This window comes from Natrix helvetica (assembly GCF_964273705.1).
Source record: "Natrix helvetica genome assembly, chromosome: 1".
NCBI lineage: Eukaryota > Metazoa > Chordata > Lepidosauria > Squamata > Natricidae > Natrix > Natrix helvetica.
In genome coordinates this window covers 310,377,016-310,629,928 of record NC_138548.1, presented here as the reverse complement: position 1 = coordinate 310,629,928, position 252,913 = coordinate 310,377,016, and the positions used below count along the sequence as shown (strand labels likewise).

At 39.2% G+C, this 252,913-nt stretch overlaps 5 protein-coding genes across 18 annotated transcripts in view; 3 read left to right on the top strand and 2 right to left on the bottom strand.

Annotated features, from left to right (window-relative positions):
* SLMAP (sarcolemma associated protein) overlaps nucleotides 1-26,160 on the bottom strand; it is a 93,660-nt gene extending 67,500 nt beyond the window's left edge. For 13 of the 14 annotated variants that reach the window (XM_081966427.1, XM_081966418.1, XM_081966429.1 and 10 more), the window contains exons 1-2: nucleotides 26,022-26,160; nucleotides 24,501-25,858 (exon numbers count right to left, since the gene is read on the bottom strand). In XM_081966427.1, the coding sequence (XP_081822553.1) occupies nucleotides 24,501-24,698 (198 nt within the window). In that variant the 5' untranslated portion in view covers nucleotides 24,699-25,858; nucleotides 26,022-26,160. The remainder of the gene's footprint in view (nucleotides 1-24,500; nucleotides 25,859-26,021) is intronic. The other variant, XM_081966424.1, reaches the window with a different exon arrangement.
* A 30,769-nt stretch (nucleotides 26,161-56,929) lies between these two features.
* DENND6A (DENN domain containing 6A) lies at nucleotides 56,930-87,914 on the top strand. The gene is made up of 20 exons (XM_081934694.1): nucleotides 56,930-57,302; nucleotides 60,981-61,019; nucleotides 61,097-61,139; nucleotides 64,582-64,694; nucleotides 66,042-66,122; nucleotides 67,203-67,308; nucleotides 67,600-67,679; nucleotides 68,906-68,968; nucleotides 72,067-72,122; nucleotides 73,203-73,325; nucleotides 74,815-74,910; nucleotides 77,666-77,760; nucleotides 79,154-79,219; nucleotides 79,309-79,373; nucleotides 80,196-80,285; nucleotides 81,279-81,332; nucleotides 81,419-81,528; nucleotides 82,497-82,599; nucleotides 82,923-82,997; nucleotides 85,159-87,914. Exons 1-20 carry the CDS (start codon nucleotides 57,114-57,116, stop codon nucleotides 85,282-85,284), a joined length of 1,773 nt encoding a protein of 590 aa, XP_081790820.1. The 5' UTR covers nucleotides 56,930-57,113; the 3' UTR covers nucleotides 85,285-87,914.
* A 12,753-nt stretch (nucleotides 87,915-100,667) lies between these two features.
* Nucleotides 100,668-115,644, top strand: ARF4 (ARF GTPase 4). Its single transcript, XM_081970536.1, has 6 exons — nucleotides 100,668-101,161; nucleotides 107,152-107,232; nucleotides 108,046-108,155; nucleotides 109,361-109,432; nucleotides 113,521-113,646; nucleotides 114,742-115,644. Exons 1-6 carry the CDS (start codon nucleotides 101,095-101,097, stop codon nucleotides 114,826-114,828), a joined length of 543 nt encoding a protein of 180 aa, XP_081826662.1. The 5' UTR covers nucleotides 100,668-101,094; the 3' UTR covers nucleotides 114,829-115,644.
* On the bottom strand, nucleotides 115,242-128,362 carry PDE12 (phosphodiesterase 12). The gene is made up of 3 exons (XM_081970527.1): nucleotides 126,325-128,362; nucleotides 123,079-123,157; nucleotides 115,242-119,491 (listed from the first exon to the last, which is right to left on the bottom strand). Exons 1-3 carry the CDS (start codon nucleotides 127,606-127,608, stop codon nucleotides 119,049-119,051), a joined length of 1,806 nt encoding a protein of 601 aa, XP_081826653.1. The 5' UTR covers nucleotides 127,609-128,362; the 3' UTR covers nucleotides 115,242-119,048.
* Nucleotides 128,363-134,343: 5,981 nt separating this feature from the next.
* DNAH12 (dynein axonemal heavy chain 12) lies at nucleotides 134,344-247,820 on the top strand. Its single transcript, XM_081936986.1, has 74 exons — nucleotides 134,344-134,455; nucleotides 136,107-136,279; nucleotides 140,289-140,379; nucleotides 142,341-142,367; nucleotides 143,267-143,456; nucleotides 144,214-144,289; nucleotides 144,494-144,652; nucleotides 145,325-145,520; nucleotides 145,845-146,033; nucleotides 148,634-148,790; nucleotides 149,048-149,139; nucleotides 156,493-156,671; nucleotides 157,325-157,460; nucleotides 165,562-165,687; nucleotides 166,332-166,466; nucleotides 167,712-167,905; nucleotides 170,749-170,989; nucleotides 172,460-172,645; nucleotides 172,733-172,933; nucleotides 175,942-176,136; nucleotides 178,761-178,882; nucleotides 178,991-179,273; nucleotides 179,745-179,864; nucleotides 180,665-180,821; nucleotides 180,979-181,151; nucleotides 181,751-181,903; nucleotides 183,355-183,594; nucleotides 184,163-184,408; nucleotides 184,527-184,646; nucleotides 185,935-186,044; nucleotides 186,488-186,671; nucleotides 187,382-187,522; nucleotides 189,342-189,425; nucleotides 189,515-189,703; nucleotides 190,713-190,832; nucleotides 191,114-191,302; nucleotides 192,157-192,308; nucleotides 195,080-195,218; nucleotides 196,910-197,076; nucleotides 198,364-198,619; nucleotides 200,383-200,682; nucleotides 206,930-207,108; nucleotides 207,757-207,949; nucleotides 208,721-208,882; nucleotides 211,302-211,496; nucleotides 212,795-212,928; nucleotides 214,100-214,262; nucleotides 214,634-214,714; nucleotides 216,344-216,520; nucleotides 216,735-216,866; nucleotides 217,748-217,837; nucleotides 218,786-218,926; nucleotides 219,795-220,036; nucleotides 220,517-220,664; nucleotides 221,039-221,184; nucleotides 222,153-222,367; nucleotides 223,923-224,115; nucleotides 224,715-224,907; nucleotides 225,891-226,063; nucleotides 226,486-226,626; nucleotides 227,906-228,064; nucleotides 228,861-229,005; nucleotides 233,403-233,553; nucleotides 235,370-235,623; nucleotides 236,951-237,091; nucleotides 237,654-237,791; nucleotides 238,198-238,431; nucleotides 238,775-238,963; nucleotides 240,930-241,033; nucleotides 241,279-241,483; nucleotides 241,618-241,755; nucleotides 243,814-243,905; nucleotides 244,992-245,059; nucleotides 247,124-247,820. The coding sequence occupies exons 2-74, from the start codon at nucleotides 136,107-136,109 to the stop codon at nucleotides 247,312-247,314; spliced, it is 11,895 nt and encodes a 3,964-aa protein (XP_081793112.1). The 5' UTR covers nucleotides 134,344-134,455; the 3' UTR covers nucleotides 247,315-247,820.
* The last annotated feature ends 5,093 nt before the right edge of the window (nucleotides 247,821-252,913 follow it).

The window sequence follows — 252,913 nt, the reverse complement described above, 5'->3', positions numbered from 1 at the left end:
AAAAAGGAAAAAAATATTTTATTATTTGAAGCAATTTAATAATGATGTTGTTTGTCTTCAAGAGACCCATATTATGCTACAAGACCAGAAGTATTTAGTGAACTCAAAACTGGGAACATTGTATGCTGCCTCTAACTTGGTAAAGAAAAATGGAGTGGTGATATATATAAATAAAAGATTCCCAACCAAGGTTATAGAGGCAGACGACAGTGGTAGATATATAGCAATTGAACTTGATACAGACTTTGGTGCTATTTTGGTTTTAGGAATTTATGCACCTAATCAATTACAAGAAAGTTTTTACAAGATGCTTCATTTAAAAATTTTAGATTGGAATTTTAAGAGTATTTTAATTATGGGAGACTGGAATGGAGTGATTTCGCCAAGAATAGATAAGAGAACAACGACCAAATTCATTACCAAACTGCCAAAGGCCTTTTTTGACCTACAAGATAACTTGAAATTAAAAGATGTTTGGAGGATACAACATCTAAATGAGATGGACTTTTCTTTTTACTCAGATAGACATAAATCCTTTTCAAGAATTGATTTCTTTTTGTTAACACCGGATCTACTCCCTAAAGCTAAGAAAACCAAGATATTCTCCAGGACACTTACGGACCATAGCCCGGTGTGGTTACAAATTGAACTAGGGAAGAGGCCAAGAAGGTCTTGGAGAGTAAATGAAAATTTATTTAGATACGAAAAAAATGTTGATGAACTTAAAAAACACATGAAGGAATTTTTCAGTTTTAATATGAATAAGGGTACTCCCATTGAAACAGTTTGGGATGCAAGTAAAGCTTACATGCGTGGGGTCCTGATACATATGAATTTCAAACATAAACAAACTAGACAGAAAAGGAGAATGGAACTGGAAGATGAAATAAAAAGCAAGGAACAGCTGCTTATAACAAGCCCGAAAGACAAGACGCTCCAGATGGCGCTAAAATTGTTGAAAGACCAATTTCAAATGCTTATAGCCGAACAAACGGCATCTAACTTGCAATTTGCTAAACATAACACCTTTGCTAACGCTAATAAACCTGGTAGGTGGTTGGCTTATACTTTGAGAAGGAACACGAATGATAGAATTATTGATAGAATTGAGTATGGAGGGAAGACGGTATATCAACAAGATTTGATTAAAAAATCATTTGTGGACTATTATGCTAAGTTATATGTACGCGATAATATACAGAACAAGTCAGTAGATGATTTCTTGGAAGAAAAAAGGGTTACTAAAATATCTGTGCTTCAAAAGGCAAATTTGGAACGTCTGATAACTGCTGATGAGATCACTTTAGCTATAAACCAACTTAAACTAGCAAAGGCTCCAGGGACTGATGGTTTGACTGCAATGTACTATAAAACTTTACAACTGGAAATGATTGAATATCTTACACAACTTTTTTGTAACATACAGCAAGGCGGTAAAATACCCTCCTCATGGAAAGCGGCTTTTATCTCATTAATACCCAAAGATAAAGAGGGCCCTAAGAAACCAGAAGATTACAGGCCGATATCTCTTCTGAATACAGATTATAAAATATTTGCTAAGGCACTAGCCAACAGATTGATGCCGGTTATTCAAGAGATTATTCATCATGATCAAGCAGGATTTATTGAAGGCAGACATATGAAGGAGAATGTAAGGCAACTCATAGATTTAATTGACTATCTTGATAAGAATAAGCAGATCTCGGCAGCGCTGGTCTTCTTGGATGCAGAGAAGGCCTTTGATCGAGTGAACTGGAATTTTCTAACCAAGACTTTGGAAAAGATGGATATGGGACCACGATTTCGGCAGGCGATTGGAGCAATTTATCAGCAACAAAATGCACAACTTATTATTAATGGAAATTTGTCAACAACTTTCGAGATACAAAAAGGTACAAGACAAGGTTGCCCATTATCTCCATTGTTATTTATCTTAACTTTGGAAGTCTTGTTGAACGCAATTCGGGACTCAGAATCCTTAGATGGCATAACTATTAGGCAAAAGGAATATAGAACTAGAGCATTTGCCGACGATCTGGTTGTTACCCTTTCACACCCTTTGAAATCAATAATCCAGATGAAAAATATTATAGTAGAATTTGGCATGGTGTCTGGGTTTAGACTAAATCAAAACAAAACGAAAATGATGGTTAAAAACATGACAGAGTCTCAAAGAAAGAGATTTGAAAGCTTAGCAGGCTTTGAAATAGTTTCCAAGGTCAAGTATTTAGGAATACAAGTTGCAGAATCGAACACAAAACTTTTCTCAAATAATTATGAAGTGTTGTGGCAAAAGATCCAGAAAGACCTTGAAGTATGGAAAAAGCTACAATTGTCTTTGCTTGGAAGGATCTCAGCAATTAAAATGAACATTCTACCTAGATTTATCTTTTTATTCCAGATGATACCGGTGCTTAAAACAGATAAAACTTTGTTAAATTGGCAAGCAACATTAAATAAATTTGTTTGGAAGGAGAAAAAACCGAGAGTAAAGATGAAGATTATGCAAGATACTCGTGAAAGAGGCGGCCTCAGACTCCCAAACCTTCGATTGTACTATGAAGCTGCGGTACTAACGCATGTAGCAGATTGGTTTGGGAAAACAAAAATGGATTTGCTGAATATAGAAGGCCATGATCTTGTTCTGGGATGGCATGCATATCTTTTTTATGAAGATAGGGTGGACAAAGTGTTCAACAATCACGTTCTCCGAAGTGCCCTGATGAGAGTATGGAAGAAGCACCGGCCCAATTGGGATTATAAGATACCGCTTTGGTTGGATCTTGCAGACACCATGGGGATTATGATTAAGTCACTCGGGGGTTGTTTATACAAAGATGTGCTTATCGCTGATGGGGATGAATGGAAGTTAAAAACTTTGGAACAACTGTTGGAAGAAGGAATTGTTTTAAATTGGTTACATTATATACAGCTACAGAAGAGATGGGAAGAAGATCGAAGGGTCGGTTTTATGGACAAAGAAGTGGATCTGATTAAGCAGATAAAAGAGACTGGCCCAAAACAAGTTAAAAGAATATATAATGTACTGTTAGAAAGAGATTCAGAAAGTGAATTGATTAAGGATTGTATGATTAAATGGGCTCAGAATTTTGGTGAAGTTGTTATGTTGGAAACATGGGAAAGAATATGGGCTCAGAATGTTAAATTTACACAGTCACAGAATTTAAGGGAGAATTTTTATAAAATGTTTTACAGGTGGTATTTAGATCCTAAAAAATTATCATGCATGTACCCAAATATTCAACCAAAATGTTGGAGATGCGGGTGCCTAGATGCTACCTTTTTTCATGTATGGTGGACCTGCAATAAGGTTAAGGCTTTTTGGATAAAAATATGGTGGGTCATGCAAAATGTACTGAAAAAAAGAATACAATTTACTCCGCAAATGTTTCTACTGGGCATAGCTAAGGATCTTACTAAAGGGGAAACAAAATTGGTTCTGTATATGGTCACAGCAGCTAGGCTGCTGATTGCGCAACATTGGAAGAAAGATTTTTTACCGACAATTGGTCAATGGACTCAGAAACTGGCGGGGTTCGCCGAAATGGCAAAAATTTCAGCTTTTTTAAAAGATCAGAAGCAGGAGAATTATACACAAGAATGGGCAAAATGGATTGATTATATACAGAATAAGTATCAGACTAGGAGGTATTATGTAGCCTTTAGCTAAGATTGTTTAGACTGATAGTTGATTAGAGTAAATAATACATGGGATGCTTGGAATCATTAGAGTGGTGTATAGTGGAAGTCAGGGGGGGTTGAGTGGGAGGTGGGGGTGGGTTAGGGTGGAGGGTGAGGTAATATATATGTATAAATATACTAGAAGATGGGATTAATGAAATATTATTTTAAGAGAAATTTATATTATGATTTATATATGTTAAATTAGTTTAGAAGAAGGGATTGATGGGTTATTATTATTCCAAGAGAAATTTATATTGTGATTGTTGGGAAGAGAGGGGGTACAATATGTGTATGAGTAATCTACTTTTAGACAGGGGGAGGGGAGGGGGTAAAATAATTGGTATAATATTTGAATTTCCTTTCTTTAGGGGGGGCTGGGGGGAGGGGAGGGGTATAGTATTTGTATGGGATTTATACTGTATGGTGGGGGGCTTAAAGGGGGAAAATATGTTTGAATAAAACTTTTTCAATTAAAAAAAAAGTATAGTTCTAGTATCTTTTGGTATTTGGGGGAGTTTGGCATTTTGTAAATATTGTTTCACTTCTTCCTCTTTTATGTTCTCTTGTTCATACAACTTGGCATAGTAATCTTGTATAATTTTCTTTTTTTCCATATTTCCATAGTGCAATTGTCCTTGCTCGTCTCTTAGTTGTAGTATTTTCTTAATCTCTCTTTCTTTTCTCAGTTTATATGCCAGCCATCTGCCTGGTTTATTTGCATTTTCAAAATAGTTCTGTTTAGCGCCTCTGATTTTTTGAGCCAAGTCCTCCTTTTCGAGTAGGTCCAGTTTGTGTTTTATTGTGTCCATCTTTATTTTAATCTCTTTCTTTTGCGGAAATTTCTGTAGTTCTTTTTCCAGTGTGCTATAATCTTTTTCTAAATCCTTAGACACTTGTCTTTTCTTTAAGTTTCTCTTTCTTGTATAGTCTATTATCAAACCTCTAGAAAAGGCCTTCATTGTATCCCAGAGATTCTGTAAGGACATGTCTTTTTTTGTTTTCTTTAAAGAAAAGGGTCAATTCTTTTTCCATTTTCTTTACAAATTCTTTCTCTTTCAATATCCTGTTATTTAGTGTCCATCTAGATCTTATTCTTTGTTGTCTCCAGCCTATTGCCATTGGATTGTGATCCGCCCAAGTGCTTGACTCAATCTCGACGTCTAGTACGCTGCTGGATATGCCCGTTGAGGCCCAAATCATGTCAATTCTAGAGAGCGATGAGTGTCTGTTTGAATAGGTGTATTGTTTTTTAGTGGGGTTCCTTTCTCTCCAAACGTCTTTTAGGTTTATTTCATCCATCATCCTGAAGAAGGACTTTGGGAGTGTTTTTCTATTTAATTTTGTTGTTTTGTGGGTTTTATAGTCCAAGTTCTGATCTACAATACCATTAAAATCTCCCATCATACAAATATCAACATAGTCTAAATCAGAAATTTTCTTGTGGATTTTTTTATAAAAGTCATCTTGTTTTTCATTAGGTGCGTAAATTCCAATTAGCAGTATTTTCCTAGCATTGTCCATTATCTCCACCATTAAAATTCTTCCATCTTCGTCTGTAAAGATTTGTTTCGCAGGGATTTTATCTTTAATGTAAAAAGTCACACCTCTTCGTTTACAATCCTCTAACGAAATAAAAATTTTCCCCAGCTTTGGTTGTACTAATAGATGACTATTTCTTTGCTGGATATGTACTTCTTGTAGGCAGATTATGTCTAATTTCAATTTTCCTAATTTGTGAAATATTTTGTTTCGTTTATATGGCGAATTAAGTCCATTTATATTAATAGAAAGTAATTTTATTCCTTCCATCCTTATGTTTTATATATAGGATTTATAGCTCTAGTTGATCTTGGTTCCCGTTGTGCTCTCATCAGCAGAGTATTCTATGGCTGCTATGATCTTATTCAAGTTCTGTCTCATTTTAGTGTGCCCAGCCGGTAGGCCGGACAATAGTTTGCGGAGCCAGAAGAGAGCTGCCCTTCCAAAGTAGGAAGAGGCAGAAGATGCTCTCATGGCCCAAGCAGTGGCCATATGCGTCTTGATAGAAGACGATTCAGCCCTTTTGTCCTCTGCCTTGAGCCCCTCCAGTAATTCAGCAGGTAGAGCCGAATTGGAGGTAAGGGACATAATGGGGTCATCAACCTGGGAAGCTTTAGGAGCTCCTCCAGAGGCTCTTCCATGGTATATAACCTCTTGTCGTTCCCACTGGGGTTTGCCAAGGAACCAGGCTGGGTCCATTGGCGTTGGATAATGTCGAGGAACAGCTGAGGGGCTGGAACCAAGTCTAGGGGGGGAGAAACCTCGTTGAAAAGCCCTGCCCCTGGGTCCTGGGGACCGATGGTCTCCATGGATGCCTGATCCGAGGCAGGCTTGGGCCTAGGAGCTGGAAGGCCCATCTGGGGTCCTGCAGCCCGGGCCTTGGTCAGGATAGCCCGAAACATGGAAGAGTTGAAAAGACCCAGAGAGGGCGGGGGTTCTGGTGTGGGATTTTCATCCTCAGAGAGGTCTGGAGCATCACGCTCCACCTCCTCTGAATCAGAAACCTCACTGATGCCCGAGGGGGCAGGTGAGGCCTCCCTAGCTGGAGGTCCCTGTGCCCTAGCCGGTTTTCCCTTACTGGGATTAGCAGAGGCAAAGGGAAGCTTAGATGCCAGCTGCATCATCCCATCAGTGATACCCCGAGAGATGGCCTCTGCCACCACCTCCTGCATGCTTTTGGGCAAAGGAAGATCGTGGGCCTGAGGGGTATTTGGCCCAGTTACTGAATAGTTGAAGGAGCCCTCCTCTGCCAGGGAGTCTGCCTCATCAAGGGAATCTGCTGCCAGGGAATGGCCTGGGGAACCCATAGAGGCCCTGGAAGGATTAGGGGAAAAATCAAATTCCTCCCTTTCCCCTGGAAGGGAGGGAGGAATCCCTTGCCTGGAGGTAGATGGAACAGGAATCCCTTCCTCCCCAGGAGTAGGAGCTGGGGGAAGGGCCTGCTGGGCAGATAGGGCCTTCTGGAACTGTTTTTCCAGGGCCCTCTGCCTCCTAGCAGCTAGTCTCTCCTCAGCCTTAGAAGGCTGCTTGGCTTTAGGAGCCTTCCCCTTAGCTGGGCATCCCACCCCTTCACCTTTAGCAGCAGGGTTGGTCCTGCTGCGTTTAGCTGCTGGTGGGCCAGCCTGCAGATCCACTTGCTTCTCCATAGCGTTGGGAATCCTTCCCGATGGCTGAGGTGCTGGAGAATCTGAGGCTTGCATCGCTGGGAACCTTGTGCTGCAGGCAAGTGGTGGCTGGAAAATGGCTCCGGCTGAGATGAGGCTGGAAGCCAGCAGATCCGCGCTGAAGAAGGCAAGGGTGAATGGTCTAGATGACCAAAAGAACCCCTGCGGCCGCTTTGTAGGTCTGGAGGGAAGAGACCCAGTCAGGAGACCCTGCGATGGTCCTCTTCAACCCCTACTGCGGCAATCTGCAGAGAGCGCAGGCAACGCGATGAGGCTAAAAGCCCCGGCAGAAAAAAGCGCGCCAAAATTTTTAAATAAAAATGGCCGCCGTTCGCGTTTTCGCGCCTGGAGCGGCACCGGGGGAAAAGGCTACAGCCTAATGCTGTCCTTTGGGGTCCTAGCCTCCTACCTGCTCCCCAGTTGTTCGTTGGCAGCCGCCAAACGAACCCCCTCCGGTGCGATCGCTCTCGTCGCTGCGAGAAGCGAGTCGCGCTCCAGGCAGCCTGGCTCGCGCGCAAAATTCAAACGGCAAACAGTCGAAAATACAAGAAAATGCAAGAAAATACTACAAAAAATAACAAACCTCTATCTAGGAGCTAACTAAACTTAAAATTTTTACTTAAAGGGAGCAACTACACTAACCAGAGGGTCCAGTCTGCTGCTCAAGGACTGGATCTCCCCAAATTGCGTCCTGTAGGGTGACTGAGTTTTTAAAACTGAGCCTCTGAGGGGAGCAAGAGGCGGAGCTACAAGAATTCGAACTCAGTCCTTGGGCAGCAAGCTGATGTTAACCCGTGCTTGGACACTCCAAGCAGTGCCTATGAGAATTGTTTGTCGTCGGGGCGAATTGAGCAGCGTGGGGAAGAATTAGCTCCCAGCCAGAGCGAGGGAGAACTTCACGCATGCCTGCAATTAGCAGCTTTGAGGCAGTCAGGCTTCAGAGCCATGAATCTGGCAGTACTCACAGTCAATGAAAGCAGAAATTTTGAATTAATCAGGTTCGTAGCAATATATATCAGAGATGGAAAGGATAACACGACCGTCCCAAAGTGGACTGAGTCAGAAACTGGGTGGTACCACTCATGGAGATGGGTTATATAGGGTTTAATTAATTAGTAATCAGAGTCAGTCCAATCAGAGCACGGACAGTGTCAACCCATGCATGGATGCTATCTCCACCCTTATTGAGAAATAAGAATTTTAATTTGTCCTGAATGATAAGCCTATTTTAGTTTACATGTTAAACTTATTTAGTATTATGAAGAAATAGCCATATTCTACAAAATGCTTACCCTATTTTTCGGACTATAAGACACACCGGAGTATAAGACGCACCAAGATTTTGAAGAGGTAAATTTTAAAAAGAAGTTTTTGCACTGTGCAGGCCTCCCAAACCCTCTGCACGCTCGTTTTTTGTGAAAAATGGGGCATGCAGAAAGTTTGAGAGGCTTGCAAAGTGCTCCTGGGGGCTGGGGAGGGCAAAAACAAGTGAAAATGGGCCATTTTATGCTCATTTTTGCTCCCCCCCAGCCCCCAGGAGCACTCCACTCTACAAGCCTCCAAAAGCCTATCCATGCCCTGTTTTTTTGCAAAAAAAAAAACAGCTCCCAAACCCTCTGCACGCCCATTTTTATGAAGGGGGCAGGGTTTTGGGAGGCCAAAAATGCTGCATTCAGTGTATAAGATGCACCCAGATTTTCATCCTCTTTTCTGGGGGGAAAAAGGTGTGACTTATACTCTGAAAAATACGGTATGTTTTAATAAACATTATTCTAATATTACAAATGAAAGAGTTTATACATAAGTGTTGATTTTTAGGATTTACTTTTTACCTTACCATACTGGTTCAGAATTTATTCTATTTCTAAATTGATCTATTTAGGATAATAAAATAACTTAGGGTCTGCTTTGTTTTTATTTACTAAGAGATTTTACATCTCAGAAGCAAGTTTATTTTTCAAAATGTTAGATTCTGTTTCTTTACAACATGCAAATTTTTGTTAATCAGTATACAGTGATGTTTTTCAATTAGTTTTAAAAGATTTTAAAAATCAGTTGTAACAAGACCATATTGGAAACAAAGTATGTGTGTACAATACACACTGAATTCCTGCCGTGTTTATTAGCTTAAAACGTATTTATATTATGTCCTATGTTAAGATTTTAAAAAAGATTTTATATTTAACTTTTGTAATCATTTTCCATCCTGTCTTTTGCAACTTAAGCATTCCACCAGGAATATGAGTAATTAATTGGAAACAGAGGCAACTAAAGGGTGCGGCCTTTCCAATTATAGTTCTTAGTGCAAAAACGCAACAAGAATATCTTGAAAATGATGTGTTTCTTTAATGATGTGAATAATTTCCCTTATAAGCAAAAATACTTAGAAAACAAGATTTTACTCCTTTATCACAAATAACTCTTAAAGAGAAGAACTACAATTTCCTGACATGTTTTTGCTACCCAATAAGGAAAAAATCCCTAAAAACTGGGTACTGTGTTCATGGGGAATATTTTATAAGAACTTTATAAATAGTTTTGTGGAATAACTACTTTCCCCCTTTTATGCTGTTTGATATAACAAATATACCTATTACCTATTTTCAGCACAAACAAATAAGGAGTAACAAGGTTATATAAAATGGCCATATCATTCAAAGAAAGTAATTATCTCTTAATATTTAAATATTTACATAATACTTAGAAGACTGGCTAACATTTTGAAGAAAAGATGCAGAAATTGAACCAAAGGCAGCAGTGCGATGCAGCTGATAATAAGACATATTGATATGTATAAACAGAAAAATGGAAAGTAATTGTCTCTCTCTACTTTGCTTAAACAGGCTTTACTTAGGATAGCATATCAATTCTGGGCACTGCTATCTAAAAAGGATGGTAACAAACTGCATTTACAGCTGTATACAGCATCCTGTGATCATGTGATCACACTTTACAATGTTTGTTGGAAACCTGCATTTATTTCTGGTTTTTGGCAAACAAAAAAACAAAAACCACCCACAGCAACCACTGCAAAGCTGGTTATAAAATCAGTTGCAGTCACATGGTGATCTTCATAATCATCAGCATGTCTTGCAACCATAATTTTGGCCACAATTATAATCGTAAGTTAAGGACTACCTGTAAAAAAAAAAAGGAATATACATAAAAATATTATAGTCAATGAAAAGATCTATTTTAAAAAAGCAAAAAACCCAAACCTATATGGGTGGTAGGGATCAGGGAGGGCAAGTGCCACAACAGATAAAGATTCTCAAAAAATGATATTGTTAATCAATGGGACCAGAAAGTGATTTTGGATGGTTTTTCACACTTACAACTATTGCATCACCCCCATGGTCATGTGATCAAAATTCAGATGCTTGGCAACTGGCTCATATTTATGATGGTTGAAGTGGCCCAGGATCATGTGATCACTTTTTGTGACCTTCTGACAAGCAAAGTCAATGGGGAAGCCAGATTCACTTAACAACCATGTTACTAACTTAACAACTGCAGCAATTTATCTAGCAATTGTGAAAAGGCAGGCTGTAAAATGGGGCAAAACTCACTTAACAACTGCCTTGCTTAGCAAAGGAAATTTCAGGGTCGATTATGGTCCTAAACACCTAAATACTACCTGTATAGTAATCCAATAAAAAGGTGATCTGGAAGTGACTGTGTGAAAGACCTTTGGAATCAGGAGCAATTGGGGTACTAGATGAACTTGTGCAAATTTTGGTTTTCTCTTAACCGTGGTTGCCACTTGCTCTTTGAGCAGGAGCTGTGAGTCTAAGATTACATAGAAGCCTCGAATGGGGAAGCATGACCCATTAAACGACGATGGAATATCCCCAGAACAGGATGGCCCAACTAAACACAGGCATTCAGTTTTGTCAGGATTGAACCTATTTCTGTTCCTCTCAATTCAGACCAGCACAACCTCCAGATTTTGACAGCACTGTTTGATCAGCTCAGGGTCTATATATAATGGGGTACCATCAGCATATTGATATTAAATGGTCCCAAATCAATAATTGACCCCAGCCAGCAGTTTCATGTAGATGTTAAACAAAAAGGGAATGACAACCAAGTGTGAATGTCTCTCTGCCAATCCACACCAAATGAAACCAGGCACTATCAGTTCTTCAAGGAAGACCAAGCTAACAATCTCCCCTTTATTTTTGTGTGAACTGCAGGGGAGTTGTCTGGGAAGTTTACTCACTCTTGCCCATACTCAGGCCCTTTGCTCCTTTTATCTGATTGTTACCTTGGCACAGGTTCTTCCTCCTTCCCTCAGGGCCCTGCCTTCTTCGTTTTATGGCCACAGAGGAAGGAGAAAAACTACTGCAAAATAAATGGAACGTTGGTCCTATCTGACATGTTGCTTCTTGGTGGGTTACGGGAGGATCCAACAATGGGATTATCATGTCCTTATCTGCCCAGAGACTGAGTCATTAAATTGTAGTCACACCTCCTTGACTTTCCTTGGCTTCAGTTTCAACGAGGACGCAGCTGGGTACAAATGATATAGTGGAACAAAACCCTGTGTTGGGTCCCAGAATTACGTACCTACTATTTATAGGGTGGATATGGATCCTCCCGCAACCCACCGAGAAGCAACGTGTGAGGTAGGACTAACGTTCCTTCTCCAGTGAGAGTCCAACAATGGGACATACCAAAGTGGCTGTTCTAAGGGTGGGAAAACTGACTGGTCCCGAGTTCCCGATGTAGTGTGCACTGTTTGAAGAACCCTTCATCCGAAGGAAGCCTCCATCAATGCAAAGGCATCGAGCCTATAGTGCCGTATGAAGGGTGATGGTGAAGCCCAGGTTGCTGCCCTGCAGATGTCCTCAATAGGACCCTGGGGAACCCACGCCGCCGAAGCCATGGCACTTCTGGTTGAGTGGGTCATACTCCCACTTGGCACTGGTAAGTCCTGAGCCTTGTGCTATAGATGCCCTCAGCCAACAATCTATGGTTGAAGGGGTAACCCCGGATCCTAGGGTTGCATCTTGGAAGGATACAAAAGGAGCCTCCGTTCTCCTGAGAGAGGCAGTCTGCTTTATATAGATACGGAGTGCCCTCCTAATATCTAATCTATGCCACATCCGTTCCCTATCATGTGAAGGTCCCGGGCAGAAGTCAGGAAGGATGATCTCAGGAGCTCTATGGAATAGAGAATTGACCTTTGATATAAAGGTGGGGTCTAGGCAGAGTACCACTGTATCTGGGTGGAATATGCAAAGGTCCGCCCTGACCAAAAGAGCGCCCAGCTCTAAAATGCGTCTAGCTGATGTTATAGCTACCAAAAACACTACCTTAAGAGTCAAAAACTGAAGGCTAACTGTCTTTTGAAGGGCAAAGGTTTGAAGGGCTCCTTTGTGAGAGCCTGTAGAACCGTGGACAAGTCCTTGGGGGGAAATCTATGAATCACTGGAGGTCTAAGTTGCCCAGACAGATGCTCTCATCCCTCACCCACTAACACGGTAGACAGCACTGCCACTTCTCTGCGGACAGTGATGTGTGAGAGAGAGAGAGAGCCAAAAAATTATGTTCTCTCTTGGGCCAGACTGAGTTGAAACTGGGGCCAAGGAGAGTCAAGGAGGCGTGGCTACAATTAAATGACTTAGTCTCTGGGCAGATAAGGATAAAACAGAGCCTTGGGGTACTCCACTGCATACCTCCCTCCATGTAGATGCAGTTCCATTGAGGACTACACATTGAGTGCGGTTGGTCAGCCAGTTACGAATCCATCTGGTTGTGATGCTGTCTAACCCACATTTTTCTACTTTATCTAGTAGTAGGTTATGGTCTACTTTATCAAATGCCTTGCTGAAGTCAAAGTAAATTATATCAACGGCATTCCTCTGGTCCACTAATTTTGATTAGGTGTTGTCTACTTTCAGGTAATTATATATTTTAAATACATACAATTGTTCAGCAAAAACCTTTATATAATTTAAACATATAAATTCAGATAATAACTATATGGAATTCTTGGTGCTCTCTGGATTTGGTTGTTTGTTTGTAGGCATTTCTTCTCTGAGCTAAAGAACTGATGATGATGGTAACTGCAAACAATCAAGCACAGAGACCAGTTCCATTGAACCCCAAGTTACAGATATCCTTTTCTATTGGAACTATATGCTAAAATATACGAAATATGCTCCTTCTCCCTTGCCATTTCAAATGTATCTAACAAATTCATTTCCTAATGTTATATTGCTATTAGCAGTTATTCCTTGTTAATTGACAGTGTTAAGAAGAAAAAAAAACACTGTCAATTTTTGAATGTTTCATCGGAGATAAGACAGCCTTCTCTATTTGTGGAGGAAGAAACAGCTATGGATTAGTCCAGAAGGTCTATGATGCCTCTCCTCAAAAACATTTCATGCCATATCTTTAGACCCATCCCCATTCCAACCCACACTCTTTAAATGACTTTAGCCTTATCAGGTTTTTGCAGAAACCCATGCTTTTTGATAAAATGAAACTGCATATAAAATCATTATCTACTATGTCCTTTTGCCCTAATGACTTGTTCCAAAAGGCACCATTACTTGCAATTTATTTCCTTGTTACTAGTCTCATCCATCATGATTTCTGTAGGGGGGGGGGGGGTTTCCACACATATATACAAACACACAAATGACCCAAAAGAAATGTGCTACATAACCTGTCTTTGCTGTAATTAAAGTTTCATTCAGTTAAGTGGAATTATTTTATATGCAAAGCACTGAAAGCCTAAATAAATACAGATGCCTTTCCGTTTATAATGTCACGAGCGCAGTGCCAGTCAATCTAAAATTCATGGAGAAAAGAAAGATTACTTATTAGATTAAAGCATATATGTGTGTGTGTGTGTGTGTGTGTGTGTGTGTGTGTGTGTGTGTTCATAGATTTTCACGGGTGTAGGTATGCTGGTTTTGTTGTATTCGGGTCTTTTCCCGTGTAAGATCATGTGAAGTGTTAATACCACTTTATAATGCCTTGGCAAGGCCACACATGGAATACTGCATTCAGTTTTGGTCACCACGATGTAGAAAAGATGTGGAGACTCTAGAAAGAGTGCAGAGAAGAGCAACAAAGATGATTAGGGGACTGAAGGCTAAAACATATGAAGAACGGTTGCAGGAACTGGGTATGTCTAGTTTAATGAAAAGAAGAACTAGGGGAGACATGATAGCAGTGTTACAATATCTCAGGGGTTGCCATAAAGAAGAGGGAATCAATTATTCTCCAAGGCACCTGAGGGTAGAAGAAGAAGCAATGGGTGGAAACTAATCAAGGAGAGAAGCAACTTAGAACTGAGGAGAAATTTCCTGACAGTTAGAACAATTAATCAGTGGAACAGCTTGCCTCCAGAAGTTGTGAATGCCCCAACACTGGAAGTCTTTAAGAAGATGTTGGATAGCCATTTGTCTGAAATGGTATAGGATTTCCTGCCTAGGCAGGGGGTTGGACTAGAAGACCTCCAAGGTCCCTTCAAACTCTGCTATTGTATTGTATTATGGCCCATGGCTTCATGAAACTTCAACTCAGGGGTGAAATCCAGCAGGTTCTGACAGGTTCTGGAGAACCAGTAGTGGAAATTTTGAGTAGTTCGGAGAACCGGTAGTGAAAATTTTGAATAGTTCAGAGAACCAGCAAATGCCACCTCTGGCTGGTCCCAGAGTGGAGAGGGAATGGAGATTTTGCAGTATCCTTCTCCTGCCACACCCACCAAACCACACCATGCCCACCAAGCCACGCCCACAAAACTTGTAGTATAAACAATTGAATTTCACCACCGCTTCAACTAATTTTGTGGGTTCATATACAGCAGGAGAGCAATAACTGTAAAAGCAACTTACTAGTCTGTTATTAGGCCAACACTGATTGATTAATTGAGTGATTGATTGACTGACAATTAGGCTGACAAAAAAACATGGCAAGGATCTCCAACTTGCAACCCTAGCTGGTGCAAATCAAAACTAGCATTTCTTACCACCACTGCAATAGCTCCTCCCTATTATAGATTTAGAATGGGAAACATAGCATTCAGCCAACAGAGGCTAGCCTCACAATGAAATGCCCAAGCCTGTCAAGGTGCTATTAACACATGGAGCTGCATAAGAAAGAGCTAAGGGGGTTGGCAAGATCCCAATCCTATCTGGAGGATTGTAGCAGGAATGGCAATGACAATTAACATTTCCTGCGTCTGGTTGAAGCTGTGAGGTGGTCCTACTCCTTTGCCCTCTACGGATGTTTCACAGCAGAGCAATATTACAATTAGTGATCCCAGTACAGGAAAACAAAGCAAGAGTAAGGAGAACAGGTGAATTCATCTATCTCTACACAAGAGCTTGTCCAACACATGCCCAGTCCAATGTCTGAGAAACCCTAAATCATCACTGTGCAACTATAAATGTTATCGAACATACTTGGCCATTCTATCACACCAACCCCTTCATATTTTATTGAATAGTCCAACTTCTAAAGGCACAGTCAAATTCTGCCAGTATTATCCCCTCTGCTAACTTTTGCTGATATTAGCACTGCTATTCAGAAAGCACAACATACTATTAATCTACATCACCATTGAGAAAATAAACAGAATAGTGCATTTACACTAAACTCCAGACCATTCTTTTCTAGCCTCATAAGTTTAAGGCAGAAATAATTTCTGCCATTTAAGCAATTTGTTACATAATGGATTAATATAAATGGGTTAGGATTAGAGATTAAAAGTGTCAACAGCTTGGGGGAAGGAGGAGGTGGAGGAGAGAAATTATTTTGGAAGAAAAAAGAGGGGGGAATCAATGTTTTTTCACAGAAATAGAAAGTGAATTCAGTGCCTTATTTATTAGTAAATGGTTCCTGTTCCCAAACAATACAGGAAATCCTTGACTTACGACTGTAACTGAACCTGGAAATTATGAATAAGTCATGGCAGTCATAAAGCGGGTCATCATGTGACTGACCAATTTTACCATCTTTTTTTGCCATGGTTGTTAAGCAAACAGCACAGTCATTAAGCAAATCCATTGTTCACCATGGCTACATTTTTGTCAGAAACCAGAAGTAAATACGGTTTTCCCAGCAAAAACTTTGTAAATCACAATCAATTGCCTGCAGTACATGTCCAAAAAGCTGTAAAGGCTGGCCAGTTGCAGAGCATGCAAAAAGTAGCCATTCTGGTTCCCGAATTTTCAAACTGGGTTGTAAGTAGCTTTTAAGAGGTCCATCATAACTTCAAACAATCACTATATGACCTATCCTAGATTAAGGACTAGCTGTATTGTATTTGATAGCATTACTACATGAATCATATTATTTGATTTCTAAAGCTTCCTATCTCACAAGTGACTCTGGGCGACATACATAATACATAAAACTATTTTAAAATGTAAAAAAATACAAAATAAATATGTATGGCACTAATTAAAGCGGCAGACAAGACACCGGTGGACAACCCTTGCAACAGGTCAAATCTTCCTGACTGAATTATACAGGGAAAAACAACTGGGAGAAGACTTTTATATCGCCCAATATCAGCTGCATATACATTTATATATTTTTATAAATAATGTAAATAAATAAATAAATACCTATGATGTGAATAACCCGCTAGCATTCACAATACTAGTCTCCTTGCTAGTCTAGGAACTGTGAGATTGAATACATACCTACTCTTAGGCATGGCCTTTACCCTGTATATATAAGATCCCTTCTTAGGTAACAGAAAAAGTTTTAATCTTTGAAAAGGCAGATCTCTAGAGATTTGAAACAAGATGTTTTTCTATCTTGAGTTCAGAAAGCAGGAAGAATGCATTGTCTCTTCAGCGGGTTGATAAATGATTGGAGGAGGTATCCCAAGTACACAGGGTAAGGCTAGGGACAAAGGACTACATAATTCATCTTAACTGAATTAAGAAACAGATAGCTGCTCTAGTTAAGACACTGCATTAATTCTAATTTTTAATCATTCTCCTACTGATACTTCCCTGGGCAAGTAAGAACCCTTTGTGCAATTTCAGACTATTTTCCAAAAGATTTGTCTTCTCTATTAACTTATTGTGAACCAAAAATCTAGCTTTCTAATTATAGTGGATCACCACTATCTTGTGTGCCAATAAGTTAATGGCCTGTCAACTCACTGTTCAGGCCTGGCTGCACAAGGAGGAGCTAGGGAGGTTGGAGCATGTCCCAGCCCTGGCTGTGGTAGTGCCTCAATGCAGAGCTGCACCTCTCTGAAGTCATAGCAAGGAGAAGGAAGCAGCAAGGCAGAGGCTCCTCAGATGGTCATACTTTTTCACTCTCCAAAGGAGAAGGAGAAGGGGAGAGAGAGAGGAAGAGATGGATGGGCAGACAGATTTCTACAATTTTCTTTCCAGAAAAAGTTGCCAAGTTATATACGACTTCTGCAAAAAATACTAGCAATGTTTGAAAACTATATATAGTTTTCTCAAACAAAACAAATGAATATTGATATCATGGCTGGCATGAATAATTACAAGTGAGACTAAGGATGCAGTCATCTCAGGATGTAAAACCAAATATTGTTCTAGTAGTTGATTAAAAATGCTGCCAGCTAAATTGCCAAAATGAAATGACTTTCTTTTATAGGAAATGTGGCTTTATTTATTAAATGTATGATTAATGGACTATCTGATACTCATTTCCTCATTTTGACTTGGTAAGGACTTTTGTATCAACATACAAAAAGGCTTCAATGTTATCTTTAAACTAATGAACCAGTTCTCAGACATCATGTGTGATGTTTTGAGTTTTAAATCCTTAGGTCAAAGCATTATTTTTGAACTTGTATCACTTGTTTAACTATGATTCAGAATCAAGGTCTTTGTGAGGAGATGATGATGGTATTCCCTCAAGAGAGATCCAACATAGAAGGGAGTAGAAATTTTCTGACAGTGAGAACAATTAATCAATGGAATAGCTTGCCTCCCAGAGTTGTGGGTGTTCTGTCACTGAAGGTTTTCAAAAATAAACTAGACAACCATTTGACCGGAATAGTATAAAATCCTCTGCCTTGAGCAGGGGGGAGGGAGTTGGACTAGAAGACCTCTGAGGTCTTTTACAGTCCTGTGAGTGTTCTTGTTTTGTTCAACTCAAGTGACTAACAGATACATTTTTCTCTGTATGAGACTTAATTAGCCAACATTAAAGCAAAGAATCCAATGTTTACTTATCTCCAGAGGTGTCAGGTCCAAAGTATCAGGACCATATGTTAAGCTGAAGTACAGAAGATTTATTCAATCTAGTCAACTAATGGTCAGCACTAAATTGGCATTAGATAAGCTCAACAGAATTCAGGGGTGGGGGAATGGACTTGGATCCTTTGTGGCATCTGTAAAGATAACATATTTAACTCTGCTCATCAGCTCTGTCTGCTCTTCCCCTAAAAGAGATTTCTTGAACCGCAACCTGAATCTATCCCAAACTGCTGTATGTTTGCAATCCTAAGTGAAGTCTGTAGTTCTTCTTGAATCTGAGTACTTTGGACAATTTTCAATTGTTATATTCAATATATAATTACACAATTCCAATGTTCATTAGCAAATCTTTCATCAGAATAGGCAGATCTTGGTTGCACCTGCATCTGGAAAGCATTATTGTATATTATGCATATCTAAATAGCATGTTTTTCAACTTCATAATGACTTAACTAGCTATCATTTCTTCATCACTGACTGATAACAGCTGGATCTGGAAATATCAAAATTTTGTAACAGAAGTTGATTATTATATTACCAGCTTTTGGTAAACCTTGGCTTATAGTTCACCATTATGTGCAAATCAACCCACTACAGTTTGTTCAATAAATCATGACTGAAAGTCATAGCTTAGTACAATGTACAAAGCTAATCTACAGCAATTTATTTAATTCTGTTGACTAAAAAATTGGTTGGATTATATGCAAAGCACTCAATCACGAATCTACTGTTCATAATACAGTTAGGTTTAGCAGTACAATGTGTGAACCTAAACACATCACAATATAGTTGTGCGTGATATGTTGATGTACCAAATATTAAATATACGAGGGTACCCTATATCTAACTTTAGCCAACATGTCAATCAGAATAAAAAAGTATTTGTTTTCCCTTACTTTGAAATAAAATAAAAATACTAAAGGTGTACAAAACATTTCATGATTCTGAGTTCAGAACAGGGTGTTCCAACCACACTGAAGAGAATTCTATGGTACTCAAATGTTGACAGAATTACTATTTCCATCATAATTATAAAGCAGTTATATCAATCTGATTGATATAATCATACAGAGCAGGCATAATACATCTTTCTTCTCTCCTGTGAAAGCTTATAGTAAAATTTGTAGTAAATCTCTATGGTTAATCATTACTGTCATTTAATTTTCTCATTTAAATTTAATAGGACCTCAACATTTAGGGTTCCCTCAATATATTACAATATGTATACAGACATAAACTTGAATGTTTGACAACAATTTAATCTATGTATATAAAAATCAAATGCCACTCACTCATCACGATATCTCCAGAACTGCAAAGGCTACAAACCTTCAGTACATATGTTCCTCTTGGCTTCTAAGTGCTCGCTAAGAAAGGATTTTTCAAATTGACCATCACATCATCAGTATTTCTTATAACTGCCAGCTGCTTTATAGTAACATGCTCTGTTGCTACCCCTTCGGTAAACAGGGTATGGGTGTGGCCAGTGCATGACTCATCCAGCCTGCGGGCTGTGAGTTTAGACATTTTACTCCCCCTCCCCACCTGAAAAGAACTCTGTTCCAACTGCCAGTTGCTTCACATTCCATTACCTAAGTCCACTCCTTCACTTAGGAGCAGCCTGGGGCTCCTTACAATTTGTAACTAGCTGGATACAGCATGGGAATCCAGCTAGTTATAAATGTATTTTGTTCCTTCCTGAACTACTGTACTAAGGAAGGTAGGGACGATGCTCTGAGAGATGCTCTCTCAGAACTTGACTGCTTGCACCACAATAAGCACTGACAGCTTCCATAATAATCCCTTCCTGTTGCATGAGGCTAGGCTGGATTAGTACGTATGGTTACTGAGCTTCATTTTATTGTCACTTCCTGTTTGGACTGGGCACAGAATCTTAATGTTAGGTTATGTAAAATGTTGGATGAAATATTTTGTGATAATATTATTGGTGATGTTAGTATTACCAAACAATTGTAATAACATCAATAATTCTATGCACAAATAAGAATTACAGAAATTAAATAATATTGAATATCAAAAATATTCCATATTATTAGTTATTACTTTCTGTAATTTTGATTTATATACAATTATGTTTTAAATGAACAATGAGGTAAGGTCATATTTAGATTTTGTACGTAAACGATATCATACAATATGAAGAGAATATACTGAAGCATCTCCAACAATGACAGTATTAGCTCTGCAGCAATGACTACATTAGTATCTCTGCAGGAAAATTCTGATGCAGTAACATCTCCCAGCTATTAATTGCTGATGTCACTTCTCTTCCAAATTCCAAAGTTAACAGTAAAGCTGTTTTAATTTAATATAAGAGGAACAATTTTCTCCTCTTGTAACATGCTTTCTCTGTAAATTACTAACTAGATACTGCTTCTGAGAACATTCAATATCTAGAAAAAGAAATCCCTTTCAACACTTGGGAACACAGATTAAATCTGACCAAAATATTGTACTTTTTATCCCAGAATAATTACTCTGACTTTTTATTGATGAAACTTTGGTTGTTTAAGATATTGTAGTGCATTACACATTAGGTATTCCCATAAATACTCCTAAATCAGACATATTCAACTCTTAAAATACATACAGATTTACCATTCATCAGATTTGGTATAAATGTGGCAAAAGCCTGAACTCTGGTCTGATGTTAATTTACTGTGCACAAGTATTCAGATATAATGTATAGAATATTTAGTAATGGACAAATGATATTCCAGGATCATTATAGTCTTGATAATGAGCAACTGATTAATGATCACAGAACACAATTGCATAAGGTACAATATATTTGCTCAGAGTGCTTTCTCTAATAGAATCTAAATATGTAAACATAAGCATAGCAAGGATCATCTTTCTGCCAACATATCTGCTACACAACAGAGAATACAGGTTAGGCAAATCATTCTAGTGCCAACAGTCACAGAGGCCAATGATATCTGTGGCCAAAGCATGCCAGAGACTCCAAATAATAATGTGAAATCTGTCTTTTTATCCTTGTGCAAAGTCAAAAATCTAGTTAAAACTATGGTAGCACCTAATACTCTTTATCACTATTGTGACTATGCCAGATGAATAGAGTACAAGTGTGGCCATATTATCTTTCAAGGCCATCATGGAGAACAGCAACCAACTATGAAAGCATTAAAAGACCTAATGTTTAAATTCAGATTAAACAGCTCTCAATCTCATTTCGACCATTAAAAAATGTATGCTTTCCAAATTTAACTGTTTACAACTGTATGGTAGCTCCACTGTTCTCCATTCCTATTTTCAAGAGTTCGTAATATTGAATTAATGTATTTTTTGCATTATAAGATGTACTTTCCCCCCCAAAAAAGTGGGTGGAAATGTCTGCATCTTATAGAGCAAATATTGTGGTGGGAGGAGGGGGTTGTTGTGACGGTGGCATTCCCTGCTGCCTCCTGTCACCACTGCTGGGGAACGCTGGAGCCTTCACTGCCAAGCAGCTGATTGGCAGTTGGATTTGCCTCCTGGAATACCACTGATCAGCTATTCTAGGTGGTAGGGATTGCTGCCGCCACTACCGATTGCCACTGCCGATCACCGCCATCAAATGGCGGCGATTAGCAGTGGCAGCAATCTCCACCGCCTAGAACAGTTTATCAGTGGTATTGCAGGAAGCTGATCCAACTGCTAATCAGCTGTTCAGCAGCGAAGACTCCAGCGTTCCCACTGGCGCGGGAGCCGGCAGCACAGCTCAGTTGACTGGTGGTGGGCAGAAAGGAGCAAAGCCCTGATGAGCCATGTCCTGAGGCTGCGATAACGTGCTGAAGCTGACCAGCTGCTTGCTGTTTCGTGCAAGAATGCTAGCCAGATGAATACCAGATGGATACTGGGAGGCAGAGGCAGATTTTTTTTTCCTTGCTTCCCTCCTCTAAAGCTAATGTGCGTCTTATGGTCCAGTGCGTCTTACACTGTGAACTAAGATAAATACCTGTGATAACCTGTAGGAAGACAAAGTCAAATAAGTGCATCCACTTGAGTCTGAGGTGAAAATGGATAACTAAATAAAGCAGAGTATGCAAAATCTCTTATTTGTTCCAAGATTGTAGTAGCCATATTGAAACTAGAAATTGTACCTCAGCTGAACCATCTGCTACTATGCAACACTGTAGTATATAATGTATAGAATAAATTAGGACAAAGATATAGACGCACACTTGCAGAAAGTATTTCAGCATATTTAGTCTAACTAGAAAGATTGATTTTAGGACTAAAGACAGACTACAAACAAATTAACCAGTATTATTTTAATACTTTGTTATTTATTTAATGTTAATTTTCACTACTAAAATAATTCAAAGTGGAACTTTTAACATATTACAAAAAATGGGACTGGATTCTATATTTTGAACTATTAATTTGCACCTTAAATACAAGTTACTCTACATTAAAGTCACATGACATTCATGTTACAACTTATTCAACTTTCAGTTTGTTCTATTTTTTTTCTGTTACATAATGTGCAGGAAAATAAACATCCTTATCATGTCCATGCCATACTGTGCCAGGTGGTAATTTTTGCTAATATATTAATTAATAGCTTTCACTAAAATAAACCAAAAGAGTGAAAGTGTTTTCAAAATAATAAATGTATACTAATACCTGACACTAAAAACTTATTTTATAGTCACTAAAAAATAGGACAGGTAATCCTCGACTTACAACCATTCATTTAGTGACTGGTTGCAATCACTAAATGACTGTTCAAAGTTACAACAGCACTGAAAAATGTGACTTGATTATTTTTTAAACTTATGACCATTGTAGCATCCTCACAGTCAGTTGATCAAAATTTGGATGCTTGGCAACTGACATGTATTTATGATGATTGCAGTGTCCCAATCATGTGATCACCTTTTGCAACCTTCTGACAAGCAAAATCAATGGGGAAGCCAGATTCACTTAACAACCATGTTACTAACTTAAAAGGGATTCACTAAATAATGGTGGCAAGAAAGGTCTTAAAATGGGGCAAAACCTACTTAGCACTATCTTGCTTAGCAAGGGAAATTTTGGAGTGAATTATGATCGTAAATTGAGGACTACCGGTATTTTAATGAATGTAACTTGGATAGCAAAAGCATTGATGTGAACATATTACAACATCTGAATATTCTATTTTAGTTTCTACTTGAGAAAGATAGGCATTATGGCATGCTTAACATTTAAAGAGTATGTGCTTTTATACCACAAAAACTTCTAATACAAGCTAAAGCTAAAATAGTACAGAATGCCTATGCAATCCAACATGAGTCTTATGTTGAAAAAAGAAGTTTTTACAAGAAGCCAGACTTCTCATTGTACCTTTCAGGAAATGATTGACATGTTTTAGATGATATTAATTACAAGTTTGATCACACCAAAGTCTATCAGTTGAGAACTTAGTTATGACTTGTATACCACTGATTTAAAAAGTTTGATTTGTATGCAACCCATGGTACCCATTCCATTATGGTACTAATGGAATGTAAAACTACAATACACTGTACAGGTATTTCGAAATTTTTGTGTTAAATACTTAATTAAATTGTGCATTCTTAAAACTGGAACATTCTTGCTTAAATATATTTTAAAACATATAAAGCAAATAAAGATACATTGCTCAGATACAATCAGTTATATTTTATGAAGGGTGAATATAACAATTACCCAAAGGAATCCTCAATAAAATGTGCATCTGCTTGCCATGTAAAGTTGGAGGTTTAAATTATAGCTTCAGAATACTAAAAAATTACTTCACTTAAGTATTGCCTTCCTCAGAATGACAAGCAAAAAACTAGCTGCATCATTAGCTACAGCATTCAATTTTTAAAAACTGGAACATTTGCCCAATTTTAAATCATATTACAATTTTTAAAAAATCTAAGCGTAGATAGTGGAGATAAAAATTGATTTATTTTTTAAATTAAATGATTTATTAGAGAACTAATGACTAAGGTACTTCTGATCAGGCATGGAAATATCTGCTATTCTTCAGACACCAAATTATATAGTACTAAAGCAGTTTTGGAGACAGTAAGTCAATAGTACTGTTTGAGATGGATGTGCAGTATCTGCATACAAGCCATTTCTTAGTTTCAAGTATATAATAATGCAATGAGAAGATTGTTGTCTGAATAAATTCAATAATTCTTTAAAAACACTTTACTAGCTAATATGGCCTACCTATTGATAAATTTCTTAAAAATCAATGCCTTGGGCAAAATTTAATAAAATCTGAAACATGTAAATCAAAATTTCAGTCTTCGAAGAGTTAGCAACACTAAAGTAACTAATACTAAAGAAAGCATGTTCATAAAATTTTCTTGAGAAATTTAAAATGTCTTACCTTTCCAGTCTTGTGGTCAAACCAGACAAGTGCATGATTCCTAGACAGGACTTTACAGTCAAAGGTGGCATTATTTTGAGCTGGTCGACATCGAGCCACTGATCGTCCAATTTTGACAGGCTCATCCAGGTAGACATGGCGTTCTTGAAATGGATGAGAGTTCGGGCGGCAAGTAAAGATAGCCAAGGCTGAAGGCATTGAGGATAGATATGTGGTGCCACAGCAACCAGGAAAGAAGAGAAACTCTTCTTGAACCAAGTCCCCCTCCACAGTTGATAAGCAAAGCTCCCACTATACTTCACATTAAAGCAGGACAAACATTACCTGCCATCAAGGTCTAACAACTCATACCTCCAGTCTGTGAACTAAGGCAGGCAATAATCCAACAGAGAAGCCCCATTGTTTTCTTTTTTAAAAAAGGTTTGTAGCAAGTTTAAGAAGTTCCACTTTAATCCATCTCCCTCAATGATGTGAACAAGCATATGACCACTCCAAAGAGAAACAGAACTTGTTCAAATTAAGGTGGAGATAGTTATAAATCCAAGTGAATGACTCACACAAAAAATACTTGTCTGGGATGTGCGTACTTTTATCCTCTTCCGTAATCACTTGCCCAAGCTTTTCTTCACCAGAGAAACAATAAAAATTTCAAGAGAGTGGGACTGACAAGACAGGAGTTAAAAACTGAAGAATGATCCAGGGATAAGTCTGTGGTTCATCCCTTTCACACATCAGCAGGATCAGGAAAGGGAGGATGCTTTGCTAAAAAAAAAAAAAACAGGTTCTCACCCTCCCTAGGCAGCATAGGCCCAGGCTCCAATTTTCAAGGAGCCAACGGAAACCCCAGTGCGATCATGAAGGAAATGCAAGTATTTCCCCATACATCTTAGCGCAATACACCTGGTTACATATCCGAGCCACTGAATAACACGGGGCTCCTCCAGCAGAGAGAGAAAGAGAAACGGACAGGAGGCTGATCAGCCAAATGCGGACGTCGGGTGAAAGCAGGGCTCTATTGGGGTCCCTTCCACTGAGGGTCTAAACCAACGCAGATAACTTCTCGGGGAAAGGGGGAGAAAGCCATCCGGCGGCTCTCGCTGTGGAGCTCTCAGGGCAAACGGCGGCAGAATCTCCTCAGGAAAATGGGAGGGCGAAGGCCGGTGGAACCGCGGGCGACGAAGAGTCGGGAACTGCAGGTGGCAGCGAAAGGGCGAAAAATTTCACTCCCTTCCTGAGGCGCCTTTTGCTCTCGCCCTGCCAGAGCTCCGTCCCGCTACCGCCCCGGGAGAGGCCTGGAGGCCGGACGCCTTACGAGCTGGGTGTCAAGCGGCCGCCGTCCACGAAAACTTTCCCTCGATCTGTGAAATCAAAACAAACCCGGTCAGCCTCCGGAGCTCAGGCGGGCCCCGGCTCAGCCGCCCCTCGCGGGGTTTCTCGGCTCGCTTGAGGCGCGCCAGGGCGAAAGGGCAGCGGAACGCGAGAGCCTCAGCGCCCTCTGCCCGCCCGCCCGCGCGCTCTTACCTTCCCAGTAGCAGCAGGAGCGGCCATACTGACTGGAAACCTACCCGGTGTAGCAGCCGCCGCCGCCGCCGCGCTGCCGGGGAGGGGAAAAGGGAATGAGAGGGGTGGAGCTGCCTTGCAATGGGCCTGACCAAAAGAAAGGCTGACGGCCGGCCAGCCGCTCTGCGCAGGCGCAAACTGGGAACGCGCGACATGGAGACACGCGCAGAGGGAACCGATGAAGCTCTTGGTTGGAGACTGGCAAGCCGTGGTTGCCCGTACTCTGGGAATGTGCTGCTGGCGCTGTTTCCGGGTAGTAAAAAAAGAAGAAGGGTAAAAGCTCACCAGAGGACTAAATGGAAAGGCCCCGCCCCCAAATGAAATTTAAGTTCTGCAGATACTGGGGGGGGGGGGTTCCCCTAAGAAGGGAGGTAGGGGAGAAAGCATCGTTGAATGGCAAGGGGTGGAAAAGCGGGCAGCCAATAGCTTTACCTGAGGAAGACGGGAAATCTCAAGCAAAATTGAATATCGTTACTCCACGGAACGAGTGGGAAAACTTTTATTTCACACCTTTAGAAATGCCAAAGAGACATAGATCTTGAGAAATTGTTGCAGCAAGAAATCGAGGCGGGGACCGTGTCCAGTATTGATTTGCCTGGGAATAATTTCACATAAAATAGAAGCTGCTTCTTATATCAGTAAATGCTATAATTTATACGTGTGTGTGTCTATCTGTTTATTAAGCAGTTTATACATTCACTGAGATTTATTCCAATGTAAGTGCGGATCAGTTTGCAGATAGTTCTTTAGTCCTCCTGCATTTTCATCAATGATACCAGGAGGAGACATGTCAAACAAAACAGTATTTAAAATTATCTTGAACTGGAAGGTTGAGTACAAATCAACAAAAGCAACATTAGCAAAACCAAGGTCAAACTTAAATGTTGAGGAAACAACTGTACAAGGGCAGAAGATAACTGGTTACAGAACAGCATTTAAATTAGTTGGGCTAGAGTCCAATTCTGCTTTGTTCATGGGGGGAGTAAGTCCCACTGAACGAAAAAGGCTGCATTTGTGCAACACGCCTCTAGTTAACTGGATTCTTACTCAGCCCAATTTCCTGGATTCACATGATGCATTAATTAATCCAGGAACTGCGCTCACACAACACGCTAGGTTAAAATAACTAATATATGACTCATGCAAATATATTCACTTGGTACTATTTATCACGTTGTTTTTAAATTAATGTGTTTTTTCATATTCAACATTCAAACCAGTTAATTAAAAAATTAAACACTGGCTCTGTTGACATGAACACATTGAATATGGAATATCTGTCTAGATTATATGAGCTCTGCTAATGAGTAATTACATAGTTCATATCCTTTGAATCCAATAAGGTAACAATGGTTTAAGTATGTCATTGTAAACACACCTATTAAATATATATAATTTTGTAACAATGATAAAATCCCAATTACAATTGCTCAAGTATTTTCAAATCACAATAGCTGGTCTTAAATGTAAGCATCCTCTCTCAATCACAGTCCTTCCTAAAAATCATTGCCAACACTTTTCCTTTTTTCCATATAGATTACAATCCTGATGTCAAGGACTAATTGCAAAATGCAAAGTATGCTATTTTCTTACTTCTCCCCTTTCTGGAATATATGTAATTCTTTACAACAATAGAGGTTTATTTACCATATTTTTCGGACTGTAAGATGCACCAGAGTATAAGACGCACCAAGATTTTGAAGAGGTAAATTTTAAAAAAAGTTTTTGCCCTCCCCGGCCCCCAGGAGTACTCTGCAGGCCTCTCAAACCCTCTGCACACCCTGTTTTTTGTGAAAAGGGGGCATGCAGAGAGTTTGAGAGGCCTGCAAAGTGCTCCTGGGAGCCGGGAAGGGCAAAAATGTGACACCTGGGGGGTTTGGGAGGTTTTGAGAAAAATTGGCCCGTTTTTTACAAAAACCGGGCATGCAGAGGGTGTGGGAGGTTTGTAGAATGTTCCTGGGGGCTGGGGTGGGCAAAAATCAAGGAAAAAATGGGGCATGCAGAGAATTTGGAAGGCCTGCAGAGTGCTACTGGGGGCTTGGGAAGACAAAAACAGCCCCGTTTTTGTGAAAAACGGGCTCATTTCTTGCTCATTGTTGCCCTCCCCAGCCCGCAGGAGCACTTTGCAGGCCTCCCAAACTCTCTGCACATCCATTTTTATGAAAAACGGGGTGCATGAGGCGGGGTTTCGGGAGGCCAAAAATGCTGTATTCAGTGTATAAGACACCCCCAGATATTCACCCTCTTTTTTTGGGGTGGGGGGGAAAGGTGTCTCTTATACTCAGAAAAATACGGTAATATATCTAAATCTTGAGCAAGCCCAATTTTAGAGATGTAAAAACAAGTTGAAGATTTCACTTCTAAGTTTCAGATGTCCAAAATAGTAACAATTTCAAGATTATATGATGCATTAAGCCTCAGACAAAGCTCCAAATGTGATTAAGAATCCATATAGGTCTTTGCTGATCCATTTCTGTGATTTAGTATGAATAACAAATGATTTGATCTCAGTGTCTAGACTCAATTCACCTTCGTCTAGTTTCTGTTCATATACAGTTATGAGTTATGGCTACAGTTGGGACTGGAACTTCTGTGGCTAAGTGAGATGGTCATTAAGTGAATGATTTTACCAGAGTTTTTATCACAGCTTTTTTGCTGTGGTTGTTAAATCTTGCAGTCATTAAGCAAATTCAGTTTCCTCCCCATTGAATTTGCTTTGTTGGAAACCAGCTGGCACCGTGGCAAATGGCAGTTATGGGACTCTGGGCCAATGCAAGTATGTTAAACACATGCCGATTGCAAAATGCCCAAGTGACTTTTGGTTAAATTACGATTTAGGAATTATTTTCCTCATAAAAATTTTGTAGGGCAGAAAGCAATACAATCACAAACCAGAGTGGCCATGTACAGTATTTCCTCTGTCTGTTTTTCGCTGCTGTTTCCATCCCCAGGTGCACAAGGAGCTATTTTCAAAACAAAGAGGCTAGGGAGTGAATTAGTTTTGCATGCATGTTGCCTCACTGAACTACCATGATTTGTTTGTTTCAATAATTCAAATAAATAAAGACAAATAAAAAGGAATGATTGACCTACTAAGCGCAACAAAATTTACTAGGTTACCAAGTGAAACAGTGAATTGTCAAAACATGTCTGTAGTTTGCTAGGTGGGGCCCTTAATGATGATTAATGCTGAATCTGCCTTACTTTGTCACATAACCAAGCCAGCTATGTTCATACCAGCGCATTAATCTACAAACTAACTAAATGCATTACACTAAGTGCACAGCTTCAGAAGAATTGCTTTGGACTTTGCTCAAACATAGCACCTTGGTATGCTTTATTAAATCATGCAAACCTTTTTTTCCGGCTTCCATGAGAGTCTGAGAAATATGCTGCTATTTTTAAGAATCGCATGCAACATATACTGCTTTAATAATTTACTGCATTACAGCAATAGCAAAGGCATCCTGAGGATTGAGAACTTTTATCAAAAAATTGAACATAAGATCACATCATTGCAATGCAACCTTTACCTCTCCCATGCCTGCTTGTTTATAACAGGCACAGCTTGCACCGAAGAGGCAGCGCTTGTATTGCCTCACTGCAAGGCCATTTTCATCATTTGCCCTTCCTTCTGGATGCTCTTAAGCAGCAACATCATTTTCACACTTGCACAAAAAATCTGAAAAAAGACACTCAGATTTTAATGAGCTACCGAAAGGAGTTATGCTAGTTCAAGATCCAAAGCACTTCTTTTTTAATCATTTCTGAAGCAATTACATTCAGTTAAATGTTTTATGCAATGTCAACTGAGATGGTCAATATATGGTGTGTTGTGATATATAAAACCAGAAAAGTTAGTCGTCGTTATAAAACACAGATAAAATAGCAATGATATGTTGGACAAAATTAGCCCCTTTAAAACATCTGACTCTAGATATGCCTAGAGTCAGATGTTTTAAAGGAAAGCATAGAAAGGATAGGTAACTTGGTGCTCTCTATACCTACCTAAAGGGCACCACGTTACCTATCTTTCCCCTATGCTTTAATAAACTACCCTGTTTCCCTGAAAATAAGACCTCCCCGGATAATAAGCCCAATTTGGTTTTTGAGGGCAAGTGCTAAAATAAGCCCTCCCCAAAAATATTGCAACACAACAGCAGCCAAGAGGTGACCATACTTGCCATCTCCTGCACCTCAAAAATAATAAGACCTCCCTGAAAATAAAGCCAAGCGCTTATTTCGGGGATCAAAAGAAAATAAGACCCTCTCTTATTTTTGGGGAAACACAGTATATATGAAGCTTCCCTACTCCTCTCCTCGACATTTTTTCATCTCCTTCATAATCTTTTCACTCATGCTCTGTTCCTCAACTTGCAGTTGCCTTGTCTCTGGATTTATGTCTTTTATTAATTTATTAAAATATTTAAATCCTACTATCCTCTAAGCAATGCTTCCCAAAACCAGGTAAACTACCCAAAATTGGGTAAAAGTGAAGTGGAGGGGGGAGAATGACACGCAAGGTGCTTCAAGAAGGATTTTTTAGATTGCCTAAAATTGCTGAAAGGCAATATTCAACTAAAATACCTTTTGACCAAAAACGTATAGTACACTGGAAAGAGTTTCCAATGCTACTAAATTAACTCCATATTTTGAAGACAATTGAGGAGTATTAAAGTAAATGAATATCTGCAAGAAGTTTTGTAGAGTTGAGATATTCTCTTTTAACAAATCAATAAATAGAATTTTAAATAAAGCAATTGTATCTTTTATTTATTTAATTGTATCCCACATTTTATTATTTTTACAAATAAGGTAGAGAAGCTGTCCAACACACCTTCCTCTCCTATTTTTCCCCATAACAGCCCTAGACGGTGAGTTGGGCTGAAAGAGAGTGACTGGCCCAAAGTTACACAGCTGGCTTTCATGGCTAAGGCAGGACTTGAACTCATGGCCCGCTGCTTCGTAGCCTGGTGCCTTAACCACTAGATCAAACTGGCTTTCTTTATATGATTTTTAAATGAAAATAATTCAATAGAACATTTTGTGAGTTTAGTTTATGCTTATCAATTAAAGGATATTTATAAAAGACTAAATGACAATTTCAGCTTGTTGGAAACTTAATCTAATAAAGGGGTACTGGCATATATAATTTGGGTTTATTCTGTAGTTGTGACATATTTCTGAAATATTCTTATGAATATTCATATGATGTTAGAAAGAGAAAGTGTAAAATTATACATTAAATTATATACTGAAAATCTGGAATTCATTCATCAAAAACTGAATCCATAACACACTGAGCACAGATAAGAAAAATGTTTTATTTCAGTGCAAAGACTCTTATTACACCCAGTTTAAATGCTGGCTTGATGATATGTGACATGATACCCTTTACCTATTAATTTTTTATAGTGATTCAATTGACAAATTGATCCATTTTTACCATGTGGCTAAGGTTTAAGCATTGGTTGTCTGTTGTTTTTTTTAAATATGTTTATCCATCAGTATGTTTTAATTCTTTTAAATAATATTTTCCACTTCTTTCTTTAGAGGAATAAAGCAACACATTAAAAATAATGTCAATAAATGAACAGGTTTATACAATAAAAAGCAATCCTTTAATATCTCAGTCCTCAATCATTCAGAGCCTTAAAAATCAATACCAGAACTTTGAATTCTACCTGGAAGGAATCTGCAAACGAATGCATCAATTTCAGCAAAAAGAAACAAGTGTCTACTGCTTACAACTGCTCTTATAGATCCCATGTGAGGTTTTGACCTAGTGAACCACTTTTTTCTCTTCACGATGCAGATATTACAGCTGGCAGAATTGAGCTGTAAGACCCACACTGTTACTGGTACATTAGAGCAAACAGGGTTTTCTTCATTTCTTCATTGTCACATAGGCATCATCCATACTTTTGCTACCCAGATCTGTTAGTCCTAGCAAACATGCTGGTCATTTTACTCTTCAAAGAGTGGGAATGTTTTGGACAACATCCATGCCATTTTATGAGCTCACATTATCATAAGAGCCAAGTTGGCACAAAGCAAAGGTCGATCCAGTCAAATGTTTTACTCACACAGCACAGAATTTGTAACCGAAAGCTCATAAGCACAAATAAGGGTATAAATAGCACTCTACAATGCAGGTTTCATAACAAATGTTAACTGAGAGGCATTTCCTTTTAAAACAACACACTTTCAACTAGTAACCTAAAAGCCATAGCCTCTATGACCTTGTTCCAGGTTTGTGACTGGTACCTTGCTGCATTGAGGCTACGCTATCATAAGCGTAAACCCAGGAGTCTGATAGCACCATTTCTATTTGTGCCTTATTAAAAGTCATAAGCTTTTGTGAGCTGTATGCCTGCTGATAAAATTGCCTTTTAATAAAATGTGTTAGAAAAGGTGCTACCAAACAACTTTTTTACCATCATAAACTAACATGGTTCTCCTCTTACAACAGAATAAGCTTGATGCATTGGTTTTTCTCTTTATAATTCTGCAACACACATGCAAGCATAGCTAAAGATAGGCAATCTTGTCACATCAGCTGTTGTCAAACTACAACACCCAATATCCCTAACCAGCATGGCTAGCAGTGATGGCTGTCAGAAGTGGTTGATCAGCATTATCAGTAGGATCGTAATCTCCTACGAACAAAATACATGTTCTTTATCAAGCTTCACTCATTGATCTACAGTGTATAGATGACTGCGCCCCTAAGGAATCCTATGAATTGTTACCATCTCAACCCAGTCTTCAGATACTTACCACATATACCTATTGTACAGGTAATCCTTGATTAACTCCATTCATTTAATGACCATTCAAACTTACAACATTGAAAAAAGTGACTTATGACCATTTTTCACACAACTGTTGCAGCATCCGCGTGGTCACATGATCAAAATTCAGATGCTTGGCAACTGACTCATATTTATGGCGGTTGCAGTGTCCTGGGATCACGTGATCACCTTTTGCAATCTTCTGGCAAGCAAAGTCAAGGGAAAGCCAAATCCGCTTAACAACAATGTTACTAACTTAGCAACTTCAGTGATTCAGTTAACAAATGTGGCATGTAAGGTCGTAAAATGCGGCAAAACTTACTTAACAAATGTCTCAATAGAAATGTTGGGCTCATTTCTAGAAATGTAACTTTTGCATTACAAATTCATTTGTAGTTTCAAACACATTATGTAGAAATAAATATGTGTTTCTGTATGTGGGAAACTGAAACCCAGTTCTGCAAGTATGTTTACACTAATTGCACAATATACCGCAGGTATAATTTCCCTTATCAAAGAATCACAAAGTTGGAAGAGAAAATTTAGGCCATCATTTCCTGCACCCTTCTCAATGCAGGAATCCAAATTAATTATCTGGAATACGTCCAAATTTCTACCTCTCTAGGTTATTGCTTTGAGTACAGAATTTTTATCCTAACCTTAAATCAGGTTCTATGAGAATAAAAACATGTCGTGCATTTTTCCATGGGCTACATTTTTAGATTATAACCCCTCTCAGTCTCCTATTCAAAGGCTAAACAGCCAATTGTACTTAAACGTTTGTAAAACTCTTTTTAATTTCAACATTTCTGCATAAATATGAACTAAAACACGATCTGTTCTCCACACAAATCCTAAAACTCTTATCTAATAACAATTGAGTCAAAAACACACAGGCAATCCTCAATATATAACCACAATTGAGACCAGAATTTCTATTGCTAAACAAGGCAGTTGTTAAATTAGTTGCACTCAATTTTATGATCTACCCCCGCACCCTTGTTGTTAAATGAATCACTGCAGTTGTTAGGTGAATTATGTGATCTTTAGGCAAATCCAGCTTCCCCCATTGATTTTGCTTGGTCAGAAGCCAACTGGGGAGGCCCCAAATGCAATCACATGACCCCAGAACACTGCAACCATCACAAATACATTGTCAATCACAGAAAATCAGGAATCCAGGCAGTTTAAATGAATATATAGCTTTATTACAGAGTAAAGCTCTCTACAAGAATCAGAACTACTAACAGAGAAAGTGAGTTGGTGATAACTAAGACCCAAAGGTGCTTTTTCAAGAAAAAGTCTAGTTGCCTCTTGAAAAAGCACCTTTGGGACAACCATGACCTGGATGACTGAGAATCTCCATTAGACGGGATAGCTAAGAGTTAATGGAATTGAAGGTGGGCTGGACTAGGATCTCTTGTGGAAATGAAGGGACTCAAGACTAATTATGCCATTTGATCCCTCCTTTGGCCTTAGCTTGGTCATCTCCTACTTACATGCTGGTTGTATTTACACCTTGATTACAATTTTGATCACATGACAGGGCAGAAATATTGAAAATTCAAAAAGGTTCATAAACATTTAAGCATCATGGTACATGGTTCTTGGCATCTTTCCTCACACAATTTTGTTGCACAGTGACTAGTACTAATCCTCAGGGTGGGATCCCACTAATGCTGAAAAGGACTGGCTTTTTTCTGCTAAACTGTGCCTTTATTGGGAACTGTGCCTTACTGCTACATCTTAAAACTGCATTTGCCTTTTTGGCAGTCACTGCAAATTTGTATTTAGCTACCCTGTTTCCCTGAAAATAAGACCTTCCCAGATAATAAGCCTAATCGGGCTTTTGAGCGCATGCGCTAAAATAAACCATCCCCAAAATATTGCAACACAGCAGCAGCTATGAGGTGACCACGCTCGCTGCCTCCTGCACCTCAAAAATAATAAGACCTCCCCGAAAATAAGACCAAGCGCTTATTTCGGGGGTGAAAAGAAAATAAGACCTTGTCTTATTTTCAGGGAAACATGGTAGTAATCAGACTACTACCCCAAGGTCTTTCTTTTTGTATATCCTGGTAAGTTTAATTGTTTTATTTATACAGCTCCACTCTATTACTTTCAACCTTTCAACCTATTTCTCCAACCTGTAAGATCCCTTTTAATATCTTATAGAGTATTAACTATCCTCCTCCTATGTTTTTAATCGCCTTCATATGTGATAAGTATTCTTTCTAGTCCTACATTCAAGTTATTAATAAAATGCAAACCTGTATAGACTTATGACCATAATTGACCCTACCCATCACAGTCATAATTCATGACAGTCATAAAAATGGATTGATAAACCTGATTTTATGACTTTGTTTGCAGTGGTCATTTAGTAAACGTTGTTGTCATGAAGTAAACCAATGGCTTGCTATGGGTTCAGTTTTGCCAAAAACCAGAAGAAAATGCCAGGTATTGGTATGCATGTATGGGATCATGGGACATTACAAACAGACATAAATTGGGCCTGGTTGCTGAGTGACTGAAGTTTGGTCATATGACCGCAAGGGGAACCCAATCATTGGAACCTTGAATCTGGATCATAGGTAGCCCCCAGGTAGGGCCATCATAATTTTGAACATCATTAAGTGACTGATCCAGTGGTGGGTTACAACCGATACACCCCAGTACCATTCTGGTACGGTGCTCCAGAGAGCCCACCCGCCTGTGTTCCTTACCAGTATTTGAAGTTTTTGGGGCTTCCACACATGTGCACGGAGCGTACGGCGCCTGTGCAACACTCCACCGAGCAGCTGGAGCATCGCGGAGGCATTGTGGAGCATCGTGGGTGGTAAGTATGCATGGGTGCACTGCACATATGTGTGCATGCACTGCGCGTGTTCATGTGGTGGACGCCTGGCCCAGTTGCACCATACCGGTTGCACCGGGATCCGGAACCCACCACTGGACTGATCATAAGTAAAGGTATGCCTGTATTAAATCTTGGATCTTGAAACTTTGTGGCACCTACATGATCCCTTATTCCTGCTTGATATAGATAATGTATAGCTATACACTGAGGCTCTTTTCAGGAAAATAGCCTTATTATTTTAAAAGGTATCTAAAGTATAGTAAAATTTAAAAAATTACAATGTAATTAAGGGAATTCATAAGAATTTGGAGTTTCATATTCTATGATTTAAAGAAGCTAATTATAACACATGTAGAATATAATTATAATATCCAATGTGGAAAAACAGGTAAATGTTGTCCAACAGATTTTTATTTGCTATCCTCAGTAGCTGTTTGCTATAATTAAATAGCTAGTTCACATGCATTCAGGTGGAGCTGCCAAAGCAGAGAAAGAGACGTTTGCCACCCATTCCAAGAATGATAAGATAACAAGATTAACATAGCAGTCATCTCAGTAAGATAAGGAGACTCCATATATTGTATGTCACAGAATAGGAATATTTGAATGACATTAAATTGTCTCAAAATCTCAGGATAATTAGCTAATTTTAGAAAAGATAGATATTTAGTTTGAAATTTAATAGATCAATTGTTTTAATTTGGGATAAATATGCTCATTTGCATAAATATTTAGCAAGTGGCTAAATCAGGAGCCAATTCTGATAGTTCTTATCCATACATAGTAGCAGGCACACAGAAAAGTTGGAAATTGAAAATGGACCCCTTTAGGAACATAAAATTAAACATATTATTCTTAACTAAGTTAAATTCCCCTCTGACTAATCACATTTTCTGTAGAAATTGATTATGTTTGACTAAGGCGAAGATTAAAAATTAGTCTATTTCCTCTTTTCCCCTCATTAAACATTTCATATTATTTTAATACAAATGTTAACATCAATATTGGTATAAATGAGATTTCCTACTGGTAGCGGTGCATTTTAAAATATTATAATATGTAGTAAAAAAAAAGTTTGAATTTGAGTGGGTTTGGTGTCGTCTTAATGAAATGTTGAGCAAAGGTGCTTTTTCCAACAAAGATTAATAAAGTCGCTTTGACATATACAAATCTTGCACTGTTTGTATTTATACAAAATGCATATTTTGATGAATGGATGTTTCCCAGATGTGCTGATCTGAGTACATTTTTTTCTGGGTAGAATTGTTATTTCCTGTTTGCTTCTATAATTACAGCATCTCTCCTTTTAAAACACACACACACACACACACACACACACACAATAAAAGAAAGAAGAGAATTGCTATCTCATCTAAAAAAGGTTCTAGAGTTGATATTCAGCTATTGTCAGCAGTGGAAAAAATTTAATGTAAATCTGTGTGTATGTGTGTGCGTGTAGATTAAAATTTAAAACTATATAATTGAAAAGCTCAGGGTTTAGATTCTAAATTAATGGAAATACTTCATAATGCTGTGTAGAAAAATAGGTCAGTTCTTAAAGTATTATGCATCATATGACTTAAGGAAAATCAATTTTTCAGAAGAAAATATTGAAGTTAGGCAATAATTTATTTAAAAATATTATATGCTGGACAAATTATCTATGGGCAACCAGTTCTGCTTGCAGTAATCTAGTTAGACTTGGCTGCTGCCTGGCACATTGCTACTGATTATCAGCATTTTTGCACCTATTTTTATCCTTTCAGAAAGAAAAAAATGGATAAGACACATACATTAAAATGATTTAGGACTATCATGCTGCTGTAAGTTTCCAAAAAATTCTATTAGTCTGACTTATGAAAAGTAAAAAGGGGCTTTTTGAAATATGTTGATCAAATGCATCTCAGAGAGCTAAAACTAGACTTGTATAGTACAGTAATCAATATATCTTGGTTAAAAATAAAATATATACTGTAAGCTGTGGTTCTGCAGTAACATTTACTTGTTAGCAAAATATTATTGTCTTTCAGAGTAAGAACATATGGCATGTGAAGGCCCAGAGAGAAAATAGAAAGTTTACTTGTGTGCGTATTTATGATCTGATTCGCATACCACAGTAACTTAAAATGTGGTTTTGCTTTAGTTTAGCAAGTTATACAAACCCACCCACGATGACAATGAATTATAGTTTAAGGCATTGTACAAGCCCAGTCAATCATTAAAATTTTGATAAACAAAAGAATTTAAAAATCAACACACTTTTGCTTTTCACAATAACCATTGCAAGAAAAGCTGCTACATTAGGAGAAGGAGGCAAGGGTTCACTAGAACAACTTGTAGACAAGGTCATTTCATCAGATTTATTTCAAAAAATGTTTGAAGAATTTGGCAAAAAGATGACTGCAGTGGTTAAAAAGGAAGTGGAAGAAGGTCTTGTAGGAATAAAAAAAAGATTTGAAAGAAATTAAGACGACTGAAGGATCTGTAGTACAATTGGCTACAAACTTAAAACAAATTATTGACCCAGTGGAAGTTTTGGAAAATAAGCAGAAGTTATAAACAGAGATGGAGAAAGATTTGGACAATTTAGTGCTACTGGAACTGACAGAAAAAGTATTTTGTTTAAAGTTTAGACTAGAGCAATTCAAGAAAAATGTAGGAGGGTAACAGGTTTTTTTTAGGACTAATGGATAAATAGCTAGAAAAAAAGATACTGAAGATTATTTCACTATGTGATTACAATGGCAATATTATATGCACAGGGATGGGAAGATTTGACACTACCCGCTTTGAAAGAAAACTTGGTAAAACATGATTTTATTTGTTTATATTTTTCATTTCTGAACTGCCCATCTCCCTTAAAGCGGAACTCTGAGTGATGTACAATAAAGCATTGAAATATAAAACAGTATATAAAAATTAAAAGGCTAGAGTTAAACATTTAGAATTAAAAATTTGAAAATTACAATAATTTTCAAGAAGGCAAGAATAATTAAAACCTGTTAAAATTAATTGACAAAGGCAAAGGGAAGGATCTTATAGCACTAACCAACCCCATGACTGCTCCCCATGCAAGATCACAGAGCCATTTTAAACCACTTTTTGGAAGGCCCGAAGCGTGAGGACCTGCCTCACCTCCAGGAAGAGAATATTCCATAGGGAGGAGGCAATAGCGGAGAAGCTCTATTCCTAGAGCCTGCCAAGCAGAATTCTTTGCTTGATGGGCTCTGCACCATATCTTCCCAGATTGATTGGGTGGGATAGACTGATGAGATGGGATGAAGTTGGTTCAGTAGATAGCCTGGCCCCTTGCCATGTAGGGACTTACAGACCATGAATTGGACCCAGAAGCAAACTGTCACCCTGTGCAGTTTGCAGAACACAAATGTTGCATGTGCCCTTCGCCACTTTTACTGCCACAAGGTAAACCTTAATAACTTTCATTTGTGTTCAGTCAAATTCGTTCTTTGTTTTCCTCCAATGTTGCTCTACATATCTCTTGACCCTTTTATAACTCCTCCATGAAACAACGGGAGTAACTAGGAGAGACCACATAGACATAACCTTGCCAAAGATTCCATCCAACTCCCTATTGCAGACATCCATCAGACAGAGCCTCTGCAGCAGAGGTGAGTTCCTACCGGTTTGGATTGGTTCGGCTGAGTAAGTAGTAACTCGCTGCCCATGCCTCCGAACCAGTTCCATTTTGTTTTTTGCTTCTGCACATTTGCAGAAGCAATTTTGTCACTACTGTGCATGCACGTCAAGCACACACATGCCCAAAGCGCATCCCTGAGTGAACCAGCAGTAAAATAATCTAGAACCCACCCCTGCTCTGCAGGATCATGCAGCAGATCAGCACATAGTTTTCCCAGCTTCCTTTGAAACCTAGTTGGGTCCATCAGTCACTGGGGGTAAACCAATTGAATGGATCCATCCTCCTTGAGGAGGGGAGGGCAGTGCAGGAGAACCCCAAAGTCACTGGGGCATGATCTGATAATGACAGAGGAACAAAGGAAAGGTCTACACTCAAATCACATTGCCATCGCTCTGACAATAAAATAAAATCTAGGGTGAGGTCATTGTCCCCAGTCAGGCCAAGCATGACCTGGAAACGGCCCAGGGCCATCATGGAAGCCATGAACTCCTGGGCTGCTTCAGACTTCTGCCCCAGGGATAGCAAAATGAAGTCCCCCAGAACCATAAGCCTAGAGAACACCCCTGACAGGCCTGAGATGGCCCTAAGGAGTTTAGGCATGGACGTTCCTATGCAGCAGAGAGGCTAGTACAATAACAATAATCACGACTGTTCCCAAGATCCTAACTTCAGGAACAGGGTCTCTGTTAGATCGGGTGAATGAAGGCACATTCAGGCTTCAGAGTAACAAATAGCTCTTTATTAGCAAAGTCAACTATTTACAATCCAGCGAAGGTTCAGTCTGACAGCAGCCCTTTTATAGGGAGCTGTCAGACCCTTCGACCAATCAGATTGAATCTCTGTTTCCGCTGGAACAGAGGACCTTGGTGTAAACCATTACCAATGTTTCTGGTATCTAATAACCCTTCCCTCTTAGATGGGCTCAACCGACTTGTGATGTAGTCAAGCAGGTAGGCGCGCTTTCTGGTGGCTCGCCAAGACCTGCGCAGTTCAGTTGGTGGGTGTTCTTCAGTCAGGTCGGATGGACCTGTTGTCTCTGCAGCTTCGCCTGGTGGAAGCTCCTGGAACTTCTCACAGGCTGCGGCTGGAGTTTCTGGAGCTGGTTCGCTCAGAACTCGCTGTGGGCCTGCAACAATTACAGATAAGTGCCCTGGTACCTTCAGGATTGAGTTATCTGTGGAAGGAGTGAATTCATGCTCCTTTTGTGTAGGGCTTTGGCTAACTCGTGCAGGAGTTACCTCTGGTTGCCTAAGACTGGAGTTGGAGATGCGGCCATGGAGTTGGTCAATGTGCCATCTCCAATTTCGACCGTCCTCAAGCTCTAATAGGTATGAGAGAGGCTTGGTGATGCCTATTACTGTAGCAGGAATCCAAAAAGTTCCCCCAGCATAGTTGTGGGCGTAACCTTGATCCTCTACGCTAAAGTTTCTTATTTTGCCGGTCAAATCTGGGGGCGACGTGGCAGGGTAGTTTTGGTGTAGCCGGTCTAAGTGGGACCTTAGCCAGCGACCCATTAGAAGCTCAGAAGGGCTTCTACCAGTGGTAGCACTTGGCGTGATGTGCTGTATGAGGAGGAATTGATCAACCCATGTTTGCCAATCTCCTGGACCCATCCTGGATAGGGCTTCTTTTGCAGATCTCACCATTCTCTCCACCTGGCCATTGGAAGCCGGATGGAATGCAGCGACCAGGGCATGTCTGATTCCCTGTGCTGCTAAATAGGTCTCGAATTGCATGGCTGTAAATTGGGGTCTGTTGTCAGAGACCAAAACATCAGGCAGGCTGTGAGTGGAGAAAAGTCTCCGTAGTGCCTTGATGACCACTTCTGCTGTGGTAGAGGTCATGAGGACTACTTCTAGCTATTTCGAGTAGGCATCCACAACTACCATAAAGGTCTGGCCATGAACCGGGTCAGCAAAATCTATGTGCACCCTAGACCATGGTGCTTGAGGTTGCTCCCACTCCTTAGCGGGCGCCTCTGGGGGAGCTGGTCTGGATTCCTGGCACGGTGTGCAGGTAGCCACCAATTCTTCGATCTCCCTGTCCATGTTAAGCAACCACACGTAACTCCTGGCCAAAGATTTCATCCTGACAATACCAAGGCCTCTAATAATGCAATGCGCAATTTGGGTGGAACAATAACCCAGTCCCCCCACAGTAAACAACCAGTTGTTACTGACAGCTCATCATGTTTGCAGTAAAACATTTTAAATTCAGACCCCACAGGCCCCTTGGGCCACCCCCTCCACACCCAGTTCAAAACCTGTCGGAATGTAGAGTCTTTTGCTGAGTGGTATGCAACATCATAAGATGACACAGGTCCAGCCTCAAGACAGTCAATGAGGAAGACTGGAGTCTAGGGGATAGGGTCTGCAAGCAGTTCAGGCAGTGGGCATTGACTCAAGGCGTCAACATGCCTCAAGGTAGAGCCAGGTCAATGAACGAGGTGATAACTGTAGGCCACGAGGAAGATTGTCCATCTGGTCATTTGCAGCGACAAAGAAGCAGGGGTAGGCCGGTCCCCAGTCAGCAATCCCAGCAATGGTTTGTGGTCCGTGATAAGTTCAAAATCACAGCCGTAGATGTACTCGTGGAACCATTTCATGCCAGCGACTGCAGCCAGAGCCTCACGGTCCAGTTGGCTGTAGTTCTGCTTGGCAGCAGACAATGTTTGTGAGTAGTAGGCGATGGGCGCCTTGGTTCCATTGGGTATGCGGTAGCTGAGGACGGCTCCTAAGCCAAACGGGGAGCATCGCATGTTAGGACAAGTGGCAGAGTCTGACTATATTGGACCAAAAACTTGTCCGCTGACAGCAGTTTCTTCACCACTGCAAATGCGGCTGCTTCAGCTCTGCCCCAGGACCACTTGGTGTGTTTGCTGAGAAGCTGATGCAAAGGCTCAGAAACCTTTTTGCTTGAGAACTGTAGAAGTTAAGGAGCCCGAGGAACACCTGCAGTTCGCTCTGATTGCGAGGTGTAAGGGCGTCCTGGATTGCCTTAATGTTTTTGTTGGTCGGGTGAATCCCAGAGCCGTCGAAGAGGTACCTTAGGAATTCAACCCTTTGCATGTTAATTTGGCATTTTTCTTTTTTGTGGCGGAGGCCTTTGTCTCTGATCCTGGCCAGAACAGTTCCTAATCTTTTAAATAATTATGCCTTATTTGCAGCCGATGCCAATATGTCATCAAAATAGGGGACGACTCCTAGAATCCCCTGCAACAGCCGTTCCATGACGCTTTGGAACAGTCCAGGGGCGATACAAACTCCGAATTGAAGGTGGGTGCATTTGAATGCACCCCTGTGCGTCACATGGTTTGGGCCTCCGCTGTAACAACATCTACAGGCAACTGCTGGTATGCCTGCGCCATATCTAATTTTGCAAAAACTTTTCCAGGGCCTAATGAGTGTAATAAATGCTGTACAATGGGTACAGGATAAGCGCTTTGCTGCAAAGCTTTGTTTATCGTGCACTTATAATCCATGCAGATGCGGACAGACCTGTCAGGCTTAACTGGTGTTAATATAGGGGTCTCCCAGCACGCATGATCAACCGGATCTAGGATTCTCTGGCCAATCAATTTGTCTAGTTCCAAATCAATTTTAGGGTGGAGAGCGAAAGGTCCTCGCCTGGGTTTTAGCCTGATGGGGGCTACATTGGGGTCCAAGTTAAAAGATATTGGAGTCCCCTCATACTTACCTAGACCGGTGCTGAAGATGTCCTCAAACTCCTTAAGGAATTCCTCAGTGCCTTCATCTCGGATGGCGTTGATTCTGGTCACTTCTAGGCCCAGGGCTTCAAACCAGTCAAGCCCCAGGAGGCTCTGTAGGTCTCCGTTGACTACCGTCACTGGTAGCTGGCCGCAGAAGGTATTGAACCTCACCCAGAAGGTCCCCTGGCCCACGATGAGGACTCGGTTCCCCTGGTAGTCGTGAAGGCAAATGTCTGGAACCCGCAGCTGATGCTTTTTAAGTATAGGGATTGCCTGTTTGAGCACTGCCCAAGGCATTATGGTCAAGGATGACCCCGTATCAATCTCCATATTGCATGGAGAGTCCTCAATGAGGACTGTGACTTTCAGCTTTTTTGGCCGCTTCGTGCAGACTTGGCCTATGGAGGTGTGGTAGGTGACTCTGGTGTCACCTTCTGTTCGCCATGGTGGCGGCTGCCATGCCCCTTGGTTGGGCCTCTGCTGGTGGTTAGGTATGCTTTTGGGCTCCCAGGTTGTAGTGGGCGATCGCTTCTGCAGACCTTGGTAATGTGCCCCTTGTGTTCGCAGCGTTGACAGATGGCATTGTGTTCTGAGATGGTTTCTTCCGCAGCCGGCGCAAGGCAGGAAACACAGTTCAAATTTTTGCGCCGGCTTGATGTGATCACTGCGCATGCGGTAGCTGTCATCTTCGCTCTCCGAACCTTCAGGCTCTGTGGCCTCACAATGTATACCTGTGCTCTTCCACGTGCTCTTTGGACTATTTTGGTGCTGCAGGGTTTCCTTGCTTTAATTGAAGACTCAGTAGCCCTGGCTTCATCTAGGGCAATTTGGAGAGTAACATTAGTTTTTGCTAATAACCTCCTCTGCAGGCCAATGTCCCTAACACCGCATATGATGCGGTCAAGTAGTAGTTCATCAAGATCTCTAAACTCGCAGTACGCTGCGGCCTTTCTGAGTGCCGCAACGTATTCGTTGATGGATTCCCCTTCTTTTTGGTTACGGATGTTGAATTCATGCCTCCAGGCGTATTTAGATGGTCTGGGAGCGTAGTGTGTCCTCAGTGTCTGTTGTAGAATCAACCAAGCCACCGATTGGAGTGGCGTTGGCTCGGACAAATCCTTCGCCATCTTAAACACCTCTGGTCTGCAGTAGCTCAGGAACATATTCTTTTTCCGGCCTTCAGAAAGGCCCATGAGGTCGTTGGCTTCGAGGAAGCAATCGAACCTCATCATGTAGGATTCCCAGTGTTCGGTGGCTGGGTTGTACAGAGTCGGTGGGGCGTGCGTTGTCATTTGGTGTTCCTGAGCGCGTTTGAATTTTCTGCTCAAAGTTGGCTGCTCGATGCTGCACCATGCTCCGGGCTGGATTGACTTGCTGGATTGTCATGCTCTTTTTGTCTGCCTAGTTGCCTTCCAATCCCATCCTCGTCACCAGTATTAGATCGGGTGAATGAAGGCACACTCAGGCTTCAGAGTAACAAATAGTTCTTTATTAGCACAAGTCAACTATGTACAATCCAGTGAAGATTCAGTCTGACAGCAGCCCTTTTATAGGGAGCTGTCAGACCCTTCAACCAATCAGATTGAATCTCTGTTCCCACCAGAACAGAGGACCTTGATGTAAACCATTACCAATGTTTCTACTATCTAACAGTCTCCAACTAGCAACTTGTGGAGCAGGGCCCCTGATGGCTACCAGAGATTCCTGGATTACAATTGCTACCCTTCCTCCCCTGCCCTGGGGTCTCAGCTCGTGCCAAACCCTAAATCTAGTTCGGCATATTTCCGAGAGGGCCACCTCTCACCAGGCCCAGCCAGATCTTGTAAATACATGTCAGATGAAAGCAATTGTAGGAACAAGATGTTTCTCTTCAAGCAATTACCGATTTTTGGCAGTTATTAACTCAGTTAGTATACTTTTTACATACATCTACTGGGTAGTGTGTGGAGTTTCTAGGATTAGTTTCAACTAGAATTGATAATCCAAGATTTAAAAGTTGAGCTTTGCAGAGGATTTTTATCCCAGGAGGGAGGGGATCATTTTAAATTCAAGTTATCTGTCTGTACTGTATAGTGATAAATACAGAACATGAGGAGTAATAAGTTTAATTGCATTTAATTACATTAAATTATAATCATTTTAAAATCATAAAATCAAACTTGAAAGCAAATCAAATTTTGTTAGCTTTCTGACTCTGCCCATTTCTTCCTCCCAGGTGTGTCTATGTTTTGGAGTACAGTATGCCCTTAGCAACTACAGTCCATGGCATTGCTCATCCCTATTCTCCCTGTGAAAGGTGTAACAGTAATGGGTCTCAGCCATATGTTTAAAATGGTAAAGTTCTAACTGTTGATTGTAAGTTGTTTTTAAAGTGCCGAATTTTTTATGATTTCAGTCCTTGAAAAATGCAACATTATAAATGTGTAAAAAAAAAACTTTTACTTGAAATAAGAGAGTAGATTGAAAGATAGAAATATAAATTATTATTGTGTAAGAACTCCTTTCTACTGAACACCATTCTGGAAAGGCTAATAAACTGGCACAATAACAATAAAAAATATTTTGAGTAAACAATAGCAGGCTAATGCACCATGAATGCAATTTTAGAAGGATTATCAGAAACTAGAATACCTGTAATATACATTTCATCTTAGTATAGTCCTTTTATTTGTTCAGATTGATTTAATGCAATGTGTGGATGACAATTATTTCATAATTTAGTCCTATTATAATTTTTTTTTACTGGATTCACACATTACACTCCACCTTATTACATGACTTTAGCTTAGTGTGTTTTCTGAATCCAATACTTATGGCTTAGCAAACAATCCCTGGCTTAACCTGGTGTCCTCATTCATCACTGGATTTCATTATTAAGAAGCCTTAGTCTTTTTATCCTCTGACATTTCACATTGATAGTAAACATTAAGCTCCATCTGGTGCCAGCAATGGGTAGGTCATTTATCCATTTGAATAGTGTCAGATGATGCAGAAACCAAAATCAGCTCTGGTTTGCTGTTGACTTGTTATTTTAGATAGTATCCTAGAACCTTTGTGGTGTCTAACATGGCTCAGGACCTAGTTACCTGCGGGATCGTATTCTGCCCCATACATCCCTACGACCCATCCGCTCGCACAGAGAGGGACTTCTCCAGGTGCCGTCCACCAGACAGTGCCATGGGGCGGCGCCTAGGAGCAGAGCCTTCTCTGTGGCGGGCCCAGCCCTGTGGAATGACCTTCCCCCGGATATTAGGACCACTACTGACCTCCGCTCCTTCCGTGTTAAGCTCAAGACCCACCTTTTCCAAATAGCTGGCCTGGCTCAACCTTAACTTCGTAACGCTCCTGATGGGTTTTTTAATTTAGTAATTTTATTTAAGGGGATTTTAAATTGCGTTTTTAATTGTCTTTCACTTATAAGTCAACTCTCCTCCATGCACATATGTATATGTCTCTGTTCTTTTTGTATATATGTTTGTCTTATGTGTATTTTTATCCGTTTTGATTGTACGCCGCCCCGAGTCCTTCGGGAGAGGGTTGCGGCTAATCAAATAAAATTATTATTATTATTATTGTGCTAGCCAATACTTCTTGTTTGCTTGCTTTTTAAATTAAATTTGCTTTTTTTGTAAAAAAAAAACCTTATTTGTATTACAAAAGGGAAAGAAAACTTATTAGACAGCACAGCAATGCAAAAAGCATAAATTGCACAACATACAAGTAGATCCATTCATTCAAGAATTCTAAAATTGTAGTCATTTATATGAGAAAGAAATTAATTAGTGGAACCACTTGCCTCCAGAAGTTGTGGGCGCTTCATCATTGAAGTGTTATAGGCAGGGGTCCCAGGCCTTGAGCCATTTGGACCCAGGATCCGGAAGTGGTGGGCAAATGTGCACACGTGCATCTCCACTTATGTGAGTAATGCTCAAGTGCGTGAGTATTCTCTCCCTCCCCCCTCCCCCCCCGGCCGGGCTGCAAAGTTGGCAAGGTTGGGGAACTCTGGTATAGGGTTTCCTGCTTGAGCAGCGGGTTGAATTAGAAGACCTCCGAAGTCCCTCCCAACTCTGTTCTCCATATTCTGAAAGAAGCTTCACTTTTCATCAATGAAATTTCAAATAACCTTGCAATGGTAATTTTTCCTGAGCCAAGATACACCCACCGTGGAACTCTTGAGTGAATTCCAAGTCCCATTCTGTTAGATACTTGTTCTAACTACAGTGGTTGGTTGAAGGGTCTGACAGCTCTCTGTAAAAGGGCTGCTGTCAGCGGCAACCTTCCCATTGTGGGCCAAGGCACCTTCCAGGTGAAGTTCAAGCAGTTCAGCGGGAAACTCCCAGTGACAGTGGTCAGCGGCAACCTGCAGAGCCTCCTAGGACTAGATTGGTTCCAAGCCCTGGGCCTAGAGGTGACCGGTATCAATGCTTTGAAAGACGATGGCGCTGAAGCCATCTTTAAGAAGTTCGAGGATGTCTTCGGCACTGGTTTGGGTAAGTATGTGGGGACTCCAATTTCCTTTAGTTTGGACCCCAATGTAGCCCCAATAAGGCTAAAACCCAGGAGAGTACCTTTTGCTCTCCGCCCCAAAATTGACAGGAAAATTGACAAGCTCGGACCACAAGCCATTGTTGGGCTTACTGGCTGGGGACCGACCTACCCCAGTGTCATCATCACTCCGCATGACCAGATGGACCGCCTTCCTAACTGCCTACCCCTAGCGTCTCATCCACCGACCAGGCTCCACTTTGGGGCATCTGACGCTCTAAGCCCCTGCCCGCTGCCTGAACTTCTCGCTGACCCTACCCCTGAGACGCCAGTCCTCCTCATTGACTGCCTGGAGACTGGGCCTGTCTCGTCCAGTCTCGCCTATCTCGTCCAGTGACATTGCTCGTAACTCTGCAAAGGACTCCACCATCAAACAAATTTTGAACTGGGTGTGGAGGGGGTGGCCCAAGGGGCCTGTTGGGGCTGATTTCAAAATGTATTTTTCCAAATGCGTTGAGTTATCAGTTGCAAATGGCTGATTACTGTGGGGGGACCGGATTGTTGTTCCACCCAAACTCTGCATTGCAGTATTAGAGGCTTTACACGTAGGGCATCCTGGAATTGTCAGGATGAAATCTTTGGCTAGGAGTTATGTGTGGTGGCCTAACATGGACAGGGAGATCGAAGAATGGGTGGCTACCTGCACACCGTGCCAGTAGTCCAGACCAGCTCCCCCAGAGGCACCCACTAAGGAGTGGGAGCGACCTCAAGCACCATGGTCTAGGGTGCACATTGATTTTGCTGGCCCAGTTCATGGCCAGACATTCCTCGTAGTTGTGGACGCCTACCCTGTGGTTAGAGGTAGTCTTGATGACCTCCACTATGGCAGAAGCGGTCATCAAGGTGCTACGGAGACTTTTCTCCACGCACGGTCTGCCTGACATCTTGGTCTCTGACAACGGGCCCCAATTCATGGCCAGGCATTTTGAGACCTTCCTAGCAGCTCAGGGAATCAGGCATGCCCTGGTTGCTCCATTCCATCCAGCCTCCAATGGTCAGGTGAAGAGAATGGTGAGATCTGCAAAAGAGGCCCTCTCTAGGATGGGCCCAGGAGATTGGCAAACATGGGTTGACCACTATTTGCTAATTCAGCACATCACACCCAGTGCCACTACAGAGAGAAGCCCCTCCAAGCTTCTCATGGGTCACCAGCTAAGGTCCCACTTAGACTGGCTACACCCCACTTATTCTGCCTCATAGCCCCACAAGACTCCACAAGCAAGATTCTGACATTTAGCGTAGGGGATTCGGTATATGCCCACAACTACGCCGGGGGAACTCTGTGGATTCCTGCCATGGTGATAGGCATCACCGCCTCTCGCTCTTACCTCCTAGAGCTCAAGGGCGGTAGGAATTGGAGAAGGCATATTGACCAACTCCGTAGCCGCCTCTCCAACTCCACTCTTAGACAACCAGAGGTAACTCCTGCCCAAGTTAGCCAAAGCCCTACCCAAATGGAGCAAACACTCACTCCTTCCATGGCCAGCTCAAGCCCGAGGGTACTGGGAAACTTATCTGGTTATGTTGCAGGCCCGCAGTGAGCTCTGAGCGAACCACCTCTAGAAGCCCCAGCTGCGGCCTGTGAAAGATTCCAGGAGCTTCCACCAAGCGAAGCTGCAGAGCAAACAGGTCCGTCTGACCTGTCCAAGGAAACCCCGCCTACTGAACTGCGCAGGTCAGGTAGAGCTACCCCAAAGTCCGCCTACCTGCGTGACTGTGTAACAAGTAGGATTGTTCCATCCAAGAGGGGAGGGGTGTTAGATACTTGTTCTAACTACAGTGGTTTCCATCAAGATCCTCTGTTCCGGCGGGAACAGAGGTTTAAACCTATTGGACGAAGGGTCTGACAACTCCCTATAAAAGGGCTGCTGTCAGACTCAACCTTCGCTGGATTGTTCTCACTTGTTGTACTTAATAAAGAGCTGTTGTTACCGTTAAGCCTGTGTGTGCCTATCCATTACCCAATCTAACACATTCATTTAAATAGGATTTCATAAGTTCATTATGCAAAGTGCACATGATCCAAAGCCATGTTTCTTACTCATAGTAACTATTATTTACAACGTGTTATTATAGATCACAGGCAGATTCTCTCATAGCACTTCTATGCTGCAGATGTAAATTATTTCCAATTATCCCAGAATCTGTCATTTCCCTTTCCACTATGGGATTTAGGTTGACTTTTACATGAACTTTTAATCCTAAATAACACAGATACTATTACGAAAACTTGAATGAGGATGCCTTTCTGGAAAATTATCTGAATGCTATATTCAGTAGTGAATAAAGTGGCCCAAGTGCTATTGCTATTATAACCAACCAATGGGCACAAATGCTATGGGGAAATACACTAATCATGCCCATAGTTCCATTGCTAAGTGATTGTGACTTCTACTAGAAAAGTACCTTAGCCATGGAAATGAAAACTTTGAGCCAGTCATTGTCTTACTCAAATCTGCTGTTCTAGAATGATGTAGAAAAACTAGAGGAAGCAATGTTATGCATGTCTGAGCCATTACAATAGGTTTAGTTTATGGTCCAATGTAACATAGCAATCTAGAAAATTGAGGTTTTTTTTTAAAAAAATAAACCATGGATAAGTAAGTATATCATGCAGATGTTTTTTTTCAGTATGAGTGTTTCAATCAAAAGAGTGGATTCCCTAAGCAGACTAAGCTCTAAACATAGTTTCGGAATTGACTGGCCCTGCTGATGCAGCACTCTTAAGCCCAAACCATACAAATAAATGCCTCAGCGTATCCCATTTTAACCTTTTGGAAAATGGGGGGTTGGACTAGAAGACCTCCAAGGTCCTTTCCAACTCTGTTATTGTATTGTATTGTATTGTATTGTAAAACCTACCAGAATGTTTAAAGGACAACAACTTCCATTTATTTTATTAGAAAACTAATTGTATCATGTAGGGCAGTGGTTCCCAAAGTGGGCGCTACCACCCCCTAGGGGGTGGTGAGATGGCTTAGGGGGGCGGTAAGAGGCCAGGGGGGCAGCAGGGGGGTGGTAAGAGGCAAGGGGGCGACAAAGGAGTGCTGGAGGTGGCCTCCTCTACCGAGCTATTCAGAACAAGTTTGCTCACTCACCCCCGCCCATCCAGAAGCTGCTCGATCGCTCGCTTCCCCCGCCCACTTGCACTATGCTAGCCCTGCCCACTCACTGATTGGCTGGCTCACCAATCACCCCGCCCGCCTCTAAGAGCCCTATCTAAACCCAATTAACTTTTTTTCTGCTTGGCTTTCTATAGATAGGGTTCTTAGAGGTGGGAGGGACGATTGGTGAGCCAGCCAATCAGTGAGAGCAGGGCTAGCATAGAGCGGAAAGGAGGAGAAAGCGAGTGATCAAAGGGAGGCCATTTCGCCTCCTTTCACTCCCACTTTGTCTTGATGAGGTCTCTGCAGCTGCGGGCGCGGACGGACGGAGGTAGCCAGAGTCGTGGGGAAGCCCGGGGGGTGGGCGAGCGAGAGAGCTGCCTAATCCTCCATTGCTCGCCCACCCGGGCCACTTTGGCTACCTCCGTCCGTCCACACCCGGAAGTTGCAGTGACCTCATCAAGACAAAGTGGGAGGCGAAGGGGCCTCGGTGCCCTGCCTGATCCTCCTTCACTCGCTCGCTATTTTGCCTGCATGGGGTGCCTTGGCAGAAGCCCTTTGCTGGCAGCCAGACCTCCCCTCCCCGGGGGGACAGCACATCCATGATCACCGTCCCAGTAACGCTGCGGCCACTCGGCCTGCAAAGAGAGGGAGGGAGTAAGTGAAGGGTGAGGGAGAGCAGCAGGGGCTCTCTGCAGGGGCTCTGCATTCTCCCCCCCAACCAGAGCCTTCCCAGAGGAGGTGGGGCTGGAGAAATGTGGAGCAGGGAGGTGCTGTCTGTGGTGGGACTAGATGACCTCTGGGGATCCCAACCAGACCTGACTCTGGAGACCAGAAGCAAGCAAACACACACACACACACACACACAGCAAAAGTGTCTGATTTTGAATCTAATCCTCCCTAGTGCTTGGGGAAAAAATAAGAGGAACATTTGGATATACATTTTGAATTAACTTGGAAAGAAAATTGCTAAAATCACTTTTAGCTGTGTTTTGCATTAAGGATTCATGCAGTAGCATTTCTTGTTGAATTAGCAGAGTAATATTTACAACAGCCAGCTAAGATAGTTTTATCTGTCTTATAATGTGCGTGGGTAGAGGACTTAGGCATAAGTGCAATGTTTGCCTGTGATTATATAATAAATTCACAGCTTATACATTTGAATTAGATGTTTTTCAATTCATGTTTAACCTATACTTGATATACTTGTATTCAATACATAAGGTGTTAATTATGTCAATGGAAGAGATAGGAAACTGCATTAGTGATATATATGTTAATGCGTTGATTTGTACTAAAAATGTTTAGCTTAAAGAAGTTATAAGGAATCACAAATATGAGTGTGGAAAATGTAATGTAGTTGTGGATGACCATTTGCATGAGTTGTATTGGGAAAAATAAATTATTATTATTATTATTATTATTATTATTATTATTATTATTATTATTATTATTATTATTATTATTATACGATTGTATCACAGCGGCCAGTTGATTCGCCGGATTTGGCATTGATTACTAGTCGGGCCCCACCCAGGGGCCTAGGACGTCGTAACGTATTTTCGTAATATACGTGCAGATCCAAGCAGTGCAGCTTTTTGCATTTGACTGATGGTGATTTTGTCAAGTTTTAACTGTTTTAAATGTAATTCCAGTGCTTTTGGAATAGCACCCAGTGTGCCGATTACCACTGGAATTACCACTGCTGGTTTGTGCCATAATCGTTGGATTTCAATTTTTAAGTCCTGGTATTTCGCGACTTTTTCATGTTCCTTCTCCTCAACTCTGCTATCACCTGGTATTGCGATGTCTATGATTGTAACCTTCTTTTTCTCAACCAGTGTGATGTCTGGTGTGTTATGCGCTAGTACTTTGTCTGTTTGTATACGAAAATCCCACAGGATCTTGACCATCTGATTTTCGGTGACTTTTTCAGGCTTATGTTCCCACCAGTTTGTTGTTGTTTTAATATTATAATTTTTGCACAAATTCCAGTGGATCATTTGTGCTACTGAATTGTGCCGCAATTTATAATCAGTCTGCACGATTTTTTTACAGCAGCTGAGTATGTGGTCAACAGTTTCATCAACTTCTTTGCAAAGTCTGCATTTGGCATCATCAGAGGATTTTTCGATTTTGGCCTTAATGGCATTTGTTCGGATAGCTTGTTCTTGCGCAGCCAGGATTAGTGACTCTGTTTCTTTCTTTAATGTACCTGTTGTTAACCATAACCAAGTTTTTTCACTGTCCACTTTATCTTTTATTTTTTCCAGAAATTGACCATGTAAGGCTTTGTTCTGCCAACTCTCCATTCTTGATTTTATCACATCTTTTCTGTATTCTTGTTTCGTCTGTTGGGCCTTCAGTAGATTTTTGTTCTTTACTTCGATTAATAGATGTTCTTGACTTTCTTTTAAATAATCAGCTATTGCATGTTTTTCTTCTTCAACTATTTGCTTCACTTGTAATAATCCTCTGCCACCTGATTTTCGGGGCAGGTATAGTCTATCAGTGTCACCACGTGGATGTAAACTGTAGTGCATTGTCATTATTATTATTATTATTATTATTATTATTATTATTATTATTATTATTATTATTATTATTATTATTATTATTATTATTATTATTATTATATGATTTCCCAAAGAGGTAAAAGGCTGCATTTTGCTAGAGTTATTCTTCCAAACTGTTGAGGAGGGGGATTGGCTCCATTGCCTATATTTCCCTTTTCATCCCCATGGTTCGTTAGTGAAAATTATAACCCAAGAACATAGATCTGTTAAAATGTTCCCATTCTCACTTTCCATCTTGGGAATCCCTAGGTACCAGGCAATAATCTCATCAAATAATTCAAGCAAATGTTGGTGACATTGAGCTGAAGCCAAAGTTCAAGAAATTGTACCAAGAGTTTTAGTTACAGAAAGAAATTTCTGATCGCTATCCTGCACTATGGACAGTGGTTAAGAAGCTCCTTGTTGCATTTCCAACATCATATTTGGTGGAACATGGCTTCAGTGTGGTCTCCAAGCAAAGAAAATGACTCCAGATTACTGAATGTGGTGATTTAAGACTCCTGCTAAGTGACTTAAAACCAGACATTGGGAAACTGGTATCACTTCATCAAGCCCATCCATCACATTAAGAATTTATTGAACAGTGAAGTAGTTACTAAATTTTGCTAAGTTTCCTAAGTTACTAGTTACTAAGGTTCTTGATAAATGACTATCAGACTTTGAAAACCTGGTATCACTGGATCATGTTCAATAATTTTGTTGAATTAACTAACTACAAAGATTTTTAAATTGGATTTTGAATAAATGTGCAATTAATTGTTACAGTTTTGAATTTTACTGTTACTATCTTTATTCCTTCATGCAAATCACCCAGTCACATGACTCCCCAGCCACGCCCATCAAGCCACGCCCACAAAACCGGTCATTAAAAAAATTGAATTCCACCACTGGGTGGGGGGCACTGAGGATCAGTTTGTAGCACCAAGGGGGCGGTGGACTGAAAAAGTTTGGGAACCACTGATGTAGGGCCTGAAAAAGCAGTAAGTAAGCTATCTCCAGTGGATATGGATTTTAGCCACACAAAACTATCTTCTATGCACGCATACAGGACTCCAGAAGAAGACCGGAAGGCCTGGAGGAATGTTGTCCATGGGGTTGCAATGGGTCGGACACGACTTCGCAACTAACAACAACAACATGCACGCAAATAGCTGTAGCTGTGATGGTGATGCGCTTTACCAAATGAAGCCTAGAAAACAACATGGTACTTAATTACAGTGCAGTATACAATCAACAAAGGCCTATCCATCTAGAAAGCGTCAGAAGAGTGGAGAGGGGAATCCTGCCTTGCTACAGAGAACTAGACCAAATGTCAGGATTTTCCAGTTCATCTTCCTTCTACTGTCCTGATCATTTTCTATAGAGGGACAATCGAGAGCATCCTGTCATATTACATTACTGTCTGGTCTGGAAGCATTACTGCTTCAGACATGAAGGCGGTACAGAAAGTGTTGAAGATGGCAGAAAATTCTATCTATCCAAGACATAGCACATAAGTGATGCTTGAGCAGAGTCTGCAGGATGGTCTGGGATACTACACGTCCACTTCATGACCTGTTTTCCTTGTTACCTTCTGGGAGGAGACTTTGTGGTATCCAAAGCAGAACATCTGGATGCAGACAAGTTTTGTTCCATATAGGAACAATCTTGTGAACTCTCAAGTTTCCTCTTTCCATGAAGAATTCAAAATGGACAGTGATTAATATACAGACAGACAGACAGAGCAGGTGTATATTTATGTGTGTATATAGTGTTGGAAGAAATGTCGATCTGGGTTCAGGTCCAAGTGGGGAGAAAGACACTGGAAACAATGGTGGCTGTTTGGAAAAATGGTTTTAATGGTGGACAGAAATAAATGGCTTGAGGTCCTGGGCAAAAATGGGAAGAGATGCCGAGAGTGCCTGGGTTTTATGCCCTCTCTGGCTTTTGAATTTGAGCTTGTATTCTGATTGGTTGTCAGGTTCCCATGGGGCCATGCAGGGGCAACTCTGTAGGCCAGCGATGGCGAACCTTTTTTGGCTCGCGTGCCATAAGTGGGGGGAGCGCAGGGGGGTTGTGTGTGGGCGTGCCGCACCCATAATGCAATGTGTGACCCCCAGTGCACATGTGCGGACTACAGGCGCTCGCCCCCATTTTTACATGCTTTTTTTGTCCTCCCCAGGCTCCAGAGGCTTTATAGGAGCCTAAGGAGGGTGAAAACAGCCTCCCACGCCCCCCTGGATGCTTCCTGAGGTGTCAGGGAAGCCTCCCGACAGTCCCTGAAGCCTTCGGAGCGCTCAAAACGATCCTCTGAGCAAACCGGAAGTGACTTACGGTTTGCTCGGAGGGTCATTTTGAGCGCTCCGAAGGCTTCAGGGACCGTCCGGAGGCTTCCCTGACGTCTTCGGAGCACTAAAAACGACCCTCCGAGCAAACCGGAAGTCACTTCCGGTTTGCTCGGAGGGTCGTTTTAAACGCTCCGAAGGCTTCAGGGACTGTCCGGAGGCTTCCCTGACGCCTTCGGAGCACTCAAAACGATCCTTGCCCTGAGTCCTTTGGAGAAGGGCGGCATATAAATCCAAATAAACCTAAATCCAAATCCAAACCTCCGAGCAAACCGGAAGTCACTTCCGGTTTGCTCAGAGGGTCGTTTTAAATGCTCCGAAGGCTTCAGGGACTGTCCGGAGGCTTCCCTGACGCCTCTGGAGGGCGTCCAGGGGGGGCGGGGGAGGCTGTTTTCGCCCTCCCCAGGCTCCTATAAAGCCTCTGGAGCCTGGGGAGGGCGAAAAATGGCTTTTAAAAAGGGTGAACTCAGTTGGCCAGCGCGCGCATGTGCGCCGGCCAACTGACAGGGCAGCACCTCGCGTACCCTGACAAATGGCTCCGCGTGCCACCTGTGGCACATGTGCCATAGGTTCGCCATCACTGCTGTAGGCTGTCCTGAGTCCCAAGCTTGGTTGACTCTTGCTGGGTGATGATGTAATGAAAGGGCTTTGGGATTCCTATTATGGCTCCACCTGAAGGAGGTAGATCTTTGTTATGTAGAATAGACTGACCTATGGACAAAGGTGGGGGGCTGAGTTTCTGCCTCTCTTTTAGGGGAAGTATTCTGCCCTTTATTCTGCCTATTTCCTAAAATAATTCATTTTCCTAGGGGAGGGTGCTAACTTCCTACAATAGCATGTGTACTATAAGTGTTATGTATTTGTTTGGGTAGATATACACTTTCTCTTGAGAGCAGGCAACATAATTTCATTTTTAATGTGGGGCGGTGTGCTCGCAGTAAAAAAAAAAGAAAGACAAAGTTATCTTGTCTTATCCAAGCTGGAGTACCAATGTGTTGGATTTAAGAAACGAGTCCTTAAAGCCCTCTTGAGTTCTGGGTTGAACTCAAATGGGAATGCTGAAAACAAAAGGACTTTTCCCTGCATCCACAGCACTCTTGCTGTTTTTTGCATTCCATCAAAAGGGAGAGGACAGAGGACCTTGCAACATCTTCCCTTTGTACCACATTGTTTTAGAAACTTCCTTTCCTCGGCGCAACTGTACCTCAGTCCCCTCCTTTCGCTCCATCCCTCCCCCCCTCATTGCTTCCATTTGGACTCTTCCATTTCCCTCCTTTCGAGTCGCTGTGGACTTTCCCACCGAGGGTGGGGGAGGCGGTGGCCCCGAAGAGACGTGCGTCATGCGGTCTTTCTTCCTCCGGAGTCGGGGCTAGGAAGCGACACCAGCCGCGTCTTAAACTGAGGGCGAGGGGAGCTCGGCCGGTTGTAGCAGAGACTGACTGCGGAGGCAGAGGCAGCCGCCGGTGCAGCCCTGCCGAGCGCCATGTCGCTGCAGAAGCCGGCCGAGGGCGGAAGCGGAGGATTGGCGGATTCCCCGGGGGCGGAGGAAGCCGAAGACGGCTCGCCCAGTCCGTCCTTGCCGCCGCCGGTGTTGCCCTGGGATCGCTTCTCGGCCTGGCTGCACTGCGTGTGCGTGGTGGGCTTTGATCTGGAGCTCGGCCAAGCTGTGGAGGTGGGTGGCGCGGCGCGGAGAAGGCTAGGTCCGCTATGCCGCCCGCCCAAGCCGGTCCTCGGCAGGAGCCAGGAGTCGCCCTGCTCTGCGGAGAAGCGGCGGCGCTTCTTTTGCCGAAGGTCGCCCGGGGAAGAAACCCAGGAGCAGGAAGCCTTTCCTGCCTTGGGCTTTTATTAGGAGGTGCGGACCGCTGAGACGGCGCCGAACGGGTCTTGGTGCGTTGCAGAGGCCAGGCATCCCGAAAGCCAGGAGGGAGGGAAGGGAAGACTCTCTCTTCTCCGTTTCGGTGTGCACCAAACAACTAGCGCCAGAATTCCGCAGCGTTTTTCCAATCTGCAGCACTGAAAAGAGCAGCCAGGACCGCCACCACCTCTTCGTTATAGAGTTAAGCAGGAGGGGGAGGGGGGGCGGAAAAACCTTGTTGAATGATAAGGAACCCTTCTGTCTGGAGTCTTTTAAGACAAGCGGTGTTTTCATACAGCCTGGAAAATAAACACACCGGTATATTTCGAGGGAAAAAAACCCTTTCAAATAGATTTGCCTGTTGGTTTCATTTCTCCCCTTCTAAAGAGCTCTAGGTTGCCTATGGCAATTTAGGGAATGATTTATTGATATGGGTTTTTTTTTGTCCAAATGTGTTCAGAATGGCTGTAGTTTTTAGAGACATCCCTGAAAAATGTAGGAACCTGCATGAACAATCCCACATGTTGCATTTCATTTCTGATTGGTTATTCCACAATTTAGGCTTACTTAGTAGCACAGAACAGAGCAGAACTCTTTATTGGCCAAGTGTGATTGGACATACAAAGAATTTGTCTTTGGTGCATAGGCTCTCAGTGTACATAAAAAGACGAGATACATTCATCAAGAATCATAAGGTACAACACTTAATGATAGTCATAGGGTACAAATAATCAATCAGGAAACAATATTAATATAAATCGTAAGGATGCAAGCAACAAAGTTAGTCTTGCAGTCATAAGTGGGAGGAGATGGGTGATAGGAACAAAGAAAACTAATATTAATAGTAATGCAGCCTTCTTGAGTAGTTTGACAGTGGTGAGGGAATTATTTGTTTAGCAGAATGATGGTGTTTGGGAAAAATCTGTTCTTGTGCCTAGTTGTCTTGGTGTGCAGTGCTCTATAGTGTCATTCTGAGGGTAGGAGTTGAAACAATTTATGTCCAGGATGTGAGGGGTCTGTAAATATTTTCTCGGCCCTCTTTTTGACTCATGCAGTGTACAGGTCCTCAATGGAAGGCAGGTTGGCAGTAATTGTTTTTTTTTCTGCAGTTCTGATTATCCTCTGAAGTCTGTGTCTGTCTTGTTGGGTTGCAGAACCAAACCAGATAGTTATAGAGGTGCAGATGGCAGACTCAATAATTCCTCTGTAGGAAATTTGGTATAAATTCTAAATGGTGATCAGGAAAGGAAGTTTAGAAACTTTGTTATGTATGAAAGCTTATAATATATATTTTTTAAAAAGAGTAAGTTAAATTTAGTTAAACTAAGACCAAAAAAATTAATAATGAAATGATGACGGATATTGTTAAATAAATGATTGATAATAATGTAATATTTGTATTGACATGATAAAAGGGAAATTGGATATGAATGATAAAGAGTGATTAAGAAAGGAGGTTTAGAAACTTTGTTATTAAACATAATTAATTTTTATTTAGAAAGTGTTATAAAGATGTAATGTTGCTGGATGATATTGAAAATAGATAACGAATGCCATCATGTGATTTTGCTTTAAATTTTGGAATATTTTATATAAAGGGACGTAAAAACAATTATAGTCATATGAAGATTGAGGTATGATGATAGTAATATATATAAATATATTTGATTTAAAATCTATAACTTGATATGAATTGTAGGTGATGACTGTGGAAGGGATGCACGAAAGCTCTTTGTAACCAGTTGACACACTTTTTACAATTTGTAATGGAAGATATTTTTGTGGTGGTTGTTGTGTTTTGTCTTTGTGTTTATTCAAAAATAAAAAAAATATATTAAAAAAAAATTCCTCTGTAGAACTGTTATCAGCAGCTCCTTGGGCAGTTTGAGCTTCCTGAGTTAGTAAGCCTTCCAGATATGAAGACATGTTTATGTTTAATTAAATTCCCAGGACAAGCAGTGCAATCACAGGGGCAACAGTTTGCAGGTCTTGCTTTTCTTGTTATGACTGCACGGTGCCTTCGAGCATTCATACCATACGTTAAGGGATAAGACTAGCCAATGAAGAATGGAATAGAATTAGACAGAAAAATGGAAGATAATCTGGGATTTAAATGAAATATACAATTGCAAATGAATTGCCTAGAAGCCACATTGAAAGTATAACATTCAGTATGTTGCTACTTGTATTAAGCTAATATTTGTGATTTATACTGGGTTTTGTATTTCAAATAGTATAATTGAGGATGTGGCAGGAGTTGAATATGAATCAGCTTTAATCAGGCCTGTTAATTTCCATACTAAATTTACTAAACATGAGTTTGCTCTGGATTGACTTAGCTGGAAATAAAACTACGGTTTTTGTTGTTAAAAAGGAATAGGGATAAAGGCTAATTTTATTCAATGCAGCATAGTGTTGATAAATTTAGACTGACATTTAATATATCATTAAACTTACCATTCTTATTTGCCCTGGTCTCTACTTATGAAATGTCCCCATAGATCTATGTTACAAATTGAAAACTCTATACAGTTTTCTCACACTGTATCACTTTTGTAGTATTGTGGTGTTTCCTAACCTGATACCCTTAGAAGATTTCAATTGCTATAATTTTCAACCATACAGTAAATAGATTAGTTAGCCCCATTTTTATTTGTTTTGTATAAACAAATCCCAGCCCACTGTTAAGTATTAGCTCTGAGAGCTGTTAGATGAAAAACGACTTGTGACATGTATTTACTAAATAAATCATAAGTTTGAATTTAATGAAATTATAAGCATCTTGTGATTACAAGTCACAATCTCATAACAAGTCTTTTTTTCCTCAACAATATTCATTAATCCAGTTTTTGGGCATTAAGCCTAGGACCCAAGTTGGTGAGCTTTTGGATTTGATGAGCAGATTTGGAATTTTCCATACATATTATAGCAAGTTCAGAAGTCTAATCGGTTAAGTTGATCGAGCCATTCCCTTAATCCTCTTAATTTCCTCAACTTGCTTTTGCTTTCCTTAAGGACAAGATGGCACAAAAAGAGCACTTCTCCAGCTTGTCCCTCCCCCCCCCATTAAAAATACCAGTTTGAAGCCCAAGTAAGAGTAAAAGACATTTTTATAAATCAAAAGAATGCTATAGGTTTAATATAAAAAGTTTGGCAGTTTCTCACTTCTTTTCAAATGCTATAATAATTAAGGTGAAGTATTGATCTGTGTTAGGAAGCCAGTGAAAATAGGTTATAAAATCTGTTAAGCATGTCATGTCTTTATTTGACATTATTGTTGGAACTGCTTGGGCAAATATTAGTTTGGAAAAGTTTTATTGGATGCATATGGTGTTGAATATATAGTCTCTTTGAATTAGGAATATAGGTTAGCAGTTGTGTGCTACTTTTTGGTAATAACCAGGGCCCAGTCATATTGATACCTGGTCCTGTGTACTATGTGATAAATTAATAGAATACTTTCTTTTCTCGACTGATGAAAATTCTCGTTTACAGGTTATATATCCACAGCATTCAAAACTTACGGATAAAGAGGTGAGTAAAACCATTAAGAAGACATTTATAAAATATATTTTCCCCTCCAAAATGTAACTTTTATTTTTCTCCCCTAGAAAACCAATATTTGCTATTTGTCTTTCCCAGATTCCAATTCAGGTAATCAGATATGTATGTTACTTACATATATATTGGTATAAAATATTTCTGTTTAGCTGGAACTGTGCAATAACTATTTTTGTTTTATCTTTATTTCAGAGTTTTATGAAGTGAAGTATGAGGGATAAGAAATACCCTTTTATCTGAGTGTTTCACAGACAGTCAACATCTAGGAAGCTGTTGTGTAGAAGGTGTAATTGGATGTCAGAACTATGTAAAATATTTGGAAGAGGATTTTCTCCACAACTGCTTGTAGTATTCAGAAGGCTACATTTCTTAAAAGTTCAGGGTCACAGCTTGGAAGCCTTTTCTAGCAGAAATGCCTTCTGTACATGCATATTTCAGACCTGGAAATGCTGAGCTTCTAAGAAATGGGGCAGCCTAAATACTCCCAGCAGGAAATTTTGACAAATATTTTGCTTGCTCCAGAAACTTCCTCTCAATGCTTCACAAAGTCCTACTAATATTCACAATAGGCTTAAGACATACATTGTACTAAGCCATAAAGTTATTTGATTTTTTGTAATATTGCATATTATGAGAAGCAGTTTAGGTAGTAAACTATAATGTAGCATGTTGTGCCAATCCAGCCAGCTTTAATCTAGTCAGTAATTGTGGTTAAGCAAACTGTAATTTAACATTGAGTGTAAACCCAACCGTACCAATGCAGAGTTGCAAAAAGAAGCATCCAGAAGAGGGTCAATAATATCAAAATGGTGGGGACAATGTGACAATCAAAGCCTTACTCCTTCTTAATGTATTTCATTAATGTCAAAAGGATCAAAAGGGGTGGGGCTTCAACTGCACTTTTGCACCTGTCATTTTGATTTCATTGATACCTCCCCTCCAATACATGCACTGCAAATGTCCTAGACACAAAGATTGCATGTAAAATCCTATATGTACCTATTTAGAAGCAAGTCCCATTGAAATCTGAGAGATTTGCTCCTAAATAATGTGCACAGTATAGTACTGAAAACTTTTTATATCCATTCAATAAAATAATTTCAGTTTGCACTGAGGGTAAGAGTTTTGCAGATACCTTGATTAGATGATTAGAAATCACTTAGCAATAACTTAAAATTGCATGCTTGTAGTGCAGGTGAAAAAAAATTCTTGAAGTATTTGGAGAGGTTGAACCTGGAATTTTACATGAGGAATTGTAGTTGATGGCTCTAACTGATTACAGATTTTAACTGTGAGATTATTCAATATTTTGTTTGATAAACTTCTTAATTTTCATTTTAGAAATTTTATATATATTCAAAGTACGTAGTGTTTGCTTGGTGCTTGAACTATCTTAAGATGATTATACTGTTTTGAGGGCAACACATAACGTTACAAATGATAATTAAGAATGTGGGCATCCATGGGAAACAAATGGGAAGAAACAAATTACATGTTTGTAATCACTCAAATGCTGTCAGTCATCAGAACAGGCACCTGTGTCATTTTGGCATAATCATAGTTAACTGGATACCAGCAGCTAAGAATATTTTGCAATATTCAAAAGGATTCAGATTAATCCCTAGCCTAGAGCAGTAGTTTAAATTGGGACCTAAGCATGAGGTTACTTAAATAAATCTGTTTATAAATTACTGAATGTATTAAAATGTTTTTAAATAAATGTAAAATACTTGCCAGTTGTAACAAAAGCTTTAGATGTTTTCCTGGAATATAGATTACAGGGTTTCTATTTTTGCCAGCAATTTGGTAAATATTTTTAGGCTATTTTTAATTGTTCAAAAATAAAAATAATCTTTATTACCATTATTGGGAAAACAATAGTAAAATATCTAAGGAAAAAGCCTAGAATATGCTTGAGAGGGTTTGGCTTGCCTTGGACTCCCAAGTATGTAAAAATGTTCCATCACAAAAAGTTTCAAAGTAAGAGTGCAAGAATTAATTATTTTGTATGAATATTCCTATGCAAATATTCTGCCTTGGTCAGGCTATGTTGCAATTAGTTACTGGTATTTAGACTATATGTTATTTGAGAGAAAGATTTTTTTCATGTAGTCCATTTACCAGAAATAGTTTTGATTGAATTTGATTTTTAGATTAAAATTGGTTACTCAAATATGTTGGATAATGGTCAATTTGAATGACAATTATTTAATGAAGTTTCAAGAATATTTCATCAAATTATGTAACTCCCCACTGCTTCTCATCTTACCTTACCTAGGTATTTATGAAGATAATTTAAATTATTTCTGCCTTGTGAAATTTTTAAAATAATTATTTCTATTATGAATCAAATTTGTTTATTACGTTTAGATGCTGCCCATCTCAATATCTTAAGATTTTTTTTATTAACAGTTTTAGTGAAATGTATTTTGTGGGGATCAGCTTGAGGCTAAAGAAAGAGAAAAGGACTGTTATTAGCTTATGTTTTTTAATTTATATGATTAGAATTTTACACGTGATTCTTAAATACTGAAATCTGTTCAGCCATCAGTTGTGTAAACCTTTTGTCGTGTGAATCTTGTTAACTTTGAATTTACATCACGAGCATTTGGGCGGAATATATTTATTTTTCTTGAAGTTTTTAGAATACTTAAAAAATACCTTGGTATTTTTTGACATTTCCATCTGGGGAAGTGTATATGGATTTCCAGTTTCATCTGGTTTGAAATGAAGTTGAAATCACATTAAAGTTAAAATGGTGCTTCCTACAAAGTGCTACCCTGAAATATTTTGATGTAAAGCTTGAATCTGCAATGATTTTAATTGGCAACTCAAATTCAGTTGCTGTTACAGGTTCTTGTTAAGTCATCTAGGCAGAAGGAGATGAGCAGTCATACAGCCCCACATCAGTAGTAGGCAGGACAATGGGGAAAAACAGTCAGTATTAGAGTAGCAGCAGTGATGATTGGCATTTGCTCTCTTTCTGCCAGTTTACTTGGGTCTTCTTTAAAAGCTAACTAACTCCAACAGGGCAGAAAAAGGGAACTCTACAGAAATCCAGCCTGAAGGTGCAAACCTGTATTCTCTTGGTAGCAGGGGTATCCACAGAGTGTTTTTTTTTAATGTGAGTTGCATCTAAAAACAGGCAAAGGTTTGATTACACTAGACTTCCTTTTACTGTAATCTGTAGACACCCCTTATTGGCAGAGGAAAAGAGGTACAATCTACAGCAACCATAGTATTTGTGTTAAATTCAACAAGAGAGGACAGCATCATACTTGGACTTTGTCAAGTAGAAAGTCTTCTAGGAGAAAATACCACTGTCTGCGTCTTGAGCCTTTCTCGAATGTAAGCACTGTAGGTTTGATTTCTACGCATGGAGTTACCTAGAACTGTGCTTGGCATTTAAGGAGCATTTAAACAAAAATTAATAATATTTGTTAGAAGCGCCTGCTAGTTACATGTACTCTTTTTAAAATATTATCATCTCAGTATAGTCCTTTGCTGTTTTTCTCCTCTTTCCTTTTTGGCTTAGGTTGCCTTGGAAACACACAATTTTGTTTTAGGTTTCGGCAGTCTTCTAGCAGAAAGCTTTCGTGGCACTGTTTGCTGGATCAGTTGGACAGAGATCTACCAATTCACTTAAAGGTTGGGAAAGTAGGATGTTTTATCTTGTCCAGGCTTGATAGTGTCTTTTGAATTCTAATTATTGTGATGGTATTTAATGGTAGAATTGTTAAGTTTTGTTCCTGATAAGAAATTGCTTAGTGTACTGTTGCATTGTCCTGCATCATGTGGCCAATAACTTTCAAAACTTTTAATGATGAACATATTAATTATCCTTTCTGCTGAAATACTAATAATTAAAACAGCTTTAATTGTGTCTACAAATGGAGGGTTTTTTTTGGGGGGGGTGATTATAATGCTGTTATATTCAGTTGTTTTAGATTTCAGGGAATCCTTTGTTCCTGAATTTTTCTTAGGATTCTGGGAATTATTGATCTCCAGTTGATCTCAGGACTTACCCAAGCCCTTCAGAGGCGGGCAAATTGTAATGGATAAAAGTTCAAAACACTTCCGTTTACTATTTAATAGCTACACATTAACATTTTAGTGCAGTACTGTATTCTCCAACGTTACATACAATTATGTAATTTACAATTATGTAAAAGCAATAAAGACTTGTGGTTCAAAAATGCCTACAGTGCAAATTAAATTGGGAGGAGGGGAAAGAAGCATTGCTTTTCCTTCATGGAAACTTATCATAAGTGACATAATAATGTCACAGATGGTAGATAATCTACGTAACAGTACTTGTTTGTCTTCTGTAAATATCAAAAATGTTGAGAAACAAAGTATATAAAATAAAAGTACCTCTTAATTCTTAACCAGTTTCTTAGCAACTATTCAGATTTATAATGGATTTCCCCTAAAGATATTATAACCCAGTTCCAAGTTTCCTAGACCCATTTTGGCACTTGACAACTGGCCTGCATTTTTGGCCATTTGCAGTGTCCCATGGTTCTGTGACTACAATTTACAATTCAGTTTTGCCCCAAGCTGGTGTTTACTTCCAGTTTACAGTAAAAATTCCCTGTAGTCAACAGTGAGTTTGTTTAATGACCACAGAATTCGTTTAAATACCACGGATTCATTTAATGACCATGGCAATTTGCTTAATGACTACTGAAAAAGGTGACCTGCTTTATGACTGTCGTGAATTATGACTAATGGGCAGGCTTCATTATGGTCATAAGTCAAGGACTATCTATAAAGGCTACTTGTGTAGGGAATGTTAGTTCCTTTAGGTTCTTAATTTTCATAGGCATGAGCTAGATGTGTGTGATGAAATGTTTACAGTGACCTCATGTCTGAAAATGTAAATATCCTGAATAATCCTCCTGTGATTTTAATAAAAGTTTCTTAAAGAACACCTGCTAAGTATACAGCATTACTCAGATTCAGTGTTTTGGGATGTTTTCTTTTTCTTTACAGAGGGATCCTGCATATTTTTATGGATATGTGTATTTTAGACAAGTACAAGACAAGACATTAAAACGTGGTTATTTTCAGAAGGTAATTTAGTTTTAGCTGAATTGTTCATGGTTGTCTTCTAAATATACTCAAGACAAAAAAAAATAAGCTCCATTTAAATCAGTGGAAAATATTGCCTATAATATGTTTAAGATTGAGGAATGAATATTCACTCCTCAATTACAAACACATTACCTTGGCTAATCTAAAAATCCAGAATACTTAAATCACAGTGCTATCTGCAGTATATATTTGGGTCATAGCCAATGAAATTAGGTATCCGTAAGCATAAAATAAGTGATAATTTGTTTGGTGTAAAGAATTAGACTAGAAACTGGGAGACCGTGAGTTCTAGTCCTGCTTAGACAGAAAGCCATCTGGGTGATCTTGGGCCAGTCCACCTCTCTCAACTCTGAGAAACGGGCAAGAGCAAAACAGTTCTGAAATATTGCCAGAAGAACTGTAAGGATACTGACTCCAAGGCATTCAAAAACACAACAAACTAATTGCCTTACCTAATCCATTGTCCTGTTCTACATTTGTCATTATTTTCATATATGAAACGGACTATCAAAAAATGCATGGACATTAGCTGAGGTGGCTGCAATCCATGATTCCACAAATTAAATAAATAATATTTTTAAATGTATTTGTTTAAAAAATAGTTAAATTCTTGTGAGATCATCTTATTTTAATATTCCCACCTAAATCACACTGGAAAATGTTGGTCCAATTAGCTTATAAAATCAACTTGTGAATATACACACACACACACACACCCAAAAGTAAATACATACAGGTAGTCCTCAGGTTATGTCCATTCATTCAGCAACCGTTCAAAGTTACGATGGCACTGAATGAGGGAGACTTATGACCAGTCCTCAGAATTTCAGCCAGTGTAGTGTATCCAGAGTCATATAATTATGATCTGATCACTCAGCTTGTGACTACACAAGCTGAGTGAGCCACAGTGCTCCACAGTTAGAATCACAATTTCTGACATTTCCTTTTGACTTCCTACAAGCAAAATAACTGAATTTAGTGATGAACTAATATGATACTTAATATAAATTATAGTGGTTTTGGAAAAACTAATTATGAATTATTTTGCTTCTCTTACAGTCTTTAGTTCTGATTAGCAAGCTGCCTTATATCCACTTATTTAACACTGTTCTTGAACAAATTGCACCTGAATATTTTGAGAAAAATGAACCTTTCTTGGAAGCAGGTTGGTAATATTGATGGTTTGGTGATATTGTATATTTTCAAAAACGTGCCATTAATTACAACTTTTCACCAGTCTATAATATGTGAATAGTAGTGGAAGAACACTGACTTTGACTTCAAAATTGCTACCTCTGACATATTAGTGAGGATGCTGCTGCCGGTTTGTCATCTGATCCAGATCTTCTGATGAACCTGAATAAATTTAATTCAGTAGATAAATCTTTTTATTCACAAATGTTAGGGAGCACTGTTAATAAAGTCTACAAATATGATTACTTCTCCTTTGCTTTAGCTTGTAGTGATATTGATCGATGGCCACTGCCAGTCCCAGGGAAAACACTCTATTTGCCCATTATGGGCGTTGTGATTAAGGTAACTTTTAAATTTATTCCATTCTTGTTTGTTGCTTGAATTCAGCCAACAATATCTGTTTTTGTATGTAATATGTTTATTAGGTATAACAGCATCATCTTTTTTAAAGTAAAGTCTTAGTCCTATAAATGTATATTTATTTCATACTTGCACAAGTAAGAGAGGAAAAGAGTGCCTAAAGGGGAACTTGGGAGAGGTAAAATCCTAAAGGAGCAGTGTTTCTAAATATTGTTTTCAATTTAAACCTGTAATTTAAAAAGGTGCATTTGTTTGCCTCTGTAGCAGTGGTGGGATTCAATTTTTTTTACTACTGAGTCTGTGGGCATGGCTTGGTGGGCTTGGCATGCTTGGTGGGCGTGGCATGGCTTGGTGGGCATGGCAGGGGAAGGATAGTGTAAAATCTCCATTCCCATCCCACTCCAGGAGAGGTTACTGCAAAATCCCCATTCTCTCCCGATCAGCTGGGACTCGGGAGGCAGAGAATAGATGGGGTTGAGGTCAGTCAGAGGTGGTATGTACTGGTTCTCTGAACTACTCAAAATTTCCGCTACCAGTTCTCCAGAACTGGTCAGAACCTGCTGAATGCCATCTCTACTCTGTAGGATGTATTGGGCCTTTTAATTGAGCATTGCATTTAATTAATTACTGTGGGAGAGATGTAAGCATGCATGTCATTTCTTAATGAATTCTGCAGTGGTTATTTAGTTGATCTTTGTGTGAGTCTTCGATGAATTTACTTAAGCAGAACATTTATCCCTCTTCAACAACTTAGACAGCTATTTCAATTGGTACAGCTAGACTTTGCTTTTTAATAGACTCACACACACACAACAGAGGTGGGTTGCTGCCAGCATTACTGCCGGTACGGCGCACAAAAAAAATTGCACCTAAAAAGTTCAGCACATGTGTACAATGTTAGAAAGGGGGGAAAAAGTAACTTTTGCAATGAAGATTGTTCTGCACATGCGCAGAACTGAAAATCAAGATGGCGCTGCCGCCGATAGAACCGGTTCGGGTGAGTTACTATCTACTCGGCCGAACTGGTCCGAACCATTAGGAACTCACCTCTGACACACATACACGCACACACGGAACTGTTGAGAGCAGAATATTTTCACGGGTAAATCTAGCAAAATATTGCTTTCTTGAACAATATCTCGAATCTCAAAGCTAATGAAAGTTAACATTTGCAGTGAATGAAGAATGCATATATTTTTTTTCCTAAGGTGCGGATTCCTACCTGTCAAGACAAGCCTGGAACTACTCAAGTATTACAGTTGACACATCAGGTAGTTCACTAGCAAAATAATATTCCCTCAATACAAAGATCTAACTTCAAACACTTCATTTCCTAGTATTTTAGTCGGGAATTCTGGAGTATATTTTTTTAAGCAAGCTAGGAAAACTATAATAGAAAAAGAAAACTTATCTTTTTGGGTGGAGATAAGTGAGATAATGCAACTTAATATTATAATATTTTTTAAAACAAGTTTCTCTGTCATCAATGAGTCTTGGGAGCTTAAGGAAGGAAGGATTTCAGATTTGGCAAACGTAAGCTATTCAGCTTCAAAGGGAAACTAAGGAGGCAAAAGTTGGCCATAAGAACTCCTCCTATGAGTGGATCCTACTCTGCAAACATTTCATATTTTAAAAGCCATGTCATAGAATCTAGATAAATATTGAGGGGATTTTATCATTCTAGAGCAGGGGTGTCAAACTCACATCATCATGGCAGCATCACGTGACATATCGGGACTTTTTCCCCCCCTTTGCTAAACTGGGTGAGGGCATGGCCAGCGAGTGATGCATCCAGCCTGTGGGCCGGGAGTTTGACAGCACTGTTCTAGAGAATACTTTCACTTGTATACATCTTGCTGATGTCATTTATTTTCAGCCCATCCCTTTAAAATCAACTTCCTGCCTTTAAGGGGGAAAAAATGTGGTGGGCCCTCCTATTTCTTCAGCCTGCTACACATTGTTTTCCTCATCTCTTTTGCCTGAAAGGAGTGAGAAAAATATTGTGATGCCTTTAGAACGATTCATAATCCTGCAATTCTGTGACCTACAAGGTGAACAGAGCTGCTTCTAAGCCCGATTAATAGAGGAGGAGATTCTGGTTAAACAGATAATGCTGTAAGAGGATGGGCGCGGAGGTGAAAACTCTTCGTTTCCTTTCCTCTGCTCTGATAGATCAAGGGCTTAGAGAAGAGAAACATTCTCTTTTAAAGTTATGCAGTTTCAAAAAAGGGAACTTGCTGGACTGGCAGGAGAGAGGGCTGAATTTCAAAGTATTAGAAGGTGGAAAAAAGAAAAGTTAAAGAGGATGAAAAGAGACAAAAATAAAAATACAAGAAATAACCCCAAAGATGCTGCGGCAGCCGGCAGCTTGTGAAAGCCTATGGGAGAAGGGAAGAGTGGGAGGCTGAAGAGGAAATTCTAGAGACATCTTACTGCAGAAGACTTGAGTCTAATTGCATGATGCCAGGAGGAGCTCAAGTGGGATATATTTCCTGGAGGCCACAGCAGAAAAAGTTGAAGTCTTAGATGATTAAGCTAGAAAAACAAGGACAATTGGTTAATTTTCCCTCCACACCCTCCCCGCTTCTATTGAAAGGGTAAGATAGAGGGGATCCAGGAGGCGACCTTGAAGGCTATGCTGATTGAAGTGCAGCTGCAGTCTGTCAGAGTCAACAGCCAGCCATATTTGCAGAAAACAAGCAGAGCAGCAGCTGCCCCTAGTAGGAGGAGGCAGCAAAGCATAACTGAGTTCAGGGGAGTGAAGGAAAGTCAAGAAAATATATGGAGGGGCCTTGGGTGTGGGCAGCAGAAACCAGGAAGTGTGGCTGGAGTGTAGCAGCAACCAGTATTTTCTGCTACAGCACCAAGGAGCAAAAAAGTATTAAACCAGACTTAATCAAAGGGATCAAGATAACCTATAGATGCAGGATAGGGCAGTGAAAGGTAGCTTTTTTTAAAAAAAAATGAAAACAATATGACAAAGTATATCAATGTATGTATTGATTATTTAATGAGGACAGTTAATAGGACTTAAAGTAAGCTTCTGATCGGAATATTGCAGAATTACAAATGGCTATAAGGGGCTCTCAAACCTTCTTTTCATGGAATCAAGGAGATGGGAGGTATTGTAGTCGAAACTTTTGCCCATTGCAGAAATCCTCATATTCTGAATAAAGGGCTGTCCGATATATTCTTGAAAACCTCCAATGAGGGGGGCACCCGCAACTTCAAGAGGCAGACTATTTGATTGCTTAACAGGTCTCACAATTGGGAAATTCCTTAGTTTCAGTTTGGATCTCTCACTGTAAAAGTTCCACCCATTTTTCTTGTCCATCTTTCACTGTAGCAAGCTGAGTTTTCCCCATCTCAGATGTGTATCGTATCTGGGTGAAAACTGTACTTGAAAGCTGAGTTAAGGAGAAGATAATAAGCATAAAATTCCGCGAAGGGGCTTTTCTAGCAGCTTTAATGTTGGCTTCCCTTGGCACCTTTCTGATCTGTAAACTTCAACTCAGAATTTTTAGCATGCAGCTGGGGAAGGGTGCTGTAGTGTATTCATTAAAGAAAAGATTGAAGTGGAATAAATCTAGTTGTTCAGAAGCAGATATGTGCTAGAGACTTGTAGTAGCCATGGCCATCTTGTGTGCAAGTTGTAGCCATTCCTGGATTAAAAAGCCTTTTTACTCAATCACCCTATCATCACCTACTATTTGGACTCTATGTATTCTATTTGAAGCTTGTAACCATTCAGAAGCTGTAACTGGCCCAAAATGCAGCCACATGAATAATTATAGATGTTCCAAATTTTGCCCATGTAACCTATCACTATTTACCAATAGGCCAGTCTTTCTACTGTTATTTCTGTCCAGGTGGTAAGTTCTGGATGAGTTGGTACACTCCAGGTCCCAGCTGTAAAGCACTTCATCTTGTGGGACTCTGGAGATACATCATCTCAGTAGATGCTGAGCAACAGCGTTCCTCTGAGGTATGCATGGGTCTGACTCTTTGGCTTCTTATGGCTTAAAGCCATAAAAAACTGGTTCTTTCAACAAACCCTGGGATAGATGTAGTGATTGGCTCCCTGATGCTTGTTGGAACTAAGTTTGTTTAGTTAACCTTTTTCTTATATGTGCCATGCATTATTCTGTTTTTGAGTTGACCTTTTGTTATGTTTATTAGTTGTTTGAATTCTATAGTGTAAACTGCCCAGAGTAATTTTTTAACTGAGATGGTGTACAAGTAGAGAAATAAAGAAGTAGGGAATCTAGTGAAGGCATTCTTACAAATTTATGTGATCAGCTTATTATTTTAAAAAATTGTTTATTTTGTTAGTTATTCTGATCAAAAGTTTTTTGTCTTTTTTTTTTAGGCAGATTCACAAATCTCCATTGCTTTGCCATCTGTCTATGAAGTAGATCTATTTAGGTAAAAATGAAAACGATCTTGATTTGATTACTTGAAGTTCGCACATTACATCAAAGTATTTCAGGAAATGAAAGCATGAATTGGTTAATTGGCAAAGAGACACTAAGATAAGATGAAACACATATATTTAATTTACGTTTCATGCATCTTTGTGTCATGTGTAGCTCTTTATGTGCTCTCACACATGATGTTATTTTCCTACATTTTTGGCTCTTCTACCAGCACTGCCCATTTGGCAGTAAAAACAGATAGCTATTTCCTTTCTTTTAACTGTGGAGAGACATTTTCTTTGCCACTGAAGAACTTTTAAGATTAAATAAACTTTAATCTTGCTTCTAATAGCAATGAGAAAACACGCCTCTTACCCACTTTTTGGATTAGTAGGGATTACAGCTTTTCCACCATGTGTTGTAGAGGTGGGGACAAAATTGGGAGGAGGTGGGAGGGGCGATGACAGACGTATACCATGTCCATTTGTGCATCTGCTTAAAGTTCTTGAGTCCACTCCAAGAAAATTATCTATCCTTGGTTGGTGCACATTATAATCATTAACTTTAACATGCTGTTACATGAATTTGGTCAGGTTTTTTGTGTCTGTAAAATGAGCCTACAGGTGGTTTAGAGAGGTTAGAGAGGAACTCTATCCACTAATTAGGAAAGCAATTCCTATTCTAGGTTTTCTTTGCTCTCTTTATGCAAATGGTTCTACTGTATTTTGGAAAGTGACTTCTTTTTGCAGTAAAATAGGTCAGAAAGCCATTTCTTGATAATTTAACATTCTATGTGATCTCCCATCGTGAATGCTGCCAATATGAGTGAATGCAGCTTTGATCTTGTCCTGATAGCTGGTTAAAAGTAGGAACCTGGTAACTATGGTTTGAACCATACAGTTCAAATCCTACTTTTATCTGCAGTGCTTTTCTACTTCTATGTTTTCCAAGAAGTTTTAATAATTATTCTGCCTTAGAGTTTTGAGTGTGCAAGCTAAGATTATATTTCAACTGCAAATTTTGGTTCTGCTGTCCCTGATATATGTAGGGCAAGGGAAAAAAAATATTTACTTTTGTAAATCTGTTTCAGATGTTTCTTGCCGGTGTTCTTTCACATCCAGATGCTGTGGGAACTAGTGTTGTTAGGGGAATCATTAGTTGTCATGGCACCATCACCATCAGAATCTTCAGAAACTGTCTTGGCGCTTGTGAGGTAAACATGGAGTATTTTAAAAAGCATAGGATGGGGCTCTTGGAGGGAATCACAGAATGGAAAGGTTGTAGCGGGATAAAAGCCTTTAACTTTTTATTAAAAACAAAAAACTACCCAGACAACACGATGTTTATGAAGTACTAAGAAATGTAATTAATAGAAAATTAATAAAATTTATTGTAAAGAAAACAAAGAAAAGAAAAACTTGGATCGGATTTCATAAGTCATAAAACTGGTTGCTTTTTCTATTCTCCAAAAGAACCTGAGGCACGACAAGAAGCAATGGTTGCAAACTAATCAAGGAGAGAAGCAACCTAGAACTAAAAAGAAATTTCCTGACAGTTAAAACAATTGGTGGAATGACTTGCCCCCCAGATATTTTGGTGCTCCAGCACTGGAGGTGTTTAAGAAGAGATTGGTCAACCATTTGTCTGAAATGGTATAGAGCCATGATGGCAAACCTATGGCACACGTGCCACAGGTGGCACACAGAGCCCTCTCTGCAGACACAGGAGCCGTTGCCCCAACTCAGCTCCACATTGCATGCATGCTTGCCTTCCGCCGGCCAGCTGATTGTTGGGTCTCTGCTGTGCATTTGCGGGGCGTGGGGCACATGCAGGAGATGTGCATGCATACACGGGGGAAAGGGGGGTCACTTGTGCATGCAAGGGGGTGCAGTATGCCCCCCGTGCCTCATTTCTGGTCCCAAGAGAGTTCAGCGAGCCTGCTAGGTCCAAAATTGGCCATGCACCGGTGCATGCACAGGGGCGGAGGGGGGGAAAACCTGTCCATTGCATTATGGGTGTGGGCACGCAACACAAAAAGGTTAGCCATGACTGGTATAGGGTTTCCTGCTTGAGAAGAGGGTTGGACTAGAAGACCTCCAAGGTCCCTTCCAACTCTGTTATTCTGTTACTCTGCTATATTATGTTCAGCCCTCCTTGAATTTTCTCTTAAAGAGAGCTACCCTTTTTGTTTTTGTTCTTGTTTCTTGCAAACCTTGGAATTCCTTCCAACCTGTTAAATTTAGTTTTTCTACATATAGAACTGTTTTGTTCTATATACAGATTTTGACTTGGAAACTAGGATTTGAAAAACTATTTAGATAGTCAAATCCAACATCCTGTTTAGTGCAAGAAGCCACATTAAAAGAACCCTGACTGATGGTTGTTCAGTCTGTTTGAATATATCCAGCAAAAGGAAACTGGACACTCCCTCAGTAATCGTTTCCAGCACCAAATGGCTGATCCTGTTTACTGTTAACAAGAGTAGTGTGCAAAATGTTTTGAATCTTAGTGATTTCAAATTTGAAATAAGGTGTTTTAAATTGAAAACATTTGACAAACTCTTGTAAAATAGCATTAGCGGTTCAGGAAAATATGTATTGAAAGACAGTAGAAAATTGCTACAACTTGGAAAATTTTATTGAGATTAGCTAGCAAATATGTAATAAACTGAAACTTTTATCTCCTATATGTTAATTTCACAGTTGTATCTCGCCTTTGAAGTACTACAGTGATTTTAGACCTTATTTTACAATACATGACAGTGAATTCAAAGACTATACCACTCGTACACAGACCCCGTAAGTAAATGTATGGTTATGTTATACAGCTTGTTTCTGATATAATTTTGGCTAGACAAAGGACCTTTTGCCTTTCTACTCAAAAGTATCTCACTGAGTTTGATGGTGGAATATTGATTGAAAAGATGAAGAACCTTTAAAGAGGAAGTTTTAACGGAGGAATGTATTATTCAGTTCAACTATCCATAATTAATTGAATTTCAATTGAGAATTGGAAAAAAGAAAAACTGTTGCTTATTTAGTAAATTTTCTGTAGAATACTGTTTAAAAAAATTATTCAGAATGATTAAATATCCAAATATGGAAAACATATTTCTGAGCAAGTTATTTTTAGAAATTAAATTGTGTTGTGCTTACCATCCTCACGGAAACAAAGCAATGCTTGGAATGTTGATGACCCCATTAAACAAAAGTAAAAGATCAAGCAACTTGTGGCTTAGCATATACTGTTATTTCAAACCGAGCTGACATCTCTCTGAATATTTTGTTTTGGGGTCTACACTTCTTTGTGGTCTAGGCAGCATTTCCAGTTGTCACATCTATGGAGTTTTCCACTACAATTACATTCAAAGGATTATTCTGTTTGTGTGTGAATTTACTAGGTCTGTTGGTTGAAATTCTTGATAAATTGAGAGGGAGATGAAATCATGTCTAAACTGTTTATAGTAAACTAAAGTTAAGTTCATCAAAACATAAAGTAATGTTTGTTTTAAAAGCTGCCCTAGAATGCCCTGATTTATTAAGAAACATGGGAGGATTCTTGAGTCTGATAAACTTAACACTGAATCTCTTATTCTTTTTCATTTTTAGTTCTTTCCCACTCCTCCCCCAGATTAGTATAGGTTTGCATTTATTCCCAGTTGTTGCATTGATAATGTGGTTTTTTCTGGGTATTGAAAAAACATTGCAGCAGGTTTATAATTAGTAATTTGATTCCTGGGATTTTGTTGAGATATTACATCAGTGTTTTAATTCAACATGCTAGGAGCAGTGACCAGCCCCAACCGACTCCTAATCTGTTGGTAAAATAAATGGATGTATACCACAAGGAGCCTTCAAATGCATGCAGAAGTTTCCTTGTAAACGGGAATCATCCACTCTCAGAACTGCAGTTCAGAAGAAAGAAATCATCCATAGAGTTGATAGAAGCGATTGGCTGTAAGCAAGGAGACCAGTTTTTTAACTTACATCACCAATCCAATTTATGGAGGGTGGGGAGACTGGCTCCTTACATGTTGGATCAACACTTAAAGATATCATGCAATATTACTGGTTTACCGAATTCCAGTTCAGCAGGTTGATACATGCATTTCATTTATCTCCATTTCTTTATCTTTATTTCAATTTAAAATTAAATTGGTGAAAATTTAGCCAAGTAAATGATTTTATCAAGTACAATAAGTTGCTACATTGGTTTTCCCTTTTCTCATGATACAGGTTAAGTTTAGTTGCTTTTATTGTTAAAAATCACTTTAGCTTGCATTATTTTACTTATATTTTCTACATTTTAAAAAGTATTCCCATTTCTTTTTATTTCCAATCTCATTTGCTCTTTTGCTTTATAATTGTTTGGGTTTTATAATGATGGCTACATTTGTCTGATATTAGCATCAGTTTCTAGAGATATATATGCATGGTAACTAAACAATTTGATGTGCAAAACCTAGATGAATAACCAGCAAGCTCTTTCAGCTGAGAATAAACCATCATGCATCTGATCTAGGTCATGGAATGTACTGGGATGTGGCAGGCTCTCACTTGGGATTCAGTCACGAGGGAAGGGTCTGGGCATGGAAACAGGATCTTCCAGATCTTGTGAGGGCAGCTAGTTCTCTGGGGATCTGTTGTACTCCTCAGCTTTAATGGGGACAGCATTTGCTTAAGCTGTGAACCATAATGTCCCCAGAAAGAAAAGAGCAGAACTAAGTTGGGTAGTAATAAACAATACGGATCTGTCAATTCTGTTGAAGATTAGAGGCAGAAAAGGACCCACATTCTTTTCAGTCCAGGGGGTAGGGAATAAAGGAAAAGGCTGGGGTTCCTTTGTTTTCTTGGGTGTTGCTTGTGCACTTTCAGCAAAGGAAAGGGGCGCTCATATCTGTGCCTTCCGAACCCCAATCCACTGTGGTTTATAAACTGTTAGATATGTCTTGGTGTGTAGTGTGAGTTCAAACCATTGTATTGGATTTGACAAAGCCTGATCAAGCAAATCATGGCTTTGGACAATGTGTTTATCCACTATTCATGTTTACGAGGGCTTTCACCCTCCAGCACTTGCTACCAACTCTTCCCTTCCCCCTTTTCTGTTCAAATTTTAGCTAACAAAATTGGCTCAGGAAGCTATCACTGTTTTGAGGAGTAAAGCTCTGGCAGACCCCCTTTATGGGTGATCTATGAACATGTCTCATTAAGAGAAACTCGGAAATAGTTTTTTTCCCCCCAACATTGTTCATAACTCCCAGATTGGCTTTAAAAAAATCAGCATGTGGGAAGCACAGCAAGCTGGAGGGGAATTTGCAAAATTACAGTCCTTTATGTGAACAACAGCTTCTGTCATTGGCACTGAACACTGAAATTCTTTAATATGAATATACAAAGTGAGCCCTTTTGTTTGGGAAAGGGCTACACTGGATCTGAACTTAGTATAAAATATGCTGGAAATTTTCTATTTGTGTTTCCTAACATGCCTTCCCCTCTGGGGCTTAGCAAGTTTCCACCTCTTACTGGTCTCATTTAAGCACCTTGTGTATTACAGGCCTTCTGTCATATTAGGAGTGACAAATCCATTTTTTGCTAAAACACTGCAGCATTGGCCACACATCATTCGAATAGGAGATATCAAGGTCTCAGGTAAAGTGTTTAAATTGATTGGCAATTTGTTTTGAGATGTACAGAAAGTTAAACCTACATTCTTCCTTCCGTTGTGGTTAAATCAGAGGTGGGTTTCAACCATTTCTGTCTGGTATGCCCGTACCGGTTGAAAGAATTTAGCGTGCCTTCCCGTACCGGGGCTTCCGGGGCGCCCGTACCGGAACTGTCACTTCCCTAGCCTGCCCCCCCCCCCCAGCTCGCCTGCCAGCAGAAGCCTTTCAGGAGGTTTTGGCTGGTGGGTGTGCGGAGGGAGTTCCAAGCCTTTTTGCCTTTAGGCAGAGCTGATTCTGCACCTTCTACGTTTTCCTGGGCAGCCGAAGAAAAAGCCCCAGGGAGACATTGGCTATTTTAAGTTCATTGATTGGCTTACTAAATAAACAGCACAGCAATCTAGTGCTGGAAGGGATCTTGGAGGTCATCTAGTCCAACCCCCTGCCCCAGCGGAAAACCTTATATCATCTGGATTATTTTTGTGCCTCTAACAGAAAGGAAATTTGCCAGAAAGGAGAAGAGGTTTACTAGGACAAGGCTGCCGTACAGAGGAAGGCAGAGATAGTCCTTGACTTATGACCACAATTGAGCCCAAAATTTTGGTTGCTAAGCAAGAGCGTTGTTAAGTGAATTTCACCACATTTTCCAAGTTGGCCATGCCCACTCAGTCACATGACTGCCAAGTCACTCCCACCCGGTCACATGACCGCCGAGCCACTCCCACAAAACAGGCCACACCTACAGAATAAATTGTAAAAAAAATTGAAACCCACACTGGGTTAAATGTTGATAAAATAAGTGTGATACACGCGCGGCAGCTGTACTTCGCATGGGTCACTGCATTTTGTATCAACCGCGGTTTCTTGCCATTTTTCAAGGGCAGCACAATATAAAGCATGCTTCCTTGTCAAGGTGGTGTGGATAACAGTGGTTAAATCCAACTAATATGTTGCATGTACAAAGTTTGATCATGCTGGTGTCATCACCATCCTGCCTGTTTAACCATAGTGGGAGAGCTGATGTGGACTAACATGGTTGGCCGTCTCAAAAGATCTACCAAAATAGTGAGTCCCTTCAGGTCTTCCTTCCACCCCAAGTCAGGGCTCTTTTTTTAAAAATCTATCTTGGGAGCTGGATTGTTAACATCTGTGCACAGAGATTTTATCGGGGAAGATTTTCAGCAACCTGATCATTAAAAAAGAGTTGGAAGCAGGTATTATCTTTTGTATTTCCTTCTCCCCGCTTGTGGGTCCTGGAATCAGATCGCCATATTTATGTCAGCATTACCTAAAATGGAAAGATTTTTAGCATACAAAAATTACTTTTAAGAAAATGAGCATCCTGGAACATTAAAAGATGCCCTTTTTATGCAATCTGGCAGGTGAAGTTCCAAAGCAGGTTAAAGTAAAAAAACTGAAGAATTTAAAAACCTTGGATTCCAAACCAGGTAATACATTTTTTTCACATTATAAATTTCCAATTTGGAGTCTTGTGTGGGACAATCCCAGATATAAAATTAGTGTTTTTCCTTCCTAGGTGTTTATACATCATACAAATCATACTTAAACAAAGATGAAGAAATCATAAAACAATTACAAAAGGTACCGTTTCAAACGTGAAGTATTAGCAGTAATTGATACTGGACAGAGACAATGCTTATCTACTTTGTTTTCTCCCTTCTTCTTTTTTTAACAAAAGTGTTCTATTTTCACATATTCTCTAATTAGAGCCCACCCTCCTGTGAACTTCTGACTTTGTACAAAACAGAAGATGGCCATGTCCTTTTGTTATTTGAATTGTTGTCTTGTTTGGTATTTATATGCTGGTGAGGTACTCAGGGACTGAGCTGTGGCCTTAAAGCTGCATCAACCTTTCAACTAATTTTCACCTCAGCCCACCTGCTGCAAGTTACCTATAATAAAAACATTTTAACTGTCCCTTCCCTGTGGCTGGCTACTTGGCTGAGAGAGAAGAGGGTACAGAAAGTTTTTTTTAAATAATGTCAAAGAAGGAGTCATCAATCTTGTCTCTATTCTGGTCCTACCCATTGCTCATTTCAGCTCCATCTACCTTGCAATCCCCCAACAGATTATTTCTATGGGAATTTGACCCTCAACAATAGCAGCATCACAGTGTTCTCCATTATTCTCAAATTTGTGCTCTATTGTTGTGTTACACACAGGGCAAGAGTTGGATGTTATGAGTCTTGAACCTCAGTGGGCCCCATTTTATCCTTATCTTATGTTAAAGATTTATAGCATGGTTTAATTTGTGGCTTTAAATAATTTGTCAGAAATTCTGGCATACATTCTCTCCCCCCCATTATATTGTATAACATTATGAATATAAACATTGTACGTTAACAGTTGCTTTTTCATTTCAGTTGAGTGTATCTGGAGAGAGCATAATTGCTTGTTTTTCAGGGAGTACAACAGAAGCGTCCTGCAGAAGCCCAAAACATTATCCTTCGTCGTTATTTCTTGGAATTGACTCAAAGCTTCATTATTCCCCTAGTAAGTGGATATAAATGAGAAACCCTTTTGTTTCTCAGTGGGAACTGTATTTTTCATCATTTATTTGTAGAACTAGAATGAAGACAGTGTGAACAGTAGACTTTCTTTCTAAAAAAAGAAATAATTGTACAAAACCTGTTTGATAATAAATAAATCATAGTCCGGGATGCAGTCAATGATTATGGTTGGGTTGGATAGGATTTATTGGATTTATATGCCGCCCTTCTCCCAAAGGACTCGGGGCGGCGTACAACATTAAAAAACACATATCACAAAAGTTAAAAGGAAATTAGATAAGTATCCAAAAAAACAAACCCAATTAATATAACAATAACATTTTTAAAATAGATAAAATTAACAGGCCAGGCCGGCTTGCTGGAAAAGCCAACTTTTTAGGGCGCGATGGTAAATTCTAAAGAAAGTTTCTTTTTAGTTGTTTCCATATTCTTTTAAAGCAGGGTTTCTCAACATTGGCCACTTTAAACTGTGTGGACATCAACTCTCTGCATTCCCCAAACAGCATGGCTAGCTGGGGAATTCTGGGAGTTGAAGTCCACACAGTTTAAAGTGGCCAAGGTTGAGAAACCCTGTTTTAATGGAATCCAAATCTGAATAAAAACATATTTATCAATAAATTCTTTTGGATCTTACTTGTGCTTCTAAGACAACTTTAAACAAAGCTATTTTTTCTTATTTTGTACTATGTCTATGTCATAGTTTTAGGATTGTAGGATTTCAAAATTCTAAAGAGTTTTTTCAGAATAAAAAGTACTAAATCTTGTACTTAGACATGTACTATTGTGCAAGGCCGCACTTCAAAATTTGGTCTTTCATAGAATAGATGCTACAATTAGCATGATGCCAATTTTACACCTTTTATTTCAAAACAGCTCTTCTAGTCACTTTTTTGAATCAAATAAAATACAATTTTAGAGTTGCCTAATATCTGCCTTTCTGTACACTATCTTATTTTTACATCTTGTTTTTGTTCAGGAACGGTACGTAGCAAGTTTAATGCCTCTACAAAAAAGCATATCACCTTGGAAGGTGAGAATATTTTTAGAAGCTAAAAATTTATTCTATGTGCACTCACAATCCATGCCCTGTTAGCTTATAGTTGTGTCTTCTCATAGAGTCCTCCACAGTTGAAGCCATTCAGCAAAGAGGAGTTTATGAAAACGCTTGAGAAAACGGGGCCTCAGCTTACCTCTCGGTTAAAGGGGGACTGGATAGGATTGTACAGGTAATTTTGTTGTACTAAAAAAGTCTTGGCAGGATGCTCATTGGGTTCTAGTAGGCCGTGTACAGCTACATTAAATTTTGTTTATCAAATGTATATAGCCATAGATCTCACAAAAATGACTCTGGGCAGTGTACAATAAAGCAGTTAAAGCATATTTTAAACAAGAATTAAATATAAATATGAATAAGATTGCAGGAGAATGAAGCAGCATCCTACACACAATGGAACCATTTCGTTACAGTTCTCCTTTTTTGCTTATGAAATGCATATTTTTTAAAAATCTATTTTGCTAATGCCAAAATGTGCTTTGGAGGCTATTATTACTAAGGTATTTGAATGTGTTTTGATGCTTCCTAACTAATCATGCTAAGAGTATACCAGCGCAAAACATAATGGACCATTCTTTCCAGTTGCTAGCTAAATCAGTTATTCAGCCCCTTATAAGACAAGCTTTAACTGTTTTATAGTTTGGGAATGGAGTGTGTAGATGAAGGAGAGATAGGAAATTCATGACTCATCTGCTGTTTAAAAACAGGTTTCCCAACAGTATGTTAAACAGTGCATCTGCATCTATATGTCATTCATTCTTGAAACATCTTCAGTTCATAGTATTTTGGTTTGTGGGATAGTTCTTTGGAAGTTTCTTCCACATTCAAAATGGTACAGTATGTCTTTAAAGCAATATAACACTGAAGTTCATAAGAATCAGTCCATTCTTCCTCTGGCAGTTTATATAGAAGCAACAAACCAATATTTGTTGCTAACCCTAACCCTAATTATTAGTCACTGTCGTGAGATATAGTAGACACGTATTACAAGAGGGTTCTTTCTCAGCATACAAATGTAAGCAATTCAAAAGTATATCTTATTGGATACATTTCATTTGGAAATAAATCTAAATAAATAGATATATTGCTTTGATTGCAGAATATTTCTGTATTGAAACAAATTTTCCCTTTGTCTTATAGGCATTTTCTGAAATCTTACAATTTTGATGGTTGGTTTCGGACACGGCGGAAAGAAATGACACGGAAGCTGGAGGCACTGCATTTGGAAGCATTGTGTAATGAGGTTAGATCAGTGGCTTTACATCAAGATTTTTCTCACCTACCCGTTGTAAAAGTGCAAAACAGTGTTTATACACTACTTGAAAGTCCAGTTGAAAAATGTGCATATCAAATTGAAATAAGTGCTGAAGAAATTGGAATAACAAAATTCTGAAGATAGTTTCCCGCCACTGATTTTAAATTACATTGTAGAATCTTGGTATAAGGAGTAGTATTGGAATTATTAATGATTTAGTTGTTTTAGAATTGATTTGCTTTCCTTGTATCTTGCTTGATGTAATATTTATGGATGTAATTAATTTTCAGGCACATTTTTTCTTTTTCTAGGACCTGCTTTTCTGGAGTCAGAAACATACTGAAGTGGAAACAGTGGATCTAGTCTTAAAATTAAAAACTAAATTGGTATGTAGATTATTTGCAAAAAAATTATTATGCCTTTGCAAATGTTAGTATGCTGTCTGCCTTTTTAATTATTCCAGTTGACACATAAATTGTCAGAATGATTCAAGAAACCATATTGTATATCTGTCCGTTCTCCCATCCATGAAAGGATAATGCGAAGGACTTTTGATGACCCATAACCAAGGTTCCCAATTCCTTCTAACCAGCATTGTTACTCCCCCGTCGATAGTTTTTCTTCCTGGCATCTTTGTTGAACATGTTTAATGCTATTTCACATAAATATACAAGTTGCTCTAATTCCTTAGATGGAGAAGTAGGCAACTGCTTTTAGACTACTGGACGTTGATGAAATTTTGAGCTAAAAAAAAACCCTTTACCCATTTTACCAGAAGGTTTCTTGTTAATGTGCAGCATGGCAACTTCCCATTTAATAAAATTAATATTATTAATTAAAACAAAATTCAGCTAGAGGAGGAGGCGTTAGCTGGGTGCGTTTTAGCATCCCCCAGACATTGCCTGTCCTCCTTGCAGTGTATAAAAGTAGTGCTTTTTATTTTCATTACAACCAAATATGTATTGATGCGATTTTTTTAAAAGGTGCTTATCGGAATAATATATTTGTTCACAGCACCATCTGCTGGTCAAATGCAGTTGAAGGGAAAATCTATTTTTCATTTAATGTAAAACTAAGTTTACTTCCATGAAGTGGAAAACATTGAAAATCTGTCAAAATGAATTAGTAAAAGGTACCCTATATCATCAGTCCAAATATTTGAATAAAGTTCTCCATATAGCGACTGACAGTAGCACTCCACTTTCAGACAAATATCTTTCCAAACTGAAATATTAGAAATCTTTTTTATATAAGCATTTTTATTGAGTTATAGAATATTATAAAATACAAAAGTAAACAGAAGAGCAGTGAGGGGAAAGGGGGAAGAGAAGTGAGGAAAGATGGGGGGGGGAAGAAGCATTGACTTCTGACCCTCTTAAATAAAAATAAGGCATTAACATCAAAACAAGCCATTTCTATAAAGATCTATTGGTGTAATATGTGAAACCCTAAAGTCAGAGTTTCATTCTTTTCCACATCGAACATGAAGTTCAGAAGTGGTCTCCATGTGGAAACAAAAGTACTTACCATATTTTTTTGGAGTATAAGACATCTTTTTCCCTCAAAAAAGAGGCTGAGAATCTGAGTGCATCTTACACACTGAATACAGCATTTTTTGCCTCCTGAAACCCCGTCTCCTTCACCAAAATGGCTGTGCATAGCCTTTAGGAGGCTTCCAGAGTGCTCCTGGGGGCTGAGGAGGGCAGAAATGAGCGGAAAACAGAGCGTTTTTTGCTCAATTTCCTGCCCCCAGGAGCACTCTACAAGCCGCCCAAAGGCTATGCATGCCCTTTTTTTTTTTTTTTTTTACAAAAAATGAGCCCCTTTTTGCGAAAAATGGACCATTTTTTGCTCATTTTTGCCCCCCGCTCCCCCGGAGCACTCTACAAGCCCTCTAAAGGCTATTCATGCCCTTTTTTTGAAAGAAAAATGGGGCCGTTTTTGTGAAAAACAGGCCGTTTTTGGAAGATCTGCAGAATGCAAAAGCTTTTTTTTTAAATTTGCCTCTTCAAAATCTTGGTGCGTCTTGTACACCGGTGCGTCTTATAGTCCAAAAAATATGGTATGTTATTTTCTTTAATCAAAGTAGTCAGTTTTGCCGTTTCAACTTCTGCAACCATTCTTCCATGGTAGGAATCGAAGTGTCCTTGCATTTTTTTGTGCGTACAATAGTCTTGCTGCTGTCAACATATGCCAACGGTATATGGTAACAAAGTTCCAATTTTTTTTTCTCCAGTTCTTTTTCCATTAGGCCCAAAAGGAAAAGTTCTGATTTCATTTTTATCTCCGTTTTCAAAATATGAATCATACTCCAAATGTTTTTGCTTGATCACATGTCTACCACAGATGAGAAAAAGGCCCACCTTTGCTTTTATACTTCCAACGTTCATTTGACATATTAATATTTATTTGAAATATTAGAAATGTTGAGCCTTTGATCTTTTATTTTACTACTGAACTTTGCCTTTTAGAAGTAGATAAGATAGATATTAGATGTAGCAGTGATAGCATAGTAAAATATTTTAATTTGCATTTTTATAATTATAGGCTGATGGAGAAAACTTGCCTGTGAAACCTGGAACTATCGAAAAGTTAAAGAAGCACATTGATTCAATTATACTTGCACAGCCGGAAGATTTACAGGGTATTTTGACCAAAACTGGTTCTGTGTGACTAGTGAATACCGCCATATTTATCATATCACACATTTCAAAGGCTTAAAGAGGAGACTAGGAGAACTGCAATCATGAAAAAATCTTGTTATGGAAACGCATCAATGCTTTTAAAAAGCCTTTTAAAGCGGACTTTAAAACTCAACTTGAATACAGAAGGAAGATGGTGTCAATTATGTGTAAAATTAAGTGCTCTTATTGAATCTTAATGTATTTTAGAATTGGATGTGCAATGCTGGCGTTGCAGAGCTGCTTCAGCTGGTGGTGCTCTGCCCAATTTATTCCACTCAGGGGTAGCAATATTCCTGCTGGTTTGGAACACTGCCCACTTCAAGATGATAGCTTATATTCTCCAGTGGGTATTTTCTTATTTTATCTCCTAATAAAATCTCAAATTTGCTGCCTAATCTTGACAGCTCTTCTCAGACATCACAGTTCTGTTTGCCAAGCTGTGGTTCAGTATTTGGAAGCACCTTGTGACCTTGTACAGGCCTCCCGCTCTTCTACTTATCTTTTGAGATCCTCCATTAATTGTAGTCTGATAAAATATTCTGTTCAAATTCTAAGCAATGAGAGATCTGAACTGAGGTTGAAACCCCTTCAGATCCTGGTTTTAGCCTGCAATTTGGAAGGCACTTGATTCCAGCAGTCCCAGTTTATCTGGCTTAGATTCTCTAGCAAATTATGTTATTAATTAATGTGTGGGGGTGAGGAGAGTTCTTGGGGGAAAAGGTCAAGGAAAAAAGGGAAATACATGCTTTTAGTCACATCTGTTTTGTGACACCTGAATCAAGCTAATTGTTGGTGCATAACAGTACATTACTTTTTTGATCACATAATTAATTCTAGATGTTAATTAACTAAAACTATAACATAATTAAATGCTTTTTCTTAAAATATCTTTCCTTTTTAGAAACCTATGAAAACACTATCATTAGTTTACCTCTCCTCAATTTTTATAGATTTCAGTGGGTATTTCTCACTAAAGGCCTTTTTAATTAGACCTTTAGAGCAGTAGGCCTTACTGTAGTACTGCAGTTAAAATTAAACTGTAGTATTAGCATTCATTTTCAAAGTGTAAGTAATTAGAAAGCTATATGCAATGATCAGCTGCCTCTCTTTACTTCAAATACCACTAATCACTTTCTTGGGGAAACTTTTGAAACAGTCCTTACCTCCCATCTCTAGATATTATTAAAATGAGCCAAAGTTCATATAAAAGAAGCTGTCACACAGCCTTCATGTTTACTCATTCTACATGTCCTATGTAAAATACCACACATATCAAATAAGTATGTAAATATACATTAAAATACTTTTGAGAATGTACACACATCAGGCTACAGAAATCATTACACACCAAATGGGCTACTATACTGGGGGGGAAATTGTTTCCTTATGTGAAATGTATAAGTTAGTGGTCCCTTCTGACATTTCGTAATGTAAAGAGGTTCCTCAAAGGCCTACTGTTTTATGTGAATTCACATGACACATTAACTGTAAGGGTGACAAGTGAGCATGCTCTTGCTGCCATGTTACTTTCTTCCCCCTCTGCTGTACTGTATTGCATCACGCAGATCCTACTCAACTAACCATCATGGATGAATGGAAACCAGACTTTGTCCCTGTAGTCTCTAAGTTATACACTGGTTTATGAAATGAACAAAATGATAGTAACTTTAGGCCATAAAACGCAGTAAATTGCCAACTTCAGAAAAAAAATCATATGCAACAGGGAAGTAACACAGCAAAATACTAGTGTTCATTAAGAGAAATAATTTGCACATCATGTACTGTTTTGGATTAAACAATCCCCAGATTCTATGCAGATTCATGCATATGCAGTTGATCCAAAAGGAAAGACTATAGATGTAGTTTTCTCATGTTGGACTGGACTAACAGTTATTCCAAATTATGTCTGCTGCATAGTTACTGAAAAAACATTAATTTGCATTAAATTACTGTCTCTTCCAGTGTTGTAAAACTTTTAAGTATTTCGTTATTACTTTATACTAATTTAACTTACAGTTCTTGAAAGAGGTTATGCAAATCACATCTGTCTGTAATCTTAAATTCACACAATGAGCCATTTTTCACAGGCAATAAATAATTGCTAATGTAAAACTTTTTTGTTCAAACAAGCATTTTATAATGTATGTGAAATAGGACTTGGAGGGTTTGTTCCAAGAATGTTAAACCTGTTCTTCTGTGTCCAAAATTATATGTACGTATGTACATTCATAACACAGATTTCATAATTATTGCTTTCACAGAATATTCATTTTGAGTAAGATTAACATGTAGGCCTTTTGTAGAGAATTGCCTCTGAATGACATTTTTTACCATTATTTAAGAGTCCTTAGATTTAGTTCCAAACTGCCCTCTGTATTTTTAAGAAAATGTATTTTAATATTCATTTATATGAATTCCAAATCAAGATGAAATTGAATTGTAAAAAGCTGACTTCTGCAATTATGTTACTATTGCATTATTGTCTCACTCATTCTTTTTGCACATTTTAAATAATGGCCACTAAATCTTCATTAACTGAAGCATTACATAGTACATTTGAACTAGCTACATTAGCTTGTTTTCCAAGTGTATTTTTAAATGAAATAAATATCATTTTACAGAAACCTTCTATGTTTATTCAGTGTGTTATGTGATAGAAAACCTTTGGTCGATGTACTTCTGACACTCAAGGAACTTCAATAAACTTCTATGGCAGTATTTTTAGCTCTATCCCCCAAGATCAGGGGTGTGAAACATTGTCATGGCAGCATCATGTGACATCACAACTCCCCCCCCCTCGCTAAACTGGGCATGGTTAGTGCATGATGCATCCCATAGGCCGGGAGTTTGACAGCTCAGCCCTAGATTATTTATATTGTCATCATGTTATTTAAACTTTTAAAAAGTACTCGCAGCCTTTAAATTCAAATTGAAAATATGAGAGTGATGAACAAGTTTTTTGTGACTGAAAAAAGAGTAGTAAATCAGCTGTGAATATGATAGATGGAGACCCATGGCAAAATGGGGGTCAAATTGCAAAAGATGCAATGGGAAGCAAAAGCTAAGAACATTTAAAAATGAATTCTGTATACAAAACTTGTCCTTAAATTTCAATACAGTTGTTGGAACTTTTTTTTTATGGCTTCCAAACTTTGCCTCAGTAAATATCACATGCAGTATTCTCATTATTTGATTTTCCTCTTGAATCTTTAAGGGATTTCTAATTCTCTCTGGAAGGAAAAGCTTGATAATTGTAGGTTTTTATTGCCTACAACAGGGGTGTCCAAACTTTTTGCAAGGAGGGCCAGATTTGGTGAGGTAAAAATGTGTGGGGCCAATCATTCAGCCTGACATTCTTTGAACCCTTAACATTAAATGCGAATTGACTACCATATTTTTCGGAGTATAAGATGCACCAAGATTTTGAAGAGGCAAATTAAAAAAAAAGTTTTTGCACTCTCCCAAAAAAATTTTTTTAAAGGGCATGAATAGCCTTTAAGAGGCTTCTAGAGTGCTCCTGGGGGCTAGGGGGGGGGCAAAGTTGAGCAAAAAAATGGCCCGGTTTTTGCTCATTTATGCCCTCCACAGCCCCCAGGGGCACTCTGAAAACCTCCTAAAGGCTATGCACAGCCATTTTGGTGAAGGGGGCAGAGTTTTGGGAGGCAAAAAATGCTGTATTCAGTGTATAAGATGCACCCAGATTTTTAGCATCTTTTTTGAGGGGAAAAAGATGCATCTTTATACTTCGAAAAATACGGTATTTTATGAAAGACTAAACAAATAATTCCAGTGGGGAGAAGAGGCTGTGGGCCGCTTGAAATTTGAAAAAGAGCCACATTTGGCCCCCGGGCCGCACTTTGGACATGCCTGGCCTACAATAATCAGGTTAATAGATTCCAAAATGAAAGCTGTTTTAAAGACTTCATCACTGGCTCTCAGTAAAGTGTGCAGGGAGCAAGTTGTAATGCAGAAATGATGGCACATGTGGTGACATGATAAAAATCCTTGCCCTTACGTTCTTGTATCCTGGCATTTCCTGCAAGTACATTTGTCCTGGATTTAGTGTGATTTTACATGTTTCATCACTTCCCTTCCTCTGTAAATGCCCATATTGGTTGTGTTTGTGCTACATTTTAAATTATCTAACCACAATTGCTAAACCAAAATGAGGTAGCTAATAAATTGGAAACAAGGTCATGTGAAGGGAACAGGGCCACATATTTTCTCATTAAGGTGTCTTCCTGAGCATGTAGTATGATGGACACGGCAACTTGATTAGAGTCCTTCACCCATTATTGATAATTAGAGCTGCCACAAGGATCTTGTATATACTGGATGTTGTGCTCATTTGTGTGTGTGTGTGTGTGTGTGTGTGCCTTTGAGTCAGTGTTAATTCCTGGTGACTGCCTGGACTAGTCCCTGGAGCTTTCTTTGCAAGATTTTGCAGAAGTGGTTTGCCATTGCATCTAAAATTAGTCAAAATTTCAAAATTAGTCTCATATTAACATTTGTCAAATAAAAGTATCAACTGGGCTCCATCACCTGCCAAACCAAAAATGGCCACTGATGGAAGCCTTTGGATTCCCTGGGCAAAGAAGTGAAGGATAAAATCTGCTTGTGTTTTGTGCTGATAGCATCACATCTGCTTTCCATCACCACCACTATCCCAAATTTGGCAACAGTCAGGTTCAGGAAGATCTGGCAGAGCTCTTATGGATCCATTCAGTAATCCCAATTGCCCTTTTCTTTGACTGTAATACAAGCAACTTAATGACAGCTCTGGCTTCCAACACAATTGCAACTTGCATATTCATTTCAGCTAGATGTTTTCAATTTAAACAACTAAGCAAGAAAGTAATGGCAGGAAATTCCTGGTGTTAGGAAGTATGGTTGGTTGTTATTGCTGCAACATTTCCAAAGAATGGAAATTTAATTTTGTTCACACCTGAAGTGTGTTTTCCCATTGGGCTGAGTCATGCTCTGCTTAACCACAATACATTCGATTTTGGCTTAAAATGTGTGAACTGATACATTCCCACATAATGGCTTATTGCAGAGCATAAATTCAACCACCGACTGGGTCCACATTGCAAGCAAAGCATGGTTTAGCGTTCACATGGGCAAAGGTATTGATTGAATAAAAGTGAGGTAAATGGCAACAGCTGGTCACAGCAGTGAAAACAGTTACAGCAGCGGAGGGAGTGTACTGCCAAAGCAGTAGGGACAGCATTGTAGGCAACATAGCCATCTGGTATAAGCCGCATCATGTACTTTGTGATATTATCAGATAAATTAAGTATTACCCTCCTAAGACAAAGCCCATCCTTAGGAGTGAGATGTATCTCTTCGCCGTGTTCAGAATCAAATTACCCTCTCTCTTTAGGTATCCTGTTATTTTAAAAGAAAGGGAGAAGACACTGGAGAGAAGCTAAGTATAAAGATTACAAGTCCTAACATCCCCAGCAGCCTCCATTTAACATTTGGACTCTCCAAGGAGCTGGACAAGCCAGGAATTTGAAGGAGAGGGTTGTGTGTTTCAGGAAATGAGTAAAATGTGTAGCCAGGAGTTTGCATTAGGTTTTGTATTTTTGTTTTCTGTATTGTGGTAAGTCTTGTTTTTACTTACTTTTGGTCCCTCTGTACAAGATCATTTATACCAGATCATTGCCGTCTTACAATCTGCTTGGGAGGCAGCATTTTCTTCCTTTTTAAAAAAAACTAATTTGGAAATTGCTGAATTACTACTGTCTGGGAAGCTCTGTAATTATCTTCTTTCACACTGCATGTCTAACTGTTAATAATGTTTTAAAGGGGGTTATTTTTAAAATTGATTTTGTTTATCTCCTCTGAGATTGGTTTCTCTCCCAATGAAAAAAAGGGGCCTGGATCCTCCTAGACACTTCGTTAAATGGTTCAGAGGAGGCACTATTTAATTGATTTCAATTATTTGGATATTATCTACTTGAACAACTCTAGGAGGCTTGCAGGAATACTTTAAAAACATCCATTAAATCCGAAATACTAAAAATGTTCACTCTTAATCTGCAGCTGTCTTTCCAACTCATTCCTCAAAGTGCAAAGTCTTTGCTTGCTTCTTGACAGATAACATTGTAGGGCTCAGTGTAATTAACTATTTCATTCTGATGGTTCAGATTCCCACCTCCCTCATTTCTCTAAAAATGAGCATTTAGGGGGGGGGTCTAGGACAACTCACACTGGACCACTTGCCGTGGTCATCTTGCAGTGGCCAACTCACCATGCCCATCGTTCCATGGACAATTCCATGGGGGATGGGGCAATTCACCACAGCCAACTCTCCACAGTCATCTTGTCATGGCGATCTCACCGTGGGAGAACTCACCATGGACAATTCCATGGAAGATAAACTCAATGCAATAAATGTTATCTGCCACTGTCTCTGACCTTATTTCATTTGTGTCAATGGAAACAATGTCAAAACCCCCCACAAAACCAATGGCAGATAACGTTTATCGCATTGAGTTTGTCCTGCATGGAATTGTCCGTGGCAAGTTGCCCCTCAGTGAAATGGCCATGACAAGAGGGCCACAATGAGTTGGTCATGGTGAATTGCCCCATTCCATGTTCAGAGGATCCTCTTTCTGCCAGATGACGCAGGGTAAGAAGATAGTGCGGAAGATACAAGGATCCATCTAAGATCTTTGCTCTCACAGATCCAGGAGCTTGCCCACAATTTATGTTGTTATTGCAAAAGAGGCATTATTCTGCTGAATTAGCTATTCCCCCCCCCCCCCAGTTTTCAAATATTGATCAGAAAGGCAGTAAAGGCATGAGAATCTAATCTCGCTTGCATGTTGGGTTTAGACAGGAGACAGTGGTAGATGCAGGAATGTACCAATAGCTACTATAAGGAGGAAGCAGCTTATTGTAACATGAGGCCTCAAGGGCTTGTGGGAGAGGCAGTTGGGAGTCTCTAACCCTCCACCTTACAAGCTTCAATATCACTACATCTTTCACTGACTCAGAGGCAGTGGTGGGTTCCTCCCGGATCGCACCGGATCGCGCGCGCTCCCTTTCAGCGCTCCACCTGGCTTGCGCGCTCCCTTTCAGCGCTCCACCTGGCTTGCGCGCTCCCTTTCAGCGCTCCACCTGGCTTGCGCGCTCCCTTTCAGCGCTCCACCTGGCTCTCGCGCTCCCTTCCGGCGCTGAAACCGGAAGTACAGTTTTGCCCGGCCCTGGCGAAGCAACGACACCTGTCTGCGCTCCACCAGCTCGGCTGGGAACGGAGATGTTTCCTCAGCGGAGCGGAGCGCCTGAAAAGTCTTTTCAGGCGCTCCGCTCCGCTGAGGAAACATCTCCGTTCCCAGCCGAGCTGGTGGAGCGCAGGCAGGCGTCGTTGCTTCGCCAGGGGCCGGGCAAGACTGTACTTCCGGTTTCAGCACCGGAAGGGAGCGCGAGAGCCAGGTGGAGCGCTGAAAGGGAGCGTGCAAGCCAGGTGGAGCGCTGAAAGGGAGCGCGCGCGATCCGGTGCGATCCAGCAGGAACCCACCACTGCTCAGAGGTATTAAAAAGTGGGAGAAACTGAAAAATGTGAAAATACATTTTTTCAAATCTCATCAGGATTTATTAGCTGTATTTTAACAAACCCTAACAGATGATCTTTGCGGGTACAAATTTTATTCTGCATATACCCCAAATTTTAATTATTTTTTATTTGTATTTAATGTTTTTATTAGACTTTTTCATTTCTTCAGTAAAAACAAGCTTTTTGGCTTAGAAAAGCTTTACAGATACAGACATAGCAGTTCATTTCATTTTGGTTTAGCATAATTTATGACTCAAGTCACACATGACAAGTGTGAACATCCTTTTGGCAGCAAGAGTCGCACTTAGCACTTTAAGACTGATGAAAACTCTAAAGCCACATTTCACATATTATTATTATGGTTGGTCACATGGTCAGCCAAAGATTTAGATGATTTGGCATTATTATCCACCTATCGAGTCTTTCCCAAGGACCTGGGATAGGCCAATGTTGTTTGATGATGTTAAAGGTATCATTGCAACATGTACCAGTTTTTCCAAATAAAACTGTCTTTTGTAATTGACTGATGAGGATTTTGTCAATGCTGATGGTGATTCAAGTGGGACTTTAGATGTTTTAGAATTGCATTTAAGTGTGTTGTTGTTATATACAAAAAATGTGAAATCATAGTTGCTAGTTTGTTAGCTGGTTTTGACCTTTGTACACACTGAATTCTTTTCACAAACCTATGAATGTCCTAGAATGTATTGGTATAGTATATGTGTGGAACCAAGCAGTGTAGCCTTTTTGTAATTGAGAGATGGAAATTTTGTCAATACACATATGTTGTAAGTGCTGCCAAGATTTTTTGTATGAGACAATTGAACTATGGCTGCTTATGCTATAATCTTTCAATTTCAATTCTTCAAATTTTTCAGATGCAATTATTATTATTATTATTACTGTTATCATCATCCTGCCTTTCTGGTCAGTGCTTTGTTCCTCTTCTGCACCCCTTCCATCTCCCCCCTCATCTCAGCCGTTCCCCCCTCCAAAAGATCCAGTCTCTGTGAGTTTTTATAAATTTGGGCCTGGTTCTCTTTAATTTCTTCTTTCATCTCTTTTAATTGTCTTTTTATTTCCTCTTGTCCCTGTAGAATTTGTTAAACATTTGTTGGAATTCAGTCTCTGTGGTTCTAGGTTGCATCAAAGCTGTTATCGTTGATTGTGTACTAGGACTGGATGTTGTAGATGTCGGGGCAGAGGCAGCAAAGCCAGGCTTCCCAGGAGGTGGTTTTTTACGTGACATTGTTTGTGGAATAATAAGTTCAGTCAATGCAGAGAGTGATCAGTCAGAGAGGTAGAACAGCCAGGAGAGTCCAGGAGATTAAAGGTCCAAGCAGAAGGTGATTTTTCTAATTACACTGGCAGTAAGGTAAAGTTTTTCAAACCAGGGAGTCAAAAAAGGAACAATCAACAAGAGATTTATCTGAGTAGCATGGAGACAAAGACCGGAAGCCTGAAGTTTTAAAGGTGGAGTCAGTTTTCACAGTTCATAGAGACAACGGAAGTGTGCCATCTTGCCTTGCCAGCTTTGGGTTTAGAGGCATAACAAGGTTTTTAAAGTTTCCAAAGTTTCCAGATCATCATTGCATTATAGGGTTAAATCCAAAAATTCGCATTCAGTAAGAGCATGACATCATTAGTTGGCTCTCTCCCTCCTCCTTCCCCTAGGGCTGAGAGCAAAATTGTTTCCAGCCGCCTGTCCGAGGGGGGGGGAAATCCCCCTCCCTCCAGCCGCGCTTCTCCGAGCCAAGCCGAAAAAAAGTTTTAAACTGCTGGCAATTTCTCCAGATTGGTAAAGGGAATGGAAGGGAGTTTTCGCCTCACTGCACCGCAGCCGCGTCCTTCTGCTCGTTTATTCTTCCAACAGCCTCGCAGCGAAGACGCAGGAGCATCTCCCCATCATGCTCCCCGGTGCCTGGAGCGATGCGGGGGCCCCCCCGGCTGCCGCCGATCCAGGGGATCCCCCGCGGTGCCGCCCCTCCGGCAGGAGCCTCTACGGGGCGTCCTGTGCCCCCCAAGGAGTGGGGAGCCCACCGGGAAAGCACGGGGCGAGCAAAGCTTGCCCGGCGCCGTCAGCCGCCGGAACCGGAAGTCGGCTAAATAAGATCTTAAAGCAATAGATTCACCCTTCTTCTTAATTTATGGATGGTAGTAGTAGCATGAAGTAGTAGCATTAGCAGATTTGAAAAAGCTAAGCAGAGTTGAACTAGTTAATTTTTATATGGGAGACCACCAAGAACCTCAGGACTATACACTAGCCTGAATAGTAGAAAAACAGACCAGAGAGCAAAAATGTACCATTTCCATATCTATAATCAATAGCCAAGCTTCACCTACACATATTTTTTATCATTTTGTAACATGTGAAGGGATATTATAGTACATTGAAAATATCATGGTTAAATTCAACATGTTGAACCTGATGCCTGAACCCATAAGAGAGTGAAGTAATTCTTATGTCATTTTTCAAGAGTATAAATCATTCATGAACTCAAGCCAAGGAATACCAACACAGCATATATACAAACCACCAGTTATTTATTTGCTTAGATCAGTGTTTCTCAAACTTGGCGACTTTAAGTCCTGTGGACTTCAACTCCCAGAATTCCCCAGCCAGCTATGCTGGCTGGGGGATTCTGGGAGTTGAAGTCCACAGGACTTAAAGTCGCCAAGTTTGAGAAGCACTGGCTTAGATCTACTCAGAAATATTTTTAAAAATACCTGTAGGGAAAAAGGGAAAGAATGAATGAAAAGTATGATGTCAAAAATGGGACTGACTATAGGTAGTCCTTGACTTACAACAGTTCATTTAGTGACTGCTCGAAGTTATAACCGCACTGAAAAAATTAAAACAGTTTTTCACACTTATGACTGTTACAGTAGCCCCATGGTCATGTGATCAAAATTCAGACACTTGGCAAATGACTCATATTTTGACAGTCACAGTGTCTTGGGTTCATCTGCTCAACTTTTGCAAGCTTCTGACAAGCAAAGCCAGTGGGAAAATCAGATTAATTTAACAACTGCAGTGATTCACTTAACAACTAGAGCAAGAAAGTTCTTTAATGAGGCAAAATTTACTTAAAAAGTGTCTCACTTAGCAACAGAAATTTTGGGCTGGGTTGTAGTTGTAAGTCAAGGACCATCTGTATTGAAATAGAAAAAATAGTAACTGTAGAGGACAGATAAATGAAAAACTCAGTATGCAAGCTTCATTTTAATATGAAGTGATGTTGAAATAGAACTGATTTGCTTCTTTTTTGCTACAACAGATATACAAACTTAACTATAATCCATTAAAAGAGAAAACAGATTTGCCTCTGATGATTTTATTGTTTAAAGCAGAAAGGAGATTTTGCTAATTTGTTCAGCTGTTTTTCAGATCATGTACTGTTTATTCGGTCCTTCCACAATGAATTAACATTCAAGGATACCTACTGAGAAATCTGCCACTACATAAATTTGCTTCCTTAAAACTAGGGCTGGTTTATGTCAATTCAGCTATAGGGATGATGTAACTTCAGGTGGGTATGAATATTTGTATATATCTGATTATTAATGGTCATAATTTATATACAGTAATTTCAGAGGTGTGTTTCTGCTGGTTCGCCCCAGATCGGGCAAATTGATAGTGGCGGCGGTGGGAGGCTCCGCCCACCAGCCCGGATGTTTCTGTGCATGTGCAAAAGCGTTGCACGAGCGCACACGAGCAAACCGGCAGTAAAATAAATTGAAAGTTTCACTCTTGTGATTTAACTTCTTCCCTAGTGAATCTCAAGTACTAGTGGATAGATGAATAATAGTACTGGTATATAAAGGTAAGGAAAGCCAGTTTGGCACAGTTATTAACATGGCAAGCTAAAAACCAGACTTTGAGTACTAGTTGTGCCTTAGGCACAGCCTTGGCCCACTCATTCTCAGCCCTAGTAAAGAGGCAATGGCAAACCACTTCCAACAAAACTTGCCAAAAAAGTTGTAGAGAGTCGTCCAAGCAGTTTTCAGGGGTCCGCAGACTCAAATGATGGGCTGGCTGCAAAAGCAAGGTCAAGGCACACACTTGAAAGTAAATCAAGAAGACTGCAATTGCGGTGTATGTGTCTGTCTGGCAAGAACAAACAATGCTTATTAACAGGAAATATGCATGTGTAAATCTTGTAGCAATTATGGGTAGTTAGAAAGTTGATAAAAGTAACAAGAATTAGATAACTTGCAGATCTCAGCTAAAAGTTAGGAATAGAGATGGCCAGCAGCAAATGAAATCCTACCCCATACATCCCTGCGACCAATTCGCTCTCACAGGGAGGGACTCCTCCGGGTGCCGTCCACCAAGCAATGCCAACGGGCGGCGCCCAGGAGTAGGGCCTTCTCTGTGATGGGCCCAACCCTCTGGAATGACCTCCCCCCCGATATCAGAACCACTACTGTCCTCTGCTCCTTCCGTAAGAAACTCAAGACCCACCTGTTCCAATTAGCTGGCCTAGCCCATTTATAGTCCCATTCTTATCCTCCTGGCAGTTATTTTAATTCTGGGGTAGTTTTTTAGGGGTATTTATTTATTTATTTATTTTATTGAACTTATTAGTCGCCCCCTCTCCCCACAGGGACTCGGGGCGACGTACAGAGCAATAATCAAGATAGCACCATATATCGTGCAGAGGAGGTAAAAATAAGTCCATAAATAAGCATACTTACAAAATTTAAAACCCCAAAAATATTAAACTCTAAGAACTTTAAAAAACAAAATTTCCCATTATAAAATGACCTGGGGTGGCAAGATTGTAACGTTATGCCAGGCCGGCTTGACAAAACAGGTAGGTCTTCAGCTTCATACGGAAGGAGCGAAGGTCGGTTGTTGTCCGGATGTCTGGGGGGAGGTCATTCCAAAGGGTAGGGCCCACCACAGAGAAGGCCCTACTCCTGGGCACCGCCCTCTGGCACTCTCTAGAGGACGGCACCCGGAGTAGCCCCTCTCTGTGTGAGCAAATGGGTCGCAGGGATGTATGGGGCAGGACGCGATCCCGCAGGTAACTGGGCCCTGTGCCATGGAGCGCTTTGAAGATGGTAACCAGTACCTTGAAGCGCACCCGGTAGGCCACAGGAAGCCAGTGCAGCTCGCGCAGGATAGGTGTTATATGGGAGAATCTCGATCTCCCCATAATAACCCGCGCGGCTGCATTCTGGACCAACTGCAGTCTCCGGGCGCACCTCAAGGGGAGCCCCATGTAGAGAGCGTTACAGTAGTCCAGGCGGGACGTCACCAGCGCATGAGTGACTGTGCGCAAGGCCTCCTGGTCCAAAAGGGGCCGCAACTGGCGCACCAGGCGAACCTGGTGGAACGCCCCCCTTGCCACGGCCGCCATGTGATCTTCTAAGGTCAGCCGATCGTCAAGGAGGACGCCCAAGTTGCGCGCCCCTTCCACCGGGGCTAATTGCTCATCCCCGATGGTCAGCGATGGAATATGCTGATTGAATCAGGAAGCCGGGAACCACAGCCACTCTGTCTTGGAGGGGTTGAGCCTGAGCCTGTTGTCATCCATCCAGACCCGTACGGCTTCCAGACACCGGGCCATCACTTCGACAGCCTCGTTGGGGTGGTTTGGGGTGGAAATGTACAACTGAGTATCATCAGCGTACAGATGGTAACTCACCCCAAAACCACGGATGATCTCGCCCAGCGGCTTCATATATATGTTGAACAGGAGAGGCGAGAGGATCGACCCCTGTGGGACCCCACAGATGAGGGGCCTTGCGGTTGACCTCTGCTCCCCCGTCAACACACATTGCGTCCGGCCAGAGAGGTAGGAGTGGAACCACCGTAGCACGGTGCCTCCAACCCCCAATCCCTCCAGCCGGCGCAATAGGATACCATGGTCGATGGTATCGAAGGCCGCCGAGAGATCTAATAGGACAAGGATGGAAGAACAACCCCCATCCTTTGCCCTCCAGAGATCATCCACCAACGCGACCAAGGCCGTCTCCGTGCTGTGACCGGGTCGGAAGCCGGACTGGCGCGGGTCTAGATAATCAGCTTCCTCCAGGTGGCGCGGAAACTGCTGAGCCACCACACTCTCAACAACCTTCGCTAAAAAAGGAAGGTTGGAGACAGGACGATAATTTGCTAGCTCCGTTGGGTCCAGAGAAGGCTTCTTGAGCAGGGGCCTCACCACCGCTTCTTTCAAGGCGGTTGGTAAAAGGCCCTCACCCAGCAAAGCGTTCACCAGGGTAGATTTTAATGTTGCTTTTAATTTTAATTATTATTGTACAGTTTGTATGTCGCCTCCTCTATCTATATGTATTTATATTGTGTCTTTATTATGACTATACACCGCCCCGAGTCCCTTCGGGGAGAGGGTGCGGTTTATAAATTAAATAAAAGTAAAGTAAAGTAAAGTAAATGTCTATTAGATAACTCCTGGAGCATTCATTAGCCAAGGCTTAGGAATGGGACAGCTATAGACCAATAGAACAATTTGTAGAGTTATTGCTAAACTGTTTATTAGATGATATTTCTTATTATTTCATCTTGTCCCGCCTTCTCCTGTGGAAAGTTATCACCTAGCCCTCTCCCAGAAAAATAAAATATCCTAGGAAATATTTAAAAGGCAGAATATTTCTTGGGATGTGAAAAGGAAGAAACATGTTTTAAAAGACAGAATAGCTGCGTGCAGCTTCCTGCCCATTACCCTTTGTCAATGAGCCATTAAAGCCTGAGCCAGTCCCTTTACATAATAAAGAGTTCTCCCCTTCAGCTCCAGGGGGATGGGATTAAGGCATGATAGTATTGGCCTTTTACCCAACTCACCACATGGCATCTGAGAACTCAACCAAACCTGGATTCAAAATACAGCCTAGAGAGTTGCCCCTGCATGGCTCCATGGGAGTCTTACAACCAATTAGAAGACAAGATCAAGATCAAAGGCCAGAGAGGGCATAAAACCAGGGACTCAGCGTCTCAGTCATTCCTTCTCTTCTTCTCCACCAACATTGAAGCATGTGATCACCTTTTCTGTTCAGGACTCAGGCCATGTGGTCCTGTCCACCATTAAAACCATCTTTCCAAGCAGCCTCCATGTCTCCAGTGTCTTTTTCCCCACTTGGAGCCGAACCCAGAAGGACATTTCTTTCAACGCTCCTTTAGTGAAAATGTATAAAGCTTTCTTAACCCTTTGTTCTTCGTTCTTGGCCTTTGACCAGGAACCCTTTTCCTTGGAGTACTCCAATAAAAAGCAATCAGAAAACCTGCACCTCGTGTCTGGCGTCCATCATTGGCCGAACGGCACCAATGAATATAAAAGTAGAGGAACCATTGGGGTTCACCCCAGGAATGTCAGTATCAGTACTGTGTGCACGCATTCTTTGTTAGACAGGCTCCTAATTTTCTCCCAAAATTTTCTAGATTTAAAGCAGTTTTTGTTACCAATAGACCTTTGCTGATCTGCAATGAATCCCTCCCAGATGATTTCCTTTCATCATATGAAACTCGGAGTGGAATCTAAAGCGTCATCAGCCAGTTTCATCACCAGATCTGTTACTTGTCAGAATTGAACCTGTGGCAACTGAAAAGACACTACCTTTGTTCAAGGCACTACAAACCGGAAGTAGGCCTCGCGCTTCGCCTAAGAAGACTATGCCTCCCAGTACACATTGCAGCAGGGGAAAAAACCGGAAGAGGTGTTTGGAAAAAGGTTTTTTTAAAAAAATTACTACAGCCCCCAGCATGCCCCGCGTCACATTCCATTTGGAAAGGCTAAACCTCCAGATTGCTGGAGAACTATTTTTCCCGTCGTGCGACACAGCGTAAGATTCAAGCTTTCCAAGGCGGCTTGCTAGCCAGGGGCATCTCGGGACTTGTAGTCTTTTTTTTTTTTTACCCTTCGCGAGGCTGATTCCAAGGTTCGTGGGGGCGGCGCCGCGGTGAGGATGTGGCGGGCGTGACGCGTTTCTGTCCGCGTTGGAGCCGGGGCGGTCGTGACGTGGCAGAGAGCGAGCAAAGAAGAGCGAGCCAGGCTCCCCCGGACGCAGACAGAGCAGCCTCGGTGAGCGGAACGCCGCGAGCTGCTTCCAGCGCCCTCGCCTTAGCTCAGCGCCACCCGGAGAGGAAAGCAGCGGAGGAAAAAGAAAGCGAGCAGGAGGGACCGGCGTTCGGGTCGCTTGCTCCTGCCTTCCCCCACCCCTTCGACGCGGCTAGCGCCATCCCGCTCGCTCCTTGCGCCGCAGCCGGGAGCCGCCATGGGCCTCACCATTTCCTCGCTCTTCTCGCGCCTCTTCGGCAAGAAGCAGATGCGCATCCTCATGGGTGAGAGCGGCGCGAACAAGCCGTATTCCGCACCCCCGTGCTCGGCAGCCTTTCCTCCCCGGGCAGCCTGCGGCGACCCCACCCCGGCCATACAGCAGGCGGCCCAGCGCGTCGCTCGGGAGACCAGGCTGCTTCCTTGCCACGCTCGGGGCCCTCACGTAGCCGGAGGGCGGGGGAGGCTTGGGTGGGTTGCCCGCTACTGCTGCTGCTGCCTGGCGGGGTTTCGAACGCCTCGTTTGGGCGGCAGCAACTTAGGCCGGAGGCGAAGGAAGCGGCCGCCGAAAAAGAAAGGGAAAAGGGAGAGGGAGAGAGAAGCGGGGCGGGGTTGGAGGCTCGGCTGGTGGGAGCCAGGATCATCGGGATCTTCCCAAGGAATCCACCGCAGAAGGTGGTTTAGGTCAAGGCGATTGTCTCTCCAGCCCCCCCTGCTCCCCCCGGAGGCCCCGGCCAGGATGTGGTTTGTTTTCCGTGCGATGGGGCTTCTTCCTGTGTTTCAAAATAAGTCTTAGCAAAAAGCCCTCACGGTTGCTAGGGTTCCTTTTGTAAAAACAGCCTTCTTTTATTTTCGTTCAATCCTAAATTTCTTCCGCCTGAGGAAGAGGGTTAGAGTAAAAGTAAAGAGAGGACAGGTGCCCTAACACTTAATAGAGAATTGAATCAAGGTCGCTTATGGTTTCTCCCCCTTTTTTTAAATTGACCTTTTCCTCACATCGTTTGTTACAAGGGCTTAAGTTGAAAGATTAACTGTACAAATGGATGTATGCTTCAGTGTATGAAGCTGGACCTTTAGCACATATATTTTTAGTATTTGCTGTTGGGAGATGGGTTTTAAACGGAGATACTAAAAATACTTTTCGGTATTGACCTGAATAATAAGGAAAAAAACATGGTCAGAAAAAAGATGTATAAAAGTATATATATACACATACATATATGTATGTATGTATGTTTGTTGCTGGTAGCCTACAATATTACTTTGAGAATTTGCCCTAAATATATATTTGCTGTTCTAAAATAGCCATGGTTTTGAACTGTATTTCTCCCATCAGGTTAAATGTGTAAGTATGTGTATTTGAAATTATGTGATTGATGTGAAAATATTTCAAATTGCAGAATTGTACTTTCTCTTAACATTTTCTGTTATCCTCATGTAGCTAAGGATAACATTTTCCTTCTCCATCTAAGCTTAATTTAAAAAATATACATTTCAGCTGCCTGAAGATATTATTTTTATTCAGAAAGTGTGGTATATGTAAGAAGTTTTAGTGGGTTATGAATAGTAAGGTAAGCATGATTGCAGAAACCCAGCATATGTTCTGAATCTTGTTTAATATATATCTTAATTCTAACTTGAAAAATGAAAATATGGCCTAGTTTGATTTATGTGTGTCTTCACACTACTAAAAGCCAGAAGAGAATTTTGAAAGTTTCAAGTTTTAGATTTAAACTAGTTTCAGTTTATAATTGAAACTACAGTATATGACAAATTTAAATGAGACTTTTCTGGCTGCACGTTTCAGTACTAAAAAGTGCTGCCTTCCTTGGCTAGTTGTTATGTTAACAGGATTTGAAAACAGTTTAAAGCATGGTTTTTGTACCAAATTAAACTATGCAAATCCAATACATTCAACTTACAACCACAATTGGCCCCAGAATTTATGTTGCTAATTGAGAAATTTAAGTGAGTTTTATCATATTTTATGTCTCTTCTTGCCACATTTATTAAATGAATCACTGCAGTCTTAAATTAGTAACCTGGCTGTTATGTGAATCTGGTTTCCCCATTGACTTTGCTTGTCAAAAGGTAATCACCTGACCCTGGGACACTGCAACGATCATAAATGTGAATCAGCTGTCAAGCATCTGAATGTAAATCGCATGACCATGGGGATGCTGCAATGGTCATGAGTCTGAAAAATGGTCATAGTGGTCATTTTTGTCAGTGCCGTTGCAACTTCATACGATCACTAAGTGAACTGTTGTACACTAAGGACTACCTGTATTGGGCACAGCAACAAATTTCTGTTTATTCATCCAGTGAATAATGCATCAGACTTTCTTATGCATACAGTACAGAAAGCGAGAGGGTACAAGAGAACATGTTATTTCATGGACATTGTAGGTCAGGTGTATCAACTTGACTTTCATTTGCTGATGAAACAGTATCTCAGTGTGGGTTTTTTTTACATTTCATGTTAATTCTGCATGATTCCAAAACTTGTATTTACCAGGGAAATACCAAGAAATAATTAAATTTTATATACAGTAGTTGCAAAGAGAGTTAAAACCATTTTAGGGTTGGGTTGCCCCCACCTCCAAATTCTCTTCCACCAAAATTTGGAATGTTACACAGAAAGACCAAAACTCAAGATAACTATTTCTTCTGTCAATAAAGAATGGTATGTTTTAGAAATTGGGTTAAGCATTTGAAGGCATATCTGAATTTTGCAGTACAACTGGGTGTGTTGGAATTGTCTCACAGTGGTCCAATGCACATGAAAAACCAACAACCCAGAGTGCACACAACCAAACTTTATTTTCTCTCCCTGCCTCTACGTAGCTTCAGAGGGTTGAGTGGTCCCTTTGAACAGAACATGCTATATTATATAGGGAGGGATAATTGGAAAATCATTCTATAATCATTGGATATTAACAATGCTAGGCTTTATTATAGCAGATTAATATTATTACAACTATTATAGTCATTGACTATTACTAGTATAAGTGCCAGTCTTTAGGAAATAATATTGATCTGTTTTAATTGTTTTTTAAAATCCTGTAAAAATGCTCAACTGTATTTTTTCCTATACAGCTTAAGCTTAAGTGTTCCAGATGTTCTCAACAATGATAAAGTTCTTTCTGTTAATAATATATTTTAAAGTGTTTCAATCAGTGACCATACCCTAGATAAGAATCTCCATTTTAGTCCAGAGTATTTTTCACTTTGGTAAGTAAGAATGTGAAGAAAAAAAGGTGTAGTTTCAGAAGCTTAGCTGCCATGAAAAAAGCATAGTTTTTTTTAAAAAATTGTGGTAAGATCTCTAAAGCCCTTTTCCACTTTTCTTCTTGAGAATGTTATATATCTGATTTCTGACTGTGGGATAATGTTACCACACCATTTTCAATTTTCTTGCAGAGTTGTTGATTTCTTTCCCAAATTCTAATCTCCCCACCTTTATGTAGTACTTTTTATTTGGTTATTCCAGCCCCACCTTATTCTTCACCCTGAAATATATTTCTTCCAAATTAAAAGCCCCATGCATTAGATTTTTATAAACTAGAAAACCTTGCTTTGTATATTCTTAACCGATCAAAAAGCAGAATGTATCATCCCATTTCTATTCCCATGCACCTCTATCTAGTCTTCTTCTAAGACCACCTCTCAGTTTACACATGAAAATGGTGCACTCTGAGGAGGAAAAATAATGAATTTTATTTTGTGGTGCTAAATGCATCCAAAAAAAAGACCACTGTGTGAAGAGTTGCCACTGTAAGAAAGAAATAACAATCTGGGAAGGAGTTCTTTGAGGAAACACTGGGCACTTTTGCAGGATATGCTGAGCCATAGAAGTTAAGTTTGGTTCAGCTCCAGTTCTGTGATTCTTCCTTATTTTTATAACAAGCCACAATTTCAGACTTTGATTCTATACATCAGCCATGGCTCAGTTTGAGAGTTAAGTAAACTATATGAGAATTAACTAGATGATTGGATTGCATGCAAATCAAAAACATATCTTCATGGGCATATGGTTGATGTTATAAAGTAAAAAGGGCTGTGGGAAGAATTAGCCTACTCAGTGCTTATGTAGAACAATAGTTTTTCAGCTATTGTTGCTTTTCTTTGCATAGGCCCTAAAATTAATGCAGTGTTCTGGACATTTTTATTTCTATGTTACATATATAGTTGTCTTGAAAATCAGAAAAGTCAATCAAATGCCATATTTTTATATATTTTATACATTTTGTTCTTATGCAAGCACTGCTTTTCATATTGCAGGATCTAAAATGAAGTCACGTATTGTGTTTTCACAAACTATGAAATTCTGAGAAACATTTCTTTTAAAAAAATAGCATAAGAAAACTTAAAGACCGAATGCCTTATTTAATTTGGTGAAAAAGATTCAGAAGGCTTTTTGTTGAGCATAATATGCCGTTATTTCCATTTGAACTTCACATTCCTTTACCAAATAGAAGGAAGGAAATAAAAATATTCCAGTTTCTGGTATCGATCTACCTTACAGGGATCTCGCAGTGCTTTATCTGAAAGAGAAATGATTAAGCCTAGAGTTTGTATCCCAAAAGTATAGTGGAACCTCGGGTCATGAATGCTTCTGACCACGACCAAATTGGGTCGACCAAAAAATCAGCTAAATGGTTCACTCTGTTCACGAACACATCCTCAGGGGGCGATCAATCACAACTACAGTGATTTCCCCTTCCGCAGCTTTTTTTTTGTGTGCGCATGCGCAGTCAGTCTTGCTTCCAGTCATAACCAAATTGGGTGCCGATCTGGAATGGATTATGGTTGTGACTGGAGGTTCCACTGTATAACATTTCATATGAAACCTTGGCTTAGATCTTAAAACTTGTAACACTATGAATTTTCCTCTCCCCTTTTCACCTTGCAATTCCATTTAGCTTCCACATTTGGGAGGTTCATACAGAATCTGCTTGATTTGTTTATGACAATCCTGTGCTTTATACTACATACTTCTCATTATATCTCTAAGCATTTGGGGATGCATAAGTCTGCAGAAGAAAGAAGCCAATATACAGTCTTTTTCAATTACAGTTCTTGGGATCCCCGGCATGCTTACTAAATAATTATGAAATGCTATGTGTAAAAAGAAGTGTAATTCCCAAGCTAATCCTTAGCATTCTGCTGTATTACAAAATACTGTATCTCTCATCTCTCAAGGATGACAACACGTAATGCAAAAGTTTGAGAGTTCTTGAGCTTAATTTCTTTATGCAAAATCATCGTGGGTTTTTTGTATTATTTTAAGATCTAATAAGCCTCAAACTGAAACTGCATTATTAGCATTAATAATGCTAAATGCTAAAAACAATGCTAAAAACAGCATTGTATTTATAAGATAACTGCTTTTCTAAATAAGGCTCAGAATACATATTTACTTTTATTTTAACGAAAAGCTACGTAAAAATATAATATGTCTTTATTTTTTTTAAAGTTAATTGGAAAACTCTAAGACTAACAAATTATAGTTACTCAGTACGGAGTATAACAAATGTGAATTTGAACTTTATAGTAACATGCATTTCTATAATACCATTTGTTTTTAAGGGAAAAACACAATTTTAGTATAATTCTGTAAATCTTGTGTTTTTCTATAAGTATGCTAATATTTCCTCCCCTGCCCATGGTCCTCTTTGAAAGATGCTATTCTTTTTCCTGATATTAATGTTGCAGGGAGAGCTATGGAGAGGTTTTTCTTTTCCTATAGTGAATTAAATTTTTACCAGTGTTGATTGGCACATATCGTTTGTTGTCTACTTTTATTCAGACTTGCCAATTGCCAGTTCAGAGTTAGTACAGTCGTGTGTTGAGGAGACTTTGGGAACCTTCTATTTGGGACCCAAAATGATACAAAATTGAATATTTCAGATGACCTAGAGGCAAAAACAATAATATTACAAACTATACTGAATACCAGTTCTAGTGAACCAGAATTAATATTCAGAACTCTTGCTTATGCTATTTAACACTTTTGATTAAGCAGCTGGTCTGGAAGTGAGGAGACCAGTTACAAATTGCAAAATAGGAAAATAAATTGCAAAGTGAAGAGAGAAAATAAATTGTATTTTCATTATAAATTTAGTTAGAGTACAATTATGATACAACACACCTTGGGAGATGGACAAGGAACATTTACAGGATAGAAAATCTATGTTGAAAAAACACACATGACTGAATCTGTTGTAAAAAGTGTGAAGAGTGAAAATTGGCTTTATTGTTTTTTCCCCCCTAGTTGGCTTGGATGCAGCTGGAAAAACCACCATTCTCTATAAACTCAAATTAGGAGAGATTGTCACTACAATTCCAACAATTGGTAAGAACATGGGAATACATTAATTTGTTAATATTATTGACAAACAATAATGTTCATTAAGTTTAGGTTTATAGGAGAATTGCAGTTTGTCACAGTATAGGCTTGAATGAAATTTCTAGACCAGTGGTTCTCAACCTGTGGGTCAGGGCCTCTTTGGGGGTCGAATGACCCTTTCACAGGGGTCGCCTAAGACCATCGGAAAACACATAGTTTCGACGGTCTTGGGAACTGAGACACCAATTTTATGGTTGGGGGTCACCACAACATGAGGAACTGTATTATAAGGCCGCGGCATTGGGAAGATTGAGAACCACTGTTCTAGACTATTACACTCTTTATGGTACATTATTACTGAGCTCATAAGTTTTATCTCTAAAGATACTTGTTTTGAGGAATAATCCCAACAAAGAGAAATTCTAGAGCCAGAGATGAAAGTGGCCAGTACACAATTTTTCCTGCTACTTGTTTGCTTCCAAGATAAACTTTATTCATGATATTCAGATAAAAGAAACCCAAAGAAGCCAACATTGAAAAATGTTCTACAAGCCGAGATAAAAACTCAAATAAAAAATCTTTTGTTGAATTTCTTATTCTAACACTATAATTTACAACGTGACTAAACAAATTATGCTGTACTTTTAGCTCTTTGTGAGTATATTTTGTTTTTGTCAGGTTTATATAATGCCATCCCCACACCTACTTCAATCAGCTATTTAAGCATTGAAATGTCCTTAAAACTAGATAGTCTGAATAATATTGCAGTTTGTTGTAATTGATATTTCTGGTAGTTATAATTTTCTTATTTTTGTTTAGGCTTTAATGTGGAAACAGTAGAATATAAAAATATTTGTTTCACTGTTTGGGACGTTGGTGGTCAAGATAAAATTAGACCACTCTGGAGGCATTATTTTCAGAACACACAGGTAATTTCTAGCAAGTTATTTATTTTTTAAACACTCATTGAATTAATGACTCTCAATTATTTAAGATTTAAATAACATCCTTAATTTGCTTTATTTCATGGTGCTATGTTATTTTTTAAAATGTATTTTAATTAACTGATTTTTTATGTTTGCTTTTAGTATTTATCTGTACTTGTTTATTGTTGGGGATGGGGTCCTATAGCTAAAAAGTGTCTTGAATGTTAATCTCATCCATTGAATAAGATTATGTTTCTCCAGAAGCCAGCATGACAGGTCAAGGTTTAAGGACTTTATCTGTGATGTCCTCATTGCAAACTGTAGTTAGGTGAGACATAGGTCCCTTGGGCTTATGATTTCGTAAGGCTGAAGAATTAACTACAACAGTGTGGCTGTATAGATACTTGGTTTCCAGCATTTCCCAAGTGGTTGGGAATGGAAAAGGCAGCATATAGTAGCTATCGCATATTACTTGCACAGTTGTTTTCATGAGCTGTGCTCCTCTTCCAATCTTATGAAACATACAAGGTAAGCTGAGGCATTGGACATTGTTTCCATTCCTTTGCATCAGAGGGCAGACTGTTAAATATAGTTCTCCATGGCACTATCCCCACACAGCAAAATAGTTTCGCTTAATGGAGAAATTCAGTCACCGATGGGCAAAACTATATTTGGAGCACAAATAGTTGAAAACATAGGTGAAGCCTGACAAAAGACCAAAGGCCCCATTTAGTCCAGTGCTCAGTGCAGGAATGGAAACTAAATAATTACGCCAAAAAGTTAACCGTTTGAAAACTTAAACTGAAGAAGAAACCTTATGGTATCACTTAGTAGGACTGTTTTGTGAACTTTGATAGAAATAGTAATCTTAATTATCTAATGGAGATGCATTCTTTATGGTTGGCTATAGCAAGTTAATTAAATAGTGTTAATTAAATAGTGTTAATTCATTAGTAGCTGAAGACATGGTTTTTTATTGAAAGCTATCATAAATTCTTAAGTTTCGATATACTTTCCTAGCTCTTCTGAGGTACTGGCACCTAGGAACAGATTGCATGTCAGGAAAAAAAAAGCTTGATATTTTGCATGGTTTCACATCTGAAACTTTGTTTTGGAGATAAAGATATATGAAATCAAGGCAGACTTGACTTGAATCTTTTTATTTATTATTATCTCACCACATTAATCAATACTTTCCCCCCCTCCAGGGTCTCATTTTTGTGGTAGATAGCAATGACAGAGAGAGAATTCAAGAAGCAGCAGAAGAACTGCAGAAAATGGTAACTTAATCAGAATGTGACAATTTCTGTGCCAATGTGACAACATAGTTTCTTTTAAAAATATTAAAACTGGAATATAAAATAACAAAAAAAATCAAATAGGATGTTCAGAGACATTATTGCATGTTTTAGGGCTATGGAAATAATTAGGTAGAGGTGTTTTAGAGTACATGAAATGCAAGTATGTCATCTGCCTGCAACTCTTTAAAGGTTACATATATGCAATTTGGAGACTAAATATTACATAAAGCACAGTAAAAAATAGAAATTGTAAACATAAGGAATTAAGGGCACAAGATAAGAAAATGAAAAGGGATTATTGTTAAACCTAGTTCATACCAACCCTGCTTGCTATACCACTTCATAACTTTCTGTCTTTGTAAATCATCCTTGCTTCCACTGTGTCCAGACCCTCCTTTGCCTTTTAGCCTTCAGACATCTTGCCTCCCTCTTGTCAATTGCATCCAGCCATGTTCTGGCTCCTCACATTCCTCCGTGGTTCATTTATTTTGCCATTCAGTCGTATTCATTCACAGTGATGACCAACCTACTATTTCTTTTCCTATTGGCTACATGTTATTTATATTCAGTCACAATCTTTCAGCGCTGATTCATTCTTGACTCTTTTTCTCTGGTTTAACCGCACACGATTCCTAAGTGATCCAGCCCTACAGCATTCAGTCTACTTTTATGCTTCTGGCTCTCACAGGGAGGGACTCCTCTGGGTGCCGTCCACTAAGCAGTGCCAGAGGGCGGCGCCCGGGAGTAGGGCCTTCTCTGTGATGGGCCCAGCCCTCTGGAATGACCTCCCCCCCGACATTAGGACAACTACCGATCTCCGCTCCTTCCGCAAGAAACTCAAGACCCACCTGTTCCAACTAGCCGGCCTGGCTTAAATTAGAACTATATTCTCTAATCCCCCTGGCAATTTAAAAAAAAATTAAATGGTAAATTTCAAATTTTAGGGCATTTTAATTTTTTTAATTTTATTGTTACTATTTTTTAACTTTATGGCTATTTTATTTATGAATGGTAAATATGTTTTATGTATATACCTCCTCCGTGCCATATGCTTGTATATTTAATTGTACGCCGCCCCGAGTCCCTTCGTGGAGAGGGAGCGACTTATAAATTGAATAAATAAATAAATAAATAAAAAGTAGGTGCAAATATGCATTTATATAAAGCAGTTTTCACTTTTTAGAGAACATTTGTGCAGTAGAGCACATATATCCCCATTACATTTCTACTAGTGTTTGTATATCTTGAGATCGCTTCATCATTTTTTCCCCATTTTTAATAGGCATTCTACCAAGGTACACAAACTGAATCAATTGTTCCTGCTTGCCACCATGTATAGATGTATAGCTGGGATTTATTTATACCACTTTCTTTTCTTGGATATTTATTTATTCATCAAATATAAAACTGCCTGACTTTCTAAAGATGCTAGGAGGCAAACAACATTAAAAATACCAATACTACTGTCAGCCCTGAAGGAACTGCTGGCCTTGGAGTCTTCATTGGTTGGAGGTGTTACTTGGCACCCTGACAATTACTTTTCAGATTCATTTTCCTTGTTATATGTCACTTATCTAATAATTTTCTGCAAACAGTTTAGATTCTCAGGCAGCAACATGGCATCTGAATACAAAGGTATATGCTCATTCATATTCCTACATGACATACCTATAACATCTCTATCAGCATTCTTTTAGAAATTTACCCATAAATACCTTAAACAGTCAAGAGAGCTTTCCTTGCTTCTAGCTCAGGGTTGAGCCTTTTGAGTTGCTGTCCATTTAATACTAATACTTTATTTCTTTTATATACAGGTCTTATAATGTTCAATAACTAATCACGCATTCACATAACATGCTCTCTCTATGAATATCCAATAAGGACATAAGGTTCATTCTCACCTGAGTACACTTTTTATTGAATGCATTTCCTAATGCAGAAAACTAGTCTGCATACCTCATGCCCAGCATAAAGCCAGACCACATTTGGCTCAGTGTAACTCTTGGTACCATTTCATTCAGAATTCTGCCAAGCACCTTCCCTGGAACACTTAACCAAGTAATCCTCCCTGTAGTTTTTGCATTCACACTTGCTCCCTTTTCCTTTTGCAAAGAGACAATAATCGATTCTCCCAAATTTGAGACACAGCTGAAGCGTTTATTCATATGGAAAATCAATTGCGCAGTCATTCTGTATCAATTTTTCAACATTTATCCAATTACACTGCTTATACCTGCAACTGCTATTTTTTCAACCTAGTTATATATTTTTTACTTTCTTTTCATCTTTTTTTTCCTCAGACAATCATAAGAGTTTTCATTTTTATTCCTGTCTTCAGCGTATGGTTCCTTTCATTCAAATCTCTAAAAAGTTGCTGACATTCCCTCATTTCATTTTCTCTCAAAATATTTCATAATCTTATATGTTTTGCTGGGGGTCTCTTGGTTTAGTTCACCCACTTCCAAAACAATGTTTTATTTTTATCAAATTTCTGAGCATTGTTATGCTTCTTTAATTTTTTTTTCTTTGCAGCTGCTTTTTTCTGCAATTTGTATCTTTTTGTATTCAATTTGTAATTATCTTATATGCTTTTTTTTTCATCCACAGTTTCTTTATTTGATTTTTCTAAGAATGTAAAGTTTTCAATGTCCAGAACCATTTGTTTGAGATGACATTTGTTTGACAATGAATGAACGAATCACCCTTTTTCATTTTTCTTGTGCGGAGAACTCCTCGCGTTTCTGTGGCACACTGTAATATAATTCTTTACACACACAATTTCTAATGCTTTACCATCCTGTCTCATATTCAGAACTTTTCGTCATCATTGTGCTACCACTAAATCTGTCTTTCATCCAAAAATGAATCAACTGTGCTTTTCAGTCACTTCCTTTTCCATGTGTACGCTTGAATAGATTTGTGTTTAAACTCTGTATTTAAAACATTCTGCTAGGCAAGTACTGTCCCATCATCATTCTCAAAGATTCAAATTATATTTTTCTGTTTCCTTTTCAATCCCACTCATCCATTTCTATCATTTAACAGAAGAGTTTTTCCACTTTGGAGTCATTCAGAAAGTTGTGCAACATCAATGTTTCCCCAAATGTGTTACTGATTGTCATCATTTCCCCTCCCCAAGAGTGCAACATTCTAAGCTGTAGGTTACTATTATCATTCAGCACTCATACCTCAAATTCAGTCTTTGACATACATCTCTCCTTTTTTTTTTCATTTGTAATTAAACCTGTAGTATTGCTTCCCTGCATTCATTGTCGATCTACAAGATCAGATACCTTTATATTCTTGTTCTTTCTCTTAACTTCAGAGATACAATGTACCTATTCTCTCATTCATTCATTTTATTAGTTAGCTTGCACTCTTCATAATTAAATTCTCTTTCATTCCAAGTTGTCATCTTTCATCTGCCATTGTTGTCACCAAAGGAACCTATAGATTTTGACATCTAGTTTTCATCTTAATTTTGGTCAATTGAAATTTTTTCATAACTTTTTTCTGTAATTCAAAAGTATGGACTAGATTACCAGTCTTTGTTTTAGCCATGGGAAGTGTAAGAATGGCATGATCAGTTTTGGCATGTTTTGTTTATTTGCAATAAAATTATACTTCCAGCATAGTATACCATTTCTCATCCGATGAGTAGTAGTAGTAATAGTAGTAGTAGTAATTATTATTAGATATCCCACCTTTTTATTTGTGTGTGTGTGTGTGAACACAAGGCAGTGAATATATCTATGATTTCTGCCTATTTTCTCCTCAGAACAACGTGAGGTGGGTTGGGCTGAGAGATGGTGTTTGGCCAAGGTCACCCAGTTGACTTCCGGGCCAAAGGGAATCATAGAACTCACCATTTTCTGTTTTTTAGGCCAGACTTTAACCACCACACGAAACTGGCTTTTGGTGATAATTTGATCACCTTTGTTTCTGAATACCATTTGGGGGGAAAAAGGAAAAATACAGCCAATGCAGTTGTCTTCTTCCCTTGTAGGTTTTTGCTTGTAAGAAACGTCAAAAGACAGAAGTTACAATGGGTTTTTTTTTCCTTCCAGCTTCAAGAAGATGAGTTGAGAGATGCGGTGCTGCTTATCTTTGCAAACAAACAAGACTTGCCAAATGCCATGGCAATCAGTGAAATGACAGATAAACTAGGCCTTCAGTCCCTGCGTAATAGAACTGTAAGTACTGAAATTTTCTACATTCAGTGAAACTTCTGAATGAAAAGCTGACATTTGGTAGAAGTATTTGTGTTCATCATGTAGGGCAGTATTTTCCTCAAAAAACAACACCAAAATGTGTATAAGTGGCACTTGATACTGCAAAGGGAGAGTGGCATAAAGAGTTTTTGAACTTCAGTTTCAGCTGTCAGCAACAACAAACTTCTCAGCCGAATTACAATTCTATTTTTAGAGAGACAAAGATTGTATTTTCTGTGCTAAGAAAGACATCATTGATAATTAAGATAAGAACATAATTAGGACAATTGAAACAATTGTAGTTATGTTTAGCAATATTTAAATTTATGTTTCTTTTAGGACTGATTTTGTTGATATTATATGTAATCATTTAGCAATGATTTATATTAAATCATTAATCTGTAATCATTTTGGCCTATTGTGGAAGGAAGAGTTACTATAAAAATGAAATAATAAGTTTTTTGATTCATTCAAGTTAAAACATGCGCTGTCTTTGACTATAATTCTGCATAAAAGATCCCTTTAGCAATTAGTAATTGCTAGAGATGATAACAAAAAGGGACGCGGTGGCTCAGTGGCTAAGACGCTGAGCTTGTCCATCAGAAAGGTCGGCGGTTCAAATCCTTAGTGCCGCGTAACAGAATGAGCTCCCATTACTCGTCCCAGCTTCTGCCAGCCTAGCAGTTTGAAAGCACATAAACATGCAAGTAGGAAAATAGGAACCACCTTTGGTGGAAAGATAACAGCGTTCCGTGCGCCTTCGGCGTTAGTCATGCTGGAGATGTCTTCGGACAGTGTTGGCTCTTCGGCTTTGAAACGGAGATAAGCACTGCCACCTAGAGTTGGGAATGACTAGCATGTATGTGCCAGGGGAACCTTTATCTTTAGAGATGACAGCAGTACTGGTTGGTTGCATTTGCTTTCTTCCAGGATGCTTTTTGACATCCCTGCCTATGTTGTGATTTAGAATTGCTTAATGTAGTGGGAGGCATGGGAATTTGTCCTGGATTTCAGAACTGAAATGTGTTCTCAAGAACAGTCCCGAATATTAAAAATATCACTTCCTTCTTTTTACAGTGGTATGTTCAGGCTACCTGTGCTACACAAGGTACTGGTCTATACGAGGGACTTGATTGGCTGTCAAATGAGCTATCAAAGCGTTAACTGCAACTGGATGACTTTCGCACCAAGGACACGTTTGATATAAGTGGTCTAGGCTTGTTACATCAAAATTAGCTGCATCTTGGTTTATTATACAGTATCTGGAACTGATTTGGGCAGGATATTACAGCATTTTTACTTATTTTGTTGCCAATTATTGTTCTCCAAGCTATGTTGCCAAGGTAACACTAGACTTGGGTTAAAGAGAAACTCCTTAATTTGGAAAAAAAGTGTATCTTCTGATTTTTCTTTTTGTTGTTAGCCTAAATGCCTGAATATAGTTGTGACTTTGAAATCTATTGAATGCTTATTGAGCCCCAATTCAATTAAGTATATTTAAGACCCCTCTTATCTCCTAATTTACCAATCCTTGTTTCATTCCATAAGACAGTCTGCTGACTTAATCTACCATTCCATTTATATTTATTTCTCTCCCTTATAAAAACACTTCCTAATGTTGCCAAGAATCCTCTAAAACACTATTCAAATCTTCTGCACTGAGGAACATTTTATTAACCCCCCCTTTCCAATTGACCCACTTTTGCCTTTGTGTGAACTCAGCCTGATAATACTTACTGTGCTGGTTGCAACAAGCTCATTGGAGTTTTAAAATATTCAGCAGATTGTCTTTTTTTTTCTTTTTGCATGTTGCTTTCAGTATCAGCCTGTTTTGCCCAGTGTATAATAGTTCTGCTAAAGTTTTACTGTTTATTGGTGAACATATCTTCATGAAGAGATTTTGAAAATTCTTCAGACTTGATGGATTAATTTCTTTATAACCTATTCAGAATTATTCCTAATTAAAATGATAAAAATGTATAGCTTTGTTGTATGCTCCTTGAATCTTACGTTTGTGGAACTGATAATGAATGTGTGACGGATTCTTTTTCAATAAACGGAGTTTTTTCTGTACCTTGAACACAAACAGATCTGAATAGATTTTGAATTGTTTTCAATTTGGCAAAAAAATTAAGATGGGCAGTTAAAAGTTGTGTGCAACATAACTGATTAATTATCAAAGCTAAATCTTGTAAAAGTGTTTTGAAGCTGTAAATTAAATCCTTTTAAGATGTCCAGATATGAGAGTACTTAGAGTTCAGAATGTAATAAAGTTCAAACTGCCCAAAGAGTCTGTTTCATTAATGATTGACAGAACACTTTGGTTTGCTGACAATTGTCCTGTGAGTCCCACGTAGTCAATTATTTGATGCTTAGATAGACTGATAGCCACTTAATTTGGAAATTTTCATATATCTCTTCTCAAAATCTGAATTTTCTAATGTCTTTTAAACTCATTTATAACTAGCACCCCAAAAATGATGCATTTAAAACTGAATTTTTAATTTATTGAATTACTTTATATCATTCAAATAATTCTCCAAACTGCTAAATTTACATAATACATACATTAGCTTCATACTTCATATTAAGCCATAATATCTTCTTTGGCTTGTTATACTTTTGACAAATTATAGTATTTAAGAAATTAGCACAATTTGAGAACTGCCATCAGTACTTTGCAAACATGTTGGGATGTAATAGCACTATGTAGTGTCCACAGAATCCATATTTCCATCTACCTCTTCATCCTAGTCATTAATAAAAATGTTAAGGAATATTGGTCTCATGACTGCATGTTTTGGCACTCCGTTAGATGCTTTCTCCAGTTTTTTACTTTAACTGTATAAATGTTCAGCCATGTATGTATACATTTAATAATCGTTCTACCAGAATGTTATCGGATATTTTGTCAAATACTTTACTTTTACAACATTCCTATATCTACTCAGAAAATTGTTGGTTACATTAAGCCAATAAGACCTTGTGTTATTTAATAGGGCTTGCACAGATCAGCATTGTTTCTTTGACTTATGCAGTCTTAAGCAGGAACATTTAATATTGCCAGGCTATTCAAATGAGAAAAAACTAAATCTGATGTTCAAACCTGAAAATAACTTAAAAACAAATAGCTCACACTATATTCCTTCCAGTTTGTATATCTGAGGCAAGGTTGCCTGAATGCCCTCACAGGAAACAAAGAGATTTAATTTTTTTTAAAGATGCTGTTCTTAAGGGATAAATTTGCATTTACATCATGGCTTATGGTTTTCTAAAAATTACTGAAATACTATTTTTTTGCTGTTCAAAATTTAGTTTTTCAACATTGGCTACTACAGCTAATTAGATCCTCTGTTAAATTGTTTTGTATTCTTAGCACAAGGCGTGGTGGTGCACAAGGTAGTTTTTTTTAAATTGCCATTTGCTTCTAAACTCTGGTTTTCCAAAGGATTCTAGGACTCAAATATTGTGAAAATGCAGCAATTAATATCAAAATATGTTTATACAAGTGGGAGTTTTTTAAATACCTGAGTCAAGTATAACTAATTTCAACTGTCAGAAAAATTCTGTGGAGTGTATTTACCAATTAGAGCAAAAGTTAACTTTTGGATGATACCAGACAACTCATGACTGGTTGGGTCGTGCTTTCAGAACTTTCCTACTCAGATTTCTCAATGCCTTTGACAATGCCAGAGCTTTGAATATACTGCCTTAACTGGAAAAGCTGTGATACATTCAGAGATACCTCTGCTTTGAAAATAGCCCATGTTCAACTCTATAGCAGAATCAAACATCAGTACAGAAAATTTAACATTTGTATCACATCATAGTGTTTTATATGTTTATGTCGTCATAAAACTTGCCAAATTTCAGTTTCATAAGAGACATGGGTCCCAGATTTTGGACACATTCTGTAAATTAGCCCATTTGAGCTACCTTATTTAAAATGTTTAACCCTTTTGTTGCATTGTTTTGCCCGGTTAAAGGTTACAGGAATCAAGAGTTTTAATAGTATATAACACAGAGACTGAATATACTGTAGCAATCTGGTTAGGCAAATAAAGGATCCAGAAACTACATAAGTTAACAAACCTGACAGACAAAAATGAATTATACTGTTTTCATATGGAATACTAAACCATGGTTAATCTGGTATTCACCAAATTTATCTAGTTTAACAATCTATGCAAATTGACATAAAAATAGCCATAATTATGGTTGCATGACCTTGTACCATAAAGTAGCTAGCCATAAGATAATCTTATCTTACACAAATTAGGGCAATGAAATGGGGTGCCAACATCCTCCATTATTACTCAGTTAACATAAGCTGCAAGAAGTAGATCCAGCACTGTCATGAACAGGGACACAGATCAAACAGTTAAGCAATCAATCATTTTAGCTAGTTTATGTATTTATTTTATTTATATGGTCACTTATCTCAAATCCGTAACTTTGGGCAGCTAACAAAGATTCAGGATTTAATGGTTCAGGGTGCAGAACATGCTTAACCAGGTTACCAGTAACACCAGTATGTTGATTACATCTGGACATTCAAACATCTTTAGTTAATAAAGGAGATAATTTGCCCTTGTACACAGGATTAACAGTTTAACTTGGTCTTGTGAACCAGTCTGGAAGAAGGTTAACTGGAGCTTAATTACCTTTTATAGCCTCTGTCAGAGAGACAAGACACTAGAGAAGGTTAGTCCCATCTCGAAGATGCAGCCACAGCACCTCTTTAATTACTTTTATTTGCTTAAAATGAAATAAGAAGTGAGGTTGTCATCCACTGAGTCTTTGTTGCTTAGACCTTGCTCAAACCATGAAAATTCTTTGCAAACTTTCCAAAAGAGCAAGAAGCAATAGTCCTTAATCTCCCCTAAACGTGGATTACTATTGATCAAAATCACAGCTCCCTAGCAAAATCGGTCTCTAGTAAAAAAAAAAAAAATCACTGCCCAAGTATACCATAATATTACTATTATTTAAACCCAAATTATTTTGGGTTGTATGAAAGATTTTTCCCTCAATATAGTGGGAACTGTCAGAAGATTTTTTTTTTGAATCTTTAGTACAGTCTTATAAAGACAACATAGTGAGTATTCCCTCAACATGTCAGTAGTGACTGATTGACAAATATCAGTTTAAACAAACCAGTCTTACTCCTTATTTTAAGTCATCTGAAAATGAAATAGGAAAATCATAGTTTCAAAATGTATTGATTCTGTTCATTAATAAAAGAAAAATATAGCACTGGTACATAAGAACACTGTTATAAAAAGTATGACCACTTACAAAGAATTATAAATGATATATAATTGTGATCAAAGCATTCCAACTTAATTTTTCACAAGTAGCACACGTTTCCGAAAACAATGAGATTATTTCCACTTTATATCACATATTAGTGCTATATGATCTGATGGGTGTGAAACACTTGGTAAGGCCTGGTGGGTAGTTACTTCTTCATGGCTTGGCAGTGGAATTACCTGTTCAACCTCCAAAACATTTGCATCAATGAAAATATAGTCCAAACATCCATGAAAGCCTCCAACATAATTAGTGTAGGCTGGTTCTCCACAAGCACTTTTAAGACCGAACTGGTGGGTTAGAGGCATAGCAAACCGTTGCTCTTTAACTTCTGAATCCCAGCTCTCATGATCTTCGGTAACACTGCCACTATTGACAAAAGTATATGTTCCAGATGATGGTGTGGCATTAAAATCCCCAGAGAGGATGAGAGGTGTAGCAGGATATATGTCATTGATCACATGCTTAATATGGGATAATGCTATTGCAACTTGGATTAGACGGATATTTTCACCTAAAACAAAAGAAAGGATCATTACATTTAGTCAATGAGTCTAAGGCAGTGGTTCTCAACCTGTGGGTCAGGACCTCTTGGGGCTCGAATGACTCTTTCACCATTGGAAAACACATATTTTTGAAAAAACATGGAAAACATAAAATAATCTTATGGTTGGTGGTCACCACAACATGAGGAACTGTATTAAAGGGTCGCAGCATTAGGAAGGTTCAGAACCACTGGTCTAAGGTTTCAAATAATTTAATGTCCAGTCTTAATTTTTTTTTAAAAAAGTAAAGCTTCCAAGCTGAGTTTGATTCCCAAATACCGTGTTTCCCCAAAAATACGACCTGTCCTGAAACTAAAGCCTTGCCACATTTTTCACGTGGGCGAAATATAAGCCCACCTCCGAAAATAAACCCCTTGAACAACACCCCCCCCCCCCCCGGCCAGGCAGAGCATCGCTCACTGACATAGTGGTATCCTGAAGGTGCCAAGCCGCAGGAGCCGGAGGGGGGGGGGGGGAAGAAAGGCGCTCACATTGCTTGGTACCTTTGGGATAGGGCTAGGTTGGGGAGTGGCGTTCTGCCTGCCGGAGGGGGGAGTTGGGAGGCTGCTCCCTTGCGAACTGGCTCCTGAAGAGCCGGGCACAGCCTCAGGCGAAGCAGCCATGAGGTGACCAAGATCACGAACAACCGCCCGGCAAACCCCCTCTCCAGCCTAGCAGAGCACCATTCACTGACCTAGAGGGTATCACTAAGGCGCCAAGCCACATGGCGCTCTGCCCGCTCCCCAGCTCCTGCGGCTTGGCACATTAGGGATACCCACTAGGTCAATGCATGGAGCTCTGCCCGGATGGAGGGGGTTGCGCGAGCGCCTGTTCCGCTTCCAGCAGGCATGCCTCCTAGCCTCAACATGTCCAGGCCCAATTCTCCCTGCAGCAGCCACTGCCACACTCCGAGCATAACGTCTTCTCTGGTTCCAAACTCCCAAACTTGGCTGCAGAATCTTCCAGCAGCGGCCGCTCTAGGAGTCCACTCTGGTTGTGGGCTGGCTGCTGGAAGACTCTTTGTCCGGAAGACTGTCTTACAGAGAGTTCCAGTCCACAACCATAGAGCACACTCCTAGAGCGGCTGCAGCTGGAATACTCGGCAGCCAGGTTTGGGAGTTTGGAACCAGAGAAGACGTTAAGCTTGGAGTGTGGTGGCAGCTGCTGCAGGGAGAGCTGGGCCCGGACATGTTGAGGCTAGGAGGCATGCCTGCTGGAGGCAGAACAGGCACTCACGTAACCCCCTTCTCCAGCCGGGCAGAGCTCCATGCACTGACCTAGTGGGTATCTGTAATGTGCCAAGCCGCGGGAGCTGGGGAGCGAGCAGAGCACTAGGTGGCTTGGCGCCTTAGTGATACCCCCTAGGTCAGTGAATGGCCCTCTGCCTGGCTGGAGAGGGGGGTTGCCGGGCGGTTGCTCATGAGCTTGGTCACCTCATGGCTGCTTTGCACCTGAAGCTGTGCCCGGTTCTTCGGGAGCCAGTTCGCAAGGGAGCAGCCGCCCGGCAACCCCAAAACAATAAGCCGTCCCCTATAATAAGCCCAAGGCCATATTTTGTAAGTAAAAAGAAAATAAGACCCTGTCGTATTGTCGGGGAAACACGGTATAATATAGGAATGGTTTGCCATTGCATTCTATTAGGACAGGGGTTTCAAATTTGTAGCTTTCCATGTTGTATTAGGTAAACTATGCCACACTGTTACACAGGTAGATGGTGACAGCCAAAATATGTTAGCAGCTTGCAAGTCTTAGATAGGCCTTATGTCTTCTCATTTGGATAGAGTATCACTCTACACCTAGGATGGAGAGGCTGATGGACAGCAACACATATACTGTACTGGGGTATCATCGCAGCTCAGCCTGGAGCTTGTCAGCTTACCAGCAATAGCAGGCAGGGCAAGGCAGGGCAGGACTAGGGCACAGCCAATGGCTGTTGTCCATGGGAAATAGCACAGGTCCATTTTGGGAGATGGTGACAAAACCAAACAAGAGGCCGAACAATTAGCTCCAGAATAGATTTCTCTAAATAATTTTGACTTTTTAATGATTTTGTTTTTAATAATTTTTCTAATGTTTTTGTTTTTAACTTTGTACACAGTTCAGAATCATGTATGTAAGGACAGCTATACAAGTTTACCAAATAAATGAACCTCTCATTCCCAGAAATTATACTTTGTCCTGTTGTAGTCTCATTCCAATTCTACAATTGATCACCTGGCACTTTATTATTCCATATTCTAACACCTGTAAAGTTTCCTAATTTTTTAAAGGAATTTTTAGGAATTTAGGAAATTTCAATTTTATTTACATGCACGTATGCACTTTTAAAACCCTGATCCTCTTTGTGCTGCATCAAGCCTTCCTACTTCCTAACCCACAATGCTGCAGTCACTTGTGTTGTCTCCATCAAAAGAATGCTAGATAGAAGATGTGGGTTGTTTCCTTTCAGGAAGGCTCTTAGCTTCTACCAATGGTTGGGTGGCGCAACTGTCACTCAGGACAGCTTACAGGAACCTAGCCATTGGATTTTTCAGGCTTCTTGGACTTTTCTACTCTGCCATCACCTGCCATCTTCCTACAGAGTTATCAGAGCCCGTTTCACTGCTAATGATGTTCTTGAGGCCATTGCTGCTACTGATCTGCTCGTCTGGCTGACACTTCCTACTCTGCTTCCCCTGGCAGCTGGCACTGGTCAGCTGCTTCCGCTGCTTCCACTGCTACTGCTTTGCTGATTCTGCCAGTTCTGCAAACTGTGTCCCACAATTAGTTATTCCTCTTGGCTCAGCTCCCATCCTCCCAGTTCTTTCTGTACAGTACTTTTTTCTTGTACTTCTCTTCAACTTTTTGTTATTTTTCTTTGTTTCTCCCAACTTCCATTCTTCAATGTTCCTTTACTCTGACTCCTCCTTCCATACTTTCTCTTCCTTTCTTCAATTAAGTATAGTCAGGGGCCCTTAAAAGGGGAAGTGTTCCTTTACCTCCCTCCTCATACTATAGAATGTATTTAATAAATTTTAGTCTACCTAATAATACTCTTAAAATTGAGCTAAATTTGCAGAATTATATATTAATTAGAGGAAGTCACACACAGAAAACTAAGGACAAATATGTTTTTTTTTTTCATATAAAGAGAATTACTGGGATACTTTCAAGCAGTTCCCTCAATTAATCCAAGAGTTTATTCTCTGCTACTGTAATACACATCCCAAAGGAGTCAAGTAATTATTCTATTCGCTGTTCAGCAGTGACATCATTTCAAAGCACTTTATTCCATGGTATTCAAACAGCTCCAATTAACAGTAGATCGTGTGCTTATGAATTTACGAACAATACAATAATTTAGACTTCTTCCTTGGAAACCGCTAGTGTTCTTGCTTTAGCTTAATAAGAAAGTTGCTGCAGTTGGAAAGGACCTCACTTCAACCCTGTGGCAAAAAAAACAGCACCACACAGGCTTCTAGTTCTGCAATTTACCAATTCTCAATTTATATCCAATCCCAGAATCCAAAATAGAAGATAATAACCCACTTAAAAAAATATCAGAAACAGAAATTACCTTTTGGGTGCCAAAACAAGTGAGTGTTGGCTACGCAAATCTTTCTTGAAGAATCGTTTTGAGACTGAAGGACAGAAACCTACAAGAAAAATGTTCATGAATTCTGATACTGCACAATACTTGTACATAGTATCTAAGTTAGGGAAATGATAATGAGCATAGTAGTTGGGATTCTTCCCAACCTCTAAAACAATAGTTATAAAGCACAAATCTGGTGACAAAAAAGGAGGGGGTGTCTTAAGTGAGATGTCAAATGATTGCTTTATTCAATAATCATGTGCTTGTCATTTCTGGTTGTGTGTGGAAGGTCTATCTTCCACAGACAAAAAGACTGTCTGCTGGAGGATTTCAATCATGTAAAGCTGAAACTTTTTAAGAGCAAAGAGATGCCTGCTGGAGGAATTCAGATTGGGGCTGGGCTGAAAGTCTAAGGCAGGCAGCCCTTTTGTTCACCAAGAGACTCAATTCTACCCAGAGCTGAAATCCTCCAGTAGACAGTCTTTTTGCTCTCAGAATGGCTTCCCTGAGGGGTTCAGCTTTGTGTGGAGTGGATATCCTCTGACAAGACCCTCTTTCAGCCAACTCCAAAGACCAAAAGGAGTCCTCTCTGTAGGCGACAGCAGTTTGCAATCTCCCCTGCCCACTTCTTGATTCCCTGAGAAATTTGGGGGAGAATATTGTAAACAGACATCATCGTGGAGTGTTTGGCAATCAGTCCTAAGTGTGAACAGGTTGCCAAGTACCCAAATCATAACCACATGATTGCAGAATAGGTGTGCATATGTATGAATATGTGACATTTTTGCAATGGCCAGAAATGCCACCCTTTTTAGACAGTTGTTAAACAAATAGTTGTAAGTCAAAGACTATCTGTGGAGAAGTCTGCAACACCTCAAACTACTGCCCAACTCTTTCTTCCACAGTACTATATTAGGACATTTTTTTCCATAAACCTGGTTGGATACACAAATCTTTTCCCCACACACCAAATTTGGCTCCATTCTATTTTATTTTTAGGGAACTATCTTGCTGATGGACAAAATCCAGGCCCCTTTACACAATTTATTTCCAACATTTGATTGGATTGAAAAGAATAACATGATTTCTGAAAGCATGCAGCATATGGCTTCTGGAGTTGCTTGCAATCCTCAGTTGCAGCAGCATTCCCATCACATGACCACAAAGAAGGCAGATTTACAAATGGAGCATTTCAAGCCACAGTACAGTTGCCTCTCTGGGAAAGGTACATCAGATGAAGGTTTTCTACATCTGTTGCTCTCTGCATTACCCAGCCAGATTTTTGAACTCATTATAATTTTTCCAACTTACCTCCCATTTTCTTCTGTTTTCAGAGAGTTATGCTGCCAACAAAGTCTGAAATCCCTTTAGAAAATTTATTTTCCCCATTCAAGGAACATCATATAAAAAAAGACTAGCTACTTTATATTTGAGGGGACGGTTACTGTGCTCCCCCTATACCCATGATGGCGAACCTATGGCACACGTGCCAGAAGTGGCACGCAGAGCCATTTCTCCTGGCACGCGGAGCCATCACCAGTTGCTCTTCTGGGTTCGGGCGCAGCAGCCAGCTGGTCTTTACGTGCATTGGCGTGCCAGAAAACAGAAGAGGAGCCGCCCGGTGAGCATGCGCATGCCAGGAAAATGATCTTGTTTTCAGTGTGCACATGAGCGTTGGCCGTTTGGTGATCTGGTTCCTGGCGCACATGCGCACGCAGAAAACACCAACAGGAAGAGCAAGGGCCGCGCGTGCCAAAAGACATGGAGAGGGGATCCCGGCCGTCGCTTAGTAGAGCAGAGCTGTAGTCGGGGTTTCCCTCCCTCCCCGCCCGAGTGGGCTTCTTGCGTGGCCCTCGCCCTCCAGCCCATGGCTCATCTGCAGTCCGAAGGGCTTGGCCGGCTCGGGCACCTCAGAAAAGCAGCGGCAGCCACAAGGGGAAGGGCCGGAGCAGCCAACCGGCCCCTGCAGTCACTCCCACACCAGCCAGAAGCGGCACTGTGATAGCCGCCAGGGACGAGGGGGCGGCGGTGGCAAAGACGGGCAAGGCCATCCCTAGCAGAAGTTTGTTTTCTTCTCCCCCTCCCAGATTTCTCCCCAGCAGCGCTCATCTCGCGCGGCAACAAGCGGTGTGTGTGTGTGTGTGTAACAGGGGCTGGATGGCACTGATCACCTGAGAGGCTGGCAAAGAAGTCTTCCCCACTGTCGCGAAAAGGCAGGGATAGTGGCCGGCACTCATTTCCCTTACTGCTCATCGCGGCTTGCTCCCTCGCCACTTTCAGCTAAGCAGGGCAGGCGGGGCCTGGACTGCAACCAGGAGGGAGGGGTGGTAATGCTCCGTCCTGCTGGGGCGGCGGTGGCGAAAAGTAAGGGAAGCGAATGCCAGCCAGCATCCCTGCCTTCCTCCGAGAGCCGCTTCTTTGCCAGCCTCTCAGCTGATCGGTCCCAGCCAGCCCCGTTACACACACTTTGCTGCCGCGTGAGGCGAGCGCTGCCAGGGAGAGATCAGGGGGAGGGGGGGGGAGAAGGCTTCCCTAGCAGAAATTTGTGTTCTTCTCCCCCTCCTGCTGATTTCTTCCCGGCAGCACTAGTCTCGCGCCGGGGTAAGCATGGTGGCTCCCAAAGAGAATGAAACGGGCGCAGTGCTCTTCCAACAGCCGAGGAAGGAAGAGGAGTCGGGCTTCAGGAAAGCCTCTGGAGGCTGGAGAGGACAAAAAACAGCCCCAAAGGAACTGTTTCTGGCTTCCAAAGGGCATCTAGGAGGGCAGGGGAGGCCATTTTTGCCCTCCCCAGGCTTCAGGAAAGCCTCCGGAGCATGGGGGAGAGGGTGCATGCACTCTGTGTGTGTGTGTGTGTGTCGCCTGCGCATGTGCAGTTGGGTGGGGAATTGAATGGGCACGCGGGGGGGGGGGTGCAGTAGCAAGCATGCACGGAATTCTGGAACGCTGTAAAAAAAGGTTCGCCATCACTGCCCTATACAGTATCTCAGTAATTTTCTACCTTGGTCAATTTGTGAGGACTTTATTCTCATTCTTCTTTTTCTTTGAAACCACATTTTAAGTTACCTTTTCTTAACAAAGTCAAGTAAATGCCTCAAGATACCAGAAGATGCAGTTTGGGGAATTGAGACAGTTCTGGCTTTGAATGTCTCAATGAAAGTCACTTCAACTTAACCCACAAACACACTTCCCTGCCATTCCTCTTAGATAAGAGGGACTAGTAAACCATACCTGTAGGGCGGACGACCGCTTAAGCAGGCTTTCCTCAACCTGAGGGCAGGTAGCCACCTTGTCCCGCAGTTCTCTGTGCAACGGATCTTCAAGCAGAGCCTGATTGAAGGCAATGTCGTGCTGACTAAGGAGACGGAATTTGTCCCTTCGGTAGAAAGTGGCCAGGCCTTCGTGCTGCCTCTCTTTGATCCGGAACAGCCCCTCCAGGCCGAAGGCATCAAGCGCAGGCCCTAGGCTATCCACGAAGACCGACTTGTCTACCTCCTGCAGGCAAATGATGTCGGCGTTGTAGCCGGCCAGTTCTTTTTTGAGCAGGTTTTGCCGGTAGTCGAGCTCCAGCGAGTAGGGAGCACAATACGGATAAAGGACGGTCCGCGAGAGCTCAGTCCTGGCGTAGATGTCGGCCAGGATGTTATAGGAAACCATGCGGATCAGTCCCGGCACCGCGACTTTCTTGGTGTAGAGATGCCGCGCCTCGAAAGTGCAGGCGCCCGGGCCAGCCTCCACGGGGCCTACACTTTCCGCCTCGCGGGGCAGCCCGTAGCGCCTCTCGCCACTGCCCGGGATGCACACGAGCTTCAGGCGGCGTCCGATCTGCGCGTTGGTCGGCATGAAGACGCGTTCGGAGCCGGCCGGGGCTTCCACCCAGCTGTTGCTCGCGGCAGCCGATGTTGTTTCAGCCGGCTCGATCTTCTGCTCGTAATACCAACGGAAGAGGCAGTCGCGGGGGGAACCGAACTCGACTTGGAGCTTGGGGCACACGGGGAAGCCGGCCATGAGCGAGCGAGGGAGCTGCAGCTCCATGAGCGTGGGCGGATTGCGTTCTACGCGGTAGCGGGTCTCGCCGATTTGCAGCACCGACCCGTCTTTCCAGGCCTCCTGGTTGGGCACGTCCTCGGCCACGGCTTCCCCGTCCTGGGAGAAAAGGCGGACGGGGACGAGCTCAGAAGGCGTCCCCGGCGTCCCGGACTCGGTCTCGGTCTGCGCTTTCTTGCTCTTCTTGGCCTTCTTGGCCTGGCCTTTGCTGACGTTGTTGGCGATGCGAGCCAGCGCCTGGCCCAGAGGCTCCGTCTGGTCTCGGTGCACATGCCGGGTCTTACCGTCCTGCAGCACGATGGAGACGCTGAGCTTAGGCTCCGCCGGGACGCAGCGCACCACCGCCCGCTCCATGGGGAAGGCGGGCAACCACCAAGTCAGCCGCTGTTTGCCCGGACGCCTTGACAAGGGAAGGGCCTTCAAAGTGCCCAGCAGACGCCGCAAGAACCCGTAGCTGACACCATTCATTTGCTCGCCTCCTCGCTCGCCCCACAGCACAGAATCGCTTGGGCCGCCCTGCCCAGTTCTGCGAGGGCCAATGAGAAAACTCGCAGCGAGGGAACAGGAAGGAGGAAGCGCGACCCGGGAAAGGAAACCACGCGCTTGCCGGAAATGGCGCCCCGACTCTCAAGGGCTGATTAAATGAGGGAGCGGAATGACAAAAGAAAGGGGAGGAGAGAGTTAAAGGACCCGGAAGGTGGAGAAGGTCAAGATTCTCTTTAGGCGTAGCCCTGACGTACCAAGCACTTCTGACCGGAAATAGTGTTTCCCCTTCAGCGGCTTGCCGTTTGCTAGACTAGAGGATGAGGCTTGTGGGTTTGTTCTTTTCTCTATTCCAGAACTGGATGAGTTTAGTATTAGGCGCTTGGGAATTTGATGTTTTAGTTGAATATAAAACTCTATTAAGTAAGGCCAGGTGCCAAAACAATGGCTAGCAAAGTTAGATGTAAAACTTTGATGAATGGACTGGAGCTTAGAAGCAACATACCTACACTACTGGATTGTTATCTACTTATGCAATAAAATCTAAATCTGTTACGCATGTCAGGAGCTCTGAAGCACTAATTATAGAGAGGCATGGAACTGCTCTTTATTGTTAATGTTAAACAGTGGCAAAACAATGTTAAGCATATTAATTTTTTAAACAATTTACTGCAAATTAGAAAAATAGGGGCAAAGAAACTGAAGAGGGACTACTTTTTCAACTATTTGGTAGAAGTGCAAATTATTAACACTATTTTACTTTGAAGTATTTAAATATTACTGCAAAGAAGTTTAGTAATATTAATTACTTTTATTTCTAGTAATAGAAATTAAGTTTAGTAATATTAAATTAGCTTGACTTCTAGAAACCAGACTAGAAAACAGGAGACACTGAATTCTAGTCCCACGTTAGGCACGAAAGCCAGCTGGGTGTCTTTGAGCCAGTCTCAGCCCAATCCACCTCACAGTAGTGAGGAAAAGAGGAGAAGGGAGTATTATGTATGTTTGCTGCCTTCAGTTGACTATAAAAATAAGGGAGGAATAAAAATTAAAAATAAAAAACTTTATAGACCTGTCCATGAAAGTTTTCTTAATACTGCGGTTTTCTGAGTCTGTGCACATCTAAATTAGATTCATATTTTATACAGGTTGTGCATTTCTTTTAATCTTTATAAAAATATAGTATGTTTGGTTTTCTTTGTAATAGATTGTTTAACTCATGGAGAGAGAAATTTTCAGAGACAAGGGATTTCTCAGAGTGCATTATGCTGTAGGAAGAAAACTCACTTGCCATTTGGGCAACCTTTTTCCAAACAGGCAATAGTTATAGTGTCCCCTAACAGAGACAAAAACACGTCTCTCCGGGAAGCCAACCAGCACTGGCAAGCAAACATAAAACACAATTCTCTCAAGATAAGGGAACTCATAATACCCCATAAAAATTTCACACCAAAGAGATTTTACACATCTAAGTTCACACACCCCATAGGACAATGAATGGATCTTCATTTCCTGGGCCTCACATATCCCCAGAGTAGGAACACTTTAATTTGCACATCTAACTTATTTCACATCAAAGTCCATTACTTCATGATCAAAGACCATTGTTACCATAAGTACTACCATTCTGAGCATTCTAAGTTCATAGTCTACCTTTTGATTGCTCTACTGCACTTCATGCTATCAAAATAAAACTTTGCCTCTACTTCAAGCAGTTGTCCTGCATCCTTCATCAGGTAACATGGTTTGGAATAGGACTAACAAACTTTAATCTACACAGGATATCTGAGGTGTCAATTTATTCACCTTGAAGATATACTATATAAGTAATGGTGGAGAATGTTTTTGACTCAAAGGGCACTGAATAGTTGTCCAATATGATGGAATAGACAGAGCAAGTGTGATAAACCAGTTGACCATTTACTCAGTTTGTATTCTGCCAAGAGTCATTTATCCATTTACTTTTACTTTTATTTGGACTTTTATACCGCCCCCTCTCCCCAAAGGGACTCGGGGCGGTGTACAGTCAGATAAAACACATCAATAGATAGAAAATACAAACATAAAAGAGGAGGCAATAGGAAACTGTACATAAAGCAAAGCAGTTAAAAACAATATTTAAATAACCCTAAAAATACCCAATTAAAATATCTGCCAGGAGGTAGAATAAGACTATGAATGGGCCAGGCCGGCTAAACGGAACAGGTGAGTCTTCAGTTTTTGTTGGAAGGAGCGGAAGTCGGTGGTGGTTCTGATATCGGGGGGGGGGGAGGTCATTCCAGAGGGTTGGGCCCATCACAGAGAAGGCTCTACTCCTAGGCGCTGCCCGTTGGCATTGCTTATTGGACGGTACCCGGAGGAGTCCTTTCCTGTGAGAGCGAATCGGTCGCAGGGAAGTGTGTGGTAGGATGCGATCCTGCAAGTACCTAGGTCCTGAGCCATGGAGCGCTTTAAAGATGGTAATTAACACCTTGAAACGCACCCGAAAGACCACAGGCAGCCAGTGCAGCTCGCGCAGGAGCGGTGTTACGTGGGAGTACCTAGTACTCCCCATAATAGCCCGTGCGGCTGCGTTCTGGACTAACTGCAGTCTTCGAGTGCGTCCCAAGGGAAGCCCCATGTAGAGGGCATTGCAGTAGTCCAGCCGAGATGTCACCAGTGCATGAGTGACCGTGCGTAGGGCATCCCGGTCCAGTAGGGGGCGCAATTGGCGCACCAGGCGAACCTGGTGGAACGCCCCCCTTGCCACGGCTGCCACATGGTCATCCATTGACAGCCGGGCATCTAGGAGGACGCCCACATTGCGCGCCCGTTCCACAGGGGGCAATTGCTCGCCCCCTATGGTCAGTGATGGAATCAACTGACTGAACCGGGGTGCCGGTAGCCACAGCCACTCCGTCTTGGAGGGGTTGAGCTTGAGTCTGTTGTCCCCCATCCAGATCCCGACGGCTTCCAAACACCGGGTCATCACCTCGACAGCCTCGTTGGGGTGGTCTGGGGTGGAAATGTTATATTTGTTATGCTCAACTTTAACGTCTGAAACAAATTCAGTTTTATCAATCACTGAAGATCAACTATAGATGACAGCTGTTGTCTTCCTATTCAGCTTCTGAGTTTTCCAGCTTCTCATTGTAGGAAATAGATGCACCTTTGGCCTGTGCTAATACAGCTCTTACATTCAAGTCAAGGCATTTTACAAATAAATTGTTATGTACTGATACAAATATGCCAATGTAATTAGTTGAGATTCAGATCAGATAAATTTAAATTTCAAAAATAAAAATCAGGTACTTTTCATCCCAACTACCGTAGTTTTGTTTCATTTGTTTCAGACTTTGTATCTGATCTTTCTATACTTGGGTCATGAACAGTACATATTAGGGAATGTATAATAAAACAAAACAAAGTGAATACAAATAAAAACACCTCATCAGCAGTATATGAACAGGCCTGGCAAATAGGTCACAGAAAAAAATGTTTGATGTGATAATGTAATTTTATTTGCATACTTAGAGAGTAAAGAAATAGTTACATTCTTAGAAGATTGATTGATAATTGATACCCAATAAAAATATTTCTCATTTATACTTCCAGTTATATATTTTTTGCAATAAAAATGTATTTGGTTTAATAATAATATACATTTCATCAAACTGGGTTTCTATATTGTAATATGCTTGCTGTATTTGCACAACATAGCTTAACTATGTTTACTCAATCCAATTTGGGAGTTTGCACAATATTGTGGTTCCTAATGCAAGCATACTATTTTGTGATTTAGTATATTGGTTGAACATTATCAGTCAGACTTAAATCAGAAGATTCAACCTGAAATATTTGGCTGTAAATTACAATACAATACAAGAGTTGGAAGGGACCTTGGAGGTCTTCTAGTCCAACCCCCTGCCTAGGCAGGAAACCCTATACTGTTTCAAACAAATGGCTATCCAACATCTTCTTAAAGACTTCCAGTGTTGGGGCATTCACAACTTCTGGAGGCAAGCTGTTCCACTGATTAATTGTTCTGTCAGGAAATTTCTCCTCAGTTCTAAGTTGCTTCTTTCCTTGATTAGTTTCCACCCATTGTTTCTTGTTCTACCTTCAGGTGCCTTGGAGAATAGTTTGACTCCCTCTTCTTTGTGGCAACCCCTGAGATATTGGAACACTGCTATCATGTCTCCCCTAGTCCTTCTTTCTATTAAACTAGACATACCCAGTTCCTGCAACCATTCCTCATACGTTTTAGTCTCCAGTCCCCTAATCATCTTTGTTGCTCTTCTCTGCACTCTTTCTAGAGTCTCCACATCTTTTCTACATCGTGGTGACCAAAACTGAATGCAGTATTCCAAGTGTGGCCTTCCCAAGGCATTATAAAGTATTAACACTTCACGTGATCTTGATTCTAACGTGTTGGCTTCACACATTAAGAAAAAAGTTAATCAAACCCAAGTTTGTTTTTGTACATGAGCAATTTTTTGTGAACATAGCTAACAAGAAGAATCTCAGAAAGTTTCCAATAATTCTGAGCAGATTCTAGTGGCAGGAATTGTTACAGCTGTTCATTATAAAAATGCTGAGTTTCAGAGCTTGTTTTTGTGCTTATCGTCCAGCACCGTGTCAGTGAAAATTTAGTGAAGTAATTCTTTTTGAGGCCAATGTAGGAAAATCATGGAAATAGTAGGGCTTCATTGAACTCCTAAATTTTGAAGCTGACAATATGACAGACACAAAGTTGCAAAACTCATGATTATTCAGGCATCAAAAGTACACACCACCAGGGACATGTATTTATCCTCAGAGTGAATAATCTTTCTGCAGGGTTCTTCACTTTCTATAGTAATCAGCCTGAAGAAACTAACTACACTGATTCTGCATCTGAATCTGAGTAGATTCTTGTTCCATCCTTCTTGAAGTTATTTCCATGGAACACCAATAACACTTTTGAACAAATATGTTGCTTTGAGAAATCTTTGCATTGGTTCACATTGTATCCATTCAGAAAACTAAGGATTATAATAGTACCTCTTTTTATGTATCCATTCAGCAATTAAAGATTCTTACAGTATCTCTTTATAATCCTATGCAATAAAATAAAGTTTAACTTTTCATATTTGTGTATGTTGGAAGAGAGAGTGAAGTAGGTCCGAATGTCTTGCTTCCTTTCTCCAGAACCTCAACACAGCTTACACAGAGTAAGTCTATTAATTTTATCCCCACAATAATCACAATGAGATGAAACACTCTGGAAGTCAATGAGGGTTCTTAAAATCATTTTTAATGGAGTTATAAGATAAAATAAGATACTGTTGGAAGAAATGTCCTTCTGGGTTCGGCTCCAAGTGGGGAAAAAGACACTGGAGACATGGAGGCTGCTTGGAAGGATGGTTTTAATGGTGGACAGGACCACATGGCCTGAGTCCTGAACAGAAAAGGTGATCACATGCTTCAATGTTGGTGGAGAAGAAGGGAAGGGAAGAGAAGAAGGGCTTGCAGGGCTTTTTATAATCTGTTCGGCCCCACCTATCTGTTTCATGTTCCTGTGTAAGAAATGTATTCTGATTGGTTGTCAGACTCACATGGGCCCATGCAGAGGCAACTCTCTAGCTGAGTTTTGAATCCAGGTTTGGTTGAGTTCAGATGCCATGTGATCAGTTGGGCTTATATTATCATGCCTTCATTCCCATCCCCCTGGAGCTGATGGGGAGAACTCATTATGTAAAGTGGACTAGCTTGGCCTTCTTAATGGCCCAATGACAAAGTGGGGATGGGCAGGAAGATGCAGGACTTTACTTTGTGTTTAAAGTGTGTTTCTCCCCTTTTCACATCCAGGAAAATATAATATTCTGCCTTTTCAATATTTCCTAGGATATTTCGTTTTTCTGGGGGAGGGCTGGGTGATAACTTCTTACAATACAAAATACTAAATAGAAAAGTAAATAGGAAAACGGTGGGGAGGAAAAGAGGGAAGAGAAATGAGGAAAGATAAGAAGGGGGTAGGAGAAGAAACGCTGACTTCCGACTCTCTCTGTTGCAGTAAAAGCATTAACATCACAACTTTTTTTTTCAGAATAATATGAACAAGCCATTTCTATAAAGATCTGAAAGCCATTCAGTTTCAATCGTTGAGGGAAGAGTCGAATTTGAGTCTCAGTACATCTGAACCACCACAGTATACCGGATTTTACATACTCTTGCTACATAATAGCACTATTTTATCGGTTCCATATTTTAAAAGGAATCCCGAATCCTCTCCTTGAAGTGATATTTCGTATTTCGTCACCCCTATTTTTAACAATATCGTTAACATTTCCAAAGTCAGTCAAAATGTTGCTCGTGGGGCTCCTCTTAATAAGAGTTCAGCTGGTAACATAAGTGGCAGCGAAGTGTCTCTGCGCAAGATTAGGACGCCTTTTCTCCGAGGTGTTCGTTTTTAACCACCCTCCGGGAAAGGCAGGAATTCAAAGATAAAAAGAGGCGCATTTGGCACCGGCCCAACGCTGCGCCCCTTTTGGAGAAATAAAGGACAGTCAACCCCCTCTCCTCTCGTACAGCGCTTGCACCTCCCGGTTTAAGCAGCGAGAAAACTCCCTTCCTCGCTGCTTAAACTGGACATCGCGAGCCCTCCTCTCGCGGCGGGTGAATTTGAAGCGGAGGGCGGGACCGTCCGCCAAACAGACTGGGGGTGGGTGGGGCCCTACCTCGTTCCCATAGCAACAAACGCCTTGTTGACAACCCAGTGCCGGTGCTTGTGGAGTTGGACGCCGGGCCCTCTTGCCTTCATCGCTCCCCTTTTCTCGGCAAAGCCCAAGCGACCCCAGCATCCCTGAAAGAGGTGAGGGGCCCACAAGGTGACAAGACGACTGGGCTCGCCCGGATGCCTCCCAAACGTGGCTGCAGACCGAGAGCGAGCGAGATATATTTCAAACAAGGGGGTGTTTTATGGCTCCAGGATTGCAGCTAGGATTCCTTCCGCTGCCTGCTTGGAGACTTACTGCATTTTCCGGGATAGGGCAAGGCAGCTGTTGCTACAAATGAAGCTGCCCTGCTCTTCCTACAAAAACAACCCACTGTTGAATTCAGAGCAACTTTTCCTTCCTATATAGATGCTGCTGATCTCGGAGAGACGCTTGAAAATTAACTGATTGCATTGCAAGTTTGTAGGGGTGGGAATAAAAACACCTTTGCTTTGTGAACTTGCTTTGTGGGTGTTTTTTCCCCTTGGGGAGTCCTTTCTCTGGAACAAGAAGCTGCCTAGAGCCTGTACACCGTTGTGGTGGGGTATAAATGTGTATAAATAGATTGTGTATCTCAAATGTTTCTTAATTTTTTCCCCCTTGGAGGACCTCTTTCTATGTTTAAAATGATGGAGGCCCTCAAAAGAGATTTTGCTTATATGGGATTTATATTTACCATATTAAATATGGGTGCATTACCTTCCACTAATGCGGCTCACAATTGCTTGATGGGATTTTAGTACTGAATTATTTTTCAACATAAGCCAGCAAATAATTTTGATTTTGTGGACTCTGAGTCTTGAGGGACCCCAAGGGTACACACTTTGAGAAATACTCATGTACCTCAATTTCTGGAATTGGAAGCAAAAATCCTGTCTTATTGTTATTCCCTATTCACTGGTATTCGGTACCATATTGACTAGGTGTCTGAATGGTTTGTTACTCAGTCAGCCAGATATTCAGACTGGAATTGGCATTTTTATCTACCTATAGAGTCCTTACCAAGGACCTGGAATAGGTAGGTGTTGGTATTTTGTGGTGTTAGAGGTATCATCATGGGATGTATTATTTACATTGTTGTTTTTACTAATTGTTAGGTTATTTTCTTATACTGTATATTTCTCTAACTCTCCCCTTACAAATGCATATGAAATGATTGGCTCTACTCTCACATAATACTGCAGCTTACAAATATTGAGCATATCTGCAAGCTGCACAAAGTACATAAAACATTTATCCTCTCATCCATTCAAGGGAAAGAACAAGCCATATTGTATTTTTTATTTAATTTGATTAAATAAAAATTAATTAGATTCCTGATTTGTCTTTACACGTTTTATCCTAGCTGGTAAAGTAGATGACCTCTACTCTAGGTTCTGCTTCTTGACCCATGTTAGGACCGAGGGATACTAGAAGCTCTTTTTTTAAAATACATAAATGTATGCCTTCATACAAAAGTAATCACAGGTTCTTGCTTAAAGTTAGATTCATATTCAGGAATCCAAAGCACTTAATGAAATCAATGATCCTGAAAGTTATTATTTTCCTTTATTGATTGGATTTTGAAAAAGAACTGAATCAGTCAAATGAAAATGCATATAAAGTTATATAACACTACACTTATCAACATGGAATTATTTCATATTATATATCAAGTTCTGACTTCCACCCATCTCTGCATAATCAGTATGTTAACATCTTCATCTACATTAAAATGATTGCCATAATCTTTACTTGCTTTTATTTTAGATGTCAGCTCCAAGTAAATCAACAAACACTCATGATGAAGATGAAGATGTATGGAACCTTCAGTTACCACCTATAGCTCTTCCTTCGACATCTAAGGAGTTGACTGAAAAACAGAAGAAATTGATGAAATACCGAAGAGTAACGGAACAGCAGAAGATGCTTAACAAAATCATGTAATATCTCTCTTTCTGTACAGCAATTATTATGGAGTGGTAGTGGTTGTGCTTGCCTTATTCTCTGTTCTAGGGCTGAAAACGCGGTTTGTAGATTCCTATCTGACACACAAGTCTTGCACACTTACAATACAATACAATACAATACAATACAATACAATACAATACAATACAATACAATACAATACAATAGTAGAGTTGGAAAGGACCTTGGAGGTCTTCTAGTCCAACCCCCTGCCTAGACAGGAAACCCTATACCGTTTCAAACAAATGGCTATCCAACATCTTCTTAAAGACTTCCAGTGTTGGGGCATTCACAACTTCTGGAGGCAAGCTGTTCCACTGATTAATTGTTCTAACTGTCAGGAAGTTTCTCCTCAGTTCTAGGTTGCTTCTCTCCTTGATTAGTTTCCACCCATTGCTTCTTGTTCTACCCTCAGGTCCCTTGGAGAATAGTTTGACTCCCTCTTCTTTGTGGCAATCCCTGAGATATTGGAACACTGCTTTCATGTCTCCCCTAGTCCTTCTTTCTATTAAACTAGACATACCCAGTTCCTATACATCTGTTCTGCAAATTTCTGGACATAAGATATTAGCAGATTGTTATGATTAATTCAATATCAAATGCTTTACCTAAAAATGCACAGAAAAACAGATACTTAAAAGGTAAAATATCCAACATGAGCTGAGCTTACACAATACAATGGTTATAAACCATGGCTCATGATTGCAGGCAGCCCTCAACTTAAGACCATTCACTTAGCAATAGTTGAAAGGTACAATATGGTGAAAAAAAGTGGCTTATGACTGGTCCTTGCACTTAGAATAGTCATAGCATCCCCTTGGTGTTTTGATCATAATCTGAATGCTTGGAAACCAGCTTGCATTTACAACAGTTGCAGCATCCTGGTGTTGCATGATCACCATTTGCAATCTTCCTAGCTGGCTTCTGACGAGCAAAATTCCACCAATGGAAGGAAAGGTTGCAAGTGACCTATTGTAATTGAATCCCTTCACCTTGCTGTTAGTCATTCTCTTTTTGTCTTTCCTTCCACATTATAGTCTTCTCTATAGTCTTCTCAAGGCAGCTAGACTTTTTCATAGTGTGTCCAAAAATTGAGCCTGGTCATTTGCAACTCCAATGAGAACTCTGCAATTAATTTCTTTAATGATCCAATTGAGTCTTTTATGGACTGTCAATGATATTCTCAGAAATCCTCTTCAACACCAAGGTTCCAAAGTATTGAATGTCAATATGTTTTATATCCTGCTTTTTCCAATGCAAATTTCTCTTTCATAGACACTCAGAATGAAAACTTTTGTTTACTACACAGTTCTGGTAGTTGTAGTTTAAGGCGTATCTCCACATCTATATATTTTTCCCAAGATCTTCACGTTACTTTTCAAATGCTAGTCTAAGGCATATCCTTTGATTGTTGAAGCTTTATATCATGCATGAAAAACCAGGTCCGCATGTGAAGATTCACCTAAACTGATTTATTCTAAAAGCCTATCTATATAAGGATTTTTTTTTGCAGGCAGTATCTGGTTAGAGTTAGAGAAGGGTCAACAGCATGCAAGGGGAGGTTGGACTTAGTTTGCTTGTGGCTATGTAAGGACTTGAAGCTGATCCCTCTTTTCACCCAGCCCTAGATTCCACCATTCCTCCTTCTACACTTTTACCATTGATAGCTGTTTCAAAATGTTCATTGCCAATTGTAAGGCTTGATTTGTTGTGATTAGTTTAGTCTTCCTTATACTAGTTCATATTTTTTCAAACATTGCTGCATATTTTTTTCAACATCATTTGTGTACTCTTCTACATTTACCTTGTTTTAACTTGTCTCTTTCCATCTCTGATGTCTTTACAAATGTCATTGTAATACTGCTTCTTGTCTCCCCTGTTTGAAATACTTAGTTTCTTCCTGAGATCTTTTTTCCCCTTGGCTTTAGCTTCTCTTTTTGGCAATTTGAAGTTTGTTCTGGCATCCAAATTACTTTCCTCTTTTTCTTGGTCTTTGTCTTTTTTTCACATTCATCCATTATAACATATTTGAGTACATTCCAGAGTTTCCCTGCTTCTGTCAGGTATAAAAAACCAAGAATGACACATGTAAAATGCGCAAAGTAATTCTTTTATTGCTGTTCATCTAAATAGACAGAATCTTCCCAGACTAAAGCACACTTTGCATAATTGTATGTGAATTCTAATTGTCTCATCCCACTGGAACTGGCCTGCCCAATCTGTGCTGGCAGAGGAGACATGCTTTGAGCTTCATTTATAAAGGAATTCCAGTTGCTGGGATCCAGGAGAAGGGTCTTCTCTGCCATGGCTCCTGCCCTTTGAAACATCTTACCCCCTGAAGTGAGATTGTCTCCCATCCTTTTGTCCTTCTTGCTCCGCCAGATGGCTTGGGACCCTAACCGGGGAGCATCACACTTGAAATGGTTGTTGAATTAAGAGGCAATCCTTTCTTCTCCCTCCATGCATCCTGTTCCTCCGTCTCCATTATTTAACTATACTTTATTTTGATTGGGATTTCTATTTTTATTCTTTTAAAATTGTTTATTTGTTAGGATATTGATGTTTTCATTCTGGAAGCTGCCCGGAGTTGAATCTTTTTACAAGATGAGCAGTAAATAAATTAAATAAATTAATAAATATTATTCAGTTATTAACTATATAATACTAAGTGATCTTGACTTGGTTCTTTAATTGATTTGTCTGTTATGTTCCACTGATAGATGAGCATTTATACAAATTTGTTAAGTGTTTCAATTTATATTAGTTTTCTGATCCCGAGATGACAATATCTCCTTGATTTGATTTCATCTTTTATTGAATTCAGATTTCCCATATTCATGCTTCTTATGTTTCACATTTCCACCATCTATGCAGCTTTGGATTTTCTTTTCCTGCATGGCAATATCTGCAATCAGATATCCTGAAGATTTTAAATTAACCTTCATAATGTCAAAACACCATTAAGTATTCCAAAACTCCTCGGCTTTTTCTCAGTAGTATGCTAAGTGCCCTCCAACCTGAAGGCCCATCATCTGGTACTATATTATTGATCACTTTATGTTGTCTATTCATGTGATTTTCTTGTTAAAATGTAGGAATGGTTTACCGATTACTTTTCCCATGCAATATGAAGTCATGCCTTTGCTTTGTCACTAAAGTGATTGTCTGTTTTCATCAACTTCTTATTTTGTTACTGGCTGTTGTTTTAATTGGACAGCTGGGTTGACTTTCATCCATTGGATGACCCTACTGAGAATATATATTTTTGGTGTATCCTTTATCTTTCTCTGGAATATACCACCATTGCCATCATCATGATACAGAGGAGAGAACTAAATTTAAAGTAGGAGTAAAATAGAGATTGAGACTAGAAAGAGTGCAGAGAAGAGCAACAAATATGATTAGGGAACTGGAGGCTAAAACATACAAATAATGTTTGTGGGAATTTCATTAAATGTCTAATTTAATGAAAAGAAGGACTAAAGGTGACATGATAGCAGTATTCCAATATTTAAGGGGCTGCCACAAAAAAGAGGGGGTCAACTCATTCTCAAAGCATCTAAAGGCAGGATAAGAAGCAATGAATGAAAACTAATCAAGGAGAGAAGCAACCTAGAACTAAGGAGAAATTTCCTGATGGAACAATTAATCAGTGGAATGCCTTGCCTCCAGAAGTTGTGGGTGCTCTAACACTGGAGGTTTTTAAGAAGATATTGGACATATTTGTCTGAAATGGGATAGGGTTTCCTGAGCAGGGGATTAGACTAGAAGACATCCAATGTCCCTTTCCACTCCGTTATTCTGTTATTTTGCTAATAAATTATAAATAATTAAGTTTCTCAAATCAATATGATTTAGTTTGATTATGTTTGAATGTTAGCCAGTTTGCCGTTCAGTACCAACAATCTTGGTGAAAAAGTCTGAGACACTTAATAGAAATATATAAGAAATTTATATTGCTCACTATTTTTTATTCTACTTCAGAGTTAATGTTGCCACAAAAGATTATACAATGTCCATGGAGGAATTTCTTAGCAGAGAGCCTGAGCCTGTTGCTCCACAACTGCCTTATACTGTAAGTTTTTTATTTCAACATATATGGATAATAATAGTTAATTTTTTTTTTACAGCACTGTCATATCAGTCTGAGTTGAATTCAGGCACAATGAATTGCTAGTGCATTAATCTCCTGAATTCAAGCCAGTTTGCACTTCTTTTACCTTACCTGAATATGATTTATTCTATGAAAAACTCATATGAAAAATCCTGGTAAAAAGCAAGAGGGCCATGCTTTCTCAAGTAGTTACATATAAACCACTGGCTGGGTTTCAAATTTTTTTAGAACCTCTTCTGTAGGTGTGGCCTGCTTTGTGGGAGTGGCTTGCCAGCCATGTGACTGGGTGGGAGTGGCTTGCCAGCCATGTGACCGAGTGGGTGTGGCTTGCCAGTCATGTGACTGAGTGGGTGTGGCCAACTTGTAAAATGTAGTAAAACTGACTTAACAACGCTCTTGCTTAGCAACCAAAATATTGGCTCAGAAACTCTGGCATTTGAAGCACGCAAGTCTTAAAGCTGTCAAGCTACAAGACCGTGGCACCCCTAACCCTTTAGAAAAAACCCCCAGGGGTGTTCAAACTTGACAGTTTTAAGACTTGTGGACTTCAACTCCCAGAATTCCTCCTCCAGTCATGTTGGCTCAGGAACTCTGGCATTGATGTGTGCAAGTCTTAAAGCTGTCAAGTTACAAGACCCTTGCACCCCTAACCATTAAGAAAAAAAAACCCAGAGGTGTTCAAACTTGACGCTTTAAGACTGGTGGACTTCAACTTCCAGAATTCCTCCTCTCGCTCTTCATCTTGATGATGTGCAGACGGGCGGGGTGAGGGAGCTGGAACCGGTTCTAAACGGCACTGTAGATTTGTGGAACCTCTTCTATAGAAGAGGTTAGAACTGGCAGGAACCCACCTCTGCTGTCAGTAGAGAAAAATACCGTCAATAAGTTGCAACAAAATATTGAACAAATTGAGGGACAGTTTCAGAGAAATAAGACATTTTGACCTGAGGGAACCAGCAACTCCTTGCCTTTTGGAAGGGAGAGAAAAAAAGGCAACACTTTTGAGTGGTTCATAAACATCACTAAGCCATTGTGTAGTTTGTTTGGTTTTTACTTATTATTGTAATTCATTCAACAAACTACAGGTCAAGAAATCATAGGTTAATAGTGTATAAATCCTACTATTGGATCTATTTCAATCCTAACCAAAGAGATTTGATCCTAATTTATGAAAGTCCCATAGCTTTCGGTAGTAGATAATTTGAATTAAGCAAAAGAGGAACATGTGAAAAGTTTTTGAATTAGAATAAGCAACATAATCATTGTTGATGCTATCACTATTAGCACTTTAGTTATTTAGAAGACACTGTTCTTTGGGCAGGTGTTAACGAAGTTCCTTGCTTTTGCATTTTTCACTTTTACTGCATAAATGGTTCCACCGAGCTCTGGAAATAACTAAGATCTATTTCATGGAAATAGGAACTTATGGATAGAAAAATAGAATAGATAGAATAAATATATAAAGTACATTTTCCTGCCATGTGTTATAATAAATTTCAGGTCAGGAACTAGTTGATTACTTTGAAAGGCTGGTTCTTTCATCCAAAGTCAGGTTGCAGTACATATCAATAGTGTGTATATCTATACTGTATATATTTTACCTGTTTTATTTCTCACCATGAATACTCTGTTTAGTTCCTTCTTTCTACAGATCTATACTAGCTGTCTGAGCTGCAATGCTGCAGATATCAGCAACACTACAAACAGAAGTTTTCATTTATTACATAGCTATAACTTGTAATAGTTAGGGTTATAACAATTAACAGTTATAATGTTATAACAGGTATAATAACAGGTATAACAATTAAAAGTTATGGTTTAGTCTGATTGAATTTTGGACAAAAGTATTTTTTTTTCATTGACACTACCAAGAGTTTCTCATTCAGTTTTGTGATCTTTTCTTACTTTTTCCTCCCCAACAGATGAACAGTGAACAGAAACAAATTAGAGTAAGTGAAGGATTTAAGGATTTTTAAAAGGCCTGTTATGATTGTAACAAGTTACATGTAAACTTTATAAGTTTTATGAGATATGGAAATGCGGATAATATTCATGGTGTTTGTTGTTCCTTATCCATAGAACTAACATACTAATGATGAAGATATTGAATATTATTTATTAATTTTATTTGAAGATCATATTTGTTAGGGTATCCCAGTATTGCTAATTATTAATTTAATTTGATAACCAGGTTCACTATTTTAGTAGCCTTGCAAAATCAAAAAGATAAAGATTTTGATTAAAATATTAGTAACATGAATTTCTGATTTTTAAAATAGTATTAAAATTTACACATTAATTAATAATTCTAATTAAGAAATTTAAGATTTTTTAAAAGTTTGTTTATACATCTAATAAAAAAATGGCATATATCCCTCCTTCGTCATATTAGCACTTTTTGTGTTAGATTATGCTTGTAGAGTGTTAAGGATAAAAAAATACTGAGCATCAATCAGCAAACAATGCTAAACATATTGTCTCCTGCATGGGAAGACAAAAATAAGCTAAGGTCTGTTCATTCCTGGGAGGCTGAGTAGGGAAGTTACTGTTCTGCCCAGACTATCCTTTTTAGAGCTGTAATATTTTATCTCATTAGCACAACTTGGAAAACGTTGCCTTAAAACTGAAAGAACTGTAATCAGACTTTTCAGCTGGAGGCAACAAAAAAGGCTCAAAGTCAACATCATATGGTGTTGTCCTTTAACAACAGCTAGCAAGACATTCTCAACCTATACAATATGGAACATAAAGATAAGCTCTCAAAGTAATATTACAATTTATATGTTCAAATCACAAACAATAAAAAGCATTAGTTTTATTTCATTACATAATGATGGTTTCATTTCAGAATAATTATCTCTTTATGAAGAAATGTGTTGAAAGTAATCCAGTAGTACCTATTCAGCAAGAGTGGTTAATCTCCATGCTGACATTGGTACCACAGTCTCTCATGGAGGGCAAGGCTAGAGAGAAACAGGTTGAAGAACTCTTAAATGAGATAACAAATGATTATGAAATGAGTATGAAAAGATATATGGGTAAGTTCAGTATCCTGTTACAATAATAGCCATTTTCTCTAACTTTTCTATATATTTCTTTGTATAACATAAAATATATAATGTATTTTTTGCCTAGATAGCAAAAATTATATTGATACCTGATTCTATCAGAAATATTATCAGATATATTTTTCTCAAAGCATGCTAATATGTTATTTACCTATATGTTAACAGTTATCATTTATGTATAGGACTATGCATATATAGGTATTTCTTGCCTTAGAATCATTCATTTAATCAGCTTTCAATGTTAGAAAGGCAAAGACAAAAGTGATTTACGACTGTTTTTCACACTGATGACCATTGGAGGATCAAAATTTGGGTGCATGGCAACTGGTTCATATTTATGGGAGTTGCAGTGTCCCGGGGTCATGTGATCACCTTTTGTGACCTTCTGACAACCAATGTCATTGGAGAAGACAGATTAACTAAACAACCATGTTACTAATTTAACAATCCAGGAATAAATTTTGCATTTGATATCTCTAAAGTGTGCTATAGCTTCTGTGTTCTTCTTACATGTTTTTAAAAGCCAAATCAATAGCAACTATTTTGTTGAAAATAAAACTTTTGTAAAATTATTTTATGAGTAATATGCTAAAATAGTATGCATAGCTGTTTCTAAAAATACCAGCATATCTCGGTAATGTTTTGAATAGTCCTTGAAGTTAAATATAATTTTTAAATCATTACTTTAAAATAGCATTTCCTAACACATATTTCCAATATATCACAGTACGAAGCGTTCTTATCAAGCCTGAAGTAAAATTACTTGAATATGAAAAAGAAGGACCTTTGCCAGTAGAACCTGTGTGAGTAAATTATATTAATAAAGCTATATTCTAGATGTTTTGCTGAAGTAAAAGTGGAATCTTTTTTCTTATTTCTGATAGTCTGATTTTGACTTTTAAAGATTTTGAAGCTAAAAAATGTTTCCCTGTTGTTTGTTAATCAAAATTATATTATTTCTTTTTTTTCTCCCATGTATTTAGTATTGTCATTTTGTTTATTTGTAGAGGATTAGACTTTTCTAGACCATGGCATAAAAGCTTTATACAAGCAAGAAAACAGATTTTTGAAAATTTACATATTCTCCATCCAACATTAAGAATTCTCCTTGAAATCGGTTACACAATGTTTTCCTCATTACTTATAGTAGATGTGTGTGGTTTCAGGTAACATTTATCGTTTTGGATTTAATTTTCTAAATACAAAATATACGCATGTATAATTCTAATTAGATATACTGCACTATTAGATTATTATTTATATTCCTTTGGTAAAATATATCACAGTATAGTTTTTACAACTCAAATCAAATGTTTTAGTACTTGGCAATTAATTTATTTAGGATTCTTAAGATGATATAAGATACCCACCATATAGTATCTACTACAGGTGATAGTCTCTTCTCCACATTAATTATGAATTTATTCTCCAGAGAGATTGTCATATAGTCAGAGCAGCACATGTATAGACAAGAAGGAATATGAACAAGCTTGGGAAAATATCCTTATTAGCAATCAGGAAAAAGTAAATTCTATTTTATGAAAATTTAAAAGGAATCCTAGTGAAAAGAGAATGTGACTGAGTAGTGGAAAATATCAAAAAAACTGAGAAGTGGAAGTAGAATAACTTAATTAGTTTCCTAGAATTCTGACACTCCACATCATAATACTTCATTGCAGGCTTCATTTTTTATGTGAGTTTTAAATCTGGACCAAAAATACATAAATAATACATAAGGTCTCAGATTTTTTTAAAATTACTATTAACATGTACATTTGCTTTGTATTTGTTGTCCATTGATTTTGCTTGACATTGTTTCATTTCTTAAATTAACACAGGTCAAGAGGCCCAATGGAATGTGAATCCCTTCAAAATGATGTGTCTATAAAATGCTTAAAAACAGAAGAAAAGATATTAAACACATGGTATCCAAGGGTTATCAATCTCTTTACCAGAAAAGAAGCACTGGATGGTGTGAAACCTGATCAAATGGATTCTTTTTATAACTGTGTGGCTACACTTATGTCTAATCAGGTCTCTTTTTCATGCCTCTGTAGAATATTATGTATGCATCTTAAGAATTTTTATTTTTCATCACTTCAGCAGAAGAAGAATTCAGATCATTCATAAAACTCTTTCTTTCAAAACACCTTTGTAAAGGAATGAAAAAATTATGTTTGAATCTGAACCCATGAGAGATTATTGCAAGAGTTATGTGAATGTTCATGCCTTATTCTAAATTTCAAAATGTACATATTTGTATTATGGAAGCTGTGAATAAACAAGACAATATAGAGGATGAGCTAAAGATTGCTTTAATTGTCTGTACTAAAATCTTTTTTAAACATTATTTTTTAGCTGAAGGAATTATTAAAAAGATCCGTTGAAGCTTATGTGAAGTTGTTTGACTTAGAAGATCAGAGATGGCTACCAATATTCAAAATGGAATTGACTTTTGATGATGAGAAAATGGACTTTTATCCTAGCTTTCATGATTTGGAAGATACCATCTTATGTATTATTACTTTGATTTCACAAACTTTGCAGGTTCTGTTTTATCTATTATATTTAATCTCATAAATATGTAAATTTTATATTGCTTAATAACTTACACATCAATCCTAATAATTCTCATATATTTCAGTTTATTTTCATGTAATGCAGAGATGATTGTAAACCTCACATCCAATGCTAAATGATTTTCATTATCTATGAACGTTAAAATAACTTTCTTGCCCTTAATAGTTAAACACAAACATTGTTTGGATTGTGAATCTACTCCAGAAATAATTTGGTGAAACAAAGGGGATACTATCTAGGCTGGATTCAGAGCAAAATAGTTCTCTCAGTTTATTGAGAAGCAGCTAAGTATAGAATTGATTGGCTAGCTTTGGGGGTATCAAAACCTCTCTTCTCTGTTTCTCTGTCTTGAGCAGCATGTTTTTTTTTAAAGTGAATGAGAAATTTAAATAAAAATTCTTAAGATATATAGGCACTTCTTATGAACTCATAGTCTATAATAATCAGAAGTTCAGAAGACTAAATAAATGCTTGATTTCCTATTAAATGGAATACTAGAGACCTTGTCATTGGAAGGAGAAAGTAGGCCCTTGTGGTAGAAAAAAATGTCAATTTCATTCCACAATGTAAAGTCTAGTTTTAGGTGTTACAAATAGAAAATATGTGAATGGATTCATTGTGCTGTTCTATGAATAAGGCTGCTCTAAATATAAAAGAAGTATATACCATATGCACAACGCCACTGGGGAAAAAAGGGAAATCTTTCAGAATAGTATTCCATGAGCATCTGGATGCTACCGGTGGCAATAGGTAGAATGCAGTATTGCAGGCAATTTCTGGGGCGCAAGGTTGACTCAGTTTTCCAACTTCCAAGGTTGGTAAAATGAGGACCCGGATTGTTGGGGGCAATATGCTGACATTGTAAATCACCCAGAGCAGTGTTTTTCAACCACTGTTCCGCGGCACACTAGTGTGCCGCGAGATGTTGCCTGGTGTGCCGTGGGAAAAATTGAAAAATTCGAAAGATTAAAAAAAAAAAACCAGGAGGACCGGAGCAGGAGGAGACGGAGTAAATATAAAAGTAATAATAAAAGTAAGGGCTCGCCTCTTGCACACGTTCCGATCAGATCCGCCTGGCAGGGACGAGAAGCGAGGAGGCAGAAAAAGAAACGGAGGCTAAGGAGCTTCCCCCCGCCTCCTCCCAGCAAAAATCTAACCGGGGAGCCGGGCGGGCAGTGGCAAATTAGCCGGTCACGCCGCGTGATCAGCTAATTTGCTACTGCCTGCGGCTCCCTGATAAGATTTTTGCGGGGGGGGGGGGAGAGAAGCTCCTTGCCTCTGTCTCTTTTTCTCCCTCCTCGCTTCTTGGGGCTCCACCAATGGGGGAGCAAGGCCCACCCAGCGCCAGGCTTTGGGCTAACACAGAGATCTGCAAAGGTGGCTGTTTTAAGACTGGTGGACTTCAATTCTCAGAATTCTGGGAGTTGAAGTCCACCAGTCTTAAGAGCCAATTTTGCAGATCCCTGCCTGGGCTAATATGATTGATGCCCTTGGTGGACTTCAACTCTCAGAATTCTGGGAGTTGAAGTCCACCAGTCTTAAGAGCCAATTTTGCAGATCCCTGCCTGGGCTAATATGATTGATGCCCTTGGTGGACTTCAACTCTCAGAATTCTGGGAGTTGAAGTCCACCAGTCTTAAGAGCCAATTTTGCAGATCCCTGTCTGGGCTAATATGATTGATGCCCTTGGTGGACTATAAAAACTAAATACAGTGAGAGACAAAGAGCTGTTGATGAAGAGCTACGTGTGTGTCTTTCTTCGATTCCAGCCAGAATATCAGCTTTGTGTTCAGCCAAACAGGCCCAGGTTGCGCACTGAATAAAGTATTTTATAATTTTTCATATTTCTGTTTACTTACTATTTCATAATAAAGTAATTATAAAATACTTTCTTTGTGTTTATTTGATTCCTATTCAAGATAATTACTTTATATATAGTCAATATAGGCACAGAGTTAAATTTTTTAACATTTTCTAATGGTGGTGTGCCTCGTGATTTTTTTCATGAAACAAGTGTGCCTTTGCCCAAAAAAGGTTGAAAAACACTGACCCAGAGAGTGCTGTAAAGCACTATGGGGCTGAATATTAAGTCTAAGTGTTATTGCTACTACTAGAGCAAAAGGTGCATTTCTGAGTGCATGTTGATGATACAAAGAAGAATTTAAATCTTTCTCAAATTTTGATTTGTAAAGACTAGGAATGCACAAATAGCCTATTTCATACAGTTGGATGGTCCACAGAACTTTTGGAGTGATCTCCACTAGTTTCTGGACTAAAAGTAAGAGGTGATAAGATTAGTTAAGAAGCAGTGTTACATGCAGCATGTTCATGTATATGTTTATTCAGAAGTCATTCTGATTATTTAAAAGCAATTCAAGTGTTCATTCAGTTTTACTCTCAATAAAAGCATATTCAGAAATATTCAATTACCATAAAGCTGATAAGTACATTAATGTTTGAAGTAATTTTATGAGTTTGTGTTGAACAAGCTGATATATAAATAGTATTACGTATTATGAAATGATTTCTTAAAAGCCATAAATAATCCTTGAATTTCTTTTGAATAGAATGTCCAGACAATACATTCATGGTTAGGAGGTACAAATATAGTAACAACTATTGACACTGAACTTCCTGACCATGTTATAGCATGGGCTTCATCTGTACTGAGGACAGCAATCAATGAGCATTTGAAAGGTGCAAAAGCACATTTTGATTCTTATGGTGAGTGGTTTACAATGATTCTTTTCAAAGTCATATCTTTAACCTTCCAAACTTAATAAAATTACTGCTGATTTGTGGTGACTATTATTATAGGAGATTTCCAAGATCATTTAGGACTAAAGACTAGCACACAATCCACTGATGCACAAATTGACTTATTATAGTGCCAGAAGCAATAGATAAGCCAAAAATGGGCAGGGAAAGGGTATCTCTGCTTGTTTTATTTTTGTCACATTCCCTTCTTCATTTTCTTACAGAGGAAAAATATGGCTGGCTTATAGATGGTGCTGCAGATGAGCGCATTAAAACATTTATAGCTGAGGAACACAGTTTTGATGAATATACAGAGGTAATTTCATGTATAATTTATAAGTATACCTGGTTTTTATTCTGTAATATACAGTACATTAACATAAAATGCCAGGATTCTTATTTGAAGTAAACCAGTTTAGTTGAAAAACAATGATATTTTTTGTCAACAAATCATTTCTTGACTTCCATCTGAGGTTTGGAGGATGATCTATGAGACAAAATTTGTGCTTTAATCTTTGCAGAGACAGACCGTTGTCTTACCTGAACGGTCGTTCTCTGGGCGCTGCGGGACAGTCCAAGCATGGGTTAACACAGTCTAACTGCCCTAGGACTGAGTGAGGGTTTTTTTTTATTGTTGACCACGCCTCCCTTTGCCTCTGCAATTCAGTTTTAAAAACGAAGACTTGGAACGTAGATCTGTTGCCTGTAGCTCCTCAATGCCAAGTCTCCATCACAAACCCTGGGTGGGGTTGGACTGTCCCGCAGCGCCCAGAGAACGACCGTTCAGGTGAGACAACGGTCTTTCTCCTGTGCGCTTCTTGGACAGTCCAAGCATGGGACATACCCAAGCTATTGTGTCCCAGGGCGGGTAGATTCCAACGAGTCTGAAGCCTCAACCACCTTCTGTAAGACCCTTCGCCCAAAGGAGGCTTCAGCCGAGGCAAAGGTGTCTATTTTATAGTTTTTAATGAATGCTGTGGGAGAAGCCCACGTGGCCGCTCTGCAGATATCAAGGATGGAAGCCTGGGTCGCCCATGCCGCCGACGTTGCTGCGCTCCTTGTTGAGTGCGCTGTCACGTTGCGAGGGGATGCCTTGCCTTGGTGTTCATAAGCAAGTTTTATGCAGGCCCTCAACCAGCGTCCGATCGTGTGTGAAGATACCTTACGACCGAGCGACCCAGGCAGAAAGGAAATAAAGAAGGATTCGGAATGGCGAAATTCCTTGGTCCTTTTAATGTAAATGCGCACTGCCCTCCGCACGTCCAATTTATGCCAAAGTTTTTCTATTGGATGAACTGCTTTAGGGCAGAAATTGGGAAGGATCACCTCTTGTGATCTGTGAAAGTGCGTATTCATCTTTGGAATGAAAGTCGGATCAATCCTTAAAATGACCCTGTCTGTATGAACAATACAAAGGTCCTCCCTTACAGACAACGCAGCCAGTTCAGATATTCTGTGTGCGGACGTGATGGCTATAAGAAAAACCGTCTTGAGTGACAAATGACGGAGACTAGTCTTACGTAACGGTTCAAATGGAGGCCCTGTAAGTGCTTTTAATACTAAGGGCAAACTCCAGGTAGGGTAACGATGAACCACCTGAGGGCAGATGTTCACCACACCTTTCAGAAAGCTTTTCACTTGAGGGTGTTGGCTCAAGGGCCGATGTGAATGACACGACAGAATGGTGGACAGAGCCGCCACCTGCCTTCTGAGCGTGTTAGGCGCCAAACCCTTGTCCAACCCTTCCTGCAGAAAGTCCAGAAGGCTAGGAATTGAGGCTGAAGTGTCCTGGACACCGTTCTTGCCGCACCAGGCCGAAAATGCGTTCCACGTGGCCTCATATATTCTGTTAGTGGAAGGTCGCCTGGACGCCTGGATAGTTTGGATGACCTTGTCAGAGAAGTCTTGTTTCCTCAGGAGATCCCCCTCAAGTGCCAGACGGCTAGTTGTAGCCACTGGGGTTCCGGATGACTGATGTGTCCCTGGCTGAGGGAGATTTGCTCCTGAGGTATTCTCCACGGGTTGCGAATGGAGAGACTGACAAGGTCGGCGTACCAGGGTCTCCTGGGCCAGTGAGGCGCCACAAGCAGGAGTTCTGCCTTTTCCGTTAACAGCTTTGACACTACGTGTGGAATGAGAGGCAACGGCGGAAATGCATACAGAAGGCCCGGGGGCCAACGGCTCCTCAGGGCGTCCGTTCCCTCTGCTAGAGGATTGTAATAGCGGGAGAAGAGTCAGGGTAGGTGTGTGTTGTTGTGTGTGGCAAAGAGGTCTACTTGCGGTTCGCCGAATTTCTCCACGATCTGACTGAAGATGTCTGGATGCAGTCTCCATTCGGAGTGATCGATCGTCTGCCGACTCAGCCAATCCGCTTCCCGATTGCTTGTTCCCGCTATGTGGTCCGATCTGATGGACGACAGATGCCTCTCCGCCCATCTTCCCAGTGCCTCTGCCTCTCGCATGAGGCTTCTGGAGTGTGTGCCGCCTTGCCTGTTGATGTGAGCCTTTGTAGCAACATTGTCTGTTAGTAACAGTACATGATGACCCACAATGTGAGGAGCAAACTGACGGAGTGAGAGGCGGGCCGCTCTCAGTTCCAGCCAGTTTATGCTGTGGCCCGCCTCCCTCAGTGTCCACGTGCCCTGAGCAAGTTGGCCCTGACAATGTGCTCCCCAGCCCAACAGGCTTGCATCGGTTGTCACTACTAGTCTTTCGGTCTCCTTGAAATGAGACCCTTTTTGCACTGCTGCTGTTCTCCACCAGGCAAGGGAGCGGATCACCTTGGGTGGCAGGATTACTTTTCACAGTGAGTTGCTGGTTTTGGGCCTCTGCATTGGCAGGAGGAACCACTGCAATTCCCTGGCATGAAGTCTGGCCCAGGGAACCACTTGTATGCATGAAATCATGATTCCCAGAAGCTGGGATAGATGCAGGATCGGCACTGACCTTTTCCTTTTGCACAGCAAGAGTTTGTTTTGGAGGTTCTTCATCCTGTCTGGCGAGAGGAATACCTGGCACGTCTTGGAGTCTATGACGGCGCCCAGATGTTGGATGCGGGTCGTCGGCACCAGATGGCTTTTCTCCCTGTTCACCAAGAAGCTGTGTTTCTCCAGTGTCTGGATGGTTGTCTGAAGGTCTCTCCGCGCCTGAGCAGGGCTGGACGAGTGTATAATGATGTCGTCTAGGTAGCATTCTAGACGAATCGGTCTGTTCCTGAGGTGGGCTGCCAGTACTGCCAGTATTTTTGTGAAGGTCCTGGTGGCAGACGAGAAGCCGAAGGGCAGGGCCCTGTACTGATAATGCCTCCCGTCGTAGTGGAACCTCAGGAACATTCTGTGTGCCAAATGAATTGGGACATGCAGGTAAGCCTCCCTCAAATCTATTGACGTGAGAAGATCTCCCTGCCTTGTGCATTCTAGGATGGATTGGAGGGACTGCATCTTGAACCTTCCGTATGCTAAGTGTTGATTTAGACACTTTAGATCCAAGATGGCCCTCCATCCCCCCGAGTTCTTTGGAACCAGGAAGAGGATGGAGTAAAATCCCCGCCTCTCCTGATCCCTTGGAACGGGTTCTATGGCTTTTATTGTGAGCAGATGGTCGATTTCCATCTGCATGAGAAACCTTTTCTGGGGATTTTTGGGTATAGGGCAACGGATGAACTTCCGTTGTGGAAATGATAGGAACTCTAGTACTAGGCCCTTCCTGATTGTGTTCAGGACCCAGGAGTCTGATGTGATCTCCTCCCACCTGTCGGCGTACATCTGGAGCCTACCCCCTATGGGAGGTGTCCCTTGGTGGTCATTTCCCTCTACGAAACTGGCGGGAGTTGGAGCCGCCACGAAAAGGCTTCCGAAAGGACTGCGACTGGTGTTGCCTGCCCCTGGTGCTGTAGGAATTCCTATCCTGACCCCTATCCCCCGTCTGAGAGAAGTTTCTCTGGTAGGTACCGGAAGTGGAAGGTTGGTTATTGTCCTGAGACCGAAAGGTCTGTTTCCTAAAGGAACCAGGACCTTTGCGATCATGTTTCTTAAGGGGGGTTGGTAGTATTTTGCGTTTGTCTTTGGTCTCAATGGTAAACTTATCCAGAGCCTCCCCAAAGAGCTGTCCCCCTTTGAAGGGGGCGGAAGCGAGCTTCCACTTCGCCTTCATGTCCGCCTGCCAGTGGCGTAGCCACAGGAGGCGCCTGGAGGTAACATTGGACGCCAAGGCCCTGGACGCAAATTTTGCTGTGTTCAGGGAGGCATCCGCAGAATACTCTACTGCCGTGATGATTTTATTGATATCGTGTTTCCAGCGAGATTCCCCAGAAGGGGGTCTGGATCTCAGCTGGCGGAGCCAGAGAAGAGAGGATCTGATAAAAAAGGAAGCAGAGGTGGATGCTCTGATGGCCCAGGCAGCCGCCTGGTGAGTCTTATGACATGCCTTCTTAGAGCGCTTGTCTTCTGCTTTGAGGCCCTCTAGCAGGTCAGCTGGTAGGTTTTGTGATGAGGTCAGGGATATGACCGGGGCATCTACCTCAGGCAACTTTAACGCCTCTTCCATCTTAGACTCTACAGCGTAAAGTGATTTGTCACCTCTGCTGGGATTAGTGAGGGTGCCTGGTTGAATCCACTGTCTCTGAACCACATCCAGAAATAAATCTGGCACAGGGATTTCGTCTACAGTGGGAGCTGGCTCGTTAAATAGTCCCTCCTTATGGTCCTTAGAGGACGAAGAGGAAGTGTTGGTACCCTTTGGAACAGCACCCAATTTGGTTGCAGCCTTTGCTTTATGCAAAATAGATTTGAACAAGGAGGGTTTGAACAACCCTGTGAAAGCTGGCTTATCAGGGGGAAGATCCTCGTCTGCGGATAATTCAAATTCATCGATTTCACCTTCTTCCCATCCTGACTCCTCAGTAGCCACTGAGGTGCCAGGAGACGGGGGGTTATCCTCCCTATTTTGATTCGCTGGGGTTTTTGGTTTGGCTCCACTGGAAGTGGGAGCTTCCCTCTGCTGTAAGCCCTCTGCAATACCTTGGGAGATGGCCTGAGAGATTATTTCTCTCATTTCAGCAGACAGATGGGACCCTTTGTCTTCCCTGGGACGAACTGGGGTAGGAGCGGGACACTTCCTGCCCCTTCTGGTATTGTAAAAGTCCCCTTCAGTGTTGAAGGCCTGACTTGGGCCCAATTCCTCTCTGATGGAGGAGCTGGGAGAATCGGGATACCCCCAGGAAGCATCTGGAGAGGAGTCCCTAGATATTTCCCCTGAGGAGGGGGGTGACCTGACCCCTGGGGGGGAAGCAGGTCTTTCCTCCCTGGTTTGTCTTGGGGATCGGTCTGGTGAAGGCTCCATTCGGTTTGGAGACCTATCAGGCCTAGGAGGTTGTGGGACCTTATTCTTACGACTACTTTCTTTGCCCTTGTCCCCACAGCCCTGGGGATCTGGAGATGCCCTTCTAGTACCGTTCATGCCCCCTTTGCCCCCACTAGGAGCTAGATCTAATTTGCTCCTCTTTGAGGAAGGCCCAGCCTGCATTTCCCCTGAACCTTTGTCTGCCATGGTAGAAGGCGGCAAAACAGGGTAAGATGGCTGGGATGGAGGTGGAGAAGGGCTCAAGGCGTGGCCAGCAGGCCTGAGAACGCCTATTGATTACAGAAAGTTAGGAGGGAAGCCCGAGGGACAATACCCTCTAACCTGTCGTTGCCTCCTGTAGATTAGGCGGGAACCTGTAGCCAGATGAGGTGGGCCGAGCTGGAATCCCAGACGCGGCCTTCAAGTAGTTAGTATCTGTCACTGAGGCGAAAACACGTCTTGCGTTGTGTCCTGCTCTCCTTGGAGTGCCGTTTCGCTAAGAAAATGGCCGCCGCTGCGCGCGCAGCTCTCAGCCCTGAAATTGCCTGGTTTGCGGCCAAAAGCGCGTGAAACCTTGCAAATGCAAGCTCTGAATGAGGCAAGCGGCAAAAAAGCGCGCGAAAGCCTCAAAATGGCCGGCGCTAGTTCGGGGAGGCGGCGAAAGGCGCGCGAACCCCTTAAGGTAGCTAATTCTAGTTGGGAGGGACAGTCCTTCAGGTACCTTGGTGTTAATCCATGTGGCATTTTAAAGGTGAAAACTGGGATTTTCGATTGGGCCCAGAAGCCTATTGATAACCAATGCTGTGATTTCAGTATATATAGATGTCACATTATTGAACCTTATTATTTAAGATTATTTAATAATTATGAGTAAGGATGCGGTGGCTCAGAGTTAAGAGGCTGAGCTTGTCAATCAGAAAGGTTAGCAATTCAGCAGTGAGCTCCCATTACTTGTCCCAGCTTCTGCCAACCTAGCAATTTGAAAGCACGTAAAAAATGCAAGTAGAAAAATAGGAACCACCTTTGGTGGAAGGTAACAGCGTTTGTGTGCCTTCGGGTTTAGTCATGCCGGCCACATGATCACAGACATGTCTTCGGACAGCGATGGCTCTTCGGCTTTGAAACGGAGATGAACACCGCCCCCAAGAGTCAGGAACGACTAGCACATATATGTGAGGGGAACCTTTACCTTTAATAATTATGATACTTTGATCTATATGTGTGCCAGGTTTCAGGCATCTAGATGTGAAATTAATATTACTTTAATAGCCTATGGATTACAACCAAACAAAATGAACTGTCCAGTCAAGCCACAGAGCAGCAAGCTTGTATATAATTTACAAAAAAAGAAATGAAGACTGTTCATCATCTGTAGCTTGGTATGTTAGGAACAAATAAATTGTGCTGATAGAATAATAGCTTGGTTTGTGATTATGTTCCATGCACCCGGTTTTAGATTTTTTCCTGAAACAAAAGACAAAATGTCCCCACAAAATGGCTGCCCTTCATTCCACAACCTGGAATTGCAGTTGAATTTCTCTTTAACATTGATTGCAGAAGTGCATCCTTCACTGCATCATTGGAAAGGTAGTTCATTTTGTCATATCAGTGGTGGGTTCCTGGAGGTATGCTTCAGTATGGGCATACCGGTGGCTGCTGGGAGCAGCGGCCATCATACCAGAACGGTGTTTTCGAGGGCCCACCCACCCGCCCATGTTCTTTACCTGTATTTAAGCCAACTGGGCCATTTGCGCATGCATGCCCAGCCGAGCAGCTGGAGTGTCACAGGGCAGTGGGTGCCCATGCGTGCGCACCGTGCATGCCTAAGGTGGATGCCCAGCCCAGTTGCAGCGTACCGGTTGCAACAGGATCTGGAACCCATCACTGGTGCAAATATGTACAACCGGTAGCCCATGAATTGTGGGAACGTCAGCACACTCTCTCTATGGTTCCCAGGGTTTTTTTCAGAGCACTTCCATTATATGTAGTATGAAACATTTGAATTTTGGATATGAGTAAAACAATTCTGATTTTTTTTTTTAAAAATATATCATATACATAATCAGTAGGAGGCTGCTATTTTAGAATAGGGTTGAAGTCACTTGCATGAAGAAGAACAGAATGCTGGCATCTACCATCAGTGCTTTTCGCAAGTAATTGAATGTATAATGAAGTATAATGAAAATAGTACTTTATTTACATTAATCTAAACTAAAATGATCATGAATTGTTGTAATTGGTTCAATGGAACTTTCTTCCAAATACTTGTTTCAACTGTATTCAGTTATGCATCTACATGTAAAATAACAAATATCATCATCTTTTGAAGCTTATAGATGAATTTTTAAATCTTTCGACGGAAATAATGAGCTTGCCAATGATAGCTCACTTCACTATGGTGCGTTTAGATTGTGATGACTTGAAGCAAGGGTTATGTGAAAAAGCAAGAAGCTTTGCATATAAATTATTGGATTTATTAGCTCACAATCATAGAGAAGAGAATAACAAGTGGGTAATTTTTTATTACAAACTATCTCTTACTTAGAAAAATATTGCCACATATTATATATAGCATTCATTTCATTTTGTTTTCAGGTACCCTTTGACTTCTGATCAGTTGCTTAGTGACCATTTGAAGTTATAACAGATCTCTCCAAGTTTCAATGCCCCCTCCCTCCACCTGCATTTGGTTGCTTGGCAACCAACCTGCATTTATGGCTGTTTGCAGCAATCCTCAGACACATGACCATATTTTATGAATTTTTTGCTGAAAATTAGCATTTACTTCCAAATTGCAACAAAATTAACCCATAGCAAACTTTGACTTCACTTAATGACTGGCATTCACTTAAGGAATCTGGTTTTGGTCACTTGCTTTATGACCAACATGACTTATGACCATAATGGGCAGATTTCATCATTATTGTAAGTTGAGGATTACCTACATTGTTTTCTGACAGATTGATTTTTCATTGCTGCACTTATAAGTACTATATATAGGTCTGTATAGTATGCATTTGGATGTAATGATCACTAATTGTTACTTTTACATAAAAGCTATGCTGTAGCAACTGCAGTCGTGAAGGTACTAGAAATAGAAATGTACATAATTGTATTGTAAATCTGAAATGTGTAAAACTCACATCAAAATTATTTTTTAGGATATGTAATGAATTTGAAAACATTAAAGAACGTGCATTAAAAGTTCCTGAGACAACAGAAGACATGATGGAGAGTATAGCCTTTATAGACAAGGCTAAAACTATAGGTATACAGAAGTTGTATGAAAGGATTAAGGTAAATATTTTAGGAGACCTGGCTTTTAAGTGGCAGCATATTAATTTAATTTCAGCTGATCTTGATTTTTGTCCTATATTGTAAAATAAGTCATATAAGTATTAACATCTAGTCATTGCAGCATACCGCTATAATATGAACTGTTATAATATGAACTTTTGGTTTGTTTACACATCATGGCTTTTTAATGTTTTAATTAGAGTTGGCGTTTTTTGGGCTGAGCTTGAGTCCAACATGAAGGGTGGGTGGAATTATTAGCTGCTTATAGTCATTTTTCAGAAGATTGAAATATTATTTTCAACTTTTCTTCAAAAATAACTGCTGTCCTCTCCCACTACTGGCATTTCTTTCCTATCAGAGCATTCATTTTCCTTTTTCTGCAGGCTCCTTATTCCAATTTTTCGGATGTTTATGCGGAGGGGGGGGAGAGGAGTTCAATTTTTCCAAAGTCTTATTTTTCTATATGATATTACTAGACTACCCCATCGGGTACAGCTAGCATATATATATGTGTATATATATATGTGTGTGTGTGTGTGTGTGTGTGTGTGTGTGTGTGTGTTGTATTTGTGCTGATAAATAAATAAAGGGAGACTAGTATGGATCCATTTCAAGCTATATAGCTCTCATCAGCTAGCCATACCCTTACTGGGATTTGAACCTGGGCTGTATTACATATTAGGCAGACTTGCTAGCCACTACACCACCGGTTCTCCTCCTTTATCAGCTAAGCCAGGGAAATAGGTATGTATTTGTGTTACAACCCCTGGTATGCCCAAATATGGGAGGGAGCTCACTCCTCCCTCTTTCTGTCCTTCGGCTCATCACAGAAAACCATGCAGGCAGAAACCCATATTTTTATTTTTAATGTTGCCTTTTTATATTTGTGTTGTATTTGTGCTGATAAATTAAAAAAGGGAGACTAGTATGGATCCATTTCAAGCTATTTAGCTCTCATCAGCTAGCCATACCCTTACTGGGATTTGAACCTGGGATGTGTTATATATTAGGCAGACTTGCTAGCCACTACACCACCGATTCTCCTCCTTTATCAGCTAAGCCAGGGAATAATAATAATAATAATAATAATAATAATAATAATAATAATAATAATAATAATAATAATAATAATAAGCTTTTATTTCTAGACCGCGCCCTTTCCTGAGCAGGACGGGGCGGTGTACAGTCATTAATAAAAAACCATATACATGTACATAAGCATAGACATAGACGTAAACGGAGGAGGTAGAAAATATACTGTACAATATTTAGTTAAAATACAAATAAAATTAAAATTCCCTTAAAAAATCCACAATAAAATGTTTGCCAGGAGGTGGAAGATGGAGCTATAAATCGGCTAAGCCAGCTAATTGGAACAGGTGGGTCTTAAGCTTCTGTCGGAAGGAGCGGAGGTCATTAGTAGTTCTAATATCGGGGGGGAGGTCATTCCAGAGGGTTGGGCCCATCACAGAGAAGGCTCTACTCCTAGGCATCACCCGCTGGCACTGCTTGGCGGATGGCACCTGGAGGAGTCCCTCCCTGTGAGAGCGGATAGGTCATAGAGATGTGTGAGGTGAGATGCGATCCTGCAGGTAACTAGGTCCCATGCCATGGAGCGCTTTGAAGATAGTAACCAACACCTTGAAACGCACCCGAAAAACCACAGGCAGCCAGTGCAGCTCGCGCAGGAATGGTGTTATATGGGAGTATCTTGTTCCTCCCATGATAACCCGCGCGGCCGCATTCTGAACTAGCTGTAGTCTTCGGGTGCATCTCAAGGGGAGCCCCATGTAGAGAGCATTGCAGTACTCCAGGCGAGACGTCACCAGTGCATGAGTGACTGTGCGTAGGGCGTCCCGATCCAATAGGGGGCGCAATTGGCGCACCAGGCGAACCTGGTGGAACACCCCCCTCACCACGGCTGTCAGATGGTCATCCATCGACAGCCGGGCATCAAGGAGGACGCCCAAATTGCGCGCCTGTTCCACGGGGGGCAGTAATTTGCCCCCTATGGCCAGCGATGGCGTCCACTGGTTGAACCGGGGTGCCGGTAGCCACAGCCACTCAGTCTTGGAGGGGTTGAGTTTAAGTCTGTTGTCCCCCATCCGGACCCGGACGGCTTCCAAACACCGGGACAACAGTGTTGTCACCGGCCTCGTTGGGGTGGTTCGGGGTGGAAATGTACAGCTGCATATCATCAGCGTACAGATGGTATCCAACCCCAAAACCACGGATGATCTCACCCAGCGGCTTCATGTATGTGTTGAACAGGAGGGGCGAGAGGACCGAACCCTGCGGCACCCCACAAGTGAGTGACCTCAGGGTCGACCTCTGTTCCCCTGCCAACACACACTGCATCCGGTCGGAGAGGTAGGAGCGGAACCACCGCAAAACGGTGCCCCCTGCGCCCACCTCTTCCAGCCGGCGCAATAAGATACCATGGTCGATGGTATCGAAAGCTGCTGATAGATCTAATAGGACCAGGATAGAGGAACAACCCCTATCTCTGGCCCTCCATAGATCATCTACCAACGCGACCAAGGCCGTCTCCGTGCTGTGACCGGGTCGAAAGCCGGACTGGCGCGGGTCTAGATAGTCTGCTTCCTCCAGGTGACGTGGGAACTGTTGCGCCACCACACTCTCTACAACCTTCGCTAAAAAGGGAAGGTTGGAGACAGGACGGTAATTAGCTAGTTCCTCCGGATCCATGGAAGGCCTCTTGAGCAGGGGCCTCACCACCGCCTCTTTCAAGGCGGCCGGCAAGGACCTCTCCTCCAGTGAAGCGTTCACCAGACCCAGGAGCCAGCCTCGTGTAACCTCCCAGGATGCCAGTACAAGCCAGGAGGGATACGGGTTCAGTAAACATGAGGTGGCTCGCAGTCGCCCACGTAACCTGTCCAAGTCCTCGGGGGCAACAGAGTCAAACCCCTCCCAGCGTGGTGTCTCAAGACTTGCTTCCGACGTCTCCCCTGGTCCACTGAAGGGGGCCCATCCACTCCTGATCTGATCGATTTTGTCCTGCAGATATTCCCCAAACTCCTCTGCTCTACCCTGCAAAGGGGCTTCCCGCGATCTCTGTGATAAGAGAGAGCGGGTCACCCGAAACAGGGCGGCAGGGCGGTTATCCGCGGACGCAATAAGAGCGGCACAGTGTCTACGTTTGGCCGCTCTCAGTGCCACAAGGTAGGTCCGTAAATAGGCTCTTACCTGTGTTCGGTCAGATTCGGAGCGTGAGGACCTCCACCTACTTTCTAGGCGTCTCTTGTGGCGTTTCATCACCCTCAGCTCCTCGGTAAACCAAGGAGCCAGGGTGGTTCGTTGCCGCAGGAGAGGCCGCAAAGGCGCTACCCGGTCCAAGGCCCCGCAGCCGCCTTATTCCAAGCGGCCACTAGGTCCTCCGTCCGGGAGCGGGTCAGGGCTATAGGAAGTGGCCCAAGCTCCGTCTGGAACCTATCCGGTTCCATCAGTCGCCTGGGGCGGAACCATCTGGGACAATCAGATTCCGCCTCCCCACGGTGGGGGGTAGCGCCGGGGAAGTCGAGCCGGAGAGAAGAGTGGTCTGACCATGACAGGGGTGTAATAACTAGATCCCCTATTCCCAGATCACTCGTCCACTGTCCAGATACGAAAACAAGGTCCAGTGTGTGCCCACCTTCGTGTGTGGGGCCCTGAATTAATTGGGACAGGTCCATGGCTGTCATGGAAGCCATGAACTCCCGCGCCACCTCGGATGCTTCGCCCGTCGACGGCAGGTTGAAATCCCCCATAACCACAAGTTTGGGGGTATCAACTGCCGTCTCCGCGATCAGCTCGAGGAGCTCAGGCAGGGCCGCTGATGCATAGCGAGGAGCCAAGTATACAATCAGCAAGCCCAACTGCCTCCCTGGGCCCCATTTCACACCAAGGGACTCACAGCCGGAGATCTGTGGCACAGTGAACTCCCTCGGTTCCAGACTCTCCCGTATAATTACTGCCACCCCACCACCCTTACCCAGGGCCCGCGGCTGATGAAATGCACGGTAACCTGGTGGGCACATCTCCACGAGGGGCAAACCACCCTCGTGGCCCAGCCAGGTCTCCGTTATCCCTGCAAGGTCCGGCTCCCCCTCTGAGATCAACTCATTAATGAGGGGGGCCTTGTTAACAATGGACCTTGCATTGCAGAGCATCAGCCTCAGGCCCTGGCTCTGTAGGTCCTGGCCACCTAGGCTGCGGCGGTGGGTACGAGCGACCGGGCGTGTCCAACAGCCACGGTCTCCCAACCGACTACGAGATTTTGTTCGGTCCTTGCATCCACCCCTCCCCACGACCGTTGGAATGAAACAACCCTCTGTAGGAATGTCATTTTCCCTCCCCCTCCCCACTCCGCTCACTTCCTCCTTGACCTCACCTGTTCGCCTGGCTAAAGTCCACCTCCTGGCCTGATCCCTCCCACCCACCCTGGAACCCCCTAAAATGGATAAAAAGCATCTAGTTAAAAAACCCCTGAGTCTTCGCTTCCTCCACCTCTCAGGGTTAACAAACCCGTCATTAAGGTGGGCCCTTGAAAGGGCGAAGGGCCATATCTGCAAGAGGGGGGACTCCTGCAGCTGGAGCAAGTCCGACCTCGAATATATACTGGAAGCGATGCAACCAGGGCCAGGGTGCCATGGATGTTAAAATGAGTCAGCAGGCCAGGTTCCACATCAGATGATAAATAAAGGGATGATGAGAAGACGGTAGGGAGATGGTAAAAAGATGGAGGTCGGGAGGCAATCTATGGTGTAGGTAGGCAGACGATTTAAATGGATATTTGATGGATTTTGCTAGTGGGCTGGTGGAAGATGGTGGGGGTAGTCACGCAGGCGCACACAGTAGTTGGCTCGGGAGCAGTTGTAAATAGTCACAATGACAAGTGGGCAGGTAGTTGTAAAAAGATGTTGATGATTAAAGAGGGACACCTGGGCACAGTCTTGGCAGGCAGATGGCAGATGGCAGGGGTTGATGGCAGGGGTTGATAAATCCTCTGCCTCCTAACTCTATGTCCCCTGCCCCTGGTGCCACAGGTCTCCTCCCTCTGCCAGGCTCCAGGCTCCAGGCTCCAGACTCCATAGATCACAGGTCTCCATAGATCACAGGTCTCCTCCCTCTGTCAGGCTCCAGACTCCATAGATCATTAAGGGCTGGACTTGTAGTGGCCTGCCCACCCCCCTATTTCAGCGACCCCCAGCTGTTGGACCAAGCCCCAGCGCTGCTCCGGCTGGCCTGCGGCTCTCCCGCAGGCCTTCTTCGGCCTCCAGCGTCACGGGCCTCGTTCCGCCCCCAAACGGCCTTCCGGCGGTCCTCACCCTTCCATTCGGCCCTGCTGGCATCACCGATACCGCCGTCTAGCCGCCCGGGCTGCTGGGAGCCGTCGCCGCCACTCTTTTCACTCAGCCTCGCTCTGCCTCGCTCCTCGCCGCCATCGCCGCCCTCCAGCTGGAGCTCCGACCATGGCTCCGCCTCCAACTCCCATCTCGGCTCCAGCTGGGACAAGCTTCTTCTCCTCCTGGCTATTTGACCACCCTGGAAAGCCAAATTAGGCTCTATGGAAAGCCAGGGTGGTCGCTGCTCTTAATCCTCGGCCCTCCAGATGGAAAGAGGGCCGGGGGCACCCCCCCCTGCATCAGTGAGCTCCGTAGTCATGCGGAGCTCAGAGGCCGGCAGCCATTCCCCTGTATGCCATAGTTTCAAGGGAAATAGGTATGTATTTGTGTTACAACCCCTGGTATGCCCAAATATGGGAGGGAGCTCACTACTCCCTCATTTTGTATTTGTACTGATAAATAAATAAAGGGAGACTAGTATAGATCTATTTCGAGCTAATTAGCTCTCATCAGCTAGCCATACCCTTCCTGGGATTTGAACCTGGGCTGTATTATATCTTAGGCAGGAGTCTTAGCCACTAAGCCACAGGCTGTCCTCCTTATCAGTTGAGCCAGGGAAATAGGTAAGATATAATACAGCCCAGGTTCAAATCCCAGTAAGGGTATGGCTAGCTGATGAGAGCTAATTAGCTCGAAATAGATCTATACTAGTCTCCCTTTATTTATTTATCAGTACAAATACAACACAAATATAAAAAGGCAACATTAAAAATAAAAATATGGTTTTCTGCCTGCATGGTCTTCTGTGATGAGCCGAAGGACAGAAAGAGGGAGTAGTGACCTTCCTCCCATATTTAGGCATACCAGGGTTGTAACACAAATACATACATACATACATACATACATACATACAAACATACATACATACATACATACATACATACATACATACATATGTTGTATTTGTGCTGATAAATAAATAAAGGGAGACTAGTATAGATCTATTTCGAGCTAATTAGCTCTCATCAGCTAGCCATACTCTTACTGGGATTTGAACCTGGGCTGTATTACATATTAGGCAGGAGTCTTAGCCACTAAGCCACAGGCTCTCCTCCTTATCAGCTGAGCCAGGGAAATAGGTATGTATTTGTGCTACAACCCCTGGTATGCCCAAATATGGGAGGGAGCTCGCTACTCCCCCTTTCTGTCCTTCGGCTCATTACAGAAAACCATCCAGGCAGAAAACCATATTTTTATTTTTAAGTGAGCTCCCTCCCATATTTGGGCATACCAGAGGTTGTAACACAAATGCATATACATGTGTGTGTGTGTGTGTCTTTTATATAATTAATATAGTAATAATATCATATATCTGTCATCTGTACATCTATAACTGTCTGGTTTGGCTCTGCAACCAAACAAGGCATACACAGACTTCAACGGATAATTAGAACTACAGAAAAAACAATTGCTAGCAACTTGCTTTCCATTGAGGACCTGTATATTGCACAGTCAAGAAGAGGGCTGTGAAAATATCTACAGACCCCTCACATCCTGGACATAAATTGTTTCAACTTCTACCCTCAAAATACACTTCTACCCACTATACAGCATTGCACACCAAGACAACTAGACATAAGGACAGTTTTTCCCGTATGCCATCACCCTTCTAAACAACTAATTGCCATAATACCGTCAAACCATTTACTAAGACTATATTACTATTATTCTTCTCATACTTCCTATTACCTATCTCCTCCCACTTATGCTTATAACCATGTTGCTTGTATTTTTACGATTTATATTGTTCTGTTGATTCCTAGTTTGATTTGATTGCTAAGTATTGTATCTTATGATTCTTGATGAATGTATTTTTCCCTCTCTTTTTTCTTTTTTCCCTTTTATGTACACTGAGAGCATGTGTACAAAAGACAAATTCCTTGTGTGTCCAATCACACTTGGCCAATAAAGAATTCTATTCTATTCTGTTCTGTTCTATCCTATCCTATCCTATCCTATCCTATCCTATCCTATCCTATCCTATCCTATTCTATTCTATTCTATTCTATTCTATTCTATTCTATTCTATTCTATTCTATTCTATTTAAATAGTATACCAGCTGAAGCTGAATAAACAATACTGCAGATTATCAATCTTCTGTCTAAATTTAAAATTGCCAACTACAAGCTATCATTTTTCATGATTTACCTGCCCTACCTCAGATTTCTTCTGTGAATTATATTATCAAGAAACCCCGACAGCTTTTTTTTGCTAATTGGGAAAATGTAATAGGTGTAGGTGCAGGGCGGTGGCTCAGTAGCTAAGACACTGAGCTTGTTGATCAGAAAAGTTGGCAGTTTGGTGGTTCAAATCCCTAGTGCCATGTAATGGAATGAGCTCCCGTTACTTGTCCAACTTCTGCCAACCTAGCAGTTTGAAAGCATGTAAAAATGCAAGTAGAAAATAAAGGAACCACCTTTGGTGGGAAGGTAACAGTGTTCCGTGCTTCTTCAGCATTTAGTCATGCCAGCCACTTGACCACGGTGACGTCTTTGGATAGCGCTGTTTCTTCAGCTTTGAAATGGATGAGCACCACCCCCTAGAGTCAGAACGACTAGCACATATGTACGAGGGGAACCTTTACCTTACCTTAATAGGTGTTGGAATGATATACCCAGTATTATAATTGAGCCCAATCGCCCTTCAGATTTGCATCTTGTTTAAAGCAGAAATAAACTACTTATTTTTTTTATAGGAATGCCAGCGACGAATGAATTATCTTCTGGATGTTTATTTATTTGAACCAGAAGACTTGACACTGAATGCAACTGTTTTGTTGTGGCCTCAAAACATTAACCCTATCTTTGATGAAAATGATGATGTAAATATAAACTTTTTAAATTTTTTACATGCTATATTATCTGAGAAAAAAGACAGTTTTGTAACTATTTCAGCTTTAAACTCTTACCTTTGAAGACTGCTGTTTGACAGATTTACTATTACAGACCAAATAACTCACAAATGGTATGTTTGAATTGATTCAGTGTGATTTAATGAAGTTAGGTAATTGTCAGCGTTCCAAATATCATGCAGAATTAAATCAGAGTCCAAGGCAGAGCTATCCTTAAAGTTCCAAAACAGACATGTTGGCACATCTGTGGAATCCCAAATCTAAAAGCTTCCTGAGATTCCACCCATTTGAAAGTTCATGATCTTATCCCCACGCCCATAAATCCATCACATGGTCCAATCTTCTTCGGCCACGCTGGCATTTCCACCCATCTAGTTCCGGTCAGATGCAGAGGTATGGAGACAAAAGATGACCTTGGGCTTCTAGAAAAGAATGACAACAACACATTCTACAATTCTACTCCTTTCTATTCCCCCTCCCAATTACTACACTAATGAAACAGCATAGAAAAATAATAGAGAGTGTGGCAGGCCAAATATCCTAAAAGGAATATAACTGCAATCCTGACAGTAATGCTATTCATAAATGCAATCCACTTGTTCTTTGTTTTATAGATTATAGAAATGTCTAAACGGAAAGGTGAAAGTGAATTACTAGCCAAACGTGAAAAATTGATAATGGAAGTAGAAAAGCAAATTCGTCGTATGCAGGAATTCACAGAGTACTGTGATTTGGACCGCATGCAACAGGTCTGTGATATTTGGAATAATTTTTGCTTGGACTTTGAACAAGGAAGATACACAGTAGTAAAATAGTAGCAAAAAATAATTAACTATATTGTCAGAGGACAAAAAATTACACTGAAGAATCTTGATATTCTCTAATGCAGTAGTTCTCAACCTGTGGGTCGGGACCCCTTTGGGGGTAGAACGATCCTTTCACAGGGGTCGCCTAAGACCATCAGAAAACACATATTTTCGAAAAAATACAGAAAACATAAAATAATTATGTCACCACAACATGAGGAACTGTATTAAAGAGTCGCGGCATTAGGAAGGTTGAGACCCACTGCTCTAATGCTTAGTAAATTACATTCTGTTGCTGATAGTCTCATTAAAACATTGCTACTTCTAATAACATAAATGTATTTCATTATTGGAATAGTAACATTAAGGTATTAACCTCAAAGTAGAAAGTCCTGGGGCAGCCATAGGTGGTGAGATAAAAGTTTAATAGTCTTTGGATTTATATGCAAGATAGTAGCATGTTTTGTAGTTTGATGATGCTACAAAGTGATTTAATGGGCTTATGACATCTGTACACCTAAGTTTCATGCAGGAGTTGCAATAGTTTGAGTTTTGAGTTTATTAAATTTATAAACCGCCCCCTCTCCTCGCAGGGACTCGGGGCAGTGTACAGACATCGCATATATAAAAACAACACAGCACAACACGAAAACCCAGACAAAACAACGTAAACATACAGTCTGTATATTAGCCCAAACTAATTAATAGTTAAAAACAATCTAAAACCAATTAAAACCCCAAAATTTAAAATTTAAAAAGCCATCCAGGAAGGTCAATAATAGATGTTACTTATGATTATACATGGGCCAGGCCGGCTAGTCGGAACAGGTGGGTCTTGAGTTTCTTACGGATAGAATAGAAATGAACGTTAAATCTTTACCAGTATTTAGAAGAAATTTACTGACAATTTTTTTTGAATATCAGGAATATGCTGTATATCTCTTCAGCACAAGTTTTGGGTAGTAATAAATGTAAACCAAAATGAGTTCTCACTTAGTTGTGGTTTTTATATAAGAATCTGAATATCGGTGAACAAATCTGTTTATTTCAGCTTAATTCAGTTAAATTCAGTTAATTTTTTTTAAAACAACATTTATATTTATAAATACTTGTATCTCGTAAACTTAAATGTGATCAATTTATTTTTTGGAATTTGAAATTTCTAATGATAGATAAATCTATTTTCAGTATGTGACTGACATGAGAATACTGCAAAAGCGCATACAAGAGGCTGATGAAGCAGTTACTTTTATTAATAAAGAAGAGAAACTTTTAAATTGGGAGCAGACCGAATATCCAGAGTTGGAGACCTTAAAAGTTAACATTGAGCCATATCAGAAACTTTTTGTTTTTATATTGAAGTGGCAGCGGACCGAGAAACGGTAAGTTATACAAATATTTTAAGGGAGTAGCAACTAATATCTGGATAGGTTTTTTTATCTAAATTCCATAGGGGTTGTATGATTTTTGCTTAAAAACATATGATTTTCATTTTTTTTATAATTTACATGTTTGATTTTAATTATTATTTATGTTAGTGTAAGTATAATTAAGATGAATTTAATTAACTTATAGTCATTGCAAGTGATGGCAGTGTTTCTGAAGTTTTACAGTGCTACATTCACATTGCCTCTAATTTAAAAAATAAATTGATACTTAGTGCAAAAACCAGTGATTAGAAGGTATGCATCCAGAAATTATCAACTGTTGCTCATTCCATGAGAAATAGCTATGTCTTTCACATTGAATTCAGTGTTCAATCTGTGGATGAAAATGGTCCTCTTCATCAATAACATCCAACCCCTTTCTTCTCAGACCCAGACAACAGTACAGAATGATCAGAACATTTATTCTAGTCTTCAGTGTAATCTCCCGTAGGTAACATTATCAGAAAATTGAGGAGAAATATACTAAATACACATTTTAAAATTCAATTTACCTCCCCTAAGATTACAGTGAGTTTACCAGTTGTGCAGAGAGAGTTAATAATTATTCACACATGTTTTACAGTATATTTTGAGGGCACAACTTTCCAATTTATTCTCACTGTACATCTGATTCCTATTACTCAGGAAAGATGTATAAAACCTCATATGCAATAAAAGATAGAATATTTTCTTCCAAAACATCAGTTTCATCCATACTATTTCTCATTATTTAAGGAGGACATTGAGGTGGGTTTTATTCTAGTCTTTGGGACCTCAGTGATTTCATAAATGGCAAATTCTTCATAGAGCATGAAACATAGGTGTTCTAATTTTTTGCAATTATGCTATTTTTTTTCCTTCCAAAGGTCATGGAAAACAACAGAGGATCAGCTGTCCTTGTTTTGATGCTAATAATTATGGGAAAGATTTAGTTGAGGAAGTAGAAGTAATAGAAAATTGGGAAAAAATAATCAATGTAGTACTTGAGATCTTGGTTTTAAAAGAAACTAAAACAATGTAATCAAATTTATTAAAATTCTAAATGGATTTTATTTAAATGAATTTTGATCAATTCGGAACACTGATGAGATCCAATGGCAAGAGAAACTGGTTGCAAATATTGCTCAAGATGAAGACACTAATATAATTATAAACAACTGCAGTGAGGAAAATGAAAAAGAAGCCAACAGGAAAAGCCAATGTGACTACACAAAAAGCAAAGGAATGTTCTAAAAAGGGTTTCTTTAAATATGTTCAAAAAGAAAGAAAAGGAGTCAGAAATAACTTACTCAATGAAGAGTGGAAAATACTATCGGCAAAGAACAGGCAGAGCTATTCAGTACTTATTTTGGTTCAGTCTTTTCCAGCAAAGAAGTATTTGTTCCATCAGGATGCTGTGAAGAGCAAGATGAAGGGATCAGAATGAAAACTGAGACTGATAACACCATATCATGGAATGCTTCTTTATTTTGAATAATAAATTTCCATGATTAGATTAATTGCATGTTAGTGAATCGAAGGAACTAACTAATGAAGTACCAGATGATTGGAAAGAAAGAGATATCTTCAAAAAGATGAAAAAACCATTCATCCAATTTTATAGAAGTCAGTCTGATACCTGACCTGATTCTTAAACAGGTTAAAAAAGAAATGGGCCTGTAATCATCATGAAAACAATATGTTCATTATCATATATAATTATGGATTAGTCAAGAACAAGTCTTGCCAACAATCATAACTGATAGTTTGATTGGATAACTTACTTAACAAATAATGGGAATGCGGTAGACATCAACATGCTCTTGATTTCAAAAAAGCATTTGGCAAAGTTATCCATGACACGCTGATTATCAAGGTAGTTAAATGTGATTTGGATGGCGTGCTAATTAAATGGATACAGGGTTGGTTTTAGAACTGTATACAGAGAATTGTCATAAATGGTTCTTTCTCATAATGTAGAGAAGGACTGATCTTGGACTACCAAAAAATCAATCTGAGGCTCACTATTAAGATTGGAATAACTAATAGCTTAGAAAACAGAAATAATTGCACAATGATCTTGAAAGATTTAAAAAATAGGCTAAAGTAATATGCACAAATGCTAAATGTTAATAAATAAAAATAAAACAATAATTACAATTGAACTTGCCATTATACGTATACCTGGTAACTGTACTTGTAAGAAAGTTTTTGGATTACTAAGTGATTAGAAATGAATATGAACCACCACTATGGTGCAAACGCCAAAAAGGTAAATGCAGTATTGGGTTGCATTAATAGAAGGTTATTTTCTTCTCATAGAAAGTATAATTTCACTTACTCTGCTTCAGTCATACCAAACTTTGAAGGATAAGTTCAGTTCTGAGATATTATTAAATAAACAATAAAAATAAAATGGACATCTGAAGGTTTGCTATGAAGAATCTGCTTAGAATCTGACACATAAAGCTACTTGGATTTGTTCACATTGGACATTGGCTCAGCAACTCCTATAGAGTTGACAAAAGAGAAGTCTATGAGACATTTGAGCCTATGAGGAATATAAAGCATGGCTCTTTCAAAAGAATGAGGTGATCTATCTATCCCTGATAGTGTATTTTGTTTTTATGACAGAGATTTGATTTATCCTTCTTCAGTATGTTGCACATATTACATTCGTCTTCTTGGTTATTGCTTTTATCTTCTGTTTTTAAACCATAATATGTAAGCTTCCTAGAATTACTCTGGTGATAGGTATGACCTGCAAGTAAAGAAATAAATCCCTATCTAAAATATATTTTCATTCTTTTCTTTTTTAGATGGATGGATGGTGCTTTTCTAGATCTCAATGGAGAAAAGATGGAAGGTGAAGTAGATGAATTTTTTCGAGAAATTTATAAGACAGTAAGATTTTTTCAACAACAGCAAAAGAAAGCTGAAATAGAAAGAAAAAAGTCATTGCGAAGAGCGGTAGTTGAAGAGAGAGTAGAGGAAGAAAAGAAGGACACTCCAACTATTTCAATGTGTAATGCTGTAATGCAGCAGGTTAAAGATTTCAAAGTAAGTGTTTAATTATAAAGCAAAGTTTTTAAAAGTATGTGCTGAAATACACTCAGAAATATGTAACGGGTGATATTTGCATGATATGCTGAATTGCATCAAGGGTAAAACTAATGTGCTATACAAACTGTAACATCCAGCGAATAAAGAAGTTATAGAAGAGCAGATTTAATTCAAATAAGGTTTAGATTTCAAATCTTCTTCCCTGGTCAGCTGAGCCATGATAATATTGTTAACTCAGTCAACAGTCTAGCTTATGTAGTCAGTCCCCAAGAGGAAGAACTGAGGCTATAAAGTGGTTAGAAATACACAGTATTATAGAATATGTTGCTGGAGACCCTGGCAGCCATTGACCACCCATTTTTATACTGATTAGTTACATAGATCAATCAAGCCTAATACCTGAAAACTGTGGTTTCTTTATCCTTTATCTTGGGTTAATCCACTAAATCAATGGAGGGTAACTATTGAAATGAGATTCCCACCCCCCTCTCCAAAAGAAAATAAGTTGAAAGTTTATTAGATTTATAGCAGACTGGTATAAAAATGTGGTATAAAACGGTCCATAAATTTGAAACAGAATAAACGAAGTAGTGTAGAATTGCAATTGTTTAAAATCATTAAATTGTGGAAATAGTATATTAGGAACCAACGAAAGCATAATTGATGGAGAAAAAAATTCAAAGTAGAAGAAAGTATATTAAATGTCAAACCTTTTCCAATGTACAGTAAGCACATATAAACATTTTAAATATTTAATCTTAACATTACTCACATGAAGATTGAAGATTCTTAGATGGTTTTCAGGTTCAACTGATAGTAGCAAAAGTACATGGAAGGCTAATAAAGGAAAAGAGTTCTGAAGAGGATACATTTTCATGTCATTTTTGAATGCCCTGTTTCTGCATCTTGGGAGAAGGTTTGAAAGTAGAGAGTTATACCATAGTACCAAATAAAAAGCTCTTGTTTGTCTGGGACATGAGATTCTATGATTTGACTGATCACTGTGCTTTAGATAACACCACAAATTGCATTGGTCACTAGTTTGCATTCTTACTGGTTACTGATTATGACCTATAACCTAAACAGAGGTGTCAAACTGGATTTCTTCGAGGGCGAGATCAGCATTGTAGTTCTACTCCGCGGGCCGGCCGGGAGGGGGAGAGACAGCACGAACACCTCCAGCAGCACCCTGCCAGCCAAAATGGATTGTCCTGTTAGTTAGTAATATAATTAAATCATTCCAAAAGTGTTATTGGCACCAGTCAAGAAGGCACTGGTGATTTCCAGACTTAGGGCCAATGTCTTCTAAAAATGATAAGCAATTTGCATTAGAAATGTGTGTGTATGTGTGTGAGTATGTACACAAGTATATATGGAGAAATAAATATATGCTTTCAGCTATGCTGCCAAAATTCCTAAATAAATTTCAAATTTTGTGTAACATTTTAATTTTTTTCTCTCAACTAGGAAAATATCCCCTTGGTGACTATCCTTTGTAATCCAGGCATAAAAGCTCGTCATTGGAATCAGATGTCAGAAATTGTTGGATATGATTTAACTCCAGATTCTGGAAGTACCTTAAGAAAAGTGTTAAAGCAGAATCTAACTCCTTACTTAGAGAAATTTGAAGTCATAAGTATGGGAGCAAGTAAGGTAAGATAAAACACCAACTATTAAACCCAGCTTCTTAAGATCCAAAGGAATTAAATAATAAAACAATTGATTTCCTCTATGGCACAGGAATTTTCACTAGAAAAAGCAATGCATAATATGATAGAGACCTGGGATTCAATTTCCTTCCAAACTGGCTTATATCGTGAGACTGGAGTTAGTATTCTGTCTGCTGTTGATGAAATCCAGACAATTCTAGATGATCAGATTGTAAAAACACAAACAATGAGGGGATCACCATTCATCAAGCCATTTGAAAAACAAATGAAGGTATTTGCTTTCTCTGTTCTTTTTTAATTCTGGATGTATGTATCTTCAAACTGTTGACCTACATTCCTTGATAAATTTGCTCTGGACTGTAGTCTTATTTTTAATCAGAGGTAATAAAAATAAGTTGTTAAACAGTTATGGGGTACTCATTTAAAAAAATATAAATGCATAATTCATACATTAAAAGGTGCAAAATCTTTAAATTTAAAATAAGCATTATTTTTTTTCTTAAATATTTCTTAAATATTAGGTCAACAGAAAGTTTTGAAGGATTGTTTTAGTTTGATAAAAGTGTATAAAGAGGCTATTTTCCTTTACTTGTCACTTTAAGCCCTCATTCACCCATCTTATTCTGAGTAAACAAAATTGGAGTCTGTTGAGACATACCTTTTTTCCCTGAAAATAAGACAGGGTCTTATTTTCTTTTGACCCCCAAAATAAGGACTTGCCCTCATTTTCAGGAAGGTCTTATTATTTTTGAGGTGCAGGAGGCAGCAAGCCCACTGGCCCAACCCTCTCTGTCTCACCACCTGCTTGCCTGCAGCTGCAATGATCCAAATTCTCTGTGCGACCTGGCCTCTGCCTGCCCTGCTTGCTGGGCTTCTTGCTGGTTGGCTGCCAAACAGCTGACTGTGATGCTCTGTCCTTGTTAGGGATGTAACCCTAGGCTTGGCTTGGCAATGTATATAAGCTATGATTACTTTATTGTTACTTTAAATGCTTAAGAGATGTAATTGGTTTGTTACCTCAAGCAGCCATAAGAGGGAGCCAGAATAGCTGTTAGCCCTCTGTTAGCTACTTTGTGTGCTAGACTGACTATTTTGATAACTGAATTACTGACCGTGTATGACTTGGACTGTTAACCGGACTCTGAATACCTCTATATTTCTACATAGTAAACTACTATATTTTTATACTATTCAGTGTCTCTGTATGCTGGTTTGTGTGTGTGTTATTCCATATCACTCATTACGCTTCTCTGCATACTCGCTCTCCTAACGGGGAGCTTAATTACTTAACAGTCCTCATGAGGGTTCTTCACCCTCTTGGCAACACTGCTTTTGGCCGTCCTACTGGACTGTGCCTGCCTGGTGCAGGGCAAGTCATCCCAGATCTATGATCTCTGGAGTGCCCCCTGCTGCCAGTGGAGCTGTGCCACCCGCACTGCCTCATACAGCCAGCATGAGAGCTAGTGCCCACCAGGATCAGGGCCTGAAGAGCTCTGGGGATGTGCATCTGCGCTGCGATCCTAAGTAAAGAATGATCGCCAGGAAAAGGGGGATTTTGCCTCTTATCCTGTTCTCTGTCTATGCTGAGCTTCAGAATAGGGTGAGAGGCAGGAAAATCTCCCCTCCCCATTTTCAGGTTGTTCGCAAAAACACCCCATTCCGAGCCTTCAATGTGAATATGCAGGTGTGATCTCTGTAAAGGAAGGCGTGGAAATCCATATACCTGGGACATTGGAAGAAGCCCTGCAAGGAGATGATGCTGCCAATGTGTAGGAAATCTCCTCCCACCTGCAGATTGCCCTTTCAAAGAGGAATTCACTGGGATGAAGAGGTGGCTGGAGGCGGTATTTGCGTCATCTTTATCCTGGTGAAACTCCTCTTTGAAAGGATGATCTGCAGGTGGGGTGAGATTTCCTGCACATCAGCAGCAGCACCTCCTCGCAGGACTTCTTCCGATGTCCCAGGTGTATGGATTTCCATGTCTTCCTTTCTTGTTCCGTGGACAGAATTACCTGCTATGACTGTCACTGTTAGGTAAGAAGGGCGTGTGTGGGGTGCGTCGCTTGGCCTCCTCCTTCTTTTGCAGCCACAATGGGCTGCAAAAGCAGCCATGCTTGCTGGAGTCAGCAGCCTGAGCTGCTCCTGCAAATCAGCTGTTTCGTGAATGGAGCAGCTCAGCTGATCCAATTAAGGGGCCAAGAAGCCATGGGGTGACTGGGGAAGAGAAAGGCTACCTCCTGTGCTGGCCATGCCCACCCCTTCACTAGAGTTTATTTTCAGGGGAGGGCATATATTTAGGCCACCCCAAAAATCAGGCCTGGCCTTATTTTTGGGACATGTCGTATTTTCGGGGAAACATGGTAGTACACTCACAAAAGTAGTTCCTGGATCTCCTGCAAAACTGCAGAGTAGATTTCATTGCCTCTGTGGTTGTAAACACTATATCCGTGATGGTGAACCTAAGGCATGCGTGCCACAGGTGGCGCACAGAGCCATTTATTAGGGCACGTGAGGCGTTGTCCTGTCAGCTCCAGTGTGCATGTGCGCGCTGGCCAGCTGACTTTGTCCTTTATTTTTGGCCGTTTTCACCCTCCCCAGGCTCCAAGAAAGCCTCTGAATCCTGGGGAGGGTGAAAAATGGGTCCATCGTGCACCAAAAGCAGGGGAAGAGCAGGGGGCTGTCGCGCACATAGAATTATGGATGTACGCACGCATGCGCACAACCCCCCTGCACTTGATTGAGGTCCTGCCCTTCCACTTGACTGAATAAGAATGGGAGATGACAATGAAATGATACAAAAGTGAGATAAAGTAGAACAATGAAGACAGAATTAAGAAGTTCAAGTAATGACTAAAACAATCATAATAATTTTCAAAAGTCTGGGTTCAAGAATTACATTTACATTTAATTTTCTAAAACTATAGAAAGTGAGCATCACATCCACTTCTTGGGTACATTACATCCCAACTTTCAATTACTTGCAGATAAAACCTCTCTGTGATCATGCCTGCATTCTAGGAATGCTGTTCTTCTTAAAATATATGATTAACCTACTACTATATCTTTTACTTAGATTTCCCCCCAAAGACTATTTTTTTACCCAGAATTGCCTGCTCTCAATTATAGATGAAAGATAAGGAATTTCTAAAGTAGCCCAAAGGATAAACAAATGGAAGAGAGTTTTCAATTTAATTTCTCCCATTATTCTGGTTTTTACTTTGACTTTCATATTATATATCAATTTAGATACTCTGTGCTAAAATCTTAATGCATTTTTAGGAATGGGAAGAACGCTTAATCAGAATTCAAGAGACTATTGATGAGTGGCTAAAAGTGCAAGCGCAGTGGCTTTACTTGGAGCCAATTTTTTCATCAGAAGACATTATGCAACAAATGCCAGAGGAAGGGCGCCAATTCCAGACTGTGGATAGGTATTGGAGAGATATTATGAAATACTGTGTCAAGGATCCCAAGGTAAAGTAGTAATGATTAAGTGAAATAAGTATACCACATATTAGTAAGCTGTGCACACAACCTTTAAGTGACTTTTCTTTTGTAAAGTAGCCTAGTATTGGAGTTTCAAAATTTGAAAATCTATCATACTATGTGAAACAACAGAATGGCAGAAATTTGTTTTTTTTTAAAAAAATTCTGAATATCCTGCAAAAACATACTGCCAGTTTCTTTATATGGGAAGTGGCTACTTAATCATTGAGAAATCTATAGAAAGACAAAACATTCTATTCCCAAATCTAAAAGTTAGATTTCACATGAAACAAAAAATAGCGTACAGTTAATGAAAAATGACTTTGCACAATGGAATGTTCAATTATTTTTATCATTATTTCAAAATTACAGGTTGTCTCAATTTACAACTGATCATTTAGTGACTGTTCACTGAAAAAAAAGTGACATGACTATTTTTCACAATCATGACCGCTGCAGCATCCCCATGGTCATGTGATTTACATTCAGATGCTTGACAACTAACGCATATTTATGACGGTTGCAGTGTCCTGGGGTCATGTGATCACCTTTTGCACTTTCTGACAAGCCAAGTCAATGGGGAAGCCAGATTCACTTAACCACCATGTTACTAATTTAAAAACTGCAGTGATTAACTTAACAACTGTGGCAAGGAAAGTCCTAAAATGGGGCAAAACTCACTTAACAAATTTCTCACTTAGCAACATAAATTCTGGGCTCAATTGTGGTCATAAGTCGAGGACTACCAGCATTAAAGGACACTTAATAAAATAAACATTATAATCTATAATCATGATTCACTCACTAAAATTTCAAAAATAGAAATATTTTAGTGTCAATTAAATTAGGCACTCTTAATTAATTCCTAAATTTGATAATATGCTGGGCTGAAGGTGAACAAACCAAAACTATCATCAAGTAATACTGCTATTAGTAGGAATCCAAATTCTGAATTTGCAGCTCATTCAGTTCAGAATGGGGTCATACTCTCATGTAAGAGTGTCCAACTAACTGATTAATTGTCACAGCTGGGTTACGGTTGGGGTACAGCTGGAATTGTGCAAATCTATTCCTTGACTGGTTATCCAGAAATTTAAATTTTAGTAAAATATGGCAACTAAGGCCTGCATGTAGCGAGGTGGGTTGTAAATATCAATATAAATAATTATAGATTTCCACTAACAGTTCATTTTTTCATTAATTTTTCATTAATTAATCCATGTTAACCATTAATATTTGTCAGACGCCAGGCAAAAATTTTGAACCTAGAATCATTTATAAATATTGCATGAATAACATTTTTTGTTTTAAAGAATTTTATTGATTTTTAAAATTTATGGGAAAAGGGTAGGTGGATATACAAAAAATATTTGGCAACTCCATCGTGCTAGAGGTAGAAATCTCTCCAATTCTCACAACTTTTACAGAAAGAAAAAAACAATAGATAAAAGATAAGCAGAAACAGCATCTTATTATACATTGTTCAATCATCTCTTTTGCCACTTTTTAATATATCAACAATTACAATGATATTCCAGATATATTTATTTTTGTGACCTGAGTCTTTCCAATATTGTTCCTTCCCCCCTGTCCCCAGGCGGAGCTGCAGCACCTCCCTCCTTCATGTCTTGTGTATTGTTGCCTTTTTCACTACCTCTTATATTTTTGTCCTCTAGGAGGGCACTATGTTTTTTAATAAAGGCCTCTGCCTCCACAACTGTGTTAATTCTAATTCTGTTTCCCTCCCAGAAGATCAACATTCCTTCTGGCAATAACCATCTAAACCAAATTCCTTCATTATATAATTTCTTTGGTAAGGAGGAATACTTCCTCCTCTTATCTCTTATTTTTTTCGGAATTTGCTTAAGAATGGCAATTTCTTTATCTTTATATTTTAGTGGTCCCCCCCCCCCCTTGAGCCCCTAGAATCTCATCCCTCGTGGTCTTCCTAAGAAATTTAACATATACTTCCCTTGGAACATTATGTGTTCTGGCATATGCTGAATTAATCCTAAAAAACAAGATCCATATCCCACCACAACTGTTCTTTATCTCTTTTAATATATTCTGCTAAAATTGTACTCATGATATCCTTAAGATCTTCATCCTCTGTCTCTGGTAGGTTCTGGAATCTGAGAAAGAAGGACATTCTTTCAAGTTCTATCTTCGCCACAAAATTCTCCAATTCTACAGTCCCCCTCTGGACTGCCCCAACCCCCTCACCCAGCCCGACCGCACCCCCCTCCAGCACACCAACTCTCTGCTTATTTTCTGTTATTTGTTGCTGTACACTTTTGAGCTTTTCTCTAAAATCTGCCACCTCCTCATGAATAACATTTTTGATAAATGTATGGAACAACATTACTTGCACCTTCAATCGTGTAGTGCTTTCAGCCATATGAAATTAATGAAAAAAAATGCTTAGAAACATAAACAGGCTGGGGCTCCCAGCTCTATGAAGAGCATGTTAATGTATGTATTTTTTGCCATTTTTTAAACAAACGAAATTAGGCATAGTTTTTTTTCTCCAATCCTTGTTGCAAATGTACTTAGCAGTGTAATTGTTGGACATGTAATTCTAGTCTAGGGTTTAGTTTTATTTTCTTTTTTAGGTTCTTGCTGCCACTTCATTGACAGGGTTGTTGGAAAAACTTCAGAATTGTAATGATCTTCTGGACAAAATCATGAAAGGATTGAATGCCTATCTTGAAAAGAAGCGTCTCTTCTTTCCCCGGTATACTTCTGTTGTTCATTAATAAAGCTAGAATACATATCTTTACATTCATATTTTTATGCAAATGTACTCAACTATAGTAATTGATGCATTATTAATTTATTTTAGCTTTTTTTTCTTGTCGAATGATGAGATGTTGGAGATACTGTCAGAGACTAAAGACCCTCTCCGTGTCCAGCCTCACTTGAAAAAGTGTTTCGAGGGCATTGCTAAACTTGAATTTCGGCCAAATCTGGATATTAAGTCAATGTATAGCACTGAAGGTGAACGTGTGGAATTTATTTCAACTATTTCAACTTCTGAAGCTCGGGGAGCTGTTGAAAAGTGGCTAATACAAGTTGAAGATATTATGTTGAGGAGTATTCATGATGTTATTACAAGATCAAGACTGGTATATTTTCTGTTAAATATTTAGAATTTTATTTAGCTGATAAGCACCATTATTAGATCTGACTAAATTGGTTGTATTCCCTCAGTCATTTTGAGGGAAACCAAAGCTGAATAGTTGAGGAGGTGAAGAGTTTTAGAAAAGTCAATAGGGAGGAGCTGGAAAGTTTTTTTTCTTCCATGTAGATTAAACTCAACTAGCAATATCACCCATTAGATAGATTGCATAATCTTAGCTATAGTGACACTGTAGAACAAATTTCAGTAACCTCACTCAAGACTGCTTATAATTTATAGCTGATGGTTATTAAAATGGAAGTGGATATTCTGATCTTCACCTATGGGGGGAAACTGGCTTAGCCTCAATATTGTAATGCTAATCTATGGTTTTGCATTTTGTGAAATGAGTGGCTGGTTTCAATTTAGTATATTATTCATCATGATTACTCCTAAGTAACACTGATAATTTCTTTAGGCATATCCAGAAAGCCCAAGAAAGGATTGGGTGAGAGAATGGCCTGGGCAGGTGGTTTTATGTGTCTCACAAATGTTTTGGACAAGTGAAGTTCATGAAGCCATAGCTAGTGGGCCAGAGGTACTATTATGAATCGTAATTTTTCTAATATTATTTTTGTATTATCTTTTTAGCCATGTTATATTTGTTCTTTGATGCTTATGATACAAAGTCTATGTTGAATTAATGATGCAAGTTACATATGTAAATAAATACAAATATAAAAGTCAACACTCCATGAAGTTGAATTTTACTTTTGTTGACTGTATGGACATAGCCATACAGTTTTGTTTTTGTTTTGTCAGATAAGTTGTAATTGTTTTCTTCCTGGACTTTTTTCAACTTTCCAATCTAGTTTATCCGTATCTAGAAAAGTTTATGTCTCGATGCTTTATTAATATTGGAGACTCTTACAGTACTCAATTCCCTAGTTATTTATCACAGTACTTTTAGAACAGTAGTATCAATCCAATATTTGTTTTCTGGATATTATAGTAGTGTTATACAGCTATTCTAATCCAAAATAAAAAAGGTACTTTAAAGAGGAAGTATATCTGCTTGCATATCAACTCTAGAGCATTTTTTCCGACATCTTTTGTTTCAAATTTAAATGCAGGTTCCTACAATTTAGTCATTAAGTAATAATATTCCTAAAAATAATTCCCAATTAATTTTCTTTGGTACAGAAAATTATGTGAACGGATAATGGGAAAGTCAGAAATGTACATGATTATTTTTGATCATTAAAGTTATTATTGCAAAACTTAATGATTGATGAAATTGGGAATTAAACAACAGAATATAACTGAATATAACTGAGAATATGAATATAACAGCTATTCACACTAAAGTTTGTATTATTTTCCATTTTCATTGTTCAGGGCTTGGAGAATTATTACCAGGCTCTTCAATATCAGTTAAACGATATCGTAGAACTGGTAAGAGGGAAGTTGTCTAAACAAACACGGATTACATTGGGTGCTTTGGTCACTATTGATGTGCATGCTAGAGATGTCGTCATGGAAATGATTGAAAGCGGTATGTAACATAGTTTTTATTCATCATCATAAAATAATAAATACTGTTGTGTACTTGATTTTTGCCTGTCTCAATTATTTTTAGATTGCTTTCCTTTTATATTTTTTGGCTAAAAAATATTAAGCCTAAAATATATTCCTTCTTTATATTCTATTAGGTGTGTTAAAGGAAACAGATTTTCAATGGCTTGCTCAGTTGCGATATTACTGGGAGTATGATAATGTACGTGTGCGCATCATCAATTGCAATGTAAAATATGCTTATGAATATCTTGGCAATTCTCCTCGACTTGTTATTACTCCTCTCACAGACAGATGTTATCGCACTCTGGTAAGGTTTTAAAAATTCAGTTTCTCAAAAGTCATTTAATTACAATAAATACTAGCTGTATTTGCATTTATAAAGTTATCTTGAACAAATATTGTTGTTCTCAGAATTTCTGTTACTAAAGAGTGAGATTCTAATACTGTACACTTCTTGTTCTTAAATTTATTAATTTAATAGCAGTATTGAGTTCTCCTTTGTTGTTTATTTTCTCCTGTAGTTGGATGCATTTTTTAATTTAAATTTTTAAATACACTGAGCAGAGTTGGAATCAAAGACCTAATGTTCTCTTTCAGCCCTATTGATTCTAAGAAATGAAATTTATGTATAAATAGCATTCTCCAGATTTGGAGCAATTCCTCAAGATTATCTTATCCTATTGAAATTCAGTATCTGATTCCGATAATGTTGTGAAAAATGGAAAATATAAATGAGTTTGTTTTGAATTAGGAATCTGTTATTGGAATAGCAAAAAAGCTATCGTACTGTATTATTGATTCAAAGAAAATGACAGATCTGCTCTGATTTGATTACATGCTATTTCATTAGTTTTCAAGTGTGAAGGTTTGTATTTTGAAATATTATCATTAATGTCTTTCTTTTAGATTGGAGCATTTTATTTAAATCTTGGTGGTGCTCCAGAAGGTCCAGCTGGGACAGGTAAAACAGAGACCACCAAAGATTTGGCTAAAGCTGTTGCGGTGCAATGTGTTGTCTTCAACTGCTCTGATGGCCTTGATTATCTAGCCATGGGGAAGGTAAATTGAAATTGCATTTTTAAAAGTGTGATTTCAATTTTTTTCAACATTCCTAGGTTTTATAAAGACAAGGAATGCTTGTAAGCAATCCAACATCATAATTTGTTAGTATTTTTTTTCAGTCCCATAGGGCTGAATGCAAAGTTTAGTAAGTGCTATTTGTTTTTAATTGGTGTAACAATTAAATATTAGGTGTAACAATTTATCTGTTTAAAATTTGTACAACTGCCCATCTTAAACCAAACTGTCGTCAGCTGACAATCCAAAACTAAAACATACAGAAGTATGTTTACTGTTTTCTGTTTTCTGCTAAAGTATACAGAAGTAGAAACAAAAGAAACAATAAAACCAAAAACAGAAAAACCTGGTACCTCAACTACACTTCCCTGATGCAACCTGCAATATTCTCATGTCATTCTAACCTCACACTATTCCAATGCTTGGGAGAATAACCAGGCTTTAATTGTTATTTCATGATCCCATTAATTTACAAAATTAGACATCCATTTTACACAACCAACAGATGTGGTGGTATCTAAGACATATGGTCCCAAATAAACAACCAATTTCCCCATGTTAATACCTTCTTGATTTGGAAGGTTTAGCTTGATAGATAGCATGGTATTTATGTAGGGGTGTGCATAAGCGCACCAGCATGCCAACGTCCCATGAGTATCTGTAGCAATGGCCCTTTCAAATGATGACATATGCATTCTGACATTGCTGTACAATCTTTCCCTATACATGTTTGTGGTGTGATACCATGATGAAAATACTAAAGGAATAGAGTTGCTCCCTCTGCCTTCTGTTAAGAAAAAGTACAGTGCAGTTCTAATTTTGTGGCCTTTTTCAAACTACTACTTATTGCTAAGGATTACTGCTTCATGTTTCTTCATGTAACTAAGTACAAATAATCAATAATTTTGCAGAGGTTTTTCAATATCATTTCCCCCCTAATATAATGTTGTTGTTTCCTTACTGAAACCAAATGTAATTAATATAGTAATGAACATGTGTTAGGGGTTAATAGGGAACATTTCTTGGAGTTAATTGTTAATTAATTGAGTTAATAAGTTGGTTAATTGACTCCAAAATTAATATCAGACCAACAATCAAGTAAACAATACCCCAATCAAGGAACTGCCCAACAAGCCAACAGTAAACAGCCATCCAAAGACCTTCTAAAACCAACCCCAGGGCAAGCCATTGAGAGCAAACTTCACTCCTTACTACCACTGGTGATGTTGTGTAGTTTGGGTAATGAAACAAACATCTGCAAGAAAACAACTAAGTTGTAAGAGCACCAAGGACTCCTTATTTCAACCCTGAGCTACAAATATTCTCCTTTATTGGAACATCTGTTAGTTCTGAGAACATTTAACTCAGAATGTTTAATTATGTCAGCATGTTAAATTATATAGTCTTTGCTGTGTCTGCTGTTTTGTCTTTAGTTTTTTAAGGGTTTAGCTTCGTCAGGTGCTTGGGCCTGCTTTGATGAATTCAATCGTATTGAACTGGAGGTATTGTCTGTGGTAGCCCAGCAGATTCTTTGCATCCAGAGAGCTATACAACTGAAGCTGGAGATATTTAATTTTGAAGGAACTGAATTGAGGCTTAATCCCAATTGTTTTGTTGCTATTACTATGAATCCAGGTTATGCAGGTCGCTCTGAACTACCAGATAATCTGAAGGTAAAATAGAAGAATAGATTGATTAATCGGATAATTCAGATATGCTTTTAAATAACCATGTATTAAGTTTGTGAGTGCTTTACCTGGAAAAGCGCATGTATTTCATATGCATAAAAGAGGTAGTCATCATAAGCAGCATGTGCCAATGTATTATTTGTATATATCTTAACATTTCTAATGATAGGTATGCATATAAAAGTGAAAGTGAAAAGCAGTTGTCTTGAATGAATTAATAAACCAATAAATTGAAGATGGATATGATTTTTCGAGAATGGGAGAATTCGAGATCTATAATAATATAACAATTTCTTTCTAGGACCAAGTTAGAAAGCATTGCATTATAGGCTTTTGAAATGATTCAATCTGAAATGAGAACTACTGCTTTAATAAAATAATACTTACTGGCCACACACCTAGTATCTAAAATAAACCTTATTGCAGAGCAATTTTACTAAATGCCTTTTTATCGTGAAAGATTATAGATGTCACTCATACAAACTGCAGTAATTTTATGATACCAGTTTTCAGAAATAGTAGCAATACATCTGTTTTTATTCTATTCTTTTAGGTTCTTTTCCGAACTGTTGCCATGATGGTTCCTAATTATGCCCTCATTGCTGAAATCTCTCTGTATTCTTATGGATTTTTGAATGCTAAGCCATTGTCTGTGAAGATAGTGATGACCTACAGATTGTGCTCAGAACAACTTTCATCTCAATTTCATTATGACTATGGAATGCGTGCAGTCAAAGCAGTACTAATAGCTGCTGGTAACTTAAAACTAAAATTTCCAACAGAGAATGAAGATATACTGGTAAGAACTACCTTGCAGTTTACAAATTTGAAATTAATCCATTCAGGTTAAGTGGATATTTTTGCAATTAATGATAGTCCTTTTGTTTAATTAAGTTGCTTTTTTTTTGTTTTGTCAGCTCCTTCGATCAATCAAAGATGTAAATGAGCCTAAATTTTTGTCTCATGACATACCTCTATTTATGGGAATTACAAGTGATTTATTTCCTGGTATTAAGCTTCCCGAAGCTGACTACAGTGTGAGTATATTGGTAGAATGTTGTTGGCCAGTAATATTTTTATTTGCCCTAATTAATAATTATTTACTACATATGCACATTGAAGACAAAGTTTGGAGTTGTAATTATGGTAAGAAAGTTTAGACCATTTCTGTGAAACAAAAATTCATTCAAATTCAATATATTTGTAGAAGTTCTTTAACTTTTAATAATTAATAAACACATTTCATTCTTTCAAAATGTGGCTTAATTTCGACATTTATGTCTTTGCTTCTAGGGTGGTATTTCTAAACTCTTGATAATCTAGCTCAGCTTTCTTGATAAATATGTTTTTCAGTGTCTTCATAATTTAAAACGGCCAACTCCATTAACAAACAACCAGAATTGATGACTGACAGTATAATTATATGCATGTCCACTCAAAAGTCACTCACAGGTCAACTACAAAGTATTGTAGTTGAATCTAATTAAACTCTTGTTTAATATATTTAGGATTATTCAGTACATTATAAAGTATTGTGCAATATGTTCACACTCATGTTTTGATCAGTTCCTGGTTAGATGATTGCAATGCACTCTACATGTGGCTGCTTCTGAAGAGTGCTCTGAAGTCAATGGTGTGGGTAGTCAGGTTGTAGCATTACTTCGCAAGCTGCACTGGCTTCAAATACACTATTGGATGCAATTTAAGATGCTGGTTAGATTTGTAAAACTGTCCATGGCACAAAGGAAGACTGTTTTCAGGATTGTCTATCTCTGAACATTTCTGCTCATTCCACAAGACCCAATAGATTGGAATTGCTTTGGGCCTTCTGCCTGAAATTAGCCATATGATGGGACATAGAAATCCTGTTTCTGTCATGGGGCCTGCCCTATCAGAAATTCAGAAGGCTCTGAATTGATTATGGCCTCCTATAAGATTTGGAAAATATGTTTCTTGTCCTGGCCAATGGACATTGGTATTAGCTCAGCCATTAAGGATTAAGTGGCTACTTGTGTTCCCTCTCAATACATTGTGTTTCATTTCTACTTTGGGTTTTGCTTTTGGTTATTCTTTATTTTTAATCCAATATTAGCTACCTTCTGGAGTTGTAATAAGTAGGATGAGACGCCATGGCCATATAAATTGAATAAATAATTACAATACATTGATTAAATAAATAAATGTGACTTACTTCAGTTTTAATTTTCTTTCCAGGGCCATTCTTAAGATGTTCCTAATACTGAGGAATGTTATATTTTGAATTATATTATTCAATTATATTAAAGAAATAAAAATATAGAATTTGTTTTTTTTATTGTATTTCAGGATTTTCTGGAATGTGCAAATGAATGTTGTAAAGAGCATAATGTCCAGCCTGTTAAGGTTTTTCTAGAAAAGATGATACAGACGTATGAAATGATGATAGTTAGACATGGGTAAGTACATGTATGATAAGTAACCTTTATAAGTATTTGTTATGGTTTCATCAATATAATAGTTAATTTACAGGAGAAAATGTTAACCATTACATTGGGGTTCAATCTAATCTCATTTTTTTTACTTACCATGGAGTTCTTTTTAAAATATAAAGCAAGAAAACAAGCCATTCCATTCGATAATCACAGTTGTAGGAAAGTGCAATGTTCAGATATTCTGGAGGGACGCTATTCTGCTTGAAAAATTCAGCTACTTTTCCTTACTGTAACTTCATAAAAACTCAGTATGCTCCCATTCTCTCATTCTTTCCGTTTCTATAATTCCATTTTCACTTTTGTGGCAATTAAATGGGTATAGATATCTTCAGGATTAATTATGTGAGTAATGCCTTTGCTTTTCTGGGCTGAGAAAAAATATCGAAAAACAACTTTTATTTTATCAGGTTTATGCTTGTAGGAGAACCTTTTTCTGGCAAGACAAAAGTTCTGCATGTATTAGCAGATACACTTTCCCTAATGAATGAGCGTGAGTATGGAGAAGAAGAAAAGGTAATACACAGAACTGTCAATCCAAAAGCTATTACTATGGGGCAACTCTTTGGACGATTTGATCCAGTATCTCATGAGGTAAGTACTATATGTTCCTTAGATCACAAAAATGTACCTTATAATTTTGATCAATTTAAATCTTCAGGTCCATTAAATTGCTTATGGATGATGGGGTGGACCAACTGCACTGTAATATATAAGCATCTGTGTACTTGTATACTTTTATGCATGTTTCAAGAAATGTTTCAAATGCAAATTAAAAAGAATAAGATCTGTCCTTCTTTATTTGATTTGTTTAGGCTGCCCATCTCCTCAAAGACTCTAGAAAGTTTATAAAATATCAGTTTTATAATTAAAACATAACATAGCAAAACACAGCTGTCCATACAAGGCAAAAAAAATGACATTTTAAAAATGTGACGGGCTTCACAAATACCCTAACCCAGACCTGGCAGCACAGGCAGATATTAAGGGGCTGCCAGGACATATGGACATACCTCCATGGGAATGCTATTCTAGAGGGTGGAAGTGTTTTTAATGAAAGTTATCAAGTCACTGCACAATTGTCATCAGTCATGGAGAAAAATTCTTAACCTCCTTAGTTTGATCACTCAGTAGTATATGTAGTTTGCTACATATGTACTTATGTACATATGTTTGTCGATTTAATATGTTATGTACTTAAAACATGACTAGTTGAGCACATATACATACATTCCCAAATCAGTACATGTGTTATGGCAATATTAGCAGTTAAAATTTCCTTGTGTCTCTCATCTTCATTCTAGTGGGCAGATGGCATAGTGGCCAATACTTTTCGAGAATTTGCTTTAACTGAAACACCTGACCGCAAATGGGTTGTTTTTGATGGTCCTATTGATACTCTTTGGATAGAAAGTATGAACACTGTGTTGGATGACAACAAAAAGGTAATGCTATTAATTACTTGCATTGCTGGGTGTGGTTGGGGATTGCATTAGCTTCCAAATTACCCGCTTCTTCCTATTATTGCATACATATACTTAATTTTCAGTTAAACAGAGTTTAGGAAGTTAATTTCTTTTTTCTATTATTTCTTTTTTTAATTATTCATATAGTTTATTATAAAAAAGAAAATGAAATTGTATTTCAGCAACAACCTTTATTGTGCCTATTTTAAAAAAGGCTTAGCAGTACAATATGTATAATAGCTCACATTTTGAAAAATACATTAAAGGAAAGGAGGTCCATGATTTTAAAAAATTAAAAGGGTTGAATACAAGCAACTGCAAAAAAGGAAATGAAAACAATTAATTCATGTATTGAGCAAGAATGAAACAGCTAAGTGCCTTGTAAAAACTTTCTAATATAAACCCTATCTTTTAAAAATACTTACAAAGCTTGTCCTTAAGTAATCCATATATATATAAAAGTGAAAAACACTCACACAGCATCACGAAATCTCCAGAACTGTAAAGCCTACAAACTTGAAATTTGGCACGTATGCTCCTCTTGTTTTCTAGGTGCTCGCTTAGAAAGGATTTTTCAAAACGACAATCAGAACATTACTATTTCTTATATTATTATTATTAACAGCTCTGATGCTAAGAAGTTAGACTTTCCACTCCCACTTCCCACCTGAAAAGAACTCTGTTCCAACTGCCACTTGGGTGTGGCCAGCGCATGACTCATTTGGCCTGCAGGCTGGAAGTTTGGAGAGGATCAATGAGGCCAGCCTGAGGGAGAGAAGGGGGTAAGATAGGAAAGGCCTCTGTGGGGCAAGCCTGAGGGAGAGAGGGGGAGAGGATCAATGGGGCTATCCTGAGGGAGAGAAGGGGATAGGAGAGGAGAGACCTCTGTGGGGCAAGCCTGAGGGAGAGAAGGGGAGAGGAAAGGCTTTTGTGGAGCAAACCTGAGGAGAGAAGGGGAGAGGAGAGAATCAATGGGACCAGCCTGAGGGAGAGAAGAGGAAAAGGAGAGGAGAGGCTTCTGTGGGGCAAGCCTGAGGGAGAGAAGGGGAGAGGAAAGGCCAATCGTAACTACTCATTAATTTTCAAGCTGTAAGTATCGATTTATCAAGCCTGATCACATAGTTTCGTAGCAGAGTATGGGTATTCAGCTAGTACATTAAGATTTACCATTTCTACTAGTTAAAGAAGCAGAATGCTCTTGTGGGCTGCACACTGCAAACCTCAGTTTACTCACTGTCTCATTACAAGTAGTCCTCAACTTACAACAGTTTGATTAGTAACCAATCAAAGTTACAATGGCACTGAAAAATGTGACTTATGACTGTCTTTCATAGTTACAACCTTCATGTGATCAAAATTCATATATTAGGCAACTGGTACATAGTTATGACATTTGCTCTGTTGTAAGATCATGTGATCACCTTTTGCAACCTTCTGGCAAACAAAGTCAATGGGACACCAAATTTACTTAACAACTGCAGCGATTCACTTAACAACTGTGGCAAGAAAAATCGTAACATGGGGCACAGCTCACTTAACAATGTCTCCCTTAACAACATAAATTTTGGGCTTAATTGTGGTCGTAAGTCAAAGACTACTTGTATTGCATTCTTCCTCAGGACAGCTTTCAAGGCATGAAAAATCTTATAGAAACTATGATGATTTTTATGTTCAGCTATTCTGAATGCTTCTACTAGCCTTAGGTGAAACACTTTCTTTCTTAACCCAAAGTTAGTAGAATCCTTTATCAAAGGATTGCACATATATAATTTGGATATTTTTTTCTATTTGTTTTCAGCTATGTTTGATGAGTGGAGAAATTATTCAAATGTCACCTCAGATGAGCCTCATCTTTGAGGCTATGGATCTATCTCAGGCTTCTGTAAGTTAAAACCAAATTAAAATAGTTTTCTGATTCTGAAATTGGAACCAGAATGAGATTCTAAAAATCAATTTATTATTCTGCTGTAGCCAGCAACAGTCAGTCGATGTGGAATGATTTATTTAGAGCCTTCACAGTTGGGATGGAAGCCACTTGTTACTTCATGGTTGAGTACACTTCCTGAACCCCTGAATGAAAAGGAATTCCAAGACCTGTTTCAAGATCTTTTTGATTGGTTAGTACCTCCTGCTTTGCGAGTTCGTCGGAAACAGTGCAAGGTAAATTTGACATTCTCTCAGGGAAATGATTTAATCAACCTATTTTTGTTGACAGAATCATATATTGATAAAGCCAGCTTTCTGTTTGGAATTCTACATATTTTTAAGTTTGTATAGTTCAAAAATATGACTAAATTGCTTGGAGTGTAGGTAGTTCTCATTTAGCAGGATGAGCACCTTGGTTATTCAGCAAAGAAATCATTAAGTGAAAACAAATATTTATGATCTCAATGTAGCTTTTGTTTGCTTTACAGACTTGTGAAGGTCATAAATGCAAGGATTGGTCATACTGAACAAGGCAGCTGCTAAATGAGGACTACTTATTCTAAGACTGGTCTTTTGAATCCTGCTTCTAGCGGGTTGTAAAATGTGCTAGAACTCTCAAAATGTGTTCACTATTATCCATAAGGAATTGTTGTAGATTATTTTTTGAATTGAAAGGTTTTGGCCTTACTTACCTGGAGGGATGAGTTCAAAAGACGGTGACTTCTGTTTCATCCTGTGTCTGCTAGGCTTTATCCATGGGATAAAGGGGATGGTAGGCACTGGTGCACTTATGGATGCCCCTTACAGTCCACTTGGGAATGGGCTCCATGAAAAAAAATTATAAACTTTTAATAAAATATTACAATTATATCACTTGAATCATATTTGTACTCTCAAAATATAAAATGCAGTAAAACTTACATTTATAGTGCAATATTATAATATAAACCTCTATACCCTGTTTCCCTGAAAATCTCCCTGGACAATAAGTCCAATCAGACTTTTGAGTGTATGCGCTAAAATAAGCCCTCCCCGAAAATATTGCAACACAGCAGCAGCCATGAGGTGACCACGCTCGCTGCCTCCTGCACCTCAAAAATAATAAGACCTCCCTGAAAATAAGGCCAAGCGCTTATTTCGGGGATCAAAAGAAAACAAGACCCTGTCTTATTTTGGGGGAAACACGGTATCTATATCTATCCTGCACATGTACTTACGTACTGTTACTCTTTCTCTCTTACAGGAGTTAGTTCCCACCAGCGATAGCAATAATGTGGTATCTCTTACTCGGCTGTTGGAAATACTATTGTGTCACAAAGCGAAAAAAGATCCAAGCAATAAAAATATCCATAAATGGGTCACGGTTGGTCTCATAATTTAACATATATTTCAAACTTAAAAATTGGTTATAATTTTTTAAAATAAATTTTAGCCTTTTAAGTTTACCATTTTTACAGTTAATGTAAGACAAAGTATAAAATATTGTGTTACTATAGATAAATAATGCACACTTCAAATCTTTTATCTGGAAATTTCCTATAACTGTAGGAAATGTACTGAAGTTAAAATATTTATACTTAAATAATAATTTCTCCATGAACATATTTTATGAAAATGCAAATTATTTATTTATTCTTTTGAAAGGGTTGTTTTGCTTTTGCTATGATTTGGTCTATTGGAGCAACCTGTGATAGTGATGGTCGGATTATATTTGATAACTTTATGAGAGATATTGTCATAGGAAAGTTGGATGAACATCCAATACCAGCAAGCATAGGAAAATGGGAACATTCATTTGAAGAAAAAGGATTGGTGTATGATTATATGTTTGAGGTATGGAATCTGCTTTAGAATTATTGATAGTTATTTTATTTTTTTATTTGTTCTCATATTAGTTATATGAGAAAGAAACAAATCACCACTAATGTTAGCTTTCATTAACTATTAGTATATGTCTCAGATAATCTGTGCGTATGATCAAGTGTTAAAAAAACTCATGAAAAATGTAATAAATTTTTAAGTGATTGTCTTTAAGATAAACCTCTTTAACCTCCCTTTCTAATAGAAGAGAAAATGGGTAAAATCTTCCTTCCCATCTAGTTTTTACAGTAAGCAGTAGTGAGAAGCTATTGATATGGTAGACATGGGGTGGGGGAATGTTTGCAAAAGTTTAGTTTGCAGTCAAGAAAATATATTTATTTGTTTTTTCTAGAGCAGAGTTTCCCAAACTATGAGAGATACCTCTCTTGGGGAGGTGCAGACACAGTCCAGGGAAGGTGTGAAGAACCTTTTTGTTGTCTATTGTTACAATAAATCTACCTTTCCCAAAGTTTCATTGTATTGCTTTTATTGTTTATTTATATTCATTTGATATTTGTATTTTTAAGGAAGGTATCACACTAAAATGAGTTGTGATGACAAAACGTTTAGGAATCTTTGTTCTAGAAAACAGGGTTTAAAGGGGGAAAAAGTGTTAACATTAGTATGCCTTCTAACGAAAACAGAGGTGACTACCATGTGTGCAAGAGCCCTCACTATTGGAATAGAAACACAAAATGTGCTTAAGTTACATAATATTTTATCTTTTACACATTTCATTGTTTAACGTAACTGCTTTGATATTAAAAGAGATGCTGATGTCTATGAAGTTGTAATGAAACAGAATTTATTTCTGCATTTCTTCACAGTTAAAAGGAAAAGGCCGTTGGGCACATTGGAATGAAAGTGTTAAAAACATCACTCATACTGATAAAAATATTAAAGTTCAAGACATTATAGTTCCAACAATGGACACAGTCAGATATACCTATTTGATGGAATTATGCATTAAATATGGAAAGTAAGAAGACATGTTTCTTTAATTATACAAATGTTTCATTTTCCATATGAGCTCTTTATGTAAAGCATCCAGAAATTATTTTACAGTCTAATTAGCAAACAAGTACTTTAGTACTACTGTGTTTCTAATATTAAGCTCTACAAAATATTATTTAAAACAATATGTTCTTCTATGCAACTGGTTTTTAAAGAGTATTAACTTTTATCTGAAATTTTTGCATAATTGCTCATAGTATATTACTATTGTATCATAATATATTTAGAATTATAGAACTTTTTCTAAGAAAGTAGAATGCTCAATTTCTTTAAAGTTCATTTCATTGCTCTTTCTAGCACCACTTCACTACATACATATTTCAAGCCAATATGCAATAGGATAGCAGGCCACCATAAAATAGAAGGAGGGGAAATTATGTGCAGAGGAGTTCCATTTTCATCTTAGATTTTACTATGTTCTCAGAAAAATGCTGAAGTGAATTCACTGTTAAATACCTCTATAGACAGGTACTTCTGTTGGGTTTAAATGCATGGATTTATCTCAATAAATCCTGATAAACTATAAAATATTGATTTCTGTTAATTTACATAGGCTAACATATTGGACTGTTGAGCCAATATGTTGATCCATGCTCTATGCAGAAGGTATTCAATTTCTATTCCTATTCCAGTGGACACCATTGGATTTTACCTTGTTTCTAAAATCAATAATATTTTTTTTAAGTAATTAAAAAAGAATAGTCTATGGCAGTGGTTCTCAACCTTCCTAATGCCGCGACCCTTTAATACAGTTCCTCATGTTGTGGTGACCCCCAACCATGAAATTATTTTCGTTGCTACTCTATAACTGTAATTTTGCTACTCTTATGAATTGTAATGTAAATATCTGATATGCAGGATGTATTTTTATTGTTATAAATTGAACATAATTAAAGCATAGTGATTAATCACAAAAAATATGTAATTATAACCCACTAAAAAATGAAAATGCCCACATTGGCAAGCAAAACCGGTAATAATAATTTAAAAAATATCTTTGCCCAAAGAACTCGGAATTAGAGGGATCAAGAGTTTTTTATATGATTGTTCAGCGGCTGCCAGGGACTTAGCTGGGGGTAAAAAGCCCCACTCGTGCAACCGAGTAGCATTAATAACCAGGTGTCTTCCCAATAGGAAAAACAGTGACTGGTGCAGTAAATGTATAGAGTCCCATCTTGCTCGCCTGTAGATGCACAGTCCCCCAAAAGGAAAGAGACATGTACAAACCGGGACTACAGACTTGGCTTCTTCCCCCTCCTCACTATACACACTTTCTCTTGCTGCAGCTTAGAGCAGCGCTCAATTCCACCACATGCGGCTTTATCCTTCCTTAGCTCTTTTCTAAGCCAATCACAGGCTGTATCCAATGCTCCGTCATGCCAAAACCCTGCCCCTTGGCTCTGATTGGCTTGGAAGCCAATAACCGTGTTCAATGAGAAGCTCCAAATCTGACCTCATTCCAATTTACACAAACTTTTTAAAAGGGCCAGATGTGCAACTGAGATTTCTATCCCCCCTCCCCCCACATACATATAGACTCTCTATTTTTTTTTACATTTGCGTTTCTCCTCCTAATTCCCTGCATGTGCGCTTGCATGTGTATTTGTGGGTGTGCATGTGCATGTGTACGCGCGCGTGAGAGAAAGCGACACAGCACGCTTTAGAGTCCAAAGAGTTAAAGAGTTCTGATGGTCTTAGGCGACCCCTGTGAAAAGGTTGTTTGACCCCCAAAGGGGTCGTGACCCACAGGTTGAAAACCGCTGGTCTATGGGGATAGAAGCTTCCTTCCTTCTACAGTACTCTTTTTCTAGCAATACACAAATTTGAGATTGTACTCATTCTTGAACAAGGGAGAAATGGAACTGACTAAGTGTGACTGGTGTAATAGTAAAATAACTTCATAAAATACGGCAGGTAACTTAGGAGCTGTGTAAATAGCAGAGAAAATATTTGAAAAGTATAATAGCAGTGCCCGGAGCCATGAATAATATTAAAAAGTTCCTTTCGACCAAGTGGTTCTAAACCCAGTTCAATTGTAATTTTCTTTATTTCATTTATTAATTTTGTAAAACTGCTTAATAGCCAAAACTCTCTGTGTAATGCACAATATAACTCACTAAAATATAGTCTCAGTTAAAACCCAATATGATAACATAAAATAAATTACAAAATAAACTAGGCAGTAGCCCACAGCCATTTAAAAACTAACCATTATAACAATGTTAAAATACAATTAAAAGTCAACCAAAAGCTTGGGAAAACAGAAAGCTGCTAATATTCTTATCAGTTCTACCACCCAGGGGAGATGGTTTTAATTCCACAACAGACAGATTATGTTTGTAAGTGGCTCCGATGGACACCTTCCAAATCCACTGAAGTGTGGAAGGAGGAGATAGAGCACAATCAAACTTGCAAGTCTGTTATTACATAGCCAGTCTCAATAAAGTTGACTCCTTGTGGTCTAGTATCCATCCAGTGGGGCTGACATCAATCTTGCATGTCTGATTGCCTGAACTTTCTGCTTAACATATTGGATTTCTACATACGTACATTTCAATTGCATTTATTCTTTTATTTCTCTATTATTCCATGAATAGGTAACTAAAATTATAAAGCAATCATATGATTCTCAAGCAATTAAAAATTGTCAGAATCAATTGTTGTTGTTTAATAGTTCCAACTATATGGTCTAGCCTAGTCATGAAAAACTAATGTCTGTCTGAATTTCTTTCCAAGGGCACTGCTTTTTGTGGGACCTACTGGTACTGGGAAGTCTGTATATGTAAAAGACAAACTAATGCACCACTTACAAAAGGAGCTCTACTTCCCATTCTTCCTTAACTTTTCAGCTCGAACCAGCGCCAATCAGACCCAGGTTAGTGAGATACGTAGTTCTCTTTGGAATTACTTGGAATTTTTTATTAAAATTTGAATTTTTTAATTTATTTTTGCTGGAACCCTACTTTGCTTTATATAAACTTCAGCAGTTTATATTTAGATTCATTTGACATGAATATTCATTTACTTCTATCATTTACTTAGCTAAACAATATAATTAATAATAAAACATATATTTAAGCATAGGCAACCTATTTTATTTAAGATTCAGGCTCAGCTTTTTATATACCCACAAACCTCTAATAAACCACTATTTTAAATTACAAGGTACATTAACATTTGTCTGCATCTGCTTTATTTGCATTTTATGTGCCAGAAATATGTCAAACTGCAATATACTCTGTGGCACAATGTGGCTTGCATCTTTGTTTAGTTTTATATACTTTCAATCATCTGGGTCAATATCTGATTAAATCAGGAGGAAAACTGCCACAGATGTATTTCCGTCAGAGATGAATTAATGTGTTTGTCAGCATATATTGGCCATAAGTGACTACCTGCATTTATTAAGCTATTTGAGTGTCATTATGTAGAGGAGTTCTTTTAATTTTCTTCAGAATAGTTATACAAGATAGCCCTTTTATCTTTAGAGTGGAAAAATTGAATCTTCCCTTGGGATCAGAGGATGGTAAAACAAATGACTGATTATTCATAAAGCTTCAAAAATAACAATAATGCATATATTTGAGTGTTATAATGTCCCTATTAGTGCCACAAGTTTTTTTATATATATATTTTGTCCATTTCATAGGTAGCTGCTTTTATGAGCATTCAGAGTAATGGAGCTGCTCATATATAGCAATAGCAACAGCACTTACTTATATACCACTTCATAGTGCTTTAACAGCCCTCTCTAAATGGTTTACAGAGTCAGCCTATTGCCCCCAACAATCTGGGTCCTTATTTTACCCTCCTCAGAAGAATGGAAGGCTGAATCAACCTTGAACTGGAACTGCTGAACTGTGGCTAGCAGTCAACTGAAGCAGCCTGCAGTACTGCACTCTAAACCACTGCACCACCTCAGCTCTATCTGTATATCTGTAATATCACTTATTACAGATAATGTTTGCTTGTTCACATTTCTGTTTTTCTCAGCTGCAGTCCAGACCAGGAAATCAACTCCATAGAAAGACTAAAACTACTTTATTGAGTTTCATTGTCATAATAAAATCTTGCAAATCTGATTGTACTTAGTTCTTCTTCTACTTTGGTAAATTAGGGACGTTTCCACCTAAGCCACTTGTAAATATTATCTTATTGCGCTGGACTTAAAAAATATTTCAGCCCCTTTGAACATGGTTCTGCTACAGATTTCAGCATATAGGCTTCAGTCTTTGAACAATGATCATTAGATCATTTTTTAAATCATTTGTTTATATTTCTTGAAGCTTGTGTTTCCAGTTCTCTTAGGTTCTACACGTTGCAGCTGTAGATCTTCAGCATGGCAATCAATGTTGCCTTTCTTGCATTGGTACTTTTCATCTGTTGAGGGTTGGTTTTATGCAGTTAAAGTTGAGTCATGTCACTGTTCTTTGGTGCGATATCTTTTTGTGCATTGTGTGTGAGGCACATCTTAACCTTTATTTTAAAAAAGAATGTAATAAATTGATATGTTATTTCTCATAGGCTATTTTTCATGAATGGAAACATTCTTTTTTTTAATTGCAGAACATTATCATGGCCAGGTTGGACAAAAGACGGAAAGGAATATATGGGCCACCTGTGGGAAAGAAGTGTGTAATCTTTGTAGATGATATGAATATGCCTGTACTGGAGCAATATGGAGCTCAGCCTCCAGTTGAACTTTTAAGACAGTTTTTTGATCATGGAATCTGGTAACTGGTATTTTTATTACATATAATGCAGAAATGTTTGAATGTTATGATGCTCGCAGTTATACAAAACATCTGTTTCAGTTGTGAGGATATACCACTATTGTTGTTTTTTCCACTTTTCCTGCCTTTTTGGGGAGGGACTGCTTCATTAGTAGTAGCATTAATATGAACTAGTTTGCCCTTCATACTCAACCTGCGGGGTCCTTCTTCAGAACAAGATTTTTTGAAGCAGGTAGATATGAATATTTTTGTATCATAGAAGCACAAACCCTCAATGATTACATCCATATTTCTTCATTATTATTTTTTTAAAAAGGGGATATATCAGATAAGGCATTTAAACCATCCTTTGGCTCTGGAGACCAGACCTTCTCTGAATCAAATATTGGCCCAGTAATGTGATCTTTATAACAACAAAATATTGTCCATATAATGCAAGTTACTCTAGAGAGTTATATTAATTTTTGCCACAATGAGTTTATTGGGGTTGCCAGCTGCTCCACAGATGTTGATTAGACTTTTTTTCTTTTTGGTGTCAATGGCTATTCTGGAGATTCAAGCACTAACCAATAGGATTCTCCTGAGCAACTAACATGCTTAGTGTCTTGTTTTTTTCTCATCAAGAAGCAAGACCATAACTGGTAGAGTCAGCAGTTTTAAACCTGAGAAGCAGCAGTCATTACTGTAGCTAGCTGGAGAAGCATCCTGTTAGACTTCCTGATTGGAGATAAAAATAAAAACCACAAAACTCTGCCCTGTCCAATGCACCATCTGAAAAAGTCAGCCATGTATCCCACATACTTAATTCTAAGGTGGACTTTTTAGAAGATTATTTCATATATTATTCAAAGGAAGCTGCATTTTTCATAAGGTTTTAGTCAATAATGAGGATTAAGCATACATTTCTAAATTTATATCCTTAAATTTCCATACAGAGTAGAACCTTATTTTCTTAGTGAGTGTTTCATTATTCATAATAATGTATAATAATGTTAAGTATGACTCCATAAGGAATTCACCTTTCATGTGATTATTTCTGCAGTACTAAGAAATTGTGGTGTACTCAATTCTGTCCTTTTATCAATGAAATTCCCTTTCTATTGGATCAGATTTGGAGGTTTGCAGGATGATGCAAAGATGAGGATTGGAAAGGGAAATTCTTGCTGCACAGTTAATGTATAAGATACTATATAGCTAGATGAATATTAAGGTATTTCTATGCTATTGTGCTAAACATTCATCTTTTGTTGTGGTTGTCTGAATCTCACATTTATATTTCTTTTAAAGGTATGATTTAAAAGACACAAATAAAATTACACTCGTTGATATTCAGTTGATGGCTGCCATGGGTCCACCAGGTGGTGGAAGAAATCCTGTAACCCCTCGTTTCCTGAGACATTTCAATATTTTCACCATTAATTCCTTTAGTGATGAAACAATGGTCCGGATTTTTTCTACTGTTGTTTCTTTGTATCTCAGAGTAAATGAATTTATTCCAGAATATTTCACCGTTGGAAACCAGATTGTCAGTGGCACTATGGAGGTAGGCCATATTCTCTGCTTATTTTTAGTTCCGCTAAAAATATGGACTAACAGATTTTCAAGATGACTCAGATAGTCTCATAAATGTATCATTTGGGGAGAAAGTGCAACTAATTTTTCTAACGGGGAAATATTTTCTAGTAGTATTGAGAAAGTGTATTCAAGGGATCGACAAGAGAGAGAAATTATGAAACGAGCATTGCATTATTGCAATGAAATCTCTGCCTCTTTTGCATGTCCATCATGAGATGCACACATGCACACACACATATGACAGAGCTGGTACCACAATAATACCAATAGTCCAAAGGTGGGTTGCTCCCAGTTCAGCCCAGATAGGGTGAACCGGTAGTAGCGGCGGTGGGAGGATCCACCCACCTGCCCAGAAGCTTCTGTGCATGCGCCGAAGTGTTGTGCGTGCGCCCAAACCGGTAATAAAAAAATTGGCAACCCACCACTGCAATAGTCATGTTAGTGCTTTGAAAAATATCTGTACTTTCAGATACCTGTAGACAGGTGCATGGGTATATAAGCTCACTTAGTGCTTTTGGCTCTCAAATGTTACTTTGCTGTAATAAATCAAATAATAAGTCAGTTTATGTGCATGGTCACCTGCAGCTTCCTTTAGTAGTCACTAACAGATTGATCTGCCAGGACCCCCTGAAGTCCACTTTTAATATCTGCCACTAGTGCTTGCAGCAGTTTCCATAACTTAACTCCTTTTTGTCATATGATGGATTCAGAGGGCAGACATCACAGGGTTCATTCCAAAATGCCTCCCCCCACCTTTCGGGGGGTTTATTCTTTTTATACAGTTTTTACAAGCAAATCAATAAGCATATAGCAACAGGATTGTAACTGGCACATTCTCCTTGTCAATTTCTAAGAACATCCCACCCAGGGTAGAATCTCACATAACTCAATAGTTCCTGGTACTGCCTGTTGAAGGTAATTAGGTGAGCTCATAGGTTAAGAGGTAACCAGCCACTGAGATCATGGCAGTGTGCTGCGCATGTCATTATGTAACCTTTCCTCTATTCCTACAGTCACATAAAAAAGTATTTAGAACAAAAGGTATTTCTATTTCTCACATTTCACTTATCCTATTGTTTTCATGTTTCTGTAAGATTTATTCAGCAGATCATCTACAAGCTAGGGCTGGTTCAAAGTGCAATGGCATGGGCAGTATTGCCAAACCCGTATATCATTGCTACTTCACTAGCAGAAAAGGTTACCAGTTGGCTTCTGGTTGCAATTACAAGTGCTGATTGTCACTTTTAATGGCATGGGGCTTTGATTTTTAAGAGAGTACCCATCTCCAAATGTACTGGCCATCCAGTACTATGATGCAGAATTGATATGCTCTGGATCCCTTCTATTAAATGTCATCCTGTGGGAGTGAGAAGCATGTGTTCTCTGCCATGGCATCTGTCATCTGGACCAGCATCCCCCAGAGATACATATCGCTCCCATCCTTCAAATGTTCCAGAGTTTCTTTAGAACTGTCTCTACTCCCAGGTTTATGGTTAGAGTATATACATTGAGCCTCAGGTGATTTTTTTAGAGTGGTGTTATTTTTATCTGGTGGTAATATTCCTTTCTAACACTTTATTTTTAAAAAACGTGTAAGTTGCTCAGAGTCTTTTTGAAATTGGGCAGCCTTCAAATCCAATACAGATGTAGATACATGCTTACGTTTGATGATCTATGTTTATGAAGTTCATAATTCTAAAAGTCTATGCTTTTTTCTTTCCAATAATTAAGGTATATAAGAAAGCCATGGCAAACCTATTGCCAACCCCAGCCAAATCCCACTATACGTTCAATTTGCGTGATTTTTCACGAGTTATCCTAGGCTGCTTACTTATTAAGAAGGACTCGGTTGTCAACAAGCATACAATGATTCGCCTTTTTGTACATGAAGTATTTCGAGTGTTTTATGACCGGCTTGTGGATGATGCTGATAGGGCTTGGGTGTTCAAACTCATAAAAGAAATTGTGAAAGAACATTTCAAAGAACCCTTTGATGCAGTATTTTCACACTTGAGACAAGGAAATGCACCTGTAAGTATGCACAGTATTTATTTAAAAAATAAAATGTATCCATTCCAGCTTGACCAGGTTTAGTAGAAATAAAGCAAAATCTTACAATTGGGTGTAATTCATATGGCAAAAGCAAGATGTTTCTTCATTGGATGTTGATTTCAGAATAGCCATATTTTCATGCCTTTTTAAAATACTTTTTTAAAATACTTTTTAAAAATTAAATAAGACAGCACGAAGACACTGTAGCCCATGACTCCTGGTACATCTTGTGGCCCTTTTGAGAGGTTACAGAATATGACTGTTGGGATGTATTGCAGTGGATATGCAATTTGAGTGAATTATGGTTGGGTAGATATCTAATTGAGATATCTGGCTAGCAATATTCTCTGAAATAGAAAGGAAGAGAGACCCACTTGATTTTTTGCTACACGATAGTTTCAAAAGCTCCTTTTTTACAGCAGAAGTATGAAATGATAACAGTGTCTATTTGAAAGAGAGGGGGAAATCTCCCATTCTAAAAAAAGAAAGAAAAAGCTCCATCATTTGCTGTCTTTGGAGGAATATTTTCACTTCATTTTTTTTTCTCTTCATATTTTTTTCAAACATCTTCGAAGATAAACATGCAAATAAAAATAGAAAAAGATCCCAGGGACAGGAGGGGAAGATTGATTTCTGTCTCTTTACCCACATTATTTTTGGCACTAAAAATAGAACCTTACTCTTTGAGAAGATAGCGGGAAGCAACAGCCCATGAGTCTGTTTAGCAGGACCCTCTCAAATATTAGCCTCAACTACTCTGAGGGAAAGTTCCTTGGAGAAAAGCCCACAAATATCACCCAGAGACCAACTTCTGTTGCATTCTTGTCGCCACAGTACTACCAAGTGTATGTAGCTGGATCCCAGGTGTTCCTATCCTACGTATTATTGAAATGTTACTTATTTTATCTTATTCATAATTGTTGAAATTGCTAATTTGATATGATTTGTATTTTGGAAGTAAGAAATTGTAAATGAGACATTTTTAGACAGCTGCCTGGAAAGAGTTGCACCATCTGTGCTGAACTGATTAATAATTTGGGTGTTGAATTGGACTCACATCTCCTGCTTAAGGAGCAGGTGGTAACTGTGGCCAGAGGATTTTCATACAGTTCCATATTGTATGCCAGTTACAACCATTTCTGGATCAAGAGCTATTTATCATAGTAATTTATGACTTCCTCAAGTCTTGATTCCACAATTGCAATGTGGAATGTATGCAATGTATATGGAACTGCCCTTGAAGATCATTCAGAATATATATGTGATCTAGTATATAGAAATACAAGTTATTGTTGCTACTTATTTTGATGAAGTAGTACACTAGTGCAACAGCTGAAATAGTTATCAATTGGCTTCTGGATGCAATTTGATAGTTATCAACTTTAAAATTCTGCTTGGTTCAGGACCAAAGTATCTGTCAAACCATGTATTCCTATTAGAATATGATAATGTGATAAGATACAGAAGCTCTTGAGAAATCCATTAAAGATATTAAGGGAATGTCTTATTTTGTTATCTAGGATTAGAATGAACTTGGTCTTAAGGATACTATTCTTAAATTGGTCTATAACTGATGAACAGTTATAGAGCTCCTGCCCCGCTGATCACTCAGAATTAGAATCACATTGACAAGTTTTGCCAGAGAGCATGGACTAGATAGGTTGATTCCATGTGACAAATCTACATACAGTATATGTACAAATTAAGTCATTCTTCTTCTTCTTGTGCCATATCTGTCATCGGACATTGGCGATCATGTTGGCAATCCTATTTTTGTCAACAGCCGCATGACATGGTGGCTGAGGGGGCCTGGATCATCTGAGGCCTCTGGAAGATCTGGCCTAGGGCCATAGACCGGGCCCAGGACCATGGAGAGGCTGGAAGGCTGCCTGGGAGTATGGTTATTTCGAGCCAAGACTGCCCCCCCCCACCCACCAAGGACCCTGAATCTCTGTTCCTGAGCTTATCCTCACCTAGGACCATTTAAGATCATGGAGGGTTTTTTACCAGCTTTACTGCTCGGGCTATCACCCATTTTTTCTACCATCCTTTCCACCATTTTTACCATCATTTCTACCATCATCGCCACATTCGTCTAATTCTATCATCTAGACATCTACTCCCCCCCCACTTATTACTGAAGAACTATCCAGGACAATGCCTCTTACCCCCCACATTGATATTGACTTTTGGGATTAATGCCTTCTACCTCCCCCCCATATTGCCTTTTTTACCATCTGCAGCACCTCAGCCCCTACTGGAATTTTGGCAATAATAACGTATTCGAGGTTAGACTTGCTCCGCCTGCGGGAGGCCCCTCTCTTGCAGGCTTGGCCCTTGGCCCTTTCAAGGGCCCGCCTCGAGGACGGGTTTGTGGACCCCGAGAGGTGCAGGAACCGGAAGCTAAGGGGATTTTTAGTAAAATGTTTTTTATCTTTTTTAGGGGGTCCCAGGGTGGGGGGGAGGGTTAATCGGACCGGGAGGAAAGCCAGCGCCGGACAGACAGGTGAGTCTAGGAAGGACGGGGATGCGGTGGAGGGGGGGAATATAAAGGTCACAAAAGCGGAGGGTTGTCCTATTACAACGGTCGCGGGGAGGAGGGGATGCGAGGACAGGATAAGATCCCAAGGTTGGTTGGGAGACCGTGGCTGCTGGTTACGCCCGGTCGCTTGTACCAACCCCTGCAGTCTAGGTGGACAGGTGCTACAGAGCCAGGGCCTGCGGCTGATGCTTTGCAATGCAAGGTCTGTCACCAACAAGGCCCCCCTCATTAAGGAGTTGATCTCAGAGGGGGAGCTAGACCTTGCAGGGATAACGGAGACCTGGTTGGGCCACGAGGGTGGTTTACCCCTCGTGGAAATGTGCCCACCGGGTTTTCGTGCATTCCATCAGCCTCGGGCCCTGGGTAAGGGTGGTGGGGTGGCGGTGGTTATGCGGGAATGTTTAGAGCCGAGGGAGTTCACTGTCCCTCAGATACCCGGGTGTGAGTCCCTTGGTGTGAGCTGGGGCCCAGGGAGGCAGTGGGGCTTGCTGATTGTATACTTGGCTCCTCGCTATGCATCAGCAGCCCTGCCCGAGCTCCTCAAGCTAATCGCAGCGACGGCAGTTGAGACTCCCAGACTTTTGGTCATGGGGGACTTCAACTTGCCGTCAACGGGAGCGGCTTCCGAGGTGGCTCGGGAGTTCATGGCTTCCATGACGGCCATGGACCTGACCCAATTAGTGCAGGGCCCCACTCACGAAGGGGGCCACACACTGGACCTCATTTTTGTATCTGAACAGTGGACGAGTGATCTGGGAATAGGGGATTTAGTTATCACGCCCCTGTCATGGTCAGACCACTCATCCCTCCGGCTGGACTTCCCTGGCGCTATCCCCCACCGTGAGGAGGCAGAACCAGACTCTATAAACTGGTACCGCCCCAGGCACCTGATGGAATCTGATAGATTCCTGACGGAGCTTGGGCCAATACCTGTAGCCTTGTCCCGCTCCCGTTCCGAGGACCTAGTGACTGCCTGGAATAGGGCGACGACTGGGGCCTTGGACCGGGTTGCGCCTTTGCGACCTCTCCTGCGGCATCGACCCACCCGGGCTCCTTGGTTCACTGAGGAGCTTAGGGTGATGAAGCGCCACAGGAGACGTCTAGAGAGCAGGTGGAGGTCCTCACGCTCCGAATCTGACCGAACACAGGTAAGAGCCTATTTGCGGACTTACCTTGTGGCAATAAGAGCGGCCAAACGTAGACATTGTGCTGCTCTTATTGCGTCCGCGGATAACCGCCCTGCCGCCCTGTTTAGGGTGACTCGCTCCCTTTTATCGCAGGGGGCGCGGGAGACACCCTTACAGGGTAGAGCAGAGGAGTTTGGGGAATATCTTCAGGACAAAATCGATCAGATCCGGAGCGGGTGGACCTCCGTCAGTGGACCAGACGAGCCGCCAACAGCGAGTCTTGAGAGACCATTCTGGGAGGAGTTTGACTCTGTTGCCCCCGAGGATTTGGACAGGTTGCGTGGACGGCTGCGACCCACCACTTGTTTAACGGACCCGTGCCCCTCCTGGCTGGTACTGGCAGCCTGGGAGGTGACACGAGGCTGGCTCCTGGGCCTGGTGAGCGCCTCACTGGGTGAGGGATACTTACCAACCGCCTTGAAAGAGGCGGTGGTGAGACCCTTGCTCAAGAGGCCTTCGCTCGACCCAATGGAGCTAGCTAACTATCGTCCAGTCTCCAACCTCCCCTTCTTGGCGAAGGTTGTCGAGAATGTGGTGGCGCAGCAGTTCCCACGACACCTAGACGAATCCGACTATCTAGACCCACGCCAGTCCGGCTTCCGACCCGGGCACAGCACTGAGACAGCCTTGGTCGCGTTGGTTGATGATCTCTGGAGGGCCAGAGATAGGGGTTGCTCCTCTATCCTGGTCCTATTAGACCTCTCGGCGGCTTTTGATACCATCGACCATGGTATCCTATTGCGCCGGTTGGAGGGGATGGGAGTCGGAGGCACCGTTTTGCGGTGGTTCGGCTCCTACCTCTCCGACCGGAAGCAATGTGTGTTGACAGGGGGGCAGAGGTCGTCCCTGAGGCCACTCACTTGTGGGGTGCCACAGGGGTCGGTCCTCTCGCCTCTCCTGTTCAACGCATATGTGAAGCCGCTGGGTGAGATCATCCGTGGTTTTGGGGTTGAGTACCATCTTTACGCTGATGATACTCAGCTGTATATTTCAACCCCAAACCACCCCAACGAGGCTGTCGAAGTGATGTCCCGGTGTTTGGAAGCCGTCGGGGTCTGGATGGGGGACAACAGACTCAAACTCAACCCCTCCAAGACCGAGTGGCTGTGGTTACCGGCACCTCGGTTCAGCCAGCTGACTCCATCGCTGGCCATAGGGGGCGAACAATTGTCCCCTGTGGAGCGGGCGCGCAATTTGGGCGTCCTCCTTGATGCCCGGCTGTCAATGGAGGACCATGTGGCAGCCGTGGCAAGGGGGGCGTTCCACCAGGTTCGCCTGGTGCGCCAATTGCGCCCCCTACTGGACCGGAGTGCCCTGCGCACGGTCACTCATGCGCTGGTGACGTCTCGCCTGGACTACTGCAATGCCCTCTACATGGGGCTTCCCTTGGGACGCATCCGGAGACTGCAGCTAGTTCAGAACGCAGCCGCGCGGGTTATTATGGGAAGTACACGTTACTCCCACGTAACACCTCTCCTGCGCGAGCTGCACTGGCTACCTGTGGCCTTTCGGGTGCGTTTCAAGGTATTGATCACCATCTTTAAAGCGCTCCATGGCAGAGGACCTAGTTATCTGCAGGATCGCATCCTTCCACATACGTCCCTGCGACCTATCCGCTCACACAGGGAGGGGCTCCTCCTGGTGCCGTCTGCTAGGCAATGCCAGCGGGCGACACCTAGGAGTAGATCCTTCTCTGTGATGGGCCCAACCCTCTGGAATGACCTCCCCCCAGACATTCGAACTACCACCGACCTCCGTTCCTTCCGGCAAAAGTTAAAGACTCACCTGTTTCAAGCAGCTGGCCTGGCACTTTCTTAGTTTTACCTCCCAGGGATTTATTTTATTTTAGGGTTTGGGGTTTTAATTGTGATGTTTTTAGGATTAGAATTATTTATTTCTTAGTACAGCCTATCTCCCCCTCCAAATGTATCTTAAATGTAGCTTAAATGTATTTAACTGGTTTTATTGTATTGACTGTACACCGCCCCGAGTCCCTTTTTGGGAGAGGGGCGGTCTAAAAATCTAAGAAATAATAATAATAATAATAATGAAAAAGTGCTGCTGAGTTTTGCCCAAACCAGTCCCTTAGGTTTTGAAGCCATGATGTTCTTCTTCTGCCTGAACCTCGTTTGCCTAAATTAAGTCAAATAGGAATTACATCAAGATACTTTGTTATTGTTGCTATTTAGATCTGAATCAAGATAATGACATTTTATCCTCCTCCTTGCATTATTAGCATAGCAAAAGGTTACTGTACTAACATTCATTAGTATACTGTAATGCTTAGTATCATTTTGAGTAGCAATGGTGTTTTCTGATTTAATTGTTGCAATTATGCACAATGGCTTTGAGCCTTAAAATGGCACATTCAAATCTTTATCACTAACCTCTTATTAGATTTATCAGTACAAGCATCATAATTTAATTTCTGTGTTCTTATTTGCATATCATACTTTTAGGCTGAAATGACTAAATGTCATTTCTTTTCCATCAATAGATAAGTGAAGAAGATCTGAGAAATATGTTGTTTGGAGACTACATGAATCCTGACCTTGAAGGAGAAGAAAGAATTTATTATGAAATTCCAAGTATACAAATGTTCAATGATGTTGTGGAACTATGCTTGGATGAATACAATCAAACTCACAAAACAAGAATGAATCTAGTAATTTTTAGGTGCAATAGCTTCGTACATTACTTTTTCCAACAATTATTCAAAGAATACTTATAGTCTTATGTAATTTATTTGTATTTAGAAAAAATACCAAGTTATAATTTAACTTAGGAACTTGCCCAGGCAAAGTCTTGTAGTAGTAGTTAAATTACCTTATAAGAACTCCTGATTCATACTGACTTTTTTCCCCCAAAGTCAACAGATTGTATTTTTAATAAGCTGTATAGATTTTGACAATAAATTAGATTAATTCTATGAGTCACAAACAAAACATGTTGAAATAGTGTTATTTCCTTAACATGAGTACAATGTTTTTCCTCAATTCCTCATTGTTTCCTCAATTTTCAAATTGAGTAAAAGATAATAAATTATGTGTTCAGTATATAGAATGACAAATAATTCTTTATTAATATTTAGTTAATTAACATTCAGCCAAAACTGTCTATTTTTTCTTAATTTGGGAGAGCAGGCAGAATCTGAGGTTTTCTTTTTGTAAAATTTTGTTAAATTTATACTACAGCTTAAACCACAGTTTTTAAATTTCCCACTTCAAAATGATGGGAAATATTGTTAATTTCCATCTTTATATGAAAAAGATTTGATTTTAATTGTAATGTTGTTTGCTGAAATTAATATTTTTAAAATCAAAGGTATGTATTGGAACATTTGTCTCGTATATGCCGTGTGCTCAAGCAATCTGGAGGTAATGCTTTACTTGTTGGAATGGGAGGAAGTGGACGACAATCCATGACCCGATTGGCTACATCCATGGCAAAAATGAATATTTTCCAACCTGAAATCTCCAAGAGCTATGGAATGAATGAGTGGAGGGATGACCTAAAGGTAAAAAATATACAATTAAATTTATATTGCTTAAAGGCTTCTTAGTGGTTTTAGAAAAATCTAAAGGACCATGCTTGCGACCAGTGATTCTGGAAAAACCCATTTTGTGATGGCTAAGAGTTGATATCTCCTTTGTGGAACGTAATTAATTAACTGGTTTTAGAATTATGCTTTTAAAACTACCTTGCAGTAGCTTACACAACCAGATACCATGCAGGATTTTACCTATTAAAGTTATACTGCATAGTTTAAATGTCAGTCAGAAGTAACATTTTCTGCCTGGTAGAGTAAGGTACTTATTCCATTTGAGTTGGAATGTTCTATGCTCTAGCAGTAGAAGATTGGGGGAGGGGAGATGGATTTGAAATGAATACATGAATCATCTTAATGTGATCAATAATCCTATTATACATATCTATATACTGTATGATATACATATCAATATATAATACATATATTCTGATATACATATCAATATATAATATATAATATCAATATACACACATGTATGTGTGTATTTGGAAATAAAAGGTAAAGAAAAGTGTAATAAATGACAAAAGTTTAAAGAAAGAACTAAGGAAAGGAGAGTCTTCATAACAGCAGTTAGAACTACTGTGAGGTTCTTGGTGCTCTCTGAGCTTGGATGTTTTCTTGCAGACATTTCATTACCCAAGTAGGTAATAGTGTTGATGGGAATAGTCTTGATAGTTCCTTAACTGGGCAGTTGTATCTATTGAACTGAATGCTTAATAATGTTTGTGTTACTTCTAGAACCTTCTGAGGAGCGCAGGTATGAAGGGCTTGAAAACTGTGTTTTTGATCACAGACACACAAATCAAAGAAGAAGGATTTTTAGAAGATGTTGACAGTGTGCTTAATACAGGAGAAGTACCAAATCTTTTTGCAGCTGATGAGAAACAGGAAGTTATGGAGGTATTCCCATATAATATTTCTCGTAAATATTAGAATTATTTATTAGAATTATTTTTAAATATTGTCATTAACATTTAAAATATTACCACACATGGCCACAGCTAAGATTGAGGTTTAAGTCTGCTTTATTTAAAAGGAAAATAACTTGTAATTTGCTTAACCTCAGTTGAACCATGCCCCTAGTTGGTAAATTAAAACCGATCTATATATTATGCTATATAGATAATAATACACCATTAATAGAATAGTAGGAGGTCCTGGGAACAATAATGCAAGCTCTTGTCATTTATTGGGTGTACTACTGCAAACGTGCTTTATGTAGGACTATTATTAGAGATTACCTGAAACCTACTGTTGCTGAAGAATGAACTGCTCCCTGTCTAGTGTCAAGTGGGAATCAGCATAGCTCTATATCATTGATTTTGCAATTACTCCGTTGGCTTCAAAATGCTTCTGGGGACAGTTCAAAGTCTGGTTTTCAAATATATAGTCCTTTATGGCCTGGCAGTGGAATGCGTTGGCTCAGTGACTAAGACGCTAAGCTTGTCAATCAGAAAGGTCAGCAGTTTGGTAGTTTGAATCCCTAGTTCTGTGTAACGGGCTGAGCTCCTGTTACTTGTCGCAGCTTCCGCCAACCTAGCAGTTTGAAAGCATGTAGAAAAAATAGGAATCACCTTTGGTGGGAAGGTAACAGCATTGCGTGCACCTTCAGCGTTTAGTCATGCCGGCCACATGACCACGGAGATGTCTTTGAACAGCGCTGGCTTTTCAGCTTTGAAACAGAGATGAGCACCCCCCCTAGAGTTGGAAATGACTATAACAAATGTATGAGGGGAACCTTTGTCTTTACCTCATGATCTGGCACTCAGATATCTTTGAGATTTCCTCCTTCAGATAGAACCAATCCCTCAGATCTGCTCCTCCAGATTTGGGGTGCTGAAATTACCCCACATATATAAAGTTGGGGAATGAGGAAACAGAAGAAAATGTTTGTTTGTTTTTTGACTCCATCAAGACATTTGAATGTCGATGGGAGCTGACGTTGCGATGACATGACGTGCGATCTTGGAACTCCAAGTTCACAGTCGATATTTCTGCTGCTGGACGGTCCTTTTGGACCTAAGCCGTCCTGTAGAGATGGTGATAGAGAAGAGTACATCCTGCTGATCTCAGGGACACCACAAAGTCCCTGATTGATCCAGGAGAAGCGTGTGTGTGTGTGTGTTTTCGTAGATTTTCACGGGTATAGGTGTGCTGGTTTTGTTGTATTCGGGTCTTTTCCCATGTAGGATTGAGATTGTCTTTGCAACGTTTCAGCAAGATCTCACCTGCCATCTTCAGCATATATATATATGCTGGTTTTGTTGTATTCGGGACCTTACACGGGAAAAGACCCGAATACAACAAAACCAGCATACCTACACCCGTGAAAGAGACTATGAGAGGAGGTTTAAAAGCTTTTTTATTAAATATAACCAATTTTTATTTAGAACATGTTATAAAGATGTAATGTTATTGGATGATTTTAGGAGGATTAAATGGAATGCCATTATATACTTTTACTTTAAATTTAGAATATTTCATATAAAAGGATGTAAAAACAATCATAGTCAAATGAAGGTTGAAGTACAATAATAGTAATATATATAAATATATTTGATTTAAAAATATGTGATTTGATATGAATTGTAAGTGATGACTATGGAAGGGGATGTACAGAAATTTTGTAACCAACTGACACACTTTCTATAATTTGTAATGGAAGATGCTTTTATGTTTTTTGTTTCTTGTTCTGTCTATTTGTGTTTGTTCAAAAATTTAAAAAAATATTTAAAAAAGACATTTGAATGCCACTCTTACTGATGGTTGCATGTAGGTAGTTAAGATGAAGCTTTCTATCAGAGCCTTTAATAATTAGGAGGAAATCATTGAATTGAAGATACTAAGATGGGCTGATGATTTTGTTTTTTTCTTTTGTTTTTTAATATATTTTTGTTATGTTTTCATGTGGAATATTGTGAAGTGCCAGAACTCTTTGAAGAGTTGTTTGTACTGTATATAAATATGATTAATTAAAAGGAAACAAATAGGATAAGTGTATTAAAATACAATACAGTTTAAATAAACCTTATCACTAGCTTCAATTTAAAACTATTAATAGTTTTAGATTCTTATGCTCCACCGCAGTTATTCAACTTAGGCAATTTATTTACCTGTAAATTCACTGAGAGTTGGGCAGCATATAGATTTAATAAATTATTATTATTAGCATATTTATCATTTTAATTAGCATTGTTTTCTCAACCAGACATATATTTTTCATAAGTTAATTTCTTTTGATGAATACAATACAATTCCTATTAGTAGTCAGATTTCTTTCCAAAACTAGACTTTGGAATTTCTGTGATTTATTCTCTAGGGAGTTCGTGTTGCAGCCCAGGCAGGCCATAAGCATGAAGAGCTTGGTCCATTGGCCTTATTTGCTTTCTTTGTCAACCGTTGCAAAGACAATCTCCATGTTGTAGTAGCTTTCAGTCCAATTGGAGATGCTTTTCGGAATCGCCTGAGACAATTTCCATCTTTAATCAACTGTTGTACTATTGATTGGTTCCAGGTTTGTAGAAATAATCAGAGTGATGTCAGTATATTTACCAGGCTCTTGTATATTCTTACCCATGAAAGCTTTATTTTCACTCTCTTTGATATTGATAATCTTTTTCTTAGATTTTGAATGAATGTCAAAAAAAATTCTGTCTAACAGAATAATCCAACTTTGAATGTTGAATTGGGAATGAATGTTGCTTGAATACTACAATTTAAAAAAAAACCTCTTAAAGCATCTCAGTGTCATTCAAAAATATATTCTTTACTCCAATATGTTATTGGACAGTTGATCATTGTGGGGAATGGTTCTTGCTTGACCTATTTTGTTGTGTATAATGATGTGTAGTGTGTTGTTAGTGAATAGAAAGGATTCATCACTTCTCTTTCATTTACAGTTATTCATGATATTCTATGTAGAAGATGGGATTGGGGAATCCCACTCTGAACTACTTACTACTACAAATGTGGCTAGATAATTTAGCATATTGGTATCAGTATGGAAATATTTTATGGGTTCCAAAACCTCCTGCATGTAGTGCTTGTAGTGCCTGAGGTTGATTGCTAATAAATAATACAAAGAAATGCACATTTAATAAAATAAATAAAATGAAATGAATATGTAAGAAGAAAATTCATCTGTTAATAAAAAAAATTAACCCCCCCCCCCCGTTTGTTTAGATTGTCATTATATTGGTTAAGATCTTTTGTGTAATGCAAGGAAAAGGAATGTCTGTGAAATGAAGTAATGTGAATCTTTTTCCTATTTTTTATTTTAGACCAGCAAAGAAATACAATACAATACAATACTATTGTATTGTATTGTATTTCTTTGCTGGTCTGCAATTAACAAATTTCATGATGAACTGTTTGTTAGTGGACTGGAGTAACAAATACAATGTATGGGTAGTTCTTAACTTATGACCATAATTGAATCCAAAATTTCTGTTGTTGAGCGAGACATACATTAAATCACTTTACAACCTTTCTTGCCACAGTTGTTAAGTGAACACTCCAGTTGGTAAGTTAGTAATTTGGTTGTTAAGTGAATCTAACTTCCCCATTGACTTTGCTGGTCAGAAGTTTGCAAAAGGTGATCACATGACTTCTGGGACACAGAAACAGTCATAAGTATGAACCACTTGCCAAACATCTAAATTTTGATCACATGATTATGGGGATGCTACAAAGGTTGTAAGTATGAAAGTGTCATTATAACTTTGAACAGGCACTAAATGAACTGTTGTAAATTGAGGATTACCTGTATAAGAAGACACATTGTAAGAAAACTTTATATCCTTATGCTTATAGCCGTGGCCTGAAGATGCTCTTGAACGTGTGGCTGTCAAATTCTTGGAAAAGCTTGAGCTCACAGAAAATGAACGCAAAGAAGTTGTTCCCATCTGTAAATATTTCCATACATCTGTGTTATCACTTTCTGAAAGGTTAGCTTTCTGTATATATTTATGCTCCTAAGATAAATGGAAAAGAAAAGAATCCCAGGATATAAAACATTATTGCTAAAAACCACTAATATTTAATAAATAGATTAACACATATTCTGAGAAATAAAGCTGTAATGTCCTTTTCTACCTGCTTTGAATTACCTTACTGTACAGCGTGTTTAAATTTTTATCAAAATAAATAAGTTGCAATAAATAAATTTATCTCCACACATAGCTATTATGGATAAGAAAAATTCATGAATGGGATCTCACTCACACACTCACACACACACACTGTATATTTTAAAATGTTTTCACAATATGGAGAAGCTAGAAGTTGGGAGGAGAGATTATTTAAAATTTCCCTGGCCTCTAAAGGAAGTTCTTCTAAGAGTGCCCAGTAAAAGATAACTTACAATAGGCTACCATTGAATATCTTACTTTTCCAGCTGGGAAGCCCTTGATTCTTCTATCCAGAATTTCTCCATTTACCTTGGCTATAGGAAAATAGGAAGGAAATATATTGCATCTTCTTGCTTAAAGCCTAGAACCATAGAATTTAGCAAACCATGTGCCAGCACAGAAATGCAAGAGGCAAATGCAAGAGGCATTGTGCATTGGGAAGATGAGATTGAAAAATTCCCTTAGAAAATGAGTGAAGATTAATCTCTCGATATAAAAGGGAATATATTGGGGAAAGAGAAATGTGATGTATGTATGTGTTTGTGAAAGAAGGTAACAATCCCCTTTGCAAAATTCCAAATGAAATAAATGTAATCAGCTTAGATTACATACTGTTTATGTATTACCTTCTAAAATAAACTCTGGCTTTGGCATGCTTTCACTGTAGAGAGAATGGTTAAAGCAAGAACATCTGGATCTCTTCTTGGATTGTTGTTCTTCTTTTATTGTATATAAATGGGATTATATGAGAAGCAAAAGCTGAATTACACATGTTCAAGCCTTTCAGTGTGGAGTCACTTTATCAAATGCTTTAGGGGTCACTAGTTTTATTACAATAGCCAATTATAATTTCCTAATTTAAATGTCTTGCTTATTCTGCTACTTAAATAGAGAGAAAAGAACAAGAGTACATATTTATTATGAAACAAAATAGAGCTTTTTCTTTGAATCCTTGTTATAATTAATGCATTATTTTTTACTGATACAGATTTTTGAACGAATTAGGACGACATAACTACGTTACACCTACTTCCTACCTTGAACTTATTGGTTCCTTCCAACTTCTTTTGTCACAGAATCGTGATACTATCATGAAGGCAAAAAAAAGATATACTAATGGATTAGACAAATTAGCTTTTGCTGAATCTCAGGTGAATCAACAATAAAAGTACACATTTGCCTTGTGAGAATAGTTTCGTAATTTCAAATCGCAACCATCTTTTTCTTTTGTTTTAATTGGATTGTTTCTAGTGCTATTTGTTTTGTTTTTAAATAACAAGTTATCACCAATTACATGCATTTATTTCAAGAAATATTAGCACATTTCTATATGATTTGATTTGTAAGGCAGGCTAGAAACTTCTAGCATGTCTACCCATAAATAAATATCATTAGTTCTGAGGGGTTTCTCCAAAATTAATGAACTTAGATCATAATCCCAATAGTACATAATAAATGTTTTATTTTTTCTTTCTATTTTTTGAATATTAAACAATTCATGCACAAGTACTTCTGGTTTCAGGTTGGTGAAATGAAGAAAGAACTTGTTGATTTGCAACCAAAATTGGAGCAAGCAAAAGTGGATAATGCAGCCATGATGAAGGTAAAATTTATGATGGTTAGGATAATGTGATTATTGTAGTATACAATTAAATGATCATACTAATTGTAGTATTTTAATGATATGGTGATTTTATAGTTTTGTGTGAGAAAATTGGTATTTTTTATGACTTGTACGGTAAACTATTCATACTGAAATGTTGGTAAATGTTCATCTTTCTAATATCATTTTGTGATGGTCAGTTACAAAAATATAGATTTTGCTTTGCTGTACTATGCTAGGCAAACTATAGTGTAAATGATAGTGATTAGCTTACCTTGCTGTTAAATAAACGTCAGATGGCAAACTACAACCTCTAATGCTTCAGTTCAGTTTCAAAACTATTAAGAATTATAGTAATTATTAGTTAACAAGTAATCTCTTGGTTTTTCTCCTCTCAGGTTTTTGCAATGTTAGCTGTCCCAATTGCCATGAGAGCTATTCATTGTCAAGTAGTTGATAGTAGTGATTTTTCTCAAGTGGAATCTATCTTTTAAAACTTTTTTTTAAAATCACACTTACACACAAACACAAATATGTACACACACACACACAGAGAGAGCTTGTCCCAGTGAAAGTGGAATTATGAGTAGTCCTCAATTTACAACTGAAATTTAATCCAGAATTATAGGTCATAAATCATGTCAAAGCATCACGTGATTGGATCTATTTTTTTAACATTTTTTGTAGTGATTATTAAGCAAATACTGTGATTGTTAAACAAATCAATTTTCCCCAATGAGTTTTTTTCCCTGGAAACCAGACGTAAATGCCAGAAACTGGCAAAAAAAAATAACACAAATTGTATTATGTGACCACAGGATGCTGCAAATGTCGGTAAAGGTGACATAGTTGCTAAGTATCAAAATCTGATCATGTGCCCTTGGGATGTATTATGGGTTGTAAACAGCTTTTGAAAGGTTTTTTGTAACGTCAAGTGGTTGCTAAGCAATCAGTGGTAAGTCAAGGACTACCTCTAATAAAAATCTGTACTTTCCTAATATATTGTCTTGGTTGCATCTCTTCTGTCCAAGCTTCATGAGCTGACAGCCAGACATTAGCAAGGGGAGGAGGAGTTGGAGAGGGACTGTAAGGATGGAAGCCTAACTGAGCTTGTGAGAAGCTTAAGCCAGCCAAGGTCAACTAAGCACCTGTTTCCTAAACAATATACAAGCACCTAATTGGACATTTGCAGATAACCAGGGCATGGCTGGGTGGGGAGGGAAGAAGAAAAGTTACTTTGTATTGTTTGCAAGGAAAAACCTCAGATTCATCTTAAGCTACTTGTGTAGCCATCTAAGTTTCAATAAAGTATACTCTTGGCAAAAACAAATGGCCAGGAGACTTTCTTTCCTAGATGACTGAATGAGACAGTTGACATAGATGCTCATATATTTGACAGAAGTATGCTTTTAAAAACATCAATACAAGAAGTCACAAACAATAATTCTAGTGGCAATAATTAATTTTATGCAGAGCTTAACTTTTTTAAAAAAATACTTTTTATATGGCTCCAATTATAAACTTAGATGTTCAAAGCAGTTATTTTGTCTTACTAAGTGTATGCATGAATCTAATGGATTGTGCACCTGTTCCATGATAGTTGCTTGTTACTTCACCTTTATTTTCTAGATCATTGAGAAGGAATCTGCTGAGGTTGAAGCAAAAAGCAAAACTGTAAAAGTAGATGAGGAGCTTGCTACAGAAAAGGCCACGGAAGCGCAGGCACTGAAAAATGAATGTGAAAGTGATCTTGCCGAAGCAATTCCAGCACTAGAGGCAGCATTGGCGGCACTTGACACTCTGAAGGCAAGTTAAAGACAGCAAGAGCTTATGAAAGAAATTTAAATAGAGACTTGGTTGGAATAGCATTCTCTTGCTCATTGTTTGATGGAAGGAGGATTCCATCACTTATTCCATCCAAAAGATCAAAGTTTAATCCTTGATCTTTTCCAATAAGAACAGATCTATTTAAATATGTGACATTTTGGAAACTACAATTTGACAATATATAACATTTTAGCCTGCAGATATTACAATTGTAAAATCAATGAAGAATCCACCTTCTGGAGTTAAACTGGTTATGGCTGCCATTTGTGTCATGAAGGATATAAAACCAGAAAAAGTTGCTGATCCTTCTGGAATTGGGGGCAAGGTAAAGTAATTGAAGGAAAGCAAAATGTTTCCAGTGACAAAATCTACTTTAATAAACAGGAAACATATACCTAGAGTTAAATAAGATAAAACTGTAGGCATGGTAAAGCTGCTTCTTCATCAGTACTTAATCTCCATTAAAATTATGAGTTTTCATCATGAAATGAGAAAGTGCAGAGAAACAGTAAATTGGATTATTGGTTCCATAATACATTTTAGTAAAATATTGATAGGAAGAATGTCTATGAACATGGAAGTGGAGTTAATTTATTTAACAGACTATTGAATTTTTCAATTTTTTAATTCGATTTTTTTGTCACTAAAATGTGGATTTTTCCTTTACCATCTATTTTTACTTCACTATTAGAAATAAAACTACCACTTGATTTCATCTGTTAATAGATTGTAGGGGGGGATTATAATGAGGAAGCGCAGCATTTTTCAAAAATGTAAAATAGATTATTTTCACACATATAGTGTGCAGAGGATAGGGTTGTGTAAAGCTTCGGATTTAAAGATAAAGGGCATCTTATATAGTGTCTCTCAGCAATCCTTAAAGCAGCTCTGTTGGTTCCTAGAAACACACAGCTGCCACAGGGCCCTAAGAAAGTTATGTTTGCTTTAAGGAATTGCCAACAGGTGTTAGCTGTGTATCCATGTGAACTCTAAAGAAGCTTTTTATCTTTGAGCCTGAAGGGCAAATTCACAGTCCTTGCTATATATAGTCAATGACATGTTTATTATTCCATACAATTATTTTCTGCATTCTTTTATTGGATGTCCTTCAAACTATACATTCCTTAGGAAACCCGCTGCATTTTCCCACTTTCTCATTACCTTTAAAAAAAAACCATTTAACATAATTCTGTAACTTTCTTTTAGATTTTAGACTACTGGGGACCTAGCAAAAAACTTTTAGGTGAAATGAATTTCCTTAAAGATTTGAGAGAATATGACAAAGATAACATTCCAGTAAGTCTTTGTATATTTTTAAAATAATAAATTGTGATTCAGTTACAGCAAACATAATAGACTCTTATCTCTTGTCTAGCCTTTAAAAGCCAGCATCTCTTAATGGAAGAAAGATATTCACATATCATACATGTGAGAATAATAATTGTAAGCCCTTTCTTATTTCCTTCTAGCTAGGACATAAACAAGCCCCAGCCACTTTTTTTCCCCACCAGATGCTCATGATCATGCCTGGTTCATATCTGAGACAGCTTAAAGTCATTGCTACATGTTCTACCATTTAAGTAATGTGTTCTCATTTAAGCAAGGCAGCAAGCTGTAAAAAAATGTGGCTGCATTGAAATGGTCTTCACTGACCATTTAGTCTCTGGAATAACAGATGATTCAGAGGGATGGATTAGCCCAGTATCTATTAGCCACTTTAGGCTGATGTTGGCCTCTCCCTTCCTTTCAATTCTTGGGCATTGTTTCCAACATACATTACAGTTGGGGGAGAAAATGAAGCTGGATCTTTCTGAATGATCTGTTGATACTAGATAATATTAGCAGATTGTTAGGCTTCTTTTGAGCATGGGTTTAGCACTACTTCAGAATAGAAAAAAACCACTGTCCAGAAGTTGATAGTCTCCTACTGAACACATTTGTGCAAATTATCTTATGCCAAACCAGAGCCATCTGGCATCTGTCAGAACTTGCCATCTCCTTAAAGCCTCAGTCCAAGCCCTTTCCCACATTGAGAGTGATCTCTAAATGTTTTCCTGTCAGCTGAACAAACCAGGAGATCTGTCATAAAGGTGCCCAGGGCAAAGATCACCAGCAGGGGGAGCAAATTACAGCTTGATAATAAAAGCTACTCAGTAATGCATGTCTAATAATAGCCAAATCATTTAGAGAATTATTACTGCAGAATCCTGTATTTCAGATGTATGTAATGTATGTTTCATGTAGGTATCAGTGATGCAGAAGATTCGTTCAGAATATCTAACTAATCCTGAATTTGATCCTCCCAAAGTGGCTAAAGCATCTTCCGCAGCAGAAGGGTTATGTAAATGGATTATGGCAATGGAGGTTTATGACCGTGTAGCAAAGGTATTATTATGTTTTTTTTTTCTTTTTATGTTGAAAATATGATTTATCCTAGTCAGATCCTTTTGAGATCCTCTTGCAGGGCAAAAACAAATTTCGGAGATAAACTGCTTTTAAATATGGAAATTCAGTATATCACACTATAATTATTACATTAGTTTAGCATAATAGATATAGTATAGAAATCTAGTTTATAATTCTGCCAATCATTTTAGCCATAGTCCAGTAACACTGCAAAAGTGAAGATCCCTGTAAAACTCTCTGTGTATGAATCAGCAGTATACAGTGGTGTATTAACCATTAAGCAGACTAAGCACATGCTTAGGGCACCACAAAGTTGAGAAAGAAAGAAAAGACCAATGAAAATCTGTACAGTATGTACAAAGGAGGGGGTCATCAAGATTTGTCAGTGCTTAGGGCACCAGTGAGCCTTAATCCGCCACTGGCAGTAAGAAATCTCATGATAGTTTCTTAATGAGAATAGTCTTCTGCAGCAATCTATCTGAAGAGTAGATCATACCATGTTAGAAAATAGTTCTACACTGCAAATAAGAAAAGATCTAGAACAGGGGTATCAAACTCGTGTCGGCCAGGCGTCATGTGATGTATCACAACTTTTCCCCCCTTCGCTAAACCAGGCATGGGCATAGCCAGCGTAGGGCGCATCCGGCCCATGAGCCGCAAGTTTCACATCCCTGATCTAGAAGGAAGTACTTCATATTAATCAGAATAGAGCTGGAAGGAACCTTGGAGATATTCTAGTCCAATTCTCTGCATATTGTCATATTTGATCATTTTAAAACGTCTGTTTTTGTTTTTAAAATCATAATCATTATGGAATATAACAATCTATATTAAATTTATTAAATAGGTGGTTGCTCCTAAGAAAGCCCGCTTAGCAGAAGCCCAGCAGTCATTAGCACATACCATGGCATTATTAAATCAGAAGAGAGCTGAACTTAAAGCTGTTGAAGATCGTTTGGAATCATTGCAAGAAACCTTCAATGAGAAAACTGAAGAAAAAGCCCGCCTAGAATTCCAAGTGGATCTGTGCGCTAAAAAGCTGGAAAGAGCAGAAAAGCTGATTGGAGGACTTGGTGGAGAAAAATCAAGGTCAGAGAAAATACTTTGTACTCATTTTACCAAAACCATTATAAGGAAGAAAATACACACTTTTCAGTGATATTTAAATGTAAACAGCATTAAAGAGTTTGCATACTATTTACTACTTTTTAAAAACTTTTTTACAACCTAAAAAATGATAACATTACAAGTTATTCACAAATTGTTTTAAATTGATTTTTGGCTGCTACATGGGGCTATTTTCATGTCTTACAATATCTATATAATGAAAGGTTTATTTTAAGCTCTAATTGTATTGTTTGTGTACTCCAGACAAACTCTCAGTGGTTTACATATAAAATCTATAAAATAATAACATTCCTTATGCAAAGGAAATATAACATCTCCTTTTCCTAATAGCTCTTTCCCACACACATAATTAATTTTAACAACTCTGATATAACAGGAAATAAAAATAAACCTCATGAACTATTCAATATGTCACTAATCTGCTCACCTTTTCTCCCTTAGATGGTCTCATGCTGCAGATGACCTCCAGAACACTTATGATAATTTGACAGGAGATGTTCTGATATCAGCAGGGGTGATAGCTTACCTTGGTGCTTTTACTGCTGGATTTCGACAAGAATGTACTAAAGAGTGGAGCAAACTCTGTAAGGTAGTATTAGTTTATTGCTTTATTTCTAGAACACACATAGTCTTCTAATAATGACTCTGTCAAAATAGATCCTATATATATTTTGTTGTTAGCATGATGGAAATAATTTTAACATGCATTATGATTTTAATATTGTATATCATAATGGAAATAATAGGTAAATCTGCATTGAAAATAGGTTAGAAAAGTCTAAAAGTGAAATGCTTTTCTAAATCTTGCTTTAAGTATAGAAAATTTTCCTGGTATTGCCTATTAACCTTTCCTATTTGATTTCTCTTGACTCTTACTCAAAAATGAGATTAGATTAACATGACCTATTTTAATACTCTTTATACACATGCTTAATAATAAACAAGCTTTATCTGTGCCTACAGGTGAAAAATATTCCATGTTCTGAAAACTTCTCTCTAAGTAAGACCCTTGGCGATCCAATAAAAATTAGAGCCTGGAATATTTCAGGTCTTCCAACAGATCAGTTTTCCATAGATAATGGTGTGATTGTTGACAATTCCAGACGTTGGTAGGTAACTAACATTAGGCTACTAAAGCATTCATATTGATAGGTTTAAACCTCAGGTTATATTTTTTTCTCTTTTCTATATGTATTGTTGGTTGTTAATTATTTTATGTTCACCAATTTGTCCTTAAGGCAATCGAAGGAGATAGAGAAAGATATATGCATAGTTACATGCAAACACATGCCTATGTACCTACAATTTTAACTACTCCTTCAGGATAGAGAGCATTTTCTTGGGTGTAAAATAGCAGTAGCAATAACACTTAGACTTATATACCACTTTACAATGCTTCACAGCCCTCTCTAAGTGGCTCAGAGTCAGCATATTTTCCCCAACAATTTGGGTCCTCATTTTATCCACCTCGGAAGGATAATGATAAATGAGAGCTAGTTTGGTGTTGTGGTTAAGGCACTAGATGAAAATCAGGAGACTAGTTCCAGTCTTCTCTTAGGCATGAAGCCAGCTAGGTAACTTTGGACTAGTCATTTTCTCTGAATCGAAAGCAATGGCAAGCCACTTTTGAAAACTGCAGAGACACTCATTCAAGCAGTTGCCAGGAATCAAGGCTGACTTGAAGGAATGTTTACATATCCCCCAAAAATAATTGCCTGAGGTAATAAATCTGCAGTACTAAATAATTTAACTATAATGAAAGTATACTGTAATATTTAATATTATTTAAGTATAAATACTAAACTAATTATTTAAATATAAATAATGGATAAAGTATAATCTTTGATAATTGATTCAGTGATATCAGAATCCGTTATTTTGTGAAATACATAGATTGTTGTTGTCACCTTTCTGTCAATTTTCAAAATCATCTCCTCCCACAAATGTTTATTATTAAACATTTTTAAAAACAATACTAAATTCTTTTTTATTGTTAAACTGAAATTATTAAAATTATTAATAATTTTATGCATAAAATTAATCCTTTTATGCTAATAGGTTTGATGCTATTTTGTAGGCCACTAATGATTGATCCCCAAGGTCAAGCAAATAAATGGATAAAACATTCTGAGAAAGAGAACAGATTGAGCGTCATAAAATTTACTGATTCAGACTATATGAGAACTCTAGAAAATTGCATTCAGTTTGGAACTCCTCTTCTGCTTGAAAATGTTGGAGAAGAGATAGATCCTTCCTTGGAACCTTTGTTACTTAGGCAAACTTTTAAACAAGGTACAAGATATAGTAAAGGCTAAGTATTCAAAGGCAATATTTACTATTTTTGAATCGTCTGTTACATTGTTTAATGTGTTTCTTTTTATTCCTCATATACTGCTGCCTAGTAACAATTGAAGGTAATGCAGTTTTTCAGTACCGTCATTTTTATTTTATAACTAAATTTGCATGCATTGTAGATTTAAATCCAAGAACCTTATCCTTCTGTTGTTTTAGTAACAGCCATGTTGCATGTATAATATTGATTACTATTTTGTTGGTTTTCGCTTTGCCAACATTCAGGCAAAGTATGTTGGAAAGTAAAAGCAGACAATTTGTTTCCTTGTAAGAAAGATAGAATATCCATTATAAGTAGGATTTTGACAGGTGTATTTATTCTGACTTCTATAGAATTTCTCCCTTCCTTTTATTGTTCCTTTTATTGTTTCTTCCATTTGTTCAGGTTTTGTATCAGGTTACAGAAAAATCTGTACTAAAAAGATATGAAATTATGGGCAGAAGAGCATTGTCAGTTCAATCAGAATAGTTCAGAATAGTTCAAGATACATTTTCTCTTCTCTGTGTAGGCATAGACTTTTAAAGAAATTGTATGCATGCTAGCTAAAGAGATGAAACCAGTGGGTTTCTATACTATGTTTCAACATTATTCAAAAGGCAGTAAGGTGAGTTTTATGAGGGGTGAATAAAAAAGAAATTGGAGTTAAAGCAACATTAATAGACATCTCTGATAAATCTAATTCCTACCTTTAATGGTCCCCAACATTTGCCCTCTGAAATTTGAACAAACAGGGATTACAGAAAAGATATTCCCATGGTGTGATTTATAAAGGCAATTTATAAACTGTTAGATTAAATCCAGGAAGGGACCAATAGTGTTAGCAAGACAAATCTAAAGAAGTACAAAGATTTATTTTATTTGGATGGAGGTAAGACAAGGCAAAGATCCATCAGGGATTAACTGAATGGAAGTGGGATTGTCATCAGGTATAAGATTATCACCGAAGCAGAAGATGACATATTTAACCAAAATGTAAAAACAAAGGCATATCAGGGTAAGTGTTGCAAATGATAAACATAATGTAGAGGTTCCCAAATTTTCCTCATTCATAGAGCTTCTAGAAGTTCCCAAACTATGCAATGTGATGCCCTAGGATCCATGGCCCACAGTTTGGGATTTGCAGGCTTAAGAAATAAAATCAAGGGGGACAAGGAAAAACAGTACAATATATAGGTATTGTTAACTTTCAGTTTGTAGCATTTTGCTGACCCGACCAAGCACAGATCTATCTACATTTGGGATCTCCATGGACATTTCAATTAGCAACCTTGGGGCTTCACTACTATTCTTTTCTTTTCTTTTGTTTTAAAATGCTATTTTAAAACTAGTTGTGCAAGAGAGAAATGGAACCAATGTTACATAAATCCAGGGGTATCCCAAACTATCATTGAACATGAATGCAGTTATAATCTCTTTAACTACCATATGCTAAACTTGCTGCCAATTAAAGGCTACTGCTGTATAGAACAAATACTTTGTTTTCTTTAACACTAGGGGGCATGGATTGTATTCGACTTGGTGAAACAATAATTGAATATTCTTTTGATTTCAAATTTTATATTACCACCAAATTAAGGAATCCACATTATTTACCTGAATTAGCAACAAAAGTTTCTTTGCTAAATTTCATGATTACTCCAGAAGGACTTGAAGATCAACTTTTAGGTATAGTTGTTGCCAAAGAAAGGTAAGTGTTTTGATTTTCCTCAGGAGGTTTAATTCATAAATAAAAGTCAATATCATTCTAATTCAGGAAGAATTATTGAACATGCATGCATACATATAAGTATATACATGCACATATGCACATGCAAGTAATAGGTAGAGGCCAAATGTAAATTTTTTAATTAAAAAAATAAGGGAAGTGGATATTAACTTGTGGGCTGAAGCGTGCATTCTTCCTTGTGCAATAGGTAAGAGGTAATAGAAGAAATCTTTGTCAATGTTCTATATTTGGAATACTAAGGTGATTTAATTACAGAAAGAAGCAGACTTCAATGTATTGAAGCTATGATAACATGTCTCTTGCAATTGCCAGTATAGAGCCTATCCGAACTTTGATAGCTTGATTGAACTAAATAGGATATGAAAAAACATGCATGAGTCTACTAATAGTTTTATAGAATCATTTAATCCAGTAATGAAGATCAAAAGAGAATATTTTACATTGTATAAATTTTTAAAAGAGATATTTAAACATAATTGTGGCCAACAGAACATTGACATAAAAAGAACAAAAGAACCACAAAAAAATCCACTAACAAAAAAGGGGGGTTGTCATTTTAGGCCAGAATTAGAGGAAGAACGAAATGCTCTTATCCTTCAATCAGCTGCTAATAAGAAACAACTAAAAGATATAGAAAATAAAATTTTAGAAACATTGCAGTCTTCCGAAGGTAATATTTTAGAAGATGAGAGTGCAATTACTATTTTGGACTCAGCAAAAATAATGTCTAATGAAATTACAAAGAAGCAGCAGGTAAGCAACTTCAGATTTTGCAAATAATAGCTGTATATGATTAATGTGTTGATCTCAAAGCTGAACATAGCTCTAGTGGTGCACAGCAATGCTGTAATAACAGCAGCATTCTGTGTGCAATCTTAGTCAGGAGACAGAGATAACCACTTCTGAAAAAACTTGCCAAGAAAAATGCAATGACTTGTCCAGGCAGATAAGAATCAGATATGTAAGGGGGAAAACATCAATGCTTAAACTTGGAATCAAACATAAGGAACTTATAAAACTCAACACACAAGGAAAGCCAGTGTTTAAAAATTTTAATATGAATCAAAAGTTTGGCTCCCTAGTTATTGAACTGGACTCAATCTTCAGTGCTAATATCAGCATTTCAACTAAGAGGGTGTTTGTGGAAAAAATTATTGGAATTGTCATTCTAAAAATTTGCAATTTGCTGTCACATTGTTAACCTGGATGATGGAAAGAAAAAAAGCATGGCAGGATGAAAAATACATTTTCTTTTGAACATCCTGTTGCTTCCACCCTTTCCCAATTACAAGCACTTACTAAAAAGAATTGTTTTAGGAGTCGGGAGCTGGTAGAAACAGGGCAATGCTTTTCTGAAAAGAACATCTAAGTGGTTTTCCATCTCTATTTAAATAGTTTTCCTCTTTGGTTGAATTGCTTTTTATCTTTGAAATATTTCTTTGACTTTTAGCCTTAAACCTCACAAGATACTGATGTAGTCAGCTTTACAAATATGCTAGCATAAAGTAGCCTAGAACATTTGTAATATACAAGAAAGTTCTCAACTTTTTCTGATTCTGTGTGGGCATTCATGTTTTATACAAACACACAAATCTAATTATAGGACTTGCTGCTACAGCTAATAGCAGGGGACTGGCCATTGTGATGGTATAATGCAAGAAACCCTGTGGAAAGAAAACACTTTGTTTGATGCTTAGAATTTATGGTAATAATTAAGGAATGTATTTTTTTTTTAGATTGCAGAAAAAACTGAAATTAAAATAGCACAGTCTCGAGAAGGCTACAGACCCATTGCAAAGCATTCATCTGTATTGTTTTTTAGTATTGCTGATCTGGCTAATATAGATCCAATGTACCAATATTCTCTCAGTTGGTTTGTAAACCTTTATATCAACTCTATTCATGATAGGTGAGCAGCAATTGTGTTCAAATATTTCATTTTTCAAAATATGTCTGTTTAAAATCTATTTATAGTTCCAAGTACATTATTTTGTGAAAATAGTTGTTTTTCTGTTTTTTGTGTGTAAACATTTATCATCTGTAAGCCACCCACATTTGCTTTAGAGGGGAAATTGGCAGTATAAAAAATTAATTAAACAATCATTTCAAGTTGTAGATAAATATTTAATAGCACCAGACCTTCTTAAGAAATCAATATTTTTTTCTCCCTCTTTTTCTTTTTCCTTTTATTTTGTAATTACATGTGCCTAGTCAGGTGCACATATTGTAAAGATTGCAATATGTTCCAGTTAAATCAATATATGAATATGTATAACAATATTTTATTTAAAGGGTTTGCACTTTCTAAATACATGTTTCTATTTTTAATAGCAACAAGTCCAAAATTTTGGAAAAAAGGCTACGGTATCTAAATGACCATTTCACATACAACTTGTATTGCAATGTTTGTCGCTCCCTATTTGAGAAGGATAAGTTGCTGTTTTCATTTTTACTCTGCTGTAATCTTCTGATGTAAGAGACTCTAGAAATTTTAATATATTAAGAGAGTGTTAATTATTTATCTTTTAGCATCTTAAATATTAGGAAATGTTGTATTTCAAGTTCCAGTAGTGGCATGTTTGCACTTGCAAATCACTGGTGCAAAGAAGCTGTTAAAATGCATCTGCACACAAGAACAAATTGAACTGGGATTAAATTGAGATGAGGTTTAGTAATTCAGTCTCATTAAATATTTTATGAAATATATCATATATCCAAATAATTTCAGTTTATTTCTATTCTACGTTGCATCCCTTCAATAGTTCATGTAGTCTTTCAATGTTGCCTCTTTAGTTTTTCTTGTAGGAATCTTTGCTGGCATTTTTGGGCTTTCCAGCCCATTACTGATATTACAGGATCGCACTCAAAGCCTGCATACACCCTGACATGAACATGCCATGCAGTCTTGTCACATAGAGATTCCAACATGGTATTTGTTTTGGGTTTTTTTACCCCATGAAGTCTTCATTGTCAAAGGATCTCTAATCACTTAAGTTGATGGTAAAATGTCTATGGAGGTTCTCAGTCAACCAGGTCATGGTTGTCCCAAAGGTGCTTTTTTTCAAATGGCAACTGAACTTTCTTGATTTTTCTTGAAGATCTTTCACTTCTCCTCTGAGAAGTTTTTTCACTTCTAATTAACTGGTGGGGTAGCAAGGATTTATACTGTTTTCAGTTATCTAAACACTTTGAGAGTTGTTGAAGCCACCTGGGGATTAATGATACCAGTAGTCCTTAACTTACAACCACAGTTGAGTCTACAACTTCCGCTGCTAAGTAAGACATTGTTAAGTGAGTTTTGCCCCATTTTACAACCTTTCTTGCCACAGTTGCTAAATGAATCTCTGCATTTGTTAAATTAGTAACATTGTTGTTAAGTAAATCTGGCTTCCCTGTTGACTTTGCTTGTCCGAAGGTCACAAAAGGTGACCACATGACCATGGGACATTGCAGCTGTCATAAATATGAACCAGTTGCCAAGCATCCGAATTTTGATCATGTGACCATGGGGATGCTGCAACAGTTGTAAATGTGAAAGACAGTCATAAATCACTTTTTTCAGTGCTGTTGTAGCTTTGAATGGACACTAAATTAATGGTTGTAAGTCGAGAACTATCCATAGTGAAGTTTAGTGACAATAATGGCTACTGAATTCTGGCATAATTTCTAGTTAATAATAGATCAATTGCATTTTAATCTAAAATAATAGTGTGTTACTTAAATGATACGTGGCTGTTTTTTTTTAAAACAGAGCTAGGAAAGAAATGGAACATCAGGAGTTTATGTTTTTATTAACTGGAGGGGTTGGTCTCAAGAGCAAATTCAAGAACCCTGATCCATCTTGGTTACAAGATAAAAGCTGGGATGAAATATGTCGTGCAAGTGATATGCCTGCTTTTAAAGGATTACGGTACAATAGCAACTCTTTTATCATTGTTTTTGGAGGTGGGGATAAGCATTTTCTAATATAGAAGTCATCGTATGTCTTGTGCAAATCAACACACAAAAGGTGTAACTTTGCTTTCCACCTCACCCAAATTCTTCTCCGAGGTCTCAATAAGATTGTTGTTATTCACTGTCTTTGCTGAAAAAAACTGTAAAATGGATGTGAGGCCTTCATGTAGCGTGCAAGGCCACACATTGCCCGCCTTTTTATGTGAAGAAATACCACATTGCCGCATTGGGAGCATGCAATAAAGAGTGAACTGTACATTTTCTGGGGAATAAAAGGGGCAGAAATTGGAGAGAGGCAGAGGAGAGAATAAAAAGTCAAAGAAAATGATATAATAAGATGAAAAAGAAGTCTTCAAGTGGTTTCTGGGGAAACTATCATTTTGTGAATAAGGATGAAGCCCTGGAAATATAACTAATTTAGATGTGACATAATGTTATTATTTAATTTTTATAAATAATTGGTTCACTCAGAAAGTGAGAAACAGAATATAATAACCCCTCTCCAATGACACTACTATGAAAAAAATCCAATAAGAAAATATAGTACCAGTGGAAGAACACAATCATTTTGGAAGCATGATGGCAAAGAGATTTTAAATTATATTATTCCCAAAATAAACTTAAGAGGTATTATGCCATTGCTTTCCAAACAAACTGGACCTCACCACTCTTACTCTAGAAGAACATCTCGAAGAGTTTTATTATTGTATAAATTTGAAATCTAATCTTCCAAGTTTATTTTATTGTTATAGGAATCACGTGACTTCAGAACCCAATGAATGGCGTAGCATTTATGATAGTAAAGAACCCCAGACAGTTCTTTTACCCAAACCATGGAATACAGAATTAAATGAGATAAAGAAAATGATTATTCTCCGATGCTTGAGACCTGACAAGGTAAAGATGGTTTATGTAACATAATTTCTATTGGGAGTTAAGTAGCTGTTGTTTGCATTCCTAAATATAATTCCATTTATTTTATGTCTATCTTGCATTTTGCTAAATGTAAACATTCAAAACAGCTAACAGTACAAATACAAAATGCAAAAAATAATCTTCCAGTCAATGTAAAATCTCAGAAACACATATAGCATTTCAATAAATGCACTGAATAACAAATGCTTTAGCTGACTAAGCTACCAAGAAACTATCTTTTTGACTGATTTTCAAATTTTGCGAACGTTTTTAGAGCATTCCTTCAGAATTGAATTGCTCCAATATTGTTAAAGACTATTCAAAATTAGATTTCGTTTTGATACTGATAGCTGCCCAAAAAAGAATCCCATTAATTGCAAAGAGTCAAAGTAAAAAAATCATTTTCAAATTAAATTCAAAGAGAAACTGAACTTCCTTATTATATCCAGTGATAAGTTATTACAATAATATTAGATTGTCATGCATCACAGGTAAGCAAATGTAAAATCAACTATATATTTTCTTTCTAAAAAGTGACGAGTTAATCAAATGTACTAGCACACCTATTTCCTTCCAATATTCCATACACTCTATGTTGAAATAAAGTCTCTTCCGGTTTTAGTTGTGAACCCCGAGAGGTGGAAGAAACGGAAGCTGAGGGGCTTTTTATCTAAATGTTTTGTATTGTTATTAGGGGGTTCCAGGGAGGGGGGGTTAACCAGGCCGGGAGAGGAGCCAGTGCCAGACGAACAGGTGAGTCCAGGAGGGAAGTGAGCGGGGTGGGGGGGAGAAGGAACAAGTTATTCCAACAGAGGGTTGTTTTATTACAACGGTCGCGGGGAGGGGGGATGCGAGGACAAGAGAAGATCACAAGGTCGGTTGGGAGACCGTGGCTGCTGGCTACGCCCGGTCGTTTGTACCAACCCCCGCAACCTAGGTAGCCAGGAACTACAGAGCCAGGGCCTGCGGCTGATGCTTTGCAATGCAAGGTCCGTGACCAACAAGGCTCCCCTCATTAATGAGTTGATCTCTGAGGGGGAGCTGGACCTTGCAGGGATAACGGAGACCTGGTTGGGCCACGAGGGTGGTTTACCCCTCGTGGAAATGTGCCTACCGGGTTTCCGTGCATTCCATCAGCCTCGGGCCCTGGGTAAGGGTGGTGGGGTGGCGGTAGTTATACAGGAAGGTCTAGAGCCGAGGGAGTTCACTGTTCCTCAGATACCCGGGTGTGAGTCCCTTGGTGTGAAATGGGGCCCAGGGAGGCAGTGGGGTTTGCTGATTGTATACTTGGCTCCTCGCTATACATCAGCGGCCCTGCCCGAGCTCCTCGAGCTGATCTCGGAGACGGCGGTTGAGATCCCCAAGCTTTTGGTCATGGGGGATTTCAACCTGCCGTCAACGGGAGCAGCATCTGAGGTGGCTCGGGAGTTCATGGCTTCCATGACAGCCATGGACCTGACCCAATTAATTCAGGGCCCCACACACGAAGGTGGCCACACACTGGACCTTGTTTTTGTATCTGAGCAGTGGACGAGTGATCTGGGAATAGGGGATTTAGTTGTTACTCCCCTGTCATGGTCAGATCACTCATGTCTCCGGCTGGACTTCCCTGGCGCTACCCCCCACCACGAGGAGGCGGGACCAGACTGTCCAAGCTGGTACCGCCCCAAGCACCTGATGGAGCCGGATAGGTTCCAGACGGAGCTTGGGCCATTACCTGTAGCCCTGACCCGCGCTCGGTCGGAGGATCTAGTGGCCGCCTGGAATAGGGCGGCGGCTGGGGCCTTAGACCGGGTTGCGCCTTGGCGACCTCTCCTGCGGCAGCGACCCACCCGAGCTCCTTGGTATAGCGAGGAGTTGAGGGTGATGAAGCGCCATAGGAGACGTCTAGAGAGCAGGTGGAGGTCCTAACGCTCCGAATCTGATCGAACACAGGTAAGAGCCTATTTACGGACCTAACTTGTGGCATTGAGAGCGGCCAAACGTAGATATTGTGCCGCTCTTATTGCGTCCGCTGATAACCGCCCTGCCGCCCTGTTTAGGGTGACCCGCTCCCTCTTATCGCAGAGGACGCGGGGGGCGCCCTTGCAGGGCAGAGCAGAGGAGTTTGGGGAATATCTGCAGGACAAAGTCGCTCAGATCCGGAGCGGATGGGCCCCCTTCAGTGGACCAGACGGGCCGTCAACAGTGAGTCTTGTGAGACCATTTTGGGAGGAGTTTGGTTCTGTTGCCCCCGAGGATTTGGACAGATTGCGTGGACGGCTGCGACCCACCACATGTTTAATGGACCCGTGTCCCTCCTGGCCGGTACTGGCAACTTGGGAGGTGACTCGAGGCTGGCTTCTGGGCCTGGTGAACGCCTCATTGGGTGAGGGATCCTTACCAACTGCCTTGAAGGAGGCGGTGGTGAGGCCCTTACTTAAGAGGCCTTCACTCGACCCAATGGAGCTAGCTAATTATCGTCCAGTCTCCAACCTTCCCTTTCTAGCGAAGGTTGTTGAGAATGTGGTGGCGCAGCAATTTCCACGACACCTTGACGAATCCAATTATCTAGACCCACGCCAGTCCGGCTTCCGACCCGGGCACAGCACGGAGACAGCCTTGGTCGCGTTGGTCGATGATATCTGGAGGGCCAGAGATAGAGGTTGTTCCTCTATCCTGGTCCTATTAGACCTCTCAGCGGCTTTTGATACCATCGACCATGGTATCCTATTGCGCCGGCTGGAGGGGATGGGAGTCGGAGGTACCGTTTTGCGGTGGTTCGGCTCCTACCTCTCCGACCGGACGCAATGTGTGTTGACAGGGGGCAGAGGTCGACCGTGAGGCCACTCACTTGTGGGGTGCCACAGGGGTCGGTCCTCTCGCCTCTCCTGTTCAACGCATATGTGAAGCCACTGGGTGAGATCATCCGTGGTTTTGGGGTTGAGTATCATCTGTACGCTGATGATACCCAGCTGTACATTTCAACCCCAAACCACCCCAACGAGGCTGTCGAAGTGATGTCCCGGTGTTTGGAAGCCGTCGGGGTCTGGATGGGGGACAACAGACTCAAACTCAACCCCTCCAAGACTGAGTGGCTGTGGCTACCGGCACCTCGGTTCAGCCAGCTGATTCCATCGCTGGCCATAGGGGGCGAACAATTGCCCCCTGTGGAACGGGCGCGCAATTTGGGCGTCCTCCTTGATGCCCGGCTGTCAATGGATGACCATGTGGCAGCCGTGGCAAGGGGGGCATTCCACCAGGTTCGCGCCCCCTACTGGACCGGGATGCCCTGCGCACGGTCACTCATGCACTGGTGACGTCCCGCCTGGACTACTGCAACGCTCTCTACATGGGGCTGCCCTTGGGACGCGCCCGAAGACTGCAGTTAGTCCAGAACGCAGCCGCGCGGGCTGTGATGGGGAGTACTAGGTACTCCCACGTAACACCTCTCCTGCGCGAGCTGCACTGGCTGCCTGTGGTTTTTCGGGTGCGTTTCAAGGTTTTGATTACCATCTTTAAAGCGCTCCAAGGCACAGGACCTAGTTACTTGCGGGATCGCATCCTCCCACACACATCCCTGCGGCCAATTCGCTCTCACAGGGAGGGGCTTCTCCTGGTGCCGTCCACTAGGCAATGCCAGCAGGCGACACCAAGGAGTAGGGCTTCTCTGTGATGGGCCCAACCCTCTGGAATGACCTCCCCCCCGACATTAGAACCACCACTGACTTCCGCTCCTTCCGACAAAAATTGAAGACTCACCTGTTCCGATTAGCAGGCCTGGCATAATTATAACTGTTACCTCCTGGTAGACATATTATTAACTGGTTATTTTAGGGGAATTGCTTTTAATTTAATTTGTGTGATATTTCTAGGGGTTTTAAAATTATATTTATATATACTGTTTAACTGTACAGTTCTTTTTAACTCTCTTTTTAACCTCCTCCATATTTAACTTTACCTATTTATTATATTGTGATGTATTCTTTGCATGGACTGTACACCGCCCGAGTCCCTTTTGGGAGAGGGGGCGGTCTAGAAGCGCAGTAAATAAATAAATAAATAAATAAATAAATAAATAAATAAATAAATAGTTGTTTAACTTTTTAATTCAACACTGTTTAAATCACTTTTCATTTTAAAATAAGAAAGAAAGAAAACAGCATTACTGTTTATAAAACTAACAATTTAAAATATATTCCTAAAATATGTAGAAAAAACAAGCCTGCCAATATGTAAGCCTTTTGGATCATCGTGACAATTTACCATGCAGTATTTAGATTTGTTTGAATTATTAAATATTTAAATTATTAAATATTTACCAGTTAAGCTGCCTTGAAATAAAAACTGAGTAATTTATAGCAAATCCTATGTTATGCTCACAATTGATTTGAAAACAGATTACACCAGCTATAACAACCTTTGTGACTGATAAACTTGGAAAGAAATTTGTTGAGCCACCTCCTTTTGATCTAACAAAAAGTTACTTAGATTCAAATTCTTCAATCCCTTTAATCTTTGTGCTGTCTCCTGGAGCAGATCCTATGGCAAGTAAGTTCACTCATTATACTTAGGTTTTTTTTTTTCCTTACAAAAGCTTCTTGTTAGTTTGGGTATTTTTTATGTGAAGTTTCTGAATATCTTTATCAATAGACATCGCAAAACATAATTTAGATCTTTTATGTATTACTGATGCATTAGCCAGGGCAAGAAAGGTGGAACGCAATAATCTGAAGGCACTTGATAATGATCAGATGTCCTGCTCTACAAGCAAATATTTGTCAGGATATGTATGTTACGTTGAGCAGCTTTAATATAGTCGAAACTTTCCTGAAACAGAATCTGGGCAAGGATAGGTCAAACCTTTATCATCTCTCATTTGGATTACTTCAATTTGTTGCACGTATGACTGCCTTAAAGTTAATTTGAAACTACAACTGATGGAAAATGCAGCTGCTCACCTACAGACCAGTAAAGTCTGCTGCAGCAGTATAACATTAGCTTCCATGAGCTGCATTGGCTACCAGTGGTTTCTGGGACCAATTTAAGGTGCTATTTTTTCACCTATAAAGCTCTTTATGACCTGGGTATTCTACGTCAGCAGTCCCTAACCTTTTTGGCACCAGGGAAGACAATTTTTCCATGGACCATGGGGAGGCAGATAGTTTCAGTTTCACTCACTTACCCACCATTCACCTCCATCTATTTGACTCAGTTCCTAACAGGCCACAATATCCATCTGTTGCCTAGGGTTTAGGGATCCCTATTATACATTTTTGGGGCTGCCTGCTTCAGGCTGAATCTGCAAGCCAAGAGAGATGCTGCAGATTCTTCCCCAGAAAATGTTAAAGGGGCAGAAATCCAAAAGCAGAGTTTCTTGGTTCTATCCTCCTCACTCTGGAATTGCTTTCTCTCAGAGGTTGACTTTTACCTCATTATCTTCTTGAAAAATAATTTTTAAAAAGTGCTTTTCATGAGCTGAAGAGATTAGAAACGGACCTGGCCTCAGAATTGTCAGTTTCAGATATTATGAGCAGAAGTAGTACTAGGATATAATACACGTAATACAATAGTAATGTAGCTATCTTTTTTGATGATGTAAATATTGACATATTTCCAAAATTATTTCCAAAGTTGGGCGGATCTACTACCGTTTGCTGAGGTTGCACATAATAATGCGGTACATAGTAGTATGGTTTATACGCCATTCCGGGTAGTGAATGGGTTTGACTTTTTGGCCATTCCTGAATGTCCAAAAGAACCTCCTGAGCACAAGTCTAAGAAGGAATGGCTAGACTATACTAAGTAGGCTAAACTGCCTACTCTGAAGTAACTCTTCTACTTGGATGCATCCGATAAGGAAGGAGGCAATGATGACACTGAGTGGGGTGTGTGGCTGAGGGTCATGGTGATTGGTGCTGGTGATTAGGGGGATAATTTGGGTAATTGGGTGCATTTGTGGGTGGAACTGGGCGGGGTAATGGTATATCTACGGTGATGGGGTTAACTTTGTTAGAACTGACTTGGATTTGCTTACCTTTGTATCATAGTCAGTTAATACTGGTTATCAAATAGTTTCTTAGATGGAGATACAGTTTTTCACCAAACAAACTGACTCTCTGTTTATTTTCAACATGAACACCGGAACATGACATTATGAACATGCAATTATTTATGTCTCGGTGTATATAAATTGTCCCATATTAATCAATTCATACCTCATACCTACAAATGAAATGTAGACATTTATCAAATCTGATTTTGAATACAATGCCTTGGTAAACTGAAAGGCATGACTTATAGTTTTAGATGTGTGATCTATAATTATTTTCAGACAAATATTAATGTGTTACTATTTTCATGCCAGGTCTTTTAAAATTTGCAAATGACAAAAATATGATTGGAAATAAATTTCAGTCCATCTCTTTGGGACAAGGGCAAGGACCAATAGCAACAAAAATGATTAGAGAAGGAATGGAGGAAGGGACCTGGGTTTGTTTACAAAACTGCCATCTTGCTGTTTCCTGGATGCCAATGCTGGAGAAAATCTGTGAAGAGTTTAACAGTGAAACTTGCCATTCCTCTTTCAGACTCTGGCTGACTAGTTATCCATCACCCAAGGTACTTCAAATACGAAAAGTATATTTATGAATATTTATGAAAAATTTGTTTTCTATAATAAATAAATCTTTCATAGCTGCCATCAGATAGCTCCAAAGTTCTCTGCAATCCATCATGGCTTTAATAAACAAAGCTTTCATATTTAATATTTATTTATTATTACATTTATTTGCCGCCCATTTTGTGATTTGAGGTGACCTTAAGCTGCTTAAATGTAAAATATATGCAAATTTTAAAAATATAAATATAATCCTGCTTTTTATTTAGAGAAGGAAAGATTAGGTAAAGGTAAAGGTTCCCCTCGCACATCGTTTCTGACTCTAGCCAAAGAACCAGTGCTGTCCGAAGACATTTTGTGGTCATGTGGCTAGCATGACTAAACACCAAAAGCGCACAGAATGCTGCTGCCTTACCACCAAACGTGGTTCCTATCTTTTCTAATTGCATTTTTACATGCTTTCGAACTGCTGGGTTGGCAAAGCTGGGACAAGTAACGGGAACACACTTCTTTACGTGACACTAGGGATTCGAACCACCAACCTTTCTGATCAACAAGTTCAGAGCCTTAGCCACTGAGCCACCGCGTCCAAGGAAAGATTAGATGAGGTTATTTACCTCCGTGGTATCTACTAATTGTCCAGACAGTGCTGGTTACTGTGGTAAATTCTGCCCATTAGGACCCAAGCACAGCCAAAGCTCTATTTTATCCAAAGCATGCTGATACTATTCTGTAATAGCTAGAATTTCTAATGTAAAGATTACCTTAATATCCAATACACCCTTACTCATCTCCCACCAACCAGGAAGTACCCATGTTCTATTAGCACACAGAGGGTGTACTCCATAAAAAAAATCTTTAGAGAAGTGCAATAGTTAATTCAGGTCAAATGCTACTACTGATCTTTAAAGCCTTAAATAATTTGGCTGCAGGAGTCCTGAAGATAGTTCTTGCTATATATTTTGGACAGCTCTAAGAGGAAAAGTATTCGATTTATTGTGTATGAAATTTGCTGTCTGGTACTCCTAAGTCAATTAACACTGAAATTGTTATTAATCTAATTCTCGAGATTAATATATTGATGTCATACACAATGAAAAATAGCCATACTGAAAGGCAGTAAATTAATTATATATGATTTTTTTTTAAAAACAGAAGAAAACAGACTGTTGAACCTCATGACTTGATTGTTAGATTGATTTATTGATTGATGTAAAGATGCAAAAAACACCAGGCACAATATTTTAAAAAGGTAGTGTATACTGAATAATTTAAAAGAATATATAAAAAGAGAACTGTTAGTAAAGTTACCATGCTTGCGTTCTCTAGTTTCCAGTCACCATTCTTCAGAATGGTGTGAAGATGACAAATGAGCCTCCTACAGGTCTCCGGCTAAATTTACTTCAGTCTTTCCTCTCTGATCCGATTTCTGATTCAGACTTTTTTGCTGGGTGTCCTGGAAAGGAGCAGGTAACTTTCTTCATAAAAATTGGTAAAGAAATCATTCATTAGCAAAATTACACAGTTTTGCTTGCCAAATATTAAAGTGTAGCTTTAAAGTATGATATTCTATATAAAGATTTATATATAAAATTTGTATTCTTTGGCATTTTTATAAAATTTCTACTGCACATACTTGCTAATATCTCCCTATCTTGTTATCATTTTCCTCTGCCACAATTTCAACAGTTTTTTATCCATTAGCTCCATAGTCCTACAAAATGGTAACTCTTATTATTTCACTGTTAACTTCAAGGAGGCTAAGTTCTCCATCCTTGTACCATAAAGGAGACTCTCTCATCCAATCAAAGTATTAAAATGAGGGCTGCTTAGCCGAGCAGCAATTAGACAAGTGGCAAACCTCTGAAAGGATGCAGAGTAATATAAAATTTTGTTCCTGAATAAATTGTATGGCCAAAACAACCTTTGAATGTTATTACCAGCCAAAAGTTTTGTAGACACATAATTTTTCAGTTGTGTTTGCCTGTCCTTATTTCCATCTGGGTTAATTGAGTGTTTTTCTCCCTAAAAGAGATGGGAGAAGCTGCTGTTTGGAGTTTGCTTTTTTCATGCCCTAGTACAGGAGAGAAAAAAATTTGGACCTCTGGGATGGAATATTCCTTATGGATTTAATGAATCCGACCTGCGAATCAGCGTCAGGCAATTGCAGGTAAACCTCTTCATTGTTTCTTCCAAAATCTACCCAAGATTTTGTAACAAAAGCTTCATAAGCTAATTCCATTCTAAATTCATACTTGAGTAGACCCTAGTACTAAGAAACACAGATATATCAGTCTGTATTTCACGTCTAATATTTCCTTACCAAAAGAAGCTTTAAAAAACCCTAGTAAACTTGTTTGAAGCATGATCTGTTCTGTTAAATATATTAATATTAATGTGACTTTTCCATGTTTCTTTGATGTTCTTTGAAGTGGGCATTCCAGAACCCTGCTGGGAAAAACAGTCCAGTCTTGAAATATTGATAGGCTTTTAATAGATCAAAACATTTAGATAAGTTTAGAGAACACCTGAATATTGTTCTTCTCCACTGCTGAGTACTTTGTTTACAATTTCAGCTGTTTATAAATGAGTATGAACACATCCCATTTGAAGCAATAACTTACCTTACGGGTGAGTGCAACTACGGAGGAAGAGTGACAGATGACTGGGACAGACGTCTACTACTGACCATGCTTGCTGACTTTTACAATACAGATATAGTGGAGTATTCACATTATAAGTTTTCTCCCAGTGGCAACTATTTTGCTCCCCCAAGGGGCACTTATGATGATTACATTGAATTTATTAAGGTATGATTTTATGTACAGGTTTCATGTTTTTAAAAAGTATTTTGCAAGCTAAATTCATCTTGAGCACATTTCTGTCTATAGACAACTGTAATATATTATCTTTTTTACTTTATAGAAAATAGTGCCAAATGAAATCCAAATAAAAAATATACAATGTTCAGCATGCTGAATGCTGGTATAGCAATGGTTTGAGTGTAAAAAAAAATTCTTTACGCTAGAAGAAAATTTCTTGCTGATTATTTGCAGAGCTATTCAATTCTCAGATGATCTGCCAGACGGTTAAATTAATTGATTAGATTAGTATTTCCTCAATCCTAAATAATTAATTTGTCTTATTATCTAGAATCTTCCTATTAGTCAGCAACCAGAAGTGTTTGGATTGCATGATAATGTAGATATATCAAAGGATCTCCAGCAAACAAAAATCATTTTTGAATCTCTTCTGCTGACACAAGGAGGAAGCAATCAAGGAGGGTCTAAAAGTGGTGGTGACAGCACTTTATATGAAATTGCAGATGACATCCTAAACAAGGTAATACTAACAAGGTAATATAGTATATAAATTATAATATAACTGCTTCAGAATTATTTTTCTGATGTTAGTCTAATTTGGTCTAATCTAATCTATATTGTTTAAAGTTCTCAATTATTAAAATACAAAAAACTCATACTGACATAAGAAGATGCATATTGTGAAAGCTGTAACTTTCCCAGTTGCAACATGCTGTGAACATTGGATGATCAGAAACAATAAATGAAGAAAAAATGCTTTGGAATTAAAGTGCTGCAGAAAATGGTTAAGAACACCGTGAATTGGTAATTTAATAAATAAAGCAAGGCCAGATTGTTCCCTTGAAACCCAAGTAATGAAGCTAGAATTTAGGACTTGTAAACATAATGTAAAATCACCAGAGCAGATCAGAATACTTGAAAAAATCAAAAGGAGGCAAAAAGAAGTTGTCAGAAGATAGATTGAGTGGCATTATCCCTGACACCAGAAGAAGCTTACAAAAACCCATCAAAGTTACTGGCATGCAATCCTGGAGAGGAAATGTTTTTCCAGATCCCCACAAATGTCAAAAGCAACTGAACAATAAAAGATTTTACAGACTAGATTTTACAGAGGAGGAGGTAGAGATCCAAAGCCTGGAATAATAGAATTTAGTGCAACTTTATAAGCATTCTAAAAAAAAACAAATATGTTTGCAAGAAACCAGATGTGGAGCAAATGACAACGTGTCATATTGACATCATTCAAATGAAGCAATTACTGTGTCACTGTGCATTGCATTTTGATGTCATTGTGGCTTCTATAAGCTGTCCATTATTAAAATTAGTTTTTTTTATAAGAAAGAAAGGGAATATGGATAAACAAAAACATCCAAAGAAGTGAGCAATCACAGACAGAGTATCAAATAGAATGAATGCATTTGGTCTAACTAAATTAACTATAGTTACAAATTGCCTGATTAAATAAAATCTGGCATCTCAACACATGTGTGGAGTAGGCTATAGAGAGAAATGATTGACAGTGATAATTTGAGCTGTTTATTTCTGTCAGGTCTTTTTCATTCCATGATATATTATCTTCCCAATTGTGCACAATGTGGAGTCTATTTCTTTAATTAAGCAAACATTGTATGCTCCATTTTTGATGCCTGTACCCAACTATGTAACAAATAACCTGGAAGTTGAAACTACACACCTAATTACCTAGTGACTGATAAAGACACTAATTTTCAACAGTTATACCTGCATTAAAAAATTATAGCTGCTTTTGGAAACAATCTAAATTATCTCAATTTAGACTTCTTAGCAAAATGCTTGGCGGATTCTTTAGGTGGCGCTATTATGCCATTTTAAAAAATAAATGATTTTCACATTTGCCCAACTTGAATCTTATTCAGAGATGTGGAAAGATATAAAAGTGCACTGGATACTTATAATGATTTCAATAAATATATCTCATTTATTAATATATAAATATGTATTCAATAATAAATGCTATTGCAGTAGGCACATATTTGCTGAAACTTGAAATGTGAACAACAGTTGAACTTCAATGACAAATTCCATCATACTCAAATAAATAAAACACAACTCAAACAGAAAGAAAAAAATCAATAACTTCTTTGCATGAGACAAAAAGCTATCATTTGTGCAGATGTGAATTATGAAACTGTAATCTGGTTTGTAGACTCCATTGACAACACTGTAGTAAAAAAAGTTCCCTTAATTTTAATTTAATGGAAAAAAAGAAAAGAAAATAATTTCATGTGATTTTGTTGAAATTTATTTAATGTCCTTAAATAATCTTCTCATTCTCGCACTGAAATAATATGTGCTATGTAGAATTAGTGTAATAGCAATTGGAATTTTGCAATAGGAATTTGAATTCTTTGTATTTGCCTTATCTTAATTTATTATGGTTATATAAATACATTCATAAAACAAATGTACATTTGTCAGAATTAAAATAAGTATATCAACCTTTCTAGCTTCCAAAAGATTATGATATTGAGGCAGCACTTATTAAATATCCAGTGATCTATGAAGAAAGTATGAATACTGTTCTGGTGCAAGAAATGGAACGTTTTAACAAGTAAGGGCTTTGTTTTCTTCATCTGTTTACATGTTACATTTAATTTTCCAGATGGACACATGGATTATATTAAATCTCCTAACCCTACAGTAGAAATTATTAAATTAAAAATATTTTAAAGCTGTCATAACTATCCTTTTTTTTAGAGAATTGGAAGTATAGTATAATCATTTGTACATGTAATTATTTGTAGGTGATATAAAATTTGCAACTTGAATTATGTGTCTACATTTTTGTACATTTAGTTTAATAAGAACCATACGCACAACTTTGGTAAATTTGAAGAAGGCGATTAAAGGATTGGTTGTGATGGATTCTGAATTAGAGGCCCTATGCGCCAGTCTTCTTATTGGAAAAGTTGCAGAAAACTGGGCTAAACGTTCTTACCCAAGTCTGAAACCACTGGGAAGCTATATTCTAGATTTTCTAGCTAGACTGAAATTCTTACAGGTAAAATAACAAGCATATAATTAATCATTTCATTATTCTGAAATAATTTGCTACGGCTATTAATAATTTGCCAATATTTTTTTTAAATAAAATAAGGTTTTAAACAAAGATTATGCCTCTATTTCTTTTCCAAGGATTGGTATGACTCTGGAAAACCATGTGTCTTTTGGCTCTCAGGATTCTTTTTCACACAAGCATTTTTAACTGGAGCGATGCAGAATTATGCCAGGAAGTACACTATTCCTATTGATCTCCTGGGATATGAGTTTCAGGTAAAATTAGATGGCATAGACTGAATTTTACAGATTACATAGGAATTTGCAAAGTCTCTGAAGTGTATCAATAGATAACTGTGTTAATTCATATTCATGTACTTATCTTGATTCCTCAGTCTTTCGAGGTAGATGAAAGCAGGAAACAGATACTACAATAAGTACTAGCATCCTACTTTATTGTCATCATAACAGAATATTTCAAAGCTAAGAGAAATAAGACAGGCCAATCTTGATTGCCTTTTACTCCATCCTGTCTTTCCAGGGCAATCTAATATTTTGGTAATAGCTGCTGCATACTGTATTTAAATATTCAAAAAGCCTTGGAGACGGTACACAACATCTATTAGGAAAACAAATGTAGCCTGGAAAAACAGGAAGAAGTGAGAAGAAAACTGTGCAGGAAATCAAACAGCTCAGTTCCTCTTAGAGAAATAAAGTTGCATACAGGTGGGCCACAAACACACAGGCACCAAGGTTGTGGTGGAGAACCTGATGTAGCTTTTTATGTTCTGCTCAGTCATTCAAACAATTTAAAGTTTCCTTCCTTCCCAGATATTGGTAGTCCTTGCTTAATGATCCTAAATGGGATCAGAATTTTGGTCACTAAGTGAAGTAGTGATTAGGCAAAACACCAAGTGACGATTGCTTAGCAACAGCAGCTCCAGTAATCCAGGTTAAAGCCTGGGCCAAGAGCTCATGCTTCTGTTGCCATGTTGTGCTCACTCTGCTTCAAATTTCCTCACCTGCCTATCTCCCCCACCATCTCTGCCTTACTGGCTACCCTGGACTCTACCATCCCTGCCACTCTGCCCTCTGGTATCTGGAGCCAAGTGGACAATCTCTCATTTTCTTCTTGACTAGAGAGCTTTCATTGGGAGGTACAGACTGCCATCTGTCAGCTTTTGCCACTTGGTCATCTCTGCTGCATCAATAATAATAATAATAATAATAATAATAATAATAATAATAATAATAATAATAATAATAATAATAATAATAATAATAATAATAATAAAATTTTAACTCAGGGCGGCGTACAATAAAAACACATAAAATACAAATATAGACAGTACATACACATAAATATAGATGTATACGTGGAGGAGGTAGACAGATAAATGGAAATAGAATTAAGATTGCAATTTAAAATCCCCTAAGTAAAATTACAAGATTAAAAACCCGTCAGGAGCGATATGATCAAACTATGGTTGAGCCAGGCCAGCTACTTGGAAAAGGTGGGTCTTGAGCTTTGCACGGAAGGAGCGGAGGTCAGAGGTAGTCCTGATATCCGGGGGGAGGTCATTCCACAGGGCTGGGCCCGCCACAGAGAAGGCTCTGCTCCTAGGCGCCGCCCCCCGACACTGTCTGGTGGACGGCACCTGGAGAAGTCCCTCTCTGTGCGAGCGAATTGGTCGCAGGGATGTATGGGGCAGGATACGATCCCGCAAGTAGCTAGGTCCTGTGCCAGAGGACAAATGTCAGAGACATCTAGTTTGCCATTTTCCTCAGCTGGAACTCTCCCATATTAATAGCAATCTAACTTAATTAGTGAGGACCTGGGAGGCAATTAGGACACAATTCATTGTTATATATGTGCAGGTCCTTTGATCCAAAGTGGAAATGGAGTTTTGAACCCAACATAAGATATTTGCTGCATGTGTTAGAAGCTTGCTAGAGAACCCATGGGTTTTCCATTCCCACTTTGGTTAGTAACCACTTGGAATGTACCTCATCAAAGGCACTGTTTTTTTAGAGACCTGGAATCCAGCAAAATAAAAATACCTGAGCCATGTCAGAAGAAACACTCTTTCCGCTTTGGATTTCCTGCTATTCATTATTCATTTATCCATCTACACTCAACAGAAATCAAGGTCTGGATGGAACAAAAAGGAAATTTAAAGGAGAGTAATCTCCAAATACAGTACTTTCTCTGTTCATATTGGAAAAGCTATTACTAAAATTATATTTCATTGCTAAAAAGATCATCATATTTCCAATCTGAAATGAACAAAAGATTGTAACAGAGCAATAATTTATTGTTTTTATTTTGTTCAGGTTATTCCAAGGGATACTTCGACTACTGCGCCAGAAGATGGTGTTTACATCAATGGGCTATTTTTAGATGGAGCTCGCTGGGATAGACCAAAGTTAGTAGTAAATGTGTATGGCATATACAATATTAAAATTGCGTCTCCACCTTTCACTGAATACTAATTTTCAATGTATTTTCGTAATTTGACATCTTACATTTCCTTTTCCTAACAAAATCAATGGGAGTAAAAACAGGGCTATCATACTGAGATGCCAAATGCTAGATAACCACTAACTGACATGATGATGCAGAAAACCTGAACTATTTGCTGCCAGCTGTGGTGACCTGGATATTTTCAACAGAGATATGGCACTCTAGAACAGGGATGCATTAAATTGCTTTATAAAAGTCATGCGATGTAATATATACTATAGATTTAAAGGCAAATTTCTCTTTAAAAATATGGGAATAGTAGTAAATATTCCAAATGATAGTTGGGTTTGTACCAGTGGTGGATTCCGGATCCCATTGCAACTGATATGGTTGCAACGGGGGCCGGCATCCACCACATGAACTCACGCAGTGTGCGCACACACGCACACAGTGCTCGCAGGCATCCTTATCTCTTGCGACGCCTCCGTGAGCCTCCGCGACGCTCCAGCTGCTCAGCGGAGCATTGTGCAGGTGCCGTTCACTCTGTGCACATGCGCAGAAGCACCAAAGAGCTCAAATACAGATAAGGAGCTCGGGCGGGCGGATGGGCCCTCTGGAGCACTGTACCGGAGCGGTACCCGTGCTCCTGGCAGGCACCGGTACGCTTGTACTGGGGCGTACCTCCTGCAACCCACCACTGGTTTGTACACTTGTTTACCAGTTCACAACTAATATGAAGACATTCTTCTATACTCCCATCTTCTAACATCTGGGTGTTCTTTAACTGGGATCATCTGTCTATTAATATTTGCTCAGATGATTTCCCTCCACTGAATTGAATAAGAAGTGGCATTCAGTAATAACTTCACAAATATAACCACTCTATGCTGAAGCACTAATCTTTAATTTATGGTAGAAGATCAAATTTATAATAACTGGAGTAGCTATAGTTTTCTTTTTTCCCCTAAATAATACTGCATAAAGCTTCATTCTTTTTAATTGTACTATGTTAGTTTTCCACAGTTGTTGGTTTGTTTTTTTTCACCAGAGGGCTCCTAGGTGAACAACATCCCAAAATTCTCTTTGACATGATGCCCATTATTTGGATAAAACCAGGTAAGTAGATTTTTGACCAATAATTATTTCAAAATGTCCAATCCCGTATCTCTTGCAACAAATTAGTGGATTTGATTCCTTAATATTAGATTACCGATTACTTTACAAGTTTTAAGTTACATAGTAATATGTCCTAGCTGTTTCCTTTCAAGTTCACATCAGAACTCTTATTTTTTTACATCTAGATGTTAGCCATAATAAAGAAACATCATTATAGCTAGCATCCAGGTATAATACAATCAATTGTATTGTTGCCAGAATAGCAAACTATATTTCTATATACATCTATATACAATGGTACTCAACTGCTTTGAAACTCATTGAATTTGGAATTCAACACATTTTGATGTGAAAATGTCCCAGTTCTCATTGTTTGTTTGGTACTCAATGCACAAGCTAGAACATCATAAGTGTTGACTGCTTTATAGCCCACTACATTATTCCTTATGGGGAAAAAATTGTTTGGTATTATCATTTTTGATAATCATCATGCCTCCTGGAACCAATTAACGACAAGTACTGAGGGACCACTGTATATTTTCATTTCCCTTCCCACTAAAATTTTCCTACATGCCAAGTGGGAAAAATAAAAACCAATTGCTATCTCTTATGTGGTAGTGAAATATGGTTCTAGCAGAAGCAATTTTATAGTATCGCTAGTTCTGGACCATTTCATTGTCTTTCACATAGATCACCTGGAGCTCTTGATCCATGGTGATGGGGTGGTAGAAGCTGCTTCAATGCAGCCTCCTTTGTGCAGGTGACCAGTGTGATGGTGATAGCTGACTGATGTCATTGCTGTGATGGGGAGATGGACAGGAATATCACATATATGTGTGTGACTCCAATACTCATTGTTGCAACAAGTGTTTCATAGGAGTGATCCATAGGGGAACATGTGGATATGTACTAAATCTGTCAATTGTTGTCAATTAGCTTTTTTATGTACCTACTATATGTAACTATTTACAAAGGTTTCATTATGGTCTTTCAGTATCAAATGCAAACAATTAATTGGCAGGGCTGTTGGGTCCTACTTTTAAATGTTAATATGCCATTTATGGCCTCATAGTCTTTCAACTTGCTGTTGAACATTTTGAACTTGCTGTTTACATTATTGTAATATATTACATGCAAGGGGGCAATGGCTCAGCGGTTAAAGATACTGAGCTTGTCAGCTAGAAAGCTGACTCACTCAAGCTATGCAGCAGGGTGAGCTCCCGTTACTTACCCCAGTTCCTGCCAACCTAGTATTTCAAAAACATGCAAGTGCAAGTAGTGGATAAATAGGCACCACTTTGGTGGAAAGGGAACAACATTCCTTCAGCCTCAGTGTATATTCATGCTGGCCACATGGCTACAGAAATATCTTCGGACAACACTGGCTCTCTTGGCTAAGAAACGGAGATGAGCACCACCCCATAGAGTCAGACACGACTGGACAGGAGAAACCTTTATCTTTCAAATTTCAAATGACAGCTTGACTGACATTTATTTCTAGGTACTAGTTAGTATATTGCTTTGACTTCTAAAGCCCTAGTCACTTAGGACCAGGTATTTCCTCCCATAAAAATCAATCCAATCTCAGATGTTATTCAGAAGGCATTATATTTGAAGGCATTAACAATTAAAATTCATCCTTTTTGGTGGTGCCGGTTAATTCAGTCTGTATCTCTGGAACCGCTCAGATAGCAATGCTATTGAACTTCAGGCACTGAATCAAGGCATTTTCCCACTCCCCTTTTTATGTTAGTATTTGAACTTAAACAGTTTTTAACTATAGTGTTATTTTGTTCTCAAGTTGCTGCTGTCAAAAAGGGATGTTTTAGACATGAAAATAATGTAAAGGAAACCCACCATACTCAAAACTAAGATGCTAGAGAAAAGTATAAGAATCCCTAATATTTCACTTATAAGTCACATGTTTAATTGCCCACCTCAGGAGATGCAATGGGTATGGTGGTTGTTTTACTCCATCGTGCTGCAGTGCAGTTTGTAAGCATTCAGTATTTTTATTTCATTTTATTCTCAGTTATTTCACCTTAGAGAATTTTTCCCTTGCAGCCAAAACATCAGAGATCAAGAAATCAAATGCATATGTGTGTCCGCTGTACAAGACAAGTGAACGCAAAGGAGTCCTTTCAACAACAGGGCATTCAACTAACTTTGTCATTGCACTGAAGTTGTTAACTGACCAGCCTGTCCAGCATTGGATCAAGCGAGGAGTTGCTCTCCTTTGTCAGCTGGATGACTAATTGTATAGAACTCAAACCAGATGAGGCTAATTATACTCCATATTCATATCTTTCCCTAGAACTTTCTAAATATTTTGATCATTTAGACTTTCAAATTGGTAACAATATTTTACAATAAACTGAACCCATCCTTGTTTATTGATGTTTTTTCTTCTGTTCTTTTATAAGAAAAGTGTTTACTATGCAAAGTATCTTATTTAGTTTTATCATAATTAGTTTTGAAGCTGTTGAAAAATAAATTTCCTTTTGCTCAAAAATGTTGTTGCTTCCTTTCGACTCTTAACATTGGAATATCTAAAACATTTGATTTAGTCTGTGTTGATTTCTGCTTTCTGGACAACTCTTCTGCTTTTTTGGGGAGAGAGAGATTTTGGAAGGTGGATTAGATTAAAATCCTTAACCCCTCATCTCCAGATGGACACAATATCCTCAGTGGACCATTCTTTTGCAGCCATGTTTCCTCATCTTTTGCATGTATATTTTTTAAAAAATATATATAAAACTTTGCTACTGATGTGTGGATGGCACATATTTTTACCCCAGAATAGCTGGGATTAGTTCTTGATCATCTTGTGGAAGTGTTGTTATTATAGCATAATCAATAATATGTGTTGTGTATTGAGGCATCATTAAAATCTAAAGCTAGCAGGCATCACAGAAAAAACAAGAAGTCAATTTTTATCTATGGACTGTTTTAGCACAGCAGCCTTGTTTTTGCAACATGCTTAACTGGAGTGCAGGGGCAAACTATTTAATGGAAAATAAACTTGCCCTTTCAAGTTCTGTGATTGAGAGAATATCCTAGACGTTCTCTGCAAAATTGGTGTTTCCTTAACACTTCTTATTTTATTCAAGTGTATCTCCTATTTATACAGTAATGGCTGCTAGTACCAGAGATGTACGTCTGGTTTCCATAGTTTTGGTCAATTTTAATGAATAATAATACCTGGATTCTGTTGTCGCAAATAGCTTTTTGGTTTCTGATATGATGTGTATTTTATATTTGCTAACATTCGAACTGAACTCTCTCCCCAAAACCAGTTCATAAGCAATCCTCTACAGAGGGCTGCAAAGCACTGTGAAGCTGTATATGAGTCTAATGCTATTGCTATTGCTAAGAGTAAACATTGACTTCAGGGCTAGTAATGAATAAATCAATGTCCTTCATGTTTTTCTGTATATGACTACTTAGCTGGTACTGAATAACTTCCCAGGTTCTTGCTGCTGCTTTAATTATATGCCGTGTATTTAGGAATTTCCTGAAATGAATTAAATTTTCCTAACAGTTATTACTGTCTGATTTTTAAATGCCTGTTCTTTGGATACTTTTAGTTATTCATTTGCTGACCCTCATTTAATCCATATGTCTTGTCTGCAAGAGAGAATGTCTTACAGTCAGATATTTATAGTGAGTTATTAATGGCTGCTATGATGTAATGAGTCCAGGATCATTTTTCAATACATCAAACATCACATTTTGGTTTTGACACTTGCTTAGAGTGAGCAGTCTGTGTTTCAAATGTGGGAGAAAGGTGAGGAAAATGTGTGTTGTCATTATAAAAAGTCAGTTCTCCCAAAGCTTAGCTTCCTAGGCTATTTCTATATAATAAAAGTTAAATGTTGACATTTCTGGAATGTTGTTTTTTACTATTCCAGGAGTAACACAAGTGGGTGGGTGTTTGCATTTTGCATGTTTTGCTTTTTATGTGTTAGCATTCCAAAGACAAAAGGCATTTTGTGATTTTCTTGTGCTCTATAAACTTTGCTTAATAATTTTTAACACTTTTTCAATATGTATTCATGTATTTATGCATTTATTTTGATGCAGCCAAATGAAAATATATTTCAATGCCATTGATTTTAATGGGGAAAAATAATTGAAAACAATGCCAGTTAAAATGCTCCACTTTGGCTTAATTCTATCACTAATTCTGTCATTATGGTATAAGCCATTTTTAATGTACAACAGAGAGTGGTTCCTGAACAGTAAGAGACTATTAAATCAAACGCTAGTGATTTTTTTTTTTGCAAGGAAACATCCACATTGCAAATGATATTCCGTGTTTGTTAATAAAATCCAGATGTTCTGCATCTCTTTCCATTTAGCCTGAGCAGCTTTCAGCTGAACGGTTACTTTTTAATGTACATGACCCAGCACTTTCTTGACACATACAGCAAATATAAGCAGAGTGAGGAAGGGCAATGCAAAAGAGATCTCAGTAGGAACATGTTGAGCAAAGGTGGGGGCAGTATAGATAGGAGAATGAAGCATGAGGAAGAATTGAGCCCTTGAACTCTGGGTTCCTTGGCACAGGTATGTGCTCAGAAAGAGGAGCAAAAACAAGCCAAATTGGTAACCTGGTCTGCCTAGTGTGATCCTGATGGTTTTGGTGTCTGTCAAGTTAATGCTCAAAAAAGGATTGAGACAGGACAGTTAAGAAGTCCTTCCTTTTGTTTACCATTATATATTTCTATGTCTCTAGCTACTGATATTTCTAGAAGATGCAACATAACATTTAACCTCACCTCATTCTGTAATTTAAGATATGTGGTTTTAACCTGTATGATACTACAAAAATGCATGATGAGGAAGCCGAGGATGACATCTCTATGCAGCTTGTCATTCAGCAAAGTCTGCATGACATACCCGGGAGCAAGACGGTGACTACTGCAAAGAGTGACAGGTGTGCCCTGCCTTTGATATATTGTTTCTAGCATCTGTTAAAATGTTTCTTGGAACAGAAACTATGTAATTTTTGAAATAGATAGTTTCACAGAACGCTATGCAACTGTTCACAGAATATTGTTACAGGCATGGGATTTCCATATTTTGTATGTGTATGTGATTATTTTTGTACCTTTAGGACAAGGCATATTTTTATTTATAAATGTGGCTAGTGCCCATTTAATATGAAAAATCTCTGTCCCAAAAAGATTGGCATAAATGTATAAATTATAAAGTACCTATTTTATTTTATTTTCCATGATGCCAATTATAATGTATTTAGCGTTGTCTGTTCTGTTTTTGTTTTTAATGTTTTATTAAGACAAACTATTGAACTTCCGCTTTCTCACTCTAAAGAAGGGTATGCAGCAATTTTACAAATGTGGAGAAACTTCCTACTCTGGTAGCCAAGATCTGTATGAATAATGATAATGAAGTAACTGATGATTTTATCGGAAGGACAGACTATTTTCCTTTTTTAATTTTGATTTTAAATTTCTTTTTTATTGTCAAATAAGTTTATTAATCCTGTTTTATTCTCGGTTAGTAAGGGGGGGAAATACAAAAACTTGTGCCACTCCTGTTTTGGGGCATCCTGTCACCAAAGTTTGGCAGATTGATCTCTGGTGGCTCTAGGAACTGCAGTAAATAAATCAATGAAAAATAAGGCACAGGAGAGGTCATGAACTTCCTGTTGCCCATCTCTTGTCTATGGAGCTATTTTTTTAGTTGAATAAACAGAGTTACTATGCTATTTTCCTAAGCATTACCATATTTAATTACAGTGAGGGAAAGGTAGGCCTTCCCCCCATCCTTTCAGATAATTTCTATCATCCAGTCCCCAATGCCTTATTCTAAAATATTGTGAACTCTTAATCAGTAGAAAGTGTCAATTTCCCTGCTTTGTTTTCTCCCACAGCGATAAATTCCTGTGACTTCACTTTCTTCACACTTTAGTAAGCCCTGGAACAGTAGGACACAACTTGTTCCAGGCCAAGGTCCCCATGGTGGCTATTTTCCAAAAGCCACAATGCAGAATCAAAGCAACATAACATTAATGTTCTTTAACTTTCATTACAATGAAATACAGTTAATAGGATTGCTCTCCAGTTACATGTTTAACCATTTCCCCCTTTTGTTGCACTAACAATAACAGTTTGATTCAAACTTGAAAAATCATTTAGGAGCCATTCTTGAGACTCTTAGGAGCAAAGAAGAAATAGAAACAGTCACTATTGCAATGAAATGCAATTATTCCATTCAATGAGAAAAAAGCAAGAAGAATGGCACTTGGGTTGTTTAATGACAGGAAGTGTTAAATCAGGGCAATGAGAGGACAGACTCAGGTTCAAGGCAACAACAGCTCTTTATTCACAGACAAGTATGTACAATCCAGCGACTGTTAGGTCTGACAGCTCTCCTTTTATAGGGAGCTGTCAGACCTCTCAACCAATCAGGTTAAACCTAGGCTCCCGCCTAAATGGAGGACTGGAGTAGAAACCACAGCAGCTTGTGTGGATATCTGAAGACCTAAGGTACAGAGTAGAATTCAATGAGAAAAAGACAGTTGAGAGAATAGAGGGGGGAAATAGGAGAAGTATTGATTTATATAGTTTTCAGCCATAGAAAGCAGAAAGAGAAACATATGAGCTCTTTGTGAAATAATAAAGGCAGAATTTGACAAACTCTGGCCTTCACATGCACACACATACACACTAAATACCTTTAAATTGGGCCCTTTTCCCAACTAGACATGTCCACAAAAATCCTAGTGCTTAAGGGTTTCAAATGTGATTGAAGGGAAATCTTCCCTGCAACTAACTAGTGAGTTGGATATTTTGGCTTGACCATAGCATTCAGGTTGGGCATGCCTTGAGTCAAATTCTCCATAGCCCAGAGAAAGAAGAGCAAGTCGCATCAATAGGTCTCACTAAACTTCCAAATAAGTGGGATTTGGCATGTTAAGTCAGATACAACTACCATGCGGATACAAAAAAATTAAAATAAAAAGCACTAGGGAGTGACATTTCTACTCTGGTAGCAGTTAAAAGTGCAGGTAACTGTCAAGCCATATAAACTCAAGTCAAAGAGTTTGGTAAGCTATTCTCAATTCCAGAATACCCCAGAAGCTTATTCACTAGGTGTATAGGACATGTTTTTCCTACTTGAAACACCAGTACATTAAATATACATATTAAATGTTTTCTCTTTTTTCACTATTATTTGCAGTTTGAAATTCAGTGTGATATGAGAATATTTCTGACTTATTTGACTTTTTTTTAATACTATTGCATTCTGTTTGCAGCTTTTGTTTCACAACAAGTCCAGATTACAGAAAGATCATCACTGCCATTCGGACAGTTAAGTAATAGGTTCAATTTTCTTGGGAATTTATAAAAATACACAAATGGTCTCAATTAGTTGATCTCATCCCTCATGTGCAGAGGAATTAAAACTACCACCTCCAGGTGTGAGGCAGCCTTTTATTATTCTGACAAGAGTTTGTTACTTATTACTAAAACAAAGTGGTCTTTGAGTTTAAAGAGCATAAATTCTAGATCTTTCATACTCATAACAGGTGAAGAAGAGTCTTTACTTCAGTTGGTGAGGAATGGACCTGCTTTTCAGGAAGTAGACGCTCAAGGTTGGCTTCCTCTTCATGAAGCAGCAGTACAACCAAACAAGAATATTCTAGAAATTACTTTGAAAGGTAATGTCCCTTTGAGGACTATGTGTGATTCTCATCAATTTCATATATTAAGTTATCAATTCAAACAAAACTGTCTCTTTCAGCCTCACACCCTACTGTCTGGCAACAGACCAACCTGAAAGGAGAAACTCCTCTGTTTCTAGCTGTGGACAAATGTCTTGTGA

Excerpts from the sequence above, each read along its gene's own strand:
- DNAH12 (XM_081936986.1), top strand. The coding sequence starts at position 136,107 with ATGTCAGCTCCAAGTAAATCAACAAACACTCATGATGAAGATGAAGAT. Across the intron at positions 229,006-233,402 it reads GATGCTTGAGACCTGACAAG|ATTACACCAGCTATAACAAC; the intron begins GTAAAGATGGTT and ends ATTTGAAAACAG. Across the intron at positions 233,554-235,369 it reads TGGAGCAGATCCTATGGCAA|GTCTTTTAAAATTTGCAAAT; the intron begins GTAAGTTCACTC and ends TTTTCATGCCAG.
- PDE12 (XM_081970527.1), bottom strand. The coding sequence starts at position 127,608 with ATGAATGGTGTCAGCTACGGGTTCTTGCGGCGTCTGCTGGGCACTTTG. Across the intron at positions 123,158-126,324 it reads AGCGGTCGTCCGCCCTACAG|GTTTCTGTCCTTCAGTCTCA; the intron begins GTATGGTTTACT and ends TTTTTCTTGTAG. Across the intron at positions 119,492-123,078 it reads CTTGTTTTGGCACCCAAAAG|GTGAAAATATCCGTCTAATC; the intron begins GTAATTTCTGTT and ends CTTTTGTTTTAG.
- DENND6A (XM_081934694.1), top strand. The coding sequence starts at position 57,114 with ATGTCGCTGCAGAAGCCGGCCGAGGGCGGAAGCGGAGGATTGGCGGAT. Across the intron at positions 61,140-64,581 it reads TTTCCCAGATTCCAATTCAG|GTTGCCTTGGAAACACACAA; the intron begins GTAATCAGATAT and ends TTTTTGGCTTAG. Across the intron at positions 82,998-85,158 it reads TAAAATTAAAAACTAAATTG|GCTGATGGAGAAAACTTGCC; the intron begins GTATGTAGATTA and ends TTATAATTATAG.
- ARF4 (XM_081970536.1), top strand. The coding sequence starts at position 101,095 with ATGGGCCTCACCATTTCCTCGCTCTTCTCGCGCCTCTTCGGCAAGAAG. Across the intron at positions 101,162-107,151 it reads GCAGATGCGCATCCTCATGG|TTGGCTTGGATGCAGCTGGA; the intron begins GTGAGAGCGGCG and ends TTTCCCCCCTAG. Across the intron at positions 109,433-113,520 it reads CAGAAGAACTGCAGAAAATG|CTTCAAGAAGATGAGTTGAG; the intron begins GTAACTTAATCA and ends TTTTCCTTCCAG.